The following is a 222,927-nucleotide window of genomic DNA, read 5'->3' on the forward strand; positions in this document are numbered from 1 at the left end:
TATCCCCTTTGATTATATACAAAATATTTTGGTTGTTTTATTCAAAGATCATTAGAAGCAGAACCTGTGAGTTATTTGTCTTACTAATCTTACAAATATTAACACAGTGGGCTTCAATCAATACACTTGATACTTTGGGTTTTGCCTTTAGTATGAAGTCTATTAGGTTTTAAAATAAAATTTCGGCTGAGTGAAGTAAGTCAATTGGAGAAGGACAAACATTATATGTTCTCATTCATTTGGGGAATATAAATAATAGTGAAAGGGAAAATAAGGGAAGGGAGAAGAAATGTGTGGGAAATATCAGAAAGGGAGACAGAACATAAAGACTGCTAACTCTGGGAAACGAACTAGGGGTGGTAGAAGGGGAGGAGGGCAGGGGGTGGGAGTGAATGGGTGACGGGCACTGGGTGTTATTCTGTATGTTAGTAAATTGAACACCAATAAAAAAAAAATTAAAAAAAATAAAATAAAATAAAATAAAATAAAATAAAATAAAATAAAATTTCGTATAATATGGGCAGTATACTGCTATATGTGATACATACAACTAACAATAATCCTGGTTAAAATAATATTCCCTCTAATATATATATGGTTTTATTCATTCTAGACATCAGAAGTTTGACTGTAATAAATCAGGCAGAGTCCATGTAACCATTGTACGTACATATAATTCCTTAGTTTATTGAGCTTATAGCTTGAAAACAAAAAATATATACTAATTTATAAGATAGTGGCTCCTATAAATGTCCTGAGATCTAATCTAATAGACATTTCAAATATAGTATGTTAAAAACAAAAATCTTGATTTCTCCTATCTCCAAACTATTTTTCCTCAGCTTCCCTATCTCAGGACTGGCAATGCCATACACCCACATCCAATCCACCACGAAATCCTACCAACTCTACCTTCAAAATTTACTCTGAATCTGACCACATTTATTGCTAACACTCTAGTTTAAACTACCATCAGCTGGAGGGTATTATGCTGAGTGAAGTAAGTCAATCTGAGAAGGACAAACATTATATGTTCTCATTCATTTGGGGAATATAAATAATAGTGAAAGGGAATATAAGGGAAGGGAGAAGAAATGTGTGGGAAATATCAGAAAGGGAGACAGAACATAAAGACTCCTAACTCTGGGAAACGAACTAGGGGTGGGGGAAGGGGAGGAGGGCGGGGGGTGGGGTCGAATGGGTGACGGGCACTGAGGGGGGCACTTGACGGGATGAGCACTGGGTGTTATTCTGCATGTTGGTAAACTGAACACCAATAAAAAATAAATTTATTATAAAAAAAATAAAAATTAAAAAAAATAAACTACCATCAGCTCACCCAGGCTACTACAATGGCTTTCTGAATCACATCCCTGTTCTACTTTTGTTATTCTACAATCTATTCTGTACACAGAAGCCAGAGTGCTGTTTTCATAAAAGTACATACTGAAGTTCTAGAACAGGTAAAAATTAATCAGTGGTATTTTTGAAATCAGAACAGTGGCTATCTATGTGTGAGAGGGATTAAAGTGAGTATCTACAGGGTTCAGGCACGAGGGAACTTTTCTAAGGTTACACTTATGTTCTACATCTTGATAGGAATTTGAGTGACAAGCATGCACATGTCAAAACTATGAATATCACATTTAGATTCATGATTTTAATGTATGTAAATTTTAAACTAAAAGGGAACTGTAAATACATATAGCTCTTAACTCTAGCTAATGATACACATGAAGTATTTAGGGAAAAGGGTAATGAGGTCTACAGTTTATTCTGAAATGCATCCAAAATGACACTGATTTAATGGGGGAATAGAGAGATGAACAGACACTTAAATATAAACAAATCTAATAAAATGTGGGAGGTAAAATCTAGGCAGTAAACGTTCAAAGTAAAGTTATTTGTTTTGCTTTATGTTTGGCATTTTTCATAATTTAATGTTGGAAAAAATTATACAAAGCCGGTGAGAATACAACTTTTGAATACATGTATCAATGAATGAGGCAAAGGTAGAAACTAGATTAAAAAAAAAAAAAAAACACAGTACCATTATAAATTCTCTCAAAATTTATTTAGGAAACAGTTCTACTATTTTAAAAAGGCAAAACTTTTTAATAAGTTATTTACAACTATTACAAGAGAAATTAAAAATAAATTGTAATAGTCCCTGTGAAATTTAATTTGCTATACTGAACTCATCAGGGTTTCAGTTGCTATTCCTGAGGGATAGGTGCAAGGGGAGGAGAAAGAAAGGGAAGAAAAGAAATATATCAGAAGATTTACCAGAATCAAGCCCTAAGGCAATAAGGAAAAAAGAAACAGCAAACATTTTTGGCATGATGTGTTATTGCCACATTCCTTCATGTGTTTTTGGCTATTTCTGAGAGGACTACTAATTCCCCAAGAATGTTAGATTACACAGACCTTAGCAAAAGAAATTAAATTCTACACCATTTATTCTGCCATTCCACATTTTCAGTACAATTAAAGCCATAAAGTTTTAAGTGCCATTCTTATATATTTACATGATAATCACCTATATATCTTGTAACACTACTATTTTTAAAATGATCAAGGTATATGATCACTCATATTTCCCAGGGCACTTTTTGGAACTGGAACATTACTAAAAATTAAGAAGTTGAAGTTCATTCAAACAATGACTAAGATGTTTCTTTTCAATATGCTGCTCATATTCATACCACATGTGAGACAAACATTGATTATAAATGTGACGCACTGCATATTAAAGACAATATACATTAATAGTGGTTGTATTATAATGATAATTCTGTGATTACTGAATATAAATGTTAATGTGTATTCTGTAAGGCACAAGATTATTTAAAAATGGAAAATGTAACATTACTTGATGTAATAAGCACTATTGGTATTAGTGATAAAAGAACTATTGAAAATAAATGCTACACTTCTCAATGAAAAGTTTAAATTTCATAGCATTTTGAAAGATAGTTTAAGTGTACAAGTCAGTGACTGAACAAATGAAAGAAACCATTAAAGCAAACCAGTCAAAACAATTATAAGGACTATGTATCATACTAATCTTGGTTCAGAATAAAATTACATCTTCATAAAGAAATAAGTGTCCTGCAAATTTAAATACTTTGTGTTTAATGTCCTTAATTTTTCATTCAGTAGATTAAAATTCAGGAACATAAGCCAAAAAAATTAAAAACTTCCAGTGAAAAAGAGACAAAACCAAAATAATTATATAAAGGCACAAGGCAAAACAGATTTTAAGGATGTACTTGTCCTCTATATTTCTTAGGTTTATATTACTCTAGAAAATTTTACACTTTAAAACTACTTGTCTTACTATAATGGTGAAATCATTAGAAGTCTTAAGAATGATTGTACAGATGTATATGGAGTGTGCAAAACTGCATTATGTTTCTGTAGGCATGACATTAGTATTTGCCTTAAATTTATTTTCTAAGATATGAAATTAAGAAATCCAAAATGTACTTTTTTCTTTTTACAGTATAAAAAGGAAAATGATAATCCCTAGAATAAGCTTCTCTATATAGATGCTGCAAAAGAATATCTTCCTCTCTGTTTTTTGTGTGTATAATACAGTATAGATTTTTATAGTATGATTCACCAGGTGCACTTCAATTTCAAAATCTAAAACTTATGAAACATAGTTTTGAATTAGTATTTTTATTTATTTTTTTTTAGTATTTTTAAAACGTGTGATATTTACAAGAAGGGAAATCACTTTTTAAAATTAATATACAATAAATGTATAAGCATGTATAATATTATTAAATAAGTGCCTGAAAGGAATTATGGAAATTGGTTTAAGAATGCCATGATGCTTTTCAAGTAAAATATTTATTGAAGTTTTTCAGGAATGAAAGTCTGTTCTTAATAATGATCTTATTATATCTTAATATCTTAAAACATTTATTTTTCTCAAATGCTTCAAAATTAATAGACTAAAACTAATATCAGCGAGAATAGAGGACCAAAATCAATGAAATATATCTTCAAATTGTTCAAGCAAAATAACTGAAAATCTAGAATTTTGTACCAAACTGAACTATCTTTTGAGGGGCAAAATAAAGACAGTTTCAGAAAAAATGAAAATATTTTTCCACAGACAAGAAAGAAAGAAATTGTGCCTAGATGAAATGGAGTGAAAAAACAATTGCAAATAAAGAAATTGGTAAATATGTGAGTGAATCCAAACTGTCACTGTAAAAGAGAGTGAAATGAAAAGAAAGAGAGAGCACAAGAGACTGCATTTGCAATTAGGGTACTTAAAAATAAGGTAAAAATGAAATAAATAATATGGAAGACGATGGGAGGTTAGAAATAAGAGATCAATATTTTAAGATCCTTCATATTTTTCAGGAGGCTTGTAGAGATATTAAGTAGAGATTATGTTAAGTTAAACAAACAACTTAAAACATTATAGTAATCATACAAGGGTGTTTGTATCACTCTGCACTCAAACGGTAAAGAATGTTTTTAAATACAACAAAATATGTTTATAAAACTGATGATGCTGATGCATTAGAAAAAGAACCAAGTTTCAACAAATACCAGACAATTAATATCATTCAAACCATAATCCATGACCATACTGCAACATTATTTCTCTGACATTGGCCGCCATAACATCTTTCCAGATATATTTCCAGAGGTAAGGGAAATAAAAGCAAAAATAAGCTATTGGGACTACATCAATATAAAAATAATCTGTACAGCAAAGGAAACAATCAGCAAAACTAAATGACAACCTATTGAATGGGAGAATATATTTGTAAATAGTATATCCAATAAAGGGTTAGTATCCAAAATATATAAAGAACCTATACAACTTAATACCCCCCAAAACTCAAATAATCCAATTTAAAAATAAGCAGAAGAGAGACCCCTGAGTGGCTCAGTGGTTAAGCATCTGCCTTTAGCTCAGGGCATGATCCTGGGTCCTGGGATGAGTCCCACATCAGGCTCCCCACAGGGAGCTTGCTTCTCCCTCTGCCTCTCTGTGTCTCTCATGAATAAATAAATAAAATATTAAAAAAAAAAACAAGCAGAAGAAATGAACAGACATTGTTCCAAAGAAGACATACAGATGTCCAACAGACACATGAAAAGATGCTCAAAATCACTCATCATCAAGGCACGCAAATCTAAACGATAATGAGGTATTACCTCACACTGATCAGAATGGCTAAAATAAAAAATATAAGAAACAAGTGTTGGCAAGGAGGTGGAGAAAAAGGAACCATTGTCCGCTCTTGGTAGGAATGCAAACTGTTGAAGTCAATGTGGAAAACAATATGGAGGTTCCACAAAAAGTTAAAAATAGAACCACCCTACAATCTAGTAATCATACTACTGGTTATTTACCCCCCAAAATACAAAAACACAAAATCAGAGGGATACATGCACCCTGTTTATGGCAGCATCATTTACAATAGCCAAACTATGGGAAAAGCCCAAGTGCCCACTGAAGATGAATGGATAAAGATATCAGGTGTGGTGTGTGTGTGTGTGTGTGTGTATGTGTATGTATGTATATTGTATATATATAGCAGCACAAATGTCCATCAGCTGATGAATAGATAAGGAAATGTGTGTGTACACACACATATATATACCACAAATAACATATATATGTTCAAATATATGAATATTGTTCATATGAATGTCAAAAATCATATTATATGATTATATATAATATATAATATGAATATTATTCACATGAGTATATATTCATATATATATGAATATTATTCACCCATAAAATAGAATGAAATCTTGCCATTTGCAATTACTTGGATGGAGCAAAAGCGTATAATACTAAGTGAAATAAGTTAGTCAGTGAAAGATAAATACCATATGATTTCACTCATATATAGAATTTAAGGTAAAAAACAAACAAAGGGAAAAAAAGACAGAAACAGACAAACCAAGAAACAGATTCAACTATAGAGAACTGACAGCTATCGGAGGGGAGGACAGGAGACGGGGATGGAGGGATGGATGAAATAGGTGATGGAGATTAAGGAGTGCACTTGTCATGATGAGCACCAGGTAATGTATGGAATTGTTGAACCACTATAATATACACATAAAACTCACTGTATGTTAACTAACTAGAAATGAGAGTAGAGATGAAATAAATAAAATAAAACAAAATAAATCAGTATTGATAAGAGACACTCCAAAAATGTCTTTAAATGTGGAAATGTTGAAACATACTTTTAAATAATTGACAGGTCAAAAAAAATCATGACTGAAATTTCAACATATTTATAAGTTTATGATAATAATACAATTATCAAAATTGGTGGAATGAAGGAATTTACAGTCTTAAATACATAAGTGGGAAAATAAGAATGATTGAATATTAATACACTAAGAATCCAATTCAAAGATTTGTAAAAAGAGGAAATGGAAAAGTCTTAAGGTAGGTGAAGACTGAATCAGTAGTTTAAAATTTTACCAGGCCAAAGCAATTTCCCTGGTTAGTTCTAATATATTTACTAAGAAAAGGTAACCTCTCCCATAAACAAATTGTTTCATAAAATATAAAATTGGGGTTGGAAAGTCCTCCGACTCTTAGGACTGATAGCTGTCAGTTTGCCATTGTGAGTGTATATCAATACTACAAAAAGTATGAAGTTGACTAATACCACTTACAGTTATACTCCCAAGGAGATATTTATAGTTACTCATGAAAGCATAATTTATAAAATAAACATGTTATAATTTATAAAATAAACAAATATCAATATGGGAAATAATAATTACATTATAGTTTCCTAGAACCCAGGATTTATAGGAGAACAAGTAAAATGAACAAGTTCTAACTAATCACTTTGTTAACATTGAGCATCTTCTTTGAGTTTCTTTTCGCTGCTTTTGTTTTAATCTGTAAAATAAAAATATCAATGTCACAAAATGAAATGAAGAGAGTAATAAAGATTTCAATAGAAAGCATAACATACATGACAGCTCCTATGTGATATAACACTCATCAGAATCTAATGTTCTTGGGGCTCCTGGGTGGCTCAGTCAGTTAAGCAGCTACCTTCAGCCCAGATCATGATCCCAGGGTCCTGGGATCAAGCCAGCCCTGCTGTCTCCCTGCTCAGTGGACAGTCTCCTTCTCCTTCTCCCTCTGCCTCTGCCCCTCAGTCCCACTCATGCTCTGTCAAATAAATAAATAAAATATATTTTTAAAAAAGAATCTGATGTTTTCATATCTGGGAAACAGGTATCACGGACATTCCCTGAAAGAGGAATAGGGATGGGATACATGACTAGAAAATTTTAAGTAAATACTTACTAAAATCTCTTTAAAAATGAGAAGAGAAGCTAAATAGGAATGAGGAATAAGCAATCCAGAGGCTCTAGCTCCCACTAGAGCTAGAGTCTCATAAAGGACACTCTAGTAACATGAAATCTACCAGCACGTCTCATTCCAAGATAATTACAGGCTCAGGACCATTATTAATTTAAAAAAACACCATGAAATAAAAAGTATACTGAGGCAGACTGTTAAGTTTTAACTTTTCACTATTTTCAGTTTTTATTTTGTGCTGCGTTGGAGCTTCAGATGACTTCAAGCTAGTAGAAAAACTGGGGAGTGTATTTTTTAATATCCAGTGTGTTTATATAGAAAGAAAATCATCTTGAATAGTAAGCCTGTTTCCAGGAACACTATTAGGCTATCTTGAGAAGTCAACTTAGGATGTTTTTTGGAGGGAATTTCAATATGAATAGTGCTAATTTCCCGGAAACTATGTGTCTGTCAACCTCCATAAGAGACAGAGGGACATTTAAACTTAGATCATACAGTGACTTTGGGAAAATTCTAAACCATATCCTGAAAGACTTAACAATGGACAGATGAGAAAATAGGCCCCCAGTGTTTGGACACAGCCTACAAGACCTTTGCATTAATGCTCTGGCCCTTAGTATAATATTGAGGATAAATAAAACATAAAAAATTATAAAGATTCTGCAAAAACAATCAATAGTAGTCAAGCAAAGCCAAAACAGATCAAAAAGTAAATTAATTATTCAACCTGTAAGTATATATGGCAACTTGTGGAGGCAGAGAAATACATTGGAGAGCGCTAGATAATGGGTATTCACTTGGAAAAGGAACTTCACGAAAAAAGACATGTCACAAACTAAGTGCCACAAGTACCTAAAGCTAAAAGACGTTTCAGTATATACCAATGAAAGAAACCAGCCATATTTAGTAATAAAAACCCAAAACATATAGCAAAAGGTCCATAAATACTTCCTTCATAACATTTCTCTCCAACTACAGCTGTGAGGCACAGGATTATTCAAACCAATAGACTTACAAACCCTATTTTAGAAAATCATTGCACTTATTAATAAGGTTTTAAAATATCATTGATATTAGAAGTCACTTTCAAATGTAAAACATAAAGTTCACTAATATATCTATAAATGGGTATAATGGATATATCTTAAACTCACATTTTACCAATAGAAACATTAAATAAATTCATACTAGATTTAATATTGAGCTACTCACAAATCTTTCCTGCTACTTATTCTAAGAATAGCAGCAAAAGAGGCTAATACAGAAATATCAAGACATGTTGACAAACTCAAGAAGAGGCATCCAGTCTTTCTTCTTCCCCACAGAATCTAAACCAATGCTCAACAAATACGAGGTGCTTAACAATATTCACTGATATGAGCAGGATACTTGTTAAGGGACATTTTAAAAATTTAATTGATATTTTATCATTTATTTATATTAATAATAAAGCAATTAACAAAAGATAGTAATTCATCTTTACAAAAGTCTTCCCCTCAATATATAATCCTATGGAAAAAAAAAAAAAAGAATTGTAAATTAACTCCAAACCTACAGCTTCAGGTACAAAACTCAAAAATTACAACAAAAATAGCATACTTTGAGATTTAAAAGTAGTCTATACCACCATCTAGTGGCCTAAGAATATAACAGTACTAAGAAAAGTACTTAACCCATGGAATGTCACCCAAATACAAGCATGCATCTAGAGTTTATATGTAGTCAGTCACTGCCTTTGAACTCAGTTGGGACAGCATTGGTTCTACCTCTCTTGCTTCCTTCTCAGATCTTCACCAGCCTGACCTTTGAACAGAACCATGAAGGAATACCATCAAGTGGACTGATACCTTTGCCACCTCCTATAATTTCCTCTTTAACTAATAGCTATTTGTTACATGAGATGCAAAAATGCATCTTTATACTAATTAAACCAAATGAGCAATAATTAAAAACTGGTCTGAAAAACTTTATTCACTGTGGTTAAGGGTATAAATTTGTAAGACAATTTGGCATTGTATAGTAAAGCTAACTATATTAATATTTTATGATCCAGCAATTTCACTCCTAGGTATATAAATTAGATCAGTGGTTCATAATCTCCAATATACAGATCTCCTAAGGGGTTTAGGAATAGAGTTCAGAAGGCCCGATAACATGGATTTTAAAAAAAAGTTGCACCTTTAATGTCACCAACTTCTAACTAAAAATAAGCATTTCCTTTTAATATGAATGTAAGCAACAAATTACAGTATTTTTTGTATTATATTATTATTAGCAAGATTGGAGACTTGGTAACCAATAAAAATCATAGATATTGTCAAATTCCTTAACAGATCTAAATTTCTTATATGCTTATCACTAATTTAAAATTATATCTCATGTCTACTGAGAAATCTTGCTATTTAGTACCCTAATAGAGAACTATATCTATTTCTTTTTGAAGATTTGCTTTTGTTTTCCAGCTTTTCTGAGATATAAGTGACATTTAACATTTTCTAAGTTTGTTTTCTTTGTATTTGTTTCTTTGTAATTTATTTTCTTGGTAACCCTATTCATTTGTTATACATTTCAAAATATCTGGAAAGTATAGACTCAGAAGATTTCCAAAGTGTTTTAAGATACAGAAAGGTTTAGAATGCCTGTTCTGAAAAAAATACTTCCATTGGAATCAAGAGACTTCTACAAAGAAAAACAGCTTTGTCCATAAAGTCAAATGGATAAATAAATTAAGATATAGAATAATGGGATGCCTGGGTGGCTGAGTGGCTCAGCTTCTGCCTTAGGCTCAGGGCGTGATCCTGGGGTCCTGGGATCGAGTCCTGCATTGGGTTCCACACAAAGCGTCTACTTCTCCTTCTGCCTATGTCTCTGACTCTCTCTGTGTATCTCTCATGAATAAATTTTAAAAAGGGAAAAAAAGGTATCGAATAGTAAAGAGCAGAAAAATCAATTTTTACTACAACTATATTAATGTGATTTTCAAAAGCCTAAAGTTAAAGCTAAGAATCATGTAACAAAATAATAAATATAATCTGATCTAAAGAAATGTCTAAAATAGACAAATGAAAATAATATTTTGTGTAGTATTAATTACAAATGTAAATTTTAATGATATCAATGTAATGATTAACACAAAATTCGAGATCATAGTTAATTCAGGGAGATCAGGGAGGGTGTTATAGAGAAAATGGTACTAGGAAATAACATGAGCTTCTACGTTGCTGGAAATATTTTATTCCCCAAGTTTCATGGCAGGAGCACAACTGTTCATTTTATTATTTTCTTTAAAGTGTGGATATATTACAGATACATTAAATATACTTTTGTACTGAGATGCCTGGGTGGCTCAGTTGGTTGAGTGGCCAACTCTTGATCTTTGGCTCAGCTCATGATCTGAGCATGATCTCAGGGTCATGAGTTCAAGGCCCCCTTCAAGTTCCATGCTTAGTGGGGAATCTGCTTGAGATTCTCTCTCTCCTTCTCTCTCTGCCCTTCCCCCTGCACACACTCTCTCTTTCAAATGAATAAATAAATCTTTAAAAAATAAATGGTGGGCAGCCCAGGAGGCTCAGCTGTTTAGCACCGCCTTCAGTCCAGGTCATGATCCTGGAGACCTGGGATCGAGTCCCATGTCAGGCTTCCTGCATGAAGCCTGCTTCTCCCTCCCTCTGCCTGTATCTCTGCCCCCCTCTCTCTCTCTCTCTCTCTCTCTGTATCTCTCATGAATAAATAAATAAAATATTTAAAAAAATAAGTTATTTAAAATAAATAAATAAATAAATAGTAACCTCAATAAATTCAAAAATTCAAAGTCATACCATAGATCTTATCTGACAGCAATGCTTCAGAAGTTAAATAATATACTACCAAACAATGAATGAGTCAGCCAAGAAATGAAAGAAGTTATTTAAAAATTACATGGAAACAAATGAAAATGACAATACAACAGTCCAAAATCTCTGGGATGCAGCAAAAATAGTTCTAAGATGGAAGTTTATAACAATACAGGCCTAATTTAAGAAGAAAAATCTCAAATAAACAACTTAACATTACACATAACAGAGTTAGAAAAAGAAAAATAAACAGACACCAAACCCAGCAAAAGGAAGGAAATAATAAAGATTAGAACAGACATAAATGATATGGACGCTAAAACACACACTCATACACACACACACACACACACACACAAACCAAAAAACTATAGAACAGATTGATAAAATCAAGAGCTGGTTCTTTGAAAAGGTCAACATAATTGAAAAATCTCGGGCAGCCCGGGTGGCTCAGCGGTTTAGCGCCGCCTTCAGCCCTGGGCGTGATCCTGGAGACCTGGGATCGAGTCCCACATCAGGCTCCCTGCATGGAGCCTGCTTCTCCCTCTGCCTATGTCTCTGTCTCTCTCTCCTCTCTGTTTCTCATGACTAAATAAATAAAATCTTTAAAAAAAAAAAAAATCTCTAGCCAGACACATGAAAAGAGAGAGAACAAGAAGACCCAAATACATGAAATCACTAATGAAAGAGGAGAAATGACAATCAACACCACAGAAATACAAACAATTATAAAAGAATATTATGAAAACCTACATGCTAACAAATTGGACACCTCAGGTGAAATGGACAAATTCCTAGAAATACATAACCTACCAAAACTAAAGTAGGAAGACACCGAAAATTTGAACAGACTAATTACCAGCAATAAAATTGAATCAGCAATCAAAAAACTCCCAAAAAACAAAAGTTCAGGACTAGACAGCTTCACAGGTGAATTCTACCAAATACCAAAAGAAGAGTTAATGCTATTCTTCTCAACCTACTCCAAAATATAGAAGAGGAAGGAAAACTTACAAATTCATTCTATGAGACTAGTATCACCATGACCAAAACTAGTTAAAGACACCATAAAAAAAATAGTACTACAGGACAGTATTTCTCATGAATACAGATGAAAAAAATCTTCAACAAAGTATGAGCAAACTGAATCCAACAATACATTAAAACAATCATATACCATGATCAAGTGGGATTTATTCCCTGGATGCAAGGGTAGTTCAATATTTGCAAAACACCATCAATGCGCTGAGTGAAGTAAGTCAGTTGGAGAAGAACAAACATTATATGTTCTCATTCATTTGGGGAATATAAATAATAGTGAAAGGGAATATAAGGGAAGGGAGAAGAAATGTGTGGGAAATATCAGAAAGGGAGACAGAATGTAAACACTGCTAACTCTGGGAAACGAACTAGGGGTGGTAGAAGGGGAGGAGGGCGGGGGGTGGGAGTGAATGGGCGACGGGCACTGGGGGTTATTCTGTATGTTGGTAAACTGAACACCAATAAAAAATAAATAAAAAAAAAACACCATCAATGCGATACATCACATCTAGACGAGAAAGGATAAAAACTATATGATCATTTCAACAGACGTAGAAAAAGCATTTGACAAACTACAACATCTATTCATTATTTAAAAAAAAACCTCTCAACAAACTAGGCTTAAAGGGAACATATCCAACATAATAAATGTCACTTATGAAAAAAGCTCACATCATCTGTAATGGGGAAAAACTGAGAGCTTTTTCCATCAGGTCAGGAACAAGACAAGAATGTCTACTCTCACTATTTGATTCAGCATAGAACTAGAAGTCTGGGCCACAGCAATTGAACAACTAAAACAAATAAAAGGCATCCAAATTGATAAAGAAGAAGTAAAATTCTCATTATTTGCATTGACATGATACTATCCATAAAAAAACCCTAAAGACTCTACCAAAAAAATTACTAGAACTATAAATGAATACAGTAAAGGGACAAGACACAAAATCAATGTACAGATATATGTTACACTCCTATACACTAATAATGAAGCATTAGAAAGTGAAATTAAGAAAACATTCCCATTTAAAATTGTACCAAAAAAATATCTAGGAATAAACATAACTAAAGAGGTGAAAGACTTGTACTCTGAAAACTATAAAATACTAATGAAAGAAATTCAGTATAATACAAAGAAATGGAAAGACATTTCATGCTCAAGGATTGAAAGAACAAAAATATTGTTAAAATGTCTATGTTAAGAACGCCTGGGTGGCTCAGTGGTTGAGTGTCTGCCTTTGGCTCAGTGGGTGATCCCAAAGTCCTGGGATTGAGTCCCACATGGGGCTTTGTACATGGAGCCTGCTTCTCCCTCTGCCTGTGTCTCTGCCGCTCTGTATGTGTGTGTCTCTCATGAATAAATAAATAAAATCTTTAAAAACAAAAAATGTCCACGTTACCCAAAGCAGTTTACAGATTTGAATGCAATCCCTATCAAAATACTAACAGCATTTTTTTACATAACTGGAACAAACAATCCTAAAATTTGTATGGAACCACAAAGGACCTGAATAACCAAAGAAATCTTAAAAACCAAAAACAAAACTGAAGGTATCCCAATTGAAGATTTCAAGTTATATTACAAAACAGTAGTAATTAAAACAGAATGGTATTGGCATAAGAATAGGCACATAGATTTTTTAAAAAGGATACAAATACAGAAATAAATCCACAATTACATGGTCAATTAATAGTCAACAAAGGATGAAAGAACATAAAATGAGAAAAGGAGTCTCATCAACAAATGGTGTTGGGAAAACTGGACAGTCACATGAGAAGAACGAAGCTGGACCATTTTCTTTCACCATACACAAAAATAACTCAGTGGATTAAAGACCTACACGTGAGAGCAGAAACGATAAAGACCCTTGAAGAGAGAATAGGCAGTAATTCTCTGACATTGGCCATAGCAACATTTCTCTAGGTAGGTCCCCTGAGTTAAGGGAAATAGAAGCAAAAATAAACTACTGGGACTACATCAAAATAAAAAGCTTTTAGCAAATGAAATAATCAACAAAACTAAAAGGCAACCTACTGAATGGGAGAAGATACTTGGGAATAACATATCCAATAAAGGGTTAGTAATCCAAAATATATTAAGAACCCATACAAATTAACACCCTAAAAACAAATACTCCAATCAAAAGATGAGCAGAAGGCATTTCTCCAGACACCCAGATAGCCTACAGACACATGAAAAGTTGCTCAACATCACTCATCACGAGGGAAATTCAAATCTAAACCACAATGAGATATCACCTTACATCTGTTAGAATGACTAAAATCAAAAACACAAGAAACAACTGTTGGCAAAGGTGTGGGGTAAAAGGAACCGTCTTTCACTGTTGGTAGGAATGCAAACTGGTGCAGCCAATGTAGAAAACAGTATGAAGTTTCCTCAAAAACTTAGAAACAGAACTACTCTACAACCTAGTAATCACACACCTGGGGGTGTATTAGCCTCCCAAAATATAAAAACATTAATTCAAAGGGATACATGCACCTTATGTTTTGGCAGCATTATTTACAATAGACAAATTGTGGAAGCAGCCCAAGTGTCCATTGATAGATGGATAAAGAAGATGTGGTATGTGTGTGTGTGTGTGTGTATATATATATATATATATAGAGAGATATAAATGGAATATATATATATAATGGAATATTATTTAGTCATAAAAAAAGAATGGAACCTTGCCATTTGCAATGACAATGGATGGAGCTAAAAGGATAATGCTAACTGAAATAAGTCAGAAAAAGAAAATACCATAGAGTTTCACTCATATGAGGAATTTAAGAAACAAAATAACGAGCAAAGGAAAAAAAGAGAGAGATGAGACAGACTCTTAACAATAGAGAAAAACTGATGATTACCAGAGAAGTGGATGGGGAGATGGGTGAAATAGGTGATAGGGGTTAAAGAGTACACTTATCACGATGAAATTAAAAAAATAATAATAAAGAAAAAATAAAAAATTAATTAAAATAAATGGTAGACTGAATTTGTTTCACAATCTGCCTTTAAACCCTGGCTGAGCCACTTAATAGCAGTGAATTGGGAGACGTTAATGAGTCTTATGTTTCTCACTTATAAAGGGAGATAAAGCTTAACCTACAGCATTTTGAGGATAGTGAAAGCCTGTGAGAAATTAAATAGGAGATTGTCTTAGGCACCTAGTATCATTTAATGTTCATCTATCTCTAAGTTATAGCTGTGAATTTTACTCCTATCTTGTAAGCATTTTCCTTTTAGAAATTATTCTTGGAAGTTCTACCTTTCTGCTGGCTAGAAGCAATTAATGATGAGGTTCCAGGGGATGGCAAAACCACAAAGTGAAAGAAGCTGTGCCCTTAATTCATCAGCATAGAAGAGCTACTTGCAAACTAGCAAAACTCACTTGATTCTTATAAAAAAATGAGTCATAATACACTTTAGTGTTAATTTGTAGAAACAAATTAGCCTATGCTAATTAATATATTCCTGAAAGATACTACTGAATATTGAGATCTCTGGCCTCATCTCCTCAACTTCAGGAACCTGGCAACAAAGATTATACCTCATAGATGGGACACTGAAAGTTTCTTTGCAGGGGAATCTCACTAGATAAGAGAAATAACTGACAGACAATAATAGTTGAAGTGAGGGAGGTCCACTCACAGTCCAGTCAGATCACATTACAGTAAATCCCATTACTTACCAAGACCTACCCATACTCATATAGTTTTCATTTCTTTTGTCTCACTCCAAATACAAGCTTATAGACAAAAGTTGTGAAACAATAAATTTTTCATAATTTAAGAGTTTCTAGATGAGAGGGTCTACTGAAATAATGGATGAAAAAAAAAACTTATTCCAAGGCATATTACTGAAATTTCAGAAAATCAGGAAAAATGAGAAAAACACAAAAGCTTCCAGAGAGAAACAAGTCACATACCAAAAACTCAGGAGAGTGGCATACATATTTTACGAGAAGCTATAAAGCAATGAAGCATTACCTTTAAAAATATGGGGAAAAATGATTTCTAATGTAGAATTTTATACCCAACCAAGCTATAAATTAAGAGGATTGATAAAGACATTTTTACTGATAAAGTTCTCAAAAGTTTAATTCCCATATACCCTCTCCTAAAATTAGGAGTTAAAAAGACAAGATCCTAGAAACAGAAGGTCACAAACAAGGTAAATGATATTAACCCCAGGACATTAGTGAGAGGAAATCCCCGAAGTAGTAGCATGCTACCTTAGAGAACAAGAATAACTAGTCCATACTGCAGCAAGAGAACAAAGAACTCCCCAAAGATAACTCTATTAAGATGAAGCTGATTAGATGATTCACAGGTTTAATCACATGGATGAAAAAATGTATACTTTTGGCAAAGAATTTGGTGATTAGTAAGGGATAGGTATAAAGAATACAACAGAAACAAGTGAAAGAGAGAAAAATAAAATAGTCACCGTCCTATGGATGACAATTATGGGTTTAAGCCACATAGCAGTACCTCAAACTAGTAGATGATTTCTCTTGTAAAGTCCAGAGATAGGGGGTGCACTGCTCCTGGCATGGTGTTCCCCGGTGTCAGAACCTAGGCTGCTTCTCCCTTGTTCCACCATCTCCAGCATGTGGCTTCTATCACACAATCCAAAAGCTTATCGGATTACGTCCACATTTCAGCATGCAGAAATAAGGGAGGAGGAGGAAAACACTCCTACACTGCTAGGATCACTTATGGTAGGTTATAAGTGCATTAAACACAGCTCACTGGCCAGGACTTAAGTCACATGACTGCACCAAGCTTCGTCGGTTCTACTGCTAACTTTTTAAAAAGAGGACCAGGGTAAACAGCCAACAGTCTCTGCTACCTCCAGCAATTTCTATTCTTCAGATCTTACTTTGTTCTTCCTCATAGTATTGCTTAATCTCTGACATATTTTCTCTTCAGGTGTTTATTTCCCGTAACCTTTAAGTTCTAAGAGGACAAGAACTCTCTTTTGTTCCCTAGTGTCTGCAAATGTGCCTGAAACATAAAAGAAATTTAATAAATAGGGGATGAATGAGTTGTTAATTCCAGAGGGGATAAAGCCTAAGAAAATAAATTTAAACATTAAAGATCCAATCTGGGTACAAAGATGATGCTTTGTTTTGTCAACATCAGTTACAAATGGACGCGCATCATCCAGGAAAACTGACTCTTCCTCTCTGGAATTACAAGTTTTAAAAGCCTACTTTCCTCTGTAGATCACTGAAAACTCTTTCCACTAGCCATAGCTAATTCCCTAGTCCTAATAATGTAATATGACATTACTGTCCGCAATAATGTAATTAACAAGAATGTTAATGTCAATATAACGTAGGTAACGTAAATTAGTCAAATCAATTAACTTTTTAATGTAAGCATTAGATACGGAAACATTAAAATTGTTTTTTAATTGTATTTATTTATTAATGAGAGACACACACACAGAGAGAGAGGCAGAGACACAGGCAGAGGGAGAAGCAGGCTCCATGCAGGGTGCTGGATGTGGGACTAGATCCTGAGACTCCAGGATCACGCCCTAGGCCAAAGGCAGGCACTGAACTAAACCACTGAGCCACCCACGGATGCAAAACATTAAAATTTTGATGGATTGGTACTTAAGAGACTGGAATCCTCTTGTTGCATAAAAGTCAACAAATTCTATCTATAACTGAAAAAAAAGAAATAGCAGAATGTGCCTATTATTTAAAAATATACAGACATTAGAAGAAACAGCTTGAAATGTTGAAGGGGTTATTTTGGTGACCAATAACCAGAGACTAGATCAGAAGTCAGCTGTTAACCAGAGACAGGGACTTCTGTGGAGGCCGAGAAAATTAAGGCCATTCCACTCAAGTTTAGCGTTAGCACAAGTATAGCCATCTCAGGCCCCTGTGAATAAGAACTGAACTTTACAGGAAAAACCGCAGAACACCCTTGACAGAGAGTCCCATATCAGAATGAAAACGGAGCTCAGAACCCCCTTGACAGAGGCAGTAAGTCCCCTATTGAAATGCACACAGAGCTTAAGAAATTCTTCCACCCTTTCTGAAAATCCCCTAGACCAGCCCATAAAAACCGAGCTGTAACCCCCTTCGGGGTCCAAGTCCCTGCTCCGCTGTGTCGGGTATGCTTGGACCCAAGCTCGAGCTTGTTAATAAGCCCTCATGTACTTGCATCGGTGTCGGCTCCTTGGTGGTTTTCTCAGATTCGCAATCCTGGGCACAACACTACTAACTAGATCAGAAGTCAGCTGTTTGCTTTTAAGGCTTACAGAATTACCTAGTTTTATTTTTTTTAAGACTTTATTTATTCATGAGAGATACCCACACAGAGAGAGAGAGAGGCAGAGACACAGGCAGAGGGAGAAGCAGGCTCCATGCAGGGAGCCTGATGCGGGGACTCGATCCTGGGACCGCGGGGTCACGCCCTGGGCCCAAGGCAGACGCCCAACGGCTGAGCCCCCACCCCCCACCTCCGGGCTGCCCGAATCACCTAGTTTTAAACTGTATATATAACTGATTTTTTTTTTTCCGCGTATCACTCTCCTGGGAAATACAATGTAACGCAGCAGGAGCCTCACGAGGTCATGGGGGGTTGCGCGCACTGCGGGCCTCCCCGCGCAGCAGCCCCCCCCCCCCGCCCCCGCGCAGCAGCCTCGCGCCCTCGCCGTCCGCGCACGCGCTCCGAGGAGCCGCGGCAGGTGCGCGCGCACACGAGGCCCGACGCCACGACGCCACGACGCCACGCGCGCAGCCGCCGGCGCGGGAGCCCCCGCCGCGTTCGGACCGTCCCCTCGGCCCCGCTGACGCGCGGGGACAGCGGCGGGGCCCCGGGCACGTGCCGCCCGGACGCGCCGGGCCCGCAGGACGCCAGCCTCCGGGGCGGGGCCGCCGCGCCTCCCGCCAGCGGAGCGGAGCGGAGCGGAGGCGGAGCCCGCGGCCCCGAGGCCCGCCCCTGCCGCCTTCGGCCCGCAGCGCCGTCGCCGCTCTTCTCCAGGCGGGTCCGCCGCAACCCGGGGGCTCCGGAGTCCCGGCCGGCTGCCCTTCCCGGCGCTCCAAGCCACGCCATGCTCGTCCTCCGAAGCCGCCTGGCTGCGGCTCTGGCTGCGCGGACGCTCGCGCCTCAGGTACCGGCGGCGGAGACGAGCCCAGGCCGGGCCCCGGGGGCGGGGAGGGGCGTCCGCGGGGAGCTCGCCGTCCCGCGCATGCGCCACCCGGCCTGGGCGCCCGGGCCTGCGGAGCCGCGCATGCGCGCACGGTTCTGGCTCCGAAGTCCGCTCCGGACCCCCCGCGCCGGGCGCGCTGCGGGGCGCGGGTGGAACAGGGTCGCCGGCCGCTGCCGCCTCCCGGCCAATTCGCGAGCAACCGCGGGCGGGACTTTTCTGGCCTGGGTGCCAGGCGGCCCTGAGGATAGCCCTGAAGCTCCAGCTGCTGCTTTCACCACGTTGGGGCCGGAGTCTGGCGCTTGCAGGTCAAGCGGTTCCCACTGAATTGTTTGACGAGCTACCGCCCCCTCGTCCGAGGAGACTTAGGTCAGCCAGCCGGCCTCCGCCCTGTAAACGAAACGTGCACAACCTGCAAGGGTTTTGCAGAGAACCCTGGAGAGGCGGCCGGGCGGGGTGCGGGTGCGGGCGCAGGTGTGGAGCGACCTGCCCTCCCTGCCCCCTGCCCCCTGCCCCCCTGCCCCCGCCTCGCGCGGGCGTGGCCAAGCCAGGGGGCCCGGAACCTCCTGGCAAACCTGATTGCAACAGCCGCACTTAACCTTTGGTGAGAAGAGCACACAATAGATTTTTGTGATTTCAGCCTTAACTGTCGATACTTGGCCTGTTCTGTGAAACTACACATTTTTTTCCTTTTGATATTTAGACTTGTATTTCTTTCTCAAAGGGTTGGATCAGAAGGGGATTAACCGATTCTAGAGACTAACTTTCTGGTTAAGACTGAAGAAAAACCAATAACGGCCCATTCACCCAAGATTAGCAATACAGTCTGTCCTTCTGATTCTCTACTGGGGCAGGACCAAGAATTCTTATAACTTTATTGCGAACTGCAATTTTATTAGATGTTGACCGGTTGTTCTAAGTGAACTGGAAGTCAGTGCTGCCAAAAATGAGCCCTTCTTTGGAGATAAGGGAGCCTGAAGCACTCCTGTTTCCTTTCCTAGCATACTGGTCCTGCGTTGTGGTTGCACAGTTCTACTGTCGCTCAACAAAAATCACCTCCCCTCCTTCCCACACACATACATGCCTCATTGCTTCATTGCTGTTAACTTCTCCCTGAGCTTTCTTACTGTATTCTTCTGCAAAGGATAATAAAAATGTGTGCCTGTGATCACTTATTTTGTTCTCCAAATACAAATTCCCTGAAAAACAACTTAAAAGCAATTATCACAACTACCCCGTTGGTCTATTTTTGATATGTTTTATTTACAATATTTTTAAGCTATAAATATTAGGCAGTTCTCATTTGCATAGCATTTTGTTATTAGAGTGGTAAAATGGCACACACACACACACACAAAAAATCTGCCAAATGTAGGGGCAGCTGCAATTGTTTTTGATGGCAAATGTCAACCAGCCAGTAAGAATATAACTCATCATAGACATGAATGGGATTAGCTTAAAATAGATTATTATAATTCCGCTTTATACAAGTAAAATACAGACACTATTGTGCTCTGTGAAACAACATGTATGTCAGAGCAAGAAGCCTATTGCTTTTAAAAGATTGTTGTACCAGGTAGTCAAGGATAAGCCCAAAATTCATCCATAGCTTTATAGGTATGAAAACTTTGTAACAGATTATTCTGGTGTAGTCAGCTGTAGGAAATGTGCACAGGCTAACCAAACTTACATAAGATGGATTTGTACACTAGAATACCATGTGAATATCTGTGTTTATATACATATATTTCTTTATATAAACACATAGAAGATAATTTCTGGCAAAGCATTTTCCACTGAAAGTTAAGTTCACTCAGAGAACCAAATTAGAAATTTACATGGTAAGTATATGGCTATTACAAAAGGAATTTATGGTTCTTATAAAGGTATTTCCATCAACATGGTATAACTGGGTGGATTAAATGCACTTCTTCAGACTGTATCTGTAATTAAAAACATAATGACTCAGGAGCACCTCGGTGGCTCCATCAGTTAAAGTGTCCAATTCTTGGTTTCAGCTCAGGTCATGATCTCAGGGTCCTGGAATGGAGCCCTGCCTCCAGCTCAGGCTCTGGCATTTAGCACAGAGTCTGCTTGTCCCTCTCCCTCTGTTCCTCACCACCCACCCCTCCACCACTGCTCACATATATGCTCACCCTCTCAAATAAATGGATAAATAAAATATTTTTTAAATTTTGATTTTTTTTTAATTAAAAAAATGACTTAGACAATTAATTGACTTAACATTTTTTCTTTTTCTAGCTTTACCCATTCTGACTATATTACAATGCAATAGGATGGGTCATAGTTTTCTATTACATTAAATTCCTATCCTTTTTTTTTTTTTTTTTTTAAGAGAGAGCATGGTGGAAAGGGGCAGGGAGAGAGAGAGAATGAGAATCAAGCAGGCTCCACCCTCAGTGCAGAGTTGGAGGCAGGAATCTCACAACCCTGAAACCATGACATCGACGGAAATCAAGAGTCCGTGGCTTAACCAACTGAGCTACCCAAGTGCCCCTCTATTCTATTTTTTGACCAGTGGTCTACTTCATTGCATTTAGGAAGTATTTTGACCAGACCAGCAATTTCCATTGTTTTAAGAACCTAAAAAATAAAAATTTTAAAATTTTTCTGCTAGTAAACATTTCCATTGTGCTAGCCAAAATACTGTATATTTTATAAAATTGTTTTAAATGCTTAACTCTAACACATACATATATTATTAAGGATGGAATGTTTACTAAATAAGGGATAATTATTTGCAAAATTTATTAAGATCCTAACTGTAGTTTTTGGGTAAAGAAATTATCCCAGTGGCTTCTTAGGAGAAACTTCTCATGAAAAAGCAACTAGAGGTAGACCACCTACAATGACATAGTAGGTATATATTTGGGATACTTAAAAGTAGTCTTCTTTACTGTTACCTCTCTAAGCAAGTATCTGTGGAGAGAAGACCATGGAAGTACAAACAGATTGTGAGTCTACTGTGTGTCCCTTGTTTCCAGACTCAGATTTGGTTGTAACATAATATTATAAACCCTACCTTCCCAAATATTTAAATTTGCCTTATCTTTCTTCAGGTTTGCTCATATTTTGCTACAGGCCCCAGACAATATGATGGAACATTCTATGAATTCCGTACTTATTATCTTAAGCCCTCAAAAATGAATGAGTTCCTGGAAAATACTAAGAAAAACATTCATCTTCGGACAGCTCACTCTGAATTGGTTGGATACTGGAGTGTAGAATTTGGAGGCAGAATGAATAAAGTGTTTCATATTTGGAAGTATGGTATGAGCATTCAGCTTAAGTATTCAGTACAGATTTTCATTCTGTTAGATGTTACCTGAGACTTAGCAACTTAGTTCTTGGATCTATATTATTATTATTTTTTGGATCTATATTATTATAAATACATACAGGTGACATAAAACTTTTAGTGATACCAAAAAATAAATCCAGTAATTGTGCCTACCAGTGGTATACCTATTGCAACCTATTGCTGAACCTTTTATTAGCATATTGGAATGTGATATTGAGAACATGGCATCTCAGATGTCACATCATAAAATTATGAACCACACTAATTCTTAGGAGAAGTTAAGAATAGCTTGTTGTAAAGATGGTTTTTGAAAAAAAAAAAAAAAAAAAAAACAGTGATTGCAAGAACCCAAGTGAGCTAAGATCATGAAAGGAAAGTAGAATTTTTTTTAAGTGAAGCTATAGCTGGCTATCAATGTTTTAACAGAAATCATTGAAATGTCTAGGGACTTTAGGGAAATAGAAGTTAATAAGGGATGATAGTAAACTTTGAAGCCCTCACCTTTCTGTAAGATATCATAAATCTGTTAGGTTTCGGACCACTTTTATTTTTGTACCTCACAGTTTTAAGGAAGTCACTGTCATTTACCAGTCTAGAGAGGTAAAGGAAAAGGAATTAAGAGTTCTTCCCATATTGAAGCTGATCTATCCCTGGTTTAGTAGAAAAAGGATTATGGTTACTAGAATCTTCAAAATGTTTGTTACAACTGTGTCTAATCTTTCTGAAGTCCACAGTAGTATATCATGATATCCAAAAACTTAATAATTTCATTTAGTATTTGGTCATCAGTATCCAAAGTTAACAGTCATAACATGCTTTAACATGAAAAGTGTTGGGATCCCTGGGTGGCGCAGCGGTTTGGCGCCTGCCTTTGGCCCAGGGCGCGATCCTGGAGACCCGGGATCGAATCCCACATCGGGCTCCCGGTGCATGGAGCCTGCTTCTCCCTCTGCCTGTGTCTCTGCCTCTCTCTCTCTCTCTCTCTGTGACTACCATAAATAAATAAAAATAAAAAAAAAAAATTTAAAAAAAAAAAAAACATGAAAAGTGTTCATTCTGTATTTAGCATGTCCATAGTTTAGAGGTTTTCCCAATTGTAGTAGAACAAACCCCATTAAAACACAATTTATGCTTTAATGTACTACCAGATGAATGTATCCCAGGAAAAACAAAAAAGTGCTATTACCATTCTGATTAAAACTTAAGCTCTAAGATAGATGTTATTCCTTATCTGTAGCATAAACCGTAGAAAACTATGTCATCATTAGTCTTATGAGGCCCTAATAGTTAAATGTGGTACTAGGACCTTATGTTAGCAAATATGTGTTCTTGTTTGGGAAACAAAGACAAGAGAAATAGTACTGAGTAAAAGAATGGATGACAGTAAAAGAATCAGCACTGTTTCTTTGAAAGCTATTGGTTCAAAGCAGCAGTTGTCAAAGTGCATCTTAATTTTGTTTATGATAAATGTAATTCAAGGTGTATCTTGACCTGATCACCTATGACCACCACCATCACCACCACTACAACCACAACCAAAAAATACTCTTTTCTAAACTGCCAATATAATTTAAATGCCTCAATTAAATTAATAACAATAGTTCATGTATGTTGAGTTCTAACTACGTGCCAAACACTGTTGTAAGCAACTTTTGTATACTAATTTAATCTTAACAACGCTAGAGGGAGATACTCTATCATTATCCCCATTTTACAAAGTAAGAAACAGGCATAGAAAGATGAACAGTTGGCAAATTGGATGAAACCTAGAAAAAATATATGTGATTTTAAAACCATAATTTTTGGTTTTCTTACTCCTTTTCCCATAGATAATTTTGCTCATCGAACTGAAGTTCGGAAAGCATTGGCCAAAGATAAAGAATGGCAAGAACAATACCTGATTCCAAATTTGGCTCTAATTGATAAACAAGAGAGTGAGATTACTTATCTGGTGCCATGGAGCAAATTAGAAGAGCCTCCAAAAGAAGGTAAGTCCTCCCCTCTTAGTCACTTTGAATTTTGATGGAGAAAATGTTAAAGATTTTAAGCTATAAAAACTCAAGTTCTTTTGGAAAAAATCTTTGTTTAATATAGGAATATATCTTGATCAGGCAAAAATAAATGGTCTTAGCTCATCTTTTCAAAAAATGACCATTAAATAATGAAGTGTTTTTCCATATTAGTATCTCATTGATTCTGAAAGCTTATCTATATTATAGAAAAAGTTGGCATAGTCATTGAACGTTGAGAAGTTGGGCCTTGGGAACAGAGAACACATTTGTGGGTAGGTGAGGGATAATATGTGATACTTGTCATAATTTTAAAATAATATAAACTTTTAAATATAAAAGCATTTTTCCATAAATTACAACTAATCTTAAATTTTAAGTGTATATTTGCTTATAAAATTGACTAGGGGAATGAGTTAACTGGAACTGCCAAGCTGCATTACTGTAGTCTAACTTTTGTGTCTTCCTCTTTCTTATTTCTCAGTTTGAAAGTAATTCCTAAAGATTTGTCTTCTTGCTGATTTCACTTCTTGCTGACTTAAGAAATTATTACCTCAATCCAGTTTTAAACAAAGGTCAGATTAGCAAAAGCATAAACTAATCTAAATGTTACTTTATTTCCCTCCTTATTCCCAACTTTATAGTACATTTTAGATTACAAGAGATTTGGGCAGCCTGGGTGTCTCAGCAGTTTAGCACCGCCTTCAGCCCAGGGTGTGATCCTGGAGACCCGGGATCAAGTCCCACATCAGGTTCCCTGCATGGAGCCTGCTTCTGCCTGTGTCTGTGCCTCTGTGTGCGTGTGTGTGTGTGTGTGTGTGTGTGTGTCTGTCTCATGAATTAATAAAATCTTAAAAAAAAAAAAAAAGATTACAAGAGATTTGAAAAATCTTATTTAGAAACTTACCCTCTTAGCTCTCTCTCAAATTTCAGTACTAACTAAATGAACTAGTTGCCTTTTCATAAAGTACCAAATCTTGGTTCTTTTCTTCTATGTTATTCATGATTCTTCAGTAATTTTTGCATGCTTTTCTTTTACTTTCCAAATCCACTTGGCTTCCTTGTCTTCACCCAGTCTATACTTCCATCCAGGAAGTAAAATGCTTTTCAAGTATTTACCTGGATATTTAGTAATAATGAAACCATCTCCTTTAGAATTCTTTTTTTCCTCAGAACTTGGAGACAGTCACTTCAGGTTCATTATTTGCTTGCTGTTCCTGTTAGAAATGGTATCCTATAGGGAAAATTATATAAACAGAAAAGTTAGTGGAAGTTGGAAAGAAGAATGGAGCTATAAGAGACTGGCAACTGCCTCTTACACTAAGATGAGGACTTTCTAAACATAAAAGCAAAAAAAAAAAATATGCAAATTATTAGTAAATAGATCTACATAAATATGTACGTGGGTATATGGGTATGATCCTCAAATTCTATATATACAGTTAGCTTTCCACTGGAACCAAATTAAACATGATTAGAAATTGCTTGAATGTGTTCTATAGAATAATTATTTTTCTCCCTATTCTAGGAATCTATGAACTAGCTACTTTTCAGATGAAACCTGGTGGGCCAGCTCTGTGGGGTGACCCGTTTAAAAGAGCAGTTCATACTCATGTCAATCGAGGCTATACAAAACTAGTTGGAGTGTTCCATGCAGAATATGGAGTGCTCAACAGAGGTATAGTTGTCTATTTCTTCTAGGAAATTGCAAAATATTTTGGTGATCCACATTAATTTCCTTTGGCCAGTTTGTCTCTATTCTCATTATGGAGTATATTTTATTATTTATTGCCCAATTTTTAGCTTTGTAATTTTAAGGGTTGAGCAAACCTGTTTTACATCTTATTTAGAATGTTATTCACCTTCTAAATTTTTTTTTTCAAATACTGAACTGTTCTTTTCTCTGATACATCAAAATGATAAAATTTTAAAAACTGGAAAGAAAGAACCTGGAAAAGTCACCTGTTTCTTTCATCACCCTATTTTCCTCTATATGTACATTTAATGATTTTTTCCTTTGTTCCCAGTGTTATTGATATAATTGACATATGAGTTTACAGACAACATAATGACTTGATATATATATATTGTGAAATGATCACAATAAATTTAGATAACATCCACCACCTCACACATTGTTTCTTCTTATGATAAGAACTTTTGGGATCCCTGGGTGGCGCAGTGGTTTGGCGCATGCCTTTGGCCTAGGGCGCGATCCTGGAGACCCAGGATCGATTCCCACGTCGGGCTCCCGGTGCATGGAGCCTGCTTCTCTCTGCCTGTGTCTCTGCCTCTCTTTCTCTCTCTGTGACTATCATAAATAAATAAAAAAATTTAAAAAAAAATAAAAATAAAAGAACTTTTAAGATCTACTCTTTTATCAGCTTTCAAATGTACAGTACAGAATTGTTAACTGTAGTCATCATGTTGTGTATTACATTTCCAAAGCTTATTTATCTTATAATTGGAAGTTTGTACTCTTTGTGATTTTTTTAAAAGATTTATTTTTAATGAGAGAGAGAGAGCACGGTTGTGAGAGAGTGGTGGAGAGGGCAGAGGGAGAGAGAGTCTTAGGCAGACCCATGCTGAGCTTGAAGCCTGAATACAGGGCTCAGTCTCAAGATCATAAGATCATGACCTGAACTGAAACCAAGAGTTAGACGCTTAACCAACTGTGCTACCCCAGGTGCCCCTGTAGTTTTTTTTTTTTTTTTAATAACATTACTTGGGAAAGAAAGATGTTTATGGGTGAAAAAGTAATGTGTAGTTATTATAAATATTAATTAAAAACATGGACAAGCCCAAAGAAGAAAAATTATCTATTTTCTACTACTTAGATATATTATGATAGATATATAAGAGCATACGGTTTATTAATTTATTTAATAAAATACTACTTTATTTTTTAAATAAAAAATATTTAATAAAATAAAGTTAACTTCTAATATATATGTTATAGATCTATATTCAAGTTGAAAAATATATGAAGAGGGGGAAAAAATATAAGATGCCTATCTAATACTGTATGCTAAAATAAAATCAAGGTGGATTATGGATTCCAATTAACAAATTGGATTCATACAATTACTAAAACAAAGTATAGATGAACTTATTTAATAATATGTATGGAAACAATATTTCAATACAGAAACAATAAAGAAACTATGAAGGGAAAAGGGAACAAACTGAGGATTTTATTATACAAAGCTCAGACTTTATGCCTCCCAAAGTACCTTAAACGAAATCAAAAAGCAAAAAAATAAATACTTCTACAAAGGTAGACAGATTACTACTAAAAATATCTTAAAGAAGATGTAGATTAAAATAATAATGAGATGCCTGTTTTTACCTAATAAGGATACATTATATAGGTACAGTACTAGATAGGTCAGAGAAAAATGAGTTATACTTGTAGGGCTCATATCTGCTTCATCTTCAAAAAAAACTGGCAATATAAATAAAAAAGATTTGTTTGTATTTGACATTTTTTAATTTTTAATTTATTCCTTTAATTTCAGTGTAAGTAACATACAGTGTTATATTAGTTTCAGGTGTATATTCTAGGGTTCAGCAATTATTTCTATATATTACTCAGTACTCATCATTATAAGTGTATTCTTTGTTTTTTAAGGATTTTATTTATTCATGAGAGACAGAGAGAGAGGCAGAGACACAGGCAGAGGGAGAAGCAGGCTCCATGCAGGGAGCCTGAGGTGGGGATGGGGACTCAATCCCAGGAATCCAGGATCACGCCCTGTGCTGAAGGCAGGCACTAAACCACTGAGCCACTCAGGCATCCCTATAAGTATATTCTAAATTCCCTTCACCTATTTCACCCATCCTTCCACCCACTTCCCCTCTGGCAACCAAGACTTCTCTATATTTAAGAGTTGGTTTTTTGGTCTTTCTTCATTGATCATTTGTTTTGTTTCTTAAATTCCACTATGAGTAAATCATGTGGTATTTGTCTTTCTCTGACTGACCTATTTTACTTAGCATTATATCCATCCATATGTTGCAGTGGCACAATTTCATTCTTTTTTATGGCTGAGTAATATTCCAGTGTGTGTGTGGGGGGGGGTATATACACACTATAACTTCTTTATCCATTCATCTATCAGTGGAATTTGGGTTACTTCCATATTTTGACTACTGATTAATGCTGCAGTAAACAGAGGGCTGTACATATCTTTTCAAATTCATGTTTTCATATTTTTTGGGTAAATTCCAGTAGCAGAATTACTGGATCCTATGGTAGTTCTATTTTTTCTTGTTGAATTTTTCCATTCATGATTATGTAGTGTCCTTCTTTATGTCTCATTACAGTGTTTGTTTCAAATTCTATTTTGTCTGATATAAGTATTTCTATTCCAGCTTTCTTTTCGCTTGCATGATAATTGTTTTCCCATCCCTTTACTTTCAATCTGCCATGTGTATTTAGGTCTGAAATAACTCCCTTGTAGGCAGCATATAGATGTCTTTTATCCATTAAGTCACCTTGGTTGGCGTATTTAGTCCATTTACATTCAAAGTAATTATTGATAGGTATGTACTTATTGCCATTTTGTTACTTGTTCTGGTGTTATTGTTGTTATTCTTGCTCTCTTCACTTATGGTTAGATGGTTTTATTTAGTGATATACTTAGATTATTTTGTCTATATTTTTTGTATATCTATTACCAGTTTTGAATTTGTGGTCACCGTTAGGTTTATATACATATCTTATGAATGTAGCAGTCTTTATTAGGTTGACAGTCACTTCAGTTGGAACCCATTATAAAAGCACTAAACTTTTACTCCCCTCCTCTCTACGTGTTGGTATATGAGGTCATACTTTATACCCTTTTGTGAATCCCTGGCCTGATTTTTGTAGATATACTTGATTTTACTGCTTTGTCTGTAACGTCCCTACTAGTTTTATAAGTGATTAATCTACTACTTTGATTAAGTTTATATGTACCTGTTTCTTCAAATTTCATCAAATAAATTTGCTGCCCCTTTTCTTTCTCTTTTCTGGGATCCCTATAATATGAATGTTATTACACTTGATGGTGTCACTGAGTTCCCTTAACCTATTCTCAGTTTTTTAATTTATCTTTTCTGTTTCTCCCCTTCAGCTTCATTGCTTTTCATTACTGTCTTCCAGCTCACTGGTCCATTCTTCTGCTTCCTCTAATCTATTATATATTCCCTTTAGTGTCTTTTTTTAATTTCACTTACAAAGTTCTCCATCTCTCACTGGTTCTTTTTGTATTTTGTCTTTTTTTAGGGTCTCACTGAGGTCCTCCCTTGTTTTCTCAAGTCTAATGAGAATATTTATGATCATTACTTTAAATTCTCTATCAGGCATATTGCTTATCTCTGTTTCATTTAGGTTTTTTTGCTGGATTTTTATCCTGTTCATTCATTTGGCACATATCTTTCTGTGTCTTCATTTTGTCTAACTCTGTCTGTTTCTGTGTGTTAGGAAAGTAAGCTATATCTCCTGCTCTTGAAAGTAGTGGCATTATGAAGAAGAGGTCATGCAGTACTTTGCAGTGCAATGTCCCTGTTCACCAGAACCTGGCCCTTCCAGGGTGTCTCCTGTGTGTGTTGCATACACTTTACTCTTGTGGCTGAGCCATATTTGCCTTCATTCCAGGTGTCTGCAATGGCAATATTTTGCATGTTGTGGGCAGGATTTGGTCCTGTGTTAAGAGGCCAGTCTGGGGCTGCCTTGGGCAAAAAGCCTGAATTTTTAAATTATTTTTGCCAATATTAAGGAAGTATGCATGGATATGTAGGTGTGTTTAGGAAATGTGAAATGACATAAAATACATAGCCAAATTTAAATGATGAGATTAAAGATTTTTTAAGCTTCTAATTTATTATAATGGACATGTATAACTTTTCCAAGAAAAAAATGATTGAAAATATGGTGCACACATTCTTTTTAATCTTGAGGCACCTGGGCTCCTCCGTTGGGTAGGTATCCAATTCATGATTTCAGCTCAGGTTATAATCTCATGGGTCCTGAAATCAGCCCTGCATTGAGTTTCACACTCAGTGGGGAGTCTGCTTAAGATTCTCTCTTTTGCCCTCTGCCCCTCCCCCGACTCATGCATATATGTGCGTGCTCTCTCTCCAAAGTAAATAAATCTTAAAAAAAAAAAAAAAAAGAAAATGTGTGCACACACTCTTTTTAATCTCAAATTCATTCTTAGTGTATTAGGAGAATGGTAATATACTGATTTTAAGTCAGTACTTTGTTTCTGGAGGACAGTATAATATATACACTGTATATTTGTAAGTGTGTGTGTGTGTGTATATATATATATACACACACACACACATATATATATATATATGATACACTCTTTGGTTCTCTCAATTTAAATTTTAGGAGTTTATATTAAGAAAATATTCAGATCCAGACTGCCTGGATTTGAATCCCAGCTTCACCACTTATAACTTTGTGACCCTGGGTAAGTTACTTAACCATATTATGCCTTAGTTTCCTCATCCATAAAATGATGATACTAATAATCCACCACCTAAAATTATTATGAAGGCTAAATGAGTTAATACATGCAAAATGCTTAAAACCAGGTCTGGCACATAGTCAACACCTAATAAATATTAGTTAGTAATAGTTGTACTCAGCTTTGCTGGTATAGATACACATGTAGATGCTGTTCTAATGAAGTTTATGTCAGTGTTGTTTACAATATACATTTCTTATGTAATATGCGTATAATCCAGAAAATATATTGTCTACATCATTTATATAACTATAAACATATGTTTATGTGTATAAATATATATTCATAAAAATACATATATATACATAAGTATGGAAAGAGATACAGCAAATATAAAAGTGAGTTTTTTTCTAGGTGGTGTAGAAATGACTCCTCTTTTCTCTTTTGATCTGCATTTTCCTATACAGCTAATAAGTTTTATTTTGTAATTATTAAAATTTAAGAAAATATGCATAAAACGTTTATTCCATATTTCAAAAAATATTCAAATATTAATCTAATTGATCAGGGGCTTGGATAAAAAGTTGTTGTATCTATAGGGAGGAATTCACATAGGCATTAAAAATTAAGGTTGCCATGGAAAGTATGCATTGTTGATTTTTAAAAATCCATAATTAAGTGTAACATATAGTATGACCTTAATTTGATTTTAATCATTTGTTCAGAGGAACTGCACTAAATTTGAGTAGAGTTGCTCTCTAGGTGGTTAAAATTATGCTGCTGTTAATTTTCTTCTTTGTATTACCTAAATTTTCAATAGTAAAGACAATTCTTTTATAATCTTGCTTTTTAAATAAACTAAAATGTATTAGGAAGTCATGAAGCCTTGTTCCAGACTCGTGTTTGGTGTGTTATTTACTTTCCCTTTCCTTCATCTATAAAAGCAGTCTGATTAATTTATAAATTTCTATCCCAAATCTCTGACCCCCTCTGAAATCTTATTACTAACATACTTAATTTTATCTTTTTGATATTCACTATTTTGATTTAAAGAATAAAACTTCATGTTTCTGATTAATTTTTCTGTATTTCTTATTTGTAGTAATACCATAGTCTTTAGAATCTGTTTTTGGTTTATTTCTGCAGTTCATGTTCTTTGGTGGAATGAGAGTGCAGACAGTCGTGCAGCTGGGAGACATCAGTCTCATGAGGATCCCAGGGTTGTGGCAGCCGGTAAGCTATTTCACTAGGCATGAATTATTCTTACAACAAAGTTGATTCAGTTTTTAACTTTATATGCCTTCTTATGAAATGTTTTTTTCCAGTTCGAGAAAGTGTTCACTTCCTCGAGTCTCAGCAGAATATGCTTCTGATTCCTACATCATTTTCACCTTTGAAATAGTTTTCCACTGAAATACAAAGCATTACATTAACTGCTCTAAGACATGTCTGCTAAGCAGGTGCTTACATTCTCCCAAGAGATCTTCATTTTTATTTGAAGGAGGTGGTAAGTTAATTTGCTATGTCCTTTGCATTTTAAAATGCTACCTCTGTCCATTGTCACGACTTGTGGAAATAGTTCTGTTCATTTTCCCTTTTGCATTTCAATACCTATCGTGCATTAAAAATTGTCATTCCTACAAGATCCGATTTTTCTTTTTTCAAAAGATCTCTTATTCTCCATTTTGATAACCCTCTGCTTTTTTAGCATTTCCTTATGTTGAAATTATGTTACATTTCCATGCTTATATTTTAAAATTATTTATATATTGTCAACCTTTTCATGTCTATTTTTCTGAAATTTTAAAAGTTTTTGTCCAGTAAAGTTTATTTTGTAATACCAAATTGGATTCATAAAAATATTAAACATGTTTTTTATGGAAAAGTACAATATCATCTGTATCATCTCTATTAATTATAGTTTTTACATTAATAATTACTTATTATATGGAAAATAATGTTATTAGGTCCTCATATTAAAAACTGTTGAAGACTCATTGTTTCATATGCCAAAATGTCTTCAATTACAATTTATTTTACCAAGTTTAACTTCACTTTGGATTACTATTCAACAAAGATACTTGGGATAATCTATCTGTGATAATGAGATATTTATGGTTATGGAAATGTTTGCCCTAATAAAAGCCTACAGATACATTCTGATTCTTTTTATTGTGTTTCATATCTGTATCCTCTTACCTGGAACTATTGTTTTGCTATAAGGTGATGAGATAGTAATAAATACGTTGTCTTTATTGTTAAGTTACCTCAAGTAAATAGCATGCTAATAATCCCACAAAGAATTTCTTTAGTACTGTCACAGGTATACTAGGATTTTCCTATTAAGAACTTTTTTTATTTTAGTTGAGTACCTTAGCCTTCTTAAACTAGATCTGGTATTTCCAAGCTCTCATGGTAGTCTGTATTTATAGCTATGTGATTTTATGTTTCTAATATATATTGCAAATACAGCAGAGTAAATTATTAGCTGTCTGAGGGAAAACTGAAAAACAGCAAGCATACTTACCTCTCTTACTTATCTAGGCCTCAAGAATTCAAAGGACAGATAAGTTTACTAGTAAGGCAATGAACACCCTAATTCTGGAGGTAAAAAACCTATCAGAGAAGTTAGGCATTGGTTTTGAGTTTTGACTAAGAGTCTTCTACCTCAGTGTTTCTTTGAAAAGTTGTCACTTAGCAAATTAGGTGATAGTAGTAGTATTTGCCATCAGTGTACAGATTTTCTCTCAGGCATAAGATCAGCTCTGTGTCATGAAAACATACAGCTGCTTCTGCCTTTCCCCTTTTAATTCATCTTTAGATTAGCTAGAACACTTTTAGAAGAGACAAGGGCTCTTTCATCCAGTCCATAGCCCTGATGGAGATTTAGAAAGCAGCAGCAGATGGGTGTTCGTAACATATCCCACACAAAACTGGAGAGCCAGTACATGACAGGCTACCCTCTGCTGATGAACTAACTGCAGGTGCTTTGCTTGACTGACCCACTCCTGGATCACAAACACAACAAAGCTTGCTGAGACAAAGAATGTTTTAAAAGATAACAGATGGACACAAGGATGCCCACTGTCATGCTCTTCCTGAAGGGATAAAGTCAGCGAGGATCTAAGGAATCACTGATGCTAGCTGAGAACATAATCAAGGAGGACACATACATACAAACATACACACAAATATCCGATGAATAGCCCAGGGAAAAACATCTGTTCAATAAATAAGATACATTTATTTTTAAAGATTTCATTTATTCATGAAAGGCAGAGACATAGGCAGAGGGAAAAAAAGGCTCCCTGCAGGGAGCCTGAAGTGGGACTCCATCCCAGGATCCTGGGATCACGCCCTGAGCCAAAGGCAGATACTCAACCACTCAGCCACCCAGGCATCCCAAAGTACATTTTTAGGAGTTTAAACATGATAATTTTCAAGTAAAAAATCTGAAAAACAAATGGATAGCATCTCATTGAACTAAGAGAGTCCAGTACCATAATGAAACTACTGAAAGAGGTGAAAATGTCCTAATGGCATTCACTTCAGTCCACTGTTCCTGACCTTGAAAGAGGAGCAGATTGTAATTCTCACAAGGGTATGTGGCTTGAAAACTTAGTAGGTATGGAAATATTAACGTGAAACTACTCAAGTTAAATTCTTCCAGCTGTAAATAAATTTAAAAACAATAGTATATAGCATATCAATCTAATAGATATAGAAATTCTAAAGAAAGAAAGAAAAATTCTAAGATTCTGGTTATAAAAATGGTCCTATCAGCCCATTATACAGAGTATTATATAAAATTCCTAATGACCTATATTGATACTGTGTAGGAGATAAGAGAAGATTGCCACGTTCCATATACATGATAAACACTTTCAAATATTAAATATACAGAGTAGTTCAGTCTTGGCTGGTGCACAATCACTAAATACTAGTGATGGCTTTGCAAAAGTCCTAAACAATAAGCAGCTAGGTGATCTGATTGACCTACCAATGACTCCCACCAGCAACGCTGGGCCCACTTTTCTGACAGATCTTGGGATAGATAAAATAGCCTAGCTAGCTTCAAGTGTTTCTTCACTTGCTTAATGGAATCCTTTGGGTTTTTATGGTTTTGCTTTGTTTTTAAACATTTTATTTATTCATTAGAGACCCACAGAGAGAGGCAGAGACATATGCAGAAGGAGAAGCAGGATCCCCACAGGGAGCCTGGTGGACTCGATCCCAGGACCCAGGATCATGACCAGAGCCAAAGGCAGATGCCCAACCACTGAGCCACCCAGACATCCCTAATGGAATCCTTTGAGTCAGAGGAAGTGATTGAGAATCTTCCTGAAATTGTTCTCAGTAAAAAGGCTCAGAACTGTTCCCCAACACTCACAATCTCAGAATGTCAGTTTTAAGACCCACAGAAGTTTTATGGGCCAGCCTCCCTAATTCGGAGGCAAGGAAACAGGCCCGGGGAACTGAGTGGCCTGTCCCACCTCACCAGCTCCTCTGTGGCAGAACCACGGATGACGCCGGGCCTGTCACAGTGTGTTCTGTTGCATCACCTCAGTGGGAGAGGCCAGACTGTGTCTTCCACTGCGTCTGGCCCACTGAGCAGAGTGTCGTGTTCTGGTTTTAACTCAAACAAGTAAGTAAGCTCAGCTCACCTCTCAAAATAGAGAAACAAGCTAAGACCTAGGAACTGTAGACCAAGTCCCTCCCCCTCAGAACTCACATGCTTTTCTCTGTGATAAGAATTAAAATCAAGACTGAAAGACAACACCCTGACATGACAGGTCAGCCATTCCTTCTTCCCAAGCAGAAGCTTCCCAGCCTGCCCTGCACCACTACCTGCTCAGTCACACAGAGAGCGACTCACCTGTGGGGGAGGCAGGCCCCCTGCCCCCAGGGGACACATGGACAGATCTTGATTTTGTCACTGCTACATGGCAGGTGGGTGAGGGATTCTCCCATCATCCAGTTCCCATTTTGGAAGAGGTCCGTGATGGTCTGGGGAACTGGGGCGGTGGTCCACTCCTCCTCCCCCACTGAGCAGGGCACATCTCTGCAAAGGGAAGACATCAAAGTAGCATCACCCGAGAGGATCTGGCCTTTCCCGTTGGCTCAGAAGCACAGATCAATCAATAACAACCACAAACATGCACCTATCCCCTCACTGTTCGTTAATCTGTAAGCTGCAGACTTACTTTACAGTTAAGGATGAAAGAATACAAAGAGGTCCTAAATGTTCATATACCAAACTCCAGTCAACCCAACCCACTGGCATCAGGTCTCTTGCCCCTGTGTTCATTCATCGAATATTCACTGAGCATCAACTATGTGTCAGACATTGTTCTGCATATTTGAGAGTCTGGGGTAAACAAGACAAAGTCCCTGCCTTCATAGAGCTTGCATTCCTCTAGAGGAATATGGCAATAAACAAATGTCACTTAGCCAGAAAAAAAACTAAGAAGACAGTGAATCAAGGGAAGAGAGACTACTGCCTTCTTCCAAGGCATACACAATTAGAAGTCAGGAAAAGATTTGAGGAGAAATACATTATAAGCCAGGGCAATAGAAAGTATTAGTACAAAGCCCCCCAAAAGAAATGAACTTCCCATGTTTGAGGAACAGCAGGAAGGCAGTGGGCTGGGATGGGATGACATAGGAGAGAGAATACTGGGAGATGAGGGTGGAGGATGGCCAGATGACCCAGGCCTGGGAAGGAGTCTGCATGTTATGTCCAATGTGCTATAAATCTGGTGGGGAGTGGCAAGATTCACTTTATGTTTTAAAATGAGTACAGAATTGGGGTTTGGAGGAGATGTGGGGAGGGTGCTCAGTACATGAAGAGCTAGGTTGTTTGCAAGCATCACAAGGCCTTTATGCCTGACTTGAGCTCTGAATCACTGCGAACCACCAAGACTCTTGCCCTTCTCCACCAGTAAAATAAAAGTACGAAATGACATGTTGAAACAGGGCATTTCTAGTATCCCTTCCTGTTGCAAAATTCTACAAAGCACGGCCACACTCTTTATGTCATTCTTGTATGTACTAAAAATATCAAAAGAACAGATTTGTGGATTGCTCTCTAGTTCTCTCTAAAGTACTACAACTTGATGGAAAAGTCAAGACACGGTGCCCTCCTGAAGTTCATACTCTAAAACCTCCAGAAGATGATGGACTAAGATAAAGTTAAATGCCACTACTAAGTGTCCCAGTCAAATTTCCCTCAGTTATACCACTTTTTAAGGAGCTTAAAACCTGAATTTCAGAAAGCGTTGTCAGTACAGAGATCTTGCCTTCAGACTGCCTCCAATACACATCAATGGTACTCTTCATCAAAGCCGAAGCATTTATGTCTCTTTTGTCTTTCTAGCCTAGAAAATTGAACCCACCTCTCCCAGCCCTGGCTCTCAAAAGCTCCTCACCTCTCTTCATTGTCTTTACTCAGTGATCCTTTGATGTACCTTTGCCCTCCCCACCCAGACACTTAGAGCCTTATGGGCATTCATGAATTTGTTTACACAGTGCCTTAAAAAGGATTTTGAAGACAAGTGTCATAAAAAATACATGTTTAAAAGAAAACTATGAATAATCATAAAAAGTAAGTATATTATGTTTTCAGGTTGTCAAAGTGAAAAAGCTGATTAGCAAAACCAAAAATTATATATAATAGAGCAGCCCATTACAAAACTTCAGTACAGGAGTGGATGGGAGAGGGAGACTTACTGATCTGACCATTAAGTATGAAGTGCTATTAAATTAAATATTAATATGCTATAGCAGTAAAAAGAAAAAAAAAGCTATAATGATTTGCTTTGCAAGATGTTAGAATGTTCTCCAAATGTTCGTTTCTAGATATTCCAATTAAGTCAGCATATTAGCTTTTTTAAGATAAAAAATGATTCAAAGTGCAAATGATGGTAGTCACAGTGTGGCATGCAGCTGATAAATGCAATGTTAAGAGAGGAGATCAGGTGACAACCACAAGAAACCAGTCAAGGAGAGTCTAAAACAGCACTCTGAGGATTGGTTTTCCTTCCATATGTTGGATCTTAAAGCTAGCATCTTCGATGAGGGCATTCAAGAGTTCCTGAGTACCCACGTTCTCAGGAGTGTCATCACTGTGGGTACATGAGATGAGAAGCAGCCAGTTCAGTAGTTCATTAAATAACAGGAATTGGGAGGTAAAAAGGTTTTTCAAAGTAAATGCTTTATTAAACACTTCCTGAGTGCTAGGTTCTTTTTTTTTTTTTTTTTTTTTTGAGTGCTAGGTTCTTAACACAAAAATAAATAAAACACAGACCTTAGACACTAGCCATATATTTGATATGATAGATGATAAACAGGACTCCAGAATAGAAACTGTATAAATATATATAAAGTATGTGTGAGCATACATATATATAAACACACACATACATAATATATATTTGCATATGTATTTTAATGTGAAGTGAAGAAACTTATTAAGGATCTGTATTTCAAAAGTACTTTCAGGGTTGCCTAAGTGGCTCAATCAGTTAAGCACCTGACTCTTGATCTCAGCTCAGGTCTTGATCTCAGGGGTTATGAGTTCAAGGCCCACTCTGGGCATGGAGACTACTTTAAAAAAAAAAAAAAAGCACTTTCACAAACTTAGTAAGGATCAGTATTTCAAAAGTACTTTTCACAATTATCCATTAGGCACTAACAACCAGGATTTTCTACAAAGGTCAGGGAGACTTTATTGGCTGAATATTTGCATGGATAACTGAAAAATATAAACAATAATGAGCACAAATTATAAATAAGCCCATGTTCTGCAGCCATGAGCAATACAAGCTAAGCCTGGAAAATAAAGAATAAAGTAAACCTGAGATATGTGTGTATATATATGGACATACATACATACACATACACATACCATATATACAATGTATATATACACACACTAGTATGTACAGTATACTTACTATATGTGTATATATACCATGCATATTATAGTATATACTATATATACTATGTGTATAAAATGTGTACATATAGCATATATATATATATACCATATGTGTGTGCATATATAACTTTTTTTTTAAAAAGCTTCCCTTTTTTTTTTTTTTAAAGATTTATTTATCTTAGAGAGAAATAGAGACAGAGAGAGCACAAGTGCCAGGGGGAGGAGCAAAGGGAGAGGGACAGAGAATCTCAAGCAGACCACTAAGCTCTGAGCCAATGCAGTGCTAAATATCATGACCCTGAGATCATGATCTAAGCTCAAGTCAAGAGTCAAAAGCTTAACTCACTGAGCCACCCAGGTGCTCCAACATCCCTTGTTTTTTATATCACTGATATTTCTCCCCCATCTAAAGATCTATAAATCCTACAGAATGAAGAAAATTTCTGCCTAACAAGATTAAGAAATTCCTTTAACCTTTTGTTTGAAGTACTGGATTGTTTGTTAGAAAATGAGGGGTACTTTTGTCTAAAGAATAAATACTAGCTAGTATCTACAACTTAAGAGATAAAAATTCAAGAATTGCATTGTGGTAAAAAAAAGTATTGACTTCCTAGAGGTACAGTGTATACAAACACTTTGATTCAACTATAAAATTAACATAGCTGTAAACATCCAAATATTTTTACAACTTAATCATAGAAGTTAGAAGGGCAGCTTATTTTGTTAAAATACATATTGTAGATGGCAATACTAGTATAAAGAGGAGAAAAGTTCAAATATGACAACAGAAGACTGGTCTATTATCTGAGGTTCAATTTGCTGCTGTTCTCTGCATCCAACATCAGTCTGTGGAGGAGCTTTCAAGGGCTGATCAAGGCCACTCCACTGAGCGATCCCGGGGTCCACCTCCCCTTGGCCCTCAGTAGCACAAACACCCTTGGTCAGCCTGAGCTCTCTTCTCTCCCAGGGTGCAGGAGGCAGACACATACCTGACAAATGTGTACTGTTCGTTGTACATCCAGGGCTGAAGTTCCAGGCTGGGGTACTTGCCAAAGGGGCACAATCAGGCTGAACACCAGAGCAATGCAGACAAACACAGCTGGCAGGACGATCTATGACCAGGGCACAGAGGGGAAAGGAAATTACAAACCAAGGGCAAATGTTAGGAAACAAGGCATGGGGCAAACCCCTACGTGTCCAGCTAGCCTCCCGGACCAGCCAGAACGCAAACAAGCATTACAGGGCCCCAGACAAAGCTCCACTAAGGCACTCATGGCAGGTGGGAAACAGCGATGCTGAAAATGAAACCCCTTCCCTCTGGGGCGTTTCTGGAGGCTGACAGCACGAGGCCCAAGGCCGTGGCCACCTAGCAGAGGCAACAAGCTAAAAACCCTACGGAGTGCACAGGGGTCACATGTCAGGGTGACATAGAACACAGGGTCCTGCCCTCTTTCCTCTGAAGACCTGAGGAAGACCCCACCAAGGGCTGTGAGCCCAGCTCAGCTCAGAGAAAGGCTAGAACAATCCAGCCCTGCACCAGAAGCCTGAAGACCTGAAGCCTGGCTGTGTCTCTACTACGATCTCTACCCATGTGAAGTCACTCCCTCTGTGGCCTCAGTAGTCTCACTTGGAATCTGCAGACCAAGATTAAATGACCCAGTCAGATCCCATGCTCTGAAAGGAACAGCAGCCACTGTCACCAGGTAATGGCCTCAAAAAGCATAATTACCTTAGTCCTTCTTTGGGAAAATACTAGGTGACAATTACCTCATTTCATTATCGTTACAACCCTAACTAGGAGTAACATTATCACCAATCAACAAACAAGGGAATTGAGCTCAGAGAGACTAAGGAACTTGCCCACGGTCACACAGCCAATAAGTAGCAGCACCAGAATTCCAAACCAGGTCTGTGTGCTCCAAACTCAGACTCTCTGCATTACCCACTTGGTCTGTGGGGAAGACTCTCTGCACATGCTTGCTCTGTACTTCTTGATTTTAGAGAGTGGGATCATTTTATCCCTTCTGATCAAGCCACTGAGCTTGCAAACACTGACAGGCGGGCAACACTGTAATGAGTCTTCTCTGTCCATTTTTTTCTGACCTCTCTGGCTACCTTTTTGTCAATTTGCAGCTAAGCATCAATTTAGAGAAAAATCACGTGTCCAATAAGTTTATATATCAAGTGCATCTGGATGTATCATTTCTCAGCTTATGATAGCTGAATTTGCCCAGCCAATTTTTCTAAACTCAGTCCTTGTTAGGCTATCCTCTGCAATAAAACTCACACATGTGTGCACACATACACACACACACACACACACACACACACACAGAGCAATCCTTAACGACAGGCCCCTTCTAAGCACTTATCATTTCAATCCTCATAACAACCCTATGTCATAGGTACATCATCTTCATTCTAAAGATGAGGACAGGGATCCCTGGGTGGCGCAGCGGTTTGGCGCCTGCCTTTGGCCCAGGGCGCAATCCTGGAGACCCGGGATCAAATCCCACGTCAGGCTCCCGGTGCATGGAGCCTGCTTCTCCCTCTGCCTATGTCTCTGCCTCTCTCTCTCTCTCTCTCTCTCTCTGTGTGTGACTAAATAAATAAAAATTAAAAAAAATAAAATAAAATAAAGATGAGGACATGGAGGCACAGAGAAATCACTTGCCTGCAGATGTGTGAGTGGCAGGAAGCAGGACTGGGATTGCTGTCCATCCCACTGAGCAGGTCTGTTTCTCTGGATTATGCAAGAAGCCAACACTGAAGGTCACCTACTATCTTTTTTTTTTTTTAAGGTCACCTACTATCTTAGGCAGTTTTGACATCGCCTTTATCTTCTTTTTCATGCTTTTCCAGCAAGACTTGAAATCAGTAAGATAAAAATGAACAATACAACAGAAAATTAAGCAACGGTAATAAGGTAAGACCTCGAAAAATGAAAACAATATTGCCTACAAAATTATGAAAAGATGCTGAATTCACAAGAATTCAGAAAAATGTAAATTAAATTATTTCTCACATAAAAAAATTAAACGGCAGGCCAGGTGGCTCAGCGGTTTAGCGCCGCCTTTGGCCCAGGGCATGATCCTGGAGACCCTGGATCGAGTCCCATGTCAGCCTCCCTGGCTGGAGCCTGTTTCTCCCTCTGCCTGTGTCTTTGCCTCTCTCTGTCTCTCATAAATAAATAAATAAAAATAAATAAATAAATATTTTTTAAAAATCATAAAAATGCTGCAGGAACAATGATTGGCGAGTAAAGCTAAAATACATTAAAAAGTGAAGTAATTACTCATTCAGTAGGTGTCTATGACAGGTTAAAATAATTATACTGGAGAGCACTGGATAATGGATCTTCATTTGTAAAAAGAACTTAGTGAAAAACTATATCAAAACTAAGTGTTTTAAGCTAAAAAGTATCTCAATTCATATGAGGGAGAAAGCCAACATATTTAGTAACAATCTAAAACAAGTAGCTAAAGTTCTGGAAATACTCTTCCCATAACATCTCTCCACAGCTCACTGGGAGGCACAAAAATTACTCAAAGCAATAGACTTGCCAAGCCCTTTTCGAGAAATAATTATATTTATTAATGAGAAGTTTTAAAATGCTACTAGCACTATAATTCACTTTTAAATGCAAAACATAAAGAAAGCCAATAATACCTTTAAGAAAAAAAAAACATAGTGCGTTTATTTAAACTGTTGCTTTTCATAATTCATTGAATCTTATCCCAGGTCAATATCTTCATTCTATTACCTTACTGAATACATTCATTAGTGTTACATAAAACTTCACATAAAATTACATACGAATTAAAAGCACAGCTAAGAACATAGTCATGATCTGTGTGAAAGGATTTACCTTTACGGCACCCTAGTCCCTGATGGGAGTACTTTTTCTGTTTCGTGGGCTTCACAGCCTTAGATTCTCTTCTGTTTTAAAGAAAATAAAGCAGCTCCTCTGAGCTCTGTCCCATGCAGAGGTGCCCAGCCACTGCATTATCGGTTTGTGTTCACCCAGTGGTACCTGCTAACCACCTGTACCCGGTGGTTAGCAGCAGGCCTCTGACCTTTAGGATGTTTATGCAATGCATGAGAAGTGTTCCCTAGGAGGCCCATATGGCCATGTGTCATATTCTTTTTGCGGGAGACATGGAACCAAGATTGAAAGGGCTGTTTTAAGTTTTCAACCTGATATATAGTCTTCGGATTACTGACTTTAGGAATGATCTGAGGTTCTTTGTTACAACTTTCTTCAACAGAGGAAATGCCTGAGGTGTGGTCTAAAGTGGCTCTATTAACAGCAAAGCTGATCTGCTGGGTAAGCTCCCATTCCTCCCCCCTGCCTTTTAAAAGAAGCAATTGTAAATGGATGATTTTTCTCACCATACCTACACCACACTTCAAAGGGATCTACCCATACGGTCATCTCCTTTGGAAGTCCCAGGTGAGAAAAATCCATGTTACTTTCAGCACAAACCCTTTCTAGAATGGGATCTTTATTGATTATTATTTATCCTGATACACCTGAAGGCTTGCCCTTTGGAAGGGCAGAGTACCAGTGACTTCTGTAGGTTTCAAACAAGATGGCCATCAGCTTTTCTGCAAAGTCTTCTATTTGCTGTTTACTTAATTTATCATGTTTTTTCACCAATCTTGTGACAAAGAAAACTGCAGTTGCAATTTCATCCCTCATGACTCAAGGGAAAGAAGGAGGTATCAATATAGGATATCTATAAAGGGATATAATAATATACATTAAACATGTTCATGTGTTTTAGTAATAAAAACAATTTAAATAGAAACAACTTCAAAGAAATTCATACTATATTTAATACTGAGTTGCTCACAAATCTTTACTGCTAGTAATTCCAAAAGGACTAACAAGAAGGAGGCTGATACAGAAATATCAAGACATGCTGACAAGCTGAAAAAGTGTGCAGTCTATTTTCCTTCCCTCACAGCTTTTAATTCAAAGTGCAACATTCAACAGGTGCTTAACAAAAATATTCACTGATATGAGTAGAAAACTTTTTAAGAAACACTGAATGAAAAATTGGAATTATTTTTTATTTCCAATTCCTTTTATAAATAATTATAAAAATGAAGAAAAGAAACTCATAAACATTAATAGTAATTCGCCTTGTTAGGAAAGAAACAACAGACCCAGAATGGAGTCATTTGCACCCATAACAGCAAACCAAGACTTAACTGCAGCTTCCATCTTTCCCAGTAGTGCGACCTTGAACAGTCAAACTGAAATTTCCTGATCAGCACTAGTAATCTTCATAAGATCCCTGCCATTCCCTTCATTTCTTTCCCCTTAAAAGATGACCAGACATGAAATAATCCTTTCTCTTTTGCTAATAACTTCCTTTTTGCTAATAACCTCCTTCTGCCTCTAAAACTATTCCAGTTTGCACAACTCTTCCAAGTACCTGTCTATTTACTCAAAGAGATGCTGACCAATTCATGAATTTTTGAATAAAGCCAATTACATCTTCACATCTTCAAATTTCAAACTTGAACTTTTGTTCTTTAACAGTCTTTACTGAAAATCTTCTCCTCCAATACATAATCCTGTATCATGCACACAAAAAAGAGAACTGGGAGGTAACTCCACACTAACTATAGCTTCAATGACAGGAACTCAGAAATTACAACAAAAATAGCACACAGGCCACACTTTAATGAAGAAAAGGTGGTCTATACCACCATCTAGTGGCCTAAGAATACATCAGTTAAGGTACTTACCCAGAGATGTCACCAATTACAGGTAGGTACTGCCCTCCTTCGTACTCAGTTGGGACAGCACTGGATCCACCTCTCCTGCTTCCTTCTGCAGATCTGCATGAGCTGGACGTTTGGACAAAAACATGCAGAAACACCATCAGGTGGATTGTTGCCTTTGCTACCTCCTGTAATTTCCTCCACCCTTTAACTTGATACCTATTTGTTATGTAAGGTGTAAAAATGCATCAGACTACTCATCAAAACAAATGGACAGTATAAAAAATTGGTCATAAAAACCCCATACACTGTGATTAGGGTATAAATTTATAAAATAGTCTGACACTGTTTAGTGTCAGATGAATATGGTACATGTGTCACTGTTTAGTGTCAAGATGAATATGGTACATATCTTATGACTCAGCAATTCCATTCCTAGGTATATAGTCAACACAGTTGTTTCTAACCTCTGATACACAGATCCCCGATGTATCTATGGAAGAAATCGGAGGACCTGGTAAATTAGATGGGAAAAAATAATATCTTTATTATGTTAAAAAAAAAAAAAAAAGGGATCCCTGGGTGGCGCAGCGGTTTGGCGCCTGCCTTTGGCCCAGGGCGCGATCCTGGAGACCCGGGATCGAATCCCACATCAGGCTCCCGGTGCATGGAGCCTGCTTCTCCCTCTGCCTGTGTCTCTGCCTCTCTCTCTCTCTCTGTGACTATCATAAATAAATAAAAATTAAAAAAAAAAAAAAAAAAAAAAACCAACAGAAACACTGGCCCAAAGTGGCATCACTTGGGTTAGGGCCCCAAATCAGTAAACCAGGGCTTAATAACCAATCTAATTGTGGTATCAACCTTTCCCAGAAATGTAATCTTAACTGCTCAGCCAGGAATCTTCTCATAGGTACCACTGAGTCAGTACATGGCCCTTTCCATCCCCCCAGCAAAAGGAAGATGAGGTAATCTGCATGATAAGAACTCCTGCTCTTGGGATGCCTAGGTGGCTCAATGGCTGAGCATCTGCCTTTGTCTCAGACCCTGATCCAAGGGTCCTGGGGTCAAGTCCTACATCCGGCTCCCCACAGGGAGTCTGCTGCTCCCTCTGCCTGTGTCTCTGTCTCTTTGTGTGTCTCTCATGAATAAATAAAGTCTTTAGAAAAAAAAAAAGAACTCCTGCTCTTCCCCTTCACCACCACCAAGGGAAAGTGACCTTGCCTAGAACAATCCTCTTTTCTTTCCTTTTGCTCGTAACTTTCTTGCATCCTCCTTCCTACAAAAACCTTCCATTTTGTACAACTCCTCAGAGTATCTCTCCACTTGCTAGATTGCAATGTTGTCCAATTCATGAATCATTTTTAAAAATTTATTTATTTGAGAGAGAGAACTCAAGAGCAGAAGGAGGGGCAGAGGGAAAGGGAGAAAGAGAATCCTCAAGCAGGCACCCCGCTGAACACAAAGCCCAACTTGGGGCTTGATCCCAGGACCCTGAGATCATGACCTGAGCCACCCAGGTGCCCTATCATGAATCATTTAATAAAAGCAATTACATCTTCAAAATTTACTCAGTTGTATTTTGCTTTTTAACAATTGTCACCAACTTCTAACTGAAAATAAGTATTATTTTTTATGAGTGCCCTCACCCCCTATAGTTCCACAGGCCTACAAGATTTCCAAAGGGTTCTAAAGGTTAAAAACTCTTGCTCTAGAGAAATTCTTCATGTGGAAACAGGAATTATCTATTTAAAAATTCAAAACATCTTTGTTCATAATATCAAATGGACAAATAATATCCATACAGTGGAACAGCATATTGCAGAGAAATGTATCAATTACTCTGACAGCATCGAAATACATGATTTCTGAAAACCTCATTTCAAAGCTAAGAATCAACTAACAGAATGACAAAATAGTCTGATTCCATTTATAGAAAGTTCTAAAATAGGCAAACCAATGCAATATATTGTTTAGAGATATAGACAAATGTAGTTGAACTTCAACGAAAATGAATGTGATGATGAACACAAAATTCTGGGACCATGGTTGCTTGAGGCAAGGAGGTCGGGGAAGGTGTTGTAGGAAGGAGAATGTGACCTCAAAGGAACATGTAGTGGGCTTCTAAATTACTGACAATATTTGATTTCTTTCTTAGTGGCAGGGTAATAGGCTTTCAATGTATTATTTTTTAAAGTGTACTGACACATCGACTTTTGTATATATAATATGTTTCATATTACCTCTTAAGAAAGGCAACCTTAGTCCCCCTAGTCTAAAATAACCACCCAATTGCTCTATATCACATTAGCCTATTTTAATATTCCAGGTTTATTTGGTTTTGGACTGCTTGCCAGAAATTTAGTATATACAACAGTAGTTTTCAATATGCTTTATGTTCTATGCAGTTCAGGGATTATTTCAAAACAAAATGTCACATAAGAACATTTATTTCATGTTTTTTAATGATGTTTAGCGGCTATTTTCTATCACACATCTTAAAAAATATGTGGTAAAATGAACTGGTTTTCAATCTGGCTTTAAACCCTGGATGTGCCACTTAGCAGCAGTGAACCTAAGAAACTTAATTCTCTCAGAACTTCACCTTCCTCACTTGGAAGTAAAGTTGAACTCATAAAGTTTTGAGGATGACTGAAACCTGTGAGTGGGGCAGCCCAGGTGGCTCAGTGGTTTAGTGCTGCCTTTGGCCCAGGACATGATCCTGGAGACCTGGGATTGAGTCCCACATCGGGCTCCCTGCATGAAGCCTGCTTCTCCCTCTGCCTGTGTCTCTGTCTCTCTGTCTCTCTCTGTGTGTGTGTGTGTGTGTGTGTGTGTGTGTCTCATGGATAAATAAATAAAATCTTAAAAAAAAAAAAAAAAGAAAGAAAGAAAGAAACCTGTGAGTGAACAAGAGATTGTCTTAGGCACCTAGTAGCACTTACCAATGTTTTCCCTAAGTTATAGCCATAAATTTTATAGTGATAGTGAATTACAGAGAGTGAGTCACAGATAGTAATCTGTTAAATATTTTCATCTTGGAAATTCTCTCTACCTTTCTGCTGGCTAGATGAAGTTGGTGATGGGGTTTCTATGGATGGCAAAACCACTGGGTAGAAGTCTGGATTCACTATGTATAGAAGAGCTGCCTGCCAACTAGGAAAACCTATTTTAGATTCTTAAGGAACAAGAAATAAAATCTTGTTGTGTCTGAGACATTATCTATTTGGTGTCTATTTGTTACAGTTTAGCTTGTCCTATTTAATATATTCTTGAAAATGTGAATCACATTCAGAAGTACCAGATACAACTAAAGGGGCCAGTACCAGTCCTAAACAAAGTAAGTGAATGACTACTTACCAAATAATGAGATATCCAGCCTCCTTCCCTCCTCAGTCACAGAAAACTTGCAGTAAGGCTTATAACTCACAGGTGGGAATCTGGAAGTTTCCTCACAGGGTAACTGACTAGGCTTAAGAGAAATTACTTATGGATGATAATAAATGGGTTTTTTTTCCCCTCAGTGAAATAAAAGAAAACCCTACAGTGAAACTATGTGACAGGCCACACCCATACTCAAAGAGCTTTCCAAAAATTTATTTTTGTTTCACTGCAAATGCAAAAATAGTTGGGGAAAAACACTAGTACCATGGCAGAAAACAAATCAAATGATAAAAACACAACAAAACTTGAAACAATTCAAGAAGAAGCCCACAACAATAACTAAAAAATAAACTACTGTGATTAATGTCCTCCGAGATAAAAATTATGAACTCAGGAAACAAAAAGAGAATATTATTTCTGATTTTTAAAAAAGGGGAGGGGAAGAGAAATAAATATTGCTTTGTTTTGTCTTACTTGGTTAAAAAGGATGTCCATCACCCAGAAAACCTTAATCACTCCCTCTGGAATTACAATTTTAAAAAAGACTCCCTCCTCTGAGCAGATAATTTGAGTCCTTGAAGAAGACACAACCAACCAACCACTGGTGGTATCCCTGTAAAAATTTCCTATTCTTGATATGCAGTACTATTTCAACGTGTGCAATAATGTAACTATTGGGGGCACTTGGGTGGCTCAGGGTCATGATCTCAGGGTCCTGGGATCCAATCCCAAGGTGGGCTCCCTGTTCACTGGGGAGCCTATTTCTCCCTCTCCCTCTGCTGCTTCCCTTGCTGGTGCTGTTGATCAAATAAATAAATAAAATCTTTTAAAAAGTAATAATGTGACTATTGCGTAACTGTGACTCTGCTTATGTATTGTGTGATTATGTAATGTACTTTGTAATAGAAATGTAAACATTAATATACTATAAATTAATGTGACAATTAACTATTTTTAATATACTGTGATAAATAACTATTTTTAATACACCTATTATCAATGTGGAAGGAAAGGTTATTTTGGGGAGTAGTCTGTAAGAGACTTAAACCCTCATTTTCCAAGCAACAGATACTATCTATAACTGAGGATATCAAGACACACTAGAAAAAGCCTGTAATGTAGAAAGAGAGAAAAAAAGCATTGGAAAAAACAACTGGAAAATGTTGAAAATAGTCATTCTGGGGACTGATAACCAGGCATAGGGAGGATAAGATCTGAGGTCTGCTGGTATGCTTTTTAAGGCTTACAAAGCTATTTGACTTTTTAATACTTAGTTCTGTACCCTGATTCCAATGAGCTCCTGAAGAAACACCCTTTCAATCACATCAGGAGCCTTATGAGGTCATGGGGGGTGCAATTAGGGACAGGGAGTCCCCACTGAGTTTACATAAGGAAAACCCCATTATTTAAGAGTTTGACGTTTTAAAGAATTACTGAAATGGGATGAGCTTTTTAAATCTCTTACCAACATGTTTTAAAGGTGAGTAGAACTTACGTATTGGGAGAACAGTGGCTGAACTCTAATTTTGACATCCCAGAATATTATGGAATTCTTTAAATTTCAATATACACCCTAAAGTAACAGGCTGGGTGGGCTTCACCGTTTCAGACCATACCTTCCTATAAACTGGCATTGTACTTAAGAATATGCCCTGTATCTAATGTTTGATATGAATGTAAATAGAAAACTATTAAGAAAATAGGGTTGTCGTTGATGTATAAATGAAGAAAACTAAGTGATCTGGCCTTTGAAATGATTACGGTCTTATTTAAAAATGGTATTGTTGGGGATCCCTGGCTGGCTCAGCGGTTCAGCGCCTGCCCCTTCCACCCAGGGCGTGATCCTGGGGTCCGGGGATCGAGTCCCACGTCGGGCTCCCTGCATGGGGCCTGCTTCTCCCTCTGCCTGTGTCTCTGCTTCTCTCTCTCTCTGCGTTTCTCATGAATAAATAAATAAAATCTCTAAAAAAAATCACAAATGGCATTGTTGGGGCACCTTGCTGGCTCAGCCGATGGAGCATTCGAGTCTTGATCTCAAAGTTGGGAGTTCGAGCCCCGTGTTGGGTGTAGAGATTACTTAAAATAAAATATTAAAATAAAAATGGTCCTTCTAAAAAACAAACAAACAAAAAAACAAGGAATCCACTCCAGGAGGAAGAGCGAGGCCCCGGCTTTACACTACTCCCCCCGCCCCCCCCCAAGACGACCCGGGCACGCACTGCGAGCCTCCCCGCGCAGCAGCCTCCCCCCCCCCCCCCCGCGCAGCAGCCCCGCGCCCTCGCCGTCCGCGCACGCGCTCCGAGGAGCCGCGGCAGGTGCGCGCGCACACGAGGCCCGACGCCACGACGCACGACGCACGCGCGCAGCCGCCGGCGCGGGAGCCCCCGCCGCGTTCGGACCGTCCCCTCGGCCCCGCTGACGCGCGGGGACAGCGGCGGGGCCCCGGGCACGTGCCGCCCGGACGCGCCGGGCCCGCAGGACGCCAGCCTCCGGGGCGGGGCCGCCGCGCCTCCCGCCAGCGGAGCGGAGCGGAGCGGAGGCGGAGCCCGCGGCCCCGAGGCCCGCCCCTGCCGCCTTCGGCCCGCAGCGCCGTCGCCGCTCTTCTCCAGGCGGGTCCGCCGCAACCCGGGGGCTCCGGAGTCCCGGCCGGCTGCCCTTCCCGGCGCTCCAAGCCACGCCATGCTCGTCCTCCGAAGCCGCCTGGCTGCGGCTCTGGCTGCGCGGACGCTCGCGCCTCAGGTACCGGCGGCGGAGACGAGCCCAGGCCGGGCCCCGGGGGCGGGGAGGGGCGTCCGCGGGGAGCTCGCCGTCCCGCGCATGCGCCACCCGGCCTGGGCGCCCGGGCCTGCGGAGCCGCGCATGCGCGCACGGTTCTGGCTCCGAAGTCCGCTCCGGACCCCCCGCGCCGGGCGCGCTGCGGGGCGCGGGTGGAACAGGGTCGCCGGCCGCTGCCGCCTCCCGGCCAATTCGCGAGCAACCGCGGGCAGGACTTTTCTGGCCTGGGTGCCAGGCGGCCCTGAGGACACTTGCTAAGCTCTGGCGGCTGCGTATTTGCCTCGAGGCCCGCTGAGTTCCCCACGTTGTGGCCGGTGCCCGGTACTTGCTGGTCGAGCCTTTAGTATTGATTTGTCCTTAGGCCGCCGCTCCCTCCAGACCGAAGGTGGAGGAGACACAGGTCAGCCAGCCGCTGGCCGCAGAACCGGCCTCCCCCGTGTAAACGAAACGTGCACAACTTACAAGGGTTTTGCAGAGAACCCCGGAGAGGCGGCCGGGCCGGGCGGGGTGCGGGTGCGGAGCGTCCTGCCCTCCCTGCCCACCGCCTCGCGCGGGCGTGACCAAGCCAGCGGGGCCTGGAACCTCCTGGCAAACCTGATTGCAACAGCCGCACTTAACCTTTGGTGAGAAACGTGCATAAAGGATTTTTGTGATTCAACCTTAACTGCCGGAACCTGACCTATTCTGTAAATCTACAGATTTTTTTTTTTTTTTTTTTTTTAATATTTAGGCTTGCACTTCTTTCTGATCACCAGGGGTTAGCCTACTCTAGAGACTAAGTTTCTGGTGAAGACTAGAGAACCGATGATGGCCCATTCACGCAGGAGGAGCAAAACATTTTGTCAGTCTACTGGGGCAGGGCCAAGAGTTATTCCTTACAAATATACTCAGCACTGACTTTATTAAATGTCAGCCAGATGTTCCGTTATAAGTGAATTGAAAGTCCGTGCTGTGGAAAATGAGCCCTTATTTGGATATCAGGGAGCCTAGAACACTCATGAAACCTTCTCCAGAATAATTGTAGTTTCTGCCCTTAACAAAAATCACCTCCCCCTAAACACACACACTTATCTCACTGCTGTTAACTTTTCCATGAACTTTTCCTCATACTGTTTTTTCTTTGAAAGATAATAAAACTACATGCCTGTGACCACAAATTTGTTTCCAAATACCAACACCCTGAAAAACGACTTAAAAGCAATTGTTATAAATACTAGGCTGTTCCGTTTTCAGATCTATTTTGTTTATAATACTTTTTAAACTGTAATACTAGGCAGTTGTTTATTTGCATAACATTCTCTTGTTAAAATTTGGTTAAAGTGACGCAAAAAGCAGGTCCAGCAAAAATAGAAATATCCGCAATAGTTTTTGGAGGGAATACTTGCTTTCCAAATAAGCTTAGACTCTTGGGCGATAGGAATATAACTCAGTGGACATGAATGGAATGAACTCAAATATATAATTGTGAAATTATACACAAATGAAATACATAGACAAATTGTGTGTTTTGACCTAAATTATGTATTAGGAAGCCTACTGGTTTCATTTCATCTACCACGTAGTCATATAAGCCCAAAATTTGTTCATAGCTTTGTATCAAGACTTTTAATAAATAATTCTGATTAATAAATCTCATGAAACTTAAATAAATAAGCTTCATGAAACGGGCACATGGTAACCAAACCTACAGTAAGAAGAATTTGTAAGTGAAAATGCCATAGGACTGTGTGGGTGTGAATGTATACACATGCACACATACATATACATACACAGAGGATAATTTCTGGCAAGACATTTCCTACCTAAAGGTAAATTCATTCAGACTTGGGGGACTAAATTAGAAGAAAAATTTATATAGGTAGCATACAACAAAAACAAATGGTTCTTAAGGGGTATTTTCATCAATCCGGTATAATTGGATGGATTAAATGCCCTACTTCACGCTGCATCTGTAATTAAGCCTAATAATGATCTGTAATTAAGCCTAATAATGATTCAGACAATTGTAACTTGATTTTTCCTTTATAGCATTCATACAGTCCACTACTATGTTATATTGCAGTTGGATGAGATTATAGCTTTCTTTAGCGTAAGTTACACTCCATTCCTATTTTTTACCAGTGATCTACTTCATTGGATTTGGGAAATAACTTTGACCTGAACAGACATTTTTATTTTTAGGAAAAACCTAAAAAGTTTTTTGCTAGTAAACACATTTCCATTCTGCTGGCCAAAACACTTGCATATTTTATAGAGTTCCCTTAAATGCATAACTGTAACAGAGATAGTACTGACTAAAAATAGAATATTGGCTAAATAAGGGAAGACTCTGCAAGTTTACTAGAATCCTAATTATAGTTCTTGTGTAAAGAACTCTTATTAACACCCCAGTCTCTTCTTATGATTAAATTTCATGAAAAAGTGGCTAACAATGGATCCCTGCTAAGAAACAGTAACCATATATTCAGCATACTTAAGATTAGTTATCTTTGTTGACATTTTCTCTAAATGAATGTCTAAGGAGAGATCACAAAAAAAGTACAAACATGGATTATGATTCTAATGTGTCCCTTATTTCTAGATTCAGATTTGGTTGTAACAGTATAATAAACCCTACCTTCCCAAAATATTTAAATTCGCCTTCTCTCTCTTCAGTTGTGCTCATCTTTTGCTACGGGCCCCAGACAATATGATGGAACATTCTATGAATTTCGTACTTATTGCCTTAAGCCCTCAAAGATGAATGAGTTTCTGGAAAACGTTAAGAAGAACATCCATCTTCGGACAGCTCAATCTGAACTGGTTGGATTCTGGAGTGTAGAATTTGGAGGCCAAATGAATAAAGTATTTCATATTTGGAAGTATGGTATGATTTTTCCAGCTTAAGGGTGATTTTCATTGTGTTAAATGTTACTTAATGCTTAGCTCCTGGATCTAGATTTGTATAAATACTCACAGGTTAAATTAAACTTTTAAAAAGGGGAATAACAACAAAAACTGAATTCACTGATTCCTCCTCCCAGTAGTACACCTTTAACAACCCTTTGCCTAAATCTTTATGTTACCATAAATGGGAAAGTGTAGCATCTCATCTCTCAAATCATAAAATTGTGAGCTAGACTTTAATTCTCAGAAAAATTATACAATGGCTTGTCATAAAGCTGATTTATGAAAAACTTAAAGCAGAGATTGCAAGAGCCCAAGTAGGTTAAGATCATAAAGGAAGGGAGAGTTATTGTTTCTTATTGTTGAAGCTATGGCTGTATATCAGGATTTTAGTAGAAAGAATTCAAATATGTAGGCGCTTTAGAATAACGGAGGTTGGTGGGGATGATAGTTAACTTCTAGGCCTCACCCAATTCTGAGTTTTAATAATTTGTAATGTTGAGAAAGCCATTTTTGTGTCATTTGTGCATTCCAGGGTTTCAGGGAATTCACTGACATTGTGCTATTCTGGGGAAGTAAAGGCAGTCAGAATGTTCCCCATATGGAAGTTGATTTACCCCTGGTTTAATAGTCAAAGAAGAACAGGCTACAGGAATCCCCAGGGTGTTTGTTACTCCAATGTCTAATCTTTGTGAGGTCCACATCAGGACTTGATGAAATCCAAAGAATTTTGATACCTTTGTTTAGTGTTTGATCATCATTGTCCAAAGTAATAGTCATAAAGTACTTTAATATGAAAAGTGTTCATTCTGTATTTAACATGGCCCTAGTTTAGGGGTTTTCCCTATTGTGATAGAATAAAACCCCGTTAAAACACAATTTATGCTTTAATGTGCTACCAGTGGACTCATTCCCATTAAAAAAAAAATTGCTGGTAAAGTCCTGATATAACTCACTTAAGCTCTAAGATCCCTAACATAAACCACAGAAAACTCCTTTACCTTTAGTCTTAATGAGACCCTAAGACTAAATACAGTACTAGGCCTAAATGTTTAGTAAATGTTTGAGTAACAAATATAAGAGAAATAAATACTGGGAAAAAGAATGGTGATAGTAAGAAAGAGAATCACTATTTCTTTGGAAGCTGTTCAAAGAAGAGGCTTAAAAAGCACATCTTCCTTTCATTTATGTTAAGTTTAATTCAGTGTGTGCCATGACCTGATCACTCACCACCACCACCACCAAAGAAAAATAGTCTTTCTCTAAATGGGCACTATAATTTAAATTCCCCAAATAATAAGAATAATTAATACATATTAAGTGCTAATCAGGTGCCAAACACTGTTCAAAGCTCCTATCATATACTAATTCATTTCATCTTCACAACAACCCTGGAGGGAGATACTATCACTATCCCCATTTCACAGAGTAAGAAACAGGCACAGAAAAATTAAATAACACACTAAGTCACACAACTACCTACTAAGTGGTAGAGCCTATAAACCCCACTACATGACGTTATCATTAGTTCTTTAAATTTCTACTCCCCTTTTAGACCATGGAAAGCTTAAGGACAAATGTCACATCTATATTGATATCTTCAGTGATATAACACCACCTTTATGTAGCCTCACTGGACATTTGCTGAATCAAATGAAATCCAAAAAAGGTATAGACGATTTTAATTAAGTTTTTATTTTTCTTACTCCTTTTCTTCCCATAGATAATTTTGCTCATCGGACTGAAGTTCGGAAAGCAGTGGCCAAAAATAAGGAATGGCAACAACAATGTGTCATTCCAAATCTGGCTCTCATAGATGAACAAGAGACTGAGATTACTTACTTGGTGCCATGGTGCAAGTTAGAAAAGCCTACAAAAGAAGGTAGTCCTTCCTTCTTTGAATTTTGTTGGAGAAAATACTAAAGATTTCAAGCTATAAAAACTTAACTTCCAGGGGTGCCTAAGTGGCTTAGTCAGCTGAGTGTCCAACTCTGGATCTCACTTCAGGTCTTGATCCCAGGTTGTGAGATTGGGCGCATGTTGGGCTCCACCCTGGGGATAGCACCTACTTAAAAAACTGAACTTCCCTAGGGAAAAATAGTCCTGTGTCTTATGTAGGAATATATTATCAATGGATTTTAGATTTTTGCTTATTAAAACAATGAGCATTGAATGATGACATTTTATTTCCAATTTGGGAAAGCTCTGAAAATTGAGGCATATATATAAAAAGTTGATATAAGGAGTAAAGATTGAAAAGTTGGGGGTTGGAACAGAGAAACAAGTATAGCTGTGTGAAAGATAATGTATGAAATTTTGTCATAGTTTGGTATTTTTCATACACAAATTACAGTTAATTTTAACACATTACGGATATTTTTGCCTGTAAAACTGTTTAAGGGGAATGCATTAAACTGTTAAGCTGTATTACTATAGTTTCACATTTTTTTTTCCTTTTATTTCTTATTTTGAAAATGATTACTAAAGAGTTGTCTTCTTCCTGATTTTATTTTCTTGCTCATTTAAGGAAACATTTACCTTAACATAGTTTTAAACAAAAGTCAGATTTTTTTAGAAGTATTAACTAATTTAAATGTTCTTTTATTTCCCCCATTTTCCTAAGTTTGTAGTGTATCTTAGAGTACAAGGGATTTTAAAGTCTTGTTTGGGTCCTTACCCACCTAGACCTCTCCATAGTCCTGGGATAGATCCCTGCAATACCTGCATCAGGCTCTGCTCTGTGGGGAGTGTACTTCTCCCTCTCCCTCTGCTACTTCCCCTCCACCCCCACAGGGTGGTGCTGTCTCAAATAAAATCTTAAGATGATAGATTAGATATAAGATAGATAGATAGATAGATAGATAGATAGATAGATAGATAGATAGATAGATAGATGTGCAGATTCAGGCAGCTCAAAAACCCTAGTCCTACTATAAATCCTCTATTTGTTTTGTTGACAGATTTATAGATGAAAGATATTTCAGATAATAGCTTAATATATCTTCCCTTTTTTTTTGTTCTGTATAAGCTTAACAGCTGATCCTTAAACTTGGACTTCCTAAATGTGAAAGTGAGGAAGACTAATACTATAATCCATAAGTATGTCCACATAAACATATACATGTGTATGATCCTCCAGATTTGTGTATGTGGATTAGCCTTCTAGTGGAACCAGACTAACCTGATTAGAAATTTCTTGAATATCTTTTGTAAAATAATTATTTTTCTTCCCACTCTAGGAGTCTATGAACTGGTTATTTTTCAGTTGAAGCCAGGTGGGCCAGCTCTGTGGGGTGATGCATTTAAAAGGGCAATTAATGCCCACGTGGATCTAGGCTACTCAAAACTGGTTGGAGTGTTCCACACAGAATATGGAGCACTCAACAGAGGTATAGTTGTCCATTTCTTCTATGAAATTGCAAAGTATATTGCTGATCTCTTAAGTTTCTTGGGTCAGTTTTTCTCTTTTTTTCATTATGGCATATATTTAAAATTTTATTGCCAAATTTTTAGGGTTTCTTTTTCTTTTGTATTGTAAGGGTTGAAAAAACTTGTTTTAAATATTATTTGTTTGGAATGTTAACACCTCATGAAGTCTTTTTCAAATGTTGAAATGTCATGTCTTCTATGATACATCAAAGTGATAAAAAACTGCAAAGAGCTTCAAGAAAATATCTGTTCTTTCATCTTTTATTTCTTCTAAATATACCTTTATCAACCTTTTAAAATAAGTTCTTGGAATAGAGAGATTGTCTTGAATAAAAAAGTAGTACATGTTTTTACACATACTAAATAGATGGACATGCCCTAAGAGAGGGAAACATTTCTCTCTACTTAGAGGTAGTACTGTTAACATTTTGGTCTTCATATGTCATTCATATATACTTGTGTATGCACATACATACTCATATATGTATGAGTGACATAGGAATAAGAAGACTAAAATGTTATTTGATATATATACATGCTAGAAATAATGCATATACATGATTAATAATGACCTCCTAACACTTCAGTGTGGGCATACACAGCATACAGGTAAATATATGTACCTGAATTTATTTATTTATTTACCTTTAAAGTTTATTTATTTAAGTAATCTCTACACCCAATGTGGGGCTTAAATTCATGATCCTGAAATCAAGAGTTGCATGCTCCACCAGCTGGGCTAGGCAGGTGCCCCTTGATTTTATTTTTAAAACATCTATTTAAGGCATTTAACTTTTTTTTTTTTTTAATTTATTTATTTACCATACTCACAGAGAGAGAGAGAGAGGCAGAGACACAGGCAGAGGGAGAAGCAGGCTCCATGCACCGGGAGCCCGACGTGGGATTCGATCCCGGGTCTCCAGGATCGCGCCCTGGGCCAGAGGCAGGCGCCAAACCGCTGCGCCACCCAGCGATCCCGGCATTTAACTTTTTTTTTTTTCTTTTTTTTTTTTTTAATTTTTATTTATGATAGTCACAGAGAGAGAGAGAGGCAGAGACACAGGCAGAGGGAGAAGCAGGCTCCATGCACTGGGAGCCTGACGTGGGATTCGATCCCGGGTCTCCAGGATCACGCCCTGGGCCAAAGGCAGGCGCTAAACCACTGCGCCACCCAGGGATCCCCCGGCATTTAACTTTTAAAGTTGAAAGTTAGTGCAGTCAGAATTTTAGGGAGTTTTTTATGGCAAACTCTTAAAAAATGTATGTAAAGTTCATCTAGAAAGATAAATGACTAAGAATAGCTAATAAAATACTTGGAAGACTCATTATATCCATTTGCCTCCTTAACTTCCTTATTCAATGTCCAAAGGACATCTCAGACTTAATACATTGAAAGCTGAGTTTCTGATCTTTACCCAGAAACTTAACTTCTAGCACTATATCCTAGGAAAATGATCAGAATATATAGAAGATGATATTTTAAAAGTTGGAAAATATATGAAGAGATTATGAAAATTATTAGATATCTATCTCCCACTATATACTAAACTAGAATTCAAATGGATTATAGATTTCAGTGTAGAAAAAAAGAAATCATAGAATTACTAAAACATAAATGTATTTAATACTATGGATGAGAACTATATTTCTAAGCCAAAAAGCAAATGAAGAAATAATCAAGGGGAAAAAAAAATCAATTGATGATTTTACTTTAAAAGGCTCAATCTATTTGTATGCCCTAAAACACCATAAATGAAATTCAAAAGCAAAAAGAAAAATGAAGGCTTTTGCAAAAGTTGATATACAAGGGCAGCCTGGGTGGCTCAGCAGTTTGGCGCTGCCTTCGGCCCAGGGTGTGATCCTGGAGACCCAGGATCAAGTCCTGCATCGGGCTCCCTGCATGGAGCCTGCTTCTCCCTCTGCCTATGTCTCTGCCTCTCTCTCGCTCTCTCTCTCTCTCTCTCTCGTCTCTCATGAATAAATAAAATCTTTTTTAAAAAAGTTGATATACAAATGATTACTAAATATATATATTAAAGAAGATACACATATTTTTAAAAGATTTTATTAATTTATTCATGAGAGAGAGAGAGAGAGAGGCAGGGACACAGGCAGAGGGAGAGGGAGAAGCAGGCTCCATGCGGGAAGCCTGATGTGGGACTCCATCCAGGACTCCAGGATCACGCCCTGGGCCAAAAGCAGGCGCCAAACTGCTGAGCCACCCAGGGATCCCCAAGAAGATACATGTTAAGACAATAATGAGATACCATTTTTACTTAATAAAGACATACCTATATAGATATCGTATTTGATAGGTTGGAAAAAATAAGTACTCATATACTGTTGTATAGGGTTCATACTGTCTTAATCTTTTCCCTCCATAAAATTTGACAATAGAATAAAGTAACCTTTAATTTTTTAATTATTTTTGCCAATATTCTAGGAAATACGCATAGGTATGTCATGTGTTAGATTACATAGGAAAGAAGTTTGAAAGGATGTAAATGATATTATTGATATTAGTGTTTATTACGTGTATTTTTTATAATGGATGTCTATAACTTTTATAAGAAAACTGCTGAAAACGTGTGCACATTTTTTAATCTTAAATTAATTTCCAGCATAGAAGGAGAATAGTAATATGCTGAGTAATTAGGACCTAATTTCTGGAGGTCAGTGTATAATATGTACACTTATATATAGAAGTAGAATCAAATACTTTTTTCTCTCAGTATAAATTTTAGGAGTTCATATTGAGGAAATAAACATATCCAAACTGCCTGGACTTAAATCCCAACTCCACAACTATCTTTGTGATTTCACATGAGTTAGTTCACCTTATGGTGCCTTACTCATTGATAAAATAGTGATATAATACCCTAAGATTATTATAAAAATTAAAAGACTTAATATAAGCAAAACTCTTAGAACCAGGCCTAGCATATAGTAAATGCCCAAAAAAGGTTAGTAGTTGTTGTCTTGGGCACTGTTGTTGTTATTATAGCTACACATGTAGCTGTGATTCTAAGGAGGTTTATGTCAGCATTGTTTACAGTAAGGGAACATTGGAAACAATGTGGTATGATCCTATGTATATATGTATTTAATATACTTATAATACACAAATATACATACATGCCATATAGGTCCTGTACCTTATATAGAATATGTAGTATGTGTATATAAATATATAAACATATAAAAATACACATGTATGTACATAAATATGGAAAGAGATACACCAAAATAGTAGAAAAGTGGTTATTTTAGAGCAGTAAGATTAGAAATGATTTCTGCTTTATTTTTGTTCATCTGCATTTTCCAAAATTTATACAGCTAACGTATATTACATTTAATTATAAAAAAATTATTTCAGTACTTTGTAGAAATACTGAAATACTTTGAATATAAGTAATCAACAATAAAGGATGAGAATAAAAAGTTGTCACAGGAGGAATTCACATAGTCATTAAAATTAAGGTTACTGCCATGGAAAATACGCATTGTTGATTTTTAAAAATACTAAGCATAATAGTAAAACCCTCATCTGATTTTAGTCATTTTTTTAAAGGAAATGCCCTAAATATGAATAGAGATTTTCTCTGGGTGGTTAAAACTATGCTACTTTTAACTTTCTTCTCCTTTTTATCACCCACATTTTCAGTAGTGAACCTTTTTTTAATAATTTTGCTTTTTTAAAAATAAAGTAAAACATAGTAGGAAGTCATAAAACTTGGATCTAGCCTCAATCTTGTCTTTAGCGGTGTTATTTACTTTTTCTTTCCAGCCTTCTGTTTCTTCATCTATAAACCAGTTTAATTTATAAATTTCTTTCTCAAATCTCTTGACCCCCTCTGAAATCTTGTTATTAATATACTTAATTTTACCTTTTTGACACTCACTATTTTGATTTAAAGAATAAGACATAATATTTCTGATTAATTTTTCTGTGTTTCTTACTTGTAGTAATGCCATAGTCTTTAGAATCTATTTTTGGTTTATTTCTGCAGTTCATGTTCTTTGGTGGAATGAGAGTGCAGATAGTCGTGCAGCTGGGAGACATCAGTCTCATGAGGATCCCAGGGTTGTGGCAGCCGGTAAGCTATTTCCCTGGGCATGAAGTATTTGTACAACAAATTTGATGCTGTCAATAACTTTATATGCCTTCTTATGAAATGTGTTTTTTCCAGTTCGAGAGAGTGTCAATTACCTCGTGTCTCAGCAGAATATGCTTCTGATTCCTACATCATTTTCACCTTTGAAATAGTTTTCCACTGAAATATGAAGCATTACATTAACTGCTTTAAGATGTGCCTGGTACTGGTGCTTAAATTCTCCTAAGAGATTCTCACTTGTATTTGAAGAAGGTGGTAAGTTAATTTGCTGTGTCTCTGCACTTCTAAAGCCACCTCTATTCTTCCTTCCTCTGCTCCTTTCCACCTCAGGAGATAGTTCTATTCATTTTCCCCTTGGCATTGCAGTGTCTGTTACACATCAGCAATAGTTGCTTCTGCTTGATGATCTTAATTTTTCATTTTTTTCAGAATATTTCTTGTACTGTTTGACAACCCTCTGCTTTTTATAGCATTTTCTTATAGTCAAATGATCATTTTAGATTTTGTACCTGATGTTTTAAAAATCATTTGTATATAATGTCTATCCTGAGATGTAAATTTTTTTTTTTTTTTTTTTTTTTTTTTTGCCCAGTAAAGTTAATTTTGTGATCACATGGGATTCCTAAGAATCTAAGTTCAAATATATTTCTTTGGCAAAGTACAGTGTCACCTGTGTCTGTATTAATTATGGTTTTCACATTACTTATGAGTCACGCTAACTTGGAAAATAATGTAATTAGGTCTCAGTGTTAAAAACTTCAGAAGACTTGTTTTATGTGCTGAAATGCGTTCATATATAGTTAATTTTTGTTCATTTTGGATCACTAACAAAAATACTTGAAATAGCTATTTGTTTTAAAGAGATCTTTATGGTTACCAGGATGGTTGCCTGAATAAAAGCCTACATACCTGTTCTGCAGGGGGTTTTTATTTGTACTTTATAATTGAACTATCTTCTCTAGAGCTTTTACTGTGTTGCTATTGGGGAGTAATACAGTAGCAATTTAACAGCTTTATTGTAAATGTAAGTTAGATCAAGAAGATAATGTAATAATAATCCCAGAAAGAAAGTTTTCAGTACCACCACACACAGGCTAGGGTTTCTCTTCGCCTTTAATTTCCATTTTAGTTGAGTCAGTCTGTCTTCTAAAGCTAGGTTTGGTACTTCCAAGCTCTCTTGATAGTCTATATTTAGAGCTATATTATTTTGTTTTTAAAACATATTGTGAGTATAAAATAATAAATCATGAATTAGCTGTCTTAAAGGAAACTTGGAAAACAAAGTACAGTGTAAGACTCCGGACAGAACAATCAGAGAAGGACAAACATTATATGGTCTCATTCATTTGGGGAATATAAAAAATAGTGAAAGGGAATAAAGGGGAAAGGAGAAAAAATGAGTGGGAAATATCAGAAAGGGAGACCAGAACATGAGAGGCTCCTAACTCTGGGAAATGAATTAGGGGTGGTGGAAGAGGAGGTGGGCGGGGGGTGGGGGTGACTGGGTGACGGGCACTGAGGGGGGCACTTGATGGGATGAGCACTAGGTGTTATTCTATATGTTGGCAAATTGATCACCAATAAAAAATAAATTTATAAATTTATATAAAAAAAAAAAGACTCCAGACAGAAGAAATGTCTAAAGGATTAAAAAAAAAAACCTGAAAGGTGAGGTGGTATTCAGGTGCAGCCTATGCTATTAACAAATAAGAATCCAAATTAAAACTTTGTGATTGCAGCTATTTTCATGTTTTCTGCTTCGCTTTAAAGCAGAGCTCTCAGTAGAGTTAACGTATATTCTCCATCTTGACCTGTTACTCTTCCTTCAACCTGATCCTTGTCCGTCTACTGAAATGACTCTTTTCAAGGTCACCAAGGACCTCTCTTATGAAACTCAGTCATTTTCTCTGCCTTTACCTTGCTTATCTTCTCAGCAGTGTTGGACACAACTGACCACATTTGCCTTCCTGAAACACTTGATTCTGAGCTTCAGTATGTGGCATCATATTCAGATTTTTCTTCTCACTGACCCGTTCCTCTCTTCCCTTTCCTGGCTTCTGTTCTAAATGTGGGTCAGCTCTCAGGGCTCAGGAATATTCTGTCTTCATTCTCTCTAGGTCAGGGCCATTTAGTCCCAAGGCCTAAGTTCCATATTTGTGCTGATGACTCATACGTTCTTCTTTCCTGTCATTGTTCCTGAGCACCAGACTGAGATATCAGCAGCCCTTTTAATACAATCATCTGCCTAGTTTGGGTCACAGACTAGAAGTCACCTTGATGGCTCTCTTCCCTCAACCCCTACATGGAGCAGTGCCCATTAGCTGTCTCTAACAGAGATCCTGAACGTTACTGTTTTGCTATGTCTTGCTACACCATTGCCCAATCCACTAACATCTCTTAACCTTCCTACTGTCCCTTTCCCCATACAGCCAGCATTCCCTTATTTTTTAGATTTGAGAGACCATGAGCTCTCAGAGGGAGGGGCAGAAGGAGAAGCAGACTGCCCATTGAACAGGACGCCCACACACACAACATGGGGCTCCATCCCAGGACCCTGAGATCATGACCTAAGCCGAAGGCAGACGCTTAACTGACTGCACCACCCAGGTGCCCCGCCAGCATTCTTTCTGAAACAGTGATTACATCAAACCACTACCTTGTTTAAAACTTTCCAGTGGCTCCTCATTGCACTAACAATAAAATCCAGACACCTTAACATGGTCTGTGAGACCCTACAGGTGCTGGCACCTGTCCCTTCTGCCACTCCAGACACACTAGAATTCTCTCTCCTTCCCCAACCTAAGCTTTTTCCCACTTGAAGCTTTTGCACTAGGTGTTCTTTCTTCCAGGAATGTTCTGTCCACCTTTAAATGTTGTTTCCTGCTTATTTTATCAGATCTGAGCTCAAATGTCTGTCTCTGACTCATCTCCATCATTATGTCATTTCCATGGTTCATTTTCTTCCTAGTGCTTATTGTGGTCTGTATTATATTTGTCTACACATCCATCGTGAATGCAAATGTGATTTCTCTATTGAAATTTAAGTTCATTAGAGCAGCAATTTGGTCTTCAACACTGCATCCCCAGAACCTAGAAAAGTAGGTGGCATACAATATAGTTCAATAAATATTTGTTATATTATTGTATGATGATGCCAGATGGATTTTACGAGAGCAATTGTACCTGATAATCAACTTCACCAGAAAGAACCCTCTGCCACCCTAATAGTAGCTTAACTTTAAATTTTCCTCTGTCCACTGAGCCCCAATTTACACACCAAATGCTACTGCTTACCTCATAGGGCAGATAGTTAATTGGGGATTAAATGAAGTGCCCGACAACACAGTGAAACACTTGAAACAGGTATCTAGTTTTCCCTTCTACTTTTTCATATTCAATATATGTTGTTGACATTTCAAAGGTCCCAAGGTTTTTTTTGGACCTACAAATGTTTATATAGGCTCTTCATTCTGTCTTCATTCTCTCTAGGTCAGGCCATTTAGTCCCAAGGCCTAAGTTCTAGATAGAAGAATGTTTTTCTCCAGACTCACAGGTGACTTGCATGGTTCTCTGAATTACTTGCCTTTTCATTTCTCAGTAGCTCGCTTTTTCTCGATTGTCATTTTCCACAAATAAATACGGTTTTCTATCATTTCATTGAAGTCGCTGTAATATGAACTTTAAGTGGGAAGACAGCTATGATGATGATCCAAGTGGTCAAGAAAGCTTCCTCATAAGCTGAGATCCTTCCTTCGCATGCGGGCTGGTGCGCACCTTAGCAGAGGGCCGCTCACGACCTGTCATCTGGGGTTGGGGGCTGCTGTTAGAGGACAGAGCACGACTTGGCTGCTGCGCTGCCTACCAGGGGGTGTTTGGTGGAAGTTCAAGTTCTGAGATAAGCAGACAACTTTGAGACTTTTGCTAGTGAGCTACGAAAATTACATCCACATGTGTCATCACAGCCCTACCTAAACCTGGCTTTCAATTACACAGCACTTTTTCCAGAAGGGGAAGGCAGCCCTCATGATCCTCTACTTTTTTCCACTTTTCTTGCACACTCGCCCAGGCCTCAACACCTGGCATACCTTGCCAGGATACTTGCCACACTCTGTCCTTGTGTTTTCAGTCGAATAAACAAAAGACACCTGAAGGTAGCTTCTGTAGCTTCAAATCCAAATAAAGCAGTGAGGTTTTTATCAAACAGGTTGAGCTACAGAGTATTTTCAGAGATCTCTAAAGTTTCAAAATCAGTAAGCTTGAATACATTTTACTTAAAAACTTCTTAATATTATTTACTCTCTTTAAAGGAATTATGAAAGTGTAAACACCATTTATTTCCAAGTAGCCCCTTTAGTCCTCTTGGGTAACAGGACATTTAACCTTTTCTAAAATTTCTACTCTTGAGTCAAATAGCTACACCAATAAAAAATAAATTTAAAAAAATAATAATAATAAAAAAAAAAAAAAAAAGCTTCCCCACAGTAAGTGGATATTTCTTTCTCTCCTAAAGGCTTTACAAGTTTTAACAGTAGGTGGTGCTATGAATGCACAGAAATAAATTTGCATAGACCAGCAGAACTGTCACAGCTTTATTTCGTGACTCATTACAACATAGAAATATGCCTTTTTTTAATACTTCATATAAAGTTATTGACATACAAAATTTTTTTTTTTTTTCCTTTTAATGAAAATGATTTAACTTAGAAATCTATTGTGAAACTTGTCTAGTTTTGCAATTCTCAGATATTCCAGTGCAAAAATAGATCCCATTAGAGACAGCATAAAGTGCTTGGAATGAAGAGCCAATGATAAAGAAAAAGCACAAAAACATAGCTTCATCCTAGGGTATAAGAAGAGAGAATACTTAATTCTTATGGAAATAGAAACATTCTATAAAAGGGATGCAACAATTTTGAAGAGAATTAGAGCTATGTTACTCTAGTACTATATTTTACTAGTAAATAGTAACAAGGGTACAAATTAATATCCCAGTATCAAAGTGGTTCAATATTATATATGACACATGGCTCTTTGGAAAAAAATTTACCTGATATATACAACCACAAGAAGAAAACAGACAAATCCCTTTTGTCGATGATTATTATACAGTGAATGAAAGACGTGAAACATTTCATTGCCACAATGCACACGCTTTCAGTACAGATATTGAAATACAGTAGTCTGAGGTTTGGCTGTTCTTTAACAATGAGCTGTGCTGGATGTTAACGTATAAAGGGTTTTGTGATTGTTTTCTTTTGTATCTTTTATATTCACAGTTGTTAATAAAGTTTCCAAAGTATCCAAAAGAAGCAAAAGCAGCAACCTTTGGACACAATTTTTTTTTTTTTTGAGAATTTTTGAGACTCACATATTTATATTTCCACAGGGAATATATAGAAATTTTACTTGAATAGAGAGTTGGTAAAAATTTCTACTATAATTAGGTTTACACAGGAAAATGTAAAAGATTTCTATTTGGATAGTCTAAAAGGTTAACATTGAAGTCAATGTGTAGCTATAGATTGTTTCTAGCTTCAGAGGAGAGCTTTGTAAATCTATATTGAAACTCATTTTTTTTTTTTTTTTTTTTTCAAAACAGTTCACAGTGTCTTTTGATTTTTTAAATTATGGCCTTGAAGTCAGGCTAATTAAAGCCAGGAGCTTCTCACTGATTTAATAAAATAGAGAATTAGAACATGATTCTAGTAAAATGGGAAAACTAACAAAAGTTTGATTTTGAAAAATATTAAACAAGGAGAAACTAAATTACTCTATGATTTTTATATAATTAAAGATATAGCACAAAATATGACTTCATCATTCTACTCATTATTGGAAAGGGGCCTTCATTACTTGTTTACCATTTTAGAAAATATTGGCATTAATTTTTAAGTGATTTTCTTTTTCCAAACAATGTCTGTGATAACATTCTGTAAATTTTTAAAAATACAGATTTGAAATCTGAAATATTATACCTTTAGAGTTACTTTTTAGAAAAAGAAATTAGTAATGATATTGAAAGATGGCTTGAATATCACCCAACAGTACTTCCCTCATATTTTTGTTGTCTCAAGACAGATCACATTAAGCATAAGTGAAATAATATTTTTTAAAAGTGTTTACTGACTTAAAAAAAGACTGGATCAGAGAAGTCAGATATATATCATGTGGGGGCATTTGCTGTTATTTTTTTCATGATAAATTCAGGAATGAAAAGATGCAAAGTTTGAGATTGTCAGAATGGGGTATATCTAAGATCTTCAAAGCCAATTATTTGACAGTACTAAATGTTACTCAAGTTGTGTTACTCAACAAGTTTTGAAGCTAGTGATCGTTTTTGTGAAAGTATTCATTGTTTAGTCTCGTGACCCTTATGACAGTTAAACTTTTTTGGCTTTTGCACTGTTCTTATTTAAAAAAAAAAAAAAAGAAAGAAAGGAAGAAAAAAGGCAGCCCAGTATTTCTTCACTGGGAATCCCACACCACCATACCAAAATAACCTATATTGTAAACCTGTTAGCTGAATAACATGGCACAGGGTATCTAATGAGACTTAATTTCTCCCCACCCAATCCATATGCAGATGTTTAATTCAGCTATAACATACACTCAAAAAATACTTGACTTACAAACTGAGATTAAGAGTATTTTAAATGATCTTAAAGAAACTCAAATATAATGTCATGAGATCTTGACCACCATGTTGGTTTTTAGTCATTAGGCACTAGTCAGATGATCCATCTGCAAGCTTACATGAGAAATTAAGCTAGTGCGGCCATACTCCTCTTCTATGCCACAGGATTCTACAAAGAGGCCATTCCAAGGATTCACAAGTCACTGACAGAAAATTCCAAACAACGTTAAAAGTACAAAGATTTTTTGTCAAAATACAACTACATCTCTTTTTATATTCTAGATTAATTTAAAAAGCCAGAAATAATACTATACTTGTGTCAAACAGGAAGATCTTGAGATGCAATGTACCGTGTTAGCAGACAACCAGGACAAACAGACACAGGCCTCCCTAGGTTTGAATAAGCCATCTCTTTAATCCCATGATCTGGCCTCAGCAGCTTGCAGCCTCAACAATTTGGCTGCTCTTTGCTTCTTACCAGGTTCTAAGTATATTTATAGAGTCCCAGAAGAATGACTCTGGAGACCTCCAAGCAAGGGACAACATAAGAATGGAACCAAGTCTCACCTGTCTGGAGCCACCCATAACTTGGATGTTACCGCCAACCACCAGAACAGCTCATCAAAGAGGGAAACAATGCAGGACTTTCCCATACATGGCACCATTTTGTCACCTGATAACAATGTTGATAGACTCTGAAGCAGAACAGCTTTTGTAAAAGTGTACATGACACACCATGGTCCTTCAGGCTTTCTGAGCAACTTGGCACTAGTAATTCTGGCACACTCATTGCCAGCAATGGATGTGTCACCGGGAAACCAGTCTCCTGGCATGGCACGGCTTAATGAAGGAAGATGTACATGCCTTTTGATTTTGATAAATAATCACTGGCCATGATTACTTGATTAATTATTGTTGCAACCCCAGTGAGAATACAAAGGAACAAAAAAAGTGTGATTTCAAACCCATATGTCCGCTGGGTTCCATACTAGAGTTTCACATAGGTATAAGGTAATAAACTAAATTCAAGTCTTTTTCGCTTGAGAGCCATACAAGACATAGGCTACAAAGGCACTGCCCCTGTAATGGAATTTTGTTTTCATTGCATTGAATTGCATTGCATTGAATAGTATCAGTACAGTATCCAGTTTACTTCTTCCCACTTTCCAGCTCTTTCTTTTGGAGCACTTCACATGGCGCAAAGGAAGGGCCAGTTCCTTCTTTCTTTTAGTCATTATGTATAAACAGTATTCTTCATACGTAACTTTCTTTCACTTTCTCATCCTGGAGGAAAGATGTGAGAACTGCGACATCTACTACTGTCTGGTTCTTGTGTAATGACAAGTCCTTTAAGTGGTCATCATCACTTTGGTCCTTGGCGAAGTTTACAAATACCTGTCAAAAGAAAGATGAACCTTTATAAATACCTCTCTACTTGCTCTTTCTTTATTCTGTTGCATTTTTCACCATGTGGAAATTAAGTCAGGTAGGAGAATGCAAGAGTGCATAAGTAGATTACATAGAAAACTATGTGTGAGGGAGAGGAGAAAAAAAAAGTATTAACCATTTAAAAACGAGCTTCTCTATTGCCCTTCAAATCACCAATTGCCCGATCACCTATTTTGATCCATACAGGACTGATTAAAAGGGAAGGGAGACAAAAACTAACATTTACTGAAGAGCTAAGCTACGAAGTGACAAAATCTGTTTGGTACTCAACGTTATCTCATTTAAATGGGACAAGGCCACCTGGCAAAATGTCTGGCACATGGTAGGTACTCAAAAAATGATCATTACTGTGATTATTACAACCTATTCATTCTCACAATAACCCTCTAAAGGAGATAGAATCATCTCCCTTTACACATTCAGAGTGTTTTACTAAAAAGCATAGCTAGTGGTAAATCAAATTCAAGCTCAGGCAGTCAAAACTGCCATAATGGGAGTCGGAGAAAGGGATCGGGAATCTTCACCCTGAAAAGTAGATCTGTTTTTGACATTCAAAGCTTACTTGGTCAAGTGTTGTCTGAGAAACAGAATAGTCTTCTATGTGGAGTCTCTTTTTGCTCTGGGAAAGGATGCTGAATATCCTGGCCAGAGAAGATAATGAAGATGGAAGCTGGTACTGTAGCATGTTCCGGTGCTTCTCTTTTAGAACACTTCCTGGAAAGGCAAGTCCAAAGAACTCCTGGACAGGCTTCAGATCAGGGCTGGATCCTGCTATTCGTACAACAATTGTATAACCATCTCCAAACCTAAAAGCACAACAATTGTATAACCATCTCCAAACCTGAAAGCAGGAAAACACACACACACACACACACACACACACACACACGGAATATCCTCAGGAAACTTCTCAAAATAATATTTAGCCCTACCCAAGTGGTGCGATGAAAAAGGAAGATTCCCAACAGACCCAGAAATAGGTATCTGAGAGAAGGAACTAGTTACCATTTACTGAATATCTTTTCTATGTGAGGTGCCATGCTGAGTGCCTTAGACGCAGGATTTCACTGAAGCCTCACCTGGACATATAAAGTCTGAGAGATATTACAGAGAAACTGAAGCCCAGGGAGTTAGTCACTTGGCTATGGTACAGAGCTCCCAAGTGGTAGGGCCAGGATGCAGACTCTATGCTCTATGCTCTAAGCCTATGCCCTAACCATACTGACATGTGTAAGATTTTCCATTTCATTTGTTCAGCAAGGCCAGAAAGCAGCTATTCCTAGGACACAGACTCAGAAAAGTTACGTAATTTGTCCAAGGGCACACACCAGTAAAAGGTAAAGACAGAATTCAAATGTAGCTCTGTGTGACTTCAATGCCCTCATGTTTTCTACTATACCATTTTCTTCAGTTTATTTCCCTTTACTTTTAGAGCCACCATTTACATGCTCACAAAAAGAATACACACAAGTTTTCTCAGTAGATATAATCCCAAAGAAATTATCTGTTACCTATTTTTCAGATGTTGGACGCTGCCAAGGCACCTGAACCTCCCATTGACCATAATTGCCATCCTAGTGCAAAGAGCTTCACATTCTTCCATACTGTGGGAAAACAGAGATTTTTGTTTTAGAAAGATGCTCCTCTAGCCATCCAAACATCATATGACATCTGGAATTTCAAAGAAACAGTTTCCAGCTTCTTAGGGCATAACTGCATCCTATTACAAATACATAAAGATGTAGGGATAATGCTATTTACTGCCATGCTGTTTACGCTTGTTAAAAAAAAAAAAAGTTGGATATAGTCCAAATATCTACAAAAAGGAGCAGTTAAATAAATGGCTATATCCTATTGGAATACTGTCTTCTCAAAGCTATCAGAAATGACGACACATCTAAATGTACTGACTTGAAATAATGTTCACAAAATATTAAGTGAAAAGGAATGGTATATGTACAAAGCTTGCATTTTTTCTAATAAAAACACACAGACACACGTGTGTGTATAGATTTGCATAGGAAAACTGCAAAGACATATACCCCAATGACAGTGGTTGTCTCCTAGTGATGCCATTTCAGGTGTTTATCACTTTTTGCCTTTCTATAATTTTTATACAATGTTCACATTACTACTTGGAAAATCTTAAATATACATGACACACATGCCAAGCCAAGGCTTCACTACTGACCTATGAGATGTAAGCACTACTGATCTCCCTTCCTTAACAATACTTAAGGCACAATTCCACAAGAATCGTCGGGCTTTAGGATCCATGCCTGTGGTAGGTTCATCCTGTAATTAGAGTAAAATAAGTCCTATTATTTGTGGAAAACACGTCAAAGATAGATTTGTTTTTAAATGCAGAAACATCTTTGAAATAGCCTGAATTTTAACTTACCACTCTAGTTATTTCCTGATAGAACAGAGAACCAGACCTCACATACAGGAATAAACTGCATACTTGTTTGTAACCAGTTCATTCCTACCAATGTGTCATTCAAATAGGAAACTCAATTTTTTTTATAAAATTAAATTTCTCCAAATTAGTAGAAAGGGAAAGGAAAAAGCTATTTAGTTTCAATAATCTTTTCATGACTGACAAGTATACACTGAAAATTCTTTTTGTCTGAAATCTCTATTAAAGTCCATATAAGGTTTGGGTAAAATTACTTTTCTTTTTTTATTCTAGCTCATTACAGCTTAGTCTGTTAGATTATACTTGCTAGTCTTAGAGAAACAAATTGCAGATCCAAATGGTCCACATAACATTAAAGCCTTAACCCAAGGCTTCTTCCGGTAATAACCTCAAAGCAGAAGAAAATGGGTTTTCTAACTACGTAAGGACTATGACCCAGGTGCCACCCTGGGGATTCTGAAGCTGTGTCTACTATCTCCATCTTTAGGGAATGAACACAGATGGTCCAAAAGAATGTTCCAGAGAAAGGTCAAATCACATATCCAAGACTCAGCCACACTTGCCAGGGTTCCTCAACACCAGAGAAATAGGACCCTGGAGCATCTCTCCTTTGGAGCATCTGAGGGGATAGCATCTGAGGGGATGGCAAAGCCACCTACATATGTATCAAGGAGAACAACAGAGGAACTTCCCTCTGGTTTCTAAGGCTGCTCTTCTATTCCTGGTCGGAGGAAGGACGACCCGCCATTAGCCAAGTCAGCCAGGCAATACCCCTGGACATAGAAGACTTCATGAAAGTGATGTTTTCCATTCAGGCCAAAACAACAGTTGCCCCTTCATAGTCATACTCACCAGAAAGACTACGGGAGGCCCACCAATCAGAGCCATGGCTGTCGAGAGCTTGCGCTTATTGCCTCCACTATAGTTACCAGCATATTTTTCTCCATACTTTACGAGGCCCAGTTTCCGAATTGCCCATTCACCAACCTAGAGTAATAAAAAGCACCTTGACTTTTGTCTGGCTTGCTAATTGTATCATGCTTTCATACACTTACATATGATTCTCTACAGAGTAGGACTCGGAAAGTTCTTTCACTGAGTAGATTCTATCATCACAACCCAGCAAATGCAAAGGAACCAAAAAGCAGGAGGAAAGGACTCGTGGGGATGGGAACAGCACTTCCTCTCTGCTCTCGAGCATCTGTTAGTCCACGCACCCTGTCCCACCCCACCACCATGGATTCCCACCCTGTAAAGTAGGTACAAAGAGCCAGCATCTCATATTGCAGCATCCATGTGTAAGAAGAGCCTGAAGCCAGTTGTCATTTGTGAAAGTCAAGGCCATGAGGCATACTGTCAGCATGCCAAAGGGGTGCAAGCTGGCTTGCTGGTGCCCACAGTACCTTGCCAACTTCCTTCTCTGGGACTCCTCTCAAGAGGGCAAAGAACTCCACGTGCTCTCTTCCGGTCAGTAACTCCGTGATGGCATCAAACTGAGGGCAATAGCCCATGTTCTGATGCACTTCATGGATATCTGATAAGATACTGCAAAGGAAAAACTGGTCAGGTTTTAAGCATTTAGAGATACTCTGATCAATCTTGTCTAATGTTCCTATAAAGTATGCTTGTGACCCAGAGGTGGCCCAGCAAATCCAGGTGTGACTCCCTCCCTCTTTTTGCTGCCCATACATTGACTTGGACCCAACATGGTCCAGAGCCCCTGGTCCCACTACTGACCCAATCTAGGCACCCTCCTGGTTTTTAAAGGGTTTGTTTTGGGGATTTTTGTTTTGCTTTTTGTTTTTGATCACAGGCTATCTGAAAATATGGTGACAAAAAATATATATATATCTACAGACACAGCCTTAAAGATATTGGTGGAAGCAGCTCTTGGGTTCTATGATGCCAATTTCAGGTAAAGAACCCTTGATATGGGAGTAGCTCAGCATCCCATCCAGTCTTACGGCTGCACATCAGCCACCTCTGGATAGCATTTGGCCTTTGAGCAGTATTCATTCCCCACTGCCTATCTGTTTAATACTCCCAGGTCCAGCTTTTTCCAGAGTTATGATTGAGGTGCCCACAGACACTGTGCCTGGCCCTCACAGCAACACTGCCCAAGCCAGCTCTCACAACCAGTCGCTGTGAGTAACCTTAATTTTATTGGCTAGTTGCCCCCTATCATTTCTAAATTGTGAGTCATCACCCATGAATGAGTTACAAAATTAAAAAAACTGATCATGACCCACTAAATTTAAGATATGCCTGTTTATGTGATTTTTGTGTATTTACTATATTGAGAGGTAAAATGTATTTGCTACTATGGGTCATGGCCAGAAAAGTTCAAAAGCCACTGTCTTGAACCACCTCTCCATATAAAAAGCCCAGAGAAGCCCCTCATACTCGAGTACTCAAGGGTAACGTTGCCCAGTGTCTCTAAAGTGGAGATGGACACCCTCTAATGATCATACTGCTTAGTGATCTGTGTATTCTCAGGTAATGGCCTAATGTGGCCTCAAAAACTGAGAGACCCCCTTGAGGCAGGGCAATTTGGCAAGTACACAGCCTTTCACCTTGTAGGAATTTTCCCTGAGGAAAGAAAAGATGATACAAGGACATATTTACATAGTGAAAAGTGGAAACTAACAAATGTCCAGCAATGAGGAGCAGATTAAACTGCAGATAAATGTACATAGGGAGAGTAAAGTCAACATCTTAGAATATGTAACCCATTGAGAAATATGCATACTATACCCATTAACAATAAACTAATTTTAAAAATCTAGGTACAGTATCATTTCAATTTTATAATACATTTATATGTGTAAAATAGATTTGGGGGTAGTGAGAATGTTCTAAAACTGTGGTGATAAGTACACAGCCTTGTAAGTTGGTTAGAAATCACTGAATTGGAATCTTAAGACAAGTAAACTACATGCTATGTAAAATTATACCTGAATACAGCTGTTAAAAAAATAGAGACTGAAGAAAAAAATGTAAACAGCAGTTATCTCTAGGTAGTGGGATTATGGATGATTTTTATTTTTGTCCTTACATTTTGTGTCAACATTTTTATAAACTATATACTACTATTATAATCAGAAAAAAATCAGAAAAATACAAATATATTTATTTAGAGTAAAAAAAAAGTCTTTGAGGTAAATATAGTTCATGTCTTTTCTCACCTGTTTTTGTTAAGGAAAGCATCTCCTCTGGTAACAGTGGTATCTCCAGTTAACATCTTGAAAGTTGATGATTTCCCAGCCCCATTAACTCCTAGAAGTCCAAAGCACTGAAAAAGATTGCGTAAGCTGTATAAGCAAACTACTAAAAATCTGAATATAAATGACTCTTATAAAATAGTGACCTCACTTAGTTTTTAGATAACATGATTCTAAAACATTATCTTTTTTTGGTTTTAAGAAATTATATAGATATTTATTTAAACATTTTATAATGAAACATACTGAACAAATTTGTAAATATTATTGGAGTTGTCAGGCTGAAGCCAAAGTTAATGTGCAAAAAACAGTAATGAAAGCCAACTAGTCACATTTCAATCTAATTTGGCTAAAAGGCATAAAAGAACACAAACATGAACAAGAAAATTTTTAAAACCCTACTTAAAAATATTTGAATTTCATCATCATCCTGAATGGATCACAAAGACACATTTTGGATCTACATTCTTTTCTTAAGTTGCCTGAGATTATCCAAAATTGTTGCTTTTTAACATATGGAATCCCAATCTTCTCAATGACTAATCGCTCCATGTAGACATAAAGAGAGAAGGCTCTAAAAACTACTTTTAACCATTATAAACGTCATTTGATGGGGTAGATAATCTGAATGAACGGAGACAAGTAGATTATAGACAGTGCCTTTACCTCGCCAGGAGGAATGCCAACGCATATCCTGTCAACAGCAGGCTTCCTCTTTCTTCTATATATCTGCAACCAACAAAATGTAAAAATTCAAGAACTGTAGTGAATCATAGCTATCCCAAGCAACTGTGGAAGAGTTTGGAATTATAACCCAAACACACAAAGTAAGGCTCAAAACTACAACTAAGTCGTATTTGAGATGCTAAGAGTCTTGGTCTGTCTCTGTGCAACTAGCTTCTGAATGACTCTAAAGCTTAAAATTTGATTATTTTTAATCTAATATCAACCATTTTAAGGGATCCCTGGGTGGCGCAGCGGTTTGGCGCCTGCCTTTGGCCCAAGGCGCGATCCTGGAGACCCGGGATCGAATCCCACGTCGGGCTCCCAGTGTATGGAGCCTGCTTCTCCCTCTGCCTGTGTCTCTGCCTCTCTCTTTCTCTCTCTGTGTGACTATCATAAATAAATAAAAAAATTAAAAAAAAAAAAACCATTTTAACAAACATATTGGACATTAATATCTACATAATTTTTCATTTACTTAATATTGTAATTTTTTTTAATTAAATTCTAGGGACACCTGGGTGGCTCAGTCAGGTTAAGCGTCTGTCTAACTCTTGATCTCAGCTCAGGTCTTGATCTCTGGGTCATGAGTTCTGCTGGGCATGGAGCTTACATTAAAAAAAAAAATTCTACAGGGTCAAAATATATAATCAAAACATTGCAAATACTGCATGTATTATAAAAAAGTGAACTGTTGGGAATCTGGCACAGAGAGTGGGCTGAAACAAACCCTCTTCCTAAGCAACAGAGACTTTAGCTTTTTAAACTATGATATTCAAACATCAATCATTTATTCTTCCTACCTTAGCTTTGACTGGATATATAATTCTAATATGTTTTAAAAAACACATAAGTGAAAAACAAATATAGCTGAGAACCAGACTTCATGTTACAAAAGTATTCTCAGTAGGATTTCTTTAATTAAGAAGGCTCCCTGGTATATTTTAAATAAAACTAAATTGACAGAAGTTTGGTATAGATGCACATATTTCAGGAAGTATGGTCTTTTCATTAATCACATCAGTAAAAATGCTCATTTCCAATACATAAAGCTGAAAAAAACTGAAGACAAGTAGTGAGAGCCTGAACTCACTGTCCCACCTTAGTCAGCTCCTTGATTTCCAAGATGTCATTCTGTCCTCCACCATCAAGAATTCTCTGTCTTTCCCGCTTCACATCTTCATCCTCATCATTCAAAGGGGGAAACTTTGCTTTGATAGGCCTTAGGGAACAAATTTTAAGAAAATCAATCTTTCAAGATATTTTTCAAGACAAAGGTCCAATTTCTAAGGAAGCCCTTTAAATCTACTGTCTCAAAAAAAAAAAAAAAATCTACTCTCTCCAGTTTTTTTTTAGGATCAACAGTGTCATGGGCTAGAGGATGCCCACATTAGGAAAATCAGCCGCATTGTCTGGAGCTCAATGCAATGCAATGCAACCACCACTGACCACCACTGTTTCCCTGTTTTCCTCAAACCCTGTGACCCTCAACCAGATGTTCCACCAGTACTGAGAAAAAGCTCACCTGGGCCTGATGAAGAATCTGTACTGGATTAGAACAGTGATGAGGAAGAAAACCACCCCTTCCACGGCCATGGCGAAGAGGTTTCGTCCCACTAAGTCCCAAGACAGTGGTGAAACAAAACGGTTCTCCCCTGGTAGACACAATGCAGAGATCCAGTTAGAATGGAGCCACCAAAGACCATGGCCCTTCCTCAAATTCAGGCTCGAATTCACCTATGTTCCTAGAAACACCAATGGTTATTGCCTCTGACAAGCAGAAAAATTAAAGGAGTGATGACTTTCCAAGTCTGATTTAGGGTAGGGTCTTGGGAAAATATGCTGTGACCCATTGTCAGTCAGAGTTACAAGTATTACAACAAGTATGAGATCTATAATTTCATATCTTATGTTTCCTTTTAATAAGACATGCCAAAAATCCTTTTTAAAAAGACAAACAATCCAGGGTAATTTCTAGGGTATCTTAGCAAACTCTAAGTTTCACTAAAGGAAGATTAGAGAGCACTTTAAAAAGATGCTCCTTTCAGTAGGATATAATGTAACCTAGCAAACCAATCACCTGGCTTACATTCCTTACACATCTCCTTTGTACCTACTAGTTGAGGTGGGGGGAAAGTCCATCTTCTATGTCCATTAAATAATATGGCCCATCTAGATATATAAGCCAGTAGATAAAGAATAGTAATATGGCCATAGGAGAAATATTTTTAAAGACTCTAAAGATAGAAAAGAGCTGCAGTAAATTACCTTTTTATAGACTGTGTAAAAGGTAATAGATGGCCACCTCTGCAAGCCCTTGATTTTCTTAGTAGTCAGAGCCAAAGTTTGTACCCCTCCCTTCTGATTCTCTGGCCTGTATCCAATTCGCATACTGTGGTTTGACTTTTCCAACGACTAACAAATGCAAACCATGGGCATCATGCCTTGGATTCAGGATAAAGCCAGTATTTTCCTTACCTCTAAAACCTCAGTGCATTCAGACAGTTTTCTCAGTGCTATCAGAGACAGAAATGAATGTTGTACCAAAAGACCTGTGCCACGTCCAGGTTCATTGTATGAACCTTTCCTCAGTGGTGAGAAGTCGTCTGCTCAGTCACCAGCCTCTTTCCAAAACAAAGTCCAGAGTACCCAGGCTCATGAAAACTGCCATGAAAGCACCCATGGACCACAGCTGTCACTCACCAAACCTTTCCAAGGCATCAGCCATTGCCTGGTTTTTCACCATGTCAATGAGCCCCCGTCCCAGGCAAAAATGTGGAAAGATCAAGAAGACAGACTTCAGGATATCATTGATGTTATTCAGCTTCTAAAAAAAAAAATAAGACAGAGAGAAACTGAATGTCATTTGTGGTTTAGGCTTAAAATATATCAAGGTCTGAAATATGAGAGAGAAGAAAAATTTGATTCCCTGGGGTGAAACTGAACCTTTGAATTCAGACACCAATTAATAGCAGCAGCCACGGTTGATGACATATAACATAATAAAATTTCTTCTTTAGAAGATTTGGACTAATGCTATGAATATGGAGAAATATGAGCAAAGTTTAGAAGCACAGTTATGTTTAATCAGAAGCAAATCCATAATAAAATATTGGCTTAGCATTTCAAAATCAAATTGCTCATGTCTGGGTCAACATTTCAGCTTCAGGATTTTGTTGGAATTTTAAAAATTCTTCTTGTATACATCAAGCCAGTGGCCAAACACCCAACAATTAAGTTGCTGCGTGCTGGATGCCTTGTTCCAGAGTACTAGGGGAGGCAAAGGTTAAGAAACAGTCTGTACTCTGAGGAAATGAGCACATAATTGGATAGGTGTCACACTGGAGGCATGAACTGAGGGCTTCGGGAGCAACGGGAATAGAGTACCTCCCAAAGGGCTGGAAAGGAAACCTTCACCTCGAGCACAGTCTTGAAGGGTTAGTAAGATAAAGGACGTTAAGACCTACAGGAGGATGGAGGGTCAAGGAGCAACCACATCCGGTGAAGTTACAGCGCCCTGGGGAAGGGTGTGGTGGATCTGGCCAGGAAGGGCTGTACATCGCCCAAGGCCTTGCATGCTAAGTTAAAGTGTCTGCACAAAGACAATGACAACAGGAATGGGCAGAGACCCTTTGAGAGATCTGTAATCAGAAGAACTGACAGGGTAAACAGCTGAATGTGGGCAATAACCAAAAGCAAAGCATCTACGAGGACCATGCTATCGCCAGCTGGGGGCACTCGGTGGGTGGTAATGACATCCAGTGTGACAGGAATAGCAAGAGAAATACTAGGTTCTGAGGGAGAAGATGATCAGGACAGGTCAAGTCTGGGGTATCTGGAAATAATCTAAATGGAGCCACTGGCTAGGCAAGTGAAAAATGTGAGACTAGAGTTCAAAGGAACAATCAGGGTCAAAGGCCTAGATCCAGGAGATAACATAAGACACGGAGAGGGCAGCTGGTCAAAGCCTCTGGGAAGAATGGCATCCCACAGAGACAGCATCTAAAGTGGAAAGCAAAGATGCCAGAGGACCGAATACTGGGAAGAGCAACACTTGAACAGAAGGGAGTACAGAAGACCCCGTCAAAGGAAACCGAAGCGTTTGATCGCTCAGAGAGATATAAAGAAAAGGAGGAGAAAGAGGTGCTATGCAAACCCAGGGAGGAGACAATCTGAAAAAGGACAGAGCCGCACAGGTACGTAGTACGAGATCATGATTCAAGGCTGCCCTCTGGCTCGCAGAGCCACTCGTCCCAGCAGGAGGTCATCTTTCTGCAGGACTCACATTGTTGGTAAAGAGCTCCAGCACAAAAGTGGCCACACTGCCGTTGATGCCGATGAAGAGGTTCACGCTGGTGAGGACCACGTAGGCTGTGCTGGGGATCTTGAACACGAAGGAGGCTGGGTACATGAGAGGTGTGATGGACCACCTGGTGAGGCACAAAGACAAATGTCCACCGGTGTCCCCTGCCTTCCCTCTGCCTCCGGCGCCGTGTGCCCTACGGCCATCCAGAGGTTCCTTACCCGTACAGCAGCAGTAGAAGAGCTAGGACAGGCAGGTTGGTAGAGGACACGTAGGACTTCTGCTGGAAGCAGATGAAGATGATAATGACCAGCGTGGCAGGAACCACATAGTTGCACTAAAAGGGAAGCAAGGAAATAAAGTTCACCCCTAAGTCGGAGACCCAACACACCTCAAGTCTTCACCATCATAGGACAAGAAAGGGCAGATAAACATAGTGGAGAATAACTTTGAATTAATGAAGCTACATGAACTATTAATCAAAACACCGGACAATACATTTGGACAAGCATTTTCCCCTTGGCTGATTTTATAAACTGCATATGCCCTTTCTGTCTTTCTACCAGCTAAGCCAAGGTGTCACGCTCAGTAAACTTACTGAACGATGGATTCCCCATCAGAGTAATTACAATTTCACAGGCAGCAAATAAGCTTCCATTATTCTCCCTGAAGATGACTTTGTGTTTCATCATTAAAGCTATATTATATCTGCCCAAGTTCAATCTCACATGGAATCTACTTATAAGCGCTTACCTCATACATGAATGTCAGAATTGTTTCATCACCCTGAGAAGAATTTTAAAGTCTGTCCTGACAGTGTATCAAGCATTAAAATGCAGGTATAAAGACCTGACTACAGGACAATTATGAGAATTCATAGCTGGTGGAGCAAAGCACAAGCAGGGAAGGGAGAGCTTCAGACAGCAGGGCTCCGCCTCAATCCTGTCCTTCCCCACGTTTATCACAACTTAGATGAAGACCTGCTTTTAGCAAATTTCAGAGTCTCTAAAGCAGGAAGGGACAGATAATACAGAGATAGAGAAGTGACATCTCTGAGTCCACAGACTCGATCTTTCATCTCTGAATCTCCCGCGGCTGCCACAGACAGATACACAGTGAGCGCTCAGGATGTGTTTACAGAATGAAGTAATTACCAGATCATCAAGATAACAACAAAACAAATGGATACTAAACAAGATGCAGTGTAACAGGGATAAATATAAAGTTTAGGTTCAAAAAGTCAATTGCATTAGCGTAAAATGAAAGAGTCCATTCAACCAATCATTCTGTGAAATGGACATTTCAGTTCACTACCAAGTTGCTAACAAGACAGCGCTTCTTCCCCATGTGATACCCGTGGGCTGAGTAATGAAAGTATGGGATAGAGGTCAACTCTCTCTAGACTTGGAACCCTTCAGACCACAGCCTGAACACAAAGTTAGTTTTGAGCTTGGCTTTTCAAAAGGAACATTAACAATGTGCAGCATGGCCATAAGGCAGCATATCAGGACGGTGACAAGTCTGAGAGGCTTGGTATAATCAGCACAGACATCATCCTCAACATCATCACTCGTGCTTCTACAGTGCTTTAGAGATTACGAAGTGTGTTCTCATATATCATCTTCTATGGGGAAGACTTAGGTTAAATGAAAGTTGTCTTCAAATACCCGAGGGGCTGTGCAGTGGGAGAAGGATTAAATCTGTTCTGTGGGGCTTAAAATGAGTAGAAGTCAAGGGAGACATATTTCAACTCCACTTTACAAAAATTAGAACTTTGGAATTCCTTGAAATCCTCCATAGTGGTCTGAACAGAAGCAATATATTAGAGCTGGCACAAAAAAACATATTTGAAATGGATGAATAAGCTTCTGGGTCAAATGGATAGAGTTTTCAAATGAAAGATGGATTTCCTAAGGCAAAGAACACCTTGATTCTGGAGGTGAAAACCTACCAGACAAGGTAGAGGAATTGGAGTTTTAACTAAGAATCTTCCAGGTCGATGCTACTTTGAAAAGTGGTCACTTAGGAAATCAGTGGTAGTGATGATAGTGGTATTAATGGCTGTATAGACAGATTTTGTGTGATATTGGCTCTGTATTTGATACCATGCTTAGTGTCATGAGAGTATACAACTGCCTCTGCCTTTTCCTTTTTCATTCATTTTGACTACCTAAAACACTTTTAGAAAAGGCAGGGGCCCTCTCATCCAATACACAGCCCTGATGATTTATAAAACAGCAGTAGATTAGGTTCTTACCATATCCCACACAAAATTGGAGAGCCAGTAGATGACAGGCTTCACGCCACTGATGAACTGCAGGTGCTTTGCTTTGCTGACCCGCTCTTGGATCAGGAACACAACGAAGCTGGCCGGGACGAAGGACATTGCAAAGATGACACAGATGGACACCAGGACATCCACGGATGTGGTCATCCTGAAAAAGAAAGGCAGTGAGGATATGAGGGGCCACTGATGCAACTGAGAACTCAATCAAGCGAGATACATGCATGTACGTGTGTGTGCGCACACACACGCACACACACACACAGATATCTGAGATAAGGCATAGCCCACGGGGGAAAAAAAATCCATTCACCCACTGTATTTTATTCAGGGTTAAAGATGATTATTTTCGGGATCCCTGGGTGGCGCAGCGGTTTGGCGCCTGCCTTTGGCCCAGGGCGCGATCCTGGAGACCCGGGATCGAATCCCACGTCAGGCTCCCGGTGCATGGAGCCTGCTTCTCCCTCTGCCTGTGTCTCTGCCTCTCTCTCTCTCTCTCTCTGTGACTATCATGCATAAATAAAAAAAAAAAAAAAAAAAAAAATCTAAAAAAGATGATTATTTTCAATTAAAAAAAAACCCTGATAATTAAAATGCAAAATTGATTTCAATGAAAGAATCCAGCAAAAAAGAATCCATTGTCATAATGAAATTATTAAAAAAAGTCTAAGGGGACGCCTGGGTGGCTCAGCAGTTGAGCATCTGCCTTTCGCTCAGGGCATGATCCCGGGATCCAGGATTGAGTCCCACATCGGGCTCCCTGCATGGAGCCTGCTTCTCTCTCTGCCTGGGTCTCTACCTCTCTCTGTGTGTGTCTCTCATAAATAAATAAATAAATAAATAAATAATCTTTTTTTTTTTTTTTTTTTTTTTAAAGGAAGTCTTAGAATGGCCAAATGGCATTCGCTTTGGTCCTCTGTTCTTGAACTTTAAGAGCATTAACTGGTAAGTTTTCACACATATAGGTCTAATGCATCTTGAAAATAAAATAAAGCAGAAGTGTGAGTGTGTAACTATTCAAATAATTTCTGGATATAAACAAATTTGAAAGCAATAGTGTGTAGCATATCAATCTAACACATAACAAAAATTCTATCAAATTCTATTATAAGAATAGTTACAAGCCTGTTAAACAAGGCATAGCAAACTATTTTTATATTTATTAATTTTATGTGAACTTGGTCTAAAGATCCTAGTGATATATATTGATATTCTATATGAGTCACGCAGAAATAGCTGTGCCATGCTCTGTACACAGGAAAGAATTTAACATGTGTTGAATATCAACAATGTGCTGAGTGCTGGACTCGGCAATTTACATGAATTGCCTCATTTAACATCATACATCTAGAAATTTAGAAACCAGAGTCAAACATAGAGCTCTATGATTCCAAAGGTTACGCACTTTATTTTTTTTAATTTTATTTTATTATTATTTTTTTAATTTTTATTTATTTATGATAGTCACAGAGAGAGAGAGAGAGAGAGAGGCAGAGACATAGGCAGAGGGAGAAGCAGGCTCCATGCACTGGGAGCCTGATGTGGGATTTGATCCCGGGTCTCCAGGATCGCGCCCTGGGCCAAAGGCAGGCGCCAAACCGCTGCGCCACCCAGGGATCCCCAAAGGTTACGCACTTTAAACTGTATCATACTGGCTTTAAACTTCACACACACACACACACACACACACAAGCTTGACTCAGGAATTAAAAAGACAAGCTGATAAAAGCGTGCTTCGCTAAGTTTAGAAACAGTGGTTTCAAAACTAATAAAACTGGTTTTTTATTAACCACTGTGTTAATGATGAGCTAAAAATATTTTAGGATTTTATTGACAATTTCACTAAATTGTAATGTAAATTCACTAAATGTAATGGTTTTTAATCCATCAGAATCATTGATCTTCTGCAGTTTAATCCCTGCCAGCCAATTCGTAAAGTGGTCGTGTTCTGCCCAGAACCTGAATTAGCCCAGACATTCCATGACTGTAACTATGTCCTCAGCTGGTACTCTACAACCGGCTTCATACTTCCTTCCCCTATGCCATGAGTCTGCCAACAACGCCCTGTCCTCTCCTTACCCTACCCATTCAGACACAGCCACACTTACAGAGCCACTTCCGAGAGCTGCTGCTTGGTGAGATTCAGGGGGTGATTGAAAGCAGTAATCCCATACTGGCTGGGGTTCTCTCCCTTCTGCAGGTTGGCCCGGAGAATGGCATTGTTGATGACATTCAAGAAAGAGCTGATGGCATGCCAGCCCTTGTTGTTGAACCACACCTAAAATAAAATACACCAGGTACAAAGTAATGCTTCCAAATCCTGCTCTGGGATACAATGCCGCATACAATACATAGGCACACATTTTAAGAATTCTGGTCATACACCAAGATAAAACATTATAGTCAGAGAACACGGCAAAGTAGTAACAGCCTCCAGGTATGGAAAGTGCTGACCGTACACCCATTTACACCCAACAACATCATGAGCCGAGGGATCCCTGGGTGGCTCAGTGGTTTAGCACCTGCCTTCGGCCCAGGGCCTGATCCTGGAGACCCAGGATCGAATCCCACATCGGGCTCCCTGCATGGAGCCTGCTTCTCCCTCCCTGTGTCTCTGCCTCTCTATGTGTGTCTCATGAATAAATACAATCTTTAAAAAATAAAAAAATAAAAAAATAAAAACTTCATGAGCTGAAAGTACTTAAGTATTATTCATCAAGAAGCTACTAGAACAGAGGGCCTCACCTTGACGTTATTTTTCGTGTCCAGTCCCTGTCATGAACCTCCCCAAGTTACTGAGAAATCGATCTGCAGAACTGTCCTGTGAACAACAGAAACCTGCCTCAGTTGGGATGGTTCACAAGCGAAGGACAATAGGACAGCTCCATGAAGGGCAACACAATAACGCTCTGTTCACTGAGGTGAGATTTGAAGCCACTGCATAACTGGCACCCAAGAAACAAGTGACCAGAAATCAAAAGCATTCATAATGCCATGAACCACAAGCTTTGAAAGAATCACAGGGACATTCTGTGACTCAAAGTCCCAAGATGCGGATGTCTGCTTAACCGGGTGGTAAGCATTCTTCAAAGTGGTCCCTTGGCATCCTCCTAAGACCCAGAACTACATTCAGAATGTGCAGGTGCATTGGACACGTGGGGCCTGTGCCTCAAAAGTGGAGATACAGACTCTAGGACTATCACGGATGTCTGTGACCCTGAAACCCATGCCATCTGAGCCCTCATTTTCATTTAATAATAGGAAACCCAAAATACTGAGAAACAAAGTGAGAGCCTACGAGGTCCTACTGCCAGCGTAAAGGAAATAATTCATTTCCTGTTTAACCAGTGACTGTTTTAGATAAGTAGGTGTGAAGCCCAGTTTATTTACCTACTGGCTACATTCATGAAGTGAAATTATTCTGAGAGCTTTTAAGCCTCTGAATTTTATTTTTTGATCTATGTTTTCAGATATTAAATATATACTGAGTAGCTCGGTCTTGGCTGGCACAAGATCTCAGTAAATGCCAATTCAGCTTTGTACTAAAAACGTGTTAAAAACTGTAAGAGGCTAGGTGATTAGATTTACCTGCCAACTATTCCCACATAGTGGCAACTTTGGGCCTATTTCTCTGACATGTTCTAGGATGGATACCATACCTTGGCCAGCTTCAAGTGCTTCTTCACTTGCTTGATGGCATTATTAACTTCTTGACTTGAAGGAAGTGAATGAGAATTACTGGCACCCAGGGAAAATCCTCCATACCTAAAAGAACAGTGTGACATTAAAATACAGTGGGGCACACAGGTACCATTCAGGAGGCCTCACATGAATGTGCGCGTGCTTCAGGTAGGTGAACTGCTTATTCGAAGCAGGACCGAAGTTAGACTCGGACGAAGCTGCATCTTGGCCTCCTCTAGTGAATCCTGGCAATCTCTTAACTCCTTATGCTTATGGCCGAAGTGGGAAGGACCAGCCTGTGACTACACAGTGTGAGATGTCTGAGACATTGAGGGAAGAACGGTCTTTTGTCTCACAGGTGCTCCTCCCACCCTGGATGCCCAGGCCTGCACCTGCGTGTGGGTCTCTGGGTGTCAGGGCAAGCAGATGAGGCGTTAAGGGTGGGACAGTGACCAGAGTAGCCTGGGGAGGGCTTAAAAACAGGACATGGCTCTTTCCTAGCGTGAAGGCCACGTAGGGGCCCCCAGCCTGCATCTGCTCTGTGCAGAGTTCTGTGGGTCCTGGTCCTTTGGAAAAAGGCAAAGAGGAAGGTGGGAAGCGGTGGCAGAGCTAAGTTTTGATGCAGCCATATAAGGCATCTCAGTTTCTGGGAGGTATGAATGGGCTTCCAGGATGGTTCCTTCTTTTCTTCCCTAGTGTCACCTACCCCTTCAAAACCCAGAGAGACAAAGGAGTTCAAACACTGTGAAAACAGACAGCTTTGATGCCTCTTCCTTCATTTGAGACCTTCTTGGCTTCATTCTAAAGGCCTGAAAAATTGTCCTGGAGGCCCCAGGAGCCCCCCCTCCCCTGGGAATCTGATTTCGGGGCGGAGGGGTATAAACAGAATAAGGTATTTCCCTCACAACACTGTGCTTCCCTGTTAAATCCCTAGAGACCCTCCAAGAAACTGCTGAATTTCCCGAGGGATCGGAATGCCAAAGATTTCAAAGGTGTCTGAGGCAGCAGCTGAGCACTGAGCAGGAGCACTGAGGTCTAAACAATCCCCACACCCCAACTTCCTGAGATCCCATATACCTAGATCAAAGTCATCCTTCTGAACTACAGGAGTCCTAGACAAAATCTGAGCGAGCACAGAAAGAGATCGGCTTACCTAAACTCATTCACCCAGATCTTGTTCTTTAAACTGCAGAGGACAAAGAAAGAGAAAGCAAAAATCAGTTCAAAGAAACATTGATCCTATTCCTGATGATACAAAAGAAGTTACTCTCTACCCAAGGAGACAAGCCAGGACAGAAAGAATCCCATGATCAGGCTGGTGTAGGGAGGTGGTACCCATGGAAGGACACCCCAGTCACTATGTATTTTCTTCACCCCATCTTAAAACCTTGTTATCTAAAAACCTTATTTCATTTATATGTAATATATGAATAACATGTTGTTTATGTGAAAATTATGCCTTGGATGAAACCAATTAAATAACCACCTTTCAGACCTAAGATGGGACTAAACGTTTTTTGTTTTTTAATTCTTTTTAAGTAGGCTCTATGCCCATTGTGAGGCTCGAACTCATGACCCTGAGATCAAGAGTCACATGCTCTACCAACTGAGCCAGCCAGACACCCCAAAACTTTTTATATTCGAGGTAATATGTCAACTATAGAAGACATGGCAAGGTTATGCACCTTTCTTGGAAACTCACAGTAATTACCGTTCAAGCAAACCCTTGCCATTTAAAGTCACTGAGAACACCTAACAGAGAAGCCCCACAAACCAAAAAGGAAGCCAGAACAAACATTTTCTGGGCATTGAGCAAGTTTTCAATGCTGTGCCCCGATAGCCCTGGAACCTTCATGGCTCTTCCAAGGCTCCACAGCCATGTCAAGCCACTGGGCTGGCCCAGGGCTCGCTTCATAATGCCACATATCGACCATATTATCACACCTTCCATTCATGAGAGGCACTTTCATACGCCAGTGTTATTTAATCTTCACAATGAAATAATAAGAGCACAATATTATCACGTATTCTACAAATGAAGGCTTTTTAAAGGATAACTAGTTGATCCTGGTAAAGCAGATATGAAGTAGAATTCAAATTTGAATCCAGATTTATTTTTCATTGACATATAACTGATATAGAACATCTTTAAGGTGTAGAACAGTTTGATTTGATATATTTATATATTGTAATATGATTACCATGGTACCTCCATCATGTCCTATAATCAACTCTTGTTTTCTGGTAAGCATATTTGAGATCTAGTTTCTTCACAACTTTGAAGTATATAATACAGTATAATCACAATACTGTCCATTTGATCTCCAGAATTTTTCTAATGCACAGCCCTGTGTTTATGCCAGGCAGCCTTAACCTTGATGCGGACAACTAAAACTTCGTAATACTTATCTTTTCTAGATTTGGAGAATATCCTAAACTTCCAAAAGCCAACATCAGGCCAAAATCAGATATTTTTCCCCATCACTGCTGTTTTTAGATCTTTAATTCTCCTAATCAGGATTGACACAAGCAAGGGCCAAGTTTAGTAAATAATGACCTTTTGGCTATGATCTGCACATAGGTCTTCACCAGATAGTCCGAAATGTTTCTTCCCGTCAGGTTCTGAAGGATGTCTGCAGTGTTCTGTTTTCTCTGTCATCATAGAAAAACCAAGCACAAGTGTCTTTATGGACCATAATTGAAACAGAAAAAAAAAAAAAAATCAAGAACTACAGTGACACACGTCCCTTAAACATGGAACACAGTGTGACCCGACTCTGCCCGCAGGGCCCAGGCACTGCCATCAGCCAAACACAGGGGCCTGGTCCCTTCTGCTCTCAGCATTGGCCACGCACTTATACCAAGCCAAGATGTCCCCTAGGAAATTATTCAGAACTACTAAACAACAGACGGTGGACTATGATTCTTTATAGTCACAAAGGTTTTTAGGGAGCAGAATCATGGACTATGCACGGTGAATTCTTTTGTTCACTGGAGTTAGACTGATGAATAGATTAGCTGTTATCTTAAGGAGAAGTAACCACACATCTTTACATTCTTACACCCATTTAAAATTGTCCTTACCCTGCAACCTACATGCTGATAAAGCAGCAGAGGTGGGTCACGAGCAAGCCTGTTCCTGAAATTTTTCTCAATCAAAAATTTCAGAACTGTTCCCCAACACTCACAATCTTAGAGAATGTCAGTTTTAAGACCCACAGAAGTTTTATGGGCCAGCCTCCCTAATTCGGAGGCAAGGAAACAGGCCCGGTGAACTGAGTGGCCTGTCCCACCTCACCAGCTCCTCTGTGGCAGAACCACGGATGACGCCGGGCCTGTCACAGTGTGTTCTGTTGCATCACCTCAGTGGGAGAGGCCAGACTGTGTCTTCCACTGCGTCTGGCCCACTGAGCAGAGTGTTGTGTTCTGGTTTTGACTCAAACAAGTAAGTAAGCTCAGCTCACCTCTCAAAACAGAGAAACAAGCTAAGACCTAGGAACTGTAGACCAAGTCCCTCCCCCTCAGAACTCACATGCTTTTCTCTGTGATAAGAATTAAGATCAAGACTGAAAGACAACACCCTGACATGACAGGTCAGCCATTCCTTCTTCCCAAGCAGAAGCTCCCCAGCCTGCCCTGCACCACTACCTGCTCAGTCACACAGAGAGCGACTCACCTGTGGGGGAGGCAGGCCCCCTGCCCCCAGGGGACACACGGGCAGCATCTTCTTGATTTTGTCACTGCTACACTGGCACGTGGGTGAGGGATTCTCCATCGTCCAGTTCCCATTTTGGAAGAGGTCTGTGATGGTCTGGGGAACTGGGGCGGTGGTCCACTCCTCCTCCCCCACGGAGCAGGGCACGTCTCTGCAAAGGGAAGACGTCAAGGTAGCATCACTCAAGAGGAGGATCTGGCCTTTCCTGTTGGCTCAGGAGCACAGATCAATTGATAACAAACATGCATCTGTCCCCTCACCGTTTTGTTTGATCTCCACACAGACCCATATACCAGTAACTCATTTTACTCGTTTTACAGTTAAGAACAAAGGAACACAAAGGGATCCTAAATGCCCATATACCAAACTCTGGTCAACCCAATCCACTGGCATCAGGTTTCTTGCCCTTGTGTTCATTCAACGAATATTCACTGAGCATCTACTATGTGCCAGACATTGTTCTCCATATTTGAGAGTCCGGGGTGAACAAGATAAAGTCCCTGCTCTTCATGGAGCTTGCATTCCTCTAGAGGAATATGGCAATTAACAAATGTTAGCCAAAAACAAAGTAAGAGGACAGTGAATTGGGGGAAGAGGGACTACTGGCTTCTTCCAAGGCATAAACGATTAGAAAGAAGTCAGGAAAGGGCTTGGGGAGAAATAACACTATAAGTAAAGGAAATAGAGTTACAAAGCCCCAAAAAGAAATGAACTTTCCATGTTTGAGGAACAGCGGGAAGGCAGTGGGCTGGGACGGGATGACATAGGATGGAGAATGTTGGGAGATGAGGGTGGAGGATGGCCAGATGACCCAGGCCTGGGAAGGAGTCTGCATGTTATGTCCAATGTGCTGTAAATCGGTGGGGAATGGCAAGACTCACTTTATGTTTTAAAATGAGTACAGAATTGGGGTTTGAAGGAGATGTGGGGAGGGTGCTCAGTACACGAAGAGCTAGGTTGTTTGCAAGCATCACAAGGCCTTTATGCCTGACTTGAGCTCCAAATCACTGCTGAACCACCAACAAGACCCTTGTCCTCTCAGGTCTTATCTTCTCTACCCATAAAACAAAAGTACAAAATGACATGTTGAAATAAGGCATTTCTAATATCCCATCGAGTTGCAAAATTCTACAATGCACAGCCACACTCTATGTTATTCTCGTATGTACTAAAAATATCAAAAGAACAGATTTGTGGTTTGTGCTCTAGTTCTCTCTAAGGCACCATGACTTGATGGAAAAGTCAACATAAGATATGGGGTTTACACTCTAAAAACTTCACAAAATGACTGGCTGTGACAAAGCTCAATGCCACAATCAATGTCCCAGTCAAACTTCCCTCAGTTCTATTCTTTTTGGTAAAAGTTAGAATGTGAATTCAGTAGAAGTCACCAGAATGGGGCCCCTCTGTCACACCACCCCTAACACACACTCAGTGGGGCTCTGTCCCAACGCTGGGGGTCCTCTGATAGTGGGGACCGGACCTCTTTTTTGTCTCTGGAGGCTTGCCCTGAGCCCATGTTGGCACTTATCTAAGTCCAGACTGCCCAGTGGGCATATAATGACTCCACATCATCTCATTCTTCTACCTCGCCTACAAAATTTACAGATTATGTCCAAAGTCAAAAGTCTTCTGACTCCAGAGAGGATGTCTCCATGTCCTTTTTCATCATGGTCATCTTATTCTTTAGGAATGGACATAGGCTGATAGAGCTTCCACCCATTAAACAGTAAGTACCGGCAAATATTTCGTAAATATCCAATAATAAGAGCTAGCAGGTACATGGTGGCTATCTACCTAAATATCTGCTCTGAAACCTTGCATGCCCGGGTACCAGGCTCACTGGTCTGTCCACTGACAAAGTGAGAACCTTCCCCTTAAAACCTGGAATTCGGGCAGCCTGGGTGGCTCAGTGGTTTAGCGCTGCCTTCAGCCCAGGGCATGACCCTGGAGACCCGGGATCGAGTCCCACGTGGGGCTCCCTGCATGGAGCCTGCTTCTCCCTCTGCCTGTGTCTCTGCCTCTCTCTCTCTCTCTCTCTCTCTCTGTCTGTCTCTCATGAATAAATAAATAAAACCTTTAAAAAATAAATAAATAAAATCTAGAATTCAAGTTATTCCTCCTCCAATCTCCCTATACTTTCCCACACTCTCTGTAATTCCTCAGAGTCTATGGTGTAGCTGAGCTAGAACCTCATCCTACCTGAGCCTGAAGTGTCAAATCTGCATAGGCCATGGTTCAGCTCCCTTGGAAACTCAGTCTTGATGCACAAAGATCTACACACACACACACACACACACACACACACACACACACACGCCATGGCCACTTAGAGACGCATGGGTATTTTACTGCATTTATTCATACTCTGCCTACTTCCTTAAAAAGGATTTTGAAGGAAAATACAAAAATGTGCAACTCCCAAAGAAGAAAATGTCCATTTTTATATACAATAATACAACATCTTCTCAGGCTGGTAAAGTGAAGAAGCTGATAAGCAAAATTGCAAATTATCTATAATGGCAGCCTATCTCTGCTTTTAGGTACAGGAGCCAGCAGAAGGGAAGAAGGAAAAAGCATTTGATCAGTATAAAGTGCTATTTAAATTAAATACTAATCTCTAAAGCAGTAAATAAATGCCTGTAGTGATTTACTCTGCAGGATCCTAGAAAACTTTCCTAGTCGGCTACAATTGTTCCTAGATGGTCTGGTTAGATTACTAGATCAGCTTTTTAAAGATTAAAAAAAAAAAAAAGTTCAAAGGACAAATGATACTAGTCACAATATGGCATCTATCACAACTGATAAAGGAAATACAGCAGACATCAAACCAGGTGACCAGCATAACACAAGGCAGCTGTTGAAGTGGCACTCACGGGATTGGATTTCCTTCCATACATCGGGTCCCGAAGCCAGGGTCTCTGGTGAGGGCATTCAAGAGTTCCTGGGTGCTCATGTCCTCAGGAGCGTCGTTACTGTGGGTGCATGAGAGGTGGCCAGCTCAGCAATTCATTAAAACCAGGAATTGGGAGGTACAACTGTTTTTCTGAACTGAACACTTCATTAGGCACTTCCTGTGTGCCAAGCTTTCATAACAGAAATGAGTACAATACAAGACCTACCCAAAAGGAGCTGACACTGACTGCATATTTAGGGTCAAGGTAACAGCCCTCTCAAGTGCAGCTTGTGTAAGTAGTAATGAATGGAGTTGTGTAAACATGTGTGCACATGTATATAAACACACATGTACCTTTCTATTTCTTTTTAATTGAAGAAATTCATTAAGGATCAGTTTTCCAAAAGTGCTTTCACAGTTATCCATGAAATATGAACTAAACAGGAAAGGAACATGGGGCTAGAGAAAGAGGAATCGATTCACATATTTATGCATTTTGTTTTGTTTTCATTGTTTGTTTTAAAGCTTCCCTTTCACGTCACTGACAGGCTTCCCCATCTAAAGATCTAAAATACTACAAGACTCAAGAAAGCTTCTGCAGAAGGAAGTAGAGAAATTCCTTTGTCCTTTTGTCTGAAAAGAACTGGAGTGTTAAGAGTAGCTGGCATTTGTGTCTAAAGAGCAAATGCTAGTTAGTATCTGTAGCTGCAATGAACACATGCATTGTCCTGTGCACGCAAACAGGCTGGAGGTGGCTGTGACAGTGCCCTGAAGCCTTGGGATTAAACGACAAAATTAAAACCTAGCTACGAAAAGCCAAATACTATATAGCTTCATCACAGACGTTTTACAAGAGTAGATTATTTACGTAACATGCAGATGATGGTTCCGATGGCAGCAGTACAGAAGGAAAGGAGCTCAAAGTGGGAACAGAGGACTGGTCTATTATCTGAGGTTCAATTTGCTGCTGTTCTCTGCATCCAACATCAGTCTGTGGGGGAGCTTTCAAGGGCTGATCAAGGCCACTCCACTGAGCGATCCCGGGGTCCACCTCCCCTTGGCCCTCAGTAGCACAAACACCCTTGGTCAGCCTGAGCTCTCTTCTCTCCCGGGGCACAGGAGGCAGACACATACCTGACAAATGTGTACTGTTCGTTGTACATCCAGGGCTGAAGTTCCAGGCTGGGGTACTTGCCAAAGGGGGGCACAATCAGGCTGAACACCAGAGCAATGCAGACAAACACAGCTGGCAGGACGATCTATGACCAGGGCACAGAGGGGAAAGGAAATTACAAACCAAGGGCAAATGTTAGAAAACAAGGCATGGGGCAAGCCCCTACATGTCCAGCCAGCTAGCCTCCCGGACCAGCCAGCACGCAAACGAGCATTACAGGGCCCCAGACAAAGCTCCACCAAGGCACTCATGGAAGCTGGGAAGCAGCAGATGCTGAAAATGAAACCCCTTCCCTCTGGGGCATTTCTGGAGGCTGACAGCACGAGGCCCGAGGCCGTGGCCACCTAGCAGAGGCACCAAGCTAAAAACCCTACAGAGTGCACAGGGGTCACATGTCAGGGTGACTCAGAACACGGGGTCCTGCCCCCTTCCCTCTGGAGACCTGAGGAAGACCCCACCAAGGGCTGTGAGCCCAGCTCAGCTCAGAGAAAGGCCGAGACAACCAGCCCTGCACCAGGAGCCAGAAGACCTGAAGCCTGGCTCCGTCTCTACTACAAGTCTCTACCCATGTGAAGTCACTCCCTCTGTGGCCTCAGCAGTCTCACTTGGAATCTGCAGACCAAGATTAAATGACCCAGTCAGATCCCATGCTCTGAAAGGAACAGCAGCCACTGTCACCAGGTAATGGCCTCAAAAAGCATAATTACCTTAGTCCTTCTTTATGGGAAAATACTAGGTGACAATTACCTCATTTCATTATCGTTACAACCCTAACTAGGAGTAACATTATCACCAATCAACAAACAAGGGAATTGAGCTCAGAGAGACTAAGGAACTTGCCCACGGTCACACAGCCAATAAGTAGCAGCACCAGAATTCCAAACCAGGTCTGTGTGCTCCAAACTCAGACTCTCTGCATTACCCACTTGGTCTGTGGGGAAGACTCTCTGCACATGCTTGCTCTGTACTTCTTGATTTTAGAGAGTGGGATCATTTTATCCCTTCTGATCAAGCCACTGAGCTTGCAAACACTGACAGGCGGGCAACACTGTAATGAGTCTTCTCTGTCCATTTTTTTCTGACCTCTCTGGCTACCTTTTTGTCAATTTGCAGCTAAGCATCAATTTAGAGAAAAATCACGTTTCCAATAAGTTTATATATCAAGTGCATCTGGATGTATCATTTCTCAGCTTATGATAGCTGAATTTGCCCAGCCAATTTTTCTAAACTCAGTCCTTGTTAGGCTATCCTCTGCAATAAAACTCACACATGTGCGCACACATACACACACACACACACACACAGAGCAATCCTTAACGACAGGCCCCTTCTAAGCACTTATCATTTCAATCCTCATAACAACCCTATGTCATAGGTACATCATCTTCATTCTAAAGATGAGGACATGGAGGCATAGAGAAGTCACTTGCCCACAGATGCGTGAGTGGCAAGAAGCAGGACTGGGATTGAAATACAGAGAGTCGGGCGGGGTCCAGCCTCCACCTCGTCACCATGACCCTCTCCTGCCTTTGCTGGTCAGGAGCCCGCAGCCCACCCCTGAAGCCAGAGGCACCGGCCCAGAGCAGCACTTCACCTGAGCAAAGAATCCCTTCCGACTCCGTCTGGCAATCAGCAGCCTCTTCCACAGAAGTGCCACAAACTGCTGCTGTGTGAGTTTCCAGCCCTTGACCTGGTAGGAGCCTTTGCCGTCCATCCCGCTGAGCAGGTCTGTTTCTCTGGATTCTGCAAGAAGCCAACACTGAAGGTCACCTACTATCTTAGGCAGTTTAGACATCACCACACTCCTCCTTCCAGCATCCTCAGCAACCATCTTGCACGCTTGTGTTTGAAAGTAACAGTCTCAGGCACCTGGGTGGCTTAGTCAGTTGAGCATCTGCCTTTGGCTCAGGTCATGATCCTAGGGTCCTGGGATCAAGTCCCACATTGGGCTCCCTGCTCAGTGGAGAGTCTGCTTCTCCCTCTGCCCTTCCTCGCTGCTCATGATCTCTCAATTATTCTCTTTTTCTCAAATAAATAAAGTCTTAAAAAAATAAATTAAGTCTCTCAGAAGTAAAGGCTTTCAGGACAAATCAATGTCCAAGGAAATGTTAGGACTGCAGATGTCCAACAGTAGCAGTTTCTGCCTTCCAGCTCTATCTGATGAGTGTGGAAAATGAAGGTGCCTTAAGACAACTGAAGAGAAATGTTCACACATAACTGTTGTATATCAAGTCATTCAGATGAACCAAGTCATCCTCAATTTCTTATAGAATATTCTATGAAACAGGCCATGCATTTAGGCTGACATGATTGAGAAAATACAATGCTGATTTGTCTACCATCTATTATTTTGGTAAAAGGTAGACACATTGAAATGATCCAGGTACTGACAATGTCTGAAATCCGGGAAAACAGGAGGGCCACACGCTCATACGAACTGGAAGAATGGGAGAGCCAAAAAGGTTTCTGTTCCTCAAAATTGTATAAAAATCCTTGTCTTAAACTAATAATTCCTAACTGAGGTGCTTTAACATCTTACTAATATTTACTTGACTTCCTGCCTCCCCTTCTCCATCCCAGTCAAACGTACAGGGACACACTCATCCAGAATATCTAAGTCTAAGGTACAGTTAACCCTAAAAGCTGACTTCATTCAAAATCATTCATCCATTCAAAGAATATTTACTTAACAAACACCTAATGTATGCAAGAAAGTCGGTCTCCACAGAAGAGGTAATAGATGGATTCAGAGGATTGAGGGACCATCCTTTATTATGTGTCTCAAGTGAGAGATCTCAACTCAATGAAGAAAGTGATGAGGATGGGCTCTTTCAGGTTTGATGGTCTGCCTAATGCTGGAAAAGAGAAGGCAGCTTTTCTCATCTTCCCACTTCCCTTTGGGCCCTGTAGGCATCTATCATCCTGGGCTCAAGGGCCTCCAAAGGAAACACAGGAGTACCCAAGACAGAAATTCATTTTCAAAGAACGGAACACAGATCTTGGCCGAACAGACCTGGATCTACATCAGAATCATTAGGATCAATGGCATCATCTTCAGTGAATGGGCGAAGACAGCTCTGCTTGTCCCCAAAGGCTCGTCTGTTTCGTCTTGCTGGCAAGGTGCCGTCTGAAGGCAAAAGGAAAGAATTCCACATTTTCTTTTACTTGTAACAAAACAAGCCCTTCTCATCTGTCACAAATGTATACACTAAAAATAAGAATGGGATAAAACAAGTGAAAGGGAAACGCAGAACTCTGGTGAGCTAAGGCGGCCTACAGGAGGGCACTGCCCAGAGGGTGTGCAGCTCCCCCGGAGGGTTACCTGAGGTCTCAGCATCCACCCCACTCTCTTCAGCCACTTTGAGAAATATCTGAAAAACAGGAGTGAGAATATTATAAGCACCACGTTATGAGAGCAACCATCACCGCCATGATTATTACATTACTGAGTGGCTTGTTAGCCCCTAAAGACAAAAAGTAAAAGCTTCATTTATTTGTAACACTTTGCCAGTCACTTGGGAGTGAAGGCATTTTTAACCAGAGAGCATTTCCTCGGTAGTGAGAACTATCAATCCGGACAATCATTTTCAAATTAAAGGTATGACATTCGAACACCACAGAAGTAATTTGTTCTGAACCTACAGGGAGCAGGTTACGTGGCTTCTTCTAGGTCTACGGCTGCAAATCTTTGAGAAGCCTAGCACCATGATAAGTCATCCAAGACAGAATGAATCAAAAGATGATGGGTTCCTCATTGCTAGAAATATTATGTCAGGGATTCAAACATCGTAAGAGAATGTGAACTAGCCGATGATTTCTAAACCCTGAACTATACTCCACGGCCTGGAAACTGTGTAATAAAAGCACAGGCATTAAGGCCTTACCTCCAGAAATTCTGATTCAAAGACCCTGATGCTGACTGAGGCTTGGAATTTTTATTGTCGGCAATATCCCCAGATGCTTTTTTGGCATGGTCAAGCTTGGGGACCACTGGGCCAGACAACTTTTGTATCCTTCCCAGCCCTCCAGGTCTGTGGTGTTGTGATCTCTAAAGGGAAGTGCTGCTACACAGTAAAGGAAGCGTGGGCTTTTTAGCCCAAACCCCTGATTCTGAATCCTAGCTTGGCATCCCTGAGTGCCCAGTTTTTCATCTTATTATGGGGATTAACTTACAACTTTGGTTTTTTTTAAGATTTTATTTAAAGAGACAGAGTGTGCATGAATCAGGGAAGGGGCAGAGGGAGAGAGAAAGAGAGAGAGAGAGAGAGAGAGACAGAGAATCCCAAGCAGACTTGCTGCTGAGCATGGAGCCTGACACAGGGCTCAACTGTCACGACCCTGAGATCATGACCTGAGCCAATATCAAGAGTTGGATGCTTACCTGGCTGAGCCACCCAGGAGCCCCCACAATAATTAAAACAAACAAACAAAAAAAAACAGCAAAAAAAACCTCACACACCCAGTTCAGCGCTAGGCACACATAGATTTTCCATAAATGCTGGCTATTTCCTATGTATGGCCATGACACAGCCACATCAGGGAGCAATCCTTTTTTTTTTTTTTTAAGATTTATTTATTTATGATAGACATAGAGAGAGAGAGAGGCAGAGACACAGGAGGAGGGAGAAGCAGGCTCCATGCAGGGAGCCCAACGCGGGACTCGATCCCGGGACTCCAGGATCACGCCCTGGGCCAAAGGCAGGCGCTAAACGGCTGAGCCACCCAGGGATCCCTCAGGGAGCAATCCTAATAGAGCTCTCCTGTTGTCTCCGACAACTGTAAAGGGTTAACTGTGACCAATAATACCCCAATATCAATGACCTAAGGATAAAATGACCAGCTCCATGGTAATCCTATTCCCATGAGGGAAAAGCAGGCTGCCCGTCTAGCCTTGGGACTGGGGGACCTGCTACACCCTGAAGTCACGTAACTTACTTCTTCCAGGGTCGTCTCCGAGATGCCGTAACTAGAGATGCCCAGGTCTGAGAGCCGGTCATCAATCTCATGGAAAAGTTCTACGAAGGCCCCCTCTTTGGCAGCTTCGTAGGGCAGCACGTAAGTCAGCTCATGCCCAATGTCTTCCACCAGCCGGGCCTCAGCCACATGCTTCCTGATGAGGTTGGAGATAGCAGAGACATCTGTAGGGACCAAAGCACAAAGACGGTTCAGCCAGCTCAGAGGCCCCCCACTCAGGACCAGCCATGCCTCACCTTCTCCCTTTGCCTACTCCTCAGAAGCCAGCTGCCCACACAGGATACCTGTCCCAGATACTTGTGTATCTCTGGCCTTAGAGTTCCTGGGGGCAAGGGCTAGGTCTTATTGACCTTTGTATCACCAAAGTCAGGAACACTGTAGGTTCTCAGTATATCGTGGGTGGCTGGGTGGGTGGAAAGAAGGATGGAGGGCAGGATGGGCGAGTGAAAGGACGGAAGACTCTGAGGTTGAAAGTCTTGTGTCTATGGCCTAAACTCTAGGATTCTTCAACAGAGAACCTGAGTGGAAGGAATGTTAAAGGAGTCTTCACCCTTCCCTAACCTTCTAAAGGAGGCTCCTGCTATTTACGTCAATAAAAGGTTAATCAAATAGTTCATGGAAGGAGACATCTCCCTGGAAAAAGCCAGTGGTTGGAACTGGGCCTAGGTGGACACAGTAAAGGCTTCTGCTCCATACGTGTTACTGGGGACACTGGTGTCCTATATATACCTCCAAAGGAAGACCCAGGATGCTGCTCTCCATCTCCCGGGCTCTCACTCTCCCTAGCTACTGAGATCCAATCCCTCCCATGGCTGGGTCCTCAGCTCCTCATCCCTGGTCTCCAGCGTCTGGCCAGATCCACTCCCCAGGAGATCCCCCACCCCCAATCACGTCAGCCTCTCGGGGACACTGCCCTGCCAGCTCCCAGCCCAAGCCCCAGGCTCCCCAGCAAGCGGTAAGCCAATCTGCCACCAAGCGGCACCCTCTCCCAGCCCCCCGGCCCCAGCCCAGCAGCAAACCTTGAGTCAGCGCCACCAGCCTCTGCACCTGTCCTCCTCTGCCTCCACTCTGCCCAGCTGGGGGAAGCTCAGGCACCACCTGAATAAGAAACCCCAGAGTCCTTACCGATGGTCAGCGTGTCACTTTCATGGTCGCTGCCCAGGCCAGCATCAGAACTGCTCTGAGAAACACTGTCCTCCTGATGGCAAAGAAGGAGGTGAGAATGGGTCAGGGACCGAGCAAGGTACAGCCGCCAGCACCTTCGCCAGGGAGGGCTTCCATGAGGCTCTACGGTGTGAGAACTGCAAAGGCTCCTCCTGGGAGCCAACTGTGGGCAGCCATGGCTTCTGAAGCCACTGTCTGACACGTGTGTGCCGTGTGGACGGGAGGTCAGCGAGCAGAGCTGTCAACGGGAACGGGGCCGGCCAGGAATGCTGTCACCAGGCACTGGCTGACCTTCCTAGGCATGGGATTTGCCTATTTTTTTTTAATTTTTTTATTTTCTTTTATTCATTATTTATTTATTTATTTATTTATTTATTTAGTCTGGCTCAGTGCTTCTCAGGCCTTGATTTATCTTGATCCACCAGGGGACCTTGTTAAAATGCAGATTCTGACTTAGTGAGTCTGAGTTGGGCCCCCATTTCTGCATTTCTAAAAAGCTCCCAAGTAATCCCAGTGCTGCTGGCCCTCAGACCACACCTTGAGTAGCCAGGCACTGGTTAAAAGGTAAACAAGCAGATGGGAATTGAAGGTTGGGATGTAAATGTTTTAGGGGCCACTGGTTTCAGCCGATGAATCTTCGGCATGTGCTGCGGGACGTAGGAAAACCTACCTGGCTATTGGGCTCTGGTCCCACCTCTGTTATTTACCTGCTGCTCAGTGACCTACAAGTCTCACTTCCCTAATCTGGGATAACAAACACAATACCAGCCTCCCACTATAGCCCTGCACTTTGAAATGATGAAAGTCAAAAAAAAAAAAGTTTATAAATGATAACAATGCTAAGAAAAATTAACTATTACTGCTTATTTTCTTTTATGCCCAGAATCTGCCTGGCATGAAATCAGTGTTCAATGAATATTTGTTGTTTTGTAGTTTAAAAGTTAAGTTCAATGAGATTTAAAGATAACGAGCAGGAGTTGGCAGGGCATTTTGCAGCTACGGCTCCTCACTGCTGGCAAGTCTTTTTTCTTCGTTATTATAAAGTCCTCTAAGGACCTTCTCTATCCACTGTGCCTCCCCAGGACGAAGGAAGCGGGATTCAACCAAACTCGCACTGCGGGAACAAAAGTGTCCTGAGCTTTCCACATAGGAAGTGTGATGGGATTCCCAAGGGACCATAGTGCAGGGAGAGTGGGGTGGAGGTGGACAAGCCACTCACAGCCACCAAGTCCTGACTCCCTGGACCCAGCACCAGCCCAGCACTGAAAGTACAGCTCACCTTTTTCAGATATGACACAGTGCTACTGCTGTTTCTGCAGGAACTGAGGGAGGATTCCACATCCTTCTTGACCAGGGTCAGGTAGTAGCCTGTTCCCAGCTGGTTCTTCAGAAACAGGGAGGAGCCCACGCAGCACAGCTTCCCATGGGAGATGATGGCAATCCTGTCCCCCAGGATGTCTGCTTCATCCATGTGGTGTGTGGAGAGAATAATGGTGCGACCTGCCAGGCACAAACGCAAGGACACGGGACAAGTGAGGCCTACTGATTCTCGTTGATTAAAGCAGCTGGAACTACCAAGCTATAGAACCAAGGCAGAAAACCCTGGAAGCCTGTGTGGGAACGCTATCCTCGCAGAAATCAGAACAGGAACATTTATTTGGGAATTTGCTACATGCCAGGCAGTGTGCTAGGTGGTCTGCAAGCATTCTCACTTGACTTAATTTTCTATGAGGCAGGCACTACTGTTATAAGGAAAGGAACTGAGATAAGTTAAATGACTTTTCCAAGGTCTCGGGGCCAGCTGGAACTGGCTCTGAAGTCCATGCCCCTCATTTGCTCATCTACTCTTTCAACAAACACATATAGTGTCCCATGTTGGGAGAGAGTTGAACAAAGACACAGCCTCTGCTCTCAGCAGTTGGTCTAGAGCGGAACACAGTTACAATAGAGATGTCCAAGTTCTATGCTAGAGGCAGCTCTGGGGACCATGCCCCTTCTCCCCATTTCTCTTCTTGCCCACCCCTAGATAATGAGGCATGATGTTAATTGAGTGTCTTGTAAAGCAGGCCTTCCTTCCACATCTGCACCATGGGTGAGCACAGAGCTTTAAGAAAAGGAGTCCCACATTTTCCTTGAGAAGCAATTCTGCTGCTGTCAAGAATAGCCATGAGCCACCGCCACAGCCATACTGCTCAAGAGCCTCTCCATCCCTCCCTCCCTCGAAGTAAGCACACATCAGCCACCTTGTCGATATTTGAGCAGTAGCTCCCATATTCCCCTACGGGAGTAAGGGTCCACACCGGCTGTGGGCTCATCCAGAATGACAACCTTGGATCCCCCAACAAAGGCCAAAGCCACAGACAGCTTTCTCTTCATTCCACCTGTGAGGGAGAGAGAGTGAGAGAGATGTTCCAGGACCGGCCCCAGACAGCAAAGGCAGAGGCATTGAGAGACAAATAGAGGCACCCTCCTAGGGACAAGCTAGGGACACGTTTCTGACCTACCCACTCACCCCCACACTGGAACACTGGACCAGCTATTGTTTTTTTGCCCTGTGTGGGGCAGGGGGGTTGAGGGGGAGTGTTGAGGGAAGAGGGGGAACACACCTGACAGCTGACTTGTTTTGCTTTTCAGTTTACTGGGTGGCAAACCAACATCCAAGGCCATTTGCTCCATCTCTGCTTTCACGTGCTTCTCTGAGAGCCCCTTTAGACGTGCATAGAACCAGATGTGTTCTTCCACAGTCAGCCTGGGGACAGAAGGGCAGGTCAACTCTGCACCCCACGGGTCGCATCAGAACACAGTGCTTCCTGACCCAGAAGAGAAGAAAATAGGCACGTGTCCACTGCCCCCCCTTCCTGACCTCTTCTAACTTTATTAACTTCTGAAAAATAAGAGGAAGAATCAAGATAGAACAACATTAAGCAACCACCTGAGCTGCTCAAGAAGTCAAAGCTGAAATGTGACAGGTCCCTTCCAGCCCCTTCCACCTGGGACCAGCTGCCATACGTCAGGCAGTTGCAACTTTAAATCTCAGGTCCTCAGAGGGCCCACCCCGCAGCCCCATTGACCAAGAAGCTGGCTCGGCATTCACCTGGAGCAGCCCCCTCCAGGACCTCAGAGGTGCCAGCAGGGAGGTCCCTGTGGAGGACAAGAGCCTGGGCTGCTCGCTTTAGGTAAGAGGAAATGGGAGCCCAGAAGGGGAGAAGTCCTTGCCCAAGGTCACAGAGCTCAGGTCTTTCTCTGCTCCACCACGAAGGCTCCCTGGGGACCTGAGCTGCTGACAGGCCAACCTGAATGGAAGCAGGAAATGCGGGGCCATGGAGACAAGGGCCCCGAGGCACCGCCAGGTCTGGGCATCAAGGAGGAGTGTGGTGGGAGAGGGGACGGGCTCACCGGCCCTCTACAATGCCAGGAATGGAGAGCACTATCTCCCAAGCCCTCATCCACCAGCTGGACTGACGTGACACCTCTCGCCCAATAATCACCTCTTACTTTCCCTAAAATGGAAAGGCAACCAGGTCTCACTATGCAGGGAGGGGAGGCCCGCCACCCCTGAAGAAGGCAAAACGCTTGAGTCCCCCCGCCCCCACCCGTGATTCAGGACACGCACATCCAGAGAGGGTCTGCTTCTCAAAGCACTGCTCGTACTCACATGTCAAACAGCACATTATGCTGGGGGCAGACTCCCAGGTTCTGCCGGATGGTGTTCATCTCAAAGCGAATGTCTTTCCCCAGGATGTAGGCAGTGCCCGAGGTGGGAGGGAACAACCCAGTCAGGATTGACCTGAGGACAACAATTTTGAGGTACAAGAGTCAGTGTTATCCCCCCCCCCCCTGGAAATGCCCCATGCTGGGCTGCAGAGCCAGGGCAGCTACATCACAGGCACCAACCACCCCCCCATCCCTATTCCTTCCTAACAGACCCAAACTGACCTCCCTACAAAGCAAAGAAGTCTTTGCTTTACTGGATAACTAGGAGTGGGCCTATGTGCTGGAAATGGCAATATCAAAACAAGCACTTTTAAATGATTCCAATTTACAACAGAAAGTACACTTTGAAATGTACATTTTCTAAGTCTAAAATCATGTCCGTGAAAAATGGACAAACCAGAAAAAGTTATTCAAAGATAAAAATAATTTTCATGTTAGGCAGTAGGATTTTTTGTGTGACTTTAAAAAATTATTTTGCAATGTTCACGTGTTGATTTTGCATTAACAAATAAAGAAAAGAGGAAAGGAAAGGAAAGAAAAAATAGGAAAAGGTCATCATCCCCAAAGATCTACCCTTAGCAATGGTTGAGACACACTGGAAGTCACGGAGGCTGACTCTGGTGCTTATGGCCCATGCTCCCTTGTGACGCTGCCCACTTTAAGGTCTTTATAGGTCCCTGTAAGTCCCAGAAAGGGCAGTCATATGGCCAGCTATTGCTCACACCTCCTTAGTGACAGAGCGCCTGGAAATCATCACTTCCCTCCAACATATCAAATCTTTCCACACTCTTGCTTCATAGTTCTAACCAAACCAGCTCAAAAGGAGATCCTTGTGGGGCACCTGAGTAGCTCAGTTGGTTAAGCATCTGCCTTCGGCTCAGGTCATGATCCCAGGGTCCTGGGATCGAGCCCCGAGTCAGGCTCCCCACTCAGTGGGGACCCATCTTTCCCTCTCCCTCTGCAGCTCCCTCTGCTTGTGTGCTCTAACAAATAAATAAAATCTTTAAAAAGAAAAAAAAAAAAAAAAAAAGGAGACCATTTCTCAGAGCTGTCACAGCCTTAGGGTTCCAGGAATAGTGCAGAATTCTGAGAAACTAAATGGGAAAGGTCATCAAGAGGGTTCTCCGTCTGCTTCAGGCCAAGGAGAGATCTAGCCAAAACCAGCAGTGGGAAAGGACTCCTGTGAGGAGATGATATCTTACATCCGTCAATTCCTCATGTGCTCTGCCCTTGCCCTGGGAGACCAGAACTGCTTTCTAACTGCACTACAGAACCTTCCTGCGGCGGATTCTGACAGCCGCACCCTCTTCTTACATGGTGGTGGTCTTTCCAGCTCCATTGTGGCCCAGGAAGGAGGTAATCTGGCCCTCATAGAAATTCAAGGCCAGGCCATCCACAGCCACCTTCATGCCATCCCGGTAAACCTTCATCAGGTTCTGAATGGACACGCCCAGCTTCAGGTGTGTGGGTTCCTCCTCCATGCAGACTAGCAGAAGACAGAAGACAGAGGATGGGAATGAACTCACGGCAAATACCGACAGGGGAGCATGAAGACGGGGGGCTGTGCCTGTCCCGTCACAACTGTCCTCTCCCCATGGATACTTCTGGTTTCTCAGGCAAACATTTATTCAGGGCCTAGTCGGGCAGTAGTGTTGGTGATGGGAATTCACTGATAAAGGAACATTCACAGTCCATTGGGGGAAAAAAGACTTGACAAGCAATTAAAATACAGGAGGCGAAAAGCTGTTTAAAAAACACATCTAAACATGCCTTGAAACTATGGAATATCCAGCCCATGGAACACGACTCAGCAATGAAAAGGAACGCACTGTTGATGGACATCACAACTCCGATGGATCTCAAGGGGAATTTTGCTGAGTGGCAAAAAGCCGACCTCAAAATGTTACATATACTATATGGTCTCATTTAGATCACATTCTGGAAATAAGATGTGGAGAGCAGAGTAGTGGTTGGTAGGTGTCGGGGACTGGGGAGGAACGGCGGTGGCTGTGGCTTTGCAGGGGCAGAAGGAGGGCATTTGTGTGGATGGAACAGTTCTTCATCTTGACAGAGCTAGTGATTATGTGACTCTCCATGTGACAAAGGGCATGGACCTAAATACACACACGAATGAGTACATGTAAAACTAGTACAATCCGAAGATCTACACGTTGTAGCAACGTCAACGTCACAGTTCTGATATCATGCTGGAGTTATGCAAAGTGTTATCTTTGGGGGAAACTGAATGAAGGGCACAAGGGAAACCCCTCGATACTATTTTTTGCGACTCCCATGAGTCTGTAACAATTTTAAACAGAACGACCTTTTGTTTGTTGTTCAACACCACACAATCTTAGAGTAGGAACTGACTTGGGAATCTGGAAGGACTACGGTGGGGGGGGGGGGGGGGGGCGCGGATAGAACTAGATCCTGAGGGAGGAGGAGGAAGGCAGGCAAGTCAGAGAAAAGGTTCTCCCGCGAGAGGACACAGTACGTACAAAGGCAGGGTTCTGGCGCCTGTGAGAATTCTAGGAGCCTGAGACACAGAACCTTGGTGGAAAGAGGAGACTGGGCAAGAAGAGCAGCAACAGCAGGAGGAGAGGCTGAGACAGGGGGAAGGGCCATTGGTAAGTCATCTAGTATGCCAGCTCAGGAACACCAGACTTTTCCACTGGCAACTAGAGGGGAAGGCACAGAAGAGCTCAGCAGAAAGGGACTCATTACTATTCGGAAGCCACACTGAACAGAGACAGTTTGTGTCCAAGACCTTGAACAAACAGCCCAGGAGGCAGAGCCTTTGCTCAACTATGGGTACCTCCACCTCCAGTCTGGAGCCAGGAGGGGATGAGGGCTCTGAGTAATGAAGGAAGAGAATCCCCAAAGCACAGGCTGAGCCCTGGCAGCCACTTGGGATCAGTCTACATGGACTCACATAGCTATCACTCTGATGAAGCAGACAGCGACGTTATGGTGCTACAACTACAATCCCTGTTGTCCTGAACTCCTCTTCCTAGCTGTTAGCTTATCACGAAGAGTGTGTGGTGGGGGTGGGGGGTGGGGGCGGGTGTGAAAGTACAGATATCAAGGGCCTCTTTCCTAGAAGCCAAGAAAACAAAGGCAATGTCCCTAAGAGCCCCAGAGAGTGAGCCCCTGATAGGTCAACAACAGCACTGGACACGAACAGCATGGGGGAATTTGGAAAGATGCACTGTATGGGATTCCTTGGCTCCTAGAGTGGTTTTAGACTGTCTCAAGGGCAAAAGCCATCCTTTGTCCTGACAGTCAGTGGGGGCAACAGCACTGAGCCTAAGGGGAGGGCAGGTCAGCAGCACTTACTTTCCGATACTCCCTTCTGGCTGGAACCAGGGTGGCTCTTCTCATCACTTTCCTCACCAAACCAGTAGGATTTGGTGCAAGGAAAATACCAGGGTCTGGGGATTCCATACTGGCCTGCAAGCAAAAATAAAAACCAGGATGTAAGCCAAGCTCACCAACCTCCCAGCAATCCCGAGGTATCCCAGCCAGAACTACTCCCTCTTTGACACAGACTCTGGAGACGGAGCACCCTGGAATGGAGGTGGGGGCACTGGGAGCGCCCAGCTGCCAAGACCTACTATGTATAACGTACATTCTATACCTCTCTGAAGCCTTCAGACAACCCCACGAGGCAGGTTATCAGCCCCATTTTACAGATGAGGAAACTGAGGGATAAGTAGCTTACAGAGGTCACTCGGCCAGTTAAATGAAGGACTCAGAATCTGAACCCAGATCCGTAGGATACAAAATTGCATATTCAATGCAGGAAGCTCAAGGAGAGGCAATAAACATTCCGCATACACTCCCTTAGAGGAAAACCAGGGAAACCAGAAAAAGTTAAACCTCACTCTCTTAGAATTTGATCTATACTATAAAAACGTATCCAAGGCAGGTCTTGGTCAAGGAGATCTATCAAGGGAGGTATTAAAATGAATTTTTATGAATGTTAATTTGATTAAATCACAAGTAAGGGGCTTAGAGCCAACATATCTTATTAGCCACAGGCTGTACTCAGGAAACAGAACCTCTGCTGGTGGTTAATTCTGGGAATACAGAATTAAGAGAACTGGGCCAGCACTGGAAGGAAGACCCGCCTGGACTAGCAGACCCAGTGTGACCCAGCTGGGTTCACCTCCAAGCACCAACACTTAGCAGCTGTGTGTGTACCCAGGCGAGTTACTCCTTTGAGTCCTAGTTCTCTCATTTGCAAAAGGTGCCTGTAAGAGCAAGTCCCAAAGTATACATGACACTTGGCGTAGCGCCTGGCACGCAGTGCTCAAGAAATGAGAGCTACAGCAGTGGTAAGAGTTGTACTTTTACCATGCTCCTCCTCGGATCGTTTGCTTGCCATGGGTCTAAGATCCTTACCAGCTTTCCAGGGAGCCCCCAGGCCCTGCAGAAATTCCAACACAGATAGGGGAGAGCTCTGCAGCTACAAATCACATTTCCATAGCCGATGGCTAAAGCAGCGTGGAAGCTCCACGTACCTGGAAAGACAGCCTCGATGTACCACGTCATCACTCCATAGAGAAAGGCGTCGAACAGCATCATGGAGACTGACGTGGTGAGGTTGAAGCCATCTTCCTCCATGGGGCTCTCAAACAGGTTGTCCCACTGCACCCCAATGCCCTGCTCCTCAAAAAGGGCAAAGTACTCACAGCCAAACCCAAAGGCCACAGGAGATAGCAGGCTCTGTGAGAAAGAGGCAAGAGTCACTTATCCATCTCCTTGTCTCTCATTTTCTAGCACTTCTAATATAAATTCCACCTAGAGAAATTTGAATTTGCAAAATGGATCAATTACAAGATATGGAAGTATTCACCTACAGATCCCTTGAGGGGAGTGGGCTCACTAGCAGCATACCAAAGGATTCTATTTATAACCCTTCGTTCTGCACACACATTTCAGAAATGCATGCATGACAGAGCGTAAAACTTTTAGAATTTTATGCTTCCAAAGATGCCCCAAAGGCCCAGTAATCCTGCACCCACCCACCTACACACACACACACTCTCATCTTCGGTTCTCAGCTTGGACTGCAAAGGGGAGGTGAAGCCCCAGGGGCTGCTGGGTGCACAGCTACTACCCAAGGGTGGTTGCTCACCACAAAGAGCTTGAGTGTGAAGCCCACATAGTCTTGCCACGCCACGCACAGCACGTAGGGCAGGTATAGGATGAAGTAGATGATGCCCCCACAGGCTGCCGCCAGGTTGGCCCTGGAGAAGAGTGTGCTGATGAGGAAGCACTGCAGGATGGTCACCACGGCGAACACAGACAGGAAGACAAACACCACGCTGGGGTCGCTGTAGGGCAGCAGGTTTCCTAACTGGGAAGGAAGAGACCTATTAAAAGTGCTGCCTCAAAATAATTAATTAATTAATTAATTAATTAAAGTTAAATTAAATTAAATTAAGTTAAAAAGTGCTGCCTCAACAAGCAAGCCCATCCTTGCATGATCTATGGGAAGAAGGGTTTATTCATACTCATCTGAGAGCCAATAGAGAGGAGCAGCACTGCTCATCATTCTGATCAGGGACGCCTAAGTAAGGAGAATAACTAACCCAGAACCACACAGCAAAATAAGAATGGAGGCAGGAATAGAAGAGTCCAGGGCTGAGATTCATCAAGGTTCATCTCAATGGACAATTTTGTTCTTTGGTTCTCCAAGAAATACAATTACCTGACGTCTCCTTTTATAAGGACCGGGGCTCTGGGCACCAAGAAAGGGTTGTGGGGACAGCATTCTATGTGACTTCTCCTCTACCCCAAAAGCCATGGAAAATGGCTGGGAAATCTTATCCTCCACCTTGATAACCTGCCACGGATTCTGTATTCCCACAATCAGCCAAATGCTGTGGACCTTTCAAGTCTCTCTCTAGCCTGTTCATCTGGGTGTATCTGAGCAGGACCAGCCAGCATGTGGTCCCAGATCAGCTCTCAGCCACCAGCCACAGGACCACCACCCCTGCCACGGGCCTCCACACTTGCAATCAGATATTTGCAATCAGAGCATGAGCAGAGGTTGTTTTTAGCAAGAACCGCTCTGTCATAATGCTGGGTGACCTCGGTGAAGTCCTTAACCTTCCTTGGCCTCATTTCCTTATATGTTAAATGGGTTAGTGAGGCTATAATCAGAGAGCACAGGTGGATGTGCTCTAAACAGTGCCTGGCAATCAGTTGGGGCTCATTAGTATTAACAGTAGCTAGTATTAACCTAAATATTAGTTCCTCACCCTTTGCACTCCTCTGTCTTTGAAAAAAAACATTTATTTTTACATGATACATCCTTAAAACAAATCATTATAAGGAAAGAAGAGTAGCATATAAACCTATTAATACATGGGGTGGCACAGAACAGCAGTGCCCAGAGTCCCCTTGTTGTCTGGCTGCACACAGCCTCTAGGTGTCAACTCCTCTGATTTGGTCTCAGCCACAGAAAGCTGCCTGGCCCTGGGGTTCAGGATTATGATTGGGTGAGGGACCCCAGGGTCTCAGGTATCAGGAAGGGAGGCTTTGGGGCTGGATATCTCAGCTCAGTGAGGGAGAGCTCACTGGAAAGCTGTATATGATCCCAAGAGCCCATAGGGTTAGTCCCACACTGCCGCTCACAATACCTTCTCCTGCTCAATCCTGCAAATTGCCCGCCCCTTCCATAGATCTTGATCCCTAATAAATACCCATGCGCCAAACTCTCTCAGCCTCTGCTTCCAGAAAAACCCAACTTGCAACCATATGTATCCCTCTGATTATGGTTTTTAGAAATTCTGGCAGTATCACCAGCCAGTACATCTAAGGAAATGAACAGCTCTCAGATGCTGCCACAGACCACTGCCAAGCAGATGTCATGGCATAGGTAAGTGTGCGCCTACCTGGGAAGCAAGAGCCCTGGGTTCTAGGTTCTAGTCCTGCTCAGCCGCTAACCAGCTGGGCTGACCCTGGGCAAGTCACTCTCACCTTGCCCAAATACTGAATGAGGAAACTGCAGGAGATGACGCATCTGACCTCTTGCCTCCCAATTATCTTTGCTTCTCTCCTCACAGCCTGCGGGGGCTTGTTTAGGAGTTCCCTGGCAGCCAGGAACCAGTGTGGCAGCCTTACTTTCAAGATGACCACCAGCAGGCCGGCGCTCACGAGCAGCGGGATGAGGCTACTGATGAACCAGCTGAACCAGAGGATACCGCTGTCCAGACCCATGATGCGCATGGTCTCCTTCAGCCGTGCCTCCTTCTCGTACACGATGCCCTTGATGATCACGGCCACGGAGTAGATCCAGGCCAGCGTCATGAACAGAGGCATGGACCGGCTCATCACCCGCAGGAAGCTGGAGGCCCCAGAGAAGGGTGGGGGAGAATGAGAGGGAGTGAGAATCAGTCTCAGAGGCCAGTGCCCCCTGGACCCACATGCCAGCAGAAGCCCCAAGACTAAGACTGAGTGAACAAGGGGCAGGCTCTCCAAGCTCCAAAACATACAGGTCATCACATGCTTCATGAGGAGCACAACGTGGTGGTGACCGTTGTTAGACCTACCAGGTGCTGCCAAGCACCATTACTCTGGGACTTGCTTAAATCACTAGGTAACTACGTAACTTTTAAAGCACTAAAACAAAGAAACAAAAAAAACAACCCCTTCTCTCTCAAGAGTTCAACACCTTCAAGGGTCATCTCACTACTGACTTGCCCAACTTTTATCACAGATAATGCAAAAAAAAGACTCCAGACAGCTCTTGTAATAATTCAGATTCCAAACCAAAATAGGAAATGGAGCACCGTGAAGTAAAAGGGACACAGAATTTGGACCCTGGAATGCCAGGCCCAAGTCTCAGCTTTACTACTTATGCACTTCCCAGCAATGTGACAACAGGCAAGGTCCCTTAATGCCTACTAAGCTCCCATCCTGTCCTGCTCTTAAGACACCCTTTCTAGAGTAAATCTGGGCTGAGTGGGTAGTGGGGGGGTGGGGGGGAGGCGGGTTTCTTTTGGAAAAGTCTGACTAATTTTTCTGAAGGTAAAAAACAAGATAATTCCAAGGGTGACTTGGAAGAGCTAGAGTGAGCCACACAAGGAAACGGTTGCTCAGTGCAAAGCAGAGGGCAAATGTTTAGAAGAGGAGCTCTGCTCCTTCTGTACTCTGATCTCTACACATATATATCACAACAGAGAATAAGAGAATTTCCAGAATTTGGAAGAGACGTTACATATCTCAGATGCTTGTAATAACTACACCTTGGCCCATGCTCTCCTACAAGAAATCTTTAGAGGGGGTGCTGAGGTGGCTCAGTGGGTTCAGCGTCCAACTCTTGGTTTTGGCTCAGGTCATGATCTTGGGGTCATGAGAAGGGGCCCCCACACCCGTGTAGAGCCTGCTTAAGATTCTCTCTCTCCCTCTGACCCTTCCTCAAACCCCTGCCCTGCTCCTCTCTCTCTTTTTTTCTCTCTCTCTAAAAAACTAAAAAGAAATCATTAGATCCAAAGGCACAGTTCCCACAAGATCTTGGCAGCTTAGTAACTAAGCACAGAAAGATTATCTAAAGTCTAAGATAAAAAGGCCTTGTTCAGTTTTATTTGGATTGCTTCAAAATGTGGTTTACCACTTATAAAGAGTAAGCGGATGAACTGACATGGAGTCAGCTTTTATAGGTCTAGATCAATGTTTCTGTGTTTGAGGGATCTATGTATGTGTGTATGTGCTTGCAGGTGTTTGTCACGCCACATGTTGAATTTGCAGATTGAGGGCACCTGGGTGGCTCAGCGGTTGAGTGTGTCTGCCTTTGGCTCAGGTCCTCATCCCAGGTCCTGGGATCGAGTCCCACATCGGGCTCCCCACAGGGAGCCTACTTCTCCCTCTGCCTGTGTCTCTGCCTCTCTCTGTGTGTCTCTCATGGACAAATAAATAAAATCTTAAAAAAAAAAAATTGCAGATTGAGCAAAACTTTGACCAAAAGGGTAGGGTATGTAAACAATATAACTGCTGGTAACCACAGATGAAAAAAGAGGGAGGATTACCAGGATGTGCACATGTGTGTCAGTGATGTGGCTGGAACTACCTACATATGGCATCTTATTTTCTAAAGTTATTCACTGAATTTCAGAAAAGACTTTTTTTTTTTGTGACAACACATATGAAATCATTAAAATCAAAGCATCCTACCTCCTTTGGGTATATGCACATGCATATGTGTGTGTGTAGGTACTCTCTCTAAGGACAGTGTTAACCTGTTACGTGAAGATGGTGGCTTGGTGGTAACTTACATGTCATCGACGTAACAGGGGTAGGGCATCTGTTGCACATAGACGCCAGTTTTCCTCTCGGTGCCCGTCAGCACCCTGATGATCGCCTGCTCCACCACATCTTGCAAGTAGGCAAAGCCCCCCCAGACGTACCGCATATCCTCAAAGGGGTCAGCCCGAGGACCCGGGTCCCAGTACCTAAAATCACATCACAGGTGATCAAATATTCCTTAGAACCGTACATTTAAAAGAGCCAATCACTCACAATCCACCATCGTTACCGAGTCACTGTTCTCATCTAACATATTTGTGTCTTACTTTCTGCTCTCAGTCCTGTGCATATATTAAAACTGATACAATCAGAGTGAGCATACCACCACCAGAAGGTTGGTTTAGTTTTAAACTCTTCCTTGGCTACCTAACGTTGCAGCAAGTGGACATGCCAAAATCTGTTTAATCATTCCCTTTTACGTTGGTTGCTCACTCCTTTTTATAAAAAATAGGATAATGCTAGCACAGGAATCCTAAAGCCATTTCTTCTTTTTTTCCTGTTGATTTAATGCTGTGGGATTAATTCTCTTGAGCGAAAATGCTGAATCAAAAGATGATTATTTTAGGACCTTTGAAAAAACTGTCTCTGGCAACGGGATGTACCACTTTCACCAAAATCATGCCACCAATTGGAGTTATTTTTTGGTGACATTTCTACCAAATTAGTACTTAAAACAAAGTGCCTCTAGTCATATTAGCTGCTCTTGACTTCCCCCAAACTGGCTGGTGTGGTGGGCTTGAACTCACCCATCCTTGATTTTATTTGTCCTCTCCACATTGTCAATGTCCATTCGGATCTTGTACTTGACGTGACGGGGCAGCTCAATACTGCCCGGAGTGATTCCGGTGAACACGATACCAGCCCAGAACTTCCTCTCATCCAGCAACTCCATAGACTTGTTGATAAGCCGGACTTCTGTTGCTACTGGTTCCAGCTTGTTCAGGTTGACACACTGATGGAAAAACGGCCTTCATGAGAAACTCCAGCCTCCAGGAAAACAAGCAGTGCCCAAGGCAGACTCTGTCCCAAGAGGGACGTGCTAACTGCGTGACATTTTTGTCCTCACTCTCTCCTCCTCTCCAAAGTCATTTTCCAAGATTCGATTGAGAATGGACCCTTTTGTTTTTTAACAGCAATTTAAGAGAAATGCTAGAAGTATTTAGAGATAAGTTATTTATATTGATTTTTGTGGAGGGAAAGAGGTTGAAACAATTGATCAGACCTCATTTTCCTGTTTTTCTGGCAATTTTGAATCATAAAGAACCAAATAAGCATAACAAAAAATAAAGAACAAAACAAAAACAAAAACACACCCAGGCCCTTATCTGTCCCTATTAAGTCACATAATTTTTAAGAAGAGATTTTTAAAATATAATGTATCCTATTAGTTCTTAGAGAAATTTCATAAATAATGCCTTTTTAAGGGCATGCTTTCTTGCCATTAGGTATTGAGCTGTGAAACCTTGGGAAAACCTAGGAGACCGTGGACAGAAACACTTTTGAGTCAGAAAGAATAAAGCTAGAGTTAGGTCTATTTATCCATTCAGTCATTCAACTAACATTTATGAGTGCCTTCCGTACACCAAGCCCTATATTAGGTTTGGGGAATCTGGAAATAAAACTAGACACTATTTCTAAACTTTCCTCCAATCCACACCTTATTGCACCATCTCAGAGAAAGAAGCCAAAGACTTTTCAAAATGATCCACAGAACAGATCCTCACCTCCATGAATCGAGAGATGGTCTGAATTGCCTGGTCGGTCTCATTGAAGGCTTCTCTCCAGGTGTACACAGATCCATTAGCAGACTGGACATCCTCTGGGTGCTTGGCCAGAAATGCCAGGATATCTTTGGCAGTCCAGTCTAAGCCATCTAATCGCTGTTCCCAAAAGTGGTCATTGCTTCTGCTGTCCAACAGTGTCTGGCATTCCAGTGAGAAAGTACAATCAATAAACACCAACTAAGCCTAGATACTAACACTTACATGATTTACAAAACCTAACCTTTTTACAGATACCGTCTCTTTTTTTAATCTTCACAGAAAATTGTGAGGTAGATAACAGTGTTCCCATTTTATAGGGGAGAATACTAAGGTTGAAAAAATGTATGATTTTAACTAAGGCTGAGTCATAACGTTATCAGGCATGGAGCTAAGACTCAAAGTCAGAGTAGTCTGCATCCAGAGTTCATGTTTCCAGCCTAGCTTAATAGTATCGACCACAATAACAACAGTGATGATACTTACTCTGTACAATCTTTATATTAGATCATTGATATGTTTTATCTCACTCAGCTCCCTAAGCAAGATCTGTCTAAAAATTCCCATTTTACAGATGAGAAAACAGGTTCAGAAAGCTCAAGCCCCTAACACAAGGTCACACAGCTAATAAGTAGCAAAGCCAGAGTATGAAACACGGACTCTGATTCTAGTGTACCTTCCCCTTGCATTGTATCATCTTCCTCTATTGAGATTCAAGCTGATGACTCCTCATAAACACCTTATGTCTAGGCTGAATTAAGACAAACCCACTTGTGCTGTTTAGCTTGAGGGAATGCCACCGCTATAAAACCAACTAAAATTGTAGGATGTATGGGTTATGATGCAAAAGAGGCCTGTCTTCCAAGACTTGTTCCCTAGCTGGTTGGTTCCCCATGTGAGTCCACACAGAAGAGAAGGACAAACTAATCTGATGTTCATCGAGTAGATCCAGAGACCTGGGGCAGAAGCCTGCACAGGTACTGCCAGAAAGACGGGTTAAGCTCAGCTCACGGAATAGGAGAAGCAGGTATAGCTCCTGTCACAACTTCAAGGGGGGGGAAGATGAAATTCTGGCTCTACTGAAATGGAATCTCTAAGGAGCAAAACACTGCTACTTATTAAATCAGTCTTATTTCCACTAACAATTTAAGTTTCCCCCCCATGTGGCTTCATATTTATTATTTTAATGGGAGCATAATAGGTTTTATGGAGTATATATACTATAATTTCATGAACTATTCCCATACTGCTAAGAATTTAGCCTATTTCTAATTTCTCACAATAACAATTATTACAGCAATAACATTTCCACTCATACAGTGACTTCTTTAAAATTATTTCTGTAGGATACATCCCTGAGGGTGTACAGAATAGAGATACACAGGATAGCACTTTATTTTTTTAATGGCTCTTGCAATTTTCATTCCAAATTGCTTTCCTATAGGGAGCAACAATCTATACTATCCTCAATAAGACACATTAAGTATTTTTGTTAACAGATACAAATTTTTACCTCACAAAAGTTCACAGGGGTATGGGTTAGCAATTCTGAAATGGCTTTCTCTGGAGACTTGAACAAGAAAGAGCTGAATGAAGACACACGGCATTTGGGGCGAGGCTGGTCCTGTCCAATGTGACTTCTGAGCAATATGGTTAGGGAAGGCAGCAAGACCAGAAAGATGTGACCAGTGAGACTGCTGATCACACAGCCATTCTGGAGTACTTGAGGGGGTTAAGGGACCTACAATCACCCTTAGGAGTGGTAGCCAGGGAGGAAGCAGGGCCTTGAGATGAAGGAGGCCCAGAGCAGCTCAGAAAAGAGAACAGCTGAGAGTCTGTGGGTTTCATGACTCAACAGAGAAGTGCTTCTCAACTGGGGGGCGGGGGGGGGGGGGGGGTGATGCAGTACATGTAGACAGGGTTGGAAACAGCAGAAAGATAAGAACTACCACAAGGGAGAATGGTGGTTGCCAGGGGCTAGGAGTGAGGGAAGTGGGTAGGTCAAAGGGTACAAAGTTTCAGTTACGCAATATGAGTAAGTTCTGGAGATCTAATGCACAGCAGAATGACCATAGTTAACAATACGGTACTGCTGGGGCGCCTGGGTGGCTCAGTCAGTCAGTTGAGTGTCTGACTCTTGGTTTCGGGTCGGGTCATGGTCTCAGGGTCATGGGATTGAGCCCAATGTCAGGCTCTGCAATCAGCATGGAGTCCGCTTGTCTCTGTCCCCTCCCCCTCCCCTCCTGCTCCCCTCCCTACTCACATACTCTCTCTCTCTAATAAGTAAATCTTAAAACAAAAACAAAAATATGACTGTATTATATACTTGAAATGTGCAATGAGGCTACTTTGTGAGGTGATGGATATGCTATTTAGCTTCACTGTGATGATCACTTCACAATGTATACTAACTCAAAACATGGTGTACAGCTTAGACAATTTTTATTTGTTAATTACACTTCAATAAAGCTGAAAAAAGAAAGAAAACCGAGAGCTACGGCCAAAAGAAGCCACAAGCCTCAGGCATAACCTCACATAACAGACACGAGGCTGTAGGAGGTGCAGAGGACTGAGCAGCACAAGCTTGTGGAGTAAGAGAAACACTCCTTAAGAGAGAAAAGAAAGCAGGTGAAGAGGCCCCTTTAACTTCCACCCACAGACTGATGCATCCGGAATCAGTGTCTCCAGGTTAACCGCCTCCCGCACTCCAGGCCTCAGTATCCCCTGGCATATCGGAAATCTCCACCATCCACCTGCTAGAAACCTTTTCCCCTCCACAACGAAGCAGCCACCAGGCTTCACCTCCTGCTGAAGTCTTGGCCACCCACTTAGCTAGTCTCCACTCTGGCCTCTGCCTTCCATCTTTCCACACTTCAATCCACCTGACATACCAGATTAATGCATCTACCCATCTCTCCTTGCTTCAAACTTGTTAATGGTCCCCCACAGCTTAAAGTAAAAGTTCTTGGTATTACACACAAGGCCCTCCAAACTACATGCCATGCCTTCCTCCCCAGCCACAGTTTCTACATTTCCTATTGCACATCTTGGACTCTCCCAGCAGAATTACTAACGAATGCCATGGCCACGTTTACAAGGGCTTTGTCCCCTAAGCACCGCGAGCTAGTCGTTGCTGGAACATCCAAGCCAAACTCTCCACTTAAAAGTAGGGGAAGCAATTAATATTATAGGTCAACTATACTTCAATTAAAAATTTTAAAATAAGGGGTACCTGGCTGAATCAGTTGGTGGAGCATGCGACATGAGCTTGGGGTTGTGAGTTCAAGCCCCAGAGTAGGTCGAGATTAAATAAATAAAATCTTATTTTTAAATCAGTCAATCAGTAGAGGAAGGAAAGCCTCTATCTGCCTACAGATCGAAATTCATGGAATCCCGTCAATAGGGCCCCTTATAATCTCCTGAGACACATAAGGAGAGACATCCAAAAAGTAAAAATCTGGATTCCAAGGACAGAACCAGGAAGAACAGGCCCAAGACTACACCTAAGGTCAATGGAGCTCTGTGTGGCTGGATCACGTGACTTCCTTCTCAAGGAGAGACTGGAGCCCAGTGGAGACCCATACTTGAAAGGCATGAATTGTTATTATTACTAGTCAGGAATTATTCCATATATCCATGCAAATCATTGTTGATGTTTTTCTCACCAAAGTCCCTTACGAATTCCGCATATGTAACAGGACTAGAGCAACAAAGATGACTCCAGCTTTCCCATCCCGGGAAGGCCCCATCGCGCCCCCTACCCAGGGCATCAAGGGGGAATCCTAAGCTTGCAAAAGTACCTTTCAGGTAGGCACTGCCGCTAAAACCTGGCTATCCCTCTGATCAATGAGGTGTCAAGACAAGAAACCTGGTAAAATCCATTCTTGCTTCTTAATGGCAGCAGAAACAAAAGAAAGAGGCCTCCCTCGCCATGGAGATAGGAAATAGTCTAATGATTCTCTGACTCAGCCCAAGGCAGGGATGATGTGATTAAATGGCACTCAAGTTCAAACAAAGGAAACATTCTGTTCTTGCTCAGACTCCTCCACTTTTGAATCCAATTCTCTAAAGCACTTATCCCTTTCAAGTGGCTCTGAAGCACTCAGTGCAATTCCCCTCCACACCTTAATGGTGGCTGGGCACTCACACAGTGCCTTGGAAGAGAGCATCTCAGCTCAATCTAGAGGTCAGACCCGGCCTTTGTCCCCACCCCTGTGTAGAGACCTACCAGGACATAGGAAACCTAAATAAGATGCCGTGGTTGGCTTTTGGACCAGAAATGACAATAGGCAGGGTCTTACAGTCACTAAATTTCTTGGCAAACTGACTTCTGACCACCAGATACATGGATGCTGGTGTGCATGAAACAGTGTTACCTGTGTACTCTCACCTGCAGCTGGAGCTGAGCTTGACACACCTACCCTGGTTAAATGTAAGAATTCTCATCCCATCCCAGTCATCTCCATGAAAGTGACCAGAAACTCACCACTATAGCATCAAGCAGGCACACAGTAATCGTAGGGACACTCACCCGAACAAGGTCCATTTCTGGGTTACTCTCCATGAAGGTCCAGATCTTGGGGCTGAGCTCTTCCCACATGCCTTGCATATCATGAAACACAGCCAGCTCCTGAAAGGTCTTATTCACCTGGAGTCAGGTGGGGAGCCAGGGGCAGCAGGAAAAATGAAGGAGAGGCAGAGCCATGAGACATTCAGCTGCCCCCTGCCAAGATGCCCCATCACTGTTTCCAATCTTTCCCATCCCCAAGAAGTGTCTGCCTGCAGCTATAATTCCAATACCCAAGGCTGGAGAGCTGGCCCTACAGGGTCAGCTCTCTGGCCTGGGTCATGCTTGAGGTTCTCCCTCTTTGGAAACTCTGGAAGAGCCATGAACATAGTCGATACAATCCATTTGAAGCCACAACTTCACTTTTTTGCCCATAATTTCTAGGAGGATTCTAGAGAGGGATTTCTGGGCCTGGGCAGCTTACCTCGGCCATAACCTGCCTTGTGGCTGGCGTGTCAGGTGTATACAGGATCTTCCCAACAAGCAGAGGCTTGAGAGCTTTCCAGATGATGCGGGAAAGAGGACTAGACTCCAAATTCTTCATCAGATCATTGCAATAAGGAGCTACGAAGAAGACAAAAGGCAGATACTCATATGCATGGTCATATACTTGTAGGAGCTCACAAGGGCTTGGGAGATAACCAAACAGTCCTGGGTTCAAATCCCAGCTCCACCACCTAATAGCTATGTAACAAGTAACTTGACCTCAAGAGGAGGCCAACTGAGGAGCCTCAGTTTGCTCCTCTGTATAAATAAAGTTATTAGGTACTTGACAGAGATGTGGTGAGGATACATAGATGTTATCAGTAAAGCTCCTACAACAATGCTTGACAAATAACCAGAGCTCATTATAACACTGTTGATGGATGGCTCATAACTGAGAGAATCTAGAAAAAATGTTTTACTATGCACATGCCTGCATAACTCTCGATTCATACTCATAAGTCAGCCCTTGACAACTCGTTTTCATTGAAAAGCTGAATTTAGACCTCAGTCTTAAGTTTTCAAGCAAAAATAAAACATTTCCCTTTAACAGGTCTCATCCCAGGCATATCGGATAAATGTAATAAAAATTCCTAACGGAAAAATCCAAAGTTATAATAGCCAATAAGGTGTGGTTACCCAGAATTCCTGAATTCTTTAAAAAATGTCATTCTGGCTTCTTTTAGATATCAAGTATCCTCTATACGCTGCAAGGAGGATATATTAAAAAAAAAAAAAAAAGGATTTGCTCATAGTTGTATCTGCTTTGCAAATGAAGGTTCCCTTGGGCTGACTTGCAAGTGAGGCAGTAGAGCGGATGGCATTTCAGAAAACTGCCTATAATGCCATCCCCTTCAGGCTTGCAAAGCAACCTGCTATGTCTGGAGTGCTTTACTCCAGAGAAGAATAAAAGGTTCTTGTGTTACACTAACACACAAAAAGCTGCCTCACTGGTGTCTGAAAGAGACACCTGTGGTTGGAAATGGAGAAAGGCTCGCTTGCATCATGTTTTCAAGGAAAAGGATGGCATTGTCTAAAACTGTAACATTGGCTCCTTGCTGCCACCAGACACAGAACACACAACCCCACAAAACCACCCAAGTGCGAGAAGCAGATATGGAGTTACGAGGTTCTCTAACACCGCCTTGCAGCTAAGAACCAAAAACAAACAGCAGATCAAATGCGTGAGTCTGATGATACACACATACACCACATTAGCAGCTATTTCAGAGGCCATGTGGTTTACCAGAAATAAAGCACAGGGGGCAGGCAGGTCAGGGCTTAACCCTGGCTCTTATGGATTAGCTATGATGTGGCTCTGATCAAGTCACTTAACCTCACTGAGCCTATAAAATGTGGAACCTTCCTTGCAGGGTTCCCGTAAGGGTGAAATGCCCAGTACACAGGAAATATTCCCTAAATGTTAGCTTTTATTGCTGTCATCATTGTAACTGTTATTGTAAAGGTTTTACTATAAAGCATGCCCAGGGAGGAGAAGAAGAAGATCCTTGATTTCTCTGGGAACTCCCCTCCCACAACCCCCAGGAGACTGGGGAGGTCGGCTTTCAATCACTCATGCATTTGATAAACACACTGTGTGCCTGATATGTGCCAGGCTTCCTTCAGAGCAGTGGGGACACTTAGCTGATAAGGAAAGGACTCCTCTAGGAGCTCAGCGTGGTGGGCAAACAGACCTGAAACACCCAATACTGCTACAGGGGAGAAGGGTAAATATGGGGCAGGAGGGACATGGACCGGACCAAGGCTAACACTAACGGGGGCTGGGGCCACCGGGGCTTCCATCTGCGCAGACACTCACTTGTAGAATTGTCATAGAAGCTGCCAGCATCTTCGTCCGTGCCGTTGCCACCAAAGAGGGCTTTGTAGTTGTTGTCCTCGTACCAGTTGAGGGACTTGATCTTGAGGCCCCCCCCCTCGGGGTGGCCACAGACAATGCGGGACACAGCTTGGTAGATCTGGGTGGAGGAGCTGGAGCTGTTCACGTTGGTCAGGAACATGACCTCCTGGCGCATGTCGCTCCAGCTGTTCATGCTGAACAGCTGGCACCACGGATTGGGAGGAGAAAGAGGGAGGAGGGAAGGGGAGACGAGGGTAGGGCAAGGGTAGAGGAGAGAGAAAGAAACATCTTATTTTCTTGACCTCTCCAGGGCCACACCCCAGAACATTCCGTGTCACGTCCTTTTAGCCTTGCCATAGGGTTGTCAGAACCTTGCTACCCCACGGGTGGCCCTGGGATGAGCAGAGGCATTATGTGAGAGGTGGTCTGGAATGCAGGTTAGGTCCGCAACTAGGTCCAACCACAATTCGAATCTGCATGTTCATCAGATGCCCCAGTGATTCTTATGCAAATTGAAGACTGAGAAGCATAAACGAGAAGTCAGTGGAGCCCCGGTGATGGGCTTTATTTCATTTGGATTATCTTCTGGCTTATGGAAGAGAATGCTTTCTCCGAATAGCCATGTGTTCCCAGACATCCATCAGGAGCTGCTCCCACCCGAGAGCACGTACTCCTTTCTGAAGAGCCTTAAGCCTCCCTGTGGAAAGTGAGGAGGCCCTGGGAGGAAAGGTAGAGTGTGTGTGTGTGTGTGTGTGTGTGTGTGTGCGCGCGTGTGTGTGTGCAGCCCCATCCTGATCTCAGTTAAGTGCTAGGCAAAGTGTTGAGGGGGAGACCCGAGGCTGAATCCCCGCTACGTGTCTCACGGGCTTACAGCCTTACACAGGTCACTCCTCCGAGGGTCCGACTCTTCACTGAGACCCCGAAGTGTCAATCGCACAAAACAGAAGAGAAGGCCTGGCACAGAACAGCCCTGCTCCCGCCCCAGTGGCCACGGGCTGTATCCGCGACCCACACCCCACAAGCACTTTGTCTCCTATACAAATGTGCTCCTGCACCTTGTAGAGTTCTGGGCCCAACTGTCCTTGTAAGTAAGTATTTATCAAGCACTTTGCATTTCTACCCATCTCACGATAAATGAGTTATAAACCTCTACATTCCCTGAAATGTCACCGCGTGTGCTCGGCGCCCGGAAGACTGAGCCCCGGAGGGCAGAGGGAAGACACTAGGCGGTCCTGCCCACGCCCTGTGGAAGGCCTAGATCCCGACACCACGTGCCCAGTTTTCTATCTCAGAGCCTCCTGGTTCGTGAGGGTAACGTGGACCTCGACACTGTAGATCCTGTCTTTGCCTCCTGCCTCCGGAGGGACACCAGGCACTCCAGGGGAGGTCAGAGGTCATAAGCATCTCTCCCTCCAAACCGGGAGCATCTGACATATACTACAAGGACACAGCTAGTGGCCAGCCTTTCCTTACTTTATCTTTTCATAAACTAGATGAGGTATTCAGGACAGGGAGGGCAGAGGTCGCCAGGCCACCTTTCCTTTTGTTGGTGGCGGAGCAGCCCCGGAGATGTTTTAATGACAGTAAGTGAAAGCCACTCACTTCTCTCGCCACAGGCTGCCTCGCCACCACCTGCCCACCAGCCCCCAACCGCAAGCACAAACTTCTTCCCCCGTGAAACCAGGACATCCTTGGATGGAGGCACCAGAGTCATTCCAAACCGCTGGCTCTTCCTGGCACCTGTCTAGGGGCGAACTCCTACTCATCCTTCTATACCTCAGCTCATGCTCCACACTTATCTGTGAAGCGCCCCTACTCACAGTGAAGGGTGGCCACTTGTCCCCCAGCCCCCGAAAGACGGTGTTCGATAATCATCTGTGGTGTGAATGAATGAATGGCTGGCTACTTTCTCAAGACGCTGCAAAGGCCCCTCTCTTCCCTTGCCCCCACCTTAGTCTCTTCTAATTTCACAGCCAGAATGTATGATCTAAGCAGTCTCATTCTCTAGGCAACGTCATACACCCTCTGCTCCAAACCCTCCACTGGCTTCCTGTCTCGCTCAGCGTAAATCCGGCCTTACCAGGTCCGCACGGTGCTTGCCTCCTTCCTGGACCTCAGCTCCGAGCACCCTCTCACTTGCCCCCTCTGTTCTGGCCACACCACCAGGTCTTCCTTGGTCTTTAAATACATTCCTTAATCATACCCTACATCAATGTCTTTGTATCTGTTCCTGCTTAGAGTGGACAATATATGGTCATTTCGTAAGGTCCAACTGTCACCTTGCCAGAGAGGACTTCTCTAATCACCCCTTTAAGAACACTTCATTACCCTCTATCCTTCTACTCTGCTTTCTTTTTCTTCATTGAGGTATCTTGCTGTCATGTTATTTGCTGACCTCTCTATTTCTACCTCCCACCATGCGAGCCCCACAAGAACAGGAGAGCTAGCGTGCTCGCTGCCAAGACCCCACCATCTAGCAATGTCAGGCACCTGGTAGGGACTGAATGGACAAGCAGGAGGCTCCCTGTCCTGCCTTCCCCATCTCATCACGCACACCTTCCCTGTCACCTAGATGTGGAACTCATGCCAGCGCTCACTCATTGAGTTCCTAAAGTCCCCATTTCTATCCAATTTGCCAGGCTCTGTTAATCCGTATTTCCTTCTTTGAAGAATGTCCTTTCTATTCTAGTCCAGGTTCCATTGGAGTTCATCACACAAAAAGGAGGCTATGGCAGCAAGAATATGGGGTTTGTAGTCCAACAGTCCTGGGTTCAAACCCTAGCGTTTGCCAATTAACTAACTAGATGACTGTGAGCCCCAACTTTCTGAGCCTCGGTGCCATCTGTAAAATGGGCACAGTGAAGACCCACTCTCATCTGTCATGTGAACGATACGGGGAAATTCGGCGATACTGCATGAATCAAGTGATGCCCTGAGAAGTTGTTGGCTCCCTTTTCCTTTCAAGGGTTCTGCTTTGATATATACTTTGATATATACTTTGATATACTTCCTTTCAAACACTGAACAGATACATGCGTGCATTTATTTATTTCCCTTCTCCCGTGTGTCTCAGGGAAATAACAAGTTAGACAATATGTAACCCATGGTCACCGGGACTTGAAGGTGTTCCACTGCGAGGAGTGGGTGACCCTTGCTAGCCCCGGCCCAGGGAGCAAGCAGGACAGAAGGAAGCAGCTGCCAAGAAAAATGGTGTGTTATTGCTTAGTGGAGAGTTTCAGCCTCGTCAGCAATGGAAACATCACAGGCTTTCCATTATTTTTCTTACCCCAGACAAAAGGCAGGTGTAAGAGAAAACCCTGAACCCAGATCCTAAATTTAGAGACACCCTCCCACGTTACGGTCTCTGTTCTGCTTGCTCTTAGGCTCGGAGGGAAGCTGGGAGCGCACAGGGTGCACCAGTGCCTGCTAACAGAGCCCCAGAGACATGGCCATGGACTTGCAGGTCAGCTTCTGCTTTTCCTCCTGCCTCCTGGAAGAACCCCAGGTGACCCAGCTTCTGTGCCTACATAAAGGCCACCAGCATTCACAAGCAGAATAACAAATGGCAGGCCAGAAAGCCCTTCTCCTGAGAGGGACCCAAAACCCAAGCCTCTTCAGTCAGACACCCATAAGCAGAATTCAAAGAAAAAAAGAAAACTGAACTAAAAGCAACACGCCAAATTGTCAACGGCATTCGATCTCTGTGTTTTCCAAACGTTCTGCTCTTTCCATCATGAACATACCGTACTTTTATTCTCGGAAACCTAAATTTCGATATTTGAGAAACACAAAACAAATACCAAAAAAAAAAATGATTTAGAGAAGCAACTCAAAATAAGACTGGACCAAGTCTGAGAACATTATTCCTATGCACTGTCCTGGACATTGAGGCCTGATTGTTTCTGGCTGCCCCCTGGCTCGGCTCCGTATGCACTGGGCATCAGACAGCCCCTCCTGTCCACTGTCTAACCTGAAACAAGGTTGGGCGTCACCAATGTGACACACCCACTGGCTGACAGGCAGACAAAAGGGTAACTGCTTTTGCAAGTACCCACAGGCCCCCCTGATCTTGCAAATATAAGATTATTCTGATATGTCTGTCATCATGCAGACTCAGCTTGATGTTTGTCAAGAAAAGACAATCCCAAAGGTGAACCTCAGAGGCCAGGGGCTTACAGGGGCAGGTGTGAATTAGGGGAACACACTATTCCCTTTAGTTAGCAAACAAATGTTTTGGTAAAAGGACTAACCTTGCTGCTGAAGAAGAAATACGGAGAAGTGGCTGTAAGGCAAATGCAGTGCATGGAGGAGGACAAGGAATCACCCTCTTTACAAATGAGTCATTAACTAGGGATACAGAGTAACACTGGGAGAAAGTTCTAGACCAGGCATCGGGCATTCAGCCACAAACTAATTAGCTCTGAGACATCTCTGCATCTTGGTTTCCATCTCTCAAGGAAGGAGCTCAAACCAAATCATTTTTAAGATCACTAATGCTTCTAAAATTTATTGTACATTTCATGTAATATTCAAATCAAAAGGACCCTCTAAGCCAAACTCAGGATAGGCAAAAGCCATAGTGAATGGTCTGCCTCCTGAAGCTAGAAAGACACAACAAGGCCCTGGATGGCTCAGTTACGTGTCTGCCTTCAGCTCAGGTCATTATCCCAGGGTCCTGGGATCGAGGCCCGCATGGGGCTCCCTGCTCGGCGGGGAGTCTGCTTCACTCTCTCCCACCTTCCCTGTTTGTGCGTGCAAGCTTGCTCTGTCAAATAAATAAAATCTTTAATTTAAAGAAAGACAGAAAGACAGACAGACAGACACAACTTACCTCTTGGGCCAGAGTCCCGAGACTATCCAACAAAGTTTTTGTGGCTTTAGCCAATTGGTTGCTCAGGAAGGGAGATGTAGAGTTTAGTTCTGTCTGGAATAAGGAAAAAAAAAAAAAAAAACTTTGTTTCTAAACTCGAATGTAAACCTGAAATCTCTACTGAAAATAAACAAGTTAATTAAAACCATCCACAATCCTGAGTTTAAAAAACAAGAAACCCACTCCTGACCAAAATAAGACACTAAAATTATTCGAACTCCACATCTGCAGGTTATTTCAGATAAGACTTACTAATCCTCTGATGAATGCTTTTAAACAGTGTAGAAATATATATTTGAAACTCTTTGATATGCAACAGATAAAATCATCTCATGTTGGGGTGTGTGTGTGTGTGTGTGTGTGTGTCCAATGCAACTCTGACCACAAATTCCCAACACTGTCTGCAAGATGGGCAATAGAGGAATGACCTTGAGAAACAAGTTGGTAACGGCTCACAAGAAAGGAAGAACATGTAAAGTTGAAAGCTGCCAAAAGCGCAGAAAGGAGAATTTTTCTCTCTCATGCTGGTCAAACCAGCACTGCTTCTAACACCAGAAATTTAATATAGAATGTTTATTTTTATATCTACTTTTAGTCAGATCTTTGTATTTGCTCATGGGTATACTTAATTGCTGTTATGTGCCACCTAGTGTCATAGTAAATACAAGAAAATAATTGGGCCCAAGGAAAAGACAAAGTTAGGGCAGAAAGCCTAAGCTAGAAAAGAGAAAGAACAGTGATGCACAGGCTCTCAGGTCAGAATTACAATAGCTGAGGAGCCTCAAATTTGAGTTTTCAGGCTTCCAAAAAACAAAAAGATACAGAGTCAGTTTCATCATTTTTATTTGTTAAATAGGAAAACAAAAGTTTCTGGGAAAACTCATCTTTCCTTGGCACTTCTGTGGGTTTCATTTTATTTATTATCAGATACCTCTATAATCTAGAAAGGGCTGGGCTATTTATTTTTTTAAGATTGATTTATTTACTTGAGAGAGAGAGCATGAGCAGGCGGAGGGGTAGAGGGAGAGAAACTCAAGCCGACTCCATGCTGAGCCTGGAGCCCGATGTAAGGCTTGATGCCATGACCCAGAAATTATGACATGAACTGAAATCAAGAGTCAGACACTTAAATGCCTGAGCCACCCAGGCACCCCAAGGCTGGGCTATTATGCTACTTTTCTTGTATCAGGAATTGTTGTGAAATCAATACAAATTGCATGGAAAATAGCTGGAGGTGGACAGCGATCATCATTATCTCAAAAAGAGCAGCCTGGGAGATTTTCCTTTAAAAAGAACTCCAGGTTGGTGGCAGGGAGGGGGTGTGCCCTAAGTGGCTCAGTTAGTTAAGGGACTGACCCTTAATCTCAGCTCAGGTCCTGATCTCAGGGTTGTGAGTTTAAAGCCCCTGTTGGGCTCCATGCTGGGTGTAGAACCTAATTTATAAATAAATAAATAAATAAATAAATAAATAAATAAATAAATAAATAAATAAATAAAATAAAATAAAATAAAATAAAATAAAATAAAATAAAATAAACTCTAAATACAGACGATTAAGCTAGTATCACCATGATCATCATAATATCCAAGCCAAATTCTGAATGTAGATTTCTGATAAAATCTGTCTAAAGGTACTTATGAAAGAATCTCTCCAGCCTGACTCATGAGCTTTCCTAGAAAGGCTTAGTCACTAGGGTCCACCTTTCCCACACTCTGCATCCTCAGATGGGCCTCTTAACCACTATACTCAGGTAGTTCTCCATGATGCAACTCAAAGATTATGTTAATGGTCCTTCCTTCCACTAAGTGATCATGAGCAAAAACAAGTGGGAGGTTTTTGGCTTTTTACTTTCTTTCTCTAGGTTCACATCACAACTAAAGGTTACCCATTAAAAGCTGGCCCTATATATAGACCCTACCATGAGGAAAACTTTTCCAAACTGCGAGGTCTTAACTGGAAGGCATGGGGAAGTAAAGTGTTCCTGTGCTTACCATCAGGCCCACGAGATGACGCACACTCAGGATTGTGCAGCAAAACAAAAAAATGCCAAATTAACTCAATGCCCATTTTCACAACTTAAAATATGACAGTTATCCCTTTTTTTTTAGAAAGTCTGAATGGAAATAAGAATCTGATGATTCTTGTCACGGTCTCCTCTTCTCTGGTTATGGGGACCTGGAGTGGCTACAGAACTCTGGGCAAATGGCTCAAACTCCCCATGGCCCGATTTCCACAACTACCCACAAAGTTCATGGTGGGCATGTAACCCAGCATTGTCAAGAACACTAAATGAGAGGACACGTGCTGAGCACCTCACACAGTGCCTGGTACATAGTGAGCCCTAACGGTTCTCAGAAAGGTGACCCCTGCCTTTCTCTTCCCTTCCTTAAAAGTTTACTACCAAAACTGAAGGGTTTTCTAGTTCTTGAAAAGACATCCATCCATGCTCCCCTCCCCCCTCTGTTTCCTGGCTAACGCTGGAAGAACTGTTTCTCCTGTCAAGGGGCCCTCCGTCCACTACGCAGAGAGCCAGAGTTGTCATCGCAAAGCACATCAGCCACACCCAATGTGCTATTTCTAACATTACAAATCCTCTTCAGCGCAAAACCGAGACCTAATTCCCGAAGGCTTGGGTTGAATGCTTCTCTCCTCCCTAAAGCCCCTTTTTCCTCAGTGTTTGCAAAACTGTGAAACAAAAAATGTTAGCAGCTAAAATATATACTTACATTATGTAATATTCAGTGTATGAAATACAAATACAAATGTATATTTAAATCACACATGCACAGATATAAATTTGCCCTAAGGTTGACATTTAAACTGAAAAACTTGGGGGCGGCCCCAGTGGCTTAGCGGTTTAGCGCCACCTTCAGCCCAGGGCGTGATCCTGGAGACCCAGAATCGAGTCCCACATCAGGCTCTCTGCATGGAGCCTCCTTCTCCCTCTGCCTGTGTCTCTGCCTCTCTCTGTGTGTCTCTCATGAATGAATAAATAAAATCTTTTAATTAATTAATTAATAAACAAACAAACAAACTGAAAAACTTGAAGGAAAAATCATAACCTACATTTAGGTATATATGTAATCTATACCTACCTACGTATATACGCATATAAGCACATACATAAATTTTATCCTGATGCATATGTACGTGTACCTTCTGTTTCTAGTAAGTGATATTGATTTTACCTTTACAGTAGAGATATAATGTCTAACTTTCTTAAGCAAGTGAATCTACAAAAAGGAAATATTAAATTTAAATGGTACCAGTGGCCCTTGAACTACAACCAAAGTCATGACAGAGAATTGTGAATGAGCAGGTTCCACGGACATAATGTAGTCTCAGAGAGCTCTGGCACCAGAACCCCCTGCAGTGCCCGGTAAGCATGCAACCTCCCAGCCCTCAAAGACCTCCTGATTCAGAAGGTAGGCATGTGAGCCAGGAAACTTCAGGATTTTTTTGCGCATAGAAGTTTGAGAACCACTAAGCCATAGCCCCTGGACAATGTTCATTCCTCTTTTTTGAGCATGTTCTCCACAAAGGTGGTTGTTTGTGCATTCCACATCTGGTTGGCATGATGCAGTCTGCTTTGATAGTGAAGCACTGAAGAGAAGCCAATCAGTTCACCCCACCCTGATTGGGATCAGAGATGATACAAAATGCATGTGAGGCCAGAACGTCATACCAATTGAGTTCACAGCCACCAAGTGCAAAAGGCCAAGTCTCTGAAACCATAGATATACCGCCCGTTGTCACTATTAGCAGTCATCTCTCCCCTGAAGGGAACAAATCAATCAGCAGTTCATGTTCTTAGACTACGTCTTCCTCATCTGAATGAATTTAAACTTTCATAGGTAATGATTTTCCCTTCAGGTTTTTCAACTTAAATGTCTTACTTAACCTTTGAGGCAGGCTTATTCTTTTTGTTTTAAAAGCTACACAATTCAGCAAAACTCCATGCACGTACTGCTTACCCCATGAACACCACCATTGGCCACAGACATAAACATAAGGGCTTCATTATATTTACCGTGGATATCAGACCTTTATGTATTCAGACACAAATGCCATACCACATCCTAGGGCTGTTGTCAATAGTCTGAGCTCTGGTTTGCTTAGAAACTGATTAATTTAGGTTTTGGTTGATAAAAGAAACATTGGCTAAACCCATCCATAAGTAATAGTAGGACGATCAATGTCATAATCAGGATCCCTTTTTATGCTAATTGTTGTTTGAGATTAAATGCTTGGCATTCATTAACCTAAGTATTGGCAACCTATCGTCAATACAAATTTCCATCTTCAAAGATGTGTTGGAGTTACACACGGATATGGGTTGACATGACAGGCTTTAAAAAAAAATTTCAAATTCAGCGCCATTTAAAGCTCTGGCTATCCAGATATTTTGCTCAAGACTTGATTTTACTTTTCTGTGCCTGAATGTTACGAAATACAGAGAAGAGACTGATGAGAATCTGCAAACTAAAGATTACAAAATTGTAGGGAAAAGATGGGCTATTCAATTACTGTTGCCAGGACTAGTTGTTCATGTAAGAAAAATCAGTAAGTTTTCCATCTCATACCACTACACAAAACTAAGTTCTTGGCAGATTATAGAGCTAAAAGTAAAAAATGAAAATTGCCAATATATAGGAGAAAATGTCTTTATGAACTTGGGATAGGGAAAGCCTCTTGATATATAAAAAGTCCAAACCAAGGGAAAAAAATGACTCCAACTTTCAAAAGTAGAAACTAGGGCAGCCTGGGTGGCTCAGCAGTTTAGCATCGCCTTCAGCACAGGGCATGATCCTGGAGACCGGGGATCAAGTCCCACATTGGGCTCCCTGCATGGAGCCTGCTTCTCCCTCTGCCTGTGTCTCTGCCTCTCTGTGTGTGTCTCTCATAAATAAATAAATAAAATCTTAAAAAAAAAAAAAAAAACAAAGGTAGAAACTATGCAGGACACCTGCAGGGGAGAAGGGGGGGATCACTGGCTCAGTGGTTGAGTGTCTGCTTTGGCTCAGGTTGTGATCCCAGGGTCCTGGGATTGAGTCCCAAATTGGGTTCCCTACAGGGAGCCTGCTTCTCCCTCTGCCTATGTCTCTGCCTCTCTCATTAATAAATTAAATCTTGAAAGAAAGAAAGGAAGAAAAGAAACTAACTATGCACCAAAAGACACCATAAACGATGTGAAAATGTGAGCCAAAGACTAGAAGAATGAGTTCTTAAAATTTCAGAATAAAAAGGAAATACCATAGAGCAGTTAAAATGAATCAGATGCCACATGTATCAATCTGATAAATCAACAATATAATGTGGAGGTAAAAAGACAAGTTAAAGATCAATATGCACATTCATACAATGTGGACACCTACAAACCAATATGGTAAGCTACCATTAACAGAATGCAAATACATATATATGGCATAAAAGCATGCATCTCCAGGATAGTGACGGTCTTGGAGGAAAGAAGAGGGGATACACAGGTGGCACTGACTATAAGTGCAACGTTTTATTTCTTGAAAAGAATCAGAAGCAAGCAAGGTGAATGATGGGTGATAGTACAGGGGTGTTCTTTCCATTATTCTCTACGCCTGTTTGTAAGTTTTAACTATTTCATACGTTTTAATTAAAGATAAAAGAAGTGAGGAGGAAAGGAAGCAGAGCAGGCAGGAGTGGAAGAAAGGCTCAAGAATGTAAGCTGGCTTGACCATATACCCAATCTGAAAAGTGTCTACGTTCCTTGAGTACAATTAACTTTGAGAACCATGCCCTGAAACTAGGCCACAAAATAATGTCTGAGAACCATATGCCTGCACCTACTATTAACTGTGGTCTCCTGCTAATATCTCACAAAGGCAGGCAAAGCTTGCCAACTAGTATTTCCAAAGAGTTCCAGTAAACAATTTACAGTTTGGAATTCCTACTATTATTTTTCCTAAACAAAAACATTCCCTTTGCTATGAACTCATAGAGGTCCCCATTGACCACAGGAGGCAAGTGATTTTCTTGTGTGAAGAAAGAGAGGAAAAAAAGTGAAGATAAAACCTTTAGTGGGGGACTACATGACCTATTGTAAGCTAACTGGAATTCGTGTATTATTCGATATTTTTATATCATAACTAAATACTGTAATATCATTACAGGAAGAATAGACAAGTACATATTGTATTACCCAAAAGGCTCCCACCCATTTCTGCAAAGTGTGTCAATCACCACATGGCAACATTGCCGAAAAGCATGACATTCTGGAGCGCTGGCCCTAGCACAACAAAGACCATTATTATACCCCATCTTTCAGGGGGTCTAACAAACGATTTCATTATAGTCTTTCTATCCTAGTAGCTTAACTAAATTGTAAAATACTGGCAATTAAAAAGGCAGTAACCTAGCCAAGTCAATTTGACTTTAATTTCTGAGCTGGTGTTTATTTCAATTGAGCATCCAGCATAGTTCCTGGCATAGAATAATTAGGCACCCAGTAAATGTCTGTGGAAGAAAAACTAAAAGCAAGAGAGAAGCACATTAGGAGGACGAGATGGTATGTGTCCTGCTTCAAAGGTCATTCAACTTCACCTCATCAAGTCACCACCTTCTGGAGCCTTTCAGTGGCTTCCTTTGCTCTAAAGGATGAGGCCCAATGGCCTCACATGGCTCTTGAAAGTTTGCCTCAGCTGATCTGTAGTCACCTCCACAGCATTCGGTCTTACTGTTCCTTCTACCATCAAATTCCCCGTAGCTACATCTGCTCCTCTCTGAACCAATCAATCATGTACAGTTCCCCTAAATACCACCTTCATTCCTTTCCCCACTCTGGACACCATACATAAGCCAGGTCCTCTGCCTGGAACATTCTTCTCCCTGTTCTTTACCTGACTAACCTTTATTCTTTAGGTCCCAACTTAACAGATGCCTCCTTCCTGATCCTCAAAGAGAGGATTAGAAGGACTGCATCAGAGCCTGCACAACACCCAGCAGAGGATGCAACTGCTCCTCCCCTGGTCTGTCCCACTCATTGCCCACCACCAGGGAAAGACATCGGTTGCTTGCTCAATATTATCTGCCACCCGCCCCCCCGCCCCCAAGCCCAGTGCATGACACAGATCAGGGCTCAATATTTGCTGAATGAATGAATTTAAGTATTTGTTTACAGATAATCACTCTACAAAATAAAGACTGGGAGAGATAGATTATCAACGCATTAAGAAGCCACTGCCAAGTAGAAATAGAAGATAGAACATTGTGAAATTAAATGTAATTAAGGGCATTTTAAACTTCCTTTACTCTCAGAGTAGGCTAAAAATCTCTACTTCACTTTGCCCATATTCAGAAAATCCAACTCAAGGCTAGGATTTTATGTCTTAGCTTAAATTGAAAATAAGGAAGCCAGATACTAGGTACAAAGACTACTGCCACCCAGAAGACATCCTACCTCTTTCCAGTGATTTACTTGATAATGAAGTTTTCCTTTGAGGAACAATTTAATATTTCTTATCAAAGTAGAGAACTACAAAACTCATGTCTGAGGGAGGTACTAATCTTTTAAAAAAACAACTCAACAATTTAAATATTAACTTGTAAATTTGGGGCACCTGGGTGGCTCAGTCGGTTGAGCATCTGCCTTGGGAAGAGGTCATGATCTCCCTGTCCTGGGATCAAGCCCCACATCGAGCTCCCTGCTCAGTGGGGAGCCTGCTTCTCCCTCTCTCTCTGCCCCACCCCCCCTCCCCATGCACACACTCTCTAATAAATAAAAATCTTTTTGTAAGATTTTATTTTTATTTACTCATGAGAAACACACACAGAGAGAGGCAGAGACACAGGCAGAGGGAGAAGCAGACTCCCTACAGGGAGCCTGATGTGGGACTCCATCCTGGGACTCCGGGATCATGCCCTGAGCCTAAGGCAGATGCTCAACCACTGAGCCACCAGGCGTCCCAATAAAAATCTTTTTCAAAAAACTTTTAAATTTGTTGTGTTTAATGCATTAAAATATTTTTTTTGTTTCTTTTTTTTCTTTAAAGATTTATTTATCTTATTTTAGAGAGAGAGAACAAGTAGGGGACAGGGGCAGAAGGAGAGAGATAGAGGGAGAGAGACAGAGAGAGAAAACCCTACACAATCTCTGTGCTGAGTGTGGAGCCTGATGTGGGACTCAATCTCATGACCCTGAGATCATGGCCTGAGCTGAAAAACCAAAAGTCAGAGACTTAACCAATGAGTCACACAGGTACCCTCACTTTTTTGCTGTTTCTAAGCACATTTCAATACACCTACTACCACATAATTCAGGACAAAAATCAAACCTAAACCTTTATTCAAAATATGGCAGCATTGGATGGCTCAGTCGGATGGGTGTCTGCCTATAGTTCAGGTCATGATCTTAGGGTCCTGGGATCGAGCTGCACATCAGGCTCCCTGCTCAGCAGGAAGCCTGCTTCTCCGTCTCCCTCTGCTGCTCCCCCTGCTTGTACTCTCTCTCTCTCTCTCTCTCTCTCAAATAAATAGATAAAATCTTTAAAAAAAAAAAAAATTACAGTATTTTTGGAGGAAGAAGTACTATAACTAAGGCAGAAATGTCTGTACAGATGGAGTTGAGCAAGTAATATTAACACTCTGCTTAATTCACCAATTTATTTCCAAATGTGTGCTCCCCTTTTCCTATAGGAATTAAGTGAACACAGTCTTAAGAGTAAATCCATGAGGTGTGTCATTCTACCACCTACCAAATGTTAAGGATTGCAATGGACTGCCAGATGAATGCCTGTGCTGTAAACAGGTGGACAGTACAGTCAAACAACGCCAGACAAAATCTGATACTTCACACAAATGTCTGATTTTTATATAGGAAGAGAAAAGCAACTGTTTTCTCCTGCAAAAAAAAAAAAAAAAAAAAAAAAAAAAAACCTCACACAAATGCTTTAAGGGCTGCCTGGGATAAGCTGAAGTATGTTGCCCTGAAAAGGAATGAGCCAAGCCACTCTGTATTCCAAGCCTTTGTCTAAGGATCAAGACAACACTAAACAAAGAGCTTGCAAGACAAGAATGACTTTGTTTCCTCCTTCTCCATCTGTTCCTTCAATCTATACACAGCCCAGCTGTGAGGTCACTGGTCTTCTAGGGACCTCAGGGCACTGCTCACTTTACCTCCTTTGTCCCATGAACGGAGTTCTCCCTTTGCAAGAATATGCTGCATGCATCAGAAGACATGTGAACGGAACTCTTTGTTCCACAGAAACCGAACTTTCCCTTTTAGGGTAAAGGTATCATCAGAGGTCGAGACAATCTAGCCACATGGTTATGCAGAACCCAAACTGTCATTAAGATGAAGATAAGTCCGTATGCCTGTCCTTCCTAACTCAAGAATCTGACAGCATTTTCCCCGCCTCAAGGATCAGACACCACTTTCACATCATTGGGACAACGGTGAGCCAAGACTAGAATCCAAACCTACCTAACAGTGTCCCGTGCTGGTAAAGACTGGGGGTCAGGGAGCTGCAGGGGAGTCATCAGTGAAACTGGATGGGAGGACAGCCCTCACTCTACAGACCCAGAACCTGTGAAGAATTCTTCAAATTCCCAATCTCAGCCTAAGAGCTGGTTCTCGATGCCCACTAGAATGAAAGCTCTGTGTGCACTGGTCTGCCCTGATCATGACTGAAGCTCCGGCACCTTAGAACAGTTCCTGGTGCAAAGCAGACATACAGTAAACCTTTGATGGTTTGTTGATCAATGTCTCGCATCTTGTCCTGAGATGTTCTACTTCCCAAAGTCACTGCTGTCTTTGGTTAGTGCATTAAGAACCCTAACGGGTAGCGTTTATTATGCGTTGGAGTCACTCTCAGAATATGGCAAGAACATGTACAGAGTTGAAGAGGGACTAATAAACAGCCAAGAGCACTGAGGAAACACTTTAAAGACATAATGAAATTTATTTTACCTCTCAGTTAAAAGACATTTGTGGCAGGGTGAGGGCCCTCCCCAAAGCAGTCCACATTCCCAGTCCCTGGCACCTGAATATGTTATATCACATGGTAAAATGTACTTTATAGATACATTATGTACATTATAGATACTTTATACTTTACAGATATAATTAAATTTATAGACTTTCAAATAGGGCAATGATCCGAGATTATCTAGGTGAGTCCAATTTAATCACAAGTCCATAAAGGCAGAGAACTTTCTCTGGCTAGAAGCAGAGAGAGATGGCAGACAGAAAAGACAGAGAAATTTAAAGCATGAGAGGATCTCAACCAGTGTGGCTGGAGAGGGGTCACATGAAAATCATGAGAAGAAAGGTTGGCAGCCTCTAGGAGCAAAGACTGGCCTCCAGCTGACGTTCAGATAGGAAACAGGGACCTCAGTCCTACAACTTTAAGGAACTGAATTCAGCTAACAATCTGAATCAGCTCAGAAGCAAGAGGATAGTATCCTCAGAGCCTCTAAAAAGGAATACAGTACTGCAAACCCTCTGATTTCAATCTTCTGAGACTCCAAGGAGTAGACCCAGGGGAACCACACTGTGCCCAGACTTCTGGCCTACAGGATTATGAAATAAAAACTTTATGTTGTTCTAAGCTGCCAAGTGTGTGGTTATTTGTTACAGCAGCAATAAAAAAGCTACCACAATCAGCAAGGACCTTGATAATAGAAGCAAATAAATCCCTCCAGCCAAAATTTGCTGGTCCACTGTTATGGCTCCTTCTTGCAGTACAAAACACATCAGAGGTTATTGGAGGACAGCAGAGAGAGGCCCCCATAAAGACTTCTCTATCTGAGAAAGACAGGTGCCGCTTCAGGAAGGACCCACAAGATAGGCAAAGGAAGTTCACCTGCCCAGTCAACTGCAACAGCCAAATCCACTTTGCCGAGCAGTGAGACAAAAGAAATCACTGGTAGATGGCCACAATCCCCTCCTAGAGGTTGTTAGGTCAGCAGTACAAGTACTATGAACACAAGTCTCTCTTCATAAATGCATTTAACCTAGAGATAGTATTTCATAGATCAACATATCCCTGTACTCATCAGAAGCCATCTTTGTGAGGATCTTGGGTGAATCCAGCTCCCAGAACATACCTGACACATAATGAACTTAACATAGTTGAATAAATGAATACGCTTTTAAATTAAAAGGAGAATGTCTATAGGTAACCACTATTAATCCCAGAGAACTTTATGGAAGCAACAGCATTCTGATATCCAGTATTAACTTTCATGCAAGGTATAAATAATTGAGGTATATACACGAATAGAATCTACAGGGTAAGAAGCCTTGACAACATCTAGGCAAAGAATAAAATCTTTTCACTGAACTATCATCCTCCAGGTCTACTTTGCTTGGCATGACTGATTCCTAACACAGTCGAAAATTTCCATGTTGCCAGCAATTGCTTTCAGCATGAAAATATTTCTATTGATGATTAACTTCTATTTATTGACCACCCCCTGCCATGCTCCTCATATGTATAAGCAACAGTCACAAAGGGTAAACTATATTATCTGTATGTAAAAGAAGAAGAAACCGAGGCTGACCGACACTAAACTTATCCAAGGTCACACAGCTGGTAAAACTGCTGATGAAATGTTTGAATCCAGATGCAGGTGACCCTGAGCCCATGGCCCTTCCCCTCTGCCACACTTCCCCCCCATGCTGTCAAAACACTGCTGTCCAGAGGTCATCAGAAAGAAAAGGTGGCTCAGGAGAAAGAGAATACTCTTGGCTGAAAAACAGAAAAACATCCACACTAACCAAATTAAAAAAAAAAAAAAAAAAAGGAGAGACACAGAGAAATGTTTCAAAATATGTCTCTCCTGAAAATCCACTTCTGGTACAGAAACACACACTGACACCCCAATTTATCTTCCCATGACGCTGGGCTTGGCACCTGGCTGCTGTTCCTGTTGTGTTTCTCGGTGTGATTAACCGCCCATTGCCAATGATGTCGCATGTCACATTCATCTACCATCGAAAATGTTGAAATGTCAACCAAGTGGCAGGAGTAAAGGGCTGCCTAATGTAAATCAAATATCAATCCCAGTGCTCCAATTAAGGCCCTGTTTAACTCGATAAATAAAAGTCACATTTCAAAATGTTTGGAAATTATTTCCTCCCAAAGGTATCCTTCAAAATCACCTTTACACAGAACAATTTTGACCACTCACTACATTCTAATTCAAGAGCCTCATTTTCTGGCTTTATGAAAAGAGAGCTCTCAGCAACAGCAGATAGGCAGGAGCAGAACCTGAGATGCTTTCTGTGCCCAAGAAGTGTGCAAAAAGCATTTGGTAGCCACCTTAATACCCAGTCATGAACCAAGTGATTTCCAAGGCACAACCACAACAGGATGGGCTGAGATGCAGCTGACAGTCTTACTGGTATATTTCCATGTATCCTATCATGCTAACCCTCCCAAGCACGGAGGGATTATTAGATTGAAACCTAAGCTGCTGATTGTCAGATCATGAAGGCTATATTGTCATTCTACTTGGAGTGCAATTCAGACATTACAGAGTGGAGGGATTTTCTGGGATGTGCACACAATACATGTTTATTAAACAGAAATGAAATAATGAATGGCCACCAATATAAATTACTGTGTCTTCTAAAAGCACCCATATTTCAAAAATAAAAAATAAAAAAGCACCCATATTTCTAAAATTTGCATCTATCCGGCTGAAAGGGTGAAAATTTCAGTCTTGTAGTGAAATACAGCAAAACAGCTAAAACTGTACCAGGAAATGGTCTACTATTTCTAATAACCTTTGGCCCTTTATGTCACACAACCCAAAAAGTGCCAATAGGCTGCATATGTCTACACAAATGAGCTTATGTAGCCACTTGGACCAGTTTTCTGGAACTATAAACATCATCCCCATTCAGAAACATATATCTTACTTGAACTTATACTATAGAAACATTAACCAATATAATCACAGGCCACTGAACAAAGCAATTCAGTATTTTTTTTTTTAAACTGAAACAGAAGATACTACTTCTGGAATAACACAAAAATAGATCTTAAGCATTAGGCCTAGGCCCTTCACATTGACTGGTTCACCATCAACCCTGCCTTGGAAAATCCCATGAACTCACACAGTTTTCCTACTACCTTCATCTCAGGCAGAAGCTGCAACGTCATAAAGTCAAGTGAGATAAAAGAACTTCCTGATGGTCACTAGTGTGTAAACCTCAGAAGATGTTTCTAAGATCACTTTCTAGGCTGTGATCCAGGCCCAGGATCTAGAAACTAAACATTGTTAGTATCCCTGGGATAATCATAACTCTCTATAAAGAAATCAAGCTGCACCAAATCCCAGAGGATTCTGATTCCTTTTTATTATAATGAGGAGCATCTCTTTCGAGGCACATCCTTCTTCCAAGGCTCTTTCCCTGGTTTTAAGAGAATCTACTGACAAATCAGAGTGCTATCTGCTAAGTGGGAAACCAGAACATCAGATGCTAAGTGATGTTGTTGGAGAGGCATGTCACCAGAGCTCTCAGAAAATCCAAAGAAATACACCTATTTGGAACTATACCGAACCCTCCAATGACCACATTGCTCAGGTTCATCCATATTCTTTAAGAATGAATGTGTATAACTCTGGGACCACTTCTCTAAACTCTTGATTCCTAAGCCGATCAGACTTTGTTGCAATTTTTTTTCTGTAACTGCAATTTTGTCATTGATTAATTATCGTTGTGTGTTCCCATCCAATTCTGAGGTTTCCCCACTGTGACAGCTTAGAGTGTCTCCTCGCAGAAATGCTCTTAAGAACAGATATCTATCTTCCCATCAATGATGTTGAGACTGTTTTTTAGTCTGGGAAACTCCTCAAATGAACTCTAATAATCTCAAATGACAATATCTTTAAAAACATACAAAACAGGTCTTCTCGAAATAGGCACAAAGGACCCTAGGCTTAGACTCAGAGCCATGCCCAACTCATTCCCCGCCCCGCCCCCCCCCCACCCCTCGGGGGGGAAAAAGCCCTAAAGTTTGAAAGAACAGAATACCACGGAGCTAAATTACCTCTCAAACTCCCAGCCAGCCCTATGTTCCTACAAAAACAAAGTTATGTTGTCCAGGGAAAATGTTCGCATTCCCAAAGCATTAGTGCTTACAGCTTCTCCACACGGCAAGCCTACTCACCAGGATCGGCTTCAGGATGTCCATGCTGGAACGAAGCACTTGCTCTGCTGCATCCAGCTTCTCCTTTGGCAAGCTGCAAAGCGTGGAAACTTCTTGTTCACCAAGTTGAATCACCTCTTCTAACTTCGATCCACTGCACAGATTCGTCAAATGTAACTGGTAGCCTTGCAGAAATACCTGGAAGCATTTCATGCAGAGAGACAAAGCAAAACCAGATTACAAAGATGGGAAGCTGGGCCAATATAGCTTTGAAGAATGGACACCATCGCCAATAGTTCAATCAGATCTTTTTATTGAACTTTGGGATGCATCAAGGCACAATCTGACAGGAAACTTAAAATCTGGGGCACCTGGGTAGCTCAGTGGTTGAGCATTTGCCTTTGGCTCAGGTCTGATCTGAGGATCAAGTCCTGCATCGGGCTCCCCTCAGGGAGCTTCTCTCTCTGCTGTGTAAAATGTCTTTGTGTGTCTTTCATGAATAAATAAATAAAATCTTTTTTAAAAAATAAAAATACCTAAAGGAAACTTAAAATCTGAATGTTGTGTTTGACTCATCATCTCCCACACTCCTGTCCTTGTAAAGGGAAATCCTGAGTCCAACTCTTTTTCTCAAAAGTGGGGCACATGATTCAGGAAATAGGAATTGAAAATCTAAACGCCTGAAACCATTTTTATTATTTTATTTTATGAGGCAAAAACATTTTTATTATTTTGGAACTTACAACATCTTAAGCTGGGGTTGGGCTGAATAATTTTTTTTAAAAAGGCATTCATACTATTTATTTGTAGGTATAGGTATTTCACTGATGCACAAAATTATGTTGAAGCAATTTCAGAATTTGGAACTCTTCATTTTATTTGCCCCAGAGCAGAGTACCAGAAAGGCAGGCTTCTTAGGAAAAGTCCTCATGAAGGCCAATTCTAAGTCATTCTTTTGCATTCATTAAAGCAGACCCCCGAAAGAGCCTTTCCCTGGCTGTATTTTGTTTACCTAATTAGCTTGGCTGGGCCTCAATAAACAGCACTTCTTCATTACATGGTCCTTACTGACCTAGACAGCAAATTCAGTAAGAGGAAGGGCTGGCTTTTCTTGCTCACTTTGTGTCCAGAATGCTGAAATACTATCGACAGTAAATATTTGTGGAATGCATGGATGATGCAGATTCTGTAACAGTCCATTACTACCTCCCCTTGGTAGTTTAAATTAGCGCAGCTTGATCTGCTTGTAGGACAACCAAGTGTGAGTGACAGCCCAAAACCCTCTCCAGGTTTTCAATATAGCTTTCTATCGCTGCAGAGCACTGGGCCTGCCACAGTTTCCGTGAAGGTTTCCCCCACCACCAGGCACGGAAGCATGCTTCCGTTTTGCTCCTAATTCTAAGTAGTCTTTGTGGTCAGCCTACCTTGGGTGTCTGTGTTTGAGAGCACTGACTACAGAGAGACCCTAATACCGTGCAAGAACGACCTCGCCCTTTATTTTAAACTGATCTGATGCGACAGATACGAAATTGGCAGGGGGGAATGGAAATTGTGCTAAATGCAACTGTTTTCATAAGCTCGCTGCCTTTGGCCCATCTCCCAACCATACAACTGGTAAACACAAGGCATATTTTCCTAGTTTCATAAGGGCAAGCAGTAAGCACATTTTTCTAATTTTAAAAATTCTACATTATGTAAAGCAAAGACCTTATTTTCGGGCATAAACATTTCCACTACTTTTGCTTATTGTAAAGATAAGCTGGTGTGTAGACAGGAGACAGAGGAAAGAAGCAGTGCCCCTTTCTGCCAAAGAATACACTTGGGAAGCTTCTCTGAAAATCGATAACCATGCAACCTGGGTCTGCTACTCACTGCACAGGGGCTGTGTGATAACTAATTATACCAAAGGAAGTTTTCTAAGAATCTAAGAATAAAATTCTATGTAAACACTAATACTACTTCCTGGTTTTACAAATTAAGGAAAAATCATTTTTCCTTATACATTTTTCTTATACATCTTTAAAGGATGTATTAAGTTTTTTAAATCTTCTATCTTAAATTTTATAGACAGCTGCTCTGATCAGTAATCCTCAACTCTGGCTACAGTCTCAGAATGGTGAGAAATTTTTAAAAAACGTTTAATTCATTTTAACTTAAATTTATTCCCCCCCTTTGGGGGAAGTTATCAACAAATGCCAGCTGACAGGCAGGAAATCAGTTTTATTTCAACCAGATGGCCCATGACACCAAGTTGCACACTCCACTCCCGGGATGGTTTGGCAATGCCAGGCTGAGCAGAGAGGTAAAAACAGTGAAGTTGAGCTTGAGCTAATAATCTCCTTCAGCACCAAATCCAAGACAGGGGTTTAGGGCAGCCCTGGTGGCTCAGTGGTTTAGCGCTGCCTGCAGCCTGGGGTGTGATCCTGGGGACCCTGGATCGAGTCCCACATCGGGCTCCCTGCATGGAACCTGCTTCTCCCTCTACCTGTTCCTCTGCCCCTCTCTCTCTCTCTGTGTCTCTATGAATAAATAAAATATTTAAAAAAAAAAAAAAAGACAAGGGTTTATTCATTTCTTTCCAGGCACTCTTAAAGAATCTAACTGCCACCAGCCCCACCAAGGAAGGAACCTGAACATCGCAGCTTACCTTGTGGAGGCTGACATTAGCCTCCAGCATTTTGTCCACAGTGAGCCTTGGCAGAGAAAGGTTGTGTATCAAGAATCCAGAGAAGGTTTCATTGTCCACTAGGAAATCCTGAAGTTTCAAGCCTGCTGAGAAATAGTATTTCACTTTCATTTAATATGTTAAAAAAAAAAAAAAACATGATGGGGCAGGTGGAGAAAAACATCTTAATATTGATGACTTCATTCTAAACCAATTGATAACCACAGGTCTCTGGCTTCAGCATACAGAGAAATGACATTCAGGGAGCTTTGCCTTACAGGAGAGATGAAAAGAATACTTTCTGAAAACACGTAGAGCTAAACTACGAGTGTGCTCCTGGATTCAAACAGTGTGACAGCACCCTACATGCTCACACAGCCTTTTCTCGTTTTCGAGGAAAAAGCCAAACCTTTTAAGTGATCTTGTCCAGCCCATCTGTGATTTGTGAACCTAACCCCATGCCACCTCAGCTAAAAATCAGAGATATTTAAAGCCTTCGTCCCACAAGCCCCCTAGAAGGCTGATCTCCTCTTGATGCAGAATAGCGGTTCTCAAACTTCAGTGCACAAAGGAATCATTTGACAGCTTGTCAAAAACAGATTACCAGTCTGCACCCCCAGAGTTTCTGATTCAGCCAGCCTGGGGTTAGGGCAGAGAATTCACATTTCCAATGAGCTCCCAGGTGATGCAGATGCTGGTGATCTGGGCCCCGCACTTTGAGAACCACTGGTGTAGAGCATTACACATATCAAAGCACTTTCATAGATGTGATCTCATTTTAATTCCAACTGTGGAACACCTGATACAGAACTCCAAAACCCAGGTCTGCTAGACTTAAAACACAAGCATAAAAATAAAAAAAAAAAAAAAAAAAAAAAACACAAGCATAAACTTAAAAGTCAACCCAACTAAATGACTGGATTACTGTTGTGTTTCACGAAGAATCCCTTTAATAATAAACCCTGCAGGTACATTCCAGTGTAGTGAAGCAGAAAAAGCACTGGCCAGAAATCCAAATTTTAGTCTTCAGAGTTGGAGACTGTGCCTGGTGGTGTCATTTGGGCATTTCATATCATCTCTCTGAACCTCAGCTTTTTTATCTCCAAAACAAGAAGTTTCTGCCCAGATGTTGGGTGGGGGGCCCCTGACTCTGAAATGTTGCTGTTTCACCTGCCCTATTTCATCTGACCACCTGCTTCTCCTTCAGCCCCACCCTCTTAATAACCCAACTTCTTTTTTTTTTAATTTATTTTTTATTGGTGTTCAATTTACTAACATACAGAATAACCCCCAGTGCCCGTCACCCATTCACTCCCACCCCCCGCCCTTCTCCCCTTCCACCACCCCTAGTTCGTTTCCCAGAGTTAGCAGTCTTTATGTTCTGTCTCCGTTTCTGATATTTCCCACACATTTCTTCTCCCTTCCCTTATATTCCCTTTCACTATTATTTATATTCCCCAAATGAATGAGAACATATAATGTTTGTCCTTCTCTGACTGACTTACTTCACTCAGCATAATACCCTCCAGTTCCATCCACGTTGAAGCAAATGGTGGGTATCTGTCATTTCTAATAGCTGAGTAATATTCCATTGTATACATAAACCACATCTTCTTTATCCATTCATCTTTCGTTGGACACCGAGGCTCCTTCCACAGTTTGGCTATCGTGGCCATTGCTGCTATAAACATCGGGGTGCAGGTGTCCCGGCGTTTCACTGCATCTGTATCTTTGGGGTAAATCCCCAACAGTGCAATTGCTGGGTCGTAGGGCAGGTATATTTTTAACTGTTTGAGGAACCTCCACACAGTTTTCCAGAGTGGCTGCACCAGTTCACATTCCCACCAACAGTGTAAGAGAATAACCCAACTTCTTATAATAAAGAGAAAACCAGCTCATCATGACCACGTGACTGGCAATGCTCATTCCCAGCCTGCAGCCCACAGGCCCCAGCATCTTTATTTAACCCCTTATTTTTACAAAGTAAGGCAGGGGAGCCACAGCATGGATGAAATGTCCTGGCAAATAAAGATGTCTCCAAGCCTCAGGAAGTATACACACAGGGTGACCCTCCTTGACCACAAATTCCTCCCAAGTAGTGAAAAACCCGAGTAGTACGTGGACACTGCGCAAGGGACTTCATAACAGCCTCCTTGCTCCAGAGCAGGATTGCTGAAGTGTGGGAGGCTGACCCAGGCTAAACCTGCAATGGGTCTAGGTCATAAGCAACACCCTTGAGACCAGCAAGTACTCTCAGTGTGTTTATAAGGCTCTTCTGTAATGTCAATGGGCTCCGAGGATGAGAACAGCTGGACATGATCAAATTCAAACCGCCCATCAGTGAATCCCCTGGATGAGACAGAAAAACCAAGAGGCCGATTCAACAGTCAACAACCCTTGGCAGTGCACGTGCGCTGGGTGGTGAGGTCGCTGGGTGGGGAAGCAGCAGGGCGGGCCAAAGACCCTTGGCGACAAAGAACTCCCACTCTGATCACATGCATGCCACACATGAGGACTTAGATTCATACACCACCACCAACAGCCACAGCCTGTGTGCACAAAGGAAGGCAGTGTGGTGTGGTGCGGTGCCTGGTTCCCGACCTTGGCTCTGATTACGCTCAGATAGGTAATGTTACAAGAACCCCAATGCCCAGGCTACAAGCCCCAACGTCTAATCAGAGCTTTTGGAGCTGACACCCAGGTGTCAGAATTTTATACAGCTCCCCAGGCAATTGTAGCTGAGTTTGAGAAATGGTAGAGTGGCACAAAGATCAGGGATCTGGGACCAGAAAAACCTAACTTTGGTGCTGGACTCTACTGTTCACTGAGAAATGCATTTTGCCTTCCCGAGACCAATTTTTCCCACCTAAAAGGTAAAGGATAAGAGTATCAGCACCTTTGCAAGATATGAAGATTGGAGATATTCATGGGTAAAGCATGAATGGTGAATAACTGGCTCATAGTATATGCTCAATAAATGGTAATAATTTTGTGATTGCTGGAAAGGATTTTCTTTCATCTAACTTTACCAATGTACCTAAGTGAAGTGTAACGAGAAGGTAAGGACTCGGTTCTTGCCCTCAAAGAACTCTTAAGGCTGATAAGGGAGATGAAGAGACATGTCAATAAAGTAGAAGGAATGAGGAAGACAGTTCATGCAAGTGCTTAGGCGGAATGGGAAGAGTCAGGCCGACGCCTAATTCTGGAAAAAGGCAAGAGGGCCAAAAATCTCCTGAGGTTGTGGCTGGGGAGATCCCTCATCATGGCAGGGCTAGGACACTCTGTAGTCATAGTGCTGTGTACACAGTAGCTTCTATAAATGTTTTTCAGTGGAAAAAAATAAGTCAACAAGCACATAAACATAGAGGAGATTCCTCAAAACTTAAGATTTGGGGAGTGGAATGGGAGGAGGAGAAAGGAGTGTAGCAGGAGACCAGAGTGGGGTGGCTTTGTACCTCTGGTCTCCATTTTCTCCATTATGTAGCTGGCAGGAGAATGAGTAAAGAAGCCAAGAATATGGAGAAAGCCAGATGTCTGAACAGTCCTTCTTCTCTTTGGCCTAGCTAACCTCTACTCTTTTTTTCTTGGCCCGTGAACCATCTCCTCCAGGAAGCCTGCCCTGACTTTCTCACACTCAAGCTGGGGTTAAGTGGCTGTCCTCTGTGCTCTAATAGCTTCCTGTGTTTCCTTCAAACAGCACATAGATGGAGCTCCCATTGTCTGGGCACACATCTTTCTCATCAGAAGAACAGAAATGCCTTGAGGGGGGCATGGGTGCCTCAGTCAGTTAAGAGTCTGACTCTTGGTTTTGGCTCAGGTCATGATCTCAGGGTCATGAGAAGGAGCCCCATATCACAGTCCATTCTCAGCGTGGAGTCTGCTTGAGATTCTCTTTATCCCTCTGCTCCCCCTACTCACTCTCTCTTGCTCTCTCTTTCTAAAATAAATAAATCTAAAAAAAAAAAAAGTGTCTTGAGGGCCAGGACTTTGTAATTTCAAAGCACAGCAGTGCCCAGCACAGAAGAGGCACCAGAAGATCTGAATCCAAGTCCTAGCTTTGCTCTTTCCTAAGTGTGGAGCCATGAACCTCGCTTCTCCCCTTTTAATCTCTCTGGGCCTCAGTTTCCTCAGCTGCACAATGGAGCTAATAACAATCACAAGATGTCATAAAAACCAAGATCAAGAATGTAAAAGCACTCTTTCAGAGGCAAAGAGTTGATGAGCCTCAACAGGTGACGCAGGGAACTGAGAGGGGGTGCATGCTTGTCACAGAACAGTCACCACGGAGCTGGGATGCTCACTAAATTCAACATGAGGCCCTGCTGCCCACAGAGAAGACTCAGAGTCACTACCCAGCAGAAGGCGGAGAGAGCTTTCCCGCTACAATCTCTCCAATATGGACCGAAGGGTGGCCTGTCCATTTCCCAAGAGCTTTGCTTTGGATGTACAAAGGTAGGGCAAAGGAAAGGAGAAAAAGAAAACAAAAACAAAAACCCAATTCAGGATCTTAGAGTCTGAAGAACAAAACAAGTGAAATATGTGTCTGTGGGCTGAGGAAGAACAGGGCCGATGCCTCCGTTTCTTGCCAATCCTCAGGGCCCGGCCTCACTGACCAGGCCGAGGAAACACTTCCACAGCAGACAGCGGGGAGGCCCTGCACCCGGCAACATGTTTTCATGGTCACTTAGAGCTGCTTCTGCTTCTCCCCAGCCTGGCTGAGCACAGCTGAGGACCAGGAAGGGCGGGGAGGGCCTGTGGGAAAGGGGGGGCTGGTGGGGAGGAGGGGGAGGGCTGGCGGGGAGGAGGGAGGGCGGGCAGGAAGGCGGAGGAGGGAAGCCCTCGGCACAGGCAGGGGTTACTCTCGGTCAGTACCCTCCAGTCCCCAGCTCGAGTTTCAAGATCCCTGTAGTCTCTTTTGTTCAACATGAAAAGGAACCACAGCAATCAGTGGCTTGAGAAGTGGGTGGAGGAGGAAAATGAGAAAAAGCAGAGAAAGAGATCACGTCAGCATCCAAGGGCCCAGAAACTCTTCTTAAAATGACCCCAGGAGGGTCTCCCAGCCTTTGCCCTGTCAAATGGGCAATGACCTGGAGGGGACCAGGCCAGATTCTAACTTGTCTGGCCATATACACAAAACCTTAAGACACTTCTCTGCTAGAAAGGGCTGGTAAGTTAGGGCTTTCCTTTTTTTCCTGATGTTAGGGCTCTACTTTCTTCTCCAGGGATAGCTACTGCCAGCTTCCTTGAGATGGCTGGACCCTCCTCTCTGGGAAGACCAGGGCCTCTCTGGGAATTTCGGGGCTCTGGGCAGCAGAGTGAGACAGGGAGAGTGGCTGCTCCCTGGGTGACCCCTTAGGGCTGGGTGAGAAGAGGTCAGGAGCTTGGGATGGGTACAGCTTCAGAATTTGTCCACTGTGCATCTGCGCTTGGGCTTCCCAACCCGAGAGATTTCTTCACCACAGTGAGGGCTTGCTGAGGGGATACCAAGACATAACCAAACAGTCTCAGGTTCTGGAGACTGGCTAACCTGGTTCAAACCTCAGTTCCAGAATTTTCCAGTCATTTTCCAGACCCCCTTGGAGGAGTCACTTGAGCTCTCTGAGCCTCCACTTTTCTAGAAATGGAGGTTTACCTTTACTAGGAGTGCGGGTTTGTTTAAACAAGTTCAAAACAAATGTTGATAAAGTCATAGATGATAATTACGTGAAAGGGTCCCAAGAGAAACCAGAATATTTAGGGTCACGCTCGCTGAACCCTTTGTAGCAAGTACCAAGGAAGCCAGAGTCTTCTCCTGAGACCAACAGAAGTATTCTAAAGCTTACAAAACACCTATTCCTTAAAGTATTTTACACACAGGTTAACTTGCATTAATTCAACAAGCTACAAAATGGCTACTAAACCCGAAGCACTAGTAGTGTGGTTCAAAGGAGCAATATTTCCCAGTGCTCTGTGAAGGCAGGAGCCTGTAACAAAAGAGATGCTATATGAAGACATGATCCTTGTCTTAGCCGTGAGGAGATGGAGAAAGGATCAGGTGGGCAGACCTGTGAGCCTCCAGCCCTGTCTGCTACTCCACAGTCACCATTAAAAGCAGGAGGTCGAGAAAGACATCTTCTAAGGCAGTAGCATACCCACTGTCTTACTGAGAAGTAGGCAAGGTGCTGTCAGTACCCCCCTGGAATGAGGACTGACGTCAGCTGAGAACCCTAATGGCAACCAGGTCCCCAAGGAACCAGTGGAGACTGTGGCCCCAGGGGGAAAGGGTGATGTGCCAGCATGGGCCAAGGGCACTCCTGATGCCATGAGGGTGACCGTCTGGCTGTGGAAGCCCAGCAGGAAATGAAGGTAACAGAAGATGCAAGGTACCAGATGTCATGTTGACCCACATGAACTCTGGACCTGAAGAGAAAGAGGGAGAAGCCAGTATTGGGCAAAGCAAGAGGAGAGCTGAAAGCACTGTGCATGGAGAGTGCTTAGTGAAGGCCAGGGAGGCCTTTGTAGGAAGGTGAGAGAAGATGCTCAGAAAAGGCAAAGAACAAAGAGAAGGAAAGAGGCCAAAAGCATGAAGAAGCACAGGATCCAAGAACAGGAAAGACTGAATCTAAGAGAAAGGGCAGAGGGGAAGAGATGGGAAGAAAGAAAAGAGTTTGAGGCATTCAATCCTCACTGAGAAGCTGGTCTCCACTGAAAATGAGACCAGACGCTCCTAACACCAGGCGGCGTGGGATCAGAATTAGCCCCAGGACCCCGAGATCTCAGGAACACAGGAAAGGAAAAGGAGTTTAAGATGAGGTAGGGGCTGAGATTCTTTCCAGGGCAGAACTAAGGAATAACTGTTCATATATATAATGTATAAATAACTTAGCTTTCCCCTTCAAAAGGAATAAACTGTATCAAGATAGGGACACAGCAGTGATTTGTGACCAGAGGAAGGTAATTAGCATTTACAGAGCATCAGATTCCTTATATGTATTGCTTTTATAGAACGCCTAAAACAAGCTTATGAGAAATGTTGTAATCCCATTTTTCAAACATGGAAATAGACCCAGAGACGTTAACACCCCGCTCAAGGTCACAGAGCAAGCAAGTGACATATTTGAATTCAATCAGCTCTGGCTAAAAAGCTTTGGCTCTTTCTACCTGATGGGGAATTCAATGAATCACTATACTCTTTAAAATCGCTTCATCACATTTTTGGCATCGAAAGATGGATAATGCCACCCAAGATTCCTGGTATTGGAATAAGGCAACAGGGCAGCATGGTGTGGTGGAAAGATGCTATTAAGCCTAAGTCAAACAGACCCAGATTCAACTTACAGCTTTATTCTGTGACCTTAGGCAATAGACACATATCCCTTTTAAGCCTGTTTCCTCCTCAAAAAAATTGAGACAACACCAACCTGCTAATGGCGCTGTAAGCCTTCAATGTACCCATGTATCAAAATGTAAAACAGCATCAGTACTTGCTGCAACTTCATCTGTTGGACCGAGTGTCATTCCAAGATTGTCTTTTGTGACTCAAAGCAACAGTGATGAGAGGGCAAGAAATGGGAAGCTTTCAACTAGAAACACACTGGGCTCCCGAGTTCCTCTTTGCCACCCATGGGGTACATAAATCTTGCACTGGAAAAGCAAGACACATGAAACACTGTTCTTGACACAATCCAATGTTTTAAAGGCAGTCTGATGTTGTGGGGTACATGCTGTCCTGTAATTGAGTGCAATTGTGTTTTCTATTCTTGTCTGGGTAAAGCTGACCTTTGATTCAATTTAGTTGAAGTAATATTTCAACATAGCACTGCAGCACTGCATCCACCTGATTACAGCCTAGCTGGGGTTAGACCCTACCCTGGATGCAAACCAGCGGCCTGGGCTCTCTCGGACATAGCCCAGCCCTCACAGGTCTGGGAAAACTTTCTCATAGTAGGTTGGAAAGGTTTCAAATGTGAAACCCCAGGCCCTCGATCAGAACTTTCAACAAGTGCATGCAGAACGTGAATTGCAATCACGCAAAGATTTCAAAGAATTTCCAGTCTGATGACATATTGTTGACACATGTATCATCAGATCTCCCAAAAAGATGACTCATAGGGGACCCACAAGGACAGAAGACAAAGTTTGGGGCTGCAGCCTCAACTTCGGTGGCTGTGCAAATGGAATGAAGGGGTTCAGGCAGGGAAGGAGGAATGGCTATGAGTCACAGGATGTTCTCTCTAGATGGGCCTTGGGGAACGTTCCACCCATGTCTGTTCCCCCTTGAAGCCGGGAAGTGGAGGAAGTCTGCTATTTCTCTCAGAAGCCCTCTTGTCTCCTTGCTGATGCCAGCCATCCGTGTCCTGTATCCTGTGACCTTGGGGAAGTTTCTGGCTACCCCGGGCTGCTCTCTTTAGAGGACATAGTAACAGCAGAGTATGAAAGACTGAAGTTGTAGTCCTTTTTCTCCCTTTGCCAACTATGATGCTTTAGGCAAGTTACTTAGCCTCTCTGAGCTTCAGCTCTTTTCTTGAGCAAAGAAACAAAAAAATCCCTATCTTGCATGATATGCAGTGACCTGAAGTACAAGCCTGGTGTCTCTTATGTGCCCAGCACTGCACTAGATGCTTTACCCATATCAGCTCATTGGTGTCTCCATTTTGAGGAAACTGAGACAGAGATGTTATGGAATTATCTAAGGTCACATAGCTGATAAGCAGAAAAGCCAGAATGTGAACCAAGGCAGTCTGGCTGCCAAATGTTTTCTTGGTACTAAATTGTACTGCGTGGTGGATGTTTGCAAGATAACAGTTTTATATCCTCTTCCCTCAACTCCCTTTCAACAGCCAACTACCTTGCCATGTCACCAAAGGCTGCCTGCCCTACCCTCGGGGGGATCGTGTCTGCTGGACTCTCAAAGATCAAAGCAGAATCAAAGGTCCACAGAGTTCACAGTATTACCAGTAAATCCAATAGTCAGAAAGTTATGACCCTCTTCCCTAAGTAAAATCCAGCGTAACCCTCAGGACTTATTTCACGAAAGTCTTACAGAGCCACATCAGAAAGGACAAACAAAGCAGATTTGTACCATGAATATATAGAAAATGGCAGCTATGCCACTGACCTAACAAAATCTAGCTGAAGGGACAGACAAGCTCAAGACCCAAGTCAGGATGTGGGGAGGCATGCAGGGTGGCCCTGGATCTCCCATCTCCCCCCTTCCAATTTCCAACCCTTGATCCCAATGATGTGGCATGTCTTCCAAAGTGATATCTCCAGCCCAGTAACAAAATGCCCAAAGGATCTTCCTTGTTCTTTCCTTAAAAAGCTCTCGTAAGCTTCAGAGGACTCTCTACACCCCGGACAGAAGGCATTTCAGAAGCCCCCAGGTTGGGCACTGTAGGAGGCCAGTTGTAACCCTAGTCCTCACTGGCAGGTACTGACATAGGTACTCCAGGCCAGAGCAAAGAGCCATGCAGGCCGTGCGCTATCCAACTTCAGGGAGCATCATTCTCAGGGGGAGCGCTGTGCACGTGGACTGTGGTGTACATGGCATCCTCAGAAATGCGTCCCTTGCCAGCCCTACAGAGAGCGTGAAAGCCATCCCTCAACTGTCCCACCTACCTAGCCTGTCTGATTCAGCAGATCCAGAGAATGATCTTCTGATGTCCCACAGAACACCTACTCAGCTTCTCTTAAAAAGCAGTAGGGTGGCTGTACTCTGGGGGACAGGGTCTGACACCTGGAGACCTAAGATCTTGGCAGAGGATGGAAGTTGCTGAGTCCCTTACACAGGGAGGGGGCACTGGGGATCTGGCATCCAGCCACATCACAGAACCCACATGTAATCCTATCCAGTCGGGTCAGAGCTGATAGAGAACTTCCACAGCACCTCCTCAAGCATCAGAGTTGTTCTGGAGCAACAGTGAGGCTGAGGGAGCAGCCGTGGGATACAGTGGTGGGCAAGAGCCTAACTAACCACGAAAATGAGGGACAGTGGGGGAGCTGGGAACTACTTACAGCGGATGTGAGGGTGGCCAGCCCAGGACAGCAAGAAGCCTCAGCCCCAGGACGTGCATTTCCCAACTTCCAGCCAAGGAGGAAGCGCTGACCCCTATACACGTGTAAACTCGTGAGGAGCCTGGGCCCACCATGCCAGTTAGAGATGAAGAAGAGTCTGGGGCATCAGGGTAGAGCGGGTGTATGAGCAGAAACGTTCAGCAGGGGGCCCACCAAAGAGCCTGGTGGGTACCGCTACGCAATGCATTTAAATAGCTGAAAAGGAAATGAGTAGAAAAGACAGAGTAGAAAGCAAAAGGACATCTTCTCCAGCCGAGTCCTGATCTGAGCAACACCAGCCCCACTGGGGAGGCCTTGGCTCTGGCCAGTCTGCTAGTCACCCCATCCGAACATGCCAGATTCACCAGAGACGGGCCGGTGGGCTGGTGTGGTGACAGAGCCTGAGGGGAAGGGCCGAGAAGGAGGCTAAGGAAGATGGCAGTTCTTCCTGTCTCTGCAGGGCCTCTGGCAAGAGCAGATGCAGGTTTGTGAGGCCTGAGGCGGACACAGCTTGGGAGGCTCTCTTTATGAAAGAGTATTTTTTAAAAATCCTACATTGACACTTTTTGATAGCTAAGATCTCAACCAGGGCTTTCAGAGGAGCCTGGGAAAGTGAAACTTCTTTAGCTGCTCAGTAAATCTACTTCTGGTGTTCAGGTTCGTGGCAGCACTTCCTATAAAGTTCTGGAAGGTAAACCTTGTGGAAGAAAGCAAGCCAGGGCTGTCTTAAGAACTTTTGTCATTATTTAGCCTGGTTGACTTGGGTTCACATGAGCGAATCAACTAGAAAATTATATGTGCCAGGGTTTTATAGCTTTCCAAGTACTTTGTTGTTGTTGTTGTTGTTGCTGTTAAAGATTTTATTTATTTGAGAGAGAGGGTGAGAGAGTGCACAAGTGCATGCAAGAGAGAGAGCACAAGTGGTGGAGAGGGAGAAGCAGGGAGTCCGATGCGGGGCTCAATCCCAAGACCCTGAGCTGAAGGCAGAAGCTCAACAGACTGACCCACCCAGGTGCCCTCTTCCAGCACTTTCACCTGACCCTTAAAACACTCTGTAAAGGAGAAAGGGGTGGTATTTTCTCTCCACAAAGGTATTTTATGCCACCAAGATCCCCCAATTGCTTGCCAAGTGCCTGCTACTATGCTAATGCTTGAGGTAGAACCATGAACGAGACCCCGTCCTGCCTTCAAGAACCACAGTCTAGGGCATAGCCCACATCAATGCTTAGTCCCAGATGATCCCCCCCATCCAAGTACTGACCAAGGTTCCGAGATGAAACATTTTCAGGTTGTTTTGCCAAAGTCCCAATTTCAAGACAAGGATAGTCGAGGCCCAAAGAGATCGAACAAATTGGTTAAAAACCAGTCAGCCAGGAACAGAAGGGGAGATGAGCCAACTCAGACTTATTGTGTGTCGACTATGTGCCATGCTCCCGGGATGTCATCTGATCTAATGCTCAATGACCCTTGGGGCAGCTAATCTCTAGTTTCTAGGTAAACTGAGGGTCAGAGAAAATCTAAACATGCCCATGGTTCACAGATGATGAGAGGTCAAGCCTGAATTTGTTCCCAAAATAAATTTTAACACAAAGCCCCAAATTCTTTCTCTTATATCAGCATTTTCCAATTTTCTATCATTTACAAACCGCTCTCACAAGTTCCACCACATGCACATAAAACAGTATACTCTTGAACTTCTTGTTTAACATCCTCCTAAGCAACAACGCCCATGAAGGTGCAATTTGATATGAGTTAAAACTAAAAGCTGTCATCTGTATACTGCTTGAAATAACAATCTCAGATACTACATCAAACTCAGTCAGAGACTCACTCATCCTTGCCAGTCTGCATCTCAGAAACAGAATCTAAACCTGTCACTTCTTCTATGGTTCCTGAGAATTCGTCCAATTTTTACATTTCCACTGTTGCAGTCATGATAGGAACTTAGGAAGAATGAACGCTCCTCACATGGACTCCCAAACTTTAATTTAACCACTGCTCAACCTGTGTAGGTAAAGGTTTAAGAAGAAAATAATTAAATGTCCCCAAAAGTTTCAGTGATGAGAAAACAGGGTAATGCTCCTCTGTAAGGCTTCCTACATGGGTTTCTCATTAGGATAGTTTCAAGAATAATTAGACTTATCTGTGATTTAGTTCTTAAAACTAGAGATCTTCTCAATTGAAAGATTACTTAGGACAGCCTAAGATAGCACTATAGAAAGAGAATTTCATGGAGCAGCAGACATTTAGCTGTATTCCATTCCTAGAACAACCTATGGTGGCTGTGCAAATTTGGAAAAGTCATTCCCCCTTCTGGATCAGATTATTTCCTAAAGTAGAAGTTACATATGAACAGGGGCCTTTTGTGGTGTACAGCTCTGTGTCCCAGCACCTAGAATAATAAGTATTGGCTAATGACTAAATTAGTCAACCCCTTCATCTATAAGTGAACAAAAAGACCTCTAAGGTCTCATCCAATAAGTAGAAATAAAACGATGCTCAGGCCCCGGAAACCATGGGATTAGAAGATAGTACCTGAGTAGAGATCCCCACATCCACAAATTATTCTGTGGACAGTCCAGTGAATCTAGCAGATTCGAGCTGAAGGAAATCACAAATCCTCCAAGTAGATCACAGGGCAGGGGCCCAGCACTGATGACATCATAGGCTGGTGAATCTGTAAGAGTCTGAGTGGTAGTGTCCAAAGGCATGATTAGTCTCCAGTGGACTGATCCAAACCTCAAGCCTTGGTTCGCAATAATTAATGACTTGGATGAGAACAAAGAGAGCTATTTATCAAATTCCTTCATGACAGGAAACAATAAACAGCAGCAAATATACACATGGCAAAATCAGAATCGAAAATGGTTTGGGTAGGACAGAAATGACACAGGGAATTTAAAAATGTAAAACAGAAAGGAAACAGATTGTTTTCCCTTTGGGTTTAAATGGCCAACAGCATGATTAAGAAATGGAGAACAAGTAACTTGCAATACTGTGCATTTAAAAGACTGTAATGTTGGTTGACTGCAGACAGAATAGGCGTCAACAGTGTGACGTGGATGCCAAAAAGTCTAATGCAATCTCATATTGCATTAACAGAAATATGGTGCTCAGAACGGGGCAAGCAAAAAAAATCCCTTTCTAATCTGTGCTGGAATACTGTTGTAATTTCTGATAAACTACAAAGAAGACATAAACACAGTAAAACACAACCAGAGGAGGGGCAGAAACCAGGGAGGAAAAAACATTCCAGAAGAGGAATGGAGGATGTTTAGCCTAGAAAAAAAATCAAAGACTTCATGAAGAAAAGGGAAAAAAAACACAAGAGCTGTCTTTAAATATTTCAAGGGAAATTGAATTAGCCTCATGGTATAGCAGGGTAGTGAATATTTTGTGCTGATCAGAGCTATTAATATCCAAAATGAGCTGCCATGTGAGAGGTTAAGTCCCACTGCAGGAAGTGGGTGTGTCGTAGAGAAGGTTGATGAGGGCAAGACTCCAGGCCACAGATGCTTCCAATTCTGACAGTGACCATGTAGGAGGGCTAAGCCCATCATTATACTGTGAGTAGGGCTGTCAGTGCAGATAAACACAGGTCTCCAGGTCGAGATCTACACTGACAGAACCCAGCCTTGGATTCTCTCTGAAATCCTAGAGTGCTATTCAAATTTGGCAAAAAAGCTACTGATTTCACCAAAGAAGAAGCAACATTTCTGTGCATTTCCCTCCAGTCCAAGGCCTGGCTCAGTGATGCAAGCCAGGCAAAGAAAGGTAGGAGCTATTTAGGAAGTAGCTGCAGGGCAGGGAAGGGAATGGGCTGGGTGTGTTGATATGATACCATCAAATTCACAAGAGATCCTCTCTTCAGAGATTCCCAGAGAAAGTTTTTTGGACACACGTTTGTCTTCTCTTCTCCACCCTAGCTCATGTCTCCTGTTGCTCAAAGAAGAAAACTGTTTCTGTGTCCAACGAAGCCCCCACTAGGATCTGAAACTCTAACAACTTAGCCCCATCAGTTAGTCTGTGTCTCTAGCCATGAAGAGGCAGAGGAGCAAGGCCAGGCGCTCAGATACGCCTCACTGACATCTAAGAAGAAGAGTGGCTCCCATTTATTGAACATCTGTTATGTGACAGACACTGTGTCAGGTTTGACATTTTACGTTGCAAGTTACCTATTATTTTATAGATGAAGAAATGAAGGCTCAGAGGAGTCAAATGGTTTGGCCAAGGGACGCCTAGGTAGCTCAGTGGTTGAGCATCTGCCTTTGGCTCAGGGCATGATCCCGGGGTCCAGAGATTGAGTCCCACATGAGGCTCCTCACAGGGAACCTGCTTCTCCTTCTGCCTATGTCTCTGCCTCATTCTCTCTCTCATGAGTAAATAAATCTCAAAAAAAAAAAAAAAAAAAAAGGTTTGGCCAAGACATCACCACTGCAATTCAAAATAATCGCAGCTCATATTCACTAAGTGCTTCCTACGTGCCCGGTGCTGTTTTTAAGCAATTATTTAATGCATTATCTCATTTATTCCTCACAACAATCCTGAGATAGGTTCTCCTACTGTCCTCTTCTACAGATGAGAAGAGTAGCCTAAAAGGGCCTAGATGACTTAGTCACAAGGTCACAAAGCTACAAAGTAATATACCCTGGCACTCTTTCCTACGGGCCACACTGTCCCTCAGTAGTAGGAGAGGTAACCCCAGCTCTGCCGCTGGTCTGCCAGGCAGGGGTCCTCCAGGAGATCAGAAAGGACAGAGACTTTGATTGGTGTCTAACCCTGGGTCCTATGCTGGGACAGAGACATGGTGCAAGGTTAGGGGCCTACTGGACGAGCAAAGAGCACCCAGATGGCCAAGCCGCGCAGCCCAGAGTGGTCCAGCCAGGAGCTCCTCGCAGCTGACCCAGGAGGCCAAGCACAGCCACACCTTTCTCCGAGGTGAAGGACACGACTCCCTGCCACCCACACACAACCCCCCCTGTGCTATCAGGTCCCACACTGCTCACGGCCTCTTCTCTTGCCCAGGGAAAGCACAGTTCTGTCTTCCCAAGAAAATGCTCCAAGCCTGGTTGAAACTCTAGCACTTTACACACTTCTTTTTTTTGCCAAGTGGATCACAAACTGGGAGGTTTTTCAGCAGAGGCTGACCCTCCCTATCCCTCCTGAAACACCAAACTGAGTAAAAAGTACTTTCCTGGATGGACCAGTGGCAACGGCTGGCCCATGATGGGGAGTAATTTATGACTGACATTGCTTAGAACCATGGGCACATGGTAATGACAGAAAGACCAACTCTTCGTCGGCTTCGCTACTGCTTTTAAATTCTCTACCACGCACGCCGTGACCGCCTGCACCCAGGGGACTGCTCCCACCACCCCCCATCCCCTGGGTAGGCCACCGCCTGGCAGGCTGCTCCACGACTCCTGCAGCCACTGCCCCGGGGCAATAAACCATCTGTTCCTCCAACCCTTCCTCAGTGGTGGGCAGGAAGCAACCTGCGCACCTATCGGATCAGAGATGAAGACTTCACTTCTAGAAGATGAGACTTCCAGTGCCCATCAGACAAAAAAATCAAATGACGAGGTGGAAGATGAGCTGCATTTCCCTTCTAGAAATAAGGGCTTCACTTTCACGTATCCATATCAAGCTGCAACTTTAATTGCTCTTACAGTGCACTTCACTACCCCCTGTCTATAAAACTGCCCATTCACTGCAACCAACTGGGCAACTCCAAAAAAAATGAAGTTGGCAGCAACTTTTGTCCTCATGGCAGGCCTGTGCCATTCCTGTCTGATGATTTTTCTCCCGTCTGCCCAAGGAGGCTGGCACATGCATTGTCTTCCTAGTTTCTTCTCAAATGCCTCCTGCAGGGAGGCCGTACAGCCCAGCCACCGGGGAAGAAAGCTCCCCAGGGAAGAGCTAACGGCGCAAGTGCCAGGCCACCCGGGCTGCCGTCTCACCCCCGTGTAGGTCAGCTTCCAATTATGAGCCCGTACACAGAAGGCTTGTGCTTACTTGAACTGAAACTCTCAACCTGCTGTAACGTCATCAGAACCTCGTGTATGTCCTTCATGCTGGTGTCTTTCTGGCTATATAAAAGGAGCCGCTGAGCATCTGAGAACAGGCGAGACACACTGCAGGGGGTGCAAGAAAAGAAGAAAAGCCCTGGTTAGACCAGCTGCCTCTCTAGCTTGAAGAAAGTACCTGCCAGGAAAACATGTCCCAGCCTGGCTAGCCAGGTCTTCTTCCATGGGCCAGCGCTGGGCACTCCTACTGCTCCCCACGCCCAGCTTCACTAATACCTGACGTTCCTGCCCTCCCACCCACCATCCCTGCCCCAAATGCTCTTCCCAGGTGTCCACACAACCAAATCTTATGATCCTTCAAGGCCCAGCAGCTCCCCCATCACACACACACACACACACACATATCCAGAGCCAGCTTATCCATGAGACACAGTAGACACAGTGCCCAGGGCCCAGGATGCTCTTGGGGATCCCCCAAATTTTTAATGTCTTTTAAAATCAGAATTAAAAATGAAATTCAGAATGAATATATATGATTAAAAAATCCAACCTGGATTATATCCATCTTGGTACCAACACAGTTATAAAATAAAATTCTTAATATTTTTGTGTTCAAGAAGGGGGTCCCTGAAAGCGACATAGCCTAAGGTCTGTGAATATTACAACGTGGCCCTGTCTGGCCTGGCTGCAGCTTCCTCGGAACTGTCCTGATACCTCCCCCACAGTCCTCTGTCCACTCTAACTCATGCCAGGGTTCTGTGTGTTCCAAGAATCTTCCATGGCTCGTGCAGCAAACACTTATTAAGTCCATCTTTACGTCCAGTGTTGAAGCCAGGAGCCACGAATACAAAAGCATAGGAAGCAAGCTCCTGGCCCTCAGGGAACTCACACCTGGGGAAGAGGAACACCTGCAGGCGTTGGGACACTGCGGCATGACAGGGCAGTGACAGAGTAAGAGCCAATCTGGAATAAAGTAACAGGCTCTCCCAGCCTTGGCCGTGGGCCCCTCCTGTGCACATCTGTGTACCACCTCCCCCAGCTGTTGACCAGCCACTTCAGATGCCCAGGAAATGTGGCTACGTGAGTAGGCTAATTACCGGACAGAGCTGCAGTGTCGTGTCTCCCCCTTCCCTCGTTACCGACCAGTTTGGGGAAGAATGCCCCCAACCACACAACTCTTATTGTCATAAAAGCTACTCATCGTTACCCCTAAAATGCGCCAAAGGAAGATCCCACAGTCTTAAATCCTGGCGGCCACTCTCCCTGCCCTCATTCTTCAAATCTTTACAAAAGCAACTTCACTCAAATTCAACCACTCAAAATCCTCCAGAGGTTGAGAAGGGAAGGAAACGTATTAACTGACAAGTTTGGAGAGAAAACCTGATACGGTACTTACATGGATTTGTTAAAGTTTCCAACCACCCCAGGGGCCTCACCAGGAGTCGGATAGCGGAAGCAGGGGTTATTGGCATTACAGATAATCCCCTGAATCCAAGGAAGCGTTCCTGCAGAGGGCATGGCTTTGTTTGGAAAGTGGCCTATGAAATTGAGAAGAAAAACACAAAAAGAAACATTAGTTCTTTGAAGCGGTCTCATGGAACCTTCATCTCTTTTGGTTCCACCCATACACTGCTCCATCCCAAATCTGTCCCCTTCCTCACATCCCAGAGAGACTGGCCACCTCTGAGCTGACCCCAGCCTGAGTTGGAAACCTGGCATCAGATAGTAGTTCTTAATCTACTTGCATCATCTGGAGAATGGGCTCCATGACCTCAGCCTTGGGGAAATGATGAGAGGGGCAGAGCTGGCCATGCACGGAAGGGCCTGGCATGCAGAAAGTTCCTAACTACCCATACTTCACCTTCCACCACCTGCCTCACCTGCCTGAGACATGGAGGAGCCCTGAGAATGACCTGATCCAATTCCTTCATGCTCTAAGGAAACCACAGCAAGATTAAGTGGCAGGTGAAGAGTGCTCAGGGCAGTCAGTGGGCAGGACTGGGAGTGGACCCCACATTTCTGTGATCCCAGTCCATGCTCCTTCCCTTAGACCTTAGGCTTCCCCTGTACTCCAGCCGTCCTCAGTCCCCTCTGACGGTCCTCCATTGGCCAAACATATTAGTTTCTCCTCCTCTGCCACTCACAGGCTCTTCAAGGACACCTGATAAACATGCTAACTTGGGGTCAGATGTCATCTGTGAAGCTACATTTGTTGTCAGTGCTGTTATGTTCTTCATCAAAACAATGGGCCCCACCCAGCCCATTGGTCACCTCCTCACTCTCCTTTCCCCTCATTATGCAAGAGCACCTTACAAACAGCATGTTTGGCAGTACTTGGGTGGGTCCTAGGTGTCAAAGGTACATTTGGGTTTGTGGTAGTTGCCACAGGTGCCACTTAGGAGGATCAAGATAAATGTGCCCTGGAACCAAGCGCTCTATAACCTAAGGACCAAGCATGTGTGAATTCCTTTGGACATAAAGGCCATGGCTCCAGCTTTCATCATATTCTCAGGGTTACCTATGACCCTAAAAGAGTTAACAACCATCAAAAAAAAAAAAAAAAAAAAGGCTCTAAGTGACGAAGAGCTGTGTTGCTGTAGGGGTCTGAGGGGGGTCAGACCTATGGGATTCATATCCAGTGCCTGCAACTTGCTAAGTAGCAACTTTGGCCAAGTTACTCAGTTTCCCCATCTGTAAAGTGGTGATAAAAATACAATCTACTTCACAGAGCTGCAGTGAGTATGGCATGAGTTCTTACAGCAAAGCATGTAACAGAGTGCCAGCACAGGGCAAAGGCTCAGTGAGGGAGCCCGCCAGGATTGTTGCGGCACTCTGGTTGGGAGTACTCACTCTGCTACTGTCCCACTGGGACCACTCCTTCCACCTCACAGTGACCACCTTCCTCCAAAGCAGGAATCCTGTTTTATTTATCTTACTCTTTTCGTGCAGATGGGCTAACAGAGTCTCCCCCAGAAGATAAGCTAGAGCCAGCTACCCTTTGCATTTCCAACATTGGGGTCGTTTTTTCTTTTTCTTCTATCATAGTCCAACCGGAGAGGCCACATCCAAAGCAAGGATGTAACAGGATCTGATCCCTGTGGCCATCCTCTGCAGGGACTCTGGCCTGTTGAACATTTACTCAGTCAACCTCCTTATCTCCCTGTTAATAGTTCAAGGAAAACCAAACAAGGTCCCTTGCCTAGGTCAGCTGCTCCTCATACAGGGAAAAGTTTATGTAATCCAACCAAATACTCGAAGAATCAAGGGATTCTCTTTAACCTCCTGAAGATACTGACACCAAAGATAGGGTGGTGTTGGTCCAGGCAGCACAGGGCAATGGAGGTGAAGTTATTGTGGGCTGATCTTTGGGGAGTACAACAAAGACCCTTCCCTATAGGTTGGGTCCCACCAGATTTGCAAAAAAAACAAAAAACAAAAAACAAAAAAAAAAGCAGTATGGGACTTGGCAGGATGACAATCAGATAGCATAATGGACTCCCAGGGCCCAGGGAAGTGATTAGGAACTTCATGGCTCTTGATCAAACTAGGGAAGATTTCTGGAGAAGAAATTATACATCAATCCTTCATTCCCAAACACCAGACACCTCTGCAAGCCTCACCTTAGCTCTCTGCCCTTCTAGCTAGGTCCCTGGAAGGGGGTGAGAATAGGAGGTAAGGATGCAAGAAGTGCACAGCTGAGGGGCAAAAATCTCATCTGCCTTCTCTAAGTATAAGAATTTGATGTTTCTGAGAATCTATCATCTAGATCGCGAGGGATCTGGGTTAAAATTCAACTTGCCCAAGATCACGACCTCAGCAAGTAGTGTAGCAAGGATCCAAACAAACCCCCATTTGTCTGATGCCAATGTCTGCACTATTTCCACTACACCATCTTGCCTGCTTGCAATCATTCCTGAGAGCACGGCCTAGCGGATAAAAAGGCTGAGTCTTCCCTAACACGGGTACTTCAGTGAAGCTTAGGGTAATGCTAAAGTACAATCAAATGTGCATTTGTTCATTAATCTCTAGCGCACCCAAAGAGAAAGCAGAATTACCTCCCAGGCCTACAAATTGAGTGTGTATTTCATTTTATGCTCTTTTCCTTTCTGGGGAAATCAGAAAAATCACATCTGGCAGGATGTTCTTGAGGTTTTGTGAATTTCAGAGGCCTTTTTTTTTTAACTTGAATATGTATAATATGCACTGGCAAATTAGCGGGTAAATAACTGCCCCTATGTGTTTTGAGAGAGATGGGACCGGACTAGGAACACTATTAAAAGGTGACCCTAACCCCCCTCTTCCCTGAAAAACCATACCATGCAAAAAAGCCTGTGCCGCTGGCAGGGTGTGAGTGGAGCTGGCTACTGGTCGGAAAAGTCACTGAAGCAATGGAACAGAGATCCCAATTACACCTCTCATGTTAGGGACCCCGGGTGGCTCAGTGGTTGAGCATCTGCCTTTGGCTCAGGGCGTGATCCTAGGGTTCTGGGATTGCATCCTGTATTGGGATCCCTCTCTGTGGGGATCCTGCCTCTCCCTCTGCCTATGTCTCTGCCTCGCTCTCTGTGTCTCTCATGAGTAAATAAAATCTTAAAAATTAATCAATTAAAAAATTTTTTAAATAAAAATAAACCTCCCACATAAACGTTGACCCTTTGCACTGGGACATTTCTGCAGACAGTCCATCTAGTGAGTCTAGCCAGAAGACAAAGACGGTGATTACAGAATAATACTCGGGACAACCACAGGGGGTAGGTGCCATCATCCCCCTTTGACAGAGTTGAGGACACTCAGGTACAGAGAAGTTAGGTCACTTGCCCAACCTGATATACCTGGGAAGTGTCAAAGCCAGGATTCAAACCCAGGGAACCTGCCATCTAGGGCTCTCAGGCTCTTAGCCTCTACTGTATTTTCTACCCTCACTGTAGAGGCAACTCCTGACATCACCGAGAGTCAGATGGTCGGAGCTCGATTTCACCTGTGTCACTTATTAGCTGTGTGACCTCAGGAACGTCCCTGTGCTTTTTGGAGTCCCAATTTACTCATCAAGAAATTAGGGACAAAAAAAAAATTAAAAAAAAAAAAAAAAGAAATTAGGGACACCTGGGTGGCTCAGCGGTTGAGCACCTGCCTTCGGCCCAGGGCATGATCCTGGAGTCCCTGGATCGAGTTCCACATTGGGCTCCCTGCATTAGAGCCTGCTTCTCCCTCTGCCTGTGTCTCTGTGCCTCTCATGAATTAATAAATAAAATCTTAAAAAAAAAAAAAAAAGAAATTAAAGCCTATGTTCACAACGAGGGTCTATTATATGAGGTTGTTGTGACAGTCAAGTGAAATGATAGTAGTCAATCCGAGCAGTTCTATACAAATGCTGCTTCAAATGCTTTGGTCCCTGACTTACAACTGTGCATATGAAAAAAGACAAAGCATATGAAAAAGCCCTGGCAGCGTCCAGATGACAGCTGAGGTCCGGCCGAGCCTCAGGCGGCTTGCCGAACCCCCACTCTCTGACTTGGCGGTAGGTAAAGCTTATTTTACTTTCATGATCTAAAATGTACGAAACAGATGCTGGCTATTATTATCATTACTGTTATCACCGTTCTCTAGGACCGTAAATGGTTTCCGGAGTTCACGCCTTATCAAAAACTTAGGAGCTTTTCGGTTCCAACCCAGGTGCAGTGTTTCCCGGAGACCGTGCCCTGGGGCGGGCGCGCGGATACTCACACTCATGTTGCTCATAGGGCGGGTAGCTCAGCCGCACGGAGATCAGGATCAGGAAGATAAACAGAGGCCAGGCCACTTCCAGCAACAGCTGACACTGGGGGGGAGCAAGACAGAGAGCACTGTGAATCTACGACTCGGAGGCCGGACTCCACTGGACTCCGGGAAACCTAGGGCCGCTCATCGAACAACTGACCAGCTCCCGGCCTCTCCCAGCACCCTCCGGGCTTTAGCAATGCCAAGTTGTTGGCGGCCCTCATGTTATGACATACTCCTTCCGTGCCTCTGTGTTCTCCTTAAGAAAGGGAAGACCCGGGGATCCCCGGGTGGCTCAGTGGTTAGAGGCCTGCCTTCGGCCCAGGGTGTGATCCTGGAGGCCCAGGATCGAATCCCACATCAGGCTCCCTGCATGGAGCCTGCTTGTGTCCCCGCGCCGCCGCCGCCCCCCCCGCCCCGCCGTGTCTCATGAATAAATAAAAAAAATCTTAAAGAAAGAAAGAGAAAACCCTCCTACCCTGCATCCTCTGGCTCTCTACTTAATCTTCGTTCCTCAAGACCCTCTGATCTCTCAGGCTGCGGAGAAGCCCTTCCCCTGTAACAGCATCGCATGCATAGTCCTCCCAGGGCCTTCTCCGCCAGCCTGTCCTCATCTGTCACTGGCTTCCTGGTCACTGGCTTCCTGGGGCAGTTTGAGGAAGCTGAGGGCAAGCAGGGAGTCAGCTTTGCACTCCCAGCCCGAGGGCAGTGTCAGGTAGGGAAGGACCCTCTGTGGAAAGGAAAGGGTGGAGCAGCCTGCGGGGCTCAACGCGGCGCCCCCACCTTGGCTCCTTGAAACGCACACAACTTGCCTCCCCGCGGGGCTGAGGAGAAGGCTCCAGAGGACAACGGAAATGGACACAGGGCTCCACATTGACCTGTGCGTCTCCACGACTGGAAAGAGCTGGGAAAAGTGCAAAGTTCTTCTGCTGCATCTACTAAGGCCTCAGTGGGTTAGATCTTCTCAAGTGGGTTAGATCATTAAACTCCTAAGCAAGCACGATCCACTGGGTAAAACAATGCAGTGTCTCTAAAGGAAAACCTTGCCTCAGTGAGTTACCAGGGGATAAACAAGCTCAGGGACAGGATGGAAATCATTAGACATAATTTAATTGAACCAAGGGTGTTCAGACAACTAGGTACACTGCCCAAAGACTCTCACCGCTTTCATTCCCTTTGTTGCTAGACTCTGAGGTTCCAATTAGGATGAACACCAAAGAGCCCAGAAGAGTCATGGGGCCTTGTGGTTAAGAGTAATTACAACTGTGGCTGCAGAGTCAGAAAGCCAAGAACTCTGGCCCAAAATCCTCCCCTTTTATTCAAACAGAATTCTTTTTTCTTGGTCTTTAAGTCCATACATTTTTATTGTGGAAAATTCGAAATTAAAAAAAAAATCTAGAAAAGTAGAAACAAGTACAGAGGAATCACCCTTAATCCTACTTTCCAAAGATAATCCCTAGTAAACTGAGCTAACAAAAACCTCTATTAATATTTTTCTTTTTTCTATTCCTACATGAATACTTTTCTCTACAAAACTGACATTATAGAGCATATATAATTTTGTATTTTGCTTTTTTCAGTTAACATTATGATGGGAATGTTTTCCAGGACATAAAATATTCTCTTTAATAAATGGATTTTAATGGCCATTTTGATATTCCATCCCGTGAATAGATCATAATTAATTAAACTTCTCTGCTCTTGCTGGTGTTTCAAATTGTTTTTACTTTTTTATTTATCATTTGTGTTGAATTTTGTTATTTTAAATAACCCATTTTTAATTTCCAAAAACCTTTGATATGATTACCCATTAAACTCTTTCTTAAATCTTCTTTTTGGAAGGAAAAACAAAGATGATAATAGTAGATGTACTGAGGTGACAAGAACACAGGTGATTTTTTCAAAATACTTTCCTGTGTTTCCTAAATTTTCCATAATGAGCATGTATTACTTCTCGAATGGAACAAAAATCCACGTTAGCATATAACCATGAAGAAGAGTTTATATTATTTGATAGCACACGGTGGCGAAGGGGCGGGGGGGGGGGGGGACAGGTCCCTCTTTGGAAGAAAGCGTACTGCCAATGGAGTCTCCAAGACCAAAGACGTGGCTGGTCTTCCTAATATTTCTGCAAATAGTCCCAAAGAGGTAACACACACCGAAATTTCCAAGCTTTCAAATGATATTTGGTCTCCCCTACCAGCAGAGTTGGAAATCCCTCCTTGGTATCTCCCAGGTACTGGGTGCCTTCACCAGCACTTGGCACAGCAGGGCCCTATTTAGAAAGGACTTCCCCCCCACCCCACCCTGTCACTTTCTTCTCACTAAGTCTGCCACATATAAAAGCTTAAAAACCATTCACTGAGTAAGAGAATGAACTAAAGTTTATAAAATAATAAATATAGAAATATAAATCAGTTGAGCCCTCTGGGAAAGCAACTTGGCCATACATATTCAAAAGACATGCTTATCCTCTTTGACCAAGTAATATGCACAGGAATTCATCCTACAGCACTAAATTTATAATATCAAAAAGCTATATACGTGAAGTTATTCATCCACTGAAACACTGTAATTGCAAAATATTGGAAACAACTTAGTTGCACAGCACTGGGGAAATGATTAAATTACAGTACATCTATTGGACGATATATTATGCTGTCATTACATCTATGAAACACAGACACTATTAACCATATAATATTAAGTGAAAAAAAGCAGAACACAAAAGTGAAGGCATTACAAGCTTACAGCTAAATAAAATCACTTCCAAATATTAACAAACAGGAATGAAGCTTTTTAAAAATGGCATAACTGAACGAACTCAGAAAAGAATAATGAATTCAGGAAAAAAAACAAGAACTAAACTAAACAAAGAGTATAAAGAAGATAAACAGTCATCAACCGTGGCATGATGAAGCTACCATTTGTACACTTAGGATAACAGAAGCTACCATTTATTTAGAGTCCAATATGTAGTAGGCACATTACATACGGAGTATTTCAATTAACCTTCCAAACAACCTTTGATGTAGGAACCAGTACTGTCCCCATTTTATATGTGGCAGGGCTAAAGCTCAAGAAGGGGCAAGTCATGGAGACAGAGGCAGAGTTAACATTAACAGCTAGTTGTGCCCAATTCCAGAGGCCACATGGCAGTGACACAGCAGGTGGCCAAGGTGGGAAGGTCAAAAAACACCAAATGGTCCCAAAGAGATAAAACCAACACATGGCCTATAGATTTATAACAGTTACAGCTGATACTGAGCACCTACTAATAATATACCAGAGATTTTTTATACATCTCATCTCTAATATTTAATTCTCATAAGTTGAACTGTTACCATGAAGCTAAGATTTAAAGAACCTATTACCCATAACCTGGTAAAAGAGTGCACCAGCACTTGATCCCAGCTCTACTGACCCCCATGTGCTTTTGCATCCATTTTACAGATGAGGACCCTGAGGCCCAGAGAGGTGATAAATAAACATCCAAATGTTGGCAATAGGATATAAACTTATCGAATAAAAACTGCATTGATGAATTGCTATAAAACTAGCAGGAGTGTCACTGGCATCCTGCCATGGTAGATTTGGGGCCAAAAGATCCTTCTCTTACTAACTTCCAAATTTATGACACTTTTTTTTACCTGTGAAACAGAAATTTTAACGCATACCTCTCAGAACTGCTTTGAAATTTAAGAAGATAATAGATATATTTCAAAACTACAAGAGGCAGTCTACACATCAAGAATCATTATTATTAACTATGAAGATTATTTGGAAATACAGGAACATACATACCAAATAATGTCAAATGAAAGAAGAAAACAGAACATAAAATGATACATATGTGATGATTTCAATAGTCTCCTTGTGCTATTGTCACTCAAGTCCTCTCAAGTGGCAAGAACCACACAATCTGATCATCATGACCCATCCACCTCAGAGACTTCTTTTGCATATAAAATAAAATTCAACTGCCCTTTCCCAGCTCCGAGGCCAGGCATGATCTGGCCCTGCCAATCCCCAACTCATCCCCGGCCAGTCTTCATTCACTACACCAGCGTCCACCGGCTTTTCTGTTTTTGACTCAGGAACATGCATTAGGCCCCATGGCCCTCACATCTTCTAGCTCTCTACCTGGAATACGGTGCTTCTCATCTCTGAGCTCCTGATCTTCGGCTTGAACTTCAGGGCTCTCAGCTTAAATGTCATAACTTTCCATTCTAAATTAAGACCCTATCCATAGCCTGGTGGTATCTAACACAGTGCCACAGAGTTTGTCTGATTTATTTTCTTCCTAACACCTATCACAGTTTGTTATTTTATTTTTACTCCTGTGATCACGTGTTTCATCTCTGCTTCCCCCACTGAAAGGTATGCTCTGTGAGGCAAGGATCGTGTCTACATGCCTGCTTCTCCACTGTACACCCAGCACACTGTCCCACATGCAGGAGACGCTCAATAAATATTTATCCAAATGAAACATAAGTGGCTATGTGTTCTAACTTTCTCCATGCCACAGGAGATGAAACTAAAACTCAAGAGAAATGAGTTTCCTTTAGCCATTGAGGCATATGATGGCCAAGCTGGAATCAGAACTGAATTAGAATTAAATAACAATGAGAATTACTATCTGAATTTGAACTGTCACTACCAGGCCAGGAACAAGGACAAGGGAGAAATGTGTACATTGAAACTGGAAGTGGGGAGGGAATGTGGAAATTCTTCATCTACCCTGGAAAATTCTCTAATGGCTCTTCAATGAGGAATTCTAATTTTTACTTATTTGATAGTTTATTCCTTACCATTAACCAATGTCCAAATATTGATCCCCTATGCAAAAATTAGAGTTACCTGAGAAAACCAACCACATGGTTAATCAGTTCTACTGGAGAAAATTAAAAGCAAAGGCAAAAAAGAGAGGCTATATGGCCACACTGTCCCATCTGTTCCATGGGACCTTGGCCTCTGGCTTAGCCTGAAACCAGATGAGGATCCTGAGAACTCTGAAGCCCCTCACCCTTCCTGTCCCAAGGCCTGTTTGGCTGAATGACTGCCACCCACACAAGTTAACCGTTACTTTGGACCCAAACTGACCTTTGCACCGATTTTCAACTTTCGCAACTCAGTGTATTCTTTGCCCAACAGAAACAACGGAAGCTAGCCCTGGTAGATGGTCCCCATGAGGGGACAGTGGGGGCACAAGAGAGGTTCCCCAGGATTCGTCAGCAAACAAGGACACAGAGAGAAAGGGCAAATGCTGCCTTTCAACCGGGTTATTCTGGGGTATACTGTTCAGCTCCCAGCTTTAACACATGCTTCCTGGCAGCAGCTCCCAAGGTCCCTACAACAAGGGAGCCTGCTTGAGACCTGCAAATGAATGGCCCATTTGACACATTTACCACATGTTCAGCAAATACTTTTTAAGCATATCCTGGGTGCTGGGTGCTGGGCTCTGGCCCCAAGTGCGTATACTCTAGGATCTGAGAAAATGGGAAATGAGCAATGATTTTCCACACATTGTGGGCAAGAACTATCATGGAGCTTTTTCCCCTGCCTAGTGGGCAGGGCTGGTTCTGACTGTGTGAGCTAACAAAGTGGGACCAAAACCCTTAACAGGTCCCACTGTCTCAACAATATAATCTAGAAAGCCAAGCCAGGTGGATTGGGAAGTAGCTACCAGTAAGCATTTCAGATCCATGGGCATTAAACCTTCAGTGCAGATAAAGCGAAGGAAGGAAGGAAGGAAGGAAGGAAGGAAGGAAGGGAGGGAGGGAGGGAGGAGGGAGGGAGGGAGGGAGGGAGGAAGGGCAAGCCTGCAGGGCCACCAAGAAACTGGTTCTGGTGCCACTTCCATGACTAACCCACCCTGGACCCCCCTGCCCACCCTCCACCCCCACCTGGAATCCCAGTTCTATCAACTGTATAAGGCTCAGGCCAGGTCTTTCCAACTCTAACAATCTAAGCATCTGTAACCTGAAATAAACCACCACTTTTTTTGGTTCAGCAAAATACATTTCATATCAGGAAGTGAAGAAGCACATGCTAATAGGCTTGTGGTGTATCATCCAGAAAAGCCCTTTTGGGTCAGGATGCTGTATCTTTACTTCCGCCAACAACTTCCATAAGGCTACCAGTTGCTTTTGACTAAGCCTGCCTATCTCTCTAATCTTAACTCTTTTTAAACTCACAAGCAATACTAAACTAGAAGCAACAAGCTCAAGACCCGTGGAAGCTGGCCCAGTCTGGATGGCCCAACCCCACCTCCTATTCCAGTACCCTGAGCTCCTGATTCCTTGGTGGACTTTGGGGAAATCTCTCCTCTGCTCTGTGTCTCAGTGTTCTCATCCATGAAATGAGAGCTCTGGGCTGGACTGCCCCTGGGCTCTGCTTTCATTGTTAAGATGATACAATGCTTTCCACCACTCGGTGGCTAATAGACACACTACGGCAGAGATGGTTTCCCATCATGTGAGCTGTTGCCACCAGGATGAGACGACGCAGAGGACCTGGACCACATGAAGTTAAGAAGTGAGGGCAGGTGATGAATACATAGGATTTGGAAACACCCAGGACGTGGGAACAGCCGTGAGAAACAGGAGCAAAGGCAAGCAAAAGCTCAGAAACATCAAGATTTTGAGGCTGAAATAGAAAAAATAATGATACTACTGAAAAGCAATTTGACATAGTGATTTAGAGTACCAATGTTAGAGTCGGGTTATCTAAATGTGAATCCTGTGTGTGCTTCCTGACTAGCAGTGTGGACATCACGTGGATTACTTAAACTCTCTCTGTACTTCAAGTATCCCAGCTATAACATAAGGAAATAATAGTACTTCGTGGGGTCCTAAAGTCCAATTAATAACCCACTTAAGGGCCTAGCACATGGAAGCTCATTCTATTTGCTTTCATTATATTATATAATATTATATTTCACTATTACTGTCATCACCAAGACAGATACAATACATAGATTCTAGTCTCTGACTAATGATTTTAAGATATAGGTCCACACTTGTAACATAAGGGGCTAAAAAAAAAAAATCATCATCGTTTCTCAGACTGGAAAACCTATATTTCAATGAGGGGTTAAATATGAGGTCTCTGAGGATTTTAAACATTTTGTGTTTTCATTTCAATGGTCATCTAAACAAATTCAAATAAACATAACCGAATTTTCTGAATGCCTACTTTGTAACTACTTCTGGCATAAAATTTGAAAGCCTAAGTTTATATTTGTGTCTGTGATTGTGTTGGCACCAATATAATTGTAGCCAACTAATGAGAAAGGAACAGATGCAGATGCAATTTATAAATGAGGAGACTGGAGCAAATGAAAGCCAAATGACATCAAAGGAAGGTCACTGGAAAAGTGGTTGAAGAATGGAATCGTTGTTAGCACATAGTAACAGAGACTGTCCAAACTCAGAAGAATCAGCATTACAGCATTTGCTACCATATTCACATTACCACTTACACTTTGGGTTTCAGCTGAACATTGGCAGCTGTCTTACTCCATTAACAATGTTAATTTGAATTGTATTGGCTTTGCAATTTTGTTTGCATTTAATTTGTAAGTATGCAGGGGTCATTTGGTTGTATAACAGCCTATAAGAGCAGAGGCTTATATCTAGTTTCACATATGTACACATCTAAGAAACGTTACAATAAAAAAGAAATCTCGTGAACACAAGGGGACCTTGACATTTTTGTTTTCTTCTAAAGAAGGTCCAAGTGTTATTCTAGTTTAAGAAACACTTAAGTCTCTCAGAGGTCTCTTATAGCTCTTCGTGCCTAAGAAAGACGATCATTTTGGTTATAGACATGTTAAGCTTAGTTAAGATAGCCCAGTGGGGACACAGGCTTAGAACTCAGAAAAAAAAAAAAAAAAGCAGGGCAGGAAACGGGTTTAACAGCCAACTACAGGGGCGCCTGGGTGGCCCGGTCAGTGGGGCGGCCGACTCTTGATTTCGGCTCAGGTCAAGATGTCAGGGTCGTGAGATCGAGCCCCACAGCAGGCTCTGTGCTGAGTGAGCGTGGGGTCTGCTTGAGACTCTCTCTCCCTCTGTCCTCCAACGCCCCCCGGCCTCCACACTCCCTCTCTCTAAAATAAACAAATAGATCTTAAAAAGAATAAAAAAATAAGAAGAAGAAGCAGGCAGCTACAGAGCCGTGCAGACCAGATGGGGTGTCTACGAGTGTTCGGAGACAAGCCAAGCGCTGATGTCCGAGCTTCAGGGACGTCGGCAGGCCTCACAGCCTTGCCCCTTCCTCGGTGTACCGCCCCCATTCACCCGAGCATTAAAGGTGATCGTCTCAGGATTGCGCACAGGATTCTGCGTCCCATCCAGGAGGTGAATGACTTAGAACCCTCCAGAGAAACCAAACAAATCTCAGTTTCGTATTCCTCCTGGCTTGCCGGCAGAGCTGCCTGCGTGAGTCCACACGGACGCTCAGGAGACCCAGGCCCTCTGGGAGGGCTGGGCCGTCAACTCACTTCGCTCTCACCTCCCAGCAGTCCAGGGGCCCTTCGGGTGCTCTTGGAGAGCCCCCAGGTGGCCCCCAGGGCTGCAGCAAACGGACAGAGTGGGCTGCTCAGGGACAACGGTCTGCCAGACGCCGGAGGCCAGAGCTCCCGCCTGGGCACCCGCACAAGCTCCAGCTCCCTCTCGGCCTGGCTGCTCATCTGCCGCGTCCGATGAGCAACAGGGCGACTGCGTCAGGCCCACGCGGACCTGCGCCCCCGAGGGCCACGTTCACTCCATCCCTTTGAGAAAACCAAGGAGATTCCCTGTCCTCCCCCCTCCAGACCCCAACTCAAAACCACGAGGAAAAGCAGAGGAGAACCGCCTCCCCTACACCCGAGAGACCCCCGCTTACTGTCTGCCTTCTTCTGAAGGTGAGGTTCTTCCACAGCAGCAGGCGCAGCTGAGGCCAGGAGGCCATGTCGGCTCAGCGGGCGGCGCCAGCACCGTGCGTGTGGCTCGGGGGCCCGTGGAGGCGGCCGCCGTGGCTGGTCATTAACTGAAAGATAAAGCAGGAGGGGAGCAGCTATCAGTCACCGCGGCGAAGCCAAACGCCAGCCCCCTCACCTGAGACCTCAGCCCCCGGATCGGGGGCCTAATGGCTCTCCGGAGGTCCCGAGGCCCCAGCTGCTGGCCCCAGGGTTCTCCCTGCACAGGGATGCTTGCTGGAGGTTTCCTGGCGGCGGCCTGCAAGCCAGTCATTATAATCCTAATCATTTTAGCTCCGTTGGTGTGATCGTCTGGGAATGAAAAATGCACTTAAGAAAACAGACTTAAGGGCAGCCCGGGTGGCTCAGCGGTTTAGCGCCGCCTTCAGCCCAGGGCGTGATCCTGGAGACCCGGGATCGAGTCCCACGTCGGGCTCCCTGCATGGAGCCTGCTTCTCCCTCTGCCTGTGTCTCTGCCTCTCTCTCTCTCTCTCTACCTGTGTCTTTCATGAATAAATAAATAAAATTTTAAAAAAAAGAAAAGAAAACAGACTTAAGTGGCTGGTCCGAACGCTGAGGTTGGAAATGGCATCCTGGCATCCTGCAATCCCAGACACCTGCCTCACCTCTCTAAGAAAATGCCTCCCTTCACGTAAAATGTCAGCGGCATTTACAAATCTGGCCTCGAATCTGGAGTAATTTATGCTATTCCTTGAAATCTGCCGCGGACGACATTTTCATCTGGCTGCACAGTTGTTGTCCTTCAAATGATAAACAGCACCACCCATAAAGCAGTTTCCCAATCCGGAAAGCCACAGCGTGTCTTGGGAGACGGTGCGTAAACACCGAGGAAGTGGCCCCGACACCTGGCTCCCAGGTGAGGACGACAATCCCAGCGCTGTGTGTCGGTGGAAGGAAAACAATACCCCGTGGAGAAACAAGTCAGCTAAGGCAGGTGGAGAGCATCGCCTGGGAGACCAACAAGCTCCCACTGTCCAGACATCTGTACACCCTGGCTCCGCGCCACCCGCACCTGCAGCCCGCACCTGCGCAGAGGGCCCGGCTACTCCTTGTCAGGTGCCGCAGGTGCCTCCTTGGGGACTGTTTCACCATGCTGGCGGAAGGGATGGTTCTCCTAAACAGGGGATACAACATTCTGTGTGTCCCAGCTGCCCACCCGACAACTGTGTTATTACAGGCTGGAATAACCCCAAGCATCCATACTACAATTAAAGCTGGGGAAGGGGCAGAAAGTGAGAAGTGGGAGGAGAAGGGAGGAGCACACAGGTCAGAGGTAGGCCCTGCGGGCACTTGGGAGTCGCGAACTCCTGGCAGAAACCAGAAACCAGCTTTGCTTCTAAAGAGCTCAGTTCAGCACTGTGGCCTCCAGTGGAGCAGAGGTGGGAGTGGGAGACGAGGCATGAGGGATAAACAGCAAACGGAACTGATGCAGTGACCACTTGTGGACACCAAACCAGGTACTGGGCCAAAACTCTGTGAGTCCAAATGCAATGCAAAGGTCGGCCTTTAGCAGGATTTTATTCCTTTGTTGCCCACCCCTCAAGGACTTGCACTTAAAACCTCTAGAGAAGAAAAGAGATTGGGGGGAGTTTTCAGTGTCTGAGAAGGACCCTACTATTATATTATGTATTTTAATTCATTCATTGACAATCCAGCAAATCAGGAATTCCTCTGAAATATTCAAGCTTTAGGACCGATTTGTTTTATCATTTGCTCAGCAAACCTCTAGGACACAGGCCCCCAAAATTACTCACCCCCAAAAAGAAGAATTAAACCAGCAATGCATTGGTTCGCAATCTGTCGTTTAAAGATGTCAACTGACCTCCCAGGCACTGAGAGCCAGAATGCGACTGAGACATGTTTGCAATCCCAAATTGTTTTGTAAGCGGCCTAGGGTAGGGCCTGCATTCCAGAAATACTGAAATAAATAATTAGCTAGATTTTTTCTCATGCAGATCTGCTCTCCAGGAATCACTTAGTTGATTTAGAAGCTACATGCATCTTTTCAGATGCCCAAGGTAACAATGAGGAGGTTGGAAGACAGTTTATAATTTTAAAAGGAAAATTAAAGAAAGAAAAAATTAAAAAAATAAATAAAAAATGAAAGGAAAAGTAACGCAGCAGAAAAGAGCCCCAGTAGGAATTAGTCCCAATTCTGTGCCCTTGGCCAGGCCTTTATACTCTCTGGGCATCGATCTCCTCATCAAAAAATGCAGATGACAACACCTACCTTGTGCGAAGTTCGAAGAACTCAATGAGGTAATATAAGTAAGTTCCTGACACAGCACACGGCACGCCAGAAGTGCCAAAGAAACGAGTTCCCTTCTCCCCACTTCTCTTTCTCTGTCCTATCGGTATCTTCTAACAGAGAAATGGTTCTATCCTGTCCAAACATTCTTTTCTATTCTGTTATTCCTAGCGAACCCATCATGGGTTTCTGGAAAGGTAGTAGGGGCCAAATAGGAAGGATGAAATCTGAAGAGCCCAGGTGTTTGGAGACCCCCGTGGCCAAACCAGAGCACAGAATCCCCCAAGTCTGAGTGGAAAATCTCAGAGGAAAAGACAACACACACCTTAAAAGAGTGTCCGTGATGAGAAAGGCCAGGAAGAGGTTTTTTGGAGACTGTTTTCCTGAAAGTAGAGTCTCTGGGTCTCCAGACAGGGGTTCTGAGCCCAGGGACCCTCTAAGAGACATTCAGAGAAGGTTGTTAGGAATAAGGACCCCAGGGCAGCGCTGAAGACTCTGCTCCGGCTTTGCTGACTACAGGCAGGCAGGCTTCTTTCCCCAAATCCCCCACGCACCTTGGCTGGGCCTGGCCCCCTGCATTATTTCCCTCCTCCCACTTTAGAACACGGTGATCACTGCTGGAGCAATTCTGTCCACAAAGGACGGTTTGGCAATGCCCAAACCCCTCTGCTCAGGTAACTGAAGCCAAAGGGACATTTCTACATCAGTTTTCCAAGGAAGTGAACAAACAAACCAAAACCAAAAAGAATGCAGTACTATGTACTAGATTTCTCAATGTTTCAAAGTTAGTGGCACACTTGCTTCTGCCCTTATGCACATTTCCAGTTACTGGCTGGAAAGGGTCCTACTTCACAATCACCGCCAGTCAATAGGCCACTCTCATCCCACTCCTGGGTGAGCACAGCAGCCACTTCACTGGTCTCCCTGCCTCCGGTCTTGTCCCCCTCCCATCCGTGTATCACAGAGCAGCTGCAGTTTGTCCACGAAACCGGACATCCACCTATGGTATCCCCCCTCTTAGAACGCTTTGCTGGCTCCCCACTGCCCTGAGGATGAGGCCCAATCTGGGTCGTGGTTTAGCTAGTTGCCCTGATGACTCCCACCCCTCTCACACTGCTCCCCGCCTCCTAAACCACGCCCAGAAGAAACTACTTACAGGCTCCGAATGGGCCACACTCTCTCCTACCCCGGGACCCCTTGATGTCTGGGCGACCCCTCCTCCCAGCACTGTCAGCCTGGCTAACTCTTCCTCAGACTGAGATCTCAACCCAACTACCTGCCACTTGCCCAGAATCCTGTCCCGATTAGGCCCCCTACCCTGACACCTAGGTTCAAGCCCCTCCGGGGCTCCCAGGACTGCCTTTGTTTTCCCATGAAGCACCTTCTCTCACATTCTGAGTCTGCGGGGACCACTCCTGTTTTCTTTATCCCTATTTCCCTAGTACCTGGCAAGTGCTAAGCAGTCAGGGAATATTTGCTTAATTAACTAAGAGATAGACAAAAGAAATAGGGTTTCGGGATGTAGGGGTGGTGGCATTCCTGGGACTGTGGTAACTGATTTCTCAAGCTTGATTAACTGATTCCCACAAATTGTCCCCAGAGAGGGAGCTCAAGGTTCAGCAGGCTTCTATCACACACTCTGAGGCCACAAAGGGCTACTGAGCTTTCCCAGGCGACTCCTGGGGCATCCGGGAAAATGTAATTAAATCTAGGTCTACTTCCGACAAACATCAGGTTTAGCAAGGCCTGGGCAAGCCATCCTAAGGCCAGCAGAACCGTGAAATCTACTTTCTGCCAATCCCCACGCTAGAGACCTAGCTGTCCTCTCTCCCTGGGTCACGTCATCCGTCACTCAGGTGACCATCCTTTGCCCAAAGGTAGCATAGTTTCCACACCCTTTTGTAAAAAGACCTAATGGAAGTGATTTTTCAAATCTTTTTGTTTTTAAGTGAGCTCCACACTTGGGAGTGCAATGCGGGGCTCAAATTCATGACCCTGAGATCAAGACCTGAGCTGAGATCAAGAGTCAGACGCTTAACCAACTGACCCACCCAGGTGCCCCATGACTTTTCAAATCTTTAACCAACTTTTTTTAAAGAAATGTTCACTTCCAATGCCACTGATACTATAAAATTATTAGTATCTACAGAATACAACAGACTGCTAAAATATAATCTTCTGAAATAAGCAAAGGTGCTCAACATCGTTAGTTGCAGAGAACTGCAAATTAAGACCACAATAAATACCTACAACACATCTGCTGGAAGTATTAAAAGTTTTTTTAAAGTGCTAGCCAGTATGTGAAGCACCTGGAACTCTCATATACTGCCTGTAGGGATGTAAAATGGAGCAGATTACTTTGTACAACAGTTGAGCAACTTCTTGTAAAGTTATACCCTGACTGATGATACAGCCCAGCCATCTCATGCCAGGTATTTACCCAAAAGATATGAGGGCATACGTTCACAAAAGACTTGTGTGTGAATGTTTAAAGAAGTCATGTATGAAATAGCCAAAATTAAAAACAACCCAAATGTCCATCAACTAAGGGATAAATCCAAATGGAATATTACTCAGCAAAAAACAAAGAACAAACTACTGATACCTAAAACAGCACAGATGAATCTCAGAAGCCTTATGCGAAGGAAAATAAGCAAGACACAGAGAATGCCTACTATAGGACCCCAACTACAGGACATTCTGAAAAGGAAAAACAATGAGGACAGAAACTGGATTAGTGGTAACAGGTGGAGGCAAAAACAGATTGCAGAAGCAGCACTGAGCGCTGGAAATATTCTATACCATGATTGTGGCATGACCATGATTGTTTCTTTTTAATTTTATTTATTTTTTTTAATTTACTCATGATAGACATAGAGAGAGAGAGAGAGAGAGAGGCAGAGACACAGGCAGAGGGAGAAGCAGGCTCCATGCCACGAACCCGACGCAGGACTCGATCCCGGGACTCCAGGATCCAAAGGCAGGCGCTAAACCGCTGAGCCACCCAGGGATTCTCCCTGACCATGATTGTTATACAACTACATATACTTATCAGAACTCATCAAATTGTACACTTTAAAAGGGTAAATTAAACTGTATGTAAATTGTGTATCAGTAACCCGACCCTCTGCCTCCGAAACATCACTTGCGTTCTTTATTAATAGTTAATATACTCCACAAGTCCAATCATGCCTTAGAGAACCTGAGAACTATATAGTATAAAGATTGCTTATTGTGTGATTCATTAGCAAGGTGAAGAGTAGATAAAATATTCACTGAATAGTCATTCAACAAATAGGCCGCCTTAACTCTGCAAGGGTCCCATTAGCACAACAAATATTTACTGAGTGCCTGTTAGGTGCCAGGTGCTTTCTAGACACTGGAGATCCTGAGGTGAACAAAAGAGGCAAAGTTCTTGCTCTTGTAGAACTTCTCTTCGAGGTGGAAGATAGACCATTGTGGGTTGTTAAGGCAGCGAGTGGTAGTAGTAATGAAGAAAAATAAAGCAGAGTAAGGGGACAGAAAGCATGGGGGAAGGGGTGGCTCCTTTCTGAGAAGAGCCTGTAGGACAGTGAAATGACACTGGGCTGGGCTACTGGCAAAAGGCTCACCAAATGACAGCTGGGATTGCGAATTCTTTCAACTTTTCCCTAAACCCAAACCTGGAATGTCAGATAGACTCGGTGATGCTGGCCAAAGAAAAAACTGTAACTATAGGTTTGCAGGAAGCTTGGTGTGAGGAGGAAAGTCTAGGACTCCCGTCAGCACCCACCACACTGCTCCCCCATCCCCCTTCCTCACCAAAACATGCAGCTCTTTGGAATTTCACAAAGAGAGATAGGAGGGGCCCCTGGGTGGCTCAATGGATTAAGCATCTGCCTTGAGCTCAGGTCATGATCCCCTGGTCCTGGGGCTGAGCCCCATGCAGGGCTCCCTGCTCAAGGGGAGTCCGCTTCTCCCTCTGCCCCTCCCACTGCTTGTGCACACACACCCATGCCCACACTCTCTGTCAAATAAATAAATAAATAAAATATTTAAAAAAAAAAAAAACAGAGATAGAAGAAAGGAGGGGAGAGAAAGAGGGAAGTCCTGCTAAAAAGACAAGGTAAGAGGGTTTTTTTCCCACTTGGCAAAGCCAAAAGAAAAACAGGAACTACTTCCCGTGACTGCCATCTACCCTTCTAAAGCATTAAATCTGTCTGCGGAAATGTCATAGGGGGAAAAAATGCACATGTTTGCACTGCTGCCAGGAACTCTTAGTCTCCGCAGTAACCAAGGGGTTGGCTGGTCATTTTCCTGTGGGCAAGAACACTGGGAGCGCAGGAAGCCAGGCCTTCCTCGCCACCATGGGGCTGCGCTGCCATCGAAGGCCGGGGCAGTCGAGCCCTCAGCAGGGCATGTGCCAGAGGAGGGCCGCCTTCAAGCGGGGAGCACGCCGTCACCACTGCTCACTGGGGCCGACACGTTGGCCCCTCTGAGCAGAAGAGAACAAGCCCTCCCAAGGCCCTACTCCGGTCAACGGCCATAGTAGCCAATAGAACGAGCTCCAGGTGGTGCTGGAGACCCGTTCCCACCACATCCCTGCCCCAACCTTATAGAGAAGCTGAAGCCTCCAAAAAGCAAGGGACTTGCCCAGACTTAACCCCTAGAGTTTGAGCTACCCTATTTCCCAAGAAGCATTTGTTTCAACAACTGTCATATGCTCTCTCCCACTATCCTATTTCTCCTACAAGGTTCTGTTTCTTCTCCTGAACACATTTTTCTTATGAGTTCTACCCGAACGGTTCATATACCCAGAACATGCAGTCAGCAAAGAGCTTTCACTTTTCCAAAACAGGGGAATATGACAGTTCTCTAAAGTCTAACTAGTTGACAGACAGATGGATAAAGTAGATGTTCTACTTCATTGACAAATGTCTACATAGTTACCAGGAGTGAGACAGAAGTTGAAATCTGTGACAACAGCTTAGCATCCCTCCTGATGACACGCATCTAGGTGTCTTATGTCAATAAGCGGCTGGCCAGTAACCTACAGAGCGGCAGGGAGATTTTCAGGCAGGATTTAACCATATCACACATGAATGGAAAATGAGTTGGCACTAAAGCTTAGCTGATTGCCTATTCATGAGATGTTGATACAAGAGCAAGAACCACAGATGTTTACGCCACCTCATCTCCAGAGAGATGTGGAGGGTCCTGTAAACTTAGGATATGAAACCTGTAAGCCCAGCAGAGCATGCTTGCTTTGGGAAAGGTCTTTAATTGCATCTCTGAGCTTCTGTCTCTGGTCAGTAGCCACATTCAGAGAAAAGGCTAATGACATTACTGACAGTCAGAAAACCAGGCTGCCACGGGCTCACTGCACCCATGACTGAAGACAGGATGGGGCTGCTGCGAGGGAAGGAGGGGATGTGGACTGTGACTTCTCTCCCCTGCTGAGTGTTAGTAAGCCTAAAGTTCATCTGACTGCCTCAGTTTCACTTTTCTGGTCTCCAGATGCCACCAAGCTCTCTACCCTTAAGGCTATCCTTGCCAACCAGCTAACGTACACCCCCTTCCACTTCCCAACCATCCTGTAGACCCACAAACTTAGTGAGACTGCCCTTCATTGTCATTAGACCCTTAGAGGCCTGTAGAAAGGGCACGTGCGGGTACTCGGCCACCCCTGAGGGTGTGTTCCTACTTAAACCGTCATATATTAATACTCAAATATGAGGGGAAAAAAGACGTAAGAAACTCTCCAAGGTAAAAAGCCAAAGATAAACGGAAGCCATTCTATCATTCTAGATTTTGATCATTCTGGAAAAGGTCTGCTATCACAATACCTATTTTTAAAATATAGATCCAATGAATTTTATCAATTCTAACAATCTGTGATTCGGGCATGTGGGGAGGGTTTAAAGTGCCAAATGCATCATCCTCGATTATTACTAACAATTAGTTTATAGAGAAATACATATTCAATTTCCTGGACAAAAGGATCTGCTAATAGCTAATTTTCAAAATGAAGGCTATGAAATGAACACACAAAAACTGAAAGAGATCCACGAATACTGTCAAATCTGTAACTAGCCTCGGAGAAGCATTATTTCTCCTGCTGTCAACAATTCTCTTTCAAAGGAGACTCACAAGGTTTAAATCTATTTCTATCATGTCACCGATATTTAGACGACCAAAGATCCTATTTATCACTCTCGACATTGCAGTTGCTACTGGCTAAAACAATCTCAGGACATCTAAAACTGTTAAGAGCCCCGGTTCCCAAAAACAAATCCATCCTGTACCCAAGTTCTTATTTCATTGTTATAGATTTACGGAGAAATTCTAACAAAATGTTAGAGAGAGGCTTTCTCCCCCTGCTGATTTCCATTAAACAAACACAGGGCAACCTTTCAAAGGAAGACTTCAGCAAACAATACAACTATTTGCTTTCTCTCTGGTGGGGGGGTGCCCAGGACAGAGGAAAAAGAACCTTTCCTGTTGAAAAGAAATCAACTTATCAACATTATAGATCACAGAAAACCGTTTTTTTTTTTTTTATCCACTATCGTGATGCCAAAATCAGAAGGACCTGCAGAGAAGGAACTATTGAAGTCATAAACACCCTGAGCTGTAGAAACACAAGCAAGCAAGTCTCCATGAGCAATCAATCCTTTATTTGCAGAAAATCTGGACTATCGTGTTCCTTCCCTATCATTGGTGCAGGAGGGTTTTCTAAGAGAATTTTAGGATAAAAGGCTTAGTGACTGTATCAGCAAAAACCATTTTGTTTGGCTTACATCTCTGAAGGGTCAGCATCTTCAGATGTCCAAACTTCTCCTAGCCTAAAGGGTTTATTTTTACAAAAGTGCTCAAAGGACTTAGGGACAGATGAACTCAAACCCCCCTCACTGCCTTCCCCTTCCTTTAGGCCTATGCTGCTATACAGCAAACTCCCCCCCGCCCCCCCAACATCCTTAACTCTTTCATTTTCTTGAATTGACTGGCCTAGTAGAAAGGAGGCTTTGGAGTCAGAGAAAACAAGGTTGGATTCCTGACTCTGCTACTCACCAGTGCTGGGACCCTAGGGACTCCGAGCCCCTGTGTCCTCTCCATAAAAAAGAACTAATAATGTATACAAAACATTCAGTCAGTTCCTGGAACAAAGTAAGTGTCCAGTAAATGGGAGCTATTATACTGATTAGTGCTGCTGACTTCACAGGGCGAAGCATTCATCAAGGGTGGGGCACAAGGTAGGCAGTTTATTTATTAAAGGAATCTCTCTTCTCTCTTCTTTGTCCACAGAAGGTACTACTTCCTCCCAAAGGCCCTTCCAGAAAGAACTGGAGCTCTTTCCAGTGCCCAGCTCAGTAGAAGATGTAAAAGCATGACCCTGAAATCCTGGTGTCGCTTCAGGCATTGTTTTACCACAAAACCCCCTGGTGGAGGCCCCCACCCCTTACTTACACTATATCCTCAGGGCTCTTGGCAATCGGCTCCTCTGCTCCATGCAAGCACACTGCTGCCTTCCTCCAAGTCCTCAGCGCCTGGCTTCTGTTCCCCTCTCCACCCCACCTTCCTCCAGCGTCTACATCAGCTACCTATTTGCAACCTGGGCCTTCTGCTTCCTCCGTCTTTTCAGCTCTCCCTACAATCTTCTCCTGGGTACTGGCTTACCAGGCAGTCCTTGCCAAATTGCACACCACCTGCTGCAAGCTCCGGGTCCCAACATCTTCTTCTCTGCCACACTGAGCCCTGGGGCCCAGGATGACTCCATGCCCCTCAAATATTTGCAGAACAAAGGCTTCTGAAGTCTAGACCTCAGGAATGAGAGAGAATTAAAGCAGGTTCGCTACAGTAAGAAATCAGAAACTTCACTGAGAGTGAAGGTTCAGGTGGCCCAAAAGCAAGACAAAATTTCCAGCTGTGCTCATAGAAACTCAGGTTCAAGCTGGAGTGCATTTAATTTGGTCGTCCTTGAAGCTGCTCTAATTTGTTGGGAAGGACATTCATTTTCATTGACTTCATGTGAGCAAAGGAGAATCTGTAATTTGCCAGGCACAGGCTCTATAACCCCTGTAAGCACGCCAGTTACAAGAACACCTCCCCTCAGGGCTCACCCTAAGCATAAGACTGTCAGCACTTGTCAGGGCTCTTGAACCCTAAACCCCAAGGCTCAAGTTGAAACCTCACTCAGTAAAGCCTAGCAACACCTGCATACGATTTTTCCACCTCAATACTTATTCCCTTTACTTTTGCCAAAACGAGTTACCTAATCTTCAGGCTCTCATCCAGTTCTAGCTGAGTATGTGACCAAACCCAGCAATCCTGTCCAGAACACCTTCTCTCAGCTCTTAAGGCAGTGCCAGCTTGTGTCACGTGCCTGCGATACTTCTGTTTCTGCAGCCCATCAGGGACCAGGTAACTAGGTAAGTGAGAATTCAGTTTGGGTTCAGAGCAGCCACAGGTGCAGGGGGTCTAAGCTCTGCCCTCCCAACGCTACCACTGAACTCCTTCTCTATAATAACCAAAACAAACCATGCTGCTGGCTGCTTTGCTAAGTGAAAAGAAGAAAGAGGAATAAGATCACAAGTTTAAATCCACATACTTGTGATTCTGAAATAACAAAAACCCAAGGATGTTAGCCTTTTTTTCTTTTTTTTCTTTTTTTTTTTAAATACTGGCAACATGAACTCCATTATTGAGGTTTGGGAGGCTCTTCTCAGAGGAAACAGATTTGTATTATTGCAATATCATTATGATTCTGAGTATACCTTCTAGAAAATGTTGTCATTAAGATTTTCACAAATCAAACATTTTATGTGCCAGATAAAAAAAGTGCTCGAGGAAAAAATGACACTAATCTATTGGGTGGAACTCCTGCTAGCCTACTTTTCTTGACAGTGGTTTTATAGTGGCATGCAAATGCACAATCCCATTAGCCAGACTGCCATGTGCTAAGTGTCTACTTCAGGTGAGCACCAGAGTCCCCAAATGGAGGTCTGCCTAAAGGACAGAGGGCCTTGCTGGTCTGTGCAGCCCCCGGGGCACAAGCATGCGCCTTAATGAAGGCCACTGGGAACCAAGTGTCAGACAACCCTCCATTTGCTCAGCGGAGGAGAAAGCCACGCTGTGATCATGTGAAATGTGACCGGGATTGAAAACTGGGAAATGGCACTAATTCCACTAAATTTGCAAATCCTGCAACAGGACTGACAACTGAATAAACACAACTTGACCAAAGGCTTTCTTTCTCTTGAACTCAAGGTCCTTATTACAATGAACACAATCATTAAAGTTAAAAACAAACAAAAAAAAAAACAAGAAAAACCACTCTGCTTTGAATCCCAATTAATCTTAACCGGCCAAAATTAGCACAGAGTTTTTATACTTTTGCATAATGGAAACAGACCCCGGCAAAGACTCTACCTTCAGGACAGCTGTGGGGATTTCCTTCCGATTCAAACTTACAACCAAGGAACAACTTGTATTGAAGAGAGAGAGGAAAAAAAATACAGTTGAACAACCCCTTAAGATTTAAATTGGATCAACAGACAATAAATAACTGAGGCCAGTCCAATTTTCAAGATTCGGTGTCTGTTTTAAGCTGAAAAGGGCACACTTTTATAGACACAATTTCTTTTTTCTCTCCTGAAAGGACCCTGTAAATATTACCCGAAATTAGGGGGCAGTAGCAAGAACCCTGGATTAAAGACACAAGGGGCCGAGTTTTTAATTTCCAGTTAGTGACCAGCTGGGCTGGGAATCTAGGCAAGTCACTCCAGCACTCTGAGCCACAGAACAGAAGACAAGTCTTGGTGATGAAGAGGTTGGAGTAGATCTTCTGAATCTAAGAAAACTGCCTAGAGCTCAGGTATCAGACTTGAGTTTGAAACCCGGGCACTGCCATTAGCAAAACAGGTGAACTATGAACAAGTCCCTTAACTACTACTCTCTGTCTCAGGTGCACCATCTGAAAAATGAGGCAACCTCAATGTTCCCCCAAACGTGGGAAGAGTGACACCAGAAGGATTTAAGAACTGCTCAAATTCCACTCAGAGGATTTTAGAGGGACAGGCACAGTGGTAAACTCTGACTCACACCATGAGAAAAAAATCTTTCTTTTCAGCATTTTTTTGGCTTTTTTTTTTTTTTTAAGATTTTATTTATTCATGAGAGAGAGAGAGAGGGGCAGAGACACAGGCAGAGGGAGAAGCAGGCTCCCTGCCGGGAACCCGACGTGGGACTCGATCCCAGGTCTCCAGGATCATGCCCTGGACCGAAGGCAGTGCTAAACCGCTGAGCCAGCCAGCCTGCCCCATTTTTTTGGCCTTTAAAAAATTTTAATTACATTAAGGAAAAAGTTTTTGCTTGGCCTTCTCTTCAGCACCTCTTTAATATAGGCTAGTCCCCCCCACCGCCTTTTTTTTTTTAACAAGGTAAGAAGTGTCAGAGTCCACTAGCATGTGTCGTCAAAAGCAAGTTTTATAGACTGTTGACCAAAATAACTTGTTTTCATTCTAGTTTGTGAGTTATCTTTTATCTGAGACAACTCTAATGTTTTCAATTTAGAGGGCCCACATAAGGTTAATTTTTAAAAATTCATTGATGATTACAAAAAACGGAGTCAACCGAAATAACCTGAGTGGCTGATGTGCCGCCTATCAAATAGAGGGTGACAACGACAGGAGGTGATGAGGTGGAAAGCCTAGCCCTAGCCGCGCTCTCATCTACCCACGGCCAATGGGTAAAATCTCAGCCCCTGAGGAATAGGAGCAGAGGGCACTGTGCAAATACAAGCAACCACAGAGAATATAAGACTCCAGAACAATGAGAAGCCAAAAACCAGCAGAAAGGGGTTCCTAAAGTCCAAGTCAGAGACCTGAGGAAAACCTGTGGAAGGAGATTCACCAAGCTGAGTTCAAGTATGCCTCTTAGAATCGAGGATAAAACTGTCAAAATAGGTCACAGTCTTATTTCAAAGAGCCCTGAATGCCAAGCCAAACATCATTATGATGGCAGATCCTCAGTCTTCTGACATTTGCTCAGCACCTAGTACTTCACCTGATATTTGAAAAAAATATTTGCTGAAGAAATGAATTTCAGTTTCATGGTATTTTCCGTACATTCCACTTTTTCACAGTAACACATTTTGTACATTAATACATTTTTGAATCATCTATCTTCCTCTCCCCTCCCTCTTCAAATACCGCAGACCACACCTCGCCCCAGCTAAGATAAACAGCCACCACCATCTCAAAGCCCCGCACCCGGGAGTAGAAGAGGGTCCTCAGGTCAATACAAACTCATTATTCTGGGTCTTCACTTTCTCTCTGCCTTTCCAAGGAAAGCTGTTGCCTCCATCAGCGTTGCTTTATGTCAAACTTGGATCATCTAAACACCAGATGCAGTTGATTTCAAACTGCCACCCCCTTGGGGAGTTGCTTCTTCAAGAAAACAAGCTTGGCTTGACCCTTGGCAAAACCAATGATTCCCAACCCGGCATCCTAGAGGGATTTTGCAAAGCAAATATAAATAGGGATATGAAACCCGAACAACTTCTTTGCGGCTTTCCTCCTCTCATGCCCATCCCTCCTGCTCCAATCCTGAAACCCCTTGTTCCCTTTTCTCATCTTCTTCCTTCTGGTCCCAATCTGTTGTGATCTCTGAAACAACAAACTCAGGACAATGCTTCAGAAAGCTCTGTGTCTTGCCCAGCCACCCCCAGTGAGTGTCTTCCGCTCTATCTAGGAATATCCTTATCACCTTAGCCCGATTCTCATCCTCTGAGGGGCAGTGGCACGCCTTTCCAGATAATGGCTTCACAAGACTACCAGTTGAGTATAAGAAGCAAAACCTATACCCATAATGGAGACGTCCAAGATTGGGAATCCAATTTTATTGGATTTATTTATTTTATTTCAAAGAGATTCTCCAAATGGTGAATTGGAGCCGAGAACAGTGTCTCACTAAACCATTTTTGCACTACTGAAATTTACTGAGAAGAATCCACTCCCCCTTCCTTTGGTTCTATGATTCAGGTCTTTCTCCATTAACACCGATAAGCAGGCCATTTCAACAGCTTTCTTGCCCCCTCTTTCCTCTCCTCCCATCCCCTGTCCTGTACGACCTTCACTCTCATCTGGAATACTCCTAGGAATTCCCTGGGCGTCCCCCCTCTCCCTCTGGAAACCCACATGATCTGTTATACTAAAGCTGAGAGCGCCCTGCAGGATATATCTCTAAGCAGCTCTAAATGAAGAATCATACTTTTCCTAAATACAAACCTAGAACTGGATGATGTAAACACAGAAGGGCTCTTTAAAAGTCATGTGTGTCATCCTCTTTCATTTTATAAACCAAGAACCTAAATCTTGTAAAAGTAAAATGACTTGCCAAGGTCACATGGCTCTTGAGTGGATTTCTGAAATTATATGTAAAATATATGTAATTACATGTAAAATTTGGAGTGTACATGCCTATGTATATTTTTTCTGAAGAGAATCTATTGTTTTCATCATATGCTCAAAATCATTATAAATTCTCTCCCAATAAATGATAACCACTGACTGGTGATATATGCAAAATTCTTTCTGGGAAATGTCCCACACTAAATACCAGTTATGATAAAACATCTGGACTTCAAGGCTAGCCAGATAAAATGCTTTGGCTTCCAAATGCTTCTTGGAAGTTGGATTTGGCATAGGAAACGCTATAGACTTTTAAACAAATACACACAGGATGAATAAAAGAACAGACCCTATGCATAAAAGGTTATTCTGGGTTTTAAGTATTTAAACTGTACATCACTTAGTGAATTATCTCATTCTTATTTTAAAAAATTAATTAATGTGCAAATCAAAGTACTTGAAAGTGAAATGTCACAGATAATAGCATTTTCTCAAATCACAGCTGCCTCAAAAAAGAGAAATGAAACTGAATGGGATCAGAATTGTTTGTTCTACAAAAAGTGAGCTGGTCTAAATTGACTGCATACTAAAATTCCTCAATCTCTACCATAAGCCCAACCGTAACTATGGTTATTTCTCATATAATTTTATTTCTAATGCTTGTCTGTGATTTGCCACCATTCTATCAATCTTTTAGAATACAGCAAACAAACATCAGTTTCCCATTCTCTTTGTCTGATTCGCTCAAGTCAGCGTTTATTGAACCCCTTTCGTACCAAGGGGGTTGAGTTAAGGACTGAGGAGAATGAATCAAAGACCTTCTTGAGGAGAAGCATACACTCAAGAGGAATACAAATAATGTTAACTATAACAAAAGAATGCAATTAAATACATGGCATGAACAGTGCAGGAATCCAATCTTAGAGGAGTAAAAAAGAAGGGGATAATTTTCACTCAGTGTTGGCAGGGACAAGTGAATCCAGCAGTTTAAGAGAGGGATGGCATTCAAATGAGGTCTTACAGTAAGTTCTCAAAATGGAAAAAGAGAAGATTTCAAACTTTATTTTGTTCTAGGAACCATGTGTGATGCACCTGCAATTTGTTCTTCTCATAAATGCTCTCTGCTTTAATAGAGCTTATTATCTCAACACAACGCGGGGTCACTGAAAGCTCTATCTGAAAGCAATTTTACATATGAGATTTTTATTCTCTTGCTTCAAATATTTCTAAAATGTACCTCTCGAACAACATCTAGGCTGGTTACCTGTCCAGGGAGCTATTTTTAGGTGAAAATATCCAAATGAAAAGGAGAATCACTCTTCGCCTTTTGCTAGAATTTCTTTCCTCAAAATTCTGATATTTTGACAATGTCCTTACCCCGATACTGGTAAATTCATGGAAACTAAGCTGCCCCGAGATGCAACCTCAGCTTCACTACTTAGCAAACTCCCATGATCAGGCTCATTAATCTGTCTATACCTCAGTCTCCCCACTTGTAAAATGAAGAGAACAGTACCCACATCACATGATTCTCATGAGAATGAACTGAATTATCAAGTAAAATGCTTAAAACTATATCCAGCACCCAGTAAATCAACAATAAATGAAACTTTTCCTAACCAAGCAGAAATATCTTCTAAGAGTTGATTTCTAATTTACTGTAACATTTTAATTCACTTTTATAAAGCAGACTTCGGAAATGTATTTACTTTCAAAGAACGATGCCTTAAGAAATAGCTAAATTTTCCTAGACAGTGATGGCAGTCACAGAGAAATGGCTTATTTCAAAAGGTCCGTAACATAATTAAGGATAGAACAAGCAGAAATTATATTGTATTATAACCAATAGAAAAAATAATTCACCGAAGTTAGGATTGACAGCTAAACTAATAGTTCTCTTTGTCTTTTGTCCCTTACACTTTTCCAGCCAAACACTCTCCCGTTCCATTTTATGTGCATTACACAGGAAAACATTTCGAATCATAGACCCCCTCACAAATATCTGACTGGAGCAGCAGTAAAATTTTTATTTTAAACCAAGAAAAGAATTAGAGTTGAGTAAACTTTATTGTCTGTTCTTTCCACAGTGTTGCAATCCCCTATGCAATCTATGTCCCAAGCTGAAGAGAATTTGGTTGGCCCAATGCCAGCAGTAAGGAAATACGATACAGGCTGTAGAGTCTGATAAGGTCTCTAGCAGATGAAATACCATAAACATAACAAGCATCCTCAGAAAGTCCTCTGCTTACAGCAGCTGAAATTGTACCAATGCTTAGTGTGGGTGTTAAAGTACTCTGGGGCTCATGGGCTGGGTTCAAATCTTGGTTTTGCAACTTGCAAGATGTGTGACCAGGGGCAAGTTAGTTAACCTCTCAGTTTTTAAATTTGCAAATTAGGAACAGTAAATAAGTTTGTTATAGAAATTAAATTGGTTAGGATTTGAAAAGCATTTGGAATAGTGCTTGGCACACAGTGCTGTATAGCGACTACTAAATAAACATTGCAATAACTGTGGCACTTATGATTATTTCCACATGCAGATATGAAGAGGGTTTCAGTTTTTCATGTAGGCCCTCTCCCAGAACCATTAAATAAATTTCCAGAAAGATTATTTAAAATTTGATGCTGCAATATCAGCCATAAGGAGCATTTTACTTGCATTATTTCTTTAACATCCAGACAGTGTAAAAAAAAAAAAAAATTTGGATCTGAGAGTATTTTAGAAGTACAAAACCACATGTCTACTGGTAATTTCTAGATACCCAAAATGTTCATAATTAAAGCATCTAAGGTAATGTCTACTATTACTTTAGGAGCTAGAAATTGAAATAGCAAAAATATTAACAATTCTCAATCACTATGAACATAGCCTAAGTCACTTGGTTTATGGGAGAATTGATCCCTAAAAAATTGATGGAAAAATATTTCAACTTCTCTCCATATAAGGGAAATACTACAGAGGGTAATAAAAAGCTGTGTTGCTGAGTCTCATTCATTTTTAATAATGTTAGCATTGAGACTTCCAAGAGCAGAGGTTGAAAACAACCAAGCCCTAACCACCCTTTTTGAATCCTAGACTGACCATTGTCTCATATGAACTGTAAATATGCCGTAAGTAAAAAAAAAAAAAAAAAAAAAAAAATGTGTCCATTACAGGCCTCCATTTAGATGTAGATTGAAATATTTATGAAGGTTGAGATTTCAGATGCTCATGAGGAGGAGACACACATATCACAGGTGGCCCCTTCACAATCAGATATGTCATTGTGGAACATGAGGCTTGTCCTTGCAAGGGAATTACTCTGGCTAGAACAGCAATTCTCATCCCTTAAATCATTAAGCCTGGCCAATCTGATTCTACTACTGTTGGGGTTTTTTATTTTTTGTTTTTCAAGTAGATACCAATTTGCTCTGCGTATCCAAAATTTCTTTAAACTGTCATGAATTATTTGCTGTATAGGAGCATTTGGGGAACAGGCTGACAATGAACACTCTGCACCTGAAAATTATTTTATTATCTGAAGAGGTCCTACTCCAGAACATTCTCCGTGCTTTCACACTTTGGTTTAGGAGAAGTGTCTCAAGGGAATGATTCAAACAACAGGAAACCTCCATTATTTTTGTGGCAGGTATGAGAAAAATGGGCTGAAATAAAAGGCAAGATGAGAAAGGAAGCCCTTTTTTAAAGTTAGGATTTAAGTTCTGTCTGAAAAGAAGTTCAAAACCTAGGTTGGGTCCCAAACGATTGTTTAAAAACAACAAACAAACAAACAAACAAACAAACAAAACAGTAAAACTGCTTTTGAACTTGGAAAATTTTGTAAGGTGTTCTTGGTTGGGGGGGGAGGGGGGCTGGGGCCCTTAAAAAGTGACTTGCTGATTTTCATCACCAAGGAAATGTTTCATAATATCAAATATGTCCTCTTACATGGATGTATATATACCACCCACTCTCTGTGCGAGGTGTCACTGAATAATAGTTTGGGGTTTTAAAAGCTGACGGTATCAATGCTGCAAAAGATAGGGGCCAACTGCTTCCAGGGCCAGAGGCTTCTCTCTCTCTCTCACTCTCTCTCTCTGTCTCTCACACATGCATCTTGTTCATATCCTTCTATAAGATAAGTGCTGGTAAAGCCACTACACACAGCCTCGGCTCTGGCCCGCGCCAGGACCCTTCTCCTGTAACATGGATCTGGGAATCGAAGCATCCTGATAAGGAACCACCGGACGGCCTCCTCGCCCGGGCTTCCTCCCCGTCTCCAGCCACCCGTCTCCACCGGATCTCAGTCGGAACCCCAGAGCGACAGCCCCTCCCGGAGCCCGGGCCCCCCCTCCGGCCACAGGGTCGATTCCCAGGCCCTCCGGCCAGGAGGCGCTGCGGACCGGTTCCCCGAAGCCACCGGCAGCCCGAACCCGGCCCCCCTGCATCCCCCGCCCCCCCTGCATCCCCCTCCCTCCTTGCATCCCCCCCCGCATCCCCCGCCCCCCTGCATCCCCCACTCCCCCTAGCATCCCCCTCCCTCCTTGCATCCCCCACTCCCCCCGCATCCCCCGCACCCCCCGCCCCCCTGCATCCCCTCCCTCCTTGCATCCCCCTCCCTCCTTGCATCCCCGCCCCCCTGCATCCCCCGCCTCCTCCTCCATCCCCGCCCCCCCTCCCCCCGCCCAGCCCCGCGGCGGAGCTCCGAGTTCCGCGCCGCCCGCCGGGGTTACTCCCGGTCACTCCGCGGCACCGTCTCGCCGCGGCCTCCGCACCCGTGCCCGGCCTCAGGCTGCCCCAAGAGACCAGGCGGCAAAGGGCAGGAAGGATGGGGGGCGGGGGGCCGCGCACCTCAGCTCCAGGTTTCCGCAGCCTCTTCTTCTAAGTCTTTTGTCTTTAAAAGGAACGGACCGCGACCCCAGCGGGGCGGGCGCCCCGGGGCCCCCCAAGTGGCCCGCAGCGCCGGCAGAGCCCGCTCGGGACGGCGCCCGGTCGAGTTCTCGGGGCGCAGGAAGCGCGCTGCGGGCGGTCCGGGGGCGCACGGGGCGAGCCCCAGGTCAGAGCCCGGCCAGGCCGGCCCCGGGAAGAACGGCCCGAGGCTGCGCCCCCCGCCCCCCCCCGGCCCGAGGGGTTCGCGGCCGGCTCGGGCTCTCCGCAACGAAGTGGAGCGCGGGGTGCCGGTGCGGCTCTCGGGGAGCAGCGCCCCGGTGCCACCAGGGCCCCCGCCGCGCGGCGCCCGCGCCCAGGGATGCTTCCCGGCGGAGCCCCGAGCGCGGCAGCTCCCGCGGGTCCCGGGCGCCCTCCCCACCTACGCCGCCCCCGCCCCACCCGCTGCAGGGGGTCGGGCTGCCGCCCCCAGCCCCGCGCCTCCCCAGCCTCGGCGGCCCGGAAGCAAGATCCCTAACGCCCGGGTCGCTGGAGAGCCTCTTACCTGCTTTCCACTGTTCTGTGCGCGTCTTTGCCCCCACCCCTGGAAAACCCTTCCGGAGAAGGGGGGACACGGGGGGGGCGAGGGGCAGAGCACCCCGAGAAACGGGCTGTGGGTGCGCCGGTCCCACCTGCCCCGGGGACGGAGGTGCCGGCCGCGCCCGCTCCCGCTCGGAATTACCGGGGTTTCGCCGCGACTAGTTCCTTTTATAGATTCGGCTGCGCCGGGCGCCGGGGTTACTACCGGTCAAAGCCCGCTCGCTCCCTCCTCCCCGCCCCCTCCCCGGCCTCTGTTTATGTAGTTCAGTCACTCAGCAGAAAGCACGTGGAGCCGCGCCCCGCCCCTTAAACGGGCGACGTCCCGCTGCTCCGGGCAGGGCGCGGGGGGCGCGGGGCGGGGGGCAGGGGCGCGGGGGGCCCCGGGAGCCCCCTGCCCCGCCCGAGCCCGCCTGCCCGGGGAGAGCGCGCAGCCCGGGGCTTGGGGCCGAGCCAGGGACTGTCTCCTTGCACGTTCCCTTCGGCCAATAGCACGGGTGGAAGCCGCTTCCTCCAAACTCGTGCTTTCAGCAGTTTTCCCCCCTTTGTTACTTCCCCCCGGTCGGAGGGATTGAGCGGCTGAAACCCCTCCGGACACCAACCCTTTAGCCTTTCCTTTCAAATGCCCAGGGTGTGGGGGAAGACGGACAGTCCTCCGGATAATTAGCAGTTTTTGTTTTCCACCACAAACCCTGACTTTGGTATTCAATAGGGGACTTATTTATTGCCTTTGGGATTCCCAGCCTGGGCCTCCCAGGTCCCTGCGAGGGCCAGTGAAAAGCCTCTTGCTCCTTCTTTTTGCAAACCGAGGGGGAGGTGGGAGGCCACAAAAAAAAAAAAAAAGGAACAATGTGAATGAGTGTCCCCCTTTTTATGCTCATTATATTGGTGGGAGTCTCAGTGATAAATACACAGAGCTCGTGTTTTGGCTTCTGTAGATTTGCAAAGTGCAGCTAGAGGATCACGGTTGTGAAATTATAGAACCATTCCAGTTCTCCAGCTTCCTCCTCTGGCTTAGCCATGACACTCAGAAGCACACAGCCCATAACATTTGAGGGACAGAAGCCCAAGTGCGAATGGAGGCCCACAAACCTTGTCTAAATATTTAAATCATACAGCCAGCCAACAAAATGTAAAATAAAGGTCTCCTGCCTTGACAAAGATGTCTTTGAAGCAACCTGGAAGGGCAGGTTCACATAAAGACTCTTCAGGGTCTGACCTGAGTTTTGACAAGAATGTGGTGGGGGGGGGGGGTGTCAAACCCCTTGTCTTCCCACCCCCAGCTCCATTAAACTCCAGTGGGCTTCAGCTGTACAAGCCCCCACCACTCCACACCCCACCACACCCCACCACACCCCACCACACTGTACTCACTAGTCAGGACCACGACTTGGAGAGAGAGGTACACACATCAGTGCTTCTGTCAGTGCTCAGGACAGATCCAGTGAGGAGGCCCATGCAGGCTCTGAAAGTGCACTTAGGGGCCTCAGGGCAAGGAATTCTGGGGTCCCTGGTCGGGTACTCCTAACTCCGGTGGCATGGCTCTGTGGCCCTGGGAGTGCTCACCCTTATGAGGAGGGCCAGAGCCAAGCCTTCTGAAGCCCAGGGCCCAGCAGCGTCTTGCCTTGGTTCAAAGGATAACTCTGGCCAAGACACTGGGTTCTGGGTCAAATGTGGCTGAACCACATGATGTGCAACTTTCTGCCTCCATTTCTCCATCTGTAAAATAGACTGTGTATACTCTCTCTCTCTCTCTCTGCCTCACAGGGATTTTCTGAAAGTGAATTTTGTTCATTTGACCTCCTTGGAAGAAGAGTACTATAAACAAAGAGGGTGTTACTAGCTGACTGTTAATGTCATTTTCAGATACCAGCCATGGCCTATGAGGTTCTTCCCCTGCCGAACCATCAAACTCCAGGCCTTGCAAAGAGTTAAAAGTAATCTCTCTGACCCTCTAGATATCAAGGAAAGCTTTCCTTGTATGATCAGGGGAATGATTAGCTCTCCTGGACTCCTCACTCCCTGCCTTACCCCCCCATCTTACACTCACCTATCAATGTGCTTAAAATCCCACCATCAAAATCATTAAAGGCTATGGTTCCCTCCAAAAAACCCCTATTAAAGTAATCACTTTGTGCTACTGGGGAATGAGTGACAGTAAATTCTGTACAAGAAAGACAAAGGTAGGATGGTGAATAAAAGAGGTGAGCCCAAGAAGAAAAGCCCCAGAGAGAGGATAGCCATTGATTTTAAATTAAATACATAAGTCTACGGTTCTAACACCAAACATGATCACTTTTTTTTTTTTTTTGAGAGGGAAGTAAGGAGGTATGGGGGGTGGGGCAGAGGGAGCAGGAGAGAGAGAGAGAGAATCTCAAGCAGGCTCCACACCCAGTGCAGAGCCTGACCTAGGCTCACAACTCTGAGATCATGACCAGAGACGAAATCAAGTCAGACGCTTAAAAACTGAGCCACTCAGGCAGCCCTGTGATCATTTTTAACAAGAACAATCTGTGGTGTCAAGAATCTGCTCACCCCTGCAAAGAATACATGAACACGCCACAATGGTGGAAACATGTTTATTAGTCTTGTTGATTTCTACCAAAAAAGAGCCCAAGTCCCCAAAGAACCCAAGTGATTTAGCCAAGTGACACAAGGACAGACATAAATGTCTGCTGATACTGAGCCCATATTTTGCAAGTGTGACAGGTTCGTATGACAAAAATACTGAATTCCAAAAGTTAGGGTGTAAGAGAATGTGTCCCTTGAGAAAGTTTGTAAACACGAATGCTCTCCCTTAAATATCATAGGCTGATTTATTCCTGAGTATGCCTCAATGAGCTTTCCTCCGACTCCTGATTCCTGCTAACACCCATATGAAAACCCCAAGTCCCCACCCTAGGTGATCTTTTCCAAATATTAAGTAGGAAGGCCCTTCTTTGTTGCTGTTACTCTAGAGAAGCTGATTCTGTAAATGTAGCCCAGGTGGCTTGAAGTTCTATTCTGAGATCACCCTGGTGTCTTCTAATTACAGACTCGCCCTTCAGCCAGCTGTGGCCTTGGAGACCCTGCTAGAGGTCATGGAACTTCAGAGAAACTCAATTTTATCATTCCATTGAGACTTTTAAGTTAGGTGTTACCGAAAAGGCTTTGCTTGGATGTTGCTTTGATATGTAGTATCTATTAACTGGCCTACGCAAGTGTACACATGCACATGGTTTAAAACATAAATGATTTTCACGACACGTGTTTTTGGTTGGTATGTACAGTCTTTGGCTTCCTTTGGAAACTGAAAAAGTAGAGTATCACAGGAAGTCGATGAAGAATAAAAAAAGAAAGTATTCTAAAAATAACTTTTCAAGATGCATGTGTTACAATTAAGAACTAATAGCTGGATTTTTTGAGAATTGTTGGAGAATGTGAGGTGCCTAAAAGTTAAGGAGAAAAATAGGTAATTCTTTTTTCACGTAAGGAGGACTAAAAGGACCTACAGTTCATATTTGAGTCAGTTTAATTCCAATACATGGTTAGACACAAATCATTAAGCAATCAATATTCAAATGTTTAAAATACAAGAAATACCACTATCTACGGAGTCAACCATGAATCACACAGGCCCTGAATACTTACAAATTCCATTTAATTGGACCAATGCAATCAATTGCCTTCTGTATTAATGTGACTCCTACTGAGACATAAGCAACATTCAAAATCATTACTGCTTCTGGACTCAAGTAAAATGTTTGTTCTGCTTGTCATTTGGGATCAGCAAGTTAGCCTGGATTGTAGACAAAATATTCCCCTGAATTACTAGTTGATCAGTGACTTACAATTCTTTTGAAAACCCAACCTTCAATATGCCACCCTGGGAGCTCTCCCCTTCACAGCCAAACTGCTGGAACGATTTCATCTCTACTCCTTCCCTTTTACTCAAACCCTCCAGCCCATTTCAGGCAAACTCTTGCTTCCCCTGCTGAGTGTGTTCTGTCCAAATTAATTAATGAGCTCCTTAAAAAGAAAGAGAGGCATATGTGTTTCCTTTTTGTACCATTAGAAAATACTTTTCATGTTGAAAAATAGAAAAATGTCTCCAACCCAGAAAGACTGCGTCACTGGTAATGCCGATGACCTCGTTTAAGTCTCCTTCAGCTACCTGAGCTCTGGTACTTGACACTATTAACCACACCTTCCTTCCTGAAACTAGTTCTTCTCTTGTATTTCATGAATCTGGTTCGCCTTTGACTCTCTTGCCTCTTTAACTGCTCTTTTTCTAACTTGTCTTTCCTTATATAGATGCCTCCTATTACTACTTTTCTCTTTTTATTTCTACGTGCTCCACTCCCTTGGCTTCACTTGAACCCCCCTCTCTGCAGCTCTCATCTCCTTCCTGAGCTCCTGGACTCCGCTTCCTGATGCACAACAGAGTGTCCAGCAAGACCAGCAGCGCGCTTGAGTCAGCTCCGTCCAGCTCAGAAGAGCTGACTGTGGATTTCTTCCCAGCTCCAGCTCCGCGGTGTGTGACTTCCACGGGGCTAGCTTAAAATCGGCCAACGGGGGACCAATTTTACACCATTGGAGATCCGAGATAATCGGGGCTTTTTTTTCCTTTCCCCTTCTGTTTTTGGAAAGCAAGTTGTTTTATTTTTTAAATTAAATTTTATTTACTTATTTATGAGAGATACAGAGGCAGAGACATGGGTAGAGGGAGAAGCAGAACTCCCTGGGGGGAGCCCCATGTGGGACTTGATCCCTGGCCCCCCAGATTAGACCTGAGCCGAAGGCAGACGCTCAACCACTGAGCCACCCGGGTGCCCCTGGGAAGCAAGTTCTAACACTTACCAGCACAAACACTGTACAGGACATTCTGCGAGTAAACCCCCAAAGTAGTTTTCTTATCTTCCCTTTAACTCATCCTTTCTCCACCTGCATTTTATGTTTTATGCCACTTGATGACATCATTATCCACTCACTGACTATGGGAAATCATAGTCATACTTGCTTAACTTTTCATCATTCTGTCTCCCTCTTTCTCTTATCATTCTAAAAGGCACCAGAGTCAGGTCAGCTGAACTCCTCAAGTATCTCTTAAATCTGTCCTTTCCTCTCCATCGCCCTGCCTGAGCAAGCCAAAGCCTGGGCTTCTGTGTTGTAGTAACCTCCAAACTGCTATTCTTGCCTTGAGTTTCTTCCCCTTCCTATTTATCTTCCCTACCACAATGGAGTTATTTTTGCTTGAGGAGAAAAAAAGCATAAAAATCAGCATAAAAGCAAAAACTGTCTAATCCTATCTCCCCTCCACCCAAAGTTTCCTAGGGTTCTCCACTGCTTACAAAGACAAAAATGCCCTCCAAGTTCCTTGAGGAAGCCTCCAAAGACCTTTGCAAACCCTACATTTGAAAGCCTTTGAGGCCCAATTGCAGGTCCTGCATCCTCCTCCATCCCCCAACCCTAGCTCATCTCTACTCATCTCCCATTCCATAAACTTCCCCCGTCTCTGCTTCTGTAGCTTCCCATTGTTGGGAAACCCTTCTGGTCTGCACCCCTATCCTCCCAGGTACGCGTACCTATTGGAGGAGATGGATAGGGTTAAATAACTAACTCTGCTGTGCTATGATTCTAGAAGCAGGAGGCCAAAGGGACAGAGAAGAGAGAGGGTATAGAAACCACTTCCTTCATTAGATGGAAAGGTGTGGGACACAAGGTAGACGAAAGGGAAGGAAGGAGAATTATTAAAGACAGATATTTTTTAAGTACCCAAATTAGTAGGCAAATAATACCATCAGCTCAGATTCATTTGTAAGTGTAACAACAGAATCAGAGGGTAGACAGTGCCCTTAAGCTCGGAAAGAAAATAATTAGACTCTGGGGATTAAAAGAAATCAAGCATTTCTTACAACAGAAGTGACGTGTGTGCATTCTTCTCTCCTGATCCAGTGTGCTTTTTTGACACTTGTTAAAAATTCATATTCCTGGCCGTGATTTCTGGGATGGAGGACAGGTTCCATGTCTTTGCCAGGAAATTTCCTTCTCTCTGATATATTAGTAAGAGAATAAGTCATTAAAAACAAAGAAATCCTAGAAAATGTTCCAGATTTCCCTTCTCTCTTAATCACCTAGGGAGGCGAGCCTCTCTCTCTTTTTCCCCTTTAGCACTTTGAGGATGATTCCTTAAGGAATAGGTTTTCCCTTTGTTGACTGCTCAGTGGCCTTGTATTGGTTTGACCTGTCCTTGCACCAGTGCCCTTCAGAGCTTCTGAAATTACCTAGACGGAACAAATACTGTTGTCTCCTTAAAGACTAACTGTCCAGGACACCTGGATGGGTCAGTGGTTGAGCGTCTGCCTTTGGCTTAGAGCATGATCCCAGGATCCTGGGATCAAGTCCCACATAGGGCTCCCCAGAGGGAGCCTGCTTTTCCTTCTGCCTATGTCTCTGCCTCTCTCTCTCTTTCACTGTCTCATGAATAAATAAATTAAAAATCTTTTTAAAAAAAGAAAAGACTAACTGTCCAGATGTTGTGCTGTGACCATGCCATGGGAGCAGGGCTTTACATCTCTTCCTTGTTGCCATGCTTCTGGTAACTGATGACCAGTGAAATCCGGGCAGTTTCTTAGCTGGCTACCTGCCCCAGAAACCTACATGTGCAGAATCACCCACAAGTTGTAAAGTAGTGGGAAATGGGCTTCATTTCCAGAGGCTTCCCACAGAGCGGACCCTAAAGCTGGTTTCCTCTTGATTGACTCCATTAGCCAGCAGAGCTCAGCAGGAAGCTCCCACATCTGTCTACTTCCTGCTGGGCCTGGGCAGCCCTAGACACAGACTAGAAGGAGAAAAGAAAGCTAAACTGACGGTCTAGTCCAAAGATATCTAAAGATTCAAAATCAGAGGTTAAGGTAAGAGAGAAATGGTGTAGAAATGAAGATCCTAAAAACTGGGGGTGTTAGTGGCATGGGAATTGGCCCAACCTTCTGACAGGCAACTTAGAAACGTGTATGTACAGGCTTTGACCCACTGATTTTACTGGAAGGAATTTATTCTGAGGAAATATCAACAAATATGATCAAAGACGTACGTTCAAACCGTCCCTCCGTTATCTGCAAGAATGAACATTTTAAAAATATTTAATCATCCGACGGCATGAAAATTCTAAAATCAACTCTGGTAATTGTACCTCATATGATACAATTCTACATAGTCATTAAAAATAAAAATAATGTTTTCAAAGGGAGTGACACGGGAAACCACTCATGATGAACATTAACTGAAAAAAGGCAAAGCTATAGTTACGTGTATGTATGATTTATATTTGATAAAAAATAATTAGCATATTTATGGCCTTTTTAGTCAAATGTATGTACACAGAAGAGAATGGAAAGAATCCCACATGAAGCATTTTTCTGCAGTTGATGGTTTTAGGAGCAATTTTTTCATATATGTCTGTATTTTTTACAAAATTTCTAGGAAAAACATATGCTATTTTTTTGGCTGAGAAAAATAGCATTAAGAGGCGAGTTTGTAGATAAGTAGCAAGAGGAGAAAGTTTACGACCACAAAAAGGCAAACCATAAATTACCACATGGAAACAGTAAACCCTTACATATTTTAGAATAACGCATGCACAGTAATAAGGAACAGAAAGGAATATGGAGAGATGAAAATGGTTAGGCCAGCTAGAACTTTTTGGTGAGTACGTTTATAAACTGTTTTAAAAAAAAAAAAGTGAGAGGGTTTTAAACCAATCCCAGGGATCCTTTGCAAAGTGAACATTCTCTATTTGTATGACCTATCTGTGTATCCTTGGGCATGTCACCTCACCTCTCTGTGCCTCAGTGTCCCCAACTAGCAAATGGAGGTAATAGTAGAACCTACTGTGCGAGGTTGGTGTTGGAAGAGTTCGTGCGTGTGAAGTACTTACACTGTGCCTGGCGTAGAGTGAGTGCTGACTACATGACAGATGCTGGATTCTTATTACCATTTGTTATTATTACTATTTTATTATCATCCCCAACAACAGTATAATTGGGCTTCATAATAACTTCATAAATAGGACCCCTTTCCAAAATTCTAATTTGTGGATTTTTTTTTTCAATTGATGTGTCCAGTTAGATTAACCAGTATAAACCACTTCACCAGGCTGAGGTTCCACTATGGTCCCATCTCCTTTTTATCTTTAATTACTCAAATCCCCGCTTGCCTATTAGCAGGATGTCTCATGTCTCCATCTTGAGATTTCCTTCCCAAGAATTACCTAAGAGCCCTGGGGGCTTCCAAAAAGATCTAGAGAGGCTAATTTTTAGCAACCAATTGCTCTGTCGCTGGCACACAGCAGCAGGACCACCGAAGACTGGTTCCTCCAAGTCCCAGGTACCCTGCCTGCTGCTGGAATTATGTCCATGCTGGTCCTGACCTTGAAAGAGCCTTCAGCAGCACCCAGCTTTCAGGACTCCCAAAGTTCACGGGTTAGTTTTTATCAGAAGGTGCACACTGGTGGCTCCTGGCCACAGATGGCCCTTTGACACACAGTTTGGACTAACGTGTGTTGGTGTTCTATTTGAAGTGGTTGACAAGACTGAAAATGTCACACAAAAATCTTTATTTCTTGCTTCTGCTGAAACAGTGGAAGATCTGACCACACGCGGCCTGTTCCCACAAAGCAACAATTGGCTGATGCCAAAAAAAGGTTCCCTCTAGAAGAAATATGCTGTTTTCACTTTGCTCAAATCTCCACTAATCCCTGTCTTCTTCAATAGCCGGACTTATTACTCTGCACCACTTGCCCAGCCCCAGGCTTCTGAGTTTGCGGCCTGTTGGTCTGAAAGTTCCCAGGGGAGTGTGGCGGCAAGGGAGACACTGGGAGGGGCTTGGGAGAGGCGGCTGAGGCTGAGCACCAAGGGCGGGGTAGGGGTGGAGGGTGGGGGTGGAGGAGGGTAGGCAGTGAATTATCTAAATCTTGGTGAAATCAAACCTAGCCGCAAGTTCTTTTACCAGGTAGCTCTCGTTTTCTGCATCAATAATCAGAAACACATCTTTCCTTCAGGATGGTAACCTTGACCTTCTACTTTTGCTAGTTCGAATTTGATGTTTTAAGGCACACTTTTACAACTATAAAGGAACACAACTCGAGACCCAAAGCAATGAAAGGCTTTACCACCCCTAACAAAAGCAACACCACCACCTCAAAAAATCTCACCCTGGACTAATATCAAAGTCCTAGTAAAATCAGCAGGGGGAAGAGTCAGAGAGGTCAGAAACAACCCTCTCCTTTGGTAACAAAAAGTGAGACCAAAGCACACGTCCACACCCCAAGGGCCCAAAGTTTGGTCCGAGCCACTCTGTTTATTGAATTAAATCCCTAGAGATAAACAGAGGAAGCAAGATGAAAAACAGTCAGCACTCCACTGGGGGTGGTCAGTAAAACAAAGTTGGAGAAGAGAGAGATGAATCAGAAAAACATGTGGGCAGCTGGAGAGACAAAAGCATTCCCAAATGAAATCTTCAGTGTGTGGGAGAGAGTCTTGAATGAGCTAAGATTCAATGAGATAATGACAATTATTTCTTTGGCAATTTGTCTGTCACCCTATATTTCTATGAGATAACCAGTGTGTCATATAAACCATGACACAATGAAAACCAAAGTCGCAGCTTCACCCTCTTCATTTTCTTAAAACCAGGCAAAGGCCAATAGAAATGTGAGACAGTGAGACTTCAAGGAAACTGTGGAGTCATAGTAATCTGATTCTGAAAACAGAGCCTTGACAAGAAGTTATATTTAAATCGACCATCAATCTATCAGGACATAAGTTCTAAATTTAGTAATAGATAACCTTTCCATTTTATCCTCCCAATCACCATATGCATCGAATCATACTCTTTACTAAACAAGGTGCGTTATTTGGTTTTTAACCATCTAAACACCTTGACGGTATGTTCCTTCAGCCCAAGAATTACAACTTCTAAAAAATGAGGAAGAGTGTTGGTAACCCATACATATTGAAGGCTGAAAAGTTAAATGGTGGGAATAACATTGTTGGTCTCAGCAGTCCTCGAAAGATGCACTAGAAGCTCTTTTTTCTAGTTTATGTGGTACGGACAGTATAAACTTTTGTGTAGCCCATGATATTTGAACACATCTGTTTGACTTGGGAAGATTTTATCATGGTCTAAAACTCACACCTTCAAATTTTGCATGGGTTGTCGTAAAAATAAAAACGAATTTTTAAAATACATAAGTTAATACATGCTTATAGGTCAAATGTTCAGACAATAGGAAAGATATAAAGATAAAAAGACTATGGAAGGTACAAAAAGGAAAATGAGGATCACTAGAAGTCCGCAACCCAGAGATGACTTCTGTCGATATGCCTGGTGTACACCCTTCCAGAATTTTTTTTTCTATGAATACATATTTGGACAAAACAAGTTCATGACATAGATGCTATTTGTAAACTATTATTTTCACTACATAATAAATTATGGACATTTCCCTATGTAAACAAACGTAGATTTACATATTTTAAATGGAGGTATGATTCCCACTGTACATAGGTATCATAACTTGAAATTAAATCCCCACAGACAGATGTATAGTTTGTATCTTCTTTTTACAATTATAAAAAAATCCAGCAATGAACATCCCTGTGCTATCTTTGCACACATGCCGAAGATTCCTTACTTTTTAGCAAAAGTGAGATTGCTAATAGAATAGACAATACTTTGCATTTTGATACAAATGGCTAAATCATCCTCCATAAAGTTGGCACCAATGTACACGCTCATGATTTTTTTTTTATTTTTTTTTTAATATCATAGAGTGAAATGTGCTTTTTTTTTCTGGGTATACAGTTTTATGAATCCTAACACACATATAGATTTGTGCTACCACTACCATAATCAGAACAATTTCATCTCCCCTAAATCTCCCCTATTCTATTTTTTTGTAAGCATACTTCCCAGCATCTAAGCCCTTGGCAACCACTAATCTATTCTCTGTCCCTATAATTTTTTGTCTTTTCAAAAATATCATAAAGTTAGAGTCTGAAAGTATGAAACCTTTTGAAATTGGCTTCTTTCACTCACCATAATGCTTTGAGATTTGTCCAAACTGGTACATGTACTGCATGTACCAATAGTTCTGGTTTTTTGTTTTTGTTTTGCTAAGTATTTCATTATATGGCTATACCACAGTTTATTGATCCATTGAAGGACAGTTCTTCCCAGTTTTTTCAGTTATGAATAAAGCTGGAATAAACATTCACATTTATGTATATGTGTGTATGAATACAAGTTTTCATTTCTCTAGAATAAATATCCAGGAGTGGAATTGCTAGGTCATGTGGTATGTTTAAGTTTAGGAAAAACTGGGACACCTGAGTGGCTCAGCGGTTGAGCTTCTGCCTTTGGCTCAGGGTGTGATCCCGAGTCAGAGGATCGAGTCCCACGTCAGGCTCCCTGCATGGAGCCTGCTTCTCCCTCTGCCTGTGTCTCTGCTTCTCTCTCTCTCTCTCTCTCTCTCTCTGTGTGTGTTTGTGTGTGTCTTTCATGAATAAATAAATAAAATCTTAAAAAAAAAAAAGTTTAGGAAAAACTGCCACACTGTTTTCCAGAGTGACTGTTCCATGTTGCATTCTCACAAATGGAATGTATGAGAGTTCCAACCACTCCACATCCTGTCAGCAGTGGGTACAGTCAGTATTTACTTTAGCCTTTCCAATAGGTGTATATTGGTATGACTACATCTAATTTTTCACCCTCTTATCAACATTCCTATCAGACTTTAAACTGTGTCCAATCTAACTTATTGTTTTGATTTATATTTTCTTTACTAATAAAATGGAACCTCTTTAGTATGTTCATTGAATTTTTTATTCCAAATGTTTATCTTTTTCTAATTTATTTGTTAGACTTTGCTAAACCAAGCATTTTAACTTGACTATTACATGTGTCATAAATATTTTTCCCAGATCGCCATCTCTTTTTTTTTTCACTGTGTTAAATCTATATATCTTTCCCTTTAGGGTTTCTGGCTTTGATGTTTACAGATTCCTTCCCCATTTCAAGACTGTTCAATCAAATTTCCTCAAGCACTTGTATAAATTGGTAAACATCCAATTTTGTTATTACCAGCCACCTGCAGCCCAGCCCAACGAGGAGAGGCTCAGAAATGAGGTAAGGGTCAGGGCGGTCAGCTTATACTCATTGTTTGAAAATTAGAACTTTTTTCGAGAAGTGTTTCTTTATCAGCAGGGATCCGTTTTATACAACCACATCAAAACATTATGTAAAATGTTCTGCTGAGCTTTAAAGTGAAAAGGCCAAGCTATTCCATGGATAGGGAGGTTGTTCTGATTCTGGAGGGAGGATAGATGTGAGGATGGAGACAGATTCTCCATGGTTGAACATTGCTAATAGTTCTCCCCTTCCCCACAAAGGGCAAGAAGATGACCTTTCTAAAAACCAAGAGCTCACTACAAGGTCCTGATTTAACCTCCATACACCCCAAAACAGTTTCAGTGAGTAAACAGGATTAACGAACGCTGAGCTAAGCAGAGGTGGCCATAAAGGTGATAACGAAGGGTAGAGGGAGAGGCTGAGGGTTCCAAGACTGGGGGTCAAGTGTTGGGGAGAACCAAAGAAACAAACCACAGAAGAGGGGGAAAAAACTCCACATGCAAGAGAATAGACTGCACGAGGGAGAAGGACGTAGTAAAGAAAAACTGGGAGAAAGGAGTCTGTAAGAGACTGTGCAGAGCAAATCCTAGGGTAGGAACGCATTGTAGAGGGAGAAGGTAAGCCCCATGACAAAGGAGCAGAAGACAAAGTTGAGGCACGCAGTCACACTGGGCCAGGTATACGGACAGGCCAGCAATCATTCTGGGAAAAGGCAGAGCTACACTTGTGCAAAGGCAGATTTTGGAATCGGTTTCAATTTTCCCTCCTTTGTAAAATCAATGAATGTTTTATCTCCATTTTGTGAGTGAACTATTCTCAAATGAATCCCATGTTTAAAGACTGTAAGAACCTCTGATGCTCATTACTCAAAAATTCTTTTTTTTAATTTATTTTTTATTGGTGTTCAATTTGCCAACATATAGAATAACACCCAGTGCTCATCCCGTCAAGTGCCCCCCCTCAGTGCCCGTCACCCAGTCACCCTCACCCCCCCTCACCTCTGTTTCTACCACCCCTTGTTCATTTCCCAGAGTTAGGAGTCTCTCATGTTCTGTCTCCCTTTCTGATATTTCCCACTCATTTTTTTCTCTTTTCCCCTTTATTTCCTTTCACTATTTTTTATATTCCCCAAATGAATGTTTGTCCTATAATGTTTGTCCTTCTCCGATTGTCATTAGTCAAAAATTCTAAACTCCCATGTGTCCAGGATAGAAACAACATATCCTCCTATAGTTCATCCTGCACAGCTGCCTACCCCGTAGAATGAAAAGGGAAGGTTTCACGACTCGCCCAGAAAATAAGGATGAGACTTGTATCTACGCTGTATGGTCAACGTCATTGTTAGAGTGGTTGTTTAATTCATATGTAACATCACAGCGTCAAATTGTCAAATATTCATGAAGCGTTAACAATTTACACAAACAAGGGGCAGCCCAGGTGGCTCAGCAGTTTAGTGCTGCCTTCGGCCCAGGGCCTGATCCTGGAGACCCAGGATCAAGTCCCACATCGGGCTCCCTGCATGGAGCCTGCTTCTCCCTCTGCCTGTGTCTCTGCCTCTCTGTCTCTCTGTTTCTAGTGAATAAAAAAATAAAATCTTAAAAAAAAAAAAAACAATTTACACAAACAAGTCAAAATATGTGAAAGGATAGAGAAAATTATCAGGATGATTAGAGCCCCAAATAAAGTCCTTTACATTAGCTTCAAGACAGATCCTCTGAACGCCCATAATTTATCTAATGATGATAACACTTTAGATAATAATATTAGGCTTTTTTTTTTTTTTTTCAGGAAACACTTAGGGAGCACCAGCTATGTGCCACGCAGTGTGCCAGATGCTACCCCGCTTTGAAAAAGCTCGCAGCTTAGTGAGGAGAGAGAGAGAGAAAGCAATTACAAGATCACCAGAAACAAGCTATGGTGAAGGGATGAGCCAGGTGGGAAGCAAATGAGCAACAACCCAGCCAGAAATGCCTGAGAAGGTCGCAAGGGTGAGTTGACATTTGAGCTGAGTCCAAAGAACTGAGGATTTCTCCAAACTTAGATGGAAGAACTTTCCAGGAAGGGTATGTAAAGGTATATAAAAGCGCAGGGAGTTGAGCAAATCAAGTTGGGTATAGACAAAGTTGCCTATTGGATTCCAGGAAATTCGTTCCACGGGCAGAGGCAGCATTTGGGGTAGGAAGGCTCACCAAAGAGGCTCAGGAAGGCCTGAGAAGCCATGCCAGAGGGCTTGGATTCACTGTGGCCTCTCTACTTTTTTTTTCCTCTGGGTTGTATTGAGATATAGTTGACACACTTCACTATATAAATTAAGGTGTCCCCTCCACTTCTAATTTGACCCGACATATGCTTCTAGGTAATGACTTTCCTTTCTTCATTTGCCATGTGGATAGACACATCCTTGCTCTTGAAGCTGTAGACTGATTAAGTGTGGACGCTCTGAAACCAAATGGTCTGGTTTCAAATCCCAGACTTGACCCTTTGGTAGCTGAGTGACCTCGGCCAAGTTATTTGCCATCTCTGTGCTGTGGTTTTCTCGTCTATAAAGTAAGGATAACAATACCTGCCCCATAGGGTGGCGGTAAGGATCAGTGGGTTAATATATAGAGAAGTGCTCAGAACACAGCTGATAAATAATCGGTATTCAAAAAATTAGATATTCTTGTTATTAGATTATACTGGCATATTCAGATATTAATAATTTGCTTCTAAACATTTTTCATCATGTGTTTTCCCCCTGACCCTCTGATTGGATCACATGTGATTTTTGTTTTCTTTCAACAGTCTTGCCCGGTTGGGACCCTTGGGACAATACCCTTCCTTAAATATCACTTCTGAAGCAGAGTGGCATTTTCTTATTGTCAGACTTGTCTCGTGTGATCACTGACCAGCTCGGCTGCTAATCAGAAATGAAGGAACAGTTCACAGCCAGTTCTGCTGTGCCACCGAGAGCACAGTTTTGGCCAGGAGAAGCCACTAACTCAGAGAAATCTCGGCCCTCGGCTCCCAGATTATGACACCATGAAGATGGGCTTTCCACTCTTGAAAGCAGGGATACCATGATATCACACCTCCACTGGAGGCTTTCCATTTAACTTTCTGAAACAGCAATCAGCCAGCTCTGCGGGGAGTAAAAATAATAGAAAGGTGTCAGTTATAAAGCATGGGAGAGAAATCAGAGGCTCGGCAGAGAATAAGCAGACAGCTGCAAGAGGCACTTTCAGGTTCGTTCCAAACTAACCACAAATAGGTACAGTTAGTTGCCAGTTTGGCAAACTGTTTCATGCTCACATTTGTGATCTGTGATGAACTCAGCAAAGGAATGGGGGCTCAAGGACAATAAAATATCAATTTAGGAGTTATCTCTCAAACATTTAAGATAAAGCCTCGAAGTGGAAATTCAGGCAAAAGCTGTGGCTGACGGTCCTCTTCAGTGCCACAGGGTCTGTCCATAACCTGGCACTTTTTCCAAGAGGTCTGCAGGAGAAAGAGGATCCCAGGCCGCAGACCACTTCTGAACTCCAAGGCAGGAGGGGTATCCCACCATGATGGGACATTCTCTAGGTCTCTGTAGGTCCAACAACGCTTTCTGGAGAAAGAACTCTGGTTAGCTTAAAATTAAAAAGAACCTCCAGGGCGCCTGGGTGGCTCAGTCGGTTAGGCTTCTAACTCAGGTCACGATCTTGGGGTGGTCGGAGGGAAACCTGCGTCAGGCTCCGTGCTCAGCGTGGGAGTCTGCTTCAGATTCTCTCTCCCTCCCCCTCCCGCTCTCTCTCTCTCTTTCAAATAAATGAATGGATAAAATCATTAAAAAATAATAAAAATTAAAAATACTTTATATAAAGAATTTTCAGCTTTCATCTTGCCAAGGAGGTCATTATACAATGAAGGAAACTGAGGCGCAGAGAAATCAGAAACGTGACTTGCCCCATGGTGTTGTTAGTGACAGAGCTAGAATGTGGGATAATTGACTCCCAAGCTTTTTGTCCACAGGTTGTTGAAATCATGTGGCTGCCGGCGAGCTCACAGCAAAAGCACACAGCCGAGGAGCCTGTGAGTCGGAAGGAGGCCACAGGAGCAAAGTCTCCCAAACTTGGTCAGCTCTGCGCCTCTACCTGTCCATGTAGGAGTTTATCCTCCTCCTCGAAGTTGCCCTGCCCAAGGCCTTTTGCTCTGTCCTGCTCAGGGACAGCCTGCAGCCCACTAGCCCCTGACAGAGAACGCAGCCTCTGTTGGCCCAGCCTCCACGCCCTGCCTTGGGTCTTTCCTGATTCTCCACCAAGTTCTGGACATTTCTACAGACCCAGCTCTGAGGCAGAAGCAGCCCGCCCTCTGCGTGCTGGGGCTGGGGCAGAGGGCGGGAGGAGGGTGCAGGGCATGTGTTGCTCATTGTGTGCTGCCTTTGGCCACTTTGGTCCCAAAGCAGGACTGTGTGTACCCCAAGCCTTCCCAGTGTCTCACAAAATACAGACTCTGTTACTTGCCCTGGCACTGTTCCCGCAGAGGCTCCCAACCAGGCCCTCAGCCGTGAGGACACAGTAAGGGAAGAGTGTGAGGCAACTATCCAGACAATTTTTGCCTTCCTAGCCTTGTATGGTCTTTATCTCCCCTCACACCTCCAAGTGTCTCTCCACTAACACACACACACACACACACACACACACACACACACACACAGAAAAAAAACAAAAAACAAAACAAAACAAAAGCACACACAGGAGCAACATCTGGCACCTCTTTCCTCAATCACCTAAAAAACAAAAGTGCCCACACATATGTGTTTGAACTTGTACAAAGAGGTCTTTGGAAGACAGTAATTGCCTAATCTTGAGCACCTGAAGCATCTGAGTTCCAGCTCTGTCTCAGAGAAGATAACCTTTATAATTATTGGAATCATATCATAAACTGATCATGTGCTTAAATAAATCACTGCCGGGCGGCAGTGGGGGAGAAAACATCATTCCTAAGCAATGCCTACCTTGAGTTTACCTTCCCTTGGGAGTAGAAGCCAAGAAGGAGATGGGTATTGGTACTATATCTGAAATAAGACCCCAGCACACACCAGTGAGAAAAGAGGGACAAGAAAGTGAGACAAGGGACGCCTGGGTAGCTCAATGGTTAAGCATCTGCTTTCGGCTCAGGTTGTGATCCCGGGGTCCTGGGATCAAGTCCTGCATCAGGCTCCCGGCAGGGAACCTGCTTCTCTCTCTGCCTATGTCTCTGCCTCTGTGTGTCTCTTATAAATAAATAAATAAATAAATAAATAAATAAATAAATAAATAAATAAACTTAAAGAAGAAAGAAAGAAGAAAGAAAGAAAGAAAGAAAGAAAGAAAGAAAGAAAGAAAGAAAGAAAGAAAAAAGAAAGAATAACAGGAGGAGAAATATCAGTAAAGGCTTTGTGAATAAGGAAGCCATTAACTACGAGCTACTGGGGCTCAGTCCTGCTGGGAACCCTCTCAGAAACTGAGGAACTTGCTTTAGAATCAGGACAAAAGTGGGGAGAAGAGGGTGCGAACTGCAAGGAAGCATGTGCTCTCAAGGTCAGCCAAGTCCAGTCATGCAAAATAGAGTCACCCCTGCTCTGAATTATTCTACTGTGAAGACTGCAGCATTTACCCCTTGATTTCCATCTCATAGTGGTTGTGAGTGACCCCCCACCCCCATGCCAGGGGTCCTGATGTCCCTGCACTTCTGGGCTGAATCTGTCTGAGGCTCTCTCTTCAAGCTTCTCGGGATGCCAAGAAAGCCCCTAGGCAGGGCACCTGGGTGGCTCAGCGGTTGAGCGTCTGCCTTCAGCTCAGGGCGTGATCCTGGAGACCCGAGATCGAGTCCCACATTGGGCTCCCTGTGTGGAGCCTGCTTCTCCTCTGCCTATATCTCTGCCTCTCTCTCTCTCTCTCTGTGTCTCTCATGAATAAATAAATAAAATCTTAAAAAAAAAAGGAAGAAAGAAGAAAGAAAGAAAGAAAGAAAGAAAGAAAGAAAGAAAGAAAGAAAGAAAGAAAGCCCGCCCCTAGGCAGAGACAAAGCAAAGCAGGTGCTGGGGTGGGAAGCTGTCCATGCTCTGGAAACCGTCTACAGCAGCTGCCAGTGAGCATGGGTAGGCAAAGGGGACAGGAGCAGGGCATTGACTGCATCTGTGACATGCTCAGCATATACCAACAGTATCTTGAATCCACATCAAAATTACGGAACTTGTGTGCAGACCTCAGTATTGGTAAATATGTGGGCTTCCCATAACTCAACCAACATCTCAAAACTCAAGGCAAGTTGAAGGCAAAAGCATTCTGCACTTCGAGGTACAGAATTTAAATGCTAAAGTTCACATCATCATGTAGTGAAGAACTGGAAAGACTGGACAGATAGGCCACACGTAGGTGTTGTGGCCACAGCCCCAGCTATCAGCCTACAGCCAGTCGACCTCCTGATAGATTAATGAGCAAGCCTTCAGGTGATCCCAGCCTGCAGCCTTTGAACTTCTCCAGAAGACATGCAACAGAGAGGAGTTGGTGTTCTGAACCCTGCCAAAATTAGAGATTTGTGAGCAAAATCAATTATTGGTTTTGTTCTCAGTGTTATCTTTGGTTGGCTTTTTTGGTTGTGACACATACTGGAAACAGTTGTCCATTTTCCCAGGATACTCCTGAAGATAAGGACAGTGGCTAATTAACTAATGAAGGTGCAGAACCTGGCATATAGTAGGTGCTCCACAGGTACTGAATGTGGGTGAAAGAATGAAATATGGTTCCAGCTTTTTTTTTTATGATTTATGTATTTATTTTAGAGAGAGAGTGAGAGTGTCGGGGAGGGGGGCGCAGAAGGAGAGGGAGAGAGAGAGAATCTCAAGTGCAATCCCCACCAAGCCATGTGCCCAACTAGGGGCTCGATCTTATGACCCTGAGATCATGACCTGAGCTGAAGTCAAGAGTCGGACGCTTAACCTACTGAGCCATCCAGGCGTCCCAAATATGGAATGCTTCATGAATCTGTATATCATCCTCGCGTAGAGACTATGCTAATCTTCTCTGTATCATTCCAATTTTAGTATATGTGCTGCCAAAGTAAGCACTCCAGTTTTTGAAAAGCCAGTTCACAGGAAGAATGAGCATCCCTGAAAAAAAAAAAAATGGAGCCACGGTTTTTGGGGTTTTTTGTTTTTTGTGTTTTGGATTTTTTTTTAGTAAAGTTGACATACAATGTTACATTACTTTCAGGTGTACAAGTTAGTGATTTGACACATTTATATACTGCACTGTGTTCACCACAAGTATAGCTACCATCTGTCCCATTACATCCTACCAGAATATCACTGACTATTCCTTATGCTCTTCTTTTTATTCCCATGACTTACTCATTCTGTGACTGGAGGCCTGTATCTCCCTCTCTCCACTCATTTTGCCCAACTCCCACCTCCAAAATGGAGCCATCTTTGAGATTTGGGACTTGCTTTGAGGAAAAGTTACTATTGATAAGTCCCCTAGCTAAAAGCAGGTCTCTGCTTCCTGACAAAAGGTCTGTCTCTGTGTCCTTAGCTATAGAATTCAGTTGCTCAGAATGAAGAAAATTATACCCACCTATAAAGTTGTGGTCTTAGAATGTACAGATAAGAGTCTGAGGAACAATTTTTAAAATATTCCGTTTACTCTAGATAAAGGCGACAGCCCAAAAAAGCATAAAATTTAAGACTTATGAATTGCTAATCAAAAGCAGGATCCTTCCTATTCCCGTAGTTTTTCAGGGCCTTTCTTTGCTTTCTTGGTCTAACCTACAGCAATTGCCTGTCAACTCCCTTCTTTTTTATATATATAAATTTATCTATTATTGGTGTTCAATTTGCCAACATATAGAATAACACCCAGTGCTCATCCCGTCAAGTGCCCCCCTCAGTGCCCATCACCCAGTCACCCCCACCCCCCCGCCCACCTCCCCTTCCACCACCCCTAGTTCGTTTCCTAGAGTTAGGAGTCTCTCATGTTCTGTCTCCCTTTCTGATATTTCCCACTCATTTTTTCTTGTCAACTCCCTTCTAAGAACACTATCCCTGCCCTTTTTGGTCTATATATAAAATCTTGGCTTCCACTCTTTACTAAAGCCTCTTTCCATGAATACATCAGTGGCTGAGAGCGTGTGTATGTGTGTGCATGTACCAGGAGCAGCTTTATAGGTTAACCCCTTTGGTAAAACTGGGAAAAGCACCCTTTCCAGACACTATCTAGTTATGTTGTTCTAGTTATGTTATGTCTTCTCACGCCCAAAAGGCACCTTCTCAGTGGAGAACCACAATAGATAGTTTCAGTCTGGTCAAGCCCAAGTCAGACAGTCATGGGTCGGTTGGTCACTGAGCACCTCCATGGGTGTCTGAGTGCTTCCAGCCCACACTCAGAAGTGGCTAAAGGGATCCTGGAGATGTTAGATTTGCCTATAAGTCTGACCAGAAAGAACAAGAACTCCTGTTAATTGGAATCCACAAGGGTAGCTGTTCAGTGAGTCAGTGCATCACAAGGAAAGAAGCTACATAGCCCTCCTCTGAGCAATACAAATTTGGCAGGATTCTGTCAATATTTGTGACTTAGATTCCAGGATTCACTAAGAAGGGACAGGAGACGGGGTGTTCACAGATGGAAGAAATGACACCGCTTCAGAGCCAAATGTTCAGCTCTTCTCTGACACCAATCAATATCTAATTTGATTGCTATAGTTACAGCTAATACAGGATAACGAAGATATGTATATTCCGCATGTCAGGTTACTGAGAATTGAATAAGGTTCCAGCATTTTATTTTGTGTCCCATAATCAGTCAGAAGACCTGTTCTGAATCCAATGAATCCATTATTTTCCATTGTTTCTTCATATAGTCACCAAAAATTGGATTAATGCTCACAGCATTACTCACTTGAGAAACAAAAATGACAAGTGAAATTCTTGCCCTCGGGGGGTTTGAAGTCTTATGAGAGAGCTAACCTTTTGAGGGAAAAATCTTAGAATGATTTTAGAAGCACAGAAGATCTTTGCTTATTTGGTATTTCAGCAAATCCCTGAATGAAGAGATTTCATAGTCTTTATGGGCACATGACCAGAAACATTTCTTTCATCACCTCAAGCAAACCACAATACCTGTTGGCCACAAAGGGTTCGCTACATTCCTGCATGGATGTGGGGCATGGCTAAACACTTAGCAATAGCGGTACCCCTTCCTCAACTTCATTTGGATGTGGATGATGAACAGACAAAACAGAAGCGAAGCAGCTCTGCTTGAAGTGTGAGGAAGGAGGACCCCAGACATCTTGTGATTGAATCTTCCCTCTCACACACGTCAACCCCTCAGAAATATTTGCAAAGGCCCTAGGATGCCACAAGGCGCGGTCTGAACACCATGCACTGAGCAGATGTCCAAAATTCCCTGCAGCTCTGAAAGTCTGTACAGTTGACACTTCACTGATAACAGAGTGACTCTAGACTCTCCGCTGCACTTCTCAGGCTCTCAGTGAGAGTTGTTGCAGGCACAACGCCCATTGGCCCCCTCGAGACTATGCTCCCTTTATGTACAAACTGAATTTATTCAACCTTTCATCTCCAATTTCTACCACAAGGCCTGGCACTAAATAAGTGACAAGAGTGAATACGGAATGACGAACAAATGTGGCTGAGGACAAATAGGATTCCCCCGGAGAGAGCCACGGGGAAAGAAGGGGGAGCAGAAATGTATACTGCTAGGGACTAGATGTCTGTGTCCCCCCTCGGAATTCCTCTGTTGAAAACCAAACCCTTAATATGACAGCACTGGGAGGTGGGAGTTGGGGGAGGTTAATTAGGTCATGAGGGGGAAGCCCTCTTGAGTGGGATTAGTGCCCTCACCAAACAGACATCAGACGGCTCTCTCACTCCCCTTCTGCCTTGTGAGGCACAAGAAAACAGCAGTCTGCAACTCAGAAGAGGACTCTTGCAGAATCCAACCATGCTGGCACCATGATCACAGACTTCTAGCCTCCAGAACTGTGAGGTATACATTTCTGTTGTTTATAAGCTACATAGTCCGTGGTGTTCTGTGAAAGCAGCCAAACCGATGAAGATAATAGACTCTGATTGCTTCCTAGTTACTTATTTACCTGGACGTATATACAGACACACACAACGTGCACATGCGCACACACGCAGGCACATGTGCCTTAGCCTTACTCACACAAAGAAAGCAACAGCTATAGAATGCCTTACTCAAAAAAAAAAAAAAAAAAAAAAAAAAAAAGCCTTACTCTCTCCCTATTCTGGATAACGTCTGCTCTGGGGCTACTTCCTACACATTTACTTATTCTTTAAAACCCTAGGAAACTAACCAATTCTTATTCCATCCTCCTCTTTGCTTCCAGCCTTTTCTCCTTCTCTCTTACGCTCAGAGTAGACAGACATTCAGTACATGTGGGTGCTTTCCCCCAAGCCCTTCCGTGAAAGGATCTTCATTTTCCAACTGACTTGGTCAGATCCTCTGGATCCGCTCCAGTTTGTTTATGTTTTTCCCAAAATCAGACACATGATCTTAGAAATGGTACTACTGGTGAGCGTGACCATTAGAAAGTAGAACGTGATGGGCATTTCCATCTGATACGGATACTACTCAATTACTCAGCAAACCATTTTATGCGGTTGACTCACATTACATTTGAAATTGACTAAAATATCCATGTCTTCTTTTCATGAACTAACAAGAAGTCAATTCTCCTCCATCATATACTTGTGCATTTTTTAAGACACAGACTTAAGACTTTACATTGCCTTTATTAAAAATCATCCATTAGTTTGGGGTGTTGTTTCGGTTGGGTTTATTTTCCTTCTTAAAAAAAAATATTGATTTTTATATTCATTGTACTATCTCTAAAATGTTGTGCTAGGGTTTATGCAAATTTCATTCAACTTACTGAAAAAATTTGGAAACAATTAAAAGTCCTATGACGTGCCTCCATATACCTTCATCAAGGCTGCCACAGGCCCATTGACCACGTGTTTCAGTAGCAACAAATCGACCACGTTACCATTCAGGTGACTTTTCTCCATCTTGTCCTCAAGAAACCACTTTAAGGGGATCCCTGGGTGGCTCAGCGGTTTAGCGCCTGCCTTTGGCCCAGGGCGCGATCCTGGAGTCCCGGGATCGAGTCCCGCGTCGGGCTCCTGGTGTGGAACCTGCTTCTCCCTCCTCCTATGTCTCTGCCTCTCTCTCTCTCTCTCTATGTCTATCATAAATAAATAAGTAAATAAATCTTAAAAAAAAAAAAGAAACCACTTTAACCTTACTGAAACTGACATATACTGATTTTAAGGAATCTCTCTTTTTTATCCATGTCAACCCTCTCATAAAGGGGAACAAGGTTAGTTTAGCATGGCTTGCTCTTAGTAAACTCATGCTGTTTTCTTTGCTTCTGTGCTTACAAACCATCTGTTTCACCATCTGACACCAGGGATTGCACATCAAACCCACTAGTTTAATGAATTTACTTTTCCCTGTCTTAAAACTTGGGCGTATTGCATGCAGAACTGGGTTTTGTTTTATTTTTTATTAGTGAAGCATTAGCAGATTTAGGTAAGAGTTTGTATACACAAATGCATTCACAAATAAAAATATAAATTAATGCCTTGCTGGGGCCCAGATTTTACCACAACATGAGTTGAGAAAATACCAGGATCTGAGGCATATGTTGCCCCTGTGGGTCTCCATGCCTCCTCCCCATCACCGTGTTTGTACAGGGCTTCCCTCGGTGCCTTGCGCTGCTCTGGGGTCCAGTGTTGGTGATGAGCATGATGGTGGAGCCCAGGCCATCAGACACACACAGGGGGTTTGATACAAATGATTTGATAATTGGTAGGGAAAGCAAGGTGAAGTGACATAATAGAAAGAAGGTAACTGCACTGAGATAGCACCAGCCAACCATCCTAGGCGAGTAGAGATGCACAGCAAACACCACCAGTGAAGGCGGAGAAGGCAGGAAACAACCTACACATTACCCCACACTTATTTCCCCATAGGGAGGGTCACTGATTCCATGCTTCAGAGGATGGAAACAAACAAGACCACATCCCCAAATCCATTTTTTAAAAACCAATAATAGTCAAAGGGGAATTCAGGGTAAAATTTCTACCATCCATTTCTATATTCAATGTGCCCTGGAACAAGAAGAGCCAGCGTAGAGAAGGTGATGGAGAACCAGGCTCCTAGCTCATGTTGTCCGTTAGGGCTGCTCCGTCTGTCTTGTGAAGTTTGGGTGTGCTTCCAAACAAACCCACAGGCATCGCTTTTCCTCTGCCTGCCTTGCAATTTTATGTCTCTGGAATCTTATGTTCCTTTATGTAGGATGTTGATCTTCATAAATTACGACCCTTAGAGTTTTTCTAATTTTTATGTGCCTCACCGTGCTTCCCACACCCCTTCTTGTCTGCTTTCTTTCAGGAAAATCCTAGTTGAACTCCATGGAATCAGTTCTCCACATTAGTTCAGATCTTATTTATGAAAGTTCTAGAAAAATACAATATTATCTCTCTTCCAGACAGAACAGTAAAATATTAAAATATTACCAAGCAAGCCTCGGTACAAACTCAAGTATCATCACCATGTAGGACCAACTGCAAAGCAACCCCCCAAATTCCTGAACAGTAGAAGGTGAAGACCAAGAGAAAGAGAAGCAAAAGTTGCTTCAATCAGGAAAAATATTTTCAGAAGCATCAGGAATATGTGAGGAATCTGGCACTGTAAATTTTACTTAAGTAGAACATTCAGGGAATGGCTCTGTTTTTCTGTTTCTGTTTGCTTGCTGGCTTTTGTTTTAAATACCCTAATTAAAAAGTTGCTCTGCTACTCTATGATTCCATTTGCATGTCACTCTGGAAAAGGCAAGACTAATGGGACGGAGACTTAGGTTACTAGTTGCTAGGGGTTAAATGTGGGAGGAAGGGTTGACTACAAAGGAGCAGCACAGGGCACTTTTGGGGGTAATGGAACTGTTCTGCATCTTAATTTTGATGATGGTTGCATGACTCCATGCATTTTTCAAAACCCATAGAACTATACACTTTAAAAAATGTGAATTTTGCTGTTATATAAAAAAATAAGTGAAGTAAAATGTTAAGTTGCTGTGCAATGTAGGAGGAAGATCGCTGGCCTGGGGTAAGAGACCTACCTACATTTCACTCCCTCTAGCTCCGAGCTAACCATTATGCTGGCTTTTATTCTTATAAGATTCTTTCTAAAATTATGCCAGAAGAGATGCCCGTCTTAAGCGGAACATGCAGGGGAAACGGTCAGCTTCCTATGGCATGTTTCAAGGTCTTCAGTACATGCGTGCCACATTCTGGGACACAGAAGGTAACCATCAGCAGGGCACCACAGCCCTGCCCAGCTGAAGACACACCCTTTCATGTCTTCCTCTGGTGCTCTGCATTTCCACAAGCCATCACATTTTAATAGATTTTACTAAAGCAGTAATGCATTTATTCATTCATACATTTCATGACAATGCACTTAGTGAGTTCAAAAATCAGGCTCTTGAGAGAGCAACATATGGCTGTTTGTGATTAGATTCAGCAACACAGAGATGTTCATACTGCGTTGTCCTCCTGTACGGATTCTCCTCGGCTTCTGGCTCTGCCTATGTCCCCTGCACAAGCTTTTTTTTTTTAAGATTTTATTTATTTATTCATGAGAGACACACAGAGAGAAGCAGAGACATAGGCAGAGGGAGAAGCAGGCTCTCTGTGGGGAGCCTGACGCAGGACTCAATCCCAGGACCCCAGGATCATGACCTGAGAAAGGCAGATGATCAACCACTGAGCCACCCAGGCGTCCCTGCACAAGCTCTTGTGATATAGTACGTGTCTCCAGCAGAAGGTTCAGAGGAACCTTCCTATCCCAACAATCTATAGCGCATATTTTTAACTCCTGCATTGAAGTGCTCTTTCTAATAAATATTTCTTGTATGCTTTTCCAAGTTTATGATTTGCCCTCAGCATTTATACGTGATCCATCCCAGGGCATTTTTATGTGTCTCATTTCCAATACTTTCCCTCTTCCATTGGTATTCTCCATCTTTAGAGTTGGTCTCCTGGACCAACTGATTGTTCTATAGCTCATTAGTTTTTCTTATATGATTTTTGAGGATCAAAAACTTATTAGAAAATTTATACAGTGCAGTCATTTAAGCTTCTTATAACTTTAATTATGTGAACTGATATACAATCACTGGATGGCAGCAAATTAGTTGACTACAGTCTTTTTTTTTTTTAAGATTTTATTCATTTGTTTATGAGAGAGAGAGAGAGAGAGAGAGAGGCAGAGACACAGGCAGAGGGAGAAGCAAGCTCCATGCAAGGAGCCCTATGTGGGACTCGATCCTGGATCCCGGGATCATGCCCTGAGCCAAAGGCAGATGCTCAACCCCTGAGCCACCCAGCCATCCCAGTTGACTATAGTTTTCAAGTGGAACCTGGCCCAGCAGAACCTTGGGAGGCATAGCTAACTAAGCATTGTAAGTATGTATAGAAAGATTGCAATACTTAAAAAAGAAAGAAAGAAAAAATAAAGATCGAAGTTCTAATCATGTTTTGTTTATTTCAGGTGGCACCCAAGTTCCAGAATTTCTGGCAGAGACTGCAGATCTTCTTGAAATGGGGGGTGGAGGGGAGGGCAGGTTCCTCTGAGATCATCCCCCACCTCCTACTGGTCATGATGTCTTGTCACCTCCCTCACTCCCCACTACTCTATCCCCTACTACTCCACTGCTCTACTACTCTATCCCCACTGCCCTGCCCTTGAACAAGCCTCCACCCTCTCTATTCCTGGACCACAGCCACAGGTCTAAGGACTTTCTACACAGAAAGTAGTCAGCAAACATTGGGTGAATGGCTGGATTGCTGGCTGGCTGGCTGGATAAAGGAATGGGAAGGAAGGAGGGAGGGAAGGAAGGAGGAAAGTGGAAAGATGGAAAGAAGCAAAAGAAAGAAGGAAATAGTTCTTTTTGATATCATATGACTAGTACTTGCAAATCATAAATGACCATGCTGTGAAGCACACTTAATTTCGTAATCCTCTAAGTAGCAGAATGAACCCCAAAACATAATTTCTCTCCTTCCCAATTCACCAAGGACTCCACTATCTATGTGTATAGTTGTCAGTTGATAATTAAAAACGCTTTATATCCACCAACCAAAAGCAGAGGAACAGATTATATTTTCACATGGCCCCCTGGGCAGGTGATGAGGCATTCAGTGGCTTGTGCTGACAGCTCCCCTCTCCCCTCTTACACATAGCCACAAAAGTCACCAGGACCCTCAGTGACACTTACCTGACTGCCTGTTCTTTCAAACCAGAAAGCCCCACCACATCACTTATCCAAGAGAGCTAAGTCCTTCTCCTCACTTGTCCGGGAGTCTGAAATCCCTGCCTTGGAAAGCTATGCTGGCCAAGAGAGAGACAGCCTAGGCTATAAATTGATAAATAACCTAAGTAACAACCTGGAAGTCAGAAACCCACTCTTAAGACCATCATTCTCCTTGTTTTGGTGGAAATTGACTCTTCACATTAAACTATTGATTGTATCTCTGTTAAATAAATTGCTATTTATTTTAGGGTTATGATATTAGGACTTTATCATGTTTATACAGGTGAATGCTTTTTGGCTTACTATGCATGGGGAAGGACTATAAAATGAATGTGCGTGGATGTTAACAGCTTTGGGTACTGCCTTGGTGACTTTGCTTGGTGGAGCCCTACACTGTGGTTTAAACTTGGGCTACTTGCCCTTCCCTGAGTGCAACTCTATTGAAATAAGCTAAACATGGTTTTTGTCCATAGAAAACCATGTGTTTAAAACCAGTTGAGAAGGTAATTGCCCATGGCAAAGCTTAGCAGACTTTCCCTAAAGACAGAGAAACTCTTTCCCACCATCTTTAAGCAAAGCATGTAGTGAATGCCCACGGTGTGACTGGAGGGTAAGTGGGGGACCCTATAAGTCTGAGTCCAAGCAGTTCTAATAACCTGGAGGTTATAAAAGGGTGAGCAATGAGGCCAAAGAGGAAAGCCGAATAGCCTGTACCACTGGTTTTACTTTAGTTTATAAGCTCTATGGTACAAAGAGTGTAAAACTTATTAGGTGCTCAATAGAGTACAGAAAGGTGTTTTAAGTGCAAACGTAGGTGCCTAATTAATAAACTTTGCTTGCTGATAAATGGAAAAGTGTTCCAAGATCACGCATCATTTGAGAATCCAAGAGGATCTATGATTCAATTAAAGTAAAGGTGGTAAAGAGCCCAAAAGTCCTATGAAGCATCCTATTCTAAGTGCTCTTGTTCTGAGGGATTAAAAAAAATTAGGTTTGATACATGTTTCAATAGCTGATGATGATAGCGAATGTGCTACCAAAATGATAATAAAAGAAGTATTGAAACGTTT

The 222,927-nt window shown here is 42.3% G+C and overlaps 3 protein-coding genes, 2 long non-coding RNA genes, 1 other non-coding gene and 1 pseudogene across 9 annotated transcripts; 4 read left to right on the plus strand and 3 right to left on the minus strand.

The window, feature by feature from the left end:
* Positions 1-19,159: 19,159 nt before the first annotated feature.
* Positions 19,160-33,348, plus strand: NIPSNAP3A (nipsnap homolog 3A). 3 transcript variants are annotated; one of them, XM_035696888.2, is made up of 6 exons: positions 19,161-19,363; positions 22,480-22,690; positions 24,551-24,709; positions 26,259-26,408; positions 31,113-31,194; positions 32,338-32,424. In XM_035696888.2, the coding sequence occupies exons 1-5, from the start codon at positions 19,304-19,306 to the stop codon at positions 31,178-31,180; spliced, it is 648 nt and encodes a 215-aa protein (XP_035552781.1). In that variant the 5' UTR covers positions 19,161-19,303; the 3' UTR covers positions 31,181-31,194; positions 32,338-32,424. The 3 variants fall into 3 exon arrangements, with proteins under 3 accessions (XP_025287953.1, XP_035552781.1, XP_025287952.1); XM_025432167.3 differs by lacking the exon at positions 31,113-31,194 and adding an exon at positions 32,517-33,348 and having other exon boundaries at positions 19,163-19,363; XM_025432168.3 differs by lacking the exons at positions 26,259-26,408; positions 31,113-31,194 and adding an exon at positions 32,517-33,348 and having other exon boundaries at positions 19,160-19,363.
* A 1,983-nt stretch (positions 33,349-35,331) lies between these two features.
* LOC118350209 (uncharacterized) lies at positions 35,332-48,077 on the plus strand. Of its 2 annotated transcripts, XR_004803565.2 has the most exons (5): positions 35,332-35,836; positions 41,932-42,056; positions 43,399-43,583; positions 44,913-45,030; positions 47,934-48,077. It is a non-coding gene; the product is annotated as an uncharacterized LOC118350209 (long non-coding RNA). The 2 variants fall into 2 exon arrangements; XR_004803563.2 differs by lacking the exon at positions 44,913-45,030 and having other exon boundaries at positions 35,723-35,836.
* LOC118350208 (protein BTG4-like) lies at positions 42,017-44,992 on the minus strand (annotated as a pseudogene).
* Positions 48,078-50,793: 2,716 nt separating the features above from the next.
* LOC112650051 (protein NipSnap homolog 3A-like) lies at positions 50,794-62,367 on the plus strand. The gene is made up of 6 exons (XM_025432685.3): positions 50,794-50,986; positions 53,678-53,888; positions 55,632-55,790; positions 57,148-57,297; positions 61,348-61,434; positions 61,528-62,367. The coding sequence occupies exons 1-6, from the start codon at positions 50,927-50,929 to the stop codon at positions 61,602-61,604; spliced, it is 744 nt and encodes a 247-aa protein (XP_025288470.1). The 5' UTR covers positions 50,794-50,926; the 3' UTR covers positions 61,605-62,367.
* A 3,660-nt stretch (positions 62,368-66,027) lies between these two features.
* On the minus strand, positions 66,028-194,502 carry ABCA1 (ATP binding cassette subfamily A member 1). The gene is given in 51 exon segments (XM_025433156.3): positions 66,028-69,481; positions 70,098-70,341; positions 71,047-71,139; positions 71,727-71,830; positions 72,807-72,941; positions 73,358-73,499; positions 75,140-75,246; positions 75,842-75,904; positions 77,000-77,120; positions 77,424-77,553; positions 78,602-78,725; positions 80,184-80,328; positions 80,423-80,538; positions 82,459-82,636; positions 84,594-84,763; positions 85,231-85,257; positions 85,259-85,306; positions 86,145-86,250; positions 87,320-87,352; positions 88,724-88,818; positions 89,843-90,032; positions 92,758-92,856; positions 93,912-94,036; positions 95,546-95,694; positions 96,965-97,078; positions 97,274-97,322; positions 98,887-99,089; positions 100,051-100,123; positions 101,369-101,589; positions 102,333-102,470; positions 102,696-102,838; positions 103,745-103,876; positions 105,118-105,289; positions 107,140-107,253; positions 108,327-108,531; positions 108,944-109,165; positions 110,938-111,160; positions 113,088-113,264; positions 113,865-114,070; positions 114,843-115,040; positions 119,410-119,526; positions 119,870-120,009; positions 121,748-121,988; positions 126,618-126,710; positions 140,811-140,987; positions 143,437-143,558; positions 159,502-159,620; positions 160,909-161,050; positions 165,237-165,330; positions 174,156-174,299; positions 194,298-194,502. Coding segments are annotated over 50 exon segments (6,786 nt in total). The 5' UTR covers positions 174,222-174,299; positions 194,298-194,502; the 3' UTR covers positions 66,028-69,340.
* LOC125756075 (uncharacterized) lies at positions 110,418-112,393 on the plus strand. The gene is made up of 2 exons (XR_007414102.1): positions 110,418-110,692; positions 110,880-112,393. It is a non-coding gene; the product is annotated as an uncharacterized LOC125756075 (long non-coding RNA).
* Positions 194,503-213,462: 18,960 nt separating the features above from the next.
* Positions 213,463-213,569, minus strand: LOC112650647 (U6 spliceosomal RNA). The gene has a single exon (XR_003130339.1). It is a non-coding gene; the product is annotated as a U6 spliceosomal RNA (small nuclear RNA).
* Positions 213,570-222,927: the final 9,358 nt, after the last annotated feature.

Source organism: Canis lupus, chromosome 11 (assembly GCF_003254725.2).
Source record: "Canis lupus dingo isolate Sandy chromosome 11, ASM325472v2, whole genome shotgun sequence".
NCBI lineage: Eukaryota > Metazoa > Chordata > Mammalia > Carnivora > Canidae > Canis > Canis lupus.

Bases quoted from the DNA above. Each gene is read 5' to 3' on its own strand.
- LOC112650051 (XM_025432685.3), top strand. From the start codon at position 50,927: ATGCTCGTCCTCCGAAGCCGCCTGGCTGCGGCTCTGGCTGCGCGGACG. The intron at 55,791-57,147 runs GTAGTCCTTCCT...TTCCCACTCTAG, and splicing joins AGAAAAGCCTACAAAAGAAG to GAGTCTATGAACTGGTTATT. The intron at 61,435-61,527 runs GTAAGCTATTTC...TGTTTTTTCCAG, and splicing joins TCCCAGGGTTGTGGCAGCCG to TTCGAGAGAGTGTCAATTAC.
- NIPSNAP3A (XM_025432167.3), top strand. From the start codon at position 19,304: ATGCTCGTCCTCCGAAGCCGCCTGGCTGCGGCTCTGGCTGCGCGGACG. The intron at 19,364-22,479 runs GTACCGGCGGCG...ATCTTTCTTCAG, and splicing joins CGCGGACGCTCGCGCCTCAG to GTTTGCTCATATTTTGCTAC. The intron at 32,425-32,516 runs GTAAGCTATTTC...GTTTTTTTCCAG, and splicing joins TCCCAGGGTTGTGGCAGCCG to TTCGAGAAAGTGTTCACTTC.